We start from the raw sequence: 288,358 nt of genomic DNA on the forward strand, positions 1-288,358 counted from the left end.
GTGCATGCCCGCCGGCCACAAGAAAATGGCCGCTTACATTTACTGTGTAAGCAGCCATTATCCTGTGGCCAGCAGGCATGCGCAGTTGGCTTTGTCCGAAGCCTAGAAGTTTGAACCCAATGAAAACCGGGATTTATAACGAACGGCGGCGAGAAGATATCTAAAGGTAGGAGAAGAATAGCCTTTCTTAAGGCTATTCCTACGAGGTAGGCAGAAAAAAATAAAATTTTAATGATAGAATCCCTTTAACATGTCATGGTTACGTAATGGTACCTAGTTTCAATTCTCAGAAACCCCTTTCAGGATAAGGCCTCACATAGTGATTTGCAGCAGAAAAAAAAAACCACATATCGTTTTTTTCCACAGCAGTTTACACAGAACGTTGAGCAGAATTTTACCTAAACAGAAAACGCCATTGTTTCCATAGATATACTTGACATGCTGAGATTTTCAAAAATGAGTGTTTTTGAAAATGCAGCATTTTTGCTGCAGATTTATTTTTCTGCAAGGTGTGGATGGGATTAACCAGATCCTCATCCACTTTGCATGTAATGTAAAACGCTACGTTTTGTTTGCAGTGTGTGGTCCCGGCCACAAAAAGTGGTAAGAATTCTCGGTCATGCCTACAAGGATTAGATCCTTACATAAAGCAAATCCATTTTAAAAAAATTCTTAAAAGTCACTATTAATATATTAAAACATTGGTCCATATTAAAAACAGGTCAAATTAAGTGAACAAGAGATGAGAAAGCTGAGCCTATGGCTAAGCCCAATCCTAAGAAGAATGACATTACTATTGCAGTGCCCTCGCTCAATTCCTTGGGAACCACCTTAGGCCCGTACACCATCGCCAGTGTACCCAAGTAACCATTACTGAGTCCCAGCAGAGTGATAAAGATGACCGGATAGATATCACTCTGGAAGAAGACTTGGTATATATGTTTTCTGGGCTGGTAATTGCAGAACATAAACAGGGGAATAAAAAAAGTTCGGAGGAAAATCAGTGTTGGAAGGATCTTGCTGTCAGGCCCCGGGCTCTGGATCCACGTTGTGATCTGCCGTCCGCTCCAGTCAGCAAAGTTATAGACAAGGAAACAGGTCATAGGAGTGAAATACTTATTGTTCCATACACTACCTGAATGTTTCTCAACAGACTCAATGCCAGCAGAGATGGTCGGGAAGATGATGATACTGATAAAAAATGTGTAAAATAAGCAGGCGGCCAATATTTTAACTTTCTTCAAGATAGGAAGGATGGGTGGAGAGTTGGTCTTCAAAGAAGTGCTCACTATCTCCTCAGATCCTTCAGCTTGGTTTGGTCTTTCTTCATTGACAGTCAAGTAATAGCTTAAAAAAATACAAGACAGAAATGTTATTATAGCATAGCCTAAAAACATGTAAAGCCCCGTTCACACGGGGTGCGGAATGGCGGATTTTGGTCCTGATTGTGACGCGGGAAGCTGCATCAGAATAGGACCAAAATGCGCCTGCCACGACTTCCGACAGTCGTGGCTTCCCGCTCCGGAGTAGGCCCAAAAGAATAGTCCCAGTCTGGAAGGTGCTGCCGCGAGGCTGAATCAGTCGAGGAATCCGCCGGAAGAAAGGGCAGCTCACTTCTTTTTTTCGTGAGCGGGAACATACCACTCATGGAAAAAAGTAAGCTAGCGGTCTACATAGAACACTATGGTGAGGGGGCGGATTATGACGTGGATTCAGCGCCAAAATCTGCCCTCTCTTGCCCCGTGTGAACGGGGCCTAAATGCAGACAGCGTAGCAAAAAGCTTCACCTAATTCTTATTTTTATTTCATTTTTGCACCAGGCTGAACAAGTATATTGTAAAGTGAACTATTTTTGTGAACCAGTCAAGATTCACATTTTGGGCGCTGTTCCTCGTGTAGCTTGAGATTTCGGTAGGAAGGAGCGATGAGTCGGAGACGGGTTAGGTTAGTTTAACTATTTTCTTAGGTTTGGATGTAATCTTCTGATTTCAAAAATTGAAATGATAAGATTTCACTATAGCATTTTCTTCTGTCTCCCATTCAATTCAATGCAAGGCGCAATCCGCCTAAAGATAGGTCATGTTTTTTTTTTTTAACTAGCCAAAAAAAATATCTGACGCCCATTGAAATGAATGGAAGACTTGGGAGCAACACTCCAGGGTATTGCTGTCATACTGTCCTCTGTGGACACACCTGAAGTATAAACCGAAAACTGGCCTAAGACTTGAGAATGAGCCAAATATATAGAATCTTCAGAAGATAAGAGGTGCACTGCCACCTACTGGCAGGAAAACAGAACTACATTGGGTCACTTAGTACAGCTTGCCGATAAAACATTTATAAACCATCTTTACCAAATGGCCTGAAGAAAAATCCAGCCGAGTGGGAATTTCTTCTTGGGAATATTTTCTTGAAACTGACATAAGATTAATGAAGGAATACAAAATACTATTTCCTATCTAATGACTGTGATTCTCTGAAACATATACTAGGGTGACTAGACATGACACATAAAAACTAGTTCCTTGTCCTAGAAGATCTATTGCAAAAGAGATAGTAAGGTCTGTGACGTACATCTTGAATCCTGTAAAAACAGAATCCACAATGTGTATGTGAACAGATGTTAAAGGGATCATTAAAACACAATTTTTTCTCCCTAACATGTAGGAATAGCCTTAAGAAAGGCTATTCTTCTCCTACCTTTTCGGTGTCTTCTCCACGTCGCCGTTCTGTAGAAATCCCGGTTTTCTTCGATATGCAAATGAGTTATCTCACAGCACTGGGGGTGTCCCCAATGCTGCGAGAAAACTCTCCAGGGCCGCCTCCATCTTCTTCAGGAACGTCCTCTTCACGCGTCTTCTTCCAGCGCAGGTGGTCAAACTTGTAGGCCTCGGCAGAGCCGACTGCTCATACCCACAGGCCACAAGAAAATGGCCGCTTACTTACTGTACAGTAAGTAAGCATCCATTTTCTTGTGGCCGGCGGGCATGCGCAGTCTGCTTCGCCCAAGGCCTAGAAGTTTGAAGCCACTGCCGAAAGAAGACCCATTCCTGAAGAAGATGGAGGCGGCGCGGGAGAGTTCTCTTGCAGCATTGAGGATGCCCCCAGTGCTGTTTGAGCACTGAGGACCGCCCCCAGTGCTGCGAGAGAACTTATTTTCATACCGACGAAAATAGGGATTTCTACCGAACGGCAGCGCGGAGAAGACATCTAAAGGTAGGAGAAGAATAGCCTTTCTTAAGGCTATTCCTACGTGTTAGGGAGAAAAAAAAATGAGTTTTAATTATAGGATCCCTTTAAGAGGCCCTTCATGCAGCTGGTACGCAAGGCTATCTTCACATCTGCGTCAGAGTCTCTGATGGAGACTCTACTGAAGATCAACAGAGGAAAAAGTCTTGCACGGAAGATTTTCCTTCCACAGTTTTCAGAATAGTCAATGGGGTCCTCCGGGTTCTGTGTGTGATCAGCATCTTAGAAGTCAGCCTCTCCGTAGTCCTAGTCCTCCAACAGAGGCGGCGCTAGTGTGCAATTAGCATACGGGTGATGGGAGTTTGACTTCCACTGATCTGATCCTAACATGACAGTATTAAGACTTAGGAGAACTGTTCATCACTATGAATGAATAAAAGATGTTCAAACCTGTAAAATAGCAGACGGTGGCTACATTTGTGCAATGGTGTCACAATCACAGAAGTATTTTTTGCTGAGATTTTACTTAAAGTTTCTTAGTAGTGGCATTAGCCCATGTGACAAGAAAGCTGGCTCAGAGGATACTTATTGAGTAACACTCCTTAGTCATCTGTCTGGTAGGAGATTCATAGGTCCTTACTTCTCTTTTGGTTTCTTAAGGAACAAGTGTGAGCTAAATTTTGTCCTAAGTAACCTGAGGTCGAAACTCTTAAGTTTCACCCTGTGGTTTTTAGGTTTTGTTTTTTTTTCAAAATTACTCTAAGCGTTAAATCTTGACCAGCGTTATCGGCATTTACAGCAGAATTCTGTTACTGCGATTCAACTATAAGGGCCACAAATATTTTTGGACCTCCTAGTACTGACTTGAGTCTATACACTTTTAGCACCAGTGATCAATGTGACATCGGCAATCAATCACAGCCTTCATTCCAATATAGAAACACCAGACACCCATCAAAACCTATATCCCCCACCTGATAGAAGAATGATAGAATACACTGAAGTCTTACCTGGAATACTCTATCCTTGGAAGGATCAAATACACAGCAATGCATAAAAGAAGGAAGACATCGGCAGTAAGGAAATAAGCGAGAGCACTATCTGTAACATTGGATGCAATAGACAGGTCCAAAATGGCTGCCAAAGCGCTGATGGTACCTCCCATCGCCTGACCTGTAGGTAAAGGAATAAAGAAGAATGGATTGTACGGTCTTTCCATGGATTATTTTGTTGAGTAATACACAATCACAGGCCCCAGCAGTGACCTCAGTCATCAAGCAGAAAAGGACCAAGTGAGGATTCCGAGAGAGGTGAGTATCAGTGTTTATTTTTAGTCATTTCCTCTGGACCTCCACTTATTATATTCTCGGGTCTGAGGAGACCCCAGAGTATAATAATATCACTGGCTAGGGGGCCAGTGTGGAGCATATACTACTTGTGGGGGCCAATGTGGATCATATAATACTGGGCCACTGTGGAGCATATAATACTGTGTGGGGGCCAGTGTGGAGCATATAATACTGTGTAGTGGCTACTGTGAAGCATATAATACTGTGTGTGGGGCAATGTGGAATATATAATAATGTGTGGGGCCACTGCAGAAAATATAATGCAGTGTGGGGGCCACTATGGTGCATATAATACAGTGTGGGGGTTACTATGGTGCATATAATACTGTGTGGGGGCCACTATGGTTCATATAATACAGTGTAGTGGCTACTGTGAAGCATATAATACTGTGTGGGGGGGGCAATGTGGAGTATATAATAACGTGTGGGGCCACTGCAGAAAATATAATGCAGTGTGGGGGCCACTATGGTGCATATAATACTGTGTGAGGACCACTATGGTGCATATAATACAGTGTGGGGGCTACTATGGAGCATATAATACTGTGTGGGGGCACAGTTCTGTTTCTCTGTAGAGACTCTGCCAGGCTCAGCTACCTTTAAGGTGAACAGGAGCAGAGTTGCAGTAATTCCTTACACATAGAATCTGCATCTGACTCAGTTTTCTGTGTTTGTTCAGGTGCCAGGGACCACAGGGAGCAGCTGATGGTGGAAGTTCCAGGTATCCTGGTATCATGACCCCACAATCTAGCTATCCTAAGGATTAGTTATCACTATCCATAAACCATAGCACCCGTTTAAACCTGGATAATGTTTTTGACACATGGTGTAACACATTAATGACTACAAGTTCCCTTTTTTGATAAATCTGTCACAGCACGCTTCACTGCTATTAGCTTTCACACTTACTAAAATGTCACCAAGTTTACTATGCCTGGGTAAGTGCAGAATAAAGGTGATATTTCTGCATTGCACATTGCATCTCTAACATCGGGAGCAAATGGTTAAAAATTTGTCAGGCTGCAAATTATCAAGGATTTGGAGTAAAATGTGCCACAAAGGGATAAATACGTTGCTCAGTGAGGACCTTTGTGTTTCAGTTTCTCACCACTTTTGAGATATTTGTTTCTTCTATTAAACAGGAACATTTTGTTCATATCCAGAGGCTGAAGCCTGTACGTGATGAATATTTCTGAGAATTTGCTACATTATTTGCTAGATTTGTAGAGAAGTTGATACAATATTTGCAATAAGTCTTTTTTTTTAAAAACAAAAAAAACATTTGCATCAAAATTACATGTGAGGCTAGGTTCACATTTGGATTTTGCTGTGCATTCTATGTAGAAACACACCAAAATCCATATGCAGACCTAACCAAAAAAATCAAATCTGTGATTTATTTGACATGCTGTGGATCTTCTTTTTTGGACTACATATATATACGATTTTCAAAAACCCATTCACATGCATTGTACTATTTTGGCTGCAAATCTGCACCATATACCCATTGCCTGAGAATTCAGTCTGAATCTGCAGCACAAGTCTTACTCCAGATCTTTGGCATGCTACAGGGTGACATGACTTTCCATTATATAATGATTATTCTTTATTTACATACAACCAGAAAAACTGTGTACCATCTTTCACTATTGCCGCTAAATGGCAGACGTCAAGTTACATTTTCGACATAATTGACATTCCAGATGCCAAGCTGCACCCAAATAGCTGGTAGATGCCAAGTTATATTTGCAACGTAATTGACATTCTGCAAATCCAAAACTCTTCTAATATTTTTGCTCTAGAAATTTGAAAGTCTTCAAAACCCCTTCTGCATGTATTGTAGCGTGATTTGCAACGTTAAATCTACCCGTAACACCCATGACTTGAGAATCCAGGTAGAACCAGTGGGACAAATCTATGTATATATATATATATATATATATATATATATATATATATATACACATACATACACACAGATGCACAACATTCCGTTATACAGTGATATTGCTTTATTTAAAGTGATTCTACCATTAAAATCAATTTTTTTCTCGTTGACACGTAGGAATAGCCTTAAGAAAGGCTATTCTTCTTCTACCTTTAGATGTCTTCTCCGCGCCGCCATTCGGTAGAAATCACGGTTTTCTTTGGTATGCAAATGAGTTCTCTCGCAGCACTGGGGGCAGGCCCCAGCGCTCAAACAGCACTGGAGGTGTCCCCAATGCTGCGAGAGAACTCTCCAGCGCCGCCTCCACCTTCTTCAGGAACGTCCTTTTCACGCGTCTTCTTCTGGCGCTGAGTGTCAAGCTTCTAGGCCTCAGGCAGAGCCAACATTTTCTTGTGGCCTGTGGGCATGCGCAGTCAGCTCTGCCCTAGGCCTGAAGCCTAGAAGTTTGACCGCCCGTGCTGGAAGAAGAGGCGTGAAGAGGCCGTTCCTGAAGAAGGTGGAGGCGGCGCTGTAGAGTTCTCTCGCAGCACTGGGGACACCTCCAGTGCTGTTTGAGTGCTGGGGCCCGCCCCAGAACGGCAAGAGAACTCATTTGCATACCACCGAAAACCCGGATTTCTACCAAACGGCGGCGCGGAGAAGACATCTAAAGGTGGGAGAAGAATAGCCTTTCTTAAGGCTATTCCTACGTGTCAACGATAAAAAATTCGATTTTAATGGTAGAATCCCTTTAAATAAACCTGGAAAAACCATGTAACGTCTTTCATGATGGGAAACCCACCCGAATAAATGGTATATGCCAAGTTACATCTATAAAACAGTCCTGACGGCTCTCCTCACTCCGGGATATCATTACTATGGGATGTGACCCGCAGTTCAGTCATTTTAAGTGTTGGGGGAAAGACCCAGCACAGCAATAATATACTTCACACCCCAGGGATTTTTAACAAATGCAATTCCTATTTACCTTGTGGTATTATCCTAAGGTCCGTACCGAGTACATCTTATTATATGCATGAACAGACCGACCACCAGACACATATGGATCATGGATATTTATATGACTGTCAACATAGAAATGGCTCTGTTTTCCAGGGGATTTCTTTTTTGCAGTCATTAAAAAAAATATATATAAATATTCACGACATGGGGCAACTCTGAAGTGTGCCAAAAATCTCAAGCAAATGCATTAAAATGTCCCGTTTCTATCCTGCGGGAGACATTTACAAATAATAAGTAACGTAAGTGTCTGTTCACTTGACAAATGCTGAGTGAGAAAGGAAAGCGCAGAACAAAACAGCGGCATAGAAAATCCTGCAGGGGACTCATCATTCATAGAAATGTATGACGAACTTATCAAATATGCAAATGAGACCGATCCCAGAAATGTCTATGTCATTAGTAAAGCACATAGAGGACGGCAAGGACATACATGTCAATGGCTCAGTACCATTCCCAGATAGGCTTCGCATGTCAAAGATTTCATGTGAGGGGCTTTACCTACGGGCTTTATGCTGCGATATATATGTGTGTATATAATATATATATATATAGATAGATGTCTTCTCCGGGCCGCCGCTCGGTAGAAATCCTGGTTTTCGTCAGTATGCAAATGAGTTTTCTCACAGCACTGGAGGCGGTCCTCAGTGCTCAAACAGCACTGGGGGGGGGGTTCCCAATGCTGCAAGAGAACTCTCCAGCGCAGCCTCCATCTTTGTCTGGAATGGCCTCTCTTTGCTTCTTCTTCCGTCACTGGGTTCAAAGTTCCAGGCCTCAGGCCAAGTCGACAGCACATGCCTGCCGGCCACAAGAGAATGGCCGCTTACACACTAAGTGTAAGCGGCCATTTTCTTGTGGCCGACGGGCATGCGCAGTTTGAACCCAACGCCAAAAGAAGATGCGAAGAGAGGCCGTTCCAGATGAAGATGGAGACGGCGCTAGAGAGTTCTCTCGCAGCATTGGGGACACCCCCTGTGCTGTTTCAATGCCAAGGACCGCCCCCAGTGCTGCGAGATAACTCATTTGCATGCCAACGAAAACCGGGATTTCTACTGAACAGCGGCCCGGAGAAGACATCTAAAGGTAGGAGAAGAATAGCCAGCCAAAGCAATATTTAGATTCATATGGCTGCTGTCAATCCCTACAAAAATTGAGTATCATGTGTTCTAGCTGTAGCTAAAATCCACTCCTTTTCTCATTCCATGCATTAAAGTGATCACTGATAACTGCCTCAGGTCACTATAAAGAGACGCTACTACTAGATATCAACAAATAACAGGGGGTCAAAAAGTGGAGCCGGGTGTAGAATGTAAATTATATCCAGCTCCTACATGCACCCTCGGCTTTGTAGGGCCCTATTTTCGGCATTGGTTTAAGATGTTTAAACCGTATGCCATATCTGCCTCTGCAATCCTATTAAAGATTAAAAAAAAGTCTCTACGCGTTTCCCACTGTAGTAGGCTTTACATCACAAGTATCGGCGTCCACCACCAGGGCAGCGAGAACTGCAGTTTTCACCGCATTCATCATTTTTTTGGGGGTCTTTATCTACTTACCTGATTATGTTACACTCTCTTGAGTCCTGTGTCTCTGTGTTAGGTTTAGTGCAGGGCTAAAAAGCTGATTCCCCTGCAAAGTAATTGCTTGCAGATCAATAGTGTATCTATAGACTGGTCTGTTAGCTTTGGCTACTGGGGGTAATTATCTCCTTTCACTCTGTTAGATACGCTATTTGAATATACTTAAAGCTTTTTATCTGAGTGTCTCTATCTTAATCCCCTACTGATCTATCAAGGCAGTTCAAGGGTGTGTATCCGTATTTAACTCCTTGATCCTCAGTACAATGGGCCGTATGCAGTAACCCCTAAATCTGAGGACAATTATTCTAATACCTCACAGTTATGACATCACTATATATGCGTGGCTTTTAATAAATCTTAATAAAGTTAGAATTTTTAATTTCACTATTTTTGCCATTTTTGGATATAGTCTAATTAGGCCTACTCGTGAGTTTAGTCTCCAATCATGGCATTACACTGCATAAACCCTATAATGTGACACATTTCTTCTGAAGACCACAAGTAAACCTTTCCTACCATACACATACTCGGGGATGTTCGCCGTGCTTTAAGGCCTACTGAACATTACAATAAAATAGCACGGGCGGCAAAAGGTCACGAGAAACGCGACCGCAGCTGCTCTAAACTGCAAAATACCAATAAACGTGGTAACAAACGTCCTGCTAAAGTTATCGCTTCAATAATATTTCAACCACTCAAGCTACAGGTCTGTGCCCAAAAGACTAAATCTCAGCAATGTCTCGTGTCCTAGTAATACTCAGCGGACAGACGGGGTTAGTATAACGCTATCTCCAAGATGAAAGGCTATGGGTACTCAAGAAAACATTTCTCTAGGTTTCTTTACCAGTTTTACTTCCTCATAATAATTCTCTGCTGAAGGACCAAAACTGCACAAAGGGCAAAACTAAAAATCGCTAACGTCATTGTGACAAAGCTCTGAGTAACGGGTATTATGTATGTAGACAAGTTGTGGTCAGTATCATTCAGGAACTCTGTACCCTCTAATAAAAGAGAATGACTCTTTTTATATATACATACTTCTCTTAAAGGGATCCTATCATTGGATACCCTTTTTTACTAACACGTAGGAATAACCTTAAGAAAGGCTATTTCTCTCCTAGTTTTAGATGTCTTCTGCGTGCCTTCGTTTGATAGAAATCCCAGTTTTCGTCGGTATGCAAATGAGTTCTCTCACAGCAATGAGTGACGGGCCCCAGCGCTCAAACAGCACTGGGGCAACCACAATGCTGCGAGAGAACTCTCCAGCGCCACCTCCATCTTCTTCTGGAACGCCCTCTCCCTGTGTCGTCTTCGTCCTGGGTTTCAATCTTCTATGCATGCACAGTCGACTCTGCCATCGGGCCTTGGGCAGAGCCAACTGTGCATGCACACGGCCACAAGAAAATGGCCGCTTACACCAGCTTATTGTGTACGTGGCCACAAGAAGATGGCCGCTTACACAGCTTACTGTGTAAGCAGCCATTTTATTGTGGCCGCTGGCATGCGGAGTTCCTTACACAGCTTACTGTGTAAGCGGCTATTTTATTGTGGCCGCTGTAATGCGCAGCTGGCTCTGCCTGAGGCCCGATGGCAGAGTTGACTGCGCATGCCTAGAAGATTGAAACCCAGGACAGAAATAGACACGGAGACGGGCCGTTCCAGACGAAGATGGAGGCGTCGCTGGAGATTTCTTTTGCAGCATTGGAGGCGCGCCCAGTGCTGCGAGAGAACTCATTTGCATACCGAAGAAAACCGGGATTTCTACCGAACGGTGGAGAAGACATCTCAAGGTTGGAGAAGAATAGCCTTTCTTAAGCCTATTCCTACGTGTTAGTCAGAAAAAAAGGGTATCCAATGATAGGATAACTTTAAAAGTTTCTTATATTCCCACTTTACAAAGTGATGACATCGTAATAGAATATACTATCACTTCATAATCAGTAGGAATTCACACCCCCAATGATTCTGGATATTAAGGAAGTGAAGTGCCGGCGTATCACTGCAACCCCTTCTGTATTTTCACCTGTTGTGCAGGGAACTGGAGTGCATGACTGCCAGTCACTTGAATAGTCGATGCGCTTAACCCCTTGGTGTTCGGCCGCTTACACGCATACCTATGGCGGAGAGGTATTCGATTGAATACTACTCGCTCATCTCTAGCTATTATTATACACGGGCTCTCTCCTGGGCTCTTGCGCAACGTCCTGCTGTCTTTGGGTCTTCTGACTAATGTCAGGGACCACTGATATCAATTGTCAATGCATGTGAAGGATTAGAGTAACTCGTTAATCCTGCATATCGATATGGATTTACCTGATATTAATGACTGAGAGTGTTTCATTGGGAAACGTCCGGTTACACCAAAAACGCTGGCTGTGAGGACGTTTGATGCTCCGCTAAGAATGGCCACACATATCAAAGTGAGAGCAAAGAATTCCTGAGTCCAGAATGAAGTGTCTACTTTCACCAGCACCGTGATGAAGATAAAGATGAGCAGCATGACGACTAGTGAGGACAGGACTCTGGTTTGGGATGAAATCCTAAAAGCAAAAAACAGAGGAACATGTATTTACTTGTATGGAAATAAACCTCAACAAATAGGCATACAAAGCGGGTCAGAGCGACACATGGCCTTCCCCAAAGACAATCAGTCAAAATCAGACACGGGGACCCTCAACCCTTATTTCTATGAAACTAGGGAGCGATAGAAATGACCACCTGTAGATATGGATATACAGATCTATCTTGCACATAGCAAATCTGACGTGTATTTAGTTCAGGATCCGCGCCAAAAATCTGAGACTGACACTTGTGTTTCTGCAATGGATGTGCAGGTTTGTGTGTCAGAGGGCCCAGGTTGATGAGAGTGATCTTAGCCGGACTAATCTGCCTGGTTTTCTGTGTAGAAATCGATGGGAATAAGTAGTGTTAAATCTTGTCACTACAACACAGACAAAAATTAGTGCGAAAATTTTCTGTAGCATGTGACTAAGGAGGCTAAAAATCCATTTGTATGCATAGAATGTAGAACGTCATCGGCTCAGGTGCGGATTTCAGCAAGGAATTTGCACCAAAATCTGTTAAAGGGGCTATACCACTCGATTTTCACTATTTTAGATAAACATATGAATGAATAACCTGTAAAAAGGCTATTTAGGTCCTGTTAATCATTTATTAAAAGACCCCCCCCCTGTTTTAATGATATATCTTATAAAAGTATATGTAAATGAGATCTTCCGTGCACCGTGGGCATTCCCGTCCCCTCACGTCATACTCTGTTCACGCCCTCCTCTCTTGGTTCTTCTATGTAAGTCCCACCTCCTGCTTTAGATTTACCGCCTCAAACTGTCTCTTCCCTGCTAGTGGAACAGGACCTGTGATGTCGTCACTACTGCTCTGTGATTGGCTTGTCCCTGCTAGTGGAACAGGACCTGTGATGACGTCACTACTGCTCTGTGATTGGCTTGTCCCTGCTAGTGGAAAAAGACCTGTGATGACGTCACTACAAGGTCCTTCATCATCATCTACGTAGTGATCTATGATAGACACAGGGAGCTGCAGCCCCTGCTCTGCATAGATCACTAGGTAGAAGACGACGAAGGACTTTGTAGTGACGTCATCACAGGTCCTGTTCCACTAGCAGGGACAAGCCAATCACAGAGCAGTAGTGACGTCATCACAGGTCCTGTTCCACTAGCAGGGAAGAGGCACTTGCAGCTGGTGAATCGAAAGCAGGAGGAGGACTTACATAAAAGAACCAAGAGAGGAGGGCATGAACAGAGTATGACGTGGAGGGGTGTACTCATTTACATATATGTTTAAAAGGTAATTCATTAAAATGGAGTGGGGGGTCTTTTAACAAATGATTAGCAGGACTTGAATAGCCTTTTTAAAGGCTATTCAGGCATATGTTTATCTAAAACAGCGAAAATCCAGTGATAGAGCCCCTTTAAATCTGACACTCCGGGATCAAGTGCACCGGCTGTTCCAACATCAAATTTGGACACCGACTTGTATCATTATTTCGGGTTTCTCTTTTTGACTGTCTGGACTGTTGGGAAGAAGCACTCTCCTACCTGCGAGCTGCCATTAAGTGAAGAGTTAAATGGTAATGTAATTTCCATAGCTCTCCTGTGAGTCAGCGCTTGCCTCGGCACAAAATGACACTTCCATCATTTTAATGACAGCCAATTATAGCAAGTAAATAAGGACTACTCTTTCTTATAATGTTGTTTATATTTCCGGGTGCAGAATACAACTTTAGGCCAAATCTTGATTTGCTGCTTTGCTACGATGACACTGAGACTAAGTGTTATTTTAAGCCCCCTCCTTCCACTTCTGGGTTCGATACCCATTTTAAGAGGTTTATTCCAGTGACAGGCGCTTGATGTTAATAACCTCAGCTCAGGGGATGCAGATCCAGGTCTAAGTGCATTGCCGTGTCTACCATCAGTGGAGATAATGAGCTGTCTGTGAGCTCCGATACAAGGAAAGATGGGGGACTTACCAAAATGGCAAAATAGGGAAATAAACCACATAAATAAAACAAGATGAAACTTTTCTTCTACTTTATAATTTGGTGATAAACATCTCACTTATTTTCAATCCGCTGTCGGGATCCACCTACGTCCGAGATTCCCAAACTAATGTCCTTCTAAAGATCTTTTCTACTTTTTAGTACAAATAAAAATTCCACCTCCTGTTTCTCTCATTTTATCTCTGATGCGTATACTAGGGTACTAAACCAAACACAGACCAGTCGAATAAAGAGAAGACCCTTTATATACAGGTTGAGCTTTAAAGGGATCCTATTATTAAAATGCAAAGGCTATTCTTCTCCTACCTTTAGATGTCTTCTCCGCGCCGCCGTTCAGTTGAAATCCCGGTTTTCTTTGGCATGCAAATGAGTTTTCTCGCAGCACTGAGTACGTCCCCAATGCTGCAAGAGAAATCTCCAACGACGCCTCTATCTTCTGGAACAGCCTCTTCACGCATCTTCTTCCGACGCTGAGGGTCAAACTTCTACACATGCGCAAGTCGGTTCTGCCATCAGGCTTCGGGCAGAGCCGGCTGCACATGCGGGTGGCCTTTTTTTTGTGGCCGCTTAAGGGAGCATGTGTAGAACACTCCTATAGTTCAATGGACTTCAGAGTGTACTGCGCATGCTCGCGGGCAGAGTCAACTTGTGCATGCGTAGAAGTTTAACCCCCAGCGTCGGAAGAAGACGCGTGAAGAGGCCGTTGCAGAAGAAGATACAGGCGTCGCTGAGTTCTCTCACAGCAGCACTGAGGATGACCCAGTGCTGTTTGAGCGCTGGGGCCCGCCCGCAGTGCTGCGAGAGAACTCATTTGCATACCAAAGAAAACCGGGATTTCTACCGAACAGCGGCGCGGAGAAGACATCTAAAGGTAGAAGAAGAATACCCTTTCTTAAGGCTATTCCTACGTGTTAGTCAGAAAAAATTGCATTTTAATGATAGGATCCCTTTAACATTCAGGCTTTTTGCGTAACAACTAATTACTTTTTTTTTCATAAACACACAATGTAGAAAATAGTAGAACAAAGACAACCTATGTAATATACTTTTGTAAAGAAATTCACCTGTTTATTCATTTATTTGCCTCCTTCTACTTCTGATTAAATCTGTAAATAGAAGGCTATGGAGAGGGGAGAGGAATAACTCCTCAAAGCAAAGAGACTTGTGGACTGTAGAGAGACTGTTCTCTCTCACAAGACAGCTGGGTTATCAGTAATTATTATCCAGCCTTAAAGAAATGACTCTGTATAATTCTGTAGACTGCCTCATTTCTATGGCTCTCTTCTCTTCCTCTCTCTATAGATTTCACTGTAACCTGACAATGATTGTGTATGGAGTATGAACAGAAACCACTAAAGGTAAGAAGAGAGGACAAAAGTAATCCTTAAAGGGATTCTACCATTAAAATCACATTTTTTGTTGTTCACACGTAGTTATAGCCTTACGAAAGGCTATTCTTCTCCTAGATGTCTTCTCCGCGCCGCCGTTCAGTAGAAATACGGGTTTTCTTCGGTATGCAAATGAGTTCTCTTGCAGCAGTGGGGGTGTCCCCAATGCTGCGAGAGAACTGTCCAGCGCCACCTCCATCTTCTTCTGGAACGCCCTCTCCCTGTGTCTTCTTCGTCCTGGGTTTCTATCTTCTAGACATGCACAGTCAACTCTGCCATCGGGCCTTGGGCAGAGCCAACTGTGCATACACACGGCCACAAGAAAATGGCCGCTTACACAAGCTTATTGTGTAAGTGGCCACAAGAAGATGGCCGCTTACACAGCTTACTCTGTAAGCAGCCATTTTCTTGTGGCTGCTGGCATTCGCAGTTCCTTACACAGCTTACTGTGTAAGCGGCCATTTTATTGTGGCCGCTGTAATGCGCAGTTGGCTCTGCCTGAGGTCCGATGGCAGAGTTGACTACGCATGCCTAGAAGATTGAAACCCGGGACGGAAGAAGACGCGGAGATGGGCCGTTCCAGACAAAGATGGAGGTGTCGCTGGAGAGAACTCATTTGCATACCGAAGAAAAAAAACGCGCTGAAACAGAACTGGGGAGGTCCGAAATGCAGAGAGAGAACTCTCCAGCGCCGCATCCATCTTCTTCAGGATCGGCCTCTTCAGGCGTGTTCTTCCGGAGCTGGGTTCAAACTTCTAGGCCTCGGGCAGAGCAGACTAGAAGTTTTCGCATGCCCACAGGCCACAACAAAATGGCTGCTTACACAGCTGTGTAAGCGGCCATTTTTCTTGTGGCCACAGGCATGCGCAGTCTGCTCTGCCCGAGGCCTAGAAGTTTGAACCCAGCTCTGGAAGAACACGCGTGAAGAGGCCGATCCTGAAGAAGATGGAGGCAGTGATGGAGAGTTCTCTCGCGGCATTGGAGACGCCCCCAGTGCTACAAGAGAACTCATTTGCATACAGACGAAAAACGGGATTTATACCGAACAACAGCACGGAGAAGACATCTAAAGGTAGGAGACGAATAGCCTTTCTTAAGACTATTCCTATTGAGTTTTAATGATAGGATCCCTTTAAGACACCGACGCTTTTCTTTAATGAAGTATATGACGTAAAAAACATTTTAAAAAATTAAATCAAGTAATACAATGCCGGATCCTTCTCATTTAGACTTTACCTGTTTACAAGGTAGAAATTCAGTATGAGACATGGCACTGATGGTACTGCTGAGGCAATGGAAAAGTAGCTTTCAAAGTAGTCCTGGAAGATAAAGGTTAAGAAATGTGATGTTAGACATTGACATTTTACTATTACGAAAGCACAGTCAGCAATTTGTGTCAGTAGGAGTTTATATATAAGTAGGCATATCTGTCCTCCATAATACAGACTGAAAGAGCCCGAGCTGAGAAATGTAGTCTTTCCCAGAAATCTCCAATTCTCATCAATTCATATCTAACCTTGACAGAATAGTTGTTTGCTGATAAAGTCCAGTCTGTTATTTCTCTATGTAAACACACCGATAACACTGAGTCCGTTCTCCAGAAGCATGTGAATGTTATTTGATCTGCATTTATATTAGATTTCTAGTAATTATAATAAGTATTGTGATACTTTAAAGTGTCCTGTTCAGCAAGCTGGGGGGAGGCGGCTTTGAATGTTTGATAAGGAATACAGGAAGAAAAAGAGACAGCAGGCAAAGCTGCTAAAAGAGGGAGATGGGGAAAACCCCTTTAAAGACCTGTACACGATACAACTACTGTCAACTATTTCGGCAGTCCCCTCTAGTCTGTTTGCTGGCCAACGATGACACAACACACATGGGCATATGTCCTCAGTAGCCAATCACTGGCCTCAGCAGTCTTATGATGTTGCATTACCAGTGAGGGCAGTGATGGGCTATAAACATCTATGTAGGCTAGTAAATAGAGACCGGTAGGGAACGTACAAGTGGTGGTCCGAGTATAGGGTTTTTCTAATCATATAGCATTCACTTCTCGAGTAATATAAAATAGAAAAAATTCCTTTAAGGCTGGCCACTTGTGAACCAGTAATAATTAAAGGGGTTTCCGTCTCTCTTTTTAAACTGAGGTGTAAAAATACAAGCTATCTGGTAATGTTTGTGCCGTATGTAAATGCTATAGACAATCACTGGATGAGAAATGATTCCCTGAACAGCGCATCACCACTTGTATAGGCGGAATATCAAAAAAGACCCAAATGGAAACTGCAAATATACAGTGTTTCTTGTTTTTTTTTTATTTAAAGGGATCCTATCATTAAAACTCAATTTTTTGTCCTTAAAACGTAGGAATAGCCTTAAGAAAGGCTATTCTTCTCCTAACTTTAGATGTCTTCTCCACACTGCCATTTGGTAGAAATCCCGGTTTTCTATGGTATGCAAATGAGTTCTCTCGAAGCACTGGGGCGGTCCCCAGCACTCAAACAGCACTGGGGCATCCCCAATGCTGCGAGACAACTCTCCAGCACCGCCTCCATCCTCTTCAGGAATGGGGTCCTCACGTGTCTTCTTCCGGGGGTTGGCTTCAAACTTCTAGGCCTTGGGCAGCCAACTGCGCATGCCCGCCAGCCACAAGAAAATGGCCGCTTACAATACTGTGTAGGCGGCCATTTTCTTGTGGCTGGCGGGCATGCGCATTCGGCTTTGCCCTAGGCCTAAAAGTTTGAATGCAGCTCTGAAAGAAGACGCAAAGAGAGCCCGTTCCTAAGAAGATGGAGGCGGCGCTAGAGAGTTCCCTCGCAGCATTGTGGACGCCCCCAGTGCTGTTTGAGTGCTGGGTCCCACCCCCAGTGCTGTGAGAGAACTCATTTGCATACCAGCGGAAACCGGGATTTATACCAATTGGCGGCGTGGAGAAGACATCTAAAGGTAGGAAACGAATAGCCTTTCATGAGGCTATTACTACGTGTTAGGGACAAAAAAAAATTTGTTTTAATGATAGGAATCCTTTAATCCTCTGCGGGGGTTAAATATAGGAACTGAAACACCCCTTTAACTTGGTTATTAAAGGTATTCATTAACAATTATCATCATCAATATGAGAATAACAAATCTGTCCTAACCAAAAGGAATGTGTTCCAATGGTCATGAATTGTAGTTCTTATGATCCACAAGATGAAACACTTTAGAAGTCCCAATTTAGGAACCGGTTTTAACACCCACACACCCTGTAAGTGATAACAATAGAGCGCTACGGAACATGACCTAAGATGTTGTGTACAACCGTAATTTACATGACACAATGGCAACCTGGTTTTGGAGACTTGCTAGACCTGTTTTAATAAACTACTGGAGGAACAAAATAAAAAAGCAAGCTTGGCAATGCAAGACCTTCAATTCTGAAAGATTTAGTAGCCACATATTTATGAACGTGGAAGCCACCTTTCTCCTTGGTCAGGTCAAGATCAGTTGCTGTTGTAAAGTGACCTGTTGTAACAACTTCCACATCTAGAGGAAATACAATTATAACCGGCATTCTCTGTATTCGATGTTTATGTAGCTCCTTTATTTTACTGCAGCACGTTCTGTCCCAGCCGTGGAGTTCTGGACTGCTCTTGTGGAAAATACAAATGGTCCTAGCTTTGCTCTACCGGAGCGTTCGCATCCCTTCACGATGTACGGCTGAAATAGTTAGTCATGGGAAATAAGATATACTTCTCAAGGTTACCTTTAATATGGTTTAATACACTGTAGCTGTACTGAGCAAACAGAACATCTGTATAAAGGAACGTCATCGAGCAAAGTGACTAAAGAAAACGTTATCCAAACAAAAGTGTGATAATTGTAACAAACCAAACTTTAGAATTTAAAGGGATTCTATCATTAAAATCACATTTTTTCTCGATGACACGCAGAAATAGCCTTGAGAAAGACTATTCTTCTCCTACCTTTAGATGTCTTCTCCACGCCGCCATTCAGTAGAAATCACGGTTTTGGTCTGTATGCAAATGAGTTCTCTCGCAGCACTGGGGGCGTCCCCAATGTTGCGAGAGAACTCTCCAGCGCCACCTCTATCTTCTTCAGAGTCGGCCTCTTCACGCGTCGTCTTCTTTCGGAGCTGGGTTCAAACTTCTAGGCCTAGGGCAGAGCAGACTGCACATGCCTGTGGCCACAAGAAAAATGGACGTTTACACAGCTGTGTAAGCAGCCATTTTCTTGTGGCCTGTGGACATGTGAAAACTTCTAGTCTGTTCTGCCCGAGGCCTAGAAGTTTGAACCCAGTTCCAGAAGACGACGCGTGAAGAAGCTGATCCGGAAGAAAATGGAGGCGGTGCTGGAGAGTTCTCTCGTAGCATTGGGGACACCCCAGTTCTGTTTGTGTGCTAGGGACCGCCCCCAGTGCTGCGAGAAATCTCATCTGCATACCGACAAAAACTGGTATTTCTACAGTACGACAGCGCAGATAACACATATAAAGGTAAGAGAAGAATAGTCTTTCTTAAGCATATTGGTACATGTGATCGAGAAAAAAATTTGATTTTAATGATAGAATCCCTTTAAGGTACTACAAAACTTACATAACATTGGTCTACAGATTCCCAGCAAAGCTCTCCATCCATAACAGTGTTGTGGAGACTCTGAATAAAGTATCAATCGAACATGCGCCTTACCACTTGATTCCTTGTGTTGAGGACTAATGGAGATAACTTCAAGACAGTACTCAGCTATCTTTGTCAATCCAAAAAATTATGAATGCTGCGGCACTGAACATGAATGACTAGGGGGTCTCCCAATTGTCCAAAAATCCAGGACTGATCACTTCTCCTATGGACAATTGATGACTATTCATTGTGGAAATACACTTTTAGGCTGGGTTTACATGGTGCGTTTTAATAGGGTGCATGCGCACATGTGGGTACCAACGATCACACAATTATACTGTGATCATTGGTGGCCATGGCCCGAGGGGCTTCAAGTGTCTCCAGCTACCACTATGTGAGCCTGTACTCTTATGGCCCCTTCATACGGTGTAAGTGCGCCGCTCATTTAGACACGTATACACGTGTCCGAGCGCGGCGCTTCAAAACAGAGCCCATTGATTTCAATGGGAAGCGTGCGTATTTGCCGATATACGCGCGCTTCCCATTGAAATTAATGGGCTCTGTTTTGAAGTGCCGCGCTCGGACACGGGTATACATGTCTAAATGAGTGGCACGCTTACGCCGTGTGAAGGGGCCCTTAGGGTAAGTTCACATGGAGTTTTTTCCACCTAAGGTCCCGGACCAAAAAACGGGTAGCCGCAACTGAATGCCGATGCACTGCACCGGCATCCGGTCGCGCACTCTGCTCCGGATTAGGCCCAATGAATGGGCCTAATCTGGAGGAGGGAGTGTCTTCAGGCCGAATCGCGACGCGAATCAGCCTGAAGAATGAGCATCTCGCTTTTTTTTCTGGGAACCGGGACAATGATCATGTATTTTCATAGTCCTGTGCATAGGGTCATGAGCTCAGAGCAAAACTCAGGAAAGGTCCTACTCCTGCATGTTTTGTGACCTGTCCTCAATGCTATCAATAAATAGGCCTGTCGAAGCACGGGCAGCACACAGATGTCATCCATGCCATTTATTCCTACCCTGGATACAAGAACACATTCTTGTGCAGGTTACCTTAGGGCTAGTTCACAATGAGCACAGGACCGCGTATTTTGCTCCTGCATGTCGGGTTTTTCTGTCCGCTTGAGAAGTCGGACATCTTCACTTGCGGACAGGGAAGGACGGGCACATAGTGCAAAAGAACGCACCCGATGCCCATTTAAGTGAATGACAGGTGTCACGGACACAGCTAGTGTCCGCTCCTAATGTCCGTGACAAATTTTGAGCGGACACTACCTGTCGGACACCGACGGTAGTGTGAACGCTCCCTTAGAGTACAGGTTACTGAACCTTTGTCTGATGTCGATTTCCTATCCCATTGTTCTCACCATGATCTCAGTCTCTCTTTCATGATCTGTATAAGTACTGTTAGATATTGTAATTTGTGGTAAACATACATCTTTGTACATGGGGGAATGAGACCACCACTACATGCAGGCCCATAGTCTTTCACTGTATGGGAGGAGAAATTGGAGTCTCTTCAGCTTCAAGAAAATCAAATCTTATCTGAAATGTCATTATTTTTCCCTGAAACTGACAATTCTTTACAATAGGATGACCTTCGAAAGCAGCGGCATTGTGACAAGTGATGAGCAAAGCATTTGGCCTGACTCAGCAATCTATAGACAATCTGAAATTTGAGGAAATTGCATAGGACTGCAGATTATGTGAAAGGCACATGAGTCTTGTGCCTGTACTGCTGTATAGACCAACTACTACAGCATGTATTCTCAGCAGGGGGTCTTTTCAGACCCCCAAGTATATTGATCAGAGGCCCGGGAGAGGTAAGGGAACCAAAAAAACAAACAACTGTGTTGCTCACCTCTCCGGGCTCCAGACAGGCTTCGGGCCTAGTTGTGTGACTTCTCTGACTTCACATGACTGGGGCATGCGTCCCAGGTCATGTGACGTTCTGGACGTCCTCCCCTGGGCCTCCAATTATTATACTCTGGGGTCATGGTTGTCCACTATGGGGCCTCAACACTGTGTGCAGGGGCCACTATGGTGCATAATACTGTGTGCAGGAGCCACTATGGGGCATAATACTGTGTGCAGGGGTCACTATTGGGGTTAATACTGTGTGCAGGGGCCACTATGGTGCATAATACTGTGTGCAGGGGCCACTATGGGGCATAATACTGTGTGCAGGAGCCACTATGGGGGATAATACTGTGTGCAGGGGCCACTGTGGGGCATAATACTGTGTGCAGTGGCCTCTATGGGGCACAATACTGTGTGCAGGGGCCACTGTGGGGCATAATACTGTGTGCAGGGGCCACTATGGGGCATAATACTGTGTGCAGGAGCCACTATGGGGGATAATACTGTGTGCAGGGGCCACTATTGGGGTTAATACTGTGTGCAGGGGCCACTATGGTGCATAATACTGTGTGCAGGGGCCACTGTGGGGCATAATACTGTGTGCAGGGGCCTCTATGGGGCACAATACTGTGTGCAGGGGCCACAATACTGTGTGCAGGGGCCACTATGGGGGCACAATACTGTGTGCAGGGGCCACTATGGGGGATAATACTGTGTGCAGGGGCCACTATTGGGGTTAATACTGTGTGCAGGGGCCACTATGGTGCATAATACTGTGTGCAGGGGCCACTGTGGGGCATAATACTGTGTGCAGGGGCCATTATGGGGGACAATACTGTGTGCAGGGGCCACTATGGGGCACAATACTGTGTGCGGGGGCCACTATGGGGCACAATACTGTGTGCAGGGGCCACTATGGGGCACAATACTGTGTGCAGGGGCCACTATGAGGCATACTACTGTGTGCAGCGGCCACTATGGGGCATAATTCTGTGTGCAGCGGCCACTATGGGGCATAATTCTGTGTACAGGGGCCACTATGGGGCATAATTCTGTGTGCAGGGGCCACTATGGGGCGTAATACTGTGCTCAGGGGCCAATATGGGGTATAATATTGTGTGCAGGAATGTGATGTGGGGGTGAGAGGGGGTCGGTGAGTTGGTTGGTTGGGGGGGATATATACAAAAGTTAGCCACGGGGCCCCGCCATTCCTAGTTACACCACTGCTTGAAAGAGTGACTGATGCAGATAAAGCACCCTGCATTTGCATCCACCTACACTCACTGCAATGTAAAAAACAAGATGGAAGCTTTCTTCAATCTGATTTGTTTACATTTCAGAAATAAGAACACTTTAGTCTTGTTTTTTTACACTACTGTGAATGGATACAGATGCAGTCGGAGGTCTGAATAAAGTGAGAGAGTGGCCGCGTCATTCACTGCACATTAGCATGTCTACGCTATAAGTAGGGATGTGTCAGCGATGGCGCAATTATCTCAATGCAAAGACAAAATACCTTTTATTCAATTTCAACACAGGTGACGCTCAGATGTGTTTTTCATCCTGGCCCCATGCACACGGCTGTAATTTGTAATTATCAGTGTCCAAGTCATAGAAATGAGCACAAAATATGAAGCAGCTCCTATACCTGTTCATTTCTGAGGCTCAGTCCATTCATTCAAGTGTATGGCTCTGTGAAAAACACAGATGGCACACGGATGCCAACCCATATGCCATCCTTTCCACTTTTACAGACCTGTACATTGCCTAAATACGTGCGCATAGAGCCTAGAGACACGTTCAGGTTCTGAGTAATGCAGGTTTTGAAGACGAAACTGGGTGTGGATCAAAAAGGGTGAGAACATATAAGGAGCTGATGGCAATGTAAGTCTTCTCCTTCATCAATCCACGCTTAGCTGTTCCAAAAACTGCACCAACATGCATGTGCCCTTGCTCTAACAGATTACCCCGTCTCCTGTAATTCAAGATTATATTATCTCTGGTGTCACACAACAAAAACTCAACCATACTCACTCCCAAGTCTGAAGCATCAGGACCCTCTACCACCGGGAGATCCGAACAGTTCCTGAGCTTGTAGATCCAATAGTGTTTTGCTGTACAAATAAAATTCCAGGGGAGCGTGGAGCCCACTCCCAGTATAAAAAATATAATATAGGTCCCATTATAGTGGTCCACTGGTTTACGAGCATAATAATTGTTTATCGGATGCTCCCCTAAGAGAGATTCCTCTTCATCCGAACTGGTGTCCGGCGGCCCATAGAGAGAGTTTGTGCTGCGTGTAGGGTCCTCGGACACTGCAAGATAAATATACAAGAGAAATTACATCACAGGGAGTATTCTTACAAATGTCAGTACAAAGAAATACTGAAGAAGCTTCAAGAAAAAAGAAAAAATTCAAATTGTATTAAAGGGATCCTATCATTAAAATTCTATTTTGCTGCCTACCACAAAGGGATAGCTTTAAGAAAGACTATTCTTCTCCTACCTTTAGATATCTTTCTGTGCCGCCGTTCGGTAGAAATCCCGGTTTTTGTCGGTATACAAATGAGTTCTCCCGCAGCACTGGGGACGTCCCTAATGCTGCGGGAGAACTCTCCAGTGTCGCCTCCATCTTCTTCAGGAACGGCCTCTTCAAGCGTCTTCTTCCAGCGCGGGCGGTCAAACTTCTAGGCCTCGGACAGAGCCGACTGCAAATGCCCGCGGCCACAAGAAAAATGGCTGCTTACACAGTAAGTGGCCATTTTCTTGTGGCCTGTGGGCATGCACAGTCAGCTCTGCCCTAATCCTGAAGCCTAGAAGTCTGACACAGGGAGAGGCCGTTCCTGAAGAAGATGGAGGTGGCGCTGGACAGAACTCATTTACATACTGACAAAAATGGGATTTCTACAAAACGGCAGCGCAGAGAAGACATCTAAAGGTAGAAGAAGAATAGTCTTTCTTAAGGCTATTCCTACGTGTCAATGAGAAAAAATACGATTTTAATGTACAATCCCTTCAAAAGCAGCAAGTTTCTGGTGTATGTGTGTAAATTTGAGCCCCAATTTTCACTATGTTTGTTGATGAGGCCTCCTGTATACTGAGCCTTGGTCGCTGCTGTGGCTTGCCTGGTCCTCTGCCAGTCTCACACCATCAGAGATGCCCATGTAGAGACCAGTGGTGGACCAGGCAAGCGCTACCAGGGAGGAGACATTATGTTGCCCGTCACATCGCTTTAGAAAATGTAACAAGTGATGGAGAAGCCACAAATGTTTCCACCAATCTGACACATCACTTACAAGATATTCTGCCAAATCTACAACAGGACGCACTGGTATCTAATGCAACATGGCGACACTGACCATGACCAAAGACCGCAGAGTCGCTCTGCCATTCCGTCACTGATATAATTTAGTCGCATTGTGATCAGAAGGGCTCTGCTCAATTGTTTGGTAACTAGAAGTCACAGTCACATGTATATGCCAACAGTCGCAACTGATGAAGGAGTTGCGGAGGGACGCGGCGATCTTTGGTAGCTAGTGGTGTATGGCTGCCTGACCAGACCTGCTGGACATAGAGATCTGCCCCTATAGCCACACACGACTATAGATACTATACAGCTCCTCTATTGTATAATGAGAAACTCTCCACTCTCACAATAGTGATGCTGGGCAGAGCTGTCAGATGGAATACACACGCAGCGTTACCGCACCGACCCCATAATACATAGGCCCCAGTACACACTGTCTGCACTGATAACGCACGGCTACTTACTGGTTTATAGGACTCATATATCCGGGGCCGGTGCTCGCTGTGACGGTTCTGCTGCTGCTCACCGGGCTCACATCACCTCCTCCTTCCTGTTGTGCTCTGTCTCTGGGCGGGGAGGAGGCGGCCCGGGGCGGCCCAAACTACAGCACGTGACCCGCAGGAAGCCGCCATGTCAGCCGGCTCTAGCTCACGTGACCAGCAGCTGACCGGCCGCGGGGCTGAGCACACACAGGCAGCCCCGAGCTTGTCCTGTATGTTACCATGGAAAGTACCTGGCTGCATGTGACAGGATGCAAACGTGAGGGGGACTGGTCAGCATGTGTGCCCCATGTCAGCTGTGCATGCTCTGTGCTGTCCTTGCTACTTTCCTGATATATATACATATACACACACACTACCTACTAGACACACTACTACACACTAGATTTTCGTGTTTTTAGCTAAAGATATGCCTGTATAGGCATAGAAAGCCCCTCCTCCACGTTTTTTTAATTACAGTGGAAATCAATATGCAAATAGGCTCCAGTGTGCACCCCCTTGCGTCATATGCCCACTGCTTCCTCCAATCCCTCCTCCTCCTGCTTATTCACCACCTCCACCGTCGGCGGTTTCTATTGAAGTCACGCACGTGCGCAGTAGGGCTCCCCTCCGGTGCACGCTCCAGCGCCATTTTCCCGTAGAGAACATTGTGAACTGGTGCTGGAGCATGTGCCGGAGGGAGCGCTACTGCGCACGCGCGTGACTACAATAGAAACCGCCGCCGATGGAGGCGGTGAAGAAGCAGGAGGAGGGGGGCTTGGAGGCTGCGGTGGGCGTCCAGAGGGTATGAACGCCCACCATGCACCCTGGAGCCGATTTGCATATTGTTTTCCATGATAATTAACAAAAATGGGAGGGTCTTTCTACAAATGATTAGCAGCACCTGAATAGCCTTTTTAGAGCCTATTCAGGAATATCTTTAACTAAAAACACGAAAATCTAGTGATGGAGCCCCTTTAAGGATGTAGAGATAGTCCTGTCAATGCCACATTCAGCGCCCTCTATGGTGGCTTTGTATGGCGTCCTAAATGGCTAACATCGACCTGCAGTGAGAGATGACAAAGGGAGGGGCGCTGGTAGGGCTAATCCTTATAAATTCGGGAGGATCACAGAGACGCTCTGGTGCTGGATAGACAGAGGTTGTATAGAGATCTCTTCCCATCCCAATGTGACTGCTCTGACGTGAGACCAGTCCTGTCCTGAGGTTGTTTGTAGGACTGAGAAAGTGCTTTCTGGCTTGTAGGGTGGACACACTATTGAGGGAGAGATGTTCCCTGTGACCCTGCTACTGAGGAATACTCTGGAAGACTTGGGGCAACACGGTGGCTCAGTGGTTAGCACTGCAGCCTTGCAGTGCTGGAGTCCTGGGTTCAAATCCCACCAGAAACAACATCTGCAAGGAGTTTGTATGTTTCTCCCCATTTCCCGCCCATTCTACAAAGACATACTGATATGGAAAAAAAAAAAATACTTTGAAAGACTTTCTACTATGGGCTTTAGTGGCCATTGGGCACTGCTTCAAATCTCCATCCTGTGGATTCCCTTCCTGCACACTGTAAAGTGTATGGACACCCAGCTATTAGATTACAAGTGTTGCTACAGGCAGCAGCCTATTGTATAGACCTACACAGGGATTGTGCTCTGTTAAGAGACTGTTCTGTTGCCGTAAGCTGTTCCCTTTTAGAGAGAGACTGTAACAAGCTATAGTAGTTGTCTCATGATAGACTCTGCCCACACTAGGCCAGTTGCCTACTTGCTGCATCTTCTCGATCCACATTCAGTTACTGTGTGTCTGTCTGATCATTTACACCATCTTGAAAAGTCCCACTCACTGGAATATTAAAGTAGTCCCTTGTAAATGGGTTACATTGGTAGAAGATGTGGCCGACTTAAGTGCTGTGTGTAAAATGCTTTCAGCCATTAGATGCATGGGCTGCTTTTTTAAGACCATGTGAAACTGTAACCATCAGGCCGTGTTCCCACACATACAGACAGACTGGAGCCGTGTACTGCCTCCTTATAGAAAGTGACGGCTACATTTGTAACATCCAGGTCTGCAAGAATTATTACTATGATAGTTCCCTATGGGGGCTTAGAACAACTTCAGTGGTATAACTATAATGTGGCTACTTCAAGGTTAAAAAGCTACAAGATCCATCCTAAAGCTAGGTCACTAATCTCAGATTTGTGGGGTCTGACACCCAGAATCCCCAGTGATTAGCTGTTCTTGCAGTTGTTATAGAGAATGGAGCAGGAAAGGAAGGCTGGAGCGAGGGGGGGGGGGGGCATCGACCAGGAGGAGGTGGCCATGACAAGGCCCTGTAGATGAGGCCCAATTGGTTGTTAGAGGTGGGTGGGGGCCGCGGGAGTTGGCAAGGGACTTAAACCTTCCCTCCCTGGCTTGTCTTCCCACGGTTAGTCACCAGTGGGAAGGAGCCACGATTCTGCCCACCCTTTATTTTTATTTTTCTTTCTTTCTTTGGCTGAGGCCTCATGTTGCGAAAACGCAGCTTTTTATGTTGCAGATTTTCAGCAGAATATGCTAGCAGAAAAAAAAAAACATTGAAGTCAATGGGAGGCTTATTTTTCAGCGCTGAAATTCCACACCAAATTCCTCACCATTTTCCTTTTTGTGAATTAACCCTAACACTATTGGCTTGCCCCCTCGTGGCAGTATTGCATACCTCCCAACCGCCCCGGATTCCACAGGACATTCACAAATTCGGTGTCCTGTCCCAGCTGGCGGGAGGTATGTCCCGGTTTCAACTCATCGGTGTCCTCCCGATGCCGATGAGTTGAATACATAGGCGATTAATGCAGGAGCTGTCACAGCTCAGCTCCTGCTTTAACGCTGAGCTCCGGCTCCTGCATGTGTAGGTGCGATGTGATGACGTCACAACTATGTGAGTGAGTGAGACTGCCGAGAGAGCTGTGGGGAGCATAGGAAGGGTGAGTATAAGTGTTTCTTTGTGTTAAACATTGAGGGGAACATAATGTAGGGGGCACATGAAACTGGGGGCATATGAAGGGGGGGAACAGCATGAAACTGGGGGAAAAGATGGGGGGACATGAAACTGGGGGCGGATGAAGGGGGGGATGGCATGACACTGGGGCAGATGGAAGGGTGACATGAAACTGGGGGCAGAGATGGAGGGGGAACATATAATTTACGCGTGACTGTAGGAGGATTATACTGTGCGGGGGCACATGAAGAATGAATGAGTGGGCGGAGTCAACATAAAAGTGGACGGGATTAAGTTTGCCATGACACACATTTTGTCCCTCTTTCTGCTCTTCAAAAGTTGGGAGGTATAGTATTGTGATTCAACAAGCATATGAAGGGGGCAGAGAAGTCAGTCCTAGTGAATGTTTGGCAATCAGGTAGTGTGAAGTATAGGAATGGTGATGCTGGCCGAGAGGAGCAAGATCCCATAGAAGTCCAGCTGAGATCTGTAGCCCACAAAGATCACTTGGGTCAGGGCAATAGTTAAATTTATCCCTCCAAACAGGTAACCTTCTTTAGATAGAGATGACCTGGCTGATCCAAACCCCTGTGCTGGAGCCATTCAGCTGTTTGAGATCGCTGCCCCCCCACACATGTCCATTATGCTAAGGCACCATGATGGCAGGAACAAGAAAATCCAAAAGGAAAGAAAAAAAAAAGTTAGTGCAAAACAAAAAGTGAATTACCATTCCATTTTACCTTCCACACAAAATTTTCAAGAATGATCTTAAAGGGATCCTATCATTAGAATCCCTATTTTTCTAACTAACACATAGGAATAGCCTTAAGAAAGGCTATTCTTCTCCTAACTTTAGATGTCTTCTTCGCGCCGCCGTTCGGTAGATATTCCGTTTTCCGTCTTTATGCAAATGAGTTCTCTTGCAGCACTGGGGGCGGGCCCCAGCACTCAAATAACACTGAGGGCGTCCCCAATGCTGTGAACTCTCCAGCGCCGCCTCCATCTTCTTCAGGAACCGGCCTCTATGTGTTGTCTTCTGGTCTGGCTTTCAATCTTCTACTCATGCGCAATCGTCTCTGCCAGCGGGCAGAGCCGACTGCACCTGCGTGGCCATTTTTTGTGTCTGCTTTCTACAAGAGCTCGCGTAAGCTGGCAGAGCAGATTGAGCATGTGTAGAAGATTGAAAGCCAGGCCAGAAGACGGCGCGTAGAGGCCGGTTCCTGAAGAAGATGGAGGCGGCGCTGGAGAGTTCTCTCGCAGCATTGGGGACGCCCCCAGTGCTGCAAGATAATCATTTGCATAAAGACGGAAACGGAATATCAACCGAATGGCGGTGCGGAGAAGACATCTAAAGGTAGGAGAAGAATATCCTTTCTTAAGGCTATTCCTATGTGTTAGAAAAAAAAAGGGCTTCTAATGATAGGATCACTTTAATATTACACATTCTCCAAGATTGTATCAATAAAAACTACATCTAGCATGCAAAATTACAAAAAAAATATCTAACTGAAGAACACTACAAGTAAACGTCTGTCACAATATGGCATTGTAAACTATTTTTTGTTTCAATTTTTTAGAAAAAAACAAAAACATGAAAAAATCCAAATAAATTTGGTATTACATGACCATAGTGACCCAAAGAATATAGGGATCACGTCATTTTTACAATGAACAAAATATTAAATTATACCATTAGGTACAATTGGTCCTACAAAAAATAAGCCCTCCTAAGGGTCTGTGAATAGAAAAATAAAGGATTAAAAATAATAAGTAAAAATGTCTGTAATGGGAAGGGGTTAATTTAATAAAGTGCATCTTCTACTGGCTGTGCAAATATAGAGATGTTCAACCACTGTAGGTGCTGTCACACTTGCAAGTCATAAAGGAGAGTAAGCATACAGGACAGGTGATACTTCTCTTTTTTTATTCCATTTCTGGTTTTGGTTTTAAAAATTGCATGAACAAAACCAGCAAGTGCGACCGTCTCCCTCCATTTGTTAAACTACTAATATATACACTCACCGGCCACTTTATTAGGTACACCATGCTAGTAACGGGTTGGACCCCCTTTTGCCATCAGAACTGCCTCAATTCTTCGTGGCATAGATTCAACAAGGTGCTGGAAGCATTCCTCAGAGATTTTGGTCCATATTGACATGATGGCATCACACAGTTGCCGCAGATTTGTCGGCTGCACATCCATGATGCGAATCTCCCGTTCCACCACATCCCAAAGATGCTCTATTGGATTGAGATCTGGTGACTGTGGAGGCCATTGGAGTACAGTGAACTCATTGTCATGTTCAAGAAACCAGTCTGAGATGATTCCAGCTTTATGACATGGCATTGCATTATCCTGCTGAAAGTAGCCATCAGATGTTGTGTACATTGTGGTCATAAAGGGATGGACATGGTCAGCAACAATACTCAGGTAGGCTTTGGCGTTGCAACGATGCTCAATTGGTACCAAGGGGCCCAAAGAGTGCCAAGAAAATATTCCCCACACCATGACACCACCACCACCAGCCTGAACCGTTGATACAAGGCAGGATGGATCCATGCTTTCATGTTGTTGACGCCAAATTCTGACCCTACCATCCGAATGTCGCAGCAGAAATCGAGACTCATCAGACCAGGCAACGTTTTTCCAATCTTCAATTGTCCAATTTCGATGAGCTTGTGCAAATTGTAGCCTCAGTTTCCTGTTCTTAGCTGAAAGGAGTGGCACCCGGTGTGGTCTTCTGCTGCTGTAGCCCATCTGCCTCAAAGTTCGACGTACTGTGCGTTCAGAGATGCTCTTCTGGCTACCTTGGTTGTAACGGGTGGCTATTTGAGTCACTGTTGCCTTTCTATCAGCTCGAACCAGTCTGGCCATTCTCCTCTGACCTCTGGCATCAACAACGCATTTCCGCCCACAGAACTGCCGCTCACTGGATGTTTTTTCTTTTTCGGACCATTCTCTGTAAACCCTAGAGATGGTTGTGCGTGAAAATCCCAGTAGATCAGCAGTTTCTGAAATACTCAGACCAGCCCTTCTGGCACCAACAACCATGCCACGTTCAAAGGCACTCAAATCACCTTTCTTCCCCATACTGATGCTCGGTTTGAACTGCAGGAGATTGTCTTGACCATGTCTACATGCCTAAATGCACTGAGTTGCTGCCATGTGATTGGCTGATTAGAAATTAAGTGTTAACGAGCAGTTGGACAGGTGTAACTAATAAAGTGGCCGGTGAGTGTATATATTGTGGGGAAGGTAGCTTGGTAGAAGCAGTGGTGTGGACCCAACCAGTCAGGGACATAAATTGTGTAGCAAAACCCGGTTTATTTTTAAAAAATAAATAAAAAATTGCAAAATAAATAAACCTTTATGTCAGGCTCAGGATAAGCAAAATAAAATACAGCCTTACCTTCAGGCAAAACAAAACCTGCTCATCTGAGCGCTAACTAAATAGAAAATACTAACTGTACATGTGTCGCTTACTACCTGCCACACAAATCAACCAAAACAGCACTGTACTGTAACACAAGGCTCTCAGTGTCAGGACAGACCCAGACACTTCCTCTCCTCCCAGGATCTGCTCTGAAGTGCAGGCTCTGCAGCCTTTTATGGCCCAGTAACAAGCCTGTGACCCACACCTGGGCTGCAGCTTATTCAAGATCCGACCTGGACCACACATATGTCAGGAATCTGGGGGGGATATACCGTGACTCCAGCACTCTGCTTGTCATCTCACACTACTATATATATATATATATATATATATATATATATATATATATATATATATTAATAATAATAAAAAATATGATATAATAATAATGATAATAATTATATATATATAATATAATAATAATATATAATATAATATATATAATAATTATTAAAATTATTAAATTAATGGCTGAACAGATTTGAATGAAATTTGGCACATAGATAGTTTGTAACCTTGATTAAAACATAGGCTACTTTTTATCACAGTAAATGACATGGCTTCACAACTGTTATGAATTTATGTTCACATACTATATACTATATTACACTGCTCTTGCAGCAGCTTCTCAGGTTCTGATAAAGCCAGATCTGTTATCCATCTATGTAAACACTCAGTTAACCTTCAGTGGATTGTGTACATACATTTGCATATTACCTGATCTGCTCCAGGCAACATACTGACACACTGGATGGGAAAACACCTTTAATGCAAATTGGCAGTTTGCTACTTTTAAACATGTGGGGGAGGGGGGGGGGAGGAAAATCTAATTTGTTGCAAAATCATAAACAAGGATAACTATGCAGGTAGCCAGAAGTCAACAGAGTTCTCCTCAAGTGGAGCTGAGGGCGATCATCGGCGCCAACAACATGCTCATTATAAGGCATCCCAGCGAGTTGCTGAGATGCCAGAACAATCACGGGCACGGCATGTGGAACAATTTCAGCAGCAGGACAGCTTAAGAGCTGTTGAAACGCCGGAGCAGGCAAACCATTGACGGAAGCAATTTGATGACTATAGGCACCGATGGCAACAACACACAGGCAAAGTCGCGGGCAGAGACATATATATATATATATATATATATATATATATATATATATATATATATATATATATATAATATTATATATAAATAAAAAAACAATCTGATCTGCCAGCAACTTGTGTAGATGTAAAATGCCTTTTTATTGGAAAAGCAGTATACCATGTATTGGTTCTCAAAGGAACCTTTCTCAAGTGCAAGGTCTCACGGTATTAATTGCTGTAGGAGCTGCCATCAGGAGCCAATGGGTGATGGAGAGAATGATGTACAATGCGTCAACAAACTCCATACTACAAAACATGGTATCAAATATTTGGTTCTATGCGAGTTCATGCAAGAAAAGGGCTAGTGGCCAGTCATATAAAGGGACTGACCCTTAAGGTAGTGATGAACATTACACTGGCCACTAGCCCAGGAATATCGCCAGAGGTTGAAGTATTGGTGGCTAGGCCGGAGGTGTAATGTTCTATCAGCTAGAAAACAGTCTCCTGTTACGTGGATCTACTCTGTGTTGCAACCACTGGGCCATCGGTGTAGGGTATTACCGCTGAGCTTTAAGTTTCATCCTTAATGTTGGCAAATCCAAATGAGTTCCCACACTTCTGCATTCCCTTAGTACAATGCAGCACTCTGACCTTTACTTGTACAGAAAACATGAAATGTAAAATCTGTGAACTTATAAACTTGCTGACCTTTTTTCCTCTAATATTTCTCATCACAGGAAATATTTTAAAGTAAATGTTATTATGGTTGGGCTCACCTGTTCTGGTCTACAGCCTGAAATGAACCTTAATGTTTTGGATCAGGGACCCTTGGAATGAAAGTCTTCCTCCACTAAGCATGATAAATGTTTGGATCATTGAGTCTGATGAGAAGTAAGCCGGTTGCATAACAGCCTTGGGACGACCCTGGATTTTAAAGGAGAAATGTCAGGATGTTTGCATTATTTGCAGATGATATTCCATGGTAGATTTATAAAAGGTTGTACAGGATTAGTAAAATACAGTTGCTTTTTTTTTCCATATACATACCTGTCCACAGCGTACAGCGTCTAATCCCTAATAATTTTAAAGGAGCTGGACTTCAATGCCAGACACTGTCTCTAGACAAATATAGCACAGTCTTTAGCAAAAAAAAAAAAAAAAAAAGAATGTATTGTGTGAGAAGGTGACCGGCAGAGTGCTGGAGTCCCACTATATCAGCCCCAGGTTTCTGACCTATGCATGGTCCAGGGCGGATCTGGAGTAGGCCTCAGCACAGGTGTGGGTCATAGGATCATTACTGGCCCATCAAAGGCTGAAGAGCCTGCACTTCAGGGCAGATCCAGGGAGTGAGAGGAGAAATCTGGGTCTTTCCCGTTACCCTGAGTCTAGTGAGACTGTATCGTGCTTATTGGTTTGCATGTATAGTTAATTTGTTATTACTGTTTAGTTGCTCAGACGAGCAGGATTTTGTTTCTTATTGTTTTGCCTGAAGTTAAGGCTGTATTTTATTTTGCTCATTTTGTGCCTTGAAATCGAGGTTTATTTTCCTGTTTTTTCTAAATAAAACCGTTTCCTGCACATTTTGTGTCCCTGTCTTTGACTGGTTGGGTCTACACCACTGCTCCTACCGAGCTACCTTCCCCACAATTGATTGATAAAATATTACAATACTGTGTAAGCAGCCATTTTCTTGTTGCCGGCGGGCATGCGCAGTCGGCTTTGCCCTACGCCCGAGGGCTAGAAGTCTAAAGCCTGCCCCGTAAGATGATGCGTTAAGATCCCGTTCCTGAAGAAGATGGAGGTGGTGCTGGAGAGTTCTCTCGCAGCATTGGGGACGCCCCGAGTGCTGCAAGAAAACTTTTGCATACCAACAAAAACCGGGATTTCAAGTGAACAGCGGCGCAGAGAAGTTATCTAAAGGTAGGAGAAGAATAGCCTTTCTTAAGGCTATTCCGACGAGTTAGTGAGAAAAAAAAATTGGTTTTGAATGATAAGATCCCTTTAATGAACTCCTCTCACTGTACTTCATCTAAAACAGTGACCACGTTTGTGACATGTGTAAGCCGATGGCTGGTCAGATAATGGAGGGGGTGTACATCCCATCCCAGACTACTCAGGTGGGTGAGATGAGAAAACTCCAGGAATGTTTGTTCTCTGCAGACAACTTTCGTCTGCTGAGTATTTTGGTAAATGCTCAGTATTGGGCTGGATTTTTAGGAATGAGAGGTAGGATTGGTAGTGGGACCTGTCATTCCACCCCCCTCCAGTCCACACTTTGAGGATACTCCAGCAGCGACTTAGCTGCAGAGAGTTTCCTCGTTAAGGAGGCTTAAGAAGCCAGCTCCAGCAGCAACACTTTGGCAGAGTTTGGCTGGAGAGCAAACAGAGAGGTCATATTTTTGGAGCTGTGTCCTGAATGATTCTACTGGCTTTTGGATTTCTGTTATTCAAGGTGAGGTAACCTGTTCTATGTTTAGTTAGAGCCTAGCCAGGCAGGTATTTATTTTTGTATTGTTTCCTTTTGTTGCCGCACTAACTTTTTGAGTGAAAATAAACTCTACCTTTGTTTTGGACTAAAAGAAACTGGACTTGTGTGTCTATGCCACCCCACCTAGCAACCCCAGACCCTGACACATGCCAAAAGGTCTATGAAATGGACTAACACAGCATCAGCTTTTAAAAGGAGGACAGCATTTATATTTACTAAATTTTCCAGGACCTTAGAATGTGAGGATGGTGACAACAAAGGCCCTTGAAGCTGCACCATCTGCTTCTGATCGCACTGGGGAAGATAATAGGAGCGAGGTGACTGTGAGAGAGGGGGGCTATAGTGAGCAGTTTATGTGAGAGGTAGGGTGGTATTTTGACAGAAAAGGTATGACAGGACATTGATGAATCTGAGAGCACATGGTAGTCCTCAATATGGGCGAACCTCCTAAGATTTGTTTCTAGTTTTGCTGGATCGGGTCATTTTGAGTTACCCAAATTCGATATGAACCAAAAGTGAAATTAATTATTATACTTTGGAATTTCTTCAGACCCAGAGCATAATAATTGTAGGCCCAGAGTCTCTTGGGTGATGTCATGTACCACTGAGGCCCCATCATGATGCTCAGCTTGACCATATGACCTCAGTGGTCCAATCATAGGTCTCAGCACGAGCTCATGATGTCACCAGAAGAGTGACAGTTGCCGCGAGAAGGCTCAAAAGAGGCGAGAGAAGGAGAAGCCCAAGAGTACAATAATTTACCAAAATGCACATTGCATCACCCCTTTTGGTTTGTCCAAAACATCTCCCCAGTTGTTCCATCTAGTTAAAATCCAAGCAGTTTGAGATATCTCAGGACAATCCAGGCTCATGCCAAAGCAGTTCGCCTATCTCTAATCCTGAGTAGACAACTATTACTATTGAGAAGATGGCCTTTCACACAACATAATGAGCAAAAAAATTTTTTTAAAAAATCACCTGAGTGTCCATTTTAGGAAAAGTTTGTCCAGATGCCGCTTCTCCCATAATATGTTAACAGCCAGGGCTTGGAGTCCTTTGCAAGAAAAATAGATTATAGAGAAGGTAAATTACCACACTTTAATAATTTAATAATAAACACAAACACTGTGCTGTTAGAGTTCAAAGCTCAGCTCTCCAAAGAACTACACCAAAATGGCCACTCAGACATGTGTTACTGCTCAATATACTCATTAGTCTTCAATGCCTTGCGACGTCACTTCAGTTCAATGAATTCTAATGTGGAAGTGGTTGAGAGAACCCTATAACATTGTAAAGATTTATTTTACGTATTTTTTTTCCTTATTATTCATGATCATGGATTATGAACCCATGATCACACCAAATGAAGATGTAAGTGAATGTGTAATATATATATATATATATATATATATATATATATATATATATATATATATATATATATATATATATATCCTATTAATATTATAAATGTGAAAGTTTGTGGGTTTGTGTGTTTGGATGTTTGCATGTTCGGATGTTTGTTCCTCAATCACGGAAAAACCGCTCCACCGATTTGGCTGAAATTTTCCACAAACATACTTAATACACCCGATTAAACAATAGGCTACTTTTCGTCACAATAGCGCACATACGTTTGTGCCAGGACCCCCACAAAACCCAAACTCACACCAACATCTCTGCAATCTCACACACTTTGGACCATAGCAAGCCACAAAATTCATATTGCCCTCTACAGCCTAGCCCCTAACCCCACACAATCTCATATACATATACTTTACCACTTTGCCCCTCACCTTACCGATACTCCAAGAGGCTCTCTTTAACGCTCCGGAGCAGCTATGTTTGCCGACCCCCACCACTCTGACAATCCGCGACACCGCCCACCCATGTCAATACCCCTAGGTGGTCTAAAAAATGCAAAAAAAAAGTTTAAAAAAAAGTAAAAAAAATATTAAAAAAAATAAATAAAAAGGATTAAAAATTCAAATCACCCCCCTTTCCCTAGAACACATATAAAAGTAGTTAAAAACTGTGAAACACATACATGTTAGGTATCCCCGCGTCCGAAATCGCCCGCTCTACAAAGCTATACAAATATTTTTCCTGTTAGGTAAACGCCGTAGCGGGAAAAATGGTCAAAAGTGCCAAACCACCATTTTTTCACTGTTTTGATTCTGATAAAAATTTGAATAAAAAGTGATCAAAGCAATAACATTTCCCGAAAATGATAGAAATACAAAGTACACCCGGTCCCGCAAAAAAAGACGCCCTATACATCCCCGTACACGGACGTATAAAAAAGTTACGGCTGTCGGAATATGGTGACTTTTCAAAAAATAATTTAACAGTTTTGGATTTTTTTTAAGGGGTCAAAATTAGAGATGAGCGAACACTAAAATGTTCGAGGTTCGAAATTCGATTCGAACAGCCGCTCACTGTTCGAGTGTTCGAATGGGTTTCGAACCCCATTATAGTCTATGGGGAACATAAACTCGTTAAGGGGGAAACCCAAATTCGTGTCTGGAGGGTCACCAAGTCCACTATGACACCCCAGGAAATGATACCAACACCCTGGAATGACACTGGGACAGCAGGGGAAGCATGTCTGGGGGCATAAAAGTCACTTTATTTCATGGAAATCCCTGTCAGTTTGCGATTTTCGCAAGCTAACTTTTCCCCATAGAAATGCATTGGCCAGTGCTGATTGGCCAGAGTACGGAACTCGACCAATCAGCGCTGGCTCTGCTGGAGGAGGCGGAGTCTAAGATAGCTCCACACCAGTCTCCATTCAGGTCCGACCTTAGACTCCGCCTCCTCCGGCAGAGCCAGCGCTGATTGGCCGAAGGCTGGCCAATGCATTCCTATGCGAATGCAGACTTAGCAGTGCTGAGTCAGTTTTGCTCAACTACACATCTGATGCACACTCGGCACTGCTACATCAGATGTAGCAATCTGATGTAGCAGAGCCGAGGGTGCACTAGAACCCCTGTGCAAACTCAGTTCACGCTAATAGAATGCATTGGCCAGCGCTGATTGGCCAATGCATTCTATTAGCCCGATGAAGTAGAGCTGAATGTGTGTGCTAAGCACACACATTCAGCACTGCTTCATCAAGCCAATACAATGCATTAGCCAGTGCTGATTGGCCAGAGTACGGAATTCGGCCAATCAGCGCTGGCCAATGCATTCTATTAGCCCGATGAAGTAGAGCTGAATGTGTGTGCTAAGCACACACATTCAGCACTGCTTCATCAAGCCAATACAATGCATTAGCCAGTGCTGATTGGCCAGAGTACGGAATTCGGCCAATCAGCGCTGACCAATGCATTCTATTAGCCCGATGAAGTAGAGCTGAATGTGTGTGCTAAGCACACACATTCAGCACTGCTTCATCAAGCCAATACAATGCATTAGCCAGTGCTGATTGGCCAGAGTACGGAATTCGGCCAATCAGCGCTGGCTCTGCTGGAGGAGGCGGAGTCTAAGATCGCTCCACACCAGTCTCCATTCAGGTCCGACCTTAGACTCCGCCTCCTCCGGCAGAGCCAGCGCTGATTGGCCGAAGGCTGGCCAATGCATTCCTATGCGAATGCAGACTTAGCAGTGCTGAGTCAGTTTTGCTCAACTACACATCTGATGCACACTCGGCACTGCTACATCAGATGTAGCAATCTGATGTAGCAGAGCCGAGGGTGCACTAGAACCCCTGTGCAAACTCAGTTCACGCTAATAGAATGCATTGGCCAGCGCTGATTGGCCAATGCATTCTATTAGCCCGATGAAGTAGAGCTGAATGTGTGTGCTAAGCACACACATTCAGCACTGCTTCATCAAGCCAATACAATGCATTAGCCAGTGCTGATTGGCCAGAGTACGGAATTCGGCCAATCAGCGCTGGCCAATGCATTCTATTAGCCCGATGAAGTAGAGCTGAATGTGTGTGCTAAGCACACACATTCAGCACTGCTTCATCAAGCCAATACAATGCATTAGCCAGTGCTGATTGGCCAGAGTACGGAATTCGGCCAATCAGCGCTGGCTCTGCTGGAGGAGGCGGAGTCTAAGGTCGGACCTGAATGGAGACTGGTGTGGAGCGATCTTAGACTCCGCCTCCTCCAGCAGAGCCAGCGCTGATTGGCCGAATTCCGTACTCTGGCCAATCAGCACTGGCTAATGCATTGTATTGGCGTGATGAAGCAGTGCTGAATGTGTGTGCTTAGCACACACATTCAGCTCTACTTCATCGGGCTAATAGAATGCATTGGCCAGCGCTGATTGGCCGAATTCCGTACTCTGGCCAATCAGTGCTGGCCAATGCATTCTATTAGCTTGATGAAGCAGAGTGTGCACAAGGGTTCAAGCGCACCCTCGGCTCTGATGTAGCAGAGCCGAGGCTGCACAAGGGTTCAAGCGCACCCTCGGCTCTGATGTAGGAGAGCCGAGGGTGCACTTGAACCCTTGTGCAGCCTCGGCTCTGCTACATCAGAGCCGAGGGTGCGCTTGAACCCTTGTGCACACTCTGCTTCATCAAGCTAATAGAATGCATTGGCCAGCGCTGATTGGCCAATGTATTCTATTAGCCTGATGAAGTAGAGCTGAATGTGTGTGCTAAGCACACACATTCAGCTCTACTTCATCGGGCTAATAGAATGCATTGGCCAGCGCTGATTGGCCAGAGTACGGAACTCGACCAATCAGCGCTGGCTCTGCTGGAGGAGGCGGAGTCTAAGATCGCTCCACACCAGTCTCCATTCAGGTCCGACCTTAGACTCCGCCTCCTCCAGCAGAGCCAGCGCTGATTGGCCGAATTCCGTACTCTGGCCAATCAGCACTGGCTAATGCATTGTATTGGCGTGATGAAGCAGTGCTGAATGTGTGTGCTTAGCACACACATTCAGCTCTACTTCATCGGGCTAATAGAATGCATTGGCCAATCAGCGCTGGCCAATGCATTCTATTAGCGTGAACTGAGTTTGCACAGGGGTTCTAGTGCACCCTCGGCTCTGCTACATCAGATTGCTACATCTGATGTAGCAGTGCCGAGTGTGCATCAGATGTGTAGTTGAGCAAAACTGACTCAGCACTGCTAAGTCTCTGCATTCGCATAGGAATGCATTGGCCAGCCTTCGGCCAATCAGCGCTGGCTCTGCCGGAGGAGGCGGAGTCTAAGGTCGGACCTGAATGGAGACTGGTGTGGAGCGATCTTAGACTCCGCCTCCTCCAGCAGAGCCAGCGCTGATTGGTCGAGTTCCGTACTCTGGCCAATCAGCGCTGGCCAATGCATTCTATTAGCCCGATGAAGTAGAGCTGAATGTGTGTGCTTAGCACACACATTCAGCTCTACTTCATCAGGCTAATAGAATACATTGGCCAATCAGCGCTGGCCAATGCATTCTATTAGCTTGATGAAGCAGAGTGTGCACAAGGGTTCAAGCGCACCCTCGGCTCTGATGTAGCAGAGCTGAGGGTGCACAAGGGTTCAAGTGCACCCTCGGCTCTCCTACATCAGAGCCGAGGGTGCGCTTGAACCCTTGTGCAGCCTCGGCTCTGCTACATCAGAGCCGAGGGTGCGCTTGAACCCTTGTGCACACTCTGCTTCATCAAGCTAATAGAATGCATTGGCCAGCACTGATTGGCCAGAGTACGGAATTCGGCCAATCAGCGCTGGCCAATGCATCCCTATGGGAAAAAGTTTATCTCACAAAAATCACAATTACACACCCGATAGAGCCCCAAAAAGTTATTTTTAATAACATTCCCCCCTAAATAAAGGTTATCCCTAGCTATCCCTGCCTGTACAGCTATCCCTGTCTCATAGTCACAAAGTTCACATTCTCATATGACCCGGATTTGAAATCCACTATTCGTCTAAAATGGAGGTCACCTGATTTCGGCAGCCAATGACTTTTTCCAATTTTTTTCAATGCCCCCAGTGTCGTAGTTCCTGTCCCACCTCCCCTGCGCTGTTATTGGTGCAAAAAAGGCGCCAGGGAAGGTGGGAGGGGAATCGAATTTTGGCGCACTTTACCACGTGGTGTTCGATTCGATTCGAACATGGCGAACACCCTGATATCCGATCGAACATGTGTTCGATAGAACACTGTTCGCTCATCTCTAGTCAAAATGTAAATAAAACCATATAAATTTGGTATCCCCGGAATCGTAATGAAACACAGAATGCAGAGGACATGTCATTTTGGTTGCACAGTGAACGCCGTAAAACCAAAGCCCGTAAGAAAGTCGCAGAAATGCATTTTTTCTTCAAATCCACCCCATTCTGAATTTTTTCCCTGCTTCCCAGTACATTATATAGAATAAATAATGGTGGCATCATGAAGAAAAATTTGTCCCAGGAAAAATTAAGACCTCATATGGCTCTGGGAGCGGAGAAATAAAAAAGTTATGGGGTTTAGAAGGAGGGGAGTCAAAAACGAAAATCAAAAAATGCCATCGGCGGGAAAGGGTTAACTTCAAATACTTCTGTCCCAAAGTCACTATGTAAAGTTTCTCACAACACCGTATACACTCACCGGCCACTTTATTAGGTACACCATGCTAGTAACGGGTTGGACCCCCTTTTGCCTTCAGAACTGCCTCAATTCTTCGTGGCATAGATTCAACAAGGTGCTGGAAGCATTCCTCAGAGATTTTGGTCCATATTGACATGATGGCATCACACAGTTGCTGCAGATTTGTCGGCTGCACATCCATGATGCGAATCTCCCGTTCCACCACATCCCAAAGATGCTCTATTGGATTGAGATCTGGTGATTGTGGAGGCCATTGGAGTACAGTGAACTCATTGTCATGTTCAAGAAACCAGTCTGAGATGATTCCAGCTTTATGACATGGCGCATTATCCTGCTGAAAGTAGCCATCAGATGTTGGGTACATTGTGGTCATAAAGGGATGGACATGGTCAGCAACAATACTCAGGTAGGCTTTGGCGTTGCAACGATGCTCAATTGGTACCAAGGGGCCCAAAGAGTGCCAAGAAAATATTCCCCACACCATGACACCACCACCACCAGCCTGAACCGTTGATACAAGGCAGGATGGATCCATGCTTTCATGTTGTTGACGCCAAATTCTGACCCTACCATCCGAATGTCGCAGCAGAAATCGAGACTCATCAGACCAGGCAACGTTTTTCCAATCTTCAATTGTCCAATTTCGATGAGCTTGTGCAAATTGTAGCCTCAGTTTCCTGTTCTTAGCTGAAAGGAGTGGCACCCGGTGTGGTCTTCTGCTGCTGTAGCCCATCTGCCTCAAAGTTCGACGTACTGTGCGTTCAGAGATGCTCTTCTGGCTACCTTGGTTGTAACGGGTGGCTATTTGAGTCACTATTGCCTTTCTATCAGCTCGAACCAGTCTGGCCATTCTCCTCTGACCTCTGGCATCAACAACATATTTCCGCCCACAGAACTGCCGCTCACTGGATGTTTTTTCTTTTTCGGACCATTCTCTGTAAACCCTAGAGATGGTTGTGCATGAAAATCCCAGTAGATCAGCAGTTTCTGAAATACTCAGACCAGCTCTTCTGGCACCAACAACCATGCCACGTTCAAAGGCACTCAAATCACCTTTCTTCCCCATACTGATGCTCGGTTTGAACTGCAGGAGATTGTCTTGACCATGTCTACATGCCTAAATGCACTGAGTTGCTGCCATGTGATTGGCTGATTAGAAATTAAGTGTTAACGAGCAGTTGGACAGGTGTACCTAATAAAGTGGCCGGTGAGTGTATATAGCAGCTCAAATACAAAGTAACTGCAACACAAAAGTCTCACGTATTCTCTGAATTACAGAAAAAACAAGATACAAAGTTACATTTCATAACCCATACCTTATACACACTACGAAAACCTTACCCACGCCTGTATATACCCACTGCTACAATCATCGCAGACGAAGTCGCGGGTACCAGCTAGTATATATATATATATATACGAACAAAAAAAAAAACCTGTTTCCACAATGTGGGGCATTAACCTTAAAGAGATTCTATAATTTGAATGTTATTTTTTCTGACTAACACAGAGGAATAGCCTTAAGAAAGACTATTCATCTCCTACCTTTAGATGTCCCCCCCCCCCATTTGGTAGAAATCACGATTTTCTTTGGCATGCAAATGAGTTCTCTCGTAGCACTGGGGGTGGTCCCCAGTGCTCAAGCAGCACTAGGGGTGTCCCCAATGTTGCAAGAGAAATCTCCAGCGCCGCCTCCATCTTTGTCTGGAACAGCCTCTCCCTGCGCATGCGCAGTCGGTTCTGCCATCGGGCCTCAGGCAGAGCCGACGGCCAGGACCGCCATCAGGAATTTTGGGGCCCCATACAGCCTAAGTGTCTGCTCCCCCCCCTTGCCATTTTAAAACTACTTTATTTTGCTTGTGCCTAACAATTATGTATTAAATTTACCTTTCACAAAAAAAATTTAAACCCTGCCACTACAACAAGGTACACTTGTTTGACAAATTAATAATATGATAAAGATTTGATAATAATATGCACTGGCTTTGCAATGTGATTAGCAGCATTACAAGGCTTAATCAGATTCTATGTGCAGGTAAAATCTGCAATGTGTGACAGCCCCTATAGAGTGCCAACACCATCTATAAGAGCCTCTTAATAAATCCTCAGGGCTTATTCACATTGCGTTTTTGGCCTCCCTTGCCGGGATACGTTGGTAACCAGTCAAAATCAGCTGTCAACTTATCCCTGCACGAAGAACTGGCCATTAAAAAAAAGGGGGGGCCTGCAGTTCTCCGTGCAGGGATAAGTGGGTAGCTGATTGTGACTGGTTACCAACGTATCCCAGCAAGGGAGGCCAAAAACACAATGTGAACACTCCTTTAAAGTGAAAGTCCCACGCCCAAACAGGCTGCTATGCTAGTAGCATAGCAGCCTACATCATTATTAATACAAAGCACACATATACCTTTGTAGGTATTGTGTGTTTTGTAGTTCTCCAGCTAAAAACTTATATATGATATATTATTGCCCCAGTTCCCTCTCCGCAGTGCCGCACTTCTGATGCCCCAACAATCCCCCCTGTCCACCTTCTAACATCTTTCCATTGCCCCCTGTACCTATAAATGATGTCCATGGGCCCTGGTCCCCTGGCGCCCGCAGCAGTCATTGTGCCCAGTGAGCAGCGCCGAGCTCCAGCTCCTCGCACAGGTGCAGTACTCCCACTCACCGGCTTCAATACGGGTAGTACTGCGCCTGTGCGAGGAACTGGAGCTCGGCGCTGCTCACTGGGCACTGACTGCTGTGGGCACCAGGGGACCGGCACACGGTGGCGGACCAAAACCAGGCCCCCCCCCCATTTTTCAATTTGGCCGAGCCCCTGACGCCAGTAGCAGTAATACTGGCCTATCAGTGGCCATGCCGACGGCACATGCCCACGGCCATTTTTTTTGTGGCCAGTTATGCTCTGTACTCCATTGAACTACATGCGCATTATGCTCGTGGAAGCGGCCAAAAAAAATGGCTGCGGGCATGTGCAGTCAACTCTGCCTGAGGCCCGATAGCAGAGCCGAGTGCGCATGCGTAGAATGCGGCCATTTGCTTGTGGCCAGTGGGCATGCGCAGTTTGAACCCAGCGCCGGAAGAAGGCATGAAGAGAGGCCGTTCCAGATGAAGATGGAGGTGGCGCTAGAGAGTTCTCTCGCAGCATTGGGGACACCCCCAGTGCGGTTTGAGTGCTAGGGACTGCCTAGCACTCAAACCGCACTGGGAGTGTCCTCAATGCTGGGACACTCCCAGTGCTGGGAGAGAACTCATTTACATACTGACGAAAACCGGGATTTCTACCAAACGGCAGGACAAAAGACATCTAAAGGTAGGAGAAGAATAGCCTTTCTTAAAGCTATTCAGATGTGGTAGGCAGAAAAAAAATATAATTTTAATGATAGAATCCCTTTAATGTGACAAATTTGTTGCAGAAACAATTACTTTTTATTTGTATCTAATATTTTGGTGAAAAGTGCGTGGAATCCAATGAATTGGAACAGTCAGCAAATCTGGTATGGGAATATTTCCTTATAGTCCAGTATAATTGCATTTAGGAATATAATGATTCTTTAAGTCTGCTCAAACATACATAGAAATGGATAAAAAGAATGTATTGGCAGGGGCGTCACTTGAGTTACTCCTGGGCCCACCTGAGGAGACCAGTACAATACAAGATACATCATAGCTGGGAGGCCTGGTACAGATTTTACGTTTTACGAGCCCAGTATAAAATATATTACTATTATATGTTATTGTGCACTGTGTGTTGCTAAAATAATTGTATCCAAATATATAAAGATAAGTGAATCTTTATTTAATGAGGTTTTTTCACAACAAAGGAATACCAGCGCTTATAACAACTTGCAACATGTTGAAGCTCGGTGCGGTTGAAGAATCTACTAACAGAATAGAATACTAATGTCTATACCACAAAAAATACTTTATTATATTAACATTTACTGTATTGGTAACCTTGGAATATCTAGATAAGAGTGAACAAATTCTACCTAAAAAGACAGAAAATGATAAGATAGTATACAAAATCATGGAGCAATACTGCCTCCTAGTGACATAATGATAGCACAGCATTTATATAGAAGAAACAGAATTTCATATATTTCATATTGTATCTATCATATTAACAACATCCAATGTCATTATGAGAATCGTCAAGGAATCTGTTCTGTGGATTTAAGGACAGATATGTTGCTTAGACTGCATAGGATATCTGCATTTTTCGCATTTTCTAATCTACCTGTTACGGTTTACACAAGGATAGTTTGCTTTATTTGCAAGAATGCAAAATTTCACGTGCATTCAAACACACAGGGACAGTGGATCCGAGCGACCCCAACTCATCAGCGTTGTCTGTTCGTCAATGAATTGCAGACAGTGATGAAGTCGGGAGCTGTCCGCTCCCTGCTTCACCATCTTAGGAGAAGGAGGCGCGATGTAGTGACGTCACTTACATCGAGTCTGTTACTACTTAAAGATTCCGGGACTAGAGAGAAGAACAAGTGGGGAAAGGTGAGTATTAAGGATTTTTTTTTTCTTTTCTTTGATATATACAGTGGGAGACATGAAATTGGGAAGCAACCTCGGGATGTGGGAGGGGGCAAAGACATGGAACTGCGAAGATAACCTGGCGGAGAAGGGGAACGTAAAACTGTGGGGGCAAGGGAGGGGCATGCGACTATGGGGGCAACCTAGGGGGTGGGGGGACAAGATACTGTGAGGGCAACCTGGGGTGTGGACAAGATACAGGGAGGAGTCCGGAAATGACACTGTGGGAGCAACCTGAGCAGTGAGGGTATATGATATTGTGGGAGCAACCTGGGGTGAGGACAATACTGGGGGGGAAACCTGGGGTGAAGGCATGATATAAGATGGAGGGGGTTCTGGGCATGACACTATGAGGCCAACCTAGGGGGTGGGGGCACACGATACTGTGGGGGCAACCTGGGGTGAGGACATGTCAGCATACCTTCCAACTGTCCCGAATTCTTTGGGACAGTCACAGATTGTGGCTCCTGTCCCACCATTCTAGTTGATGGGAGGTATGTCCCGGATTCAACTCATCTGCGTTTGGAGAGGATGCAGAGGAGTTGAATACAATGGTGAAGCAGGAACGGTTCTCCTCTCTATGCTCCAGCCCTGGGAGAAGTAGGCGCGATGTGATGATGTCACTCACATCATGCCTGCAGCTCTCTGAACAGTCCAGGAGAAGAGAGAGAGAAGGGAACGAGGAGAGGTGACGATCAATGATTTTATTATGTTAAAATTTGGGGGGGGGGGGACATTAAAATGGTGGCAGATGGAAGGGGACATTAAACCTTGGGGTAGCTAGAGGGGGACATGTCTGCCCCAGCTTAAATTTCCCCCCTCTGTTTTAACAGTTTCAACTGGGGCACAAGGAGAGGGACTTCATACTGTGTGGGCAACTGGAGGGGAACATTATAATTTGGGGTGATGTTAGGATGACTGTAGGAGCATTACACTGTGTGGGGGTACAAAGAAAAATGGGAAGTTTCAGCAGGAGTGGGCGGAGCTAAATTTGCAGTGGCATGCATAGCGCTCCACACATTTTGTCCCTCTTTCCGCCCTTTGAAAGTAGTGAGGGATGTGTCAGTGTGGGGGACATGATACAATGGGGGCAGCCGGGGGGGGGGGGGGTGCAAGGATATGAATTTGTGGGGGCAACCAGGAGGACAACATTACAACATTATAAGGGGAATATTTCTAAGAGGTCCCTAACGAGCCATTATATTATGTGAGAGCCACTACTTGGGGGCCATTATAATTTGTGAGATCAGGTATTTGTAGGTGGTGGTGATGGGGGGGGGGGGGGCACCAATGTGTTAAAATGGCCCTGCAATTACACATGGATTTATTTACAATGTGGGTAAAATGCAGTCAATATTATACTGCAACATCTGAACATAAACTTAAGGATACATTATTTCCATGAACATTGGAAGGAATTTATTAAGACTGTCGTGTCTTATGCCATTCTCAATAACGTCCCCAACTGGGGCAAGGAGTGAATTAATAAGAGCCTCCAGCTGTTGATAAATCAGCTACAATCCCATGTGCCAGGATAGCAAACTCTGCCTGTCAATAGCGGACAAAGATTTCCTACGTACCTCATGCCAGTCTTCTGGTAATTTTTTTTTTTAACAAGAAGTAACAAACAAGGTGCAGAAGTGGAGTGTATGCAATGTGCCAAAGATGCTCCACAATTACACCCATCTACACCAGAAAACTGATAAATAAGTTACTATATTACTTCCAATGTCTTTGCAACATAAACTTGTGACTAAATACATTAACTTTGGTGTCCCAGCTTTCTCTGACAGGCAGAAGCTCCATAGAGAGCAGATTTATTAATTGTGTGTGGTTATCTGGAAACTACTGAATTGAGCGCTTCAGTACTTAAATGAATATTCCAATCTCAAGGATCCTATCTATACTGCTAGCTTATGTAAATTGCAGAGCTTTCCTACATTCATTGCTTTAGCAATGCTGCTTTGATTTCCTGTTATGTGAAAAAATCCTCCAATTATTTAAACATTGTTTCCATGGTTCCAGACCTGAGTGTTAAGACAGGACAGATGACATCACTCGCTGCTTTCACTTTTATCTACAGCTCTGCTATTCAGCTAATTGCAATTTGCTGATAAAGCTATGTGTGTTGTCTCTATGTAAACATACAGATAATACTGAGGTCCTTCTCTACAAGCATGTGTGTATTCTGTGACCTGCATTCATATTAGATTTATAGTAATTATAATAAGTATTGTGATACTTCATAGTGTCCTGTTCAGTAAGCTGGAGGGGAGGTGGCTTTGACTGTTTAAAGGGATCCTATCATTAAAATGACATTTTTTGCCTAACACGTAGGAATAAACATAAGAAAGGCTATTCTTCTCCTACCTTTAGATGTCTTCTCCGCGCCGGCGTTAGGTACAAATCCCAGTTTTCTTCATTATGCAAATGAGTTCTCTTGCAGCACTGGGGGTGGGCCCAATGCTGTGAGAGAAATCTCCAGTGACGCCTCTATCTTCTTCTGGAACGCCCTCTCCCGGTGTCTTCTTCCGTCCTGGGTTTCAATCTTCTAGGCCTCGGGCAGAGTAGACTGCGCATTCCTGCGGCCACAAGAAAAATGGCCGCTTACACAGTAGGTGGCCATTTTCTTGTGGCCTGTGGGCATGCACAGTCAGCTCTGCCCGAGGCCTAGAAGTTTGACCGCCAGTGCCGGAAGAAGACACGTGTAGAGGCCATACCTGTAAGCTGTGTAAGCGGCCATTTTCTTTTGGCTCGGGCATGTGCAGTCGTCTCTGCCCGAGGCCTAGAAAATTGAAAACCCAGGATGGAAAAAGACACGTAGAGAAGCGGGTTCCTGATGAAGATGGAGGAGTCGCTTAAGAGTTCACTCGCAGCATTGGGAATGCCCCAGTGCTGCAAGAGAACTCATTTGCATACAGACAAAAACCGGGATTACAGGCGAACGGCGGTGCGAAGAAGACAACAAAAGGTAGGAGAAGAATAGCCTTTCTTAAGGCTATTCTGATGTGGTACCTAGAAAAAAAAAATTGCGTTTGAATGATAGGATCCCTTTAAAGACTCTTAGAACGACAGCATTTGTTGTAGCATACATAGGAATCAACTGATATCAAAAGGTAACCCCCCCCCCCCCAAAAAAAAAACCCCACAACACAGTCCAGTCCAACAAACAGGGTTTTAGATGTGGTGATCACATACGTCAGCGCACTTCTATGTGAAACATTGTTTCTAATGCATCTGATCCAGCATTCTGGCAGAGTCTCATTCAGGCGTCACCAAATGGGGGGGGAGCATAGACTTTGTGCCTAATCATTAGAGTTCATGTTTATTTTGGGAGAATTCCTCCTATGCTCAACAAAGGCACATGGCTTTGCTGATCCACAAATTTTAATCCTGGGGTACTTGACCTTCCCACTGAGCTGACCATTAGCCTGCCAGTGAATTCATCCTCTTCCAAACAGCCCTGTAAGTGAGTGCAGAAGTAAAAGGTTTTTGCATTTTGAAATTTCAACTCTGCTACTCCAGCCCAGAAGACCATGCCTAGTTGAAGATACTCAGATCACTTGGTTTTCCAATTCTAATATGGATTCACACTGAATCTGATCTGTTGTGTGCTATAGGTGACATAAAATACTGTATAATAAAGTAATAAATCATTGTTCAGAATTTGCACATCATACATTTTTATATGATGGTGTGAAGTTGCAGATTTTCAGTGCAAAAGATCTTTTACAATGCAGTACATTTGACCAAGGATTGTGAATTGTTCTGGGTTGCAGATCTGCATCATTTCTGTATAAAACCACCTCTTTATAGGCATATATAATAGAAGCAACATGAATGTCCTTACTGATATCCTTATAAATGTGTGAATTTCAAGTCTTATCCTTCCAAAACCTTTCATCTTCTCGAAGAAATTGTTCCAGGCAATAGGGGGGGAATTAGCAAAACCTGCAGGATCCTGGCCAGTCAGCTGACTGAAGTGACTACAGTATTACGATAATACTCAAGACTCTTCAGTGAAAATCAAATAGCGTAGAGCCACAATGACATCACATGACCAGTGAAACAGAAGTGGACCTCAATGAGCACCTCTGTCATATAAAAAAACTAATCTGCAAAAAACAGATGATCTTCTATTGATTACATCGTCAAAAGAAAGGTCAGATATCAGTTATAAGCCCAGAAAACCCCTTCACCATTGAACACGTCATATGAGCATATACTTTTCCTGCTACACTTAAAAACTCAAATATCTGATGAAAGCCAAGATCACAGCGGTGTCATGTTATAGTTAACAATAGAAGACTATGGAAGGAGCGGGTAGAGTGAGCAGAAGCAGAGACAGATGAGACAAAAGGTCCAGAAGAGATTGCTACAAGTATAGAACTAGAAAAATCACTTGTTTCAAAATAAATACCAATCCTACTAATATTATAAATGTGAAAGTTTGAATGTTTGTAACCAGTGGCGTAACTAGGAATGGCGGGGCCCCGTGGCGAACTTTTGACATGGGGCCCCCCCGACACCGAAGATCTCGACCGAGTCCCTCCTACGCATTCCTGTGCGCTCTATTATGTCCCATAGTGTCCCCTGCACACAGTATTATGTCCCTTAGTGGCCCCTGCACACAGTATTATACCCAATAGTGGCCCCTGCACACAGTATTATACCCAATAGTGGCCCCTGCACACAGTATTATGTCCCATAGTGGCCCCTGCACACAGTATTATGTCCCTTAGTGGCCCCTACAGGACTAAATACTGTCACCGCTGACCGCTATACCAGGACAAATTGTGGATAAAAAAAAATCTGGTCCTGTGCATTACAATTTAGTAACTCCATGTGCCTCATAGTAATAGCAGTTAACCATATCATGTCCCTCACATTAAGCCTTGTGTACCTCACATAAGAGTTACTGATATGTGAGAGACATGGAGGTAATAATAAAGTATCTTCATTATTATTACCCCCATATGTCTCACATATCAGTAACTCTTATGGTGAGGCACACAGGGGTTAATGTGAGGGAGATGATAGGGTTAACTGCTATTACTATGAGGCACATGGAGTTACTAAAACACAAGTAATCCCCCCAAATGCCTGATAGTAATAAGTACAGTAACCCCAGTACGTACCTGTGTAGCTTCAGTTTCATTTTCCTGGAGCAGCATCTTCCTCTTCTCTTCTGTGCAGGACGGCAGGGATAAGCCCCGCCTCCTCCTCTCATTGGTGGGCAGAGGACAGCAGAGAAAGGGAGGGGGAGAGAGGGGGAGCGTCCTGCAGCGCTGACAGGAGCCAGACCTGCAGCTCCTGTGTCTCCGTTGCTGCAGCTTCGGGGCCCCCTGTTGGTGGAAAGTATTCCACCAACAGGGGGCCCCGATCATTATACTCGGGGGTCCGAAAAGACCTCCGAGCATAATGATAGCAGCTGTCACCGGGCCCCTAATGTCCCGGGCCCTGTGGCAGCTGCTACCGCTGCTATGGTGGTAGTTACGCCACTGTTTGTAACTCTTTCACACAAAAATGGCTGAACGGATTCGAATGAAGTTTGGCACAGTTTGTAACCTTGATTAACACATAGGCTACTTTTTATCCTGATAAATGACATGGCTTCATAACTGTTATGAATTTATGTTCACGTACTATATTAAACTGCTCTTGCAGCAGCTTCTCAGCATCTGATAAAGCCTGGTCTGTTATCTCTCTATGTAAACACTCAGCTAACCCTCAGTCCATCGTGTACAAGCATTTGCATATTATCTGATTTGCGCTAGGCAGTGCTGACACACTGGATGGGAAAACAGCTTTAATCCAACTTGGCAGTTTGTCAATTTTAAACATTCCCATAAAAAGAAAATCTAATTTGTTGCAAAATTCTCAACCTGCTCATTATATGGCTTCCCGGCGAGCTACTGAGATGCCGGAACAAATCATGGGCACAGTGCGAGAAATGAGTTCAGCGTCTGGCCAGCTTGACAGCTGCCAAAACACCGCAGCAGGCGGATCATCAACAACAACAACACGCTCATTATATGGCGTCCCAGCAAACTGCTGAGATGCCGGAACAATCACAGGCACGGCGCGAGGAATAAGTTCAGCAACAGGACGGCTTAAGAGCTGCCGAAACTCTAGAGCAGACAAACCATCGACGGCAGCAATTTGCTGAATATAGGCAGATCATTGACGCCAACAACACGTAGACGAAGTCGCGGGCAGAGGCTAGTAGGTTAAAAAGGTCTATAAAACTTCTGCTTAGTCTCATACGCTCTCTTTTTGTTCAAGTCTTTGGTTCCTAAATTTGATCTGATGTATCAGACAGCACATCCTGTAAAGTGACTGATCAGACAGGCCTACTTATAGGAGCATTTGTGTGAAAGTTAGTCTTACTACAATATGGGCAAGGTAACTACACGGGTAAAGTTTTCTAATATTCTCATTTATTTTCACTTGCCTCTTATCACATTCCAAACCTCTTGTCAGATAAGGAAGAAAATATATTTTAGACGTCTGGAACAGCAGAAAGGATTAGGGTTGTGCCTGGGAAGTAAAGAACACAAAATCATATCCTCCGGCAATGCTTTTATTACATAAATAGAAAAAGTAATGTACTTGGAAACGTCCTTAGATCTCATATATTCACTTTTATGCTTATTTTACAAACATTCGGTAAACTAGCCAGACATAACAGAAGAATTGTTTGTAAACCTTTTCTGTAGTTGTAAATACGAAGGTTTCATTCTAACGTTAGACCAATGTAATCTTCTTTAATCCGGCGCTAATCTTCATCCAATAAAAAAACAGCCAAGCACCATTTTAATGAAGAATTGCATGATGGCTAACATGGTAGTATTGGTGACCTGGGGGAGAGCTGAAAGGAGTATATGACGAAAAAACCTTGTACATAGTACACGACAATGTCAAATCCAAAAATATGCCGCTATAGAAATGAAGGGCTCATACTGTACCTCTAAGTCCCTGAAATTTTATACGAAACCACTTTCACTTAAATACAATTATTACTAGAGATGAGCGAACACTAAAGTGTCCGAGGTTCGAAATCCGATTCGAACAGCCGCACACTGTTCGACTGTTCGAACCCCATTATAGTCTATGGGGGGAAATGCTCGTTTCAGGGGTAGGCAACATTCGATAAAATCATACTTACCAAGTCCACGAGTGACAGTCGGGCTAGATTCTCCTTGAAGTCTTCTCCCGGCGCAGGGTCCCCGCGTCCTCTTCGGGGTGGAATTCACTCTGCCTAGGCATCCGGCCTATGCAGAGCCAACTGCGCACGTGCGTGCATGCGCGTGCATGCCTGCGCAGTCGGCTCTGCCTAGGCTGGATGCCTAGGCAGAGTGAATTCCACCCGGAAGAAGACGCAGGGACGCAGCGCGGAGAAGACTTTGGAAAGGTAGGAGAAGAACCAGCGTTGATTGGCAGAATGTATAGCATTCTGCCAATCAACGCTGGTTCTGCATCGAACCTTAAACTTCGAACAGCTAGTAGTGTTCGATCGAGTACGAGTATTTCGAATACCGTAGTACTCGATCGAACACTACTCGCTCAACTCTAATTATTACGAAAATTGTTTGCCATGACAAGAATTTCAAAAATGAACCATACAATGCATACAGAGGAACCATATGGCACCACATGCCTGTGATTTTGTAATAGCAGAATTTTGGTTAGACATCAAACACTCACCCTGTGCCCAAGTATTATAAGGTGCTACCTTGTACAGAGTAGCAGAAGATGAACATAGGCCTGGGCACCATTGCAATGGCAGATGGTTCAAACAGGGAAGGGTACACAAAGAAATTTGTAGGAAAAAAAAAATAAAAAAATCAGAGTTCCAAAAATACCTGCCAAACCCCTGAAATACTGGCGACTGTCTTACAATTTCCCCTGATACAAGCCACTCTCTTTAATATATGCAGAAGCCAAAGTGATTGAGCAGGGAAGTTATTCTATAGAATATGCTGGTAAATTTATCTTCTTTCCATAGGGAATGTGGATAGTTTTGCCAACGATCCCAAGACCAGCAGTGTTTTAGCCCTATATGAATATAGCAGTGGATGCTGAATATATGGCCCTTATCCTTTCACTTTTATGGCAGCATCAGAAAGTACAACATGAAGATGGCTCTAAGTCATTGCGCCATGTAAAAGTCATTCCTACAGGATCTTGTGTGTAAAATTTCAAGGTGCTGGTATAACTAAAGTCTTGTGGGCCCCGATGCAATCTTTTGTCTGGAGCTTCCTACCTCATCCTTACATCGAATTCTTCATAGTGATGGCTAGGTAGAACAGGTAAAACTACACTTTATAGCTTACAGAATTCAGATATTAAAAAGTTTTGGGTGTCAAAACAAAGCAATTGGGCAAGAACCCAGCATCACTTTTTATGTACAGTATATAAAAGACAGATCTCCTTATATACAGCAATAAAGCTATACCAGGAATATAGGAGATTTGATGAAGAAAAAAAAAATTGGGTTAAAGCAAATATGTATGAACGCTTAGTACAAGAAAGCGTTAAAATTCTCTAAATCCCCCATTTTATTTGCCCGTTTTTGTGTGGTTTGATATAGTCACGTACAGTAGCGGATACAACTCCTTCTGTGAGTTATTAAAGGTTCATGGTGACTCTGCAGAGTTCTCAAATCCACCATGAACACTGATAAAAGTAATGTAAATGAGTGAGAGCTACTAACACAATATACATGGTCCTAGCTGGCCAGGTTAACATGTTGCAACATAGAAACTTACTGTACATGTATACAGGTATAGCTGGCTCTGCTTAGCACAGACGCAAGTAAAAATATTTTTCAATTTTCATAGTGCCAAATCGCTATAGGGCAGATGCATTGAAAGCCCAGGTTATCCTCAAAAAGTAACACAGAGTAAAAAAAGTATTCAGAATTTCATGATCAAAATCCCACAGATTTATCTCCCCATATGCAGAGAATAGTTGATAAATTGTGTTACCGAATATCCCTTTAATGGCTCATGCACATGTCTCTCTATTACAGCTACATACATTACATCCTAAAAGTTATAGAAAGCAGTAATATGACACACAAACATCTTTGGGCCATTAATATACTGAGGAGGTCCAAAAGACCGAAACAGCACTGTCCACAGCTGGGAATCTGTTCCTTTTGGAATAGAAATACTAATTTGGCAATAAACTCCTCATCATGTCCGTAGGCTTATTAACTGAGTCATGCATGATGTTAAGGGGGATGCCCTCTAGAGGGCAGCATACAAAGGCACTGTTCTCCTAATCACATCCTGGAGAATAGATTTGCATATTTTTTACCCTGTTTTACTCAGGACATTGAAATCGGAATTTGGTACCCTATAAGAAAGTTACCACAATTCCAAAATTTTTTGACCATCATTAAGGAGGGCGTATCAGCAAGTACAAAATGCTGAATGACATGGATTCCCGCTGGGACCCTGAACCATTTTTGTTTCAGATATGATGCTCAAAGTATTTATGCTAAATATTTTTTTTTCTCCAAGTAAACTTTTATTTGAAGCTAATTTACAAATTACCTTTGAACGGGTGGACAGATCAAAAAATATTTAAAAAACGCCAAATTGATCAAGGGAACAGCGACAATCAAACTATAGATGTACTTTACTCATATCTAAATGGGGGACATTAAAAAGGTGTTGTCCAGTATTTTTCTTATTTCATGGGCAAGCCTTAGAATAGGCCATAAATATCCGATTAATGAAGGACTGCATCAGCTGTTAATAGATGTAACTGATTTCTGTAGTATACAAGATATGGAGCTGTAAGCAGACCGCTCTCATCCATGTATATGAGAATTGAGCTGCGGTAACGGCACCTGTGCACTACAAGGGACAAAGCCATCTGCGTTTAACGCTGTCCACCCCTGAACAGCTGATCCATGTAGGGTCTAAGTGTGTTTTCCAAATTAAAAATAACTTGGACAACTGCTTTAAAAAGGACCTTTCACCATCTGGGGCACATGCGGTTTAATACACCACTAGAGAGCCGACAGTGCGCTGAATTCGGCACACTATCGGCTTTCCCATTCTGTGCCCCCGGTGAAGAGCTATCAGTGCCAGTACCGCAGCTCTTTAGTGTCTGAAGAAGGAAGTTTCTGTCAGTCATTCAGGAGCGCCCTTCCTCACAGCAGTGTCTATAGCGCTATACTGTGAGAGGGGGCGTTGCTTACTGCCCAGTCATGACGCTGAGTGATGAGGAATGACTCGCCTATGGACAAGTACTATCAGGAAGGTAGGGGGCGTTCCTCACCGCTCTCACAATACAGCGCAATAGACGCTGCTGTGAGGAAGGGCGTTCCTGACTGACTGTCAGAAATGCCCTTCTGACAGTGAAGAGCTACAGTACTGGCACCGATAGCTCTTTACTGGGGGCACATAATGGGAAAGCCAGCTTTATAGTGGTGTATTAAACCGTATGTGCCCGAGATGGTGAAAGGTCCTCTTTAAGTTTATATGTCAATTCCAAAAATCTGTAAATACTACATGGTTACAAAAAGTATCAAAAAGTTGTAGCATATACTGTATATATATTGGGGAACCGCTCAGGTAGATGCTTGTAGCAGTGCAGGAAACAGGGACACAGACACTGAATTGCACACAGGTTCAGGCTTTATTCACATGTAACGCATACACTGCTTTTGCAAAGCCACAGGATAAACAAAAACAAACTCCTTCTTGGCTGAGAAACTAACTTAAACGTAAGGAAACTTTTCCCTGACTATACAGGAGACTGGCTACCAGTCTCCCACTTTGGCAACAACCATGGGTAGCACAATACCTGCTTTGGAGGTCCGGTCTGGACAGTTCAACTATGTCAGTGTGGTGCCACCCTGCTAGTCTTCACATTCAGACTGTTATTAGGGCCTGATTAGTCAGCTGACCTCCCTGGTGTGAGTCTTTACCATACACCCTTTTGGTGCCTGCCTGGAATGTACCTGTCCTCCCAGACCACACCCCTCACTAATATATATATATATATACATATATATATATATACACACACACACACACACACACACACACAATGGCATAACTAGGTATGGCGGGGCCCCGTGGCAACCTTTTGACATGGGCCCGCAACCCCAGACTCCGACATCGAAGACCTGGACTGACCCCTCCTCCGCACTCTATTATGTCCCTTAGTAAGCCCTACACACAGTATTATCCCCCATAGTGGCTCCTGCACACAGTATTATCCCCCATAGTGGCCCCTCCACACAGTATTATGTCCCATAGTGGCTCCTGCACACAGTATTATCCCCCATAGTGGCCCCTGCACACAGTAATAATGTCCCTTAGTAAGCCCTGCACACAGTATTATGTCCCATAGTGGCCCCTGCACACAGTATTATGTCCCATAGTGGCCCCTGCACACAGTATTATGTCCCATAGTGACCCCTGCATACAGTATTATACCCCATAGTGACCCTTGCACACAGTATTATCCCCCATAGTGGCTAATGCACACAGTATTATGTCCCTTACTGGCCTCTGCACACAGTATCATCACAGTCTGCAAAGACCCCGTGAGTATAATGACAGCATTTGTGGGGCCCGCGGTGTCACTTGCTGATCCAGGCCCAGTTGGTACCTGGAGTCAGAACCCCACCAATCTGACATATCCCAATGGTAGGCCATTAATATAAATGTTCCGAAAAACCCCTGTAATAAAGACTAAAATATTTTATCTGAGTTGCCATCTACGATGGGAAATCTACAATTGATTATTTTATTTTAGATTATTAATATTCTTGTAGCGTACCCAAAAATTTTTTTATCATGTAAACTCAGAGTAGGGGAGTATAACCTACCCAAAATGGGACGTATTAAAATATAGCCTTTATTGGTTCAGTTAAAATACCCAAAGGAACAAACAAACAAAAAATTCCCCATTAAAAAAGAAAGAAAGGAAAGGAGAATGGACAGAGTAGTGTGTCTCTGAAATTGCTATGTCAATTGGACAGCATTGGGGGGGCTGGGGGCTATACTGAATATACAAAGCATACTCCAGTGTCAGAAAGAAACAATAGAAATGACACCTCTGATGATGTGTCCGATAGTAAAGGGACATTGAAACCGGTCAGGTGACAGATTGAGGTGGTAGAATGGGCGAGATAAGTGTCTAGCTTGCCCTATTGTTAGTTGAATGATTCCCTGATATATGTGAGTCAGTAAACTTCTCCCTACTCAGCTATACAAACAAGTTACCTAGTGCACTATTAGCATGAGAAAAGGGTTAATACAATAGTGGTTAAGAAGGAGGAATTAGCTATCAGAAAGCAAAGACTAGCCTAGCAGTACACAGATACCAGTGAACAGCAAAGTGTTAATGATATGGACACAAGTGCAGAAATCTACAATTGACAATCCACATTCTAGACATGCACGGGCATGGAAAAGACTAACCCTACCATCTGCTTCTGATGGCAGCAGCTTAAGGCTAAAGCCCCCAATTGAAAAAACGCATTTTTTTTTTTTTTTTTTTTTTTAAATTTTGCTGCGGTTTTTTGAGCAAAAGCCAGGAGTGGATTGAGCAGGAGGGAGAAGTATAAGAATTTCCTATATATTTCCCATTCCTTCTGTAGCCATTCTTGGCCTTGGCTCAAGAAACGCAACAAAATCTGCAATAAAGCTGCATTTCCACAATGTGGAGCCTAAGGGTAAGTTCACACGGGAGTTTTTGGGTCAGGATTTTGTCGTCGCATCCGTCTCAAAATCCTGACCAAAAAGACGGCTCCCATTGAAATCAAAGGAAGCCGGTCAGTTCTATTTTCTGGGAGCTGTTTATTCTGGCTCCCGGAAAAAAGAAGCGAGATACTATTTCTTCAGGCTGAATCACAAGGCAAATCGGCCTGAAGACACTCCCTCCTCCTGACTAGGCCCATTCATTAGGCCTAATCCGGAGCAGAGTGCATGACTGCCAGTGCATTTTCTCCGGATTAGGCCCAAATGAATGGGCCTAGACGGGAGGGAGTATCTTCAGGCGGATGTCACGAGGCGAATCGGCCTGAAAGAATGAGCATGTCGCTTCTTTTTAGGGATTTTCAAAAACTAAATTACTAGGTTGTTGGTTATATCAAATATATAAAGCAAGCCTTGTGTGTATTCAGAACAATGTCTTGTATACTCTGTCCATTAGTGATGATAGGCCTTGTGGCTGCAATAGAAAAAAAAAATTAAGAAAAAAAACAAAAAACGACTGGCTTGGGGTCAGCAATTGGTGGCCATTTGACATAACATGATGATGGATCACACAGCTTTCCAAATACTGGTCAAAATAGGGTGAAAAACGGCAAAATTGGAGACTCCTTTCCCCAATAATATAGATTTCAGCCTATTGGTGATCAAGTTATGTTCAGCAACACTTAACGTGAAAAAGTGAACTTGCAAGAGTTTTCTGCTGGGACGGAAAGAAAAAAAAAATACTAATACAAGTAAGCAGGACCTCAAGGATCAAGATACAAAGGAATTCATTTTAACATTACTGCATATATACATCATTTTTCTAGATTTAATAATGCAACATTTCACGTATTAAACAAGACAGAAAATCTGCCTTGGCTTTAGACTGGACTGCTCAGACTTACCTAAACATTGAGACTCCTAAAGATCTTAATGTATTGCCAATGAGAAATTAAAATTAGTTTGGATATTTAATAGCTTATAATATGTAAAGTCAAGGCACTTGGATACCAAGCCCTCTAAAATAAAGTTTTGAAAATGTAGTGAAGACAATACTATAGCGAAAGTAAAGAATATACTTACACAGTAAGTAAGCGGCCATTTTCTTGTGGCCTGTGGGCATGTGCAGTCTGCTCTACCAGAGGCCTAGAAGTTTGACCCCCAGTGCCGGAAGAAGACGCTTGAAGAGGCCGTTCCAGAAGAAGATGGAGGCAGCGCTGGAGAGTTCTCTTGCAGCATTGGGGACGCCCCAAGTGCTGTTTGAGCGCTGGGACCCGCCCCCTGTGCTGCGAGAGAACTCATTTGCATACTAACGAAAACCGGGATTTCTACCTAACAGCCCCATGGTGAAGACATCTAAAGGTAGGAGAAGAATAGCCTTTCTTAAGGCTATTCCTCCATGTTAATCACAAAAAAAATTGAGTTTTAATGATAGGACCGGGCACTTTCAGACACAGGGATTCCTAATGTGTATGTGTTTCACAGTCATTTTCTACTTTTGTATGTATTCTAGGGAAAGGAGGGATTTAGAACTTTTATTTTTTTAAAGCTTCTTTTTTTCCCACTATTTTATGGGAGATTCTATACATTGACATTGCGGCTGGTCATAGACACCTCCCTCCCCTCCTAAAAAAAAAAATAAAAATAATAATTTGAGTATAAGCCGAGGGGGGCTTTTTCAACAAGAAAACTGTGCTGAAAAATTCAGCTTATACTCGAGTATATACGTATTTGTACAATTAAAGGGGCTCTATCAGCAAAATCATGCTGCTAGAGCCCCACATATGCGTGCATAGCCTTTAAAAAGGCTATTCAGGCACTGTAAAAGTTAAATTAAACTACCCCCCCGTTTTAAAATAATAACTTAAAAAAGAATGTTCTCTACTTACGGAACGTGCACCCTGTGCGGGTATTCAGGGTGTGTCTTCATCTTCTTCCCCGCCTCTTCTTCCTCCGATGTCTTCGGGTCCCGTCCTCCTCCGGCGCTTGCTCGCGGACACTCATAAGTAAAAATAGCCCGGGCGCATGCGCAGTAGCCGTAGTAGAAGCCGCATGCTACTGCGCATGCGCCCGGGCTATTTTTTTTTTTATCAGTGTCCGCGAGCAAGCGCCGGAGGAGGACGGCACCCGAAGACGTCAGAGGAAGAAGAGGCGGGGAAGAAGAAGACGGCGCACCCTGAATGCCCGCCCAGGGTGCACGTTCCGTAAGTAGAGCACATTCTTTTTTAAGTTATTTTAAAACGGGGGGGTAGTTTAATTTAACTTTTACAGTGCCTGAATAGCCTTTTTAAAGGCTATGCACGCATATGTGGGGCTCTAGCAGCATGATTTTGCTGATAGAGCCCCTTTAAGTCTTAGTATATAAAGCATACCCTCTTTTGTAAACAATAACCCACATATATAGCATCCTGGATATCTGAAGTGCCACTAGTTCAGGTCATTAGACCGATGGTTAGGACATGTTTTTTAGTTGTACTATGACTGGGTGAAAGGCCAGATAGAGATCAACAGACACCCAATGCTGCTGTTACTAGTAAGTTATCTGTCTCACTCTGCTGCTTCCTCCTTCCCTCAGTCTCCATAGGCAACTGAAAAGCAGTTTTATCCTCTATCTCTCTGAATAGCCGTTATACCAGTGACTTGAGCATTAGTGATCAGTGCAGAAGTTATAGGGAAGTAGCAAAGCAGCCTGATGTGGGAAAAGAAGCATTTTTCTGCAATATTAAAGCTATACTAAGTTCTTAACTTGTATTTGAAGTACACATTTTATATACTCTATTTGTGTTTTGTATATAAGTGTGTACATGGAGGCATAAAACGCCCAGTCCTTTTACACTCCAATTGCCTGTACTCCTGTTTACGACATTACATTATTACAGTAATTACTCCAATAACTCAACGATCAGAGGTAACTGAATTTAGGAATGTTGGCTAATAGAAATTACTGCCGTTTGGTAGAAATTCCGGTTTTCGTCGGTATGCAAATGATTTCTCTCGCAGCACTGGGGGTGGACCCCGATGCTCAAACAGCACTGTGGGGGCGTCCCCCAATGCTGCGAGAGAACTCTCCAGTGCTGCCTCCATCTTCGTCTGTTACAGCCTCTCTACCAGTCTTCTTCTGGCACTGGGTTCAAACTGTGCATGCCCACCGGCCACAAGATAATATACTTACGGTGTAAGCGGCCATTTTCTTGTGTCTGGCAGGCAGGCACAGTCGGCTTTGCCCGAGGCCCAGACGTTTGAACCCAGTTCCAGAAGAAGATGTGCAGAGAGGCCGTACCACACGAACATGAAGGCGGAACTGGAGATTTCTTTCGCAGCATTGGGAACGTTCCCAGTGCTGTTTGAGCTCTGGGGCCCTCCCCCAGTGCTGTGAGAGAACTCATTTGCTTACCAACGAAAACCAGGATTTCTACTGAACGGCAGCGCAAAGACATCTAAAGATAGGACAAGTATAGCCTTTCTTAAGGCTATTCCGATGTGGTAGGCAGAAAAAATACAATTTTAACGATAGACTCCCTTTAAATTTACATATTTACAACAATTATCCATATGACATATTGTATACTTCTTTGTTGGCCAAGAAAGCATATGGCTTCATGGAGACAAATTCAGTTGCTTAGCAAGGTTCTTCAGATTTCATCCATTGGTTATCAGTGGGTTTTAACTCCTGTACTGATCTAGAGAGAAAACAGATTTTCTTAAAGAAGGGTTCCCAAGAAATTTGTGTTACGGGTTACAACAATAACCTTTTTAGTTTCAGAACTCAAGTAGTAAACGATATGAACAAAAAGTACGAGGTGGAGGAGAAATCCAACTTCAAGTATAAAAATAACACTTTTAATCCAATTCTCTTTACATTTTGTAGTGGTACATAAATGAGCATTTGCTACTTGAAAAATAGATTTCCAATGCAATATTGACATAGGTATATGTTTTCCATTTAAATAAAAAAAAAAAATGAAAACCAGTGAGAAATACATAGAAGAAAATTTAAAAAAAGCATTAAAATCCATAATTAAATTAAATAAAAAAAAAATAAAAATCACCATTGCCCCTAGGAGTTAGTTTAATTTAAAGTGTTGTCAAGGATAAGAAGAATCGGTGCCACTCTTGATCATAGTCTGCATTTTCTATTGCGTCGCAGCCCCATTTATTTGAACGGTCATTGGCTACAATAGTCAATACAGCGCCTGTTCAAGAGCAGCGCCGTTTCTGGAAACCGAGCTGAACCATGTGTCAAATTCCCAAAACCCCTAAAATATTAGGTTTTCTAAGTAGAGTAGAATGTTCTCTTATACAGGAAACAGATTAACAACTTTTCAAACAACATTTTTGAGCTACTTGGAATTTTGACAGGACTAATGTTTTGCTGTTAAACATGCAGCACAGAAAGAAAAAGAAAAGGAGAAAAAAAACCCAAAGGCTTACATTCACTTCCTGAGCTTGAGGAATGGGAATGGTAACTATTGCTGTCCGTAAATGTTTCTATTGTTATTGAACCTAAATTTTAGAAATGCTTGTACTGTAGGGAGACAGATATAATAGCACATTGCCAGGCCATAATAGGACTAGTTGTATTACTAATTCTATCAGTAAAGTACAATAAAATGCATTATCAATCAAAATACGAGAAAACTAAAATGGGAACATAGGAATACTTAAAACTGAGGATCGGGTGTCTGGCCAACAAGTGCTGCAACGTGTAATAAAATTTTCACTGTTCTAAGAAATTTTAATACAACAAAAAAAAAAATAAATAAATTTCGATTAAGCAGCCTTGGGCCATAGCATGTTATAGGCTACCACTGCTCTGTGTCTATTGAAACCAGATTTTTTTCGATTGAATCTGGCAGGTAAAAACTTCTGAAAGCATACTCCAAATGTGTTTTAAAAATAAGAAAAAAAAAATATAATGAAGCAATACTTATCTCACCAATCCCCTCACTACCGCCCCCTATTGGTCGCAACTTCCTGTCTCTCTTCATACATAGAATCAGTCTATAAAAGGTGTATCACCGTTGTGACTAGAGATGAGAGAGTAGTATTCGATCAAATACCTCGCCGCCACAGGAATGAGTGTAAGCGGCCGAACACCAAGGGGTTAAGCGCATTGAATATTCGATACGTTTAACCCCTTGGTGTTCGGCCGCTTACACGCATTCCTATGGCGGCGAGGTATTCGATCAAATACTAGTCGCTCATCACATATTGTGACCGTTTACTGTGAGGGACATAATAGAATGGGAGGGGATCGGTGAGGTGCAGTATGGCTTTTTTGCAAAAAAAAAAATAAAAAAAATTCAAGCATTGTTTGTCTCCTCTCCAATGGCCACCCTATATTCCCTGAGCTTTGTAGGGTTTCTTTTCAGGTATCTAAGAAAATGCATTATGGGTCAACAACAAAAAACCAAAACAGCAGGAAGTCGATGCAGATTATTTCCCAATGAAGTGTCCCATATTAAAACGATAGCATACTGATAGTGGACCCCATGTTTCAATAAGCTATTGAAGTCCATATTGTCTACGGTTAGAAATTTCTACCAGAGCAAGATGTTGAGCCAGCGTCAGTCCTACCCGCGGGTGCATACACTCAGAAATCTCACGCATGAACATATAAAACAAAGACTCATCCAAAGATCTGGATAATAAATAAACTTGCGTTTCCTAAGAAACCTTTTGCCTCAGTAGTAAGGCTGTTCCAAGCTTGGACAGGATAGAAGCAGTTTGATCAGATTGTACATGATCTTTCAAGGAATACATATCATGTTTAAAGATGGAGGAAATGAAAGAGCTTAAAACTACCAAAGTCTTAAATGCTTAGAAAGGGAACATGAAAGATGTCTGCCAGCAGTTATGGTAACGAAGATGCTTTTCTTTGTGTCTGGCATTTCGTGGAGTGGCGCGTGAAGGAACTTCATTAGACACTTGGATGGCTTGTAAACAGTATGTAAGGATTTCTAAGGCTGGTTGTGATTAGACCATAAGAGTATTCAATCTCTCCACTACACCGCCGCTCAGTCTTCCAGAATAAACAAGGAAAGAAAAAAAGTCTCTTGTTCCTGGACCAAAGGCCTTTCTTCAATTCGTAATAACCTCTCCGACAAATCCACCAATGCAAGTCAATCCGGTCAAGAGGTCATCAGCAGTCACCGTCTGTGGCCATGACGAGCATCATCTCACTCTTGCCCATTTCTTCCAAGGCACTGGCAAGAGTATTGAGATCACCGTCATCTTGGTGTAAGGCTTCCCATAAGTCCAATATAACTCCTGTTGGACTGGCTTTGGTGGCAAAATAGTTCAGATATCTGAGAAGAAAGAAAAACAAAACAAAAAAAAACAAGGTAATTTTCCAATTACAAATAGGGTTGTGCGATCGGGATCATTGGTTGACAATCGAGTAAATTTCACGATCACAATCGGAATTCCGATCCCGATCGTTTTAGGCAGGATCGAGGTCAGAGGTTATTTCCCACAATGCTTTGCTACTGACCAAGAATTGTGTGAAAAGTTAACAATAGCTACTACTACTACTACTACTACTACTACTACTACTACTACTACTACTACTACTACTACTACAATGTACAGTTATGGAGATGTAGCAGAGTCCAGTATACGGCACAGCAGGGAGAAAACAGAAGAGTAGGTAGTATCTATCTACTCACGAACGTCAGTCATGGCTTATTATATGGCGAGTGCCTCGTCGTCCTCACAAAGTGATTAAAAAACAATGTTTCATGGCCATTTAAGTGTTCCCTTGCTCTTCCTATGCATTCTAAGAACTTGTATGTATTTTTTGGTAAGTTTTTATAGCTTTTGAAAACGATCTCAAAGAAAAAAAAAAAAAATCCCATTGACTTGCATTAGGATTGGAATTGGGATCGAGATCGGGTTGGAATGGAAAATGATCGGAAATCAGATTTCAAAATCGATTCTGAAATCTCAAGATCGTCTCAACCCTAATTACAACAGAAAGAGTATAAAGTTGGGAAACCTGATACACTGACATTTTCATGATATTCTGACATTCACAGATAATGTTAAAGGGGTTTTCCCATCTTTCACCATCTGCTTCTCACTTCCTGTATTTCTCTCCCTCCCGCTGAATGGGACAAATAACACTTCTGTGGGTCAGATAAACTGCAGATTCTTGTAAAGAATGGACTCAGTGTTATCTGTGTGTTTACATAAAGCAGAGTCTGTTATCTGTATCAGCAAACTGCAATTATCTGAAGATGGCAAGAGCAGCGAGTGAATGACGTCACTTGTCCTATCGGTCTGTGGTTATAGCAATGATATGTGTAAACAATGGGAGGTATATGGTCATATAGCAGGAGAACAAAGCAGAATTTCTAAAGCAATATATTTAGGAAAAGGCTTCAATTTACATAAGCTACCAGTGTAGATAGGATCCTTGAGATGGGACAACCCCTTTAATGTTTCTCTCTTGAACACAAACTTTTAGGTTCTTAGGCTTGTTACACACTGCTGAATTCAGGGTTTTACTAGTCTATGGCTATTGCTGTACTACGACTTAGTGCTGTACACACCGATACCCTTGTCATAGTATAGTCTCCTTCACCCTACAGGGAGGGGGTATCATTATTTTAGCTTGGCATTGGTTTTTTAGTTTGCCTTATTTGCCCAGCCTAGAGATGCCCACAAGTCTCGAGATTTTGTGCTGAAACACGTGTCGGTATAGGGCTGGTGAGGATCGTAAACTGTAGGTCTAGTTTTTAGGGGTAGGGTGACAGACATATAGGGCAAATATAGGGTCAGTCCTGGGATCGGTGACTCCCACAGCTCTGCTGCATTATTCCTCCCAGCTGCTTTCACTCAGGAGAGTTTTCATTACGGTGTTAAAACTGTTTTAAAATCTCAGTTAATAGATTTTAATATTCTTATTAAAGTTATATTTTAGCCTACTGTAGAGTTCATGCCGGCAAAAACTGTTTGGTTAAGCTACTTTCTGGCTGGTTCATCCAGCTCATACACGTTACAAGTTTCCCAGCCCAAAATTTGTAGCGTGAGCCATGCTTCAGGGGTATGACAAAACAAAAAGGCCAACTTACCGATCCATGCTGAGTTTTTGTGCCAAAAGCCTCCAGTCATTTCCTCTAGAGTTTGGAGCATCCAAACTGTTGCAGATTTTTTGTCTAATTGACATTGGGATTTTAAAGGCATATGGTCCTAGTTGGGTTGTAACATTACTTCCAGGATGTGAACAAAAGGGATCAAATGATTTGGCATTCTGTTAAAACAAAAACGTAGAAATTAGCATTCAACTTTGAAAACAAAAATTTAAAAAGTAATTCAATTTTTGAAAAAATAAAATCATTGCTACCAATAGTTCAATCCAAGGCTGCTTAAAGGGAACCTATCATTTTTTCGGGTTGACATGTAGGAATAGCCTTAAGAAAGGCTATTCTTCTCCTACCTTTAGATGTCTTCTCTGCGCCACCGTTCCGTAGAAATCCTTGTTTTCGTCAGTATGCAAATGAGTTCTCTTGCAGCACTGGGGGTGTCCCCAATGCTTGCAGAGAACTCTCCAGTGCCGCATCCATCTTCTTTAAGAACGTCCTCTTCACGCAGGCGGTCAAACTTGTCGGCCTCAAGCAGAGCCAACTGCGCATGCCCGCAGGCACAAGAAGAATGGCTGCTAACACAGTAAGCGGCCATTTTCTTGTGGTCTGTGGGCATGCACAGTCGGCTCTGCCCAAGGCCTACAAGTTTGACTGCCTGCACCGGAAGAAGACGCGTGAAGAGGACATTCCTGAAGAAGATGCAGGCTGTGCTGGAGAGTTCTTTCACAGCATTGGGGACGCCCCCAGTGCTGTTTGAGCGCTAGGGCCCTTCCCCAGTGCTTTGAGAGAACTCCTTTGTATACCAACGAAAACCGGGATTTCTATGGAACGGTGTCGCGAAGACGACATCTAAAAGGTAAGAGAGAAATAGCCTTAAGGCTATTCTGACGTGTCAACCAGAATAAATTGTATTTTAATGATAGGATCCCTTTAAAGGGGTTGCCTGTACCCTTAGCTAAATCAAGCAGGTATATGCTAAAAGCGTGTGGAGGAAGCGGGGAACTGGCCCATTGCTATTGAAGTTAATGTTACTAACGTAGCAGTTGTATCATTCAGATTTTAGTCACAAAAAATTATTGAAAATCCCCCTCGAGTGAAAAGTAGTAGTATGTGGTCTACTGAGACACAAGGAACAGGTACATTCAGGATAAAAATAAGGTTTTCCATTCCATCGGTTGATTTTTACTTCTAGATTCTGAATGATTTTGTTCTACAAGCTTTGTCTTGCCAAAATAATGAGAGGTATAAAGTTCCGATATTCAATAATAAGTTGTGCATTTTATGTAAAGTTTTATTACAGTATTTATTCCAAGAATGCCGATCCCTTTGTCTGCAGTGTGCTCGGCTTAATGATAGACATTCCACATTCACAGACTACATAATTGCTAGTCATTCAGAAACTTTACAACACTAATCTAAACCTGAATTATTAATGCTTTCTACAAATCACTAGATTCAAAAGACATTAAAAACTTATGGCTGAAATTACCCTAAAGGAACAGTTCAAGGCTGAGCGCGCGGTCCAAGTAAATAAGCACACGCATAAATGAATAAAACACAATACAAATTCCAAAACACACACTTCTATACGCAACTTATTTATGGTTATTGCTATGGGTCTAGAAGATTGCCACTTCTGCCTGTGGCTAAATGGTAAACTTTTAAAGGGGCTCTATCATTGGGAAAAATCATTTTTAACAGAGCACATCCTTGCATAGCCTTTAGAAAGGCTATTCCACATGTACCATTTGTATGTAAATCGCCTCAGTAGTAGGGTTGAGCGATTGGGATCGGAAAAGATCGGATTCCGATCGAGAAAATTTCACGATCGGAATTCCGATCCCAATCTTTTCGGGCGGGATCGAGATCAGGGCTTATTTCCCACAATGCTTGGCTACTGGCCAATCATTGTGGGAAAAGCTTAGCACCCATAAGAATGAATGGAAGCGGCTGGCCGCTTAACCCCCTGCGTGCCGGCTGCGTCCATTCATTCCTATGGATTTACCACAGCCTGCCACTCTTCTGCTTTGTCCCTGTTTTACTGTATACTCAGCTGAATATACGGTAAAACAGGGACGAAGCAGAAGAGTGGCAGGCTGCGGTAAATCACTGTGTGCTGCGCTGCTGTGAGGACGACGAGGCAAGTTTACTAGTAGATAGATACTACTGTACATTGACTGGTCTATCTACTAGATAAGTCAATGTACAGTAATATCTATCTACTCGTGAACTTTGCTCAACTTACCTGCTCAGAAGTGCTGCGGCTGCCCTCTGCTGGTCCGGTCCTCTGTCCTTCATATGGCTTCAGAGCGCCCTGCGCCCCGCCTCCCTAGTATTATAGAGAAGGCGGGTACCGGGAGGGGAGACGTGAGTGATGCCAGGGGGGGGGGGGTGTTAATCACTACACAGCGTGCGGTCCAAAAATTGAATCAATTTTTGGACTACATGCTGTGTAGTGAATAGGATCGTTTTTTAAATCCGATCTCCTATTATTTAAAAAATCCCATTGACTTGCATTGGAATCGGAATTGGGATATTGAGATCAGGTTCAAATGGAAAATGATCGGAAATCGGATTTTAAAAACGATGCTGAAATATCAAGATCAGCTCAACACTACTCAGTAGTTTTTGAATAAGTCAGTTTTTATTCATATGCTAATTAGCCTCTCGGTGCACCCTGGAAGTTTCATCGTGCACCCTCTCTCTATTCTTTCCTATGTATGTGTACAGCACAGGCTGCTGCTGCTGACTTCCTGTTTGCACACACAGATAGGAGAGAATAGCAGAGAGGAGGCTGCTGGGAACTTCCTGTGCTGGCTGGAAGCTAATTAGCATATGAATAAAAACAGGCTCATTCAAAATCCACTGAGGCAATTAGCATACAAAAGGTATATGTGGAATAGCCTTTCTAAAGGCTATGCAAGGATGTGCTTAGCTAAAAATGACTTTTCCCAATGATAGAGCCCCTTTCAAGTTTGGTTGGTACTTTGCAACATCTGAAGCAGATTCTTACCTCTTCCAGGTTAGTATGCAACTGGAATATCTGTCCTTCTCCTTCCACTTGCCTTACACAGATTTTGCATGTTAACTCTGTGGAAGCCAAGCTGTACCTTTCCAAAGTGAATGTACAATGTAATGACCGCTGACTTCCACTCCAGATGTGATAGAATGGTATCTCCTGCAATACAAATGTTAGGTTATAGAACACCATCTGCAGCATATACTTACAGTGACTGTACTCTATACACATGGTATATGCCACCACTCACCTGGAATTTTGCTAGTAACTTGCTTTTCCATAGTGAGTGAGGAATATCATGAATAGATAAGCGCAGATTGTGGTAACTGTCTTTGAACATCAGTGGCTTTGGTTCCTCAACTAGATATCCTCCTAAGGTCTTCTCCAGCTCTAGGACTTCCTATATTGGGAAAGTTTAGATTAAAAGTCACTAAAATTCAACCTATTATACAGATACTGTATGTACCCATATTGTAAGGACTGAGGTACCCCAGTAGGAAAATACCAATAAGTCCCTGTCTTATGTATTTTTCTGTGTATAGAAACCCAATCGTTACTTTATGCTATTGAATGGACATGACCAGACATAGTGACTCTTCTCAGCCAAGAAACAAAGGCAAAAGTAGTAAAGAAAACCAATAATGCCGGTAACTTTTTGCCCCAGCTCTTTTTACATTGAATGGTATAACCTATATAAGAACTATATATGATAAAAACATCTGGTTATTACATTAACTACAAAAGGGATTGTTCAGCTCAGTCTTCGCTTTTCATCTGAAACAAAAGAGATTGTCTAACTTTAAAGGGATCCCATCATTCAGATGGAATTTTTTTTGTCCCTAACACGTCAAAATAGCCTTAAAGGGGTATTCCCATAACTCTTGTTCTCCAGCCTTCAGGCTCTGTGCTCTCTTCACTTCCTGGATTTCTCGGCACATTTGAGGATGGGGTTTCACTTGCTCTGCTATCTTTGCAGTCAGTAATGAGGGATTGGTTGTAAATGCATTACCATAGTATAAAGCTGATGTAGAAGCTGATCTAGCAGAGATGGATTTGAGTCAGCTTGCATTACATACAGAGGTAACGGACTCCTTTTCTCAGCCCTTATCAGCCAAATTCAATTAAATCGGCTGATAAGTGGAAAAGTTGAAGATAGACAGCACAGTAATCCCGGAGCTCTCACCTCCCCTCTCCCCTATCTAAGGAGCTCTATTGCTTGTCAGCCCCTCCCTCCCCCCCCCTGAGAGCAGACAGCTGTTACTTAGGAAATGAGCAGATAAGTCCAATGGCCATAGAAATTCAGTGTCAACAATGAAGTGAATAAATTAAGATAGCGGCCAAACAAAGCAGTTTTGATAAAGCAATGTATTTAGGAAAAGTCTTAAATCCACATAAACTAGCAGTGTAGATAGGATGCTTTTCATGGGACAACCGTTTTAAGAAAGGCTATTTTTCTCCCACCTTTAGATGTCTTCTCAGCGCCGCTGTTCCGTAGAAATCCCGTTTTTTTGTCGGTATGCAAATGAGTGTTCTCGCAGCACTGGGGGCGTCCCCTCCATCTGCTTCAGGAATGCCTTCCCCTTGTGTCTTCTTCCGGCGGTGCCTTCAAACTTGGGCCTTGGGCAAAGCCGACTGCGCATGCCCGCCAGCCACAAGAAAATGGCCACTTGCACAGCATTGTAAGCGGCCATTTTCTTGTGGCCGGCAGGCATGCGCAGTTGGCTTTTCCCTAGGCCTAGAAGTTTGAAGCCAACCCCTAGAAGAAGACACGTGAAGACCCCATTCCTGAAGAGGATGGAGGCAGCACTGGAGAGTTCTCTTGCAGCATTGGGGACACCCCCAGTGCTACAAAAGAACTCATTTGTGTACTGGCGAAAACCAGGATTTCTACGGAATGGCGGCGCGAAGAAGACATCTAAAGGTAGGAGATGAATAGCCTTTCTTAATGCTATTCCTAAGTGTTAGTCACAAAAAATCCCATCTGAAAAATAGGATCTCTTTAAGACGAAACCTCTTCATCCGCTGCCCTCCGAATTCGCGACTCGAGAGCCGAGAGTAAAATATGTTATTTCTAATTAAGTCATCAAGGTAAATGAAAACTCCACTTCACACACAAATAAATAACATAATCAGAATAATTAAATATCATTTTCTTAACAAATATTAATGTAAAAAAGATAATTTGAAAAACATTTTATTCCCCGAAAAACAGGAATGACGGAACCTCATTAATCATGATCTTAATTAGAGAACCCTCAGAAGTCGTGGGCTCTACAGAGACGTCCTAGAATATTTCAAGAACGAGAGGCTGCAAAACGCACGAGCCGACTTTTACTTATTTATTCAAGTAATCTCTTCCTTCGTTTGTTTGCTTAAATTATCTGTAGAGATAATTAGGTCATTAGGAGGAAAAATTCGCTCGCTTGTATGCAAAACTTGAAAAGTAGTAAAAATAATTACTTTTTTGCCCTTTAAACACTAAGGAAGGTAGCGGAGAACATTAATTACCGAGAAGCTACAAGGTTAGACATCTATATGTTGCCTTAATATCAGTCATTTGAATATTTAAAATGGTAAAATAAGGAAGCGCTTGGTCGTTTTAATTACCCTGCTCTTTTTACTACTGACTATAGCGTTGGCGCTCAGTGTTTAGGAAAGCTCTGCTAATTAATGTCCCGGTATCAGCCCATTTCGGTGACGGATTTATGCCGTTAATAACCCATTTGTTGAGGTTACCAGAGTTTAATCCACCGGCTATAAAAAAATAAATGGTTTACATTATTCACCAGCGTTTCCACAGAGCTGGCTCCACGTAACGTCATCTATTCATTTTCCAAGTCACTCCGCATTAGCGCATTAAAATATTTGGACGGAAATTGGGAAGTTGTATTTTTTTTATTTTATTTACTCTGTTAAAAATTTATTTTGGTCAGTTACACGATAAAGGGATTATGCAAGACCAGAAGTGTTGTGGATTAGAGATCAGCGAGTAGTATTCAATCGAAAACCTCCCCTGCATAGTTATTGGTGTACTCTGTCGAATACCACACGGTAAACACAGTAAAAATTCAATTCCCCTCCCACCTTCCCTGGCGCTTTTTTTTTTACACCAATAACTAGGCAGGGGAGGTATTCTATCAAATACTACTCGCTCATCTCTATTGTGGATACTAAATAGGTCATCAGTATCTGATCAGGGGAGGTCCAACACTTGGCACCTGCACCGATCAGCAGATGACGCCGCCTCTGGGCGCTGGTGAAAAACTGCTCTGGTCCTATTCCAATGAAAGGACAGTGTACAGAGCCTACACATACACTGTATCATTGGCGCTGGGGATCTGCAGCTCTGCTCATATTCACTCCAATAGAAGCAGGGCTGCTTCTGGCCCCCCAAAGCAGTAGAATCAGCCTGGGTGTTACACCCTAAGGGCTTATTCACACGGGGCAAGAGGGTGGCAGATATTGATGCCCGAATCCGCTCCCTCACAATAGAGGTCTATGTAGACCGCTAGTGTCCTTTTTTCCGTGAGTGGTATGTTCCCGCTCACGGAAAAAAGAAGCGAGCTGCCCTTTCTTCAGGCAGACTCCGCGGCTGATTCAGCCCCAGTGTCCACCTCGTGACAGCACCCTCCGGACTAAGCCCATTTATTTGGGCCTACTCGGGAGCGGGAAGCCTCGACTGTTGGAAGCCGTGACAGTCGCGGCAGGTGTATTTTGGTCCTGATTTTGACGGGGGAAGCAGCGCCGACACTAGCGCCTTGTTTTTGTAATCCTGACATTTAGCTATTCATTTATCCTACAGCTCCCTCAGCAGGTGAGATATAGCATTACATGCTGGCCACTCCAATGGCTTGGGGACCATGTCAAGCACAGAGATGTTCATTATGCCAGTGCTGGAGCAGCTCAGACAGACATGTTGGCTCTGGCTTACAGGACCCATGAACTGAAATTGCTTTTATGAAGTGCTGCAGATATGCCTCAAACAAGGGTCCCACCTCTCGCACCTACATCTTTCCCAGGAACATGAGCCCTTCAATTCACTTAGCAATGCCGAGAAGAATTACTAAGTGCTGGCATTCATTTCCATTAGAGTTACAGAAAGTTGTAGATTACTCCTATAGAAGTGAACAGTGAGCTGCACACATGTATGGCCACTATCTCATTCATTCCCTATCTGGATGCAACGGCCATGAATGACAATTATGACAAAGTGTAATTTACCTTTAATGCATCTGGTGTGTCTTCCAAGCAGTAGACCTTGAGATTGTATTCCAGGGATGTGGAGAGAATTGGTGCAAATATAGCGAGCTGGAGCCTCTTTATTGCAGATCTGGAATAAGATTCTCCTACAAAAGCATAGGTCCCCAACTGGTCGAGTAAAATGTGACAAGACTGGCTCTCGAGCTGGCAATAGCACGGCGTGTTGAGCGTCTCTTCGTTTAACGTCACGACCTCCTAGAAACAGCAATAATAGGTTGCTTAGGTGTACAGGATACAAATAGTTAATGTTAAGACAATCTTTGGTTAGTTAGTGTATATACAAGGATGATTAAAAAATAATATAAATGATCTCTCTATCGCTGTTTTTTTCATAAGTTACCACTAGAGGGCACTGCATGATACAATAATGCAGGTATACGTATTCTGGTCCTATATTTTAGGTTCCATTATTATTATTGATGTATAAGAAACAAGCTCCCCGTGCCCGCTCCAGTAGAGCCAAACAGCTTATTTGTCTTGTCCTTCAGACACACGCAACAATTTTCATGAAAGGCAAACTGACCTACTAGCACTCTGGTACAGGACGACATCAGATTACTATGAGGAATATTACATAAACATGTAAAGAACAAGAATCATTCATAGGATGAAGATAATGCCACTCCAGACTTGCATATTCAGTCTTCACATACAGTTAATAACGGGTTAACCATAAGACTGCACAGACTGAATTCACATCATACAAGACTGGGAAATTAGAACTTCTAAATTTAGATTGTATCAGGATTCATTTAAGAAGTCTTCCCATCTCTCTATAGGATTTTTATAGCTGTTGCAAATCCATGATTTCCAGCAGTCTCAGATTTCGGACCAAGGATCTGTAATCTTCAGCTTGCTCCAAGTTCTAGGACAGGACTTACAAGGACAACTGAGTATTGCTGTTCTATGTTGTTCCCAAAGTGAACTATGAAACAATGTAGCACCGCTGAACTGCATTGCTTCCATAGCTTCAGTGTTAGAGAAACAGCAGAGCTCAATGTGCTATGCTGTTTCCATAGCCCCATTCATATCTATGGCAAACAAGAGCAGCATTACTTCATTTCATTACTTCATTGCCTGGAGTCGGGACTTGGCCAAGCTAGGAATAACCCTTTAACAATCTGAAATCTGTTATAAATTGGTTTCTCCAAGCCAACAGGTCTCCTTAAGGAGCACTAAAACTTCACCAAAAGTTGTGGCAAGTTCAGCACAAGGCAATGTTTCTGGTGAGATTATCTAAGGATATATTCTTACCTCCCAGTTCCCTTGGTGAGACTGTGTCTTCAATTGTAAAATCCAGTCTGACGTGGCTGTTTCTGCACAATGGGGGATGGTCAATATGACAGGTCTACACAACAAAAGTCCGGTGGGCCCACAAGTCACTATAGGACTTAAAATCGTTTGTGTGCCTTCCGAAGGTAAACTGTAAGTAAAGAAGAGTAACCGGTCAGTATCTCAAGTGGAAACGAAACACGTCTCATATTGGACTGCTGAGATTAATGCTGTAACATATGCAAAACAATGGAATATTTCTACTTTCAGGTATCTAAGTCACAGACTATCCATTATAGAATGAAATGTCTATAGCCAACGCACAATCTGACCTGTCCTATACATTCATCCAATGACTAGATATATTCATTTGTAGGGCAAGAGTCTGAGCCGGGTTACAGAAAACGGATTCCACAGTCGTGGATATAACAGAAGTGACCTCCCCAGAGGACATGGGAGGACTGGGGACAGAGGAGCAGGATTGATTTTTATAATATTACACCTTCTCCAGGCTCTTATGTGATTTATGCAATTCCTGGACAGAGAGAGCGAGACAGAGAGAAAGAGCGAGACAGAGAGAAAGAGCGAGACAGAGAGAAAGAGCGAGACAGAGAGAAAGAGCGAGACAGAGAGAAAGAGCTAGACAGAGAGAAAGAGCTAGACAGAGAGAAAGAGCTAGACAGAGAGAAAGAGCGAGACAGAGAGAAAGAGCGAGACAGAGAGAAAGAGAGAGACAGAGAGAAAGAGCGAGACAGAGAGAAAGAGTGAGACAGACAGAGAGCGAGACAGAGAGAAAGAGCGAGACAGAGAGAAAGAGCGAGACAGAGAGAGACAGAGAGAAAGAGTGAGACAGAGAGCGAGAGAGAGCGAGGCAGAGAGAAAGAGAGATAGCGAGACAGAGAGAGCGAGAGATAGCGAGACAGAGAGCGAGAGAGAGCGAAAGAGCAAAAGAGCAAGAGAGCGAGAGAGAGCAAAAGAGCAAGAGAGCGAGAGAGAGCAAAAGAGCGAGAGAGAGAAAAAGAGAAAGATAGAGAAAGAAAGAAAAGAAAGAAAGAAAGAACGAACGAGAAAGAGATAGATGGAGACAGATAAGTGGCTGTAGAAGGTAATAACCATACTTACACAGTATTCTCCCTCTTATTAATCATTAAGTACATTTCATAGTATTTTCCCTGTGGAATGGCTCCGTGTGGTATCAGCAGACTCACTCCTGTCAAACAAGACAGATATTTATATAAACCATCCATAAGGAACACATCAATAAGATCATACAATGTCCATCACATTAATATCCATCTGGACACACATTGTCATACTAAAGCCATCCTATAACCTAAAGCTCCCCAGAACATTAGGGACATCTTGCATGCAAAGCCAATATCCAGAGCTGACCGTATATTAGGAATAATACCATATCCATTGTGCTTGGAAAGCCCGAGCCTAAAATACCCCTCATCACTCTGTAACATTACAAGTTATGGACGTGCCGCGATGCCGAGCGGTAATTGCACATTTTACTCCAGTTCTTTTCAGTGACAATTATGCTGAAGTACAATTTCTACTAATGCAGGGGTGCTGACATTTCCACGGCTTTTAATGACATTAATGGCACAGGCATAAACAAAAAAATAGAACGACACGACACCCGGATAAGACTGAACTCAACTTGACAGGTGCCTGTTAGAAAACAATTTGTCTTAAACAGGTGCTCCGCATGATCTGCATAGAAAATAACGCCATAGGCTACACGCACATTATTCACAATTCCTGCGACCTCAGCCAAGTAAACAGCTTAACGGACATTAAACACAATTCCTAGTGGCACCAGGAAAACCTAGTCATACACATTACTTATATCAGCTAAACCGGCCAATATGGGAGTTATAAGTTAACCATGTAATATTGACTGAAGCCTCCAACTCTTTCCAGAAATAGAGTACAACTGATACAATCTTGGAGCGATAAAGCCGCCACCATCTGGGCCATAACAACAACCTTCTTATGTGTATTGTCAGCCTTACATATGGATTTAACTATGGCTATCATTTCCAACGTACCTGTGTTTGGAAAAGTCAATCTACCGCCAAGGCTCCCAAATGTCCCGGTTACACTGTTACTAGAATCGCGCGGTAAGGTCAGGAGATGCTGGCTACTTATAGTTTTATTCCGTGCATTGATAATGTTGGTATCTGATGGGTATGTCCCTAGCGCTTTAGGAGCAAGCAAGTCATCGTGTATCCCAGGAGATGACCCCACTGGAGAAGAATTGAAGACTTTGATCTTTAGGTTTGGTAGTGGGTCTAGCAATGGAGAGTTGGTCATGGGGATTTTGTCCGCAGAGTCTTGTAAGGCGTACATATGGCCACGATAGATACCAGCATTGGCGGTTAAATCTGGCTGCATTGACGGGTGTAATAAATGGGAGTTGTCTGCAATGGAACATTAAGAGGTTAGAATTTTGCCAAATTTCAGTGTATACATTACTTCTGAATTTTCTGTTTGAACTCTACTGAATAATTTAGGGATCCTTATCTATCTATCTATCTATCTATCTATCTATCTATCTATCTATCTATCTATCTATCGGTTTACTGTGTTAAGATTATTAATAGAGATGAGCGAGTAGTATTCGATCGAGTAGGTATTCAGTCGAATACTACGGTATTCTAAATACTCGTACTCGTTCGAATACTATTGCTATTCGCAGTAAAGATTTGATTCAGAACCAGTGTTGATACACCAAATGCTATATAGTGTACAGCATTTGGCTAATCAACGCTGGTTCTGCCGGAGACTCGTCTGTGAGGAGGTGGAGTCTAAGATCGGACCATAATGGAAACTGCTGTGGTCCGATCTTAGACTCCGCCTCCTCACAGACGAGCCTCCAGCAGAACCAGCGCTGATTGGCCGAATGCTGTACACTGGCCAATCAACGCTGGTCAATGCATTCCTATGAGAAAAAGTAAGCTCCCGCATAAATGCAAGCTGCCAGCTCTCCTGAATAGCAAGGACGAGCCTGCTGCAGAACCAGTGTTGACTTGCTGAATGCCATACAGTATATAGCATTCGGCCAATCAATGCTGGTTCTGCAGGACGAGTAAGAGCCGGTTCACATCAGCGCTTGCCTCCCGTCCGGAAAGAGTCTGCAGGAGGACACCCCCCCCCCCCTCCCCGAACGGAATATCAGCGCAACTGCAAGCGCTATGCAGTTAAAGCGCACAGACCCCCATAGACTATAATGGGGTTTGTACGATTTAACTGCACAGCGCTCCTCATAAACACTCTCCTCCTGCTACTCGTGGACTTGGTGACTCCTTTAGTCGAATAGTGGTTTCCCCTGAAAAGAGCATTTTTTCCCATAGGCTATAATGGAATTCAATATTCGATCAAGTAGTCTAATATTGAGGCTCTACTCGAAACGAATATCGAATCTCGAATATTTCACTACTAGCTCATCTCTAATTATTAATATTCATTTTAATACAACGAAAAGGTACCTGTAATATAAATTTACAAAAACATAGTAAAGGCCTTCAAATTAACACCAATGAAACATCAATTCCTGCCTAAAATAAACATACTATAAGGCCTCATGAGCATAACAGATTGTGCAGGTGGAGTCCCTCCTGATGAAGAGGGTGGTCCTATGCGCTGTCGTTATTTATAGGGCTTCTCCTGCTCCATGGCATTGGAACGGATCCCTACTAGGTTTGAGCGATCGGGATCGGAAAAGATCGGCGATGGAGTAAATTTCACGATCGGAATTTCGATCCCGATCTTTACCAGTGGGATCAAGGTCAGAGGTTATCTCAAGATCGGCTCAACCCTATTCATGTATATATCATTAATAGGGTTGAGCGATCGGAAAAGATCTGATTCCGATCAAGCAAATTTCATGATCGGCTGGAAAATGGTCGGAAATCGGATTTTAAAATCGATCCTGAAATCTCAAGTTCAGCTCAACCCTCATCCCCACCTCAGAATGCTTTCTGACATTAAAAAAAAAAAAAAAAATTGGTCCCCCCTTGGTCGTGTACATGTAGCTCAAGGGTATGCTGACTTTTTCCACGTGGTTTATGGCTTATAGAGATCAAAGTGTTAGCCTACACGAGGAGCCAATATACACTAGTTTCTCCACATACGCATCTACACGCATAGCACCGCTATGTATTATTTATGTATTCAGACTGTAATTACAAGAACACAGAGTCAGTAATTACAATTCCCTGTATGGACTGCTGCCATTCTAGGCGTCATCTGTTTTGTTATTACGACCATCTGCCAGCACTTCAGTATATGACAGTTAATGAGTATTCGCAGTAGTGGATAGGTAATGGGGTCAAGCCTATTAGCCATACCGTGCCTAGAAGTCTTGAAGTTCACAGGATGAAAGCCTCCTGTAAGGGCAGCGGAGGAATCTGTGATGTCGGTGTCAAAATCCCGGCAGTTGCGCCTGTACAAAACTATCCCGACAGCCATGAGGATAACAATGACGATGAAGATGGCAACAACCAGACCCGCATAGAGAGCAACTTCTCCTGTGGAGTCCAATGCTATAGAAGGAAAAAGAAAAACATATATAAAAGCTTTAGACATTTTAGTTTTCCATTGAGCCATAACCTCTCTCCACAACTCGCTGGTCTATTCCCGTGATTGAGTTTGCTTTCGAATGTTTTCCTATCGACAAATGCAAGTTGCTTAGATACTGGATATGGATTTTAGATTTACTGCGGGGGATTAGCATTCCCAAACTAGCCATTTTAATATTGTGCAGGACCACAAATACTGTGCACACTGTGACCGGCGGTATCCGGGGAAAGCCCATTGCATAGAATGAGCCAATGCTACCATTCTATTGTGTGTTATTGCACATTGCACTGGATACAGCTGGACTCCAGGACTCTTAGGCGATTTACATATAACTTAGCCAGTGTTAAGGTAATTTCACGCAGGGTTTTTTTTGGATCGGAACCTGAGGAAGAAGCCACCTCAGGTTCCAATCGAAAAACCGGGTAGCCGCGCACTCTGCTCCGGATTAAGCCCAATGAATGGGCCTAGTCCGGAGGAGGGAGTGTCTTCAGGCCAAATTGAGAGGCGACTTGGCCTGAAGAACGAGCACCGTGCTTCTTTTATCCGGAAGCTCATTTGCATATTGACAAAATTAGCAATAGCTTGGCAACAGTGGCACCAATACAACAGGGGAACGATTCCATTCAGGTGCCCCTAACCCCGTCTATAGGTAGGATTCTGATGATAGACTCCCTTTAGGCTGAGGCCCCACACTGCAGAAACGCAGTGGTTTTTGTTGCAGATTTTGATGCTTTTTTCTTTTTTGCAACCTTCCTTCAAGAATGGGTTTCAAGGACAATTGTTCCTTTGGTAGATTTTATCAGTATATTATCTGACTCGTGTCTTGTTTTCTTCACCAAGAAAATTTTAGCTGCTTAATAGATCAAAGGGCAGCTGAGAGTTGTAATTTTTTGGTTTCTGCAGGTGAAATTTTTTATTTTATTATTTTTTTCCTAAAATGTTTATTGCACTTTACTTCCAAGCCTTCCTTTCCTACAGCCATGTATAATTGTTTTTAATAATTTATCCGAGTTAAATATTTTATGAAGTACTTTAATTAATTGTCCCTCCTAGACCCTGTTTATACAGCAGCTTCATATAATGTTTGTAATAAATGGTCTACGGCGAGAAGGATGAAGGGGAACTTAGATCTTCCCGACAATGCACTAACTAGTTTTATCCCCCCAAAAAAGTTATTTGCTGATGTTGCCATACTCGACACGCACACCATGCACTTATATTCATTAAACATAATGAACGAGCCAAAGGGTAATGGGATATAAATTATACTCCGTCCTTTACAGTAGTGGAGCTGGCTATTTTTGTTAGCTGATTCAATATATTTAGGGGGAGGTTTGCCATTATAATGACTCTATGGGGAGTCATCAAAAGTGAACCTGTCACGCTGAACATGCTGATCTATCTGCAGGCAACATGTTGCAGAGCGGGAGGAAGGAAGCCGACTAATATGGTTTCAGTAGACGTTGTAATTTAAGGATTTCAATGCCGGCTAACCAAGGGCATCCGGTAGGTAGAGAAGACACGCAGAGAACAGTCTATCAATTGGTAGGACCGCCCGCTGGACTCATTAACCCATAATAAGCTTTAATATAAGACGAGTAAAACACAAGCCATACTAAAAATAAATATAATACATATAAATTATAAATGTGGCCTTTGTCAAATATCATGCTGTGTGCTCTATGCACTAGCTATCCTACTATCCGACAACAGAGTATATTTGCCACTGGCTTATAGAGGACTAGCTGTTGGTTTGGAAGACAAAAGGTTGGAATCCTAAGGGTAAGTTCACACGAGGTTTTTTTGGTCAGGATTTTGAGGCCGTATCCACCTCAAAACCCTGACCAAAAAGACGGCTCCCATTGAAATCAATGGGAGCCAGTCAGATGTTTTTTTTCCAGGAGCCGTTTCTTCCGGCTCCCGGAAAAAAGAAGCGACATGTTCATTCTTCAGGCCGAATCGCAAGGTGAGACACTCCTTCCTCCCGACTAGGCCCATTCATTGGGTCTAATCCGGAGCGGAGTGCGTGACTGAATGCCGATGCAGTGCAGCCTCCGCCTTAGGTTCTGGACCAAAAAACCCTTTGTGAACTTAACCTAATACAGGAAAACTGTAGAGCGCAGCAGCTCTGCAGACTTGGATGAAACCTGTCTCATTAAACATGCAGTGTGATCTGCAAGCAGCATGCTACAAAGCAGGACGAGCTGAAGAATGGGGCTTCCTATGCCAGTCTTAATCCTTCCACTTGTGTACAAGAAGCCCCGTCCTCTTAATTCTGGAGCACCGAGAGGACCCATGTACCAAAACTGAAATTTATATCAGTCAGGCAATGGTGTAAATTTCACAGTTTATAGTAATCTTTTTTTATTGTTGATTGTGAGCCCCATATAGGTATCACAATGTACATCTTTACCTATCAGTATGTCTTTGAGGTTTTGGAGGAAATCCACACAAACACGGGCGGAGAACGTACAAACTCCTTGCAGATGTTGTCCTCGGAAGGATTTGAATCCAGGACTCCAGTGATGCAAGTCTGCAGTGCTAACCAATGAGCCACTGTTTTGCCCCTATCCCCCCCTTTTTTTTTTCTCGTTTGCCTTTTCTAGAAAGTGGATATTTTTGCATAAAGAAATTGGTTTGCCCATTTTAGTAAATCCCTTATCTTTAATATGAAGGAGTCTAATGGGTGGTTTGAATCAGTTATTGACCGCCATCTCTATGCATGCGGCCAGTCATGAGTGAGACCACCCATTGGACATCTACGTAAAGAACAGGGATTGCAGTCAGTTAATACATTTCCAGTTCTACTCCCTCTTTATTTCCACAAAACTATACCAAGCTGCTCCTGCTTTATAACAACATGCCAGATGGTTGGATAGCATTGTCATGGCGGCGGCAGGTTTTCTCCGAAGACCTCAAATGCTTATTCAACTGAACAACCCCTTTATATCGGGTGTCTCTAACACTTCAGATTGTGCTGTGTCTCCTTCTGTAGATTGCATTGTGAGATATACTGCTGTTTAGAACAATGTGGCTGTTTCCACAGCGCATGTGTTGTTGTGACAGATGCCCCTAATTGAGTAAACCCTAAAATCACATGACCTCAATGTTGTGGAGTCAATGAAGCAAAGTGATCAATCATGCAAAAAAAGCAAACCGAAACAAAAACAAGGATGAATTAAATTAAAGCGATGAAATGAAACTTACAATGGCTTTTTGGCTCACCTAACACCCTCTTGTCTGTTAGAAACAAAAAAACCAAAATGAAATTAGTGTCCATGGTGAACGATGGAGCCATCACAATGGAGGACAATGAGAAATGAGACAATTGGAATAAAATCAATGATGAAATGGAAAACTCTCAACACTGTTACATGAATTGCTGCTTCGGTTTTTGCATCGTATTTCAGAAGCTATAAGCATATGATATGGGGAGAAAGTATTGGATAGATGATGCATTTGCAAGTTTACAAGATTGACTTATTAGACAAAGTACTGGGGCATACATTGAGGCTAAGGCCCCACGGTGCGGAAACGCAGATTTTGTTGCGGTTTTATGAGCCAAAGCCAGGAGTGGATTAAGCAGAAGGTAGAAGTATAAGAACTTCCTATATTTTTCCCATTCCTTTTGAAGCCATTCTTGGGTTTGGCTCAAAAAAATGAAACAAAATCTGCAACAAAAGAAAAAAAGCTGCGTTTCCGCAATGTGGGGCTTCAGCCACCTAATTGCATACAACACATGTAATGTAATATATATTATATTTTCGGGGACCACTTACTTTGCATACACAAGCCGTCTGTACAGTTTTTGGAGTCTAGCAACATTCCACTGCAATCTTTGCCCCCATTCTTTGGAGTAGGTGCATTACATTCTCGGCTCCTCCAATGTGTGCATTCGGTGCTGCAGGCTGACCATTTACTCCACTCAGTCCATCCTCCGTCAACTGCAAACAAAGATATAACAATGCAAGAATTACAGTAAATCCACCGGAATTTATTGTATCCACACACAGTCACTATTATTGCATTGCTGGCTCGGTCATGCATAAATACCTGGGCACATAGTGGTACAAGTCAGTTTCTGGAATGGCTGACCGTCACAAAAAGCACCCCCATTGAGTGGCGTTGGATTTGTACACATTCTCGTCCTCTTCTGTATTCCGCGCCCACACGGGTTGTTGCATGGAGACCATTCGGACCACGATGACCATCCTCCATTCACTAGCACAAGAGAAGAGCAGAAGCGGCCATTTGTAAATCCATTTTGACAAGACCTAGAGGGCTACAGAATAGACTGATGGCTTATGAAACCTATCAAGGCTGATAACACACAGAGGAAAAATCAGCAGAGAAAAATAATAGTTGTCTTAACTAATGACTTGAAAATATTTATAACCATCTGGTAAGTCAAGGTCCGGTCTGGAAAAATCAATGCCACCCACCGTCGGCTGGGTAAAGTTGGCACACAAACCCCAATAACAGGTGCTATGGTTATTTAATTATAAGCAGATGTAATTAATTTACTACTCTGAGAGATGCAAAGCGGTCTTTAGTTCTGTTTCCGCAGACATCTGCTACTTGAATTGCAAGCTTTTCTGTGTAGAAAAATTAACCATCAGTCAAATTATTATGATTTCCTTGGATTACAAGTATGCATATTGTCCCTAATGAACGCCATTCATTTCGGCATTGTCTCATGCATTCTTCTGATTAATTTAACCATTACTGTTGTGGTTTGCACATTTAATCACTGGGAAATATCTGCCTTCACGTCTACGGCTATAGTGCCTTGACTACCGCTATGGACTACTGTACATATCAGTATTGATAAAAAAATGTTTTTTTCCATATTTCTCCCTTTCAACGAGGTTTATATGGCTGATTTTTTTTTTTTTTATCTAACCTGACCTGACCAATCCCTGCACCTCTCTCGTAACACTTACTAGGTCCTGCTCCCATTTGGACGCATATGAAGTCCTCAAAAATGCCAGCGTAGGCGCTAACTGGCCCCAAAAGGTGACCCCTCTCGCCAATGATTGGACGAGGAGGACTTTCCCGTTTCTCAAAATGGGACCAAGTAGTAACGACTGGATGAGACGTGGTGAGCAGCAGAACAGAAACTGAGTGTGCATAGGCGAGGCAAGTGCGCTTTTTTCTCCCCTATTTTGCCACGCTATTCCAAGGAAAAAGTAGGTTTTTGTACCGTGTTAGCCAGTGGATATGTAATCTAAACAAAAAAAACTTGAGTCTTCAGTAGTACCTTTTATAATGGCCAACTAATAAAGATGACAGATTACAAGCTTTCGGGATAACTCTGATCCCTTCCTCAGGTTTAGTACTATACCTGAGGAAGGGATCAGTTATCCCGAAAACTTGTAATCTGTACCTAAGAAAGGGATCAGAGTTATCCCGAAAGCTTGTAATCTGTCATCTTTATTAGTTGGCCATTAAAAAAGGTATCAACTACTGAAGACTCAAGTTTTTTTGTTTTTTTTATATTTCATGCTATTCCAAGATATTAAAATTAAATTTAAAACTGGTCAATTCCTTTAAAGAACCTGTTCATAAGCTTGTGTAGGGCATATGAATGTAGTAGGGGGAACATGAGCCCCATCTGAACAAGCTATCCCGTCCATGCATAACATGAACGGCCTGTGATTCATGCGTGTTCTATGCCAGATGACATATTGTAGCAAATTAGTTATTTGTGGCTTTTGAGTGATAAAAGCTGATCGCCAGGGGTGAGAAAAGCCAAACCCACAAGACAAAATATGTCAATTTTCAGTCTCTTTGGGGGCAATTGTCTTGAATGAGTGTTAAGGCAGACATAAGTAGCAGTGAATTTTTGGTAAGCAATGAAGTGCTGAGCACGCAATGAAACATGTTGATTGATAGCATTCCTATGGGTTGTAACATCAGGCTCGTAGGACGTGATCTGTACGAGGGGACGTATAATTGACAACTACCACTTTAATGAACTCTGTTACCAATTAATGATCATTGGGGTAGTGACATGCATTTGCAACATATATAAAAATCATCAAATAAAGTCATAAGCTGATATAGTGCCCAGCGATAAATGCGGTCAATGTTTTTCCTTCTAGTTCACCTGAAGCACTGCAGACAGTTATTGGCGGCAGAAAGAGTCGAAGTATGGCAGGTTGTTCTGGATAATTGTTATACAGAGTGAAACTGACTGCAGTTGGAGATTACAGGCAAGGTATATTTCTGCATCCGACATTTACTGATATTTACTAGGACAAGAGCTCTGGTTATACTGAAAACATTGGCTAGAACAGTCTTCTCGCCCCCATACTTTACATATGTGAGGTCAGCATATCTAGTTTACCACTCCACCACTGTTGCAATAAAAAGAAAGATAGATAGATTTTTTTATGTAGAATGTGAGCCCCATATAGGGATCACAATGTACTTTTTTTTTTCTATCAGTATGTCTTTTGTAGAATGGGAGGAAATCCACGCAAACATGGGGAGAACATACAAACTCCTTGCAGATGTTCTTAGCAGGATTCGAACCCAGGACTCCAGCGCTGCAAGGCTGCCGTGCTAACCACTGAGCCACCGTGTTGCCCCCTGTAGCGAGATATTTTCATAAGCCTCATCATTACAATCCTCTCTCTAGTTCTTTGGCATAACCTGTGACGACTTGGCTGAGCATGCAAGTGTTATGAATGGGGAGAACAGAATAGGCCACTACCATACACATCTGGCAGCGGTTATCTGCCCTGAAGAAAAAACAAAAACATCAGGGGATGAATTCATATGCCCAACCCCGGGTTCACATTCTTCAGGTCCGCAAAAAAACGAAAAAGTGTTGACTGTGGCTCGATTATGGACGCTTGTGTTGGAAGATTTTACATGGAATAACTGAATAAAAATTAAGTTTTACTGGCCTCATCCGGCTGGATTCCGAATCTCTTTTTGGATTTCTTTCTACTTGTTCCTGGCCATGGCAACAAGGCATCCGTGCTGGATTTTCTGATTAAACTGGGAGTGGAAATCTGAACATGGCCTTATTTTCCATCGCGGGCCGAGTATTTTTTTTTCCTTTTTTCTCTTCCCTATTCTAAGACTGTGTATTTGCAGCACTGGAGTCCTGAGTTTAAATCCCGCCAGGAACAACATCTGTAAGCAGTTTGTATGTTCTCCTCGTGTTTGCGTGGATTTCCTCCCATACTACAAAGACATACTGATAGGAAAATAAATGTACATTGTGATCCCTATATGGGGCTCACAATCTACAATATAAAAAAAAAAAAAAAAAGTCCAGCGGAATAGGGGACGGAGTCTCCAAACGCTAGTGTGAACCAACCCTCACCCTGCCAATATCATCAGATTCTATGGCCTTTGCTCTATAGGCCCAATACACCGTTACTACAGCTAATGGAAAAGTTGATAGAAACTTCATTGTTCCAAATGCTACCTTTGAAAATCTATTTCATGTTAAAATTAAATTTTTGATAAAGGCTTGATAGATCTTCTGTACCTGTATACAGCATTATATGATGAATCGCGCAACCTTCACCTGCCAAATTTACTATGGCGTATCCCAGGTGCATATTTTACTATTATCAGATAACCACACTCTTAGGCTGGTCTTACACGGCCGCAATGTAAGTCCGCAATTGAGGGTTTTCACATTATATTCAATGTGGCCTCTTACAGCACCGGATATTTTATCTGTGGTGTGGCCGGGCCGCAAATGTGGTCTGCAGTTTGTGGAAACTGTCCGTAATGGTCATGAATTGCGGCACTGCATGGACTCGCCCATAGAACTCTATGGGTGAGTGCGGCATGACACGGACATCTGCGGAGTCTATGTTGCCAAAAAGCAACTAGTGTTGCTGATCAGCAACTTGCGGACTGTACCTTCAATACGGTCGTGTAAGACCAGCCTTACACTAACATTTTTAGAAGCTTTGAGATTTTTCCCAATACGCACCATACACGATGACCGTTGCCGTGGTACTCCTGCGCTTGGCAACGATATTCTTAGCAACGCAGGTATAGTTGGCAGTATCGGAAAGCCGGGCCTGCTTAATTATGAGGTTGTGGTCAATTGTGATGAGGAAATTAGTGTCTTGCGTAGGGTCAATAATGTCTTCATTTCTTAACCACTCCACCTAGTAAGCGAGAAGAGGAGGGGGGATGGGAGATAAGAGGGAGACAACCAAAGAACATATAATTATAAAATGAATAGCTTATGGACCTCAGGATCAACAACAATTAGTCTTCCTTGAACCAGAATGGCTGGAAGATTATTGCAAATGTCTGAAAAGGTTACATGTCACAAAGCAATCCAAATTGAATCGACTATGAGAGCAGCTTCTATTAGAGAGGCGAACATAATGATGTCCTAGGCTTAAAGGGATTCTACCATTAAAATCAAATCTTTTCTTGGTGACACGTACGAATAGTCTTAAGAAAGCCTATTCTTCTCCTACCTTTAGATGTCTTCTCCGCGCCGCCGTTCGGTGGAAATCCCGTTTTTTGTCGGTATGCAAAGGAGTTCTCTTGCAGCACTGGGGGCGGGCCCCAGAGCTCAAACAGCACTGGGGACGTCCCCAATACTGCGAGAGAACTCTCCACCAGCGCCGCCTCCATCTTCTTCAGGATCAGCGTCTTCTTCCAGCGCGGACGGTCAAACTTCTAGGCTTCGGGCAGAGCCGACTGCGCATGCCCGTGGCCACAAGAAAAATGGCGGCTTACACAGTAAGTAAGCGGCCATGTTCTTGTGGCCTGTGGGCATGCACAGTCGGCTCTGACCTAGGCCTGAAGCCTAGAAGTTTGACCGTCTGCCCCGGAAGAAGACGCCAATCCTGAAGATGATGGAGGCAGCGATGGAGAGTTTTCTTGCAGTATTGTGGACGCCCCCAGTTCTGTGAGAGAACTCATTTGCATACCGATGAAAACTGGGATTTCTACCGAATGGCGGCTTGGAGAAGACATCTAAAGGTAGGAGACGAATAGCCTTTCTTAAGACTATTCCTATGTGTTAGGGACAAAAAAATTGCTTTTTAATGATTGAATCCCTTTAATCTCTTCTCTCTTTTGTTTCAATCTATCTTAGACAAAGTCTAATGCTAAGTATTATAAGGACATTCATAACGGTCTTCACTACCAAACTAAGAAGGTCTGGCGTCACAGCCAAAGAATGTCAAATATTAGGAAATGAACAGGTGTGGAGGTTAAGTGCCTTATTAGATGTCACATTAACAAATCCGAAGCTTCATAAAAACAAATCTGCTAAAAAATAAAACCTGGCTCCCTTAATGTGGACGCATCCATCACAACGCTAATGCCTCCGCGAGGACGGGGCTAATTTATCTCCCTCCTCTTCACTGAGATCTACCTGCCAAAGCTTTGCGGGAGCTAGCCCCTGCTGGATACTAAAAGCTGCCGCAACTGTTTCTGGGACGGCCGCGTTCGCTTCGACAGCTGAACATATTTTTCCTTTAGGAGATCATCCATTTTAACTGTAAGCAAATTATCCGCCTGTAGATTTAGGAAATGATAGCAGTCTTGGATTTTCAACAGATTTAGTCAAGGCCTAGCCCAGATATAGGAGCAGATGCCATGCTGTACCTAGGCCAGGGGTGCACAGTCTGAGGGCCAAGTTGCTAAATGGTGACACTCCCGAGGGCCAAAATAAAATTTAATGGGGCATTCCCATTAAACATCCTGATCGTGAATACCATCTGATACAATTTCTAGAACCTATGCAGAGCATGGGGACCCCTGCTACGCAGTTTGTCACTATTCAGAGCATGCAAAAGTCTTTCTCCATTGTAGTTTATGACAGTTACAGAAATAGCCAAGCGTTTCTGCAATGGACACAAAGCAGTATATGGGCAGTATACACAAACTTCCTTCCCACCCTGGATCCCTGAACAGAGAGGAGTCCAGCATAAAAAGGGTTAAGGACCACACAGGCCATGACCTACGCCATAACTGGATGATTTTTCAACAAATTCAACACAATTGATCTACTCATAGGAGTCAAAAGGACTTGCCTCGGCTGGTGGGATACCCTCTGGTGGACGGCACTGTAGTAACACCTCCTGTTCTAAAGGTACTTCTTTGCCTAGAGGTTCTTGGTCAAAATTTTTCCGCAAATCTACAAGCAGAAAAACAACATTTTTTTAATAAAAATATAAAACGAAATACATCTAGGCAGAAATAAAAGCTCAGGACAACAAAGCAAGTACTGGTTATTTTGGTTCCATAAAAACAGGTGCTGCAAATGTGGAACCACTTGGCTTTAGCCACCTTCAAGGATGTTGTCCAAGCAGTCTCCCCACTGTTCACCCTTTCACCTCTGTATGTGGATCAGGACTTCAACATGGAGATGTTACCAAGTTTCTAGCTGTCAATGTAGTCCATGTAGAGGAGGACCACAAATAAGCAATTGTAAAGCTCCGAAATGTCTTGCAAAAGCCTAGTCCAGATCAGTCCAAGGTGAAGGCGCACAGAATAGATGCAGGGAGGGGTCGATAAGGCTGGGGATAAATAGGGACTTTGGTTGCAACTCCTATCACTGGATCAAAGATAAACATATCAATCTGTAACTTCACTAACATAAGTGAATGGAGTTACACGGAGACCCTGACGGTGCAGCGCCTGCCACTTCTAATCGTAAAAATGCAGTAGTGCTTAATTGTTTTGTCACTAGAAGTTGCAGTCTCCGCACTTTCGGCGTTGCAGTTTAACACTATTCAATTACATTAGCGAAGGCATCGCAGGGGCAATTCAGCAATCTTTGGTCTGTTGCGAATCGTTGCCAATGACAATATGCAGTCCTAGCCTAATAGTAATCAGCATAACTGGGTGAACAAGCAGAAATGGAATCGGGTAACAAGCCCAGAGGACAATACATGGACAGAAGGGTCAAAGCACGCTCTTGCGGGAACTGGATAGGCTAAGGATCTGTGTTGCTCAGGCACATAGTACCTGGATTATAATCAATAATAATGGATAGTCAGAGAAATCTAATTACTGAGCTGACCCTTTAAGTGTTATCATTTATTTGGCAATATGTTATTATACGAGATCACAAAGTACATTAAGATATATTATATATTTCCTTTTAAGAGGAAACATGAATTTTTGTATGGAATCAGTACAGGTATACAGTATAGCTTCATACTAAGATGCACTTTTCTGAAAGCACCACAAGATGGCGTTGTTGTCAATATAGCTGAAAGCCACCTACTGTACATCACAACAGTATATACAGTATATTGGATACATATGAAAGTCAGTAATGGGTTGTTTATTCACAATGCTTTCTTCTATAGCGCCAATGTATTCTGCAGAGCTTTACAGATATTGTCCCATGGAAGACTCAATCTAAAATTGCCTATCACTGCCTTTGAGGTGTGGGAGGAAACCCACACAAACATGGACAGAAGGTAGAAACTCCATGCGGATATTGTTCTTGGCAGGATTTGAACCCAGGGCTCAGGTGCTGCAAACAATAGGGCTAACCACTGAGTGGATGAAACTTACAGGCTATTCTGACGTAGGCTCTACGGCTCTTGGTGGTGCCTGCAGAGCTCCACGCTACACACTGGCACCAGTAATCCTCCAAACCAAACAATTCTTCCACCTGCTGTCTGGAAACCTCGATCTGGACCTCTCGTACGACAAATCCTGGCAGAGATAAATGATAAATGGCTGAGTAAACAAGACTGGAAAACACGTAGCACAATCTTATATTCTTAGAGGGATTCTATGTTAAAATCAAATTTTTTCTTGCTGACATGTAAGAATAGCCTTAAGAAAGGCTATTCTTCTCCTATTTTTAGATGTCTTCTCCGTGACGCCATTTGGTATAAATCCCGGTTTTCGTTGGTATGCAAATGAGTTCTCTCACAGCATTGGGGGCGGTCCCCAGCCCTCAACCAGCACTGGGGGCATCCCCAATGCTGCGAGAGAACTCTCCAGCACCATCTCCATCTTCTTCAGGAACGTCCTCTTCATGAGTCTTCTTCTGTCACAGGCTTCAAACTTCTTGGCCACAGGCCGAGCATGCCCACAGCCACAAGAAAAATGGCCGCTTACACAGTAAGTAAGCGGCTATTTTCTTGTGGCCTGTGGGCAAGTGCAGTCGGCTCTGCCCTAGGCCCGAAGCCTAGAAGTTTGACCGCTAGTGCTGGAAGAAGGCGTGTGAAGAGGCCGTTCCTGAAGAAGATGGAGGCAGTGCTGGAGATTTCTCTCGCAGCATTGGGGATGCCCCCAGTGCTGTGAGAGAACTCATTTGCATACCGGCAAAAACCCGGGATTTATACGCATCTAAAGGTAGGAGGCTATTCCTATGTGTCAACGAGAAAAAAATTTGATTTTAATGGTAGAATCCCTTTAAGAAAAAAATAAAAAATAAAATGATGCGTCCAATAGTATAGTCATGTAAACAGTGAAGGGTAGGGGCAAAGTTTTATTGCAGTTACACTGCTTTTCGGTACACATCATACTTCGCATTTCAATATATGCAGCTGTGTTACCTGTTAACTCATCTACTCTTTCTTTAGTGATATGGTCATTCTGGTTCACCCACTCTCCATTGCACTTGAAGTAGATCTGTATGGCTGGATTGGCTTTGCAGAGCAGCTCTACTGGCTTGTTCTTTACAATGTAGGCATCTTCTGGTTCTAATAGAAAATGTGGCAAAGACTCTGCCGGTGCTGAAGGGAAAGAGTCCGGAAGGACATCACTATACTCCACTCCTGAAGAAACAAAAAAAATAATACATTTTTGGTATACATTTACCATAAACACGTTTTAAAAATTTTAAAGCGAGACATGGGTTTTACAAGGAGAAAAATGTGAAAAAAAAAATTAACTTGTAGGAATCTGACACGGATTTGGGGGGTGGACTCTGCCACAGATTCCACTTCAAGTCTGGGAGGCAGCGACTGCAGCAGGATGTGCAACACTTGTAGTGGATTCCGTGGCTTGAAATATCAGTACAATCTGCAAGCAACATGTTATAGAGCAGGAAGAGCAGTGCAGATTGGTTCACTGTCACCTGTCGCTTATCCACTGAAATAAAATTTGCACTTACTAGGCGGTCCTATTAGTGAGCAATAGGAAAATCAGAATTTTTTTTTTAATGTAGATTGTGAGCCCCACATAGAGCTCACAATGTACATTTTTCCCTATCAGTATGTCTTTTGGAATATGGGATGGAAATCCATGCAAACACAGGGAAAACATACAAACTCCTTGCAGATGGTTTTATTCCCTTGGCGGGATTTGAACACGAGGACTCCAGCGCTGCAAGGCTGCAGTGCTAACCACTGAGCCACCGTGTGGCCCCTACATTGTGTTAAAGAGGACCTTTCATGTCCTTGGGCACAAGCAGTTTTATATACCGCTAGAAAACGGACAGTGCGCTGAATTCTGAATTCCCGTTGTGTGCCCCAGGGGAAGAGCTATCGGTGCAATTACCAACAGCTAGAGATGAGCGAACACTAAAATGTTCGAGGTTCGAAATTCGATTCGAACAGCCGCTCACTGTTCGAGTGTTCGAATGGGTTTCGAACCCCATTATAGTCTATGGGGAACATAAACTCGTTAAGGGGGAAACCCAAATTCGTGTCTGGAGGGTCACCAAGTCCACTATGACACCCCAGGAAATGATACCAACACCCTGGAATGACACTGGGACAGCAGGGGAAGCATGTCTGGGGGCATAAAAGTCACTTTATTTCATGGAAATCCCTGTCAGTTTGCGATTTTCGCAAGCTAACTTTTCCCCATAGAAATGCATTGGCCAGTGCTGATTGGCCAGAGTACGGAACTCGACCAATCAGCGCTGGCTCTGCTGGAGGAGGCGGAGTCTAAGATAGCTCCACACCAGTCTCCATTCAGGTCCGACCTTAGACTCCGCCTCCTCCGGCAGAGCCAGCGCTGATTGGCCGAAGGCTGGCCAATGCATTCCTATGCGAATGCAGACTTAGCAGTGCTGAGTCAGTTTTGCTCAACTACACATCTGATGCACACTCGGCACTGCTACATCAGATGTAGCAATCTGATGTAGCAGAGCCGAGGGTGCACTAGAACCCCTGTGCAAACTCAGTTCACGCTAATAGAATGCATTGGCCAGCGCTGATTGGCCAATGCATTCTATTAGCCCGATGAAGTAGAGCTGAATGTGTGTGCTAAGCACACACATTCAGCACTGCTTCATCACGCCAATACAATGCATTAGCCAGTGCTGATTGGCCAGAGTACGGAATTCGGCCAATCAGCGCTGGCCAATCCATTCTATTAGCCCGATGAAGTAGAGCTGAATGTGTGTGCTAAGCACACACATTCAGCACTGCTTCATCACGCCAATACAATGCATTAGCCAGTGCTGATTGGCCAGAGTACGGAATTCGGCCAATCAGCGCTGGCTCTGCTGGAGGAGGCGGAGTCTAAGGTCGGACCTGAATGGAGACTGGTGTGGAGCGATCTTAGACTCCGCCTCCTCCAGCAGAGCCAGCGCTGATTGGCCGAATTCCGTACTCTGGCCAATCAGCGCTGGCCAATGCATTCTATTAGCTTGATGAAGCAGAGTGTGCACAAGGGTTCAAGCGCACCCTCGGCTCTGATGTAGCAGAGCTGAGGCTGCACAAGGGTTCAAGCGCACCCTCGGCTCTGATGTAGGAGAGCCGAGGGTGCACTTGAACCCTTGTGCACCCTCAGCTCTGCTACATCAGAGCCGAGGGTGCGCTTGAACCCTTGTGCACACTCTGCTTCATCAAGCTAATAGAATGCATTGGCCAGCGCTGATTGGCCAGAGTACGGAACTCGACCAATCAGCGCTGGCTCTGCTGGAGGAGGCGGAGTCTAAGATCGCTCCACACCAGTCTCCATTCAGGTCCGACCTTAGACTCCGCCTCCTCCAGCAGAGCCAGCGCTGATTGGCCGAATTCCGTACTCTGGCCAATCAGCACTGGCTAATGCATTGTATTGGCGTGATGAAGCAGTGCTGAATGTGTGTGCTTAGCACACACATTCAGCTCTACTTCATCGGGCTAATAGAATGCATTGGCCAATCAGCGCTGGCCAATGCATTCTATTAGCGTGAACTGAGTTTGCACAGGGGTTCTAGTGCACCCTCGGCTCTGCTACATCAGATTGCTACATCTGATGTAGCAGTGCCGAGTGTGCATCAGATGTGTAGTTGAGCAAAACTGACTCAGCACTGCTAAGTCTGCATTCGCATAGGAATGCATTGGCCAGCCTTCGGCCAATCAGCGCTGGCTCTGCCGGAGGAGGCGGAGTCTAAGGTCGGACCTGAATGGAGACTGGTGTGGAGCGATCTTAGACTCCGCCTCCTCCAGCAGAGCCAGCGCTGATTGGTCGAGTTCCGTACTCTGGCCAATCAGCGCTGGCCAATGCATTCTATTAGCCCGATGAAGTAGAGCTGAATGTGTGTGCTTAGCACACACATTCAGCTCTACTTCATCAGGCTAATAGAATACATTGGCCAATCAGCGCTGGCCAATGCATTCTATTAGCTTGATGAAGCAGAGTGTGCACAAGGGTTCAAGCGCACCCTCGGCTCTGATGTAGCAGAGCCGAGGGTGCACAAGGGTTCAAGTGCACCCTCGGCTCTCCTACATCAGAGCCGAGGGTGCGCTTGAACCCTTGTGCAGCCTCGGCTCTGCTACATCAGAGCCGAGGGTGCGCTTGAACCCTTGTGCACACTCTGCTTCATCAAGCTAATAGAATGCATTGGCCAGCACTGATTGGCCAGAGTACGGAATTCGGCCAATCAGCGCTGGCCAATGCATCCCTATGGGAAAATGTTTCTCTCACAAAAATCACAATTACACACCCGATAGAGCCCCAAAAAGTTATTTTTAATAACATTCCCCCCTAAATAAAGGTTATCCCTAGCTATCCCTGCCTGTACAGCTATCCCTGTCTCATAGTCACAAAGTTCACATTCTCATATGACCCGGATTTGAAATCCACTATTCGTCTAAAATGGAGGTCACCTGATTTCGGCAGCCAATGACTTTTTCCAATTTTTTTCAATGCCCCCGGTGTCGTAGTTCCTGTCCCACCTCCCCTGCGCTGTTATTGGTGCAAAAAAGGCGCCAGGGAAGGTGGGAGGGGAATCGAATTTTGGCGCACTTTACCACGTGGTGTTCGATTCGATTCGAACATGGCGAACACCCTGATATCCGATCGAACATGTGTTCGATAGAACACTGTTCGCTCATCTCTACCAACAGCTCTTCACTGTTAGAAGGGTGTTCCTAACAGTCTAACTGGGAACACCCCTCCTTACAGTACTGTGTGTGGTGCTATACTGTGGGGAGATGTTTCTTACCGCCCAGCCATGACGCTGAGAGGTGAGGAACGCTCCCCTCCCCCGGAACCAGTGTCATGCGCTGCGGTGGGGAAGGGGGGGGGGGATGCCACGAGTAGGAGGGGTGGCTGCAGTTGCGCCATAGGGGAGGAGGGGCCAGGTGTGTGGGGGAGGGGTGGGGGGCAGGCAGCAAGAAAGGAGGTAAGTAGGGAGGCCGGGGGCGTAAGGAGTGAACTCAGCACCACACCCAACCAGCAGACGAAGTCGCGGGCACATGCTAGTGTATCATAAATCAGTTTTAGCATGAGAAGCCCATCAAAAGATAAAGGAAAGCCGCCATGTTGAAACTGCCATCAAATTTGCAGGCAGCGAGTTATAGAGCAAGAGGAGTGGAGCAGATTCATATGTAGTTTTGTTAGACAAGTTCCAGTATAATTTGTCATTTGCTCATTCTGGGCTAAGGACTCTAGTGGGCGTCCTCGTATATTATCGGGTCCCAGATTTACATAAGCTAATCCCATGAGGTGTCCCGACTAGGACGTACCAATGTTAGAAGTTTTGTTTTAATCTTTGTGACTTTGGAATAAATTGAGAAGACATTCAAAGCTAAATAAAAGAAATCCAAATAAGATAAAATGGCAGTGAACAGTAGTACGAAAAAAATCGTAATAAAAACAGAATAGCAAAAAGGATGAGTGCGGAGAGGCTCGCTGGCTCGTTTAAAATCCATTTAGGGAAAATTGACTTTTCATTTCCAGTTTTAACACGGCACTAAGAGAAAGCGGCAGGACATTTGTCATAATCCATTAACTGCTCTTTTGGAAACGATGAATTAAACTCCAGGCTAATTTCTTCATCTATCTGCGTCTTTCCTTCACTCGATGTCATCCTAGCTCGTCCCATTGACTGGCACCGAAATTTTCATCCTGACTTCATTACGAGCACTGTAATTTTCTCAGCAACCTTCCAATTGTAGCAGGTCCTAAAGGTAATTAGAACACAAAACACGATCCCCCCTGCCCTGGCTTAAGGGTAGTAGCTTCAGACTCGGAAGAATGGAAGACGTCCCGATTCAAACAAGGTGGGTTTACACGGAGGGGGAAGAAACTGCCTATTAGTGGAAAATCGGCTGACAAATGTGCCAAGTTGCTCTCGGAAGCTGGCAAGGAAATGCAGCAAATTAATTACCACATCTCGGTAAATGTATGTGGAAAACGAAGCTTACATCTGTTTTTTTTTTTTTTTTATTCCCCCCCCCCCATTTAAGCCCTGCGAAATTAGACTGTACGTTGCGCTGCTGGCGGAGAATAAATCAGAGGCCATTATGTATAACATGAATGTTACATTATTTAGGAAGTCCATTTCTAATGTACTGAAACATAGGAGACACTCGCACATTTGCATTGCCGAGACTGGGATGCATGGAACGATAAAAAGTTCCCATAATGAGCGAGTGATGATGGGAAAAATGACCAGCAATTAAAATAAATTTTAAAAAAATGCTTTTTTAATTGACTATTATGACCATCATATTTAGACCATCTATACGGGTTATTACATAGGATTGGACACACCACTTTTGCTCCCGCTTCCTGCACGACTTGTGCTTTAGCCCGGGGGTCCGCAGCGAATAAGCGCTTGTTATCCAATGGACATTTAAGCACATTTTCCTCTCATACAGAGATAATTTGTTTCCCTGATTTGAACACACAGGGACTGCTAAACAGATGGCAGCGATGCATTCGGAAATCTATTTAAGGCCCTAAGTAGGGGCCGCGTGCCTCCGAGACATGGTCGGGTTTATTTAAACATTGGTTTTCTAGTCACAGCGCTAAACACACACAGTCAAAACTATTATGTAGTCATCTTTATGTCCTCTTACCACTAATGAAAATGGCTTCTACTTCAGCGACTGGACTTTTCTATGACAATTGTGCTCAGCGATTTGGTGGTTAATGTTGTAGGACTGGGCTCCTGAGTCAAAAATCAACAAAGGCCAACATCTGCATTCTACTAATATTATAAATGGGAAAGTTTGTACGGATTTGGATGAAATTTGGCACATAGATCGAGTGTAACCTCGATTAATACACAGGTTACTTTTTATCCCGGTAAACGACATGGCTTCATGACTGTTACGAATTTATGTTCATATACTATATTACACTGCACTTGCCAGCAGCACTATCAGCTAATTAGAGGTTGCTAATAAAGTCTGTTCTCTCTCTATGTAAACACACAGATAACACTGAGTCCATTGTGTACAAGCATTTGCATATTATCTGATCTGCTCCAGTGCTGAGACACTGACATTTGAAACCCCCTTTGATCCAAATTGGCAGTTTGCCAATTTTGAACATGCTGGGAAAAAGAAAATCTGTTGCAAAATTCTAAAACAACAAGAGCTTTGAAGGTATCCAGAAGTCACAGATTTCAATCCCCCTCATGCGGAGCTCAGGGGGATTGAGCAAGCTAGGCGTCAAGCAGCTCTTAGAGCAGTTGAAGCTCCGGAGCAGGCAGATCATCAACGCCAGCAACACGCTCCTTATATGACATCTCAGCCAGCTCCTGAGATGAATAATCACAGGCATGGTGTGAGGATCAAGTTCAGCGGCAGGCCAGCTTGAGAGCTGACGAAATGCAGGCGGATCATCAACGCCAACAACACGCAGATGAAGTTGCAGCAGAGGCTAGTAGAGTTTATATGTTCCCCTGGTGTTTGCACAGCTTTGCTCTAACCCTCTGTATAGTTCTTTGATACCAATACATCCTAGCTATCTAAGCTAAAAAGGCTGGTTTTTCTGACATTTTTTTTTTTTTTCTACAAAGTTAGACCACCACCTCCTACTGCTCCAATTCCAACACTTCTGCCTGATCCATCTCTACCCAATATGGTCACTGGGAGAGTCATCCACATTAGCTGGTCAGCCAGATTTCCATTTTTTTAAATGAATACATATGGCCAATCTATAGAGGACCTTTCCTCATGGCCACCTTCTGGCGTTCCACCAAAACTTGTATATTTGGATGGTTTCCATAGCTCCTGCTGTTCCTAATCATTCATGGCAGTTTTTGCACCCAATATGCTAGGTTCTGTGTCAGGAGGGAAGGGTCAAGCACCAAAAATACCACAATGGAAGAGCAGAATTTCATTTTCCTCTAGACCCCCAATCAAAATATGTCGTCAATGTATAGTACTGTAGCTGTTCATACGAATACATATAGTAGCTTGGTAAAACACTTGTAGGGTCACGAGGCAGCGAGTACGAGCGTTTTATCTGTACTTCCTTGCTATTTCCCTTAATTAATTCCATCTGTTAGCAGGAGGAGGGAGACGCAAGACGGCAAAATGTATGAAATCATCTTTATAATAAACAAAAAAATCTGCTTATCTGCACTTGAAAAGATCTCAAGCTATAAATCTACTTACAGACCCTACAACATACAACAGTGGCTTAACTGGCCTCTGAATTCTGTCCAAACTGGCAATATTTATGTCCTTCAACACTCGGCTTTTCCAGTAATTTTTGCTTTTCTAAGCTTACCATGGTATGCCGACTATGTACAGCTCGATTGTCTCACTGGATCCAAGCGTTGTGGAAAAAAAATGTCAATACTTGATTTTGGCCATTATCCCTTTTGCACATCCGAAAAAGCTTTGCAATGGCTTTGGAGACATTTCAGAAGAAAAAAACCCATCATAGGCCAGGGACTCCTAGCAGCAAAAATAACTAGAATGTTAGGAGTCCCTCTCCCAGCATACTGTTCAGGCTGGTCAACCTGGCACACACACGTTGCAGGGTATCATTTGTTGGCAAACGATGGTTAAGTCACCAGAGTTGTATGAAAGAATGGCAGTACAGGGACAACACGGTGGCCTAGTGGTTAGCACTGTAGCCTTGCAATGCTGGAGTCCTGGATTCAAATCCCGCCAGGAACAACATCTGCAAGGAGTTTGTATGTTCTCCTTGTGTTTGCATGGATTTCTTCCCATTCTACAAAGACATACTGATAGGGAAAAAATGTACATTGTCAGCTCTATATGGGGCTCACGATCTACATTTAAAAAAATAAAAATAAAATAAAATGGCAGTACTAGGAGAGTTATTCTCAATCTATGGTTGCCTATACAACTTAACATATACAGTCCTATGAAAAAGTTTGGGCACCCCTATTAATCTTAATCATTTTTAGTTCTAAATATTTTGGTGTTTGCAGCAGCCATTTCAGTTTGATATATCTAATAACTGATGGACAAAGTAATATTTCAGGACTGAAATGAGGTTTATTGTACTAACAGAAAATGTGCAATATGCATTAAACCAAAATTTGACCGATGAAAAAGTATGGGCACCTCAACAAAAAAGTGACATTAATAATTAGTAGATTCTCCTTTTGCAAAGATAACAGCTTCTAGTCACTTCCTGTAGCTTTTAATCAGTTCCTGGATCCTATATGAAGGTATTTTGGACCATTCCTCTTTACAAAACAATTCAAGTTCAGTTAAGTTTGATGGTCGCTGAGCATGGACAGCCCGCTTCACATCATCCCACAGATGTTCAATGATATTCAGGTCTGGGGACTGGGATGGCCATTCCAGAACATTGTAATTGTTCCTCTGCATGAATGCCTGAGTCGATTTGGAGCGGTGTTTTGGGTCATTGTCTTTCTGAAATATCCATCCCCGGCGTAACTTCAACTTCGTCACTGATTCTTGAACATAATTCTCAAGAATCTGCTGATACTAAGTGGAATCCATGCGACCCTCAACTTTAACAAGATTCCCGGTGCCGGCATTGGCCACACAGCCCCAAAGCATGATGGAACCTCCACCAAATTTTACAGTGGGTAGCAAGTGTTTTTCTTGGAATGCTGTTTTTTTTGGACGCCATGCATAACGCCTTTTTATATGACCAAACAACTCAATCTTTGTTTAATCAGTCCACAGGACTTTCTTCCAAAATGAAGCTGGCTTGTCCAAATGTGCTTTTGCATACCTCAGGCGACTCTGTTTGTGGCATGTGTGCAGAAACGGCTTCTTTCTCATCACTCTCCCATACAGCTTCTCCTTGTGCAAAGTGCGCTGTATTGCTGACTGATGCACAGTGACACCATCTGCAGCAAGATGATGCTGCAGCTCTTTGGAGGTGGTCTGTGGATTGTCCTTGATAGTTCTCACCATTCTTCTTCTTTGCCTTTCTGATATTTTTCTTGGCTTGCCATTTCTGGGCTTAACAAGAACTGTCCCTGTGGTCTTCCATTTCCTTACTATGTTCCTCACAGTGGAAACTGACAGGTTAAATCTCTGAGACAACTTTTTGTATCCTTCCCCTGAACAACTATGTTGAACAATCTTTGTTTTCAGATCATTTGAGAGTGGGCTGTCCATGCTTGGCGACCATCAAACGTAACTGAACGTGAATTGTTTTGTAAAGAGGAATGGTCCAAAATACCTTCATCCAGGATCCAGGAACTGATTAAAAGCTACAGGAAGTGACTAGAGGCTGTTATCTTTGCAAAAGGAGGATCTACTAAATATTAATGTCACTTTTCTGTTGAGGTGCCCATACTTTTGCACCGGTCAAATTTTGGTTTAATGCATATTGCACATTTTCTGTTAGTACAATAAACCTCATTTCAATCATGAAATATTGCTGTGTCCATCAGTTATTAGATATATCAAACTGAAATGGCTGTTGCAAACACCAAAATATTTAGAACTAAAAATGATTAAGATTAATAGGGGTGCCCAAACTTTTTCATAGGACTGTATGGATAATATTTTGACCTATGGACAAATTGGGTTCACTAAATAGACCACTTTTTCACATTGGTTACAGTACTGCAACTTTTGGATCCTGCCTTAAGGGATTGTCCAGGCAAAAATGGGCAACCCTTTTAAAGTTTAAGGTGCCCTCCCTCACCTCCAGTGTCATCTGCTCTGGCAGCATCTCCCAGTTTTACGCTGAAGCCGATGAGGACCGTTGCAGCCAATAAGCGAAGGGCCTGAATGTCACTACCTGTGACATCACTGGTCCTCTTCCTGAGGCCACTGATTGGCCTCAGCAGTCACATGACCGCTGAGGTCAATCAACAGATTCAGCACAACACCAGAAGAGACCTGAGGAAGCAAACGAATCGGGAGGCGTGGGACAACAGAGAAGAAAAGTACAGACGAGTACGTATTTTTTTTCTCCCCAATGCCCTCAACGTATTTAAAATTTTAAAGATTTAGCTTGGACAACCTCTTTAAGAAGTGACCTCATAAGGAAGACTGTTTTTGAGACTTATTTGGAATTTTTTGCATTCCCAACATATAGGAAAAAGGAAACATTCCTTAACTATGGAGTCTACTCAATATACACTCACCGGCCACTTTATTAGGTACACCATGCTAGTAACGGGTTGGACCCCCTTTTGCCTTCAGAACTGCCTCAATTCTTCGTGGCATAGATTCAACAAGGTGCTGGAAGCATTCCTCAGAGATTTTGGTCCATATTGACATGATGGCATCACACAGTTGCCGCAGATTTGTCGGCTGCACATCCATGATGCGAATCTCCCGTTCCACCACATCCCAAAGATGCTCTATTGGATTGAGATCTGGTGACTGTGGAGGCCATTGGAGTACAGTGAACTCATTGTCATGTTCAAGAAACCAGTCTGAGATGATTCCAGCTTTATGACATGGCATTGCATTATCCTGCTGAAAGTAGCCATCAGATGTTGGGTACATTGTGGTCATAAAGGGATGGACATGGTCAGCAACAATACTCAGGTAGGCTTTGGCGTTGCAACGATGCTCAATTGGTACCAAGGGGCCCAAAGAGTGCCAAGAAAATATTCCCCACACCATGACACCACCACCACCAGCCTGAACCGTCGATACAAGGCAGGATGGATCCATGCTTTCATGTTGTTGACGCCAAATTCTGACCCTACCATCCGAATGTCGCAGCAGAAATCGAGACTCATCAGACCAGGCAACGTTTTTCCAATCTTCAATTGTCCAATTTCGATGAGCTTGTGCAAATTGTAGCCTCAGTTTCCTGTTCTTAGCTGAAAGGAGTGGCACCCGGTGTGGTCTTCTGCTGCTGTAGCCCATCTGCCTCAAAGTTCGACGTACTGTGCGTTCAGAGATGCTCTTCTGGCTACCTTGGTTGTAACGGGTGGCTATTTGAGTCACTGTTGCCTTTCTATCAGCTCGAACCAGTCTGGCCATTCTCCTCTGACCTCTGGCATCAACAACGCATTTCCGCCCACAGAACTGCCGCTCACTGGATGTTTTTTCTTTTTCGGACCATTCTCTGTAAACCCTAGAGATGGTTGTGCGTGAAAATCCCAGTAGATCAGCAGTTTCTGAAATACTCAGACCAGCCCTTCTGGCACCAACAACCATGCCACGTTCAAAGGCACTCAAATCACCTTTCTTCCCCATACTGATGCTCGGTTTGAACTGCAGGAGATTGTCTTGACCATGTCTACATGCCTAAATGCACTGAGTTGCCGCCATGTGATTGGCTGATTAGAAATTAAGTGTTAACGAGCAGTTGGACAGGTGTACCTAATAAAGTGGCCGGTGAGTGTAATTCTGGTTGTCCCAAAGCACAATGCAAGATCTAGAGATGAGTGAATAGTATTCGTCGAATACCTCGCTCCCATTGGAATGTGTGTAAGCGGCCGAACACCAAGGGGTTAAGCACAGTGAATATTTGCTGCGCTTAACCCCTTGGTGTTCGGCCGCTTACATGCATTCCTATGGGAGCGATATATTTGACGAATACTATTCGCTCAAGACTAGCGAGAACCAACTTTTACTAAAATACCTCCGCTGACTTTATGAATAGAAATTTTGGAATGTTTACATGAACGTTAAACACAGAAAATCAAAAACATCCCAACACTTCCTTCCATTCATTTTGTTTAATTTTAAAATAAAAAATAAAATAAAAAAAAACTTGGAAATTTATGAAGAAATCTTGTCTATGGTTATCAGAAGCTCCGTCGTGTCCAAGTCTTGTAATACTATAATGTTCAGACTATTGTCCTCCTATAAGGACAGTTTAGGAGTCCTTTGTCACTAAACACTACATAAAATACACTGTAGCACTTGGTTCCCTCGCCACCAGAATGTATTTATCAGCATTCAACACTTCTTTAGCTACATGAGGATATGTGAGCGTTAAGCCCCATCGAGTTGAAAGCAATCCAGCCGGGCGCGCACCTGCTGAGCCCACAAGTGCTGATCTAATGACAGATGCTTATGTGATTTCTATGTACAGCAATTCCCTGTTCTGATAACTAGGAGATGCCTACAGTGGACTTCCTTTCACAAGTGAACAGTACTTTCTCCTGCCAGGACTGATATGACACTTAGAAGTTAAGTGTTGTGACTTATCACCATTTACTTGGCAGCAAAGTATTGCATGATGTTTTCTTTATCCAAAGATATATTTTATATTCTGGATTCCAATTACAAGTCATCAAAGAGAAAAGAGAAAGCACTGATGCAAATAAAACATAACATTTAATAGATATACCGGTACATTAAAACCATGCTATAGACATGTAATATAAAACAGTCATACCAAGAAATATCCTCACCTGGCGGGATATCACAATCACCTATATTGGAGTATTGGAAACGGCACCATATCACAGTGAGGGCAGGAGAGGTGTATACCAAGACAAAGCACCCCACCAAAACTTTTATCTGTCTAATACCGTAAAAATATTACTTATAGTCTGCCTGGTGAATAAGTAGATGGTAAAAAGAAACAGTCTTACCATAAACAGCGGGTGGGAGATATTCAGCTGGTGCAGGGTGTACCACAGGAGGATCAATAATCCCTGATTTTTACTTGCCAATAGACCCTAGCACCCACAAGACTCCCGCCCTAACAAGGGTAGTCCCAAGCGGTCCCTCAGAAAACCCTAGATGCCCCTACGCGTTTCCTGGCACAGTATAGCACCATTCATCAGGGGACCTTATGCTGAGTTGACTACAAAGATAGACAGATCATCCCTCTCCATCTGATGTGAATATGCCCACAGTGGTAGGACACAGTCCGGACGAAAGAGACCATCTCCTAGTGCCGACTACAGGTAGTGACACCGGCAGCCAAGTCATGCATTGGGAGGAAAGCATTATCTACAAGAAAGTCACATACTGGAAAACCCAACTCCACAGTCTCATAGGCCCTAGGGGCTATTACCAGGAACCATAGTTTCTATTACCCAGTCTACTACCACTGCCGATCATACGCTCATCGAATTTTTGATGCAGGATAAAAGAGGCAGATTATCATTAAGCAATTCTAGCAAATAGACCTGCAGCTGTTGGCGCAACACAGTGGCTCAGTGGTTAGCACTGCAGCCTTGCAACACTGGAGACCTGGGTTCAAATTCTGCCAGGAACAACATCTGCAAGGAGTTTGTATGTTATCCCTGTGTTTGCACGGATTTCCTCCCATTCTACAAAGACATACTGATAGGGAAAAAAAAAAAAGTACATTGTGATCCCTATATGGGGCCGACAATGTCATTAAAAAAAAAAAAAAAAAATAAGACCTGCTGCTGGTTGTAGTAAGTGTTTTATGCCAGAGCTGGGGCCACAAGACTGCTCGCTACTTTTGCACAATGTTCTCCATGCTGCTTTGGTTTCTAAAAGGTAGGTTATAGAAATATTGGATTATCATCTCTTGCATTTGGAAGATATCACAGTAACTAAGCTCTGTGTCTCCTGGAGCTCAGGGAAAACTGACAATTTGAGTCTGCAGAGTCAAAAGCTGCTGAGAAATGCAGATACAAGTTAGAATGGTGGGAACGGTTTTCCCTTGAGTACGTTCTAAGATTATTCATTTGACATGTTGGGTACACTTTAAGGTTCTGCACAATATAAAACTGAGCCATAGTGTTACACTGTATCTCAGTGAAACATGATGTCTCTAGTGCAGAGATGGCGAACCTTTTAGAGACCAAGTGCCCAAACTGAAACCCAAAACGCACTAATTTATTACATTGCCAATACGGCAATGTAACCTTAATAATGTGCGGATCCACAATTGCACACAATTACAGACCTGCAAAAATATGGTCATACAAAAGGGGTTTTATAGAGCTTTCTGCTCCACTGTGATCCTCACATAGTCCAATCTGCTTTACAGTGGCCCCCACACAGTATAATCTGCTTTACAGTGGCCCCCACACAGTATAATCTGCTTTACAGTGGCCCCCACACAGTACAATCTGCTGCACAGTGGCCCCCACACAGTACAATCTGCTGCACAGTGGCCCCCACACAGTACAATCTGCTGCACAGTGGCCCCCACACAGTACAATCTGCTTTACAGTGGCCCCCACACAGTCCAATCTGCTGCACAGTGGTCCCCCACACAGTATGATCTGCTGCACAGTGGCCCACGCACAGTAGGATCTGCTGCACAGTGGCCCCCGCACAGTATGATCTGCTCCATGGTCGCCCCACACACAGTATAATCTGCTGCACAGTGGTCCCCACACAGTATAATCTGTTCCAAGGATGGGTGCCTAAAGAGAGGGCTCTGAGTGCCACCTTTGGCACCTGTGCCATAGGTTCGCCATCACTGCTCTAGTAGAACATCTGTCAAGAGCAGACAGAGTTTTATTTATTTTACTTTTAAAGCAAAACATATAGGAAAAAAAAATAAAAAATCTGACTTTTTTCCCTACAGTAACATGGATGACTGCATAGAAATGCATGTGATCTGAATCCCAAAATTTTACATTGTGCACGAGGCCTTGCTTTACTAAAAGAACTTAATTTTTGGCCTACATACAGCAGCGGGTACAGGGTGTTCTAATATTTTGATATAGTACTGTAATTAGTCGGGAGTGTAATAGAAAGCCCATCGCTTGATAAAGCGTTATAGCGCAGAAAACTGTTCGATCACCACAATTGATAAATAAGACCTGCTGTCTACACCAACAAGCCATTTTTCATCTTCTTCATTCCTTCCATAAATAAAAATAAGGAAAAAAAATAAGAAAAAAGATCGACCTCCCTTTATTCCGCTTAAAACTTTGCTTGACAAGACAGAACTGTTTAGATAAAATCGTGTGAGCTTTACTCCCCTCCCCCCCACTATGGATTTTTATTCTTCTACATAAAGTGACAGCATAGCCTAGTTAGAAAAAGGCCCATAATTATTTTCCCTTGGCACCGGGCCGAAGACGAATGTTCCACCAAATTAGTGTCAAGGTGAAGTATCTGCAGCAGCTACATTTAGCTAAAGACAACACAAGTCCGTCTCAAGACTGTAATGTCGTATGGCATATTGGGGCTACACCATATTACACTATGACAAGGATCATCACACCCCTTGTGCACCCTGAAATGGACATTCTGGGAGTTTATTTTCATCTAGTAATGATACTGGACCTCAATGTACGATCTACTGAGACTATCACAAGGACAAACCATTACATTTTACTCATCGCTTTAGGGATTTCTCACTGTTCATATAGATAATTTATACATAGGACGGATGGACAAAGTGTTTTCATAGTAGAAGATATTGAATATAACAGAACAATAGGGGGCATCGAGTCCTGGAGGAAAACTTGGTAAGTTTGAGAGGTTAACAGGTGAGTCAAGTGCTGCATGTTAAATCAGGTTTACTTATAGAGAGTTTCTCGCCAACTCCGACAAGTCCAGCCCTTTCTATCAATTGATAGGGGCTGCTCTGCTCATTCTGGAACAGTTCGATTTTTTTTCTCTAGCCCTCACCATTCAACCATTAATATTATTATGCAGCCCTGGGACCACCCACCTGACAGAGGGAATATCTACTATTCAAGAACAGTCGGGGCTAGAGAGAAGGGGGGAAAAAAAAAAAAAAAAAAAAAAAAAAAAGGTAAAATCTGCCGAAATCAGCAAAACAGAATCAGAACACAGAGTTACAGTTGGTGGAAGGTCCACTCTGTTTACATGGTGTTAGGATGGCCACATACATCAGATCTATGGCAGCTTAACCCACTGATCTTAGCCGGAGCCTAGACTACCATCTAGTGCGTACAGCATGTCCAAAAGGTGGGACACCCCTTATACATTAGGTGGCTGACCGTTAGGTGGGACACCCCTTACGCATTAGGTGGCTGACCATCAGGTGGGACACCCCTTACGCATTAGGTGGCTGACCATCAGGTGGGACACCCCTTACGCATTAGGTGGCTGACCATCAGGTGGGACACCCCTTACGCATTAGGTGGCTGACCATCAGGTGTGACACCCGTTACGCGTTAGGTGGATGACCATCAGGTGCGACACCCGTTACGCGTTAGGTGGCTGACCATCAGGTGGGACACCCCTTACGCGTTAGATGGCTGACCATCAGGTGGGACACCCCTTACGCGTTAGATGGCTGACCATCAGGTGGGACACCCCTTACACGTTAGATGGCTGACCATTAGGTGGGACACCCCTTACACGTTAGGGGGCTGACCATCAGGTGGGACACCCGTTACACGTTAGGTGGCTGACCATTAGGTGGGACACCCCTTACACGTTAGGTGGCTGACCATTAGGTGGGACACCCCTTACACGTTAGGTGGCTGACCATTAGGTGGGACACCCCTTACATGTTAGATAGCTGACCATCAGGTGGGACACCCCTTACACGTTAGGTGACTGACCATTCCAGTGTTTAGCCAACATTAATATAATGCATCATATAAGCTTTAGTTGTGTTATTTCTCCATCGTAATTACATTACTTTTGTCAGTATTAAAATTGGAAATTATTTTAAGCCCAATAAAGAAATGTTCATAACACCGGCGATAATAGAGCATTGTCTGTTTTACACAAACTTAATGGAAAAACCTAATGCATTATGCAAGTTTATCTACAGCTATGCCTCTACGATACCTATAAGCCTAATAAAACTAGCGCTCGATATAAAAGGATATAAAATATCTAGGTCAATTATCTAATATCTCTCATTTATTATACCGAGCTTTGTCTTTTACTGAGAAGTTCTATTTTAATTCAAAGCTACGATCTAGAGATCCTTCCCAGGATCCTTTGAGGCAGGCGGTCCCATTAAGGAGATTGTGTGCCCCCTGACACCCCGCGGCCCGATGAGAGGGACGCTGTTCATTGTTCGGTCACACCTGGCTCTGTCTCTTGCTTCGTGCAGACTAATCTTGGTGCTGTTTAGGCTAGAGCCGACAGGAATCTCAACCCATTACGGTCGCTTATATAGACAGACACAGATTTATTGCTATGTTGAAGCTTGTTGTGACATCTGCCCCAGGTAAATTATTAAACTTCTTTTTCCTGCGCAATCATATTTTTTTAAACAATTATTTTTGTAATCTCTTTTCGGCTGGAGGGCGCTGCAATTTGTCGTCAGGCGGTGTACTCATGACCCTTTGTGCAACGTTACTCATGTTCTTCATCGAGAAAACAAATTACTCATAGATTCATAAAGCCGCCTATATGCAACCTGCAAAACCAGAACATAGGCCAGGACCAGTGTCTGTAACCTGCCTCGAGTCACCAGCAAGATGGCAATAGAATTCTGCAGTCTTAAAGGCAATTTTCTTTCAATTCACCCACCAAATCTCATATAGTCCTATAGCATTGTAGGGGCCGCTACTGGGGTTGAGCCGACCTTGAGATTTCAGGATCGTTTTTAAAATCATTTTCCAGCCGATCCCGATCGTGAAATTTGCTCGATCGCCGATCAGGAACGATCTTTCCCGATTGCTCAACCCTAATCACGATATATACATGAATAGGGTTGAGCCGATCGAGATAACCTCCGACCTCGTTCCCGCTGGAAAAGATCGGGATCGGAATTCTGATCACGATCGTGAAATTTACTCGATCGCCAATCGGAATCCGGTCTTTTCCGATCACTCAACCCTAGCTGCTACAGATGCAGCAAACATGCAATAGGAAAGTAACTGCCAAATCATCACTATGCCAAAATGGTTTATATGGTCCCCTGCCCGAATGTGCAAGGTACACATAAGGCAGCTCTTGGGAGGGTACTGCATAGGCTTGGTTCACATCTGCTTTTGGTATTCCGTTCGGGAAGTCTGCAAAGGAACCCCAGGAACGGAATACTAAACGCCTTAAATAGCAGTGAGCAATGAAACTACATGGACCTCATAAACTATAATGGGGTCCGTGTGTTTTCTGCGCAGAGTCTGCACAAATCATGCAGGGACCAAAGTACTTTTTGCAGCACTTTTCTCTCCACACAATTCATGTGGACACAGTGTGGGAAAACACACGGACCCGATTATAATCTATGGGGTCCGTGTGTTTTCATTGCTCACGCTTTTTAATGTGTTTGGTATTCCGTTCAAGGAGTCCCCAAGCGGACTTCCCGAACGGAATAGCGAACCAGGCCGAATCCTCGTGTGGTTGGCAGTTTGAGTACAGGATCTTAAAAGGTCCCTGCGAAAAATCTGTCAATTAGCCCTCTTCCAGAAGGCAAGAACTATCTCCTTAATGCCACCTATAGGTAGTTAACCAATAAGTCAATGTCTGAATGGCAGGGAATTCACCATTTCTTAAAGGGATTCTCCAACACTTCAGATCAATCACCTATACTTACTATTAATGGTTTATAGACACGACACATGGACACCTTGAATACAGTATACACCTGGCTCCTTCGGGCCCATCCACAATGCAGTAAAAAGCTTATAAAGTGGGGATTCTGGTTGTTCGGCCCACATGGATCCCACACTGATGGCTATCTTAAGGACAAGTCATTATTATGAAGTCTTGGAGAACTCCTATGAGTAACTACTGTACACCAACTTTTACGTTCGGGCATATGACATTCTTATTTAGAAGCGCGCTAAGGTTGAGCTCAGGGTCATAACATGTTGTTTTAAGTTTCACTGTCATATTTTCTGGTATCTACAGTTGAGTAGTTCTGGTCAAATATTATTCCCAGATCAAGAAAACAAGAATGTCTTTGTTATTTCCCATTTATGTTTCGAGAAGAGGGGGAGAAGATGTAAGAAATAACTGCTAGCAATCTTTGTTAGTGTCACCGCCAGCAAGCTCAGGAGCATTGTACGTCCCTCTGGCTGGTGAAGGAATAAATGAGTCCCATTAACCTATGCTCTCCAACTTTTACTGTCGTAAATCTAATCAGCCTCTATCCTGGCCCATGGCAGACACAAGGCTTCTCCATCCCTAATGTCTCATTACAGTAGATATAAATGACAAACCTCTAAGACAAGATAAGTTACATTACTTTCTGTTAGTTTAAGGTTCCTGACCAATGCAACAGAGTTAAACCATGACTGGGAAAAGTGACATGATCTGCCCTTTACGTATTTATGGACACAGACTTGGAGACGTGGACATTTGGATATGGAGATTCCATTGTTGATATTATCTCAAATCTATCTGTGCTGAAGAGCTCCAACCAGATCGAAAAGTGCTGTCCACAGCTGGGATACTGACTTGGAAAAGTCCCGCATCATTGCAGTAAAGGCTTGTTGGAAAGTCGGGCATGATGTTTAAGGGAGCTACCCCTAGAGGGCAGCAAAGGCACTGTTTACCTATTTACATCTTGGGAAACAGATTTGCATATTTTTCCCATAATCCCCCCAGTGGAGCTAAAATGGCTTTTTGTAAGACTCCACACGTCTAAGAAGGTGGTCTCTCCTTAGTCAGTGACATCCCCATAACCTGATATCTCAGAAATAGCCAACTAATCCTGTATATGGACTACTGCTCTGATCTTACCTTTTCTAACTTCTGCTACACATGTAGGGTGGACATGGACTAAGTTAAACGCATCAAAAGTCCACTGAGTTTTTCTGCTTATACAGAGAACACCAGTGTTTTCGTAGGTGTAATTGACATGCTACGATTTCCAAAAACGCAAGCATTTTTGAAAATTGTGGATTTTTTTAATGCAACGTGTGGACGGAATTAGCCATATAATGGGATCCACTGAGTGTTCTTTTAAGTTGAAACTGCTAGACGGAAAAGTTGGACTTGCAGCGATTTTTCATCTGGCGATTTTCGGTGGTGATTGTGATGGAGCCTCCGAACAGATTCCAACATAAATGTGAATACAGCCATAAAAGAATACAACTGTGTGTTACCAGTTAGGGAAGTGCCCCTACAGTCAGACTGTGCAGAGACCACCCTTGAAAGTAGAAATATTAAACACCCAGTTCATCATTAAAGGGATCCTATCATTAAAACTCAATTTTTTCTGACTAACACACAGGAATAGCCTTAAGAAAGCCTATTCTCCTACCTTTAGAGGTCCTCTACACGCCGCCATTTGATAGAAATCCCGGTTTTCGAAGGTATGTAAATGAGTTCTCTCACAGCACTGGGGGCAGGCCGCAGCGCTCAAACAGCACTGGGGGCGTCCCCAATGCCGAGAGAGAACTCTCCAGTGCCGCCGCCATCTTCTTCAGGAACGTCATTTTCACGCGTCTTCTTCCGGCGCAGGCTCCAAACTTCTAGGCCTTGGGCAAAAGCCGACCACGCATGTCCGCCGGCCACAAGAAAATGGCCGCTTACAATACCATGTAAGCAGCCATTTTCTTGTGCTCGGCGGGCATGCGCATTTGGCTTTTGCCCTAGAAGTTTTAAGCCAACCCCCAGAAGACGACACGCGAAGAGGACGTTCCTGAAGATGATGGAGGCAGCGCTGGTCAGTTCTCTAGCAGCATTGGCGACGCCCCCAGCGATGCGAGCGAACTCATTTGCATACCAACGAAAACCGGGATAAAGGTAGGAGAAGAATAGCCTTTCTTAAGCCTATTCCTATGTGTTAGTGAGAAAAAAAAAATTGAGTTTTTATGATAATATTTTAATATTGTTTTAATATTCAGGAGGAATCACAGAAATCGTACAAGAGATTTACAAAGATGCTCAAAAAATTGCTAAAATTTGCAAAAGAGAATCTAGGTGAAAAATAAGATATTGAATGACGTCTTTATTAAGTTGTATATTCCATGAATGGACAAAGCAAACATGAAGGGCTTTTTACTAGTAAACATACACACGGAGGATGAGTGAGGAGGGATGGTGGGGGGAACAAATAAAATACAAACACGAACAAGTAAACAGAATAAAAGATTCCCGCAGCTTTTAGTTTTTTTTTTTAATACAGTTCCAAGTGACTGGTACAATGTATGTTGTGCCAAGGGATAAGAAGTGGAGGCTGCTGGGTAAGCAGAGGCAATGGCTCACGACTAGCAGGGGAAGGCAACCACGCTGGGCACATTTATCATAAGCAATCAAAACATCCTTTCATACTGGTCCCAACACTTTCCAAATCCATGCCAGACAGGCCCACCCACTGCATGGGAACGAGCTTGTATTGTCTCCTCTCAGCTGATAGTCTCAGTGGGGAGAGAGGAAAAAAAAGCCATTTATAGGAAGAACTCTTCTTTTATGCAGAAATGCATTGTGCATAGCAGGATGGATGGCGCTGGATTTTAAATAATGCCGGGTTATAGGCTTCAGGCAAGAAATGAGAAAACTTACGCACACGATTTGTTAAGTGACATGTTTTATGGAGAGACAGGACATAAAACTGGATCACAATATGAGGGATGCCGCCTTCTATAGCATAGTGATAATATAGTCAACTGGAAATGCAAACACGCTTTTCCTGATTTTAATGCAATGTATACATTTTCTATAATTTTCTAATACTAAAATACATAAAATTTAGGGCATGTTTAAGTTATGCAAATAAGACACGGTTCACATGTGGGCTCAGGAAGTCCGCGAACAGAAACCTATACACACAAAAAGCAGTTACCTAAGGAATCCCGCAGACCCCATAGACTATAATGGAGTCTGTGTGGTTTCCAGTCTGTTTCCGCATGAAACAAGGAAGAGAGAAAAGGGGTGCGTGCAAGACTTCTCTCTGCAGGTTTCACGTGGAAACAAAGCAGAAACCACACAGACTCCATTATAGTCTATGGTGTCCGAAGGCTTTTTTACGCATATAGGTTTCCACTCGGGGGGTCCCTAAGTGGATTTCCCTAACGGAAACCTGAACGCTGATGTGAAATGGGCGTAACATGCTGCAAGTGTAGCAATTTTAAAAAAGGATTTGAAAAGTACATTGTAATCCCTATACAGGAATCATCGACGCCAACAACATGCGCATTATATGGTGTCCCAGCCAGCTGCTGAGATACTGGAACAATCACGGGCACAGCTCGAGGAATGAGTTCAGCGGCAGGTCAGCTTGACGACTGTCGAAATGCCGCAACAGGCGGATCATCAACACCAGCAGCACGCTCATTATATGGCTTCCCAGTAAGCTGCTGAGATGACGAAACAATCACAGGACAGTCATGATGAGATGTACCGGTATCAAACCTACCAGGTGACCATCTCATCCACAACAAAGAAACAAGGTGCATTCTTCTGAAATCTTGCATTTCCCTCAGCTTCCTGGCTTAAAAACCAGGTTGAAAGTCTGTTCAATTATAAGACCATTACTTATATTACCGAAGCCATACTTAGAAGCGAGCAGTTCATTATTATGCTGGTTTTCTATAAAGCAGCAACTTGTATTCCCTGCACAGCATATACTTAAATGAGAACATTAATATGAAAACAATCCTCTCTGAGTTGCAGTTTCTTATTGCAGATTTAAACATAATCCATCATTATAAGGAACAATCCCAATAAATGCAGCGTTGTGTGTGTGTGTGTTTTATAAGAATCAGATTAGTGCCGCTGGGAAATAAAGGTAGTAGAAAGGTAGAGGTAGGGCAGGTCCTGATCATTAGCTAGGAATCGTATGCACAAGCCAAACTACGAGCAACTCCTTTAAAGCCATTTCTGCTGTAGGGGCTACAAAACAATTCTTCTATCTGAGATCAGACAATGGAGCTGAAGTGAGCCCTTCAAACAAATTGGAGCGCAGAATGGCGCGTGACTCGGGGCTGTGCAAAACCCATCCGCATTTACAGATTTAATTTCGCTGATAGTAAAAATGCAGAGCTTAAGCACTTCACAAGTTTTTTCTTTTCCTTTGTGAAACTTTCTAAGCTTTTTATTCTTATACTCTGAGCAGTGGCATAACTAGGAATGGCGGGTCCCCGTGGCGAACTTTTGACATGGCACCCCCCTTCACCCCGTACCCATATTGGCCCCAGCACACAGTATTATGCCCCATAGTGGCCCCTGCACACAGTATTATGCCCCATAGTGGCCCCTGCACACAGTATTATGCCCCATAGTGGCCCGTGCACACAGTATTATGCCACATATTGGCCCCTGCACACAGTATTATGCCACATATTGGCCCCTGCACACAGTATTATGCCCCATAGTGTCTCCAGTACACACTTATGCCCCATAGTGGCCCTTGCACACAGTATTATGCCCCATAGTCACCCCAGCACACAGTATTTTGCCCCATAATGACCCCTACACACAGTATTATACCCCATAGTGGCCCCTGCACACAGTATTATACCTCATAGTGGCGCCTGCACACAGTATTGTACCCCATAGTGACCCCTGCACACAGTATTATGTCCCACTGTAGCCACCCATGAACAATTATTATACTCTGGGGTCTTTTCAGACCCCAGAGAATAGTAATCAGAGACTCAGGGGGGGGATATCAACCTAAAAAACACTGTTACCTCTATCTGGCTCCACTGCACTCCTCGGTGGTGTCGGCCATCTTTAATGACATCTGGGAACTCACATGACCCGGGACGCAGGACCCGGTCATGTGACATCAGGGACGTCACACCACTAGGCCCAAAGCCTGTCTGGAGCCAGCCTGCACCCTTATGAAGGCTAGCCCAGACAGAGTCATTATATAATTGTGCACTTCCATACATGCTGAGAAGACACAAGAAAAGTGCTATTTATTAGTCATCTCTGTGCCCAGTTAAAGCTCTGTTCACACGAGCATCATGGATTTTACCACTAATGGATCTGCGACCAGTATTGAAGTATATAGGTTTTCAAACACATCTCTTTGCTTTCAAGAAAATGTAGCCATTAAAAGTAAACTTTTGACCAGCTTTTATTTCCAGCGGTTGTTAGCAGTTTTGGCCTCAAGAGAACAGAACTTTTTGTTAAGGCGTTTTGGCTCAACTAAACGGGTGAATGGAACATTTTCAATTAGATTTGCTGGAGGTCTGTTCTTAGAAATACTTGAATGTCATCGCTTTAAGGAGCTGGTAGATACGCCGCCATATGCCAAGTCTGTGATGAGAAAGTCCCTTCATGCAGAGACTTTGCAATGGACATAAGACATTTTATAAGATGCAAGAACAGTTCTTTATATTATTGCTGTCAATGTGGAAATTGCACAAAATTGAACCAAAAAAAGGAGTCACATACAGCTATATCTATATACTTCACTGATCTCTGGCTACGAACTCCAATATCTCCATGAACCCAATTCACCCCCACTGGGTGGTCACTCAAACACATGAGATGCGGTTCCATGATAAAGTGATATGCATTGCTAACCATTTTTAGAAAATCTACCCAGCTTGTGATATAAATATACTGATATTAGAGATGAGCGAATAGTATTCGATCGAATAGTTGAATATTGAGGTCTACTCAAATCGAATTTTAAAACATTTCACTACTCGCTCATCTCTACTGTATATGATTTTTTCAATGCCTACGTTGTCCTAGTTCCTGTCCCACCTCCCCTGCATAGTTATTGGTGTAAAAAAAAAAAAAGCACCAGGGAAGGTGGGATGGGAATCGAATTTTTACTGCGTTTACCACGTGGTATTTGACAGAGTACGAGTATTTCGAATACCGTAGTATTCGACCGAATACCTACTCAAATACGACTCCCTCATCTATAATTGAGATGCCCAAGCAACAGCAAAGCTAGAGAAAGATGTCTGTAACCAATTAATTTCTTTAAACATCTTAATTCTGGGCTAAAAGTAGCGCAACCATGAAAGCTTATTCTGTGGCCCATTAGAAAACTGCATCTAAGTATCCTCCTGGTCCTCAAATGTGTCATGTGACCAACACAGACTCTCAAACTGACACCGGGGATTAATTATCCCAACTGCGCCATTCAGCTGGCATAGAAGGGCGATAATGTGGCGCACAGTTGGTACAAGGCCCTTTATACGGCACATTCTCCATCCTACTTGCCACTTTCCATGAACTTGGGTGGGCCGACGTGGTGATCTCTTCTTGGCACTTATGATAGAACTTATGCCAATTTCTGGCATGAATTGCAGAGGCATGCCTTGCTCATGTCAGTAAGGCTGTTGTGTGAAATCCCACTCTTGATAAATCTGTTCTGTGGGTTATTTGATACAGCTGAGAGAACCAGAACTAACACTGTGGGAGATATTTATTAAAGAATTAATGCCAAATAAAAAGAAGTTGTAATCTACAAAAAAAATTGCTATATAATATATATATATATATATATATATATATATATATATATTTTTTTATTTATTTTTTTTGGACGACATGGAGTTACCTTTACTACATCTTACATCATGGATCTAACAAGACAAGAAATAAAACTTTTGTGGGATTGCAATTTTAAGAGTCTAATAAGCGGTCCTACTCCATGAATGGCTTCCATCTTTATATGTATACTTCTATAGGGAAGGCTGTTATAAGTAGGACCACCAACCAGACTCCTAAACCCAGAATAAGCACCAATTTAAATGTGTTATGCCACAAAAGATGTATCCACTAACCACAAGATCATAAGTTATTTGGGAACTTTATTTCTCAACCTGCTTCTCCAACTCCAAGGGCTCGTTCACACGGGGCAAGAGTGGGTGGATTTTGACGCCAAATCCACCTCAAAATCCGCCCCCTCACAATACAGGTCTATATAGACCACTAGTGGACTATATAAACTGCTCATGGAAAAAAGAAGCGAGCTGCCCTTTCTTCCGTCAGATTGCACACCTGTACCCGCCTCGCGACAGCACCCTCCGGACTAGGCCCATTCATTTGGGCCTGCTCTGGAGCGGGAAGCCGCGACAGTTGTGGTAGATGCATTTTGGTCCTATTCTAACGTAGCTTCCCGCGTCAAAATCAAGACCAAAACAGTCACTAGCCCTATGTGAACTAGCACTAACATGCTGTCTTTCAATGTTGTATACATCTACCAATCACATAGAAACACATACATGCATGCATTATATATACACACACAATCCAGGCATGTTGTGTCCATATGTCTGTTCTGAACATACACAGCCTTTAAAACATAATTATAGATGTCGCTCCACAATGCATTAGGGTCACAGGAAGTATTAATCCGCCTCGATGTTAAAAGGTGCTGGTACTAATACTTGGGTTGTCACTAAAAATGCAGAAACCCTGGCAGCGTATAAAAATTGCACACTATAATCTACTTTGTCTGATTCCAGGATTACGGGAAACATCTGCTCTCCAGTGGCCTTTCTGCAGATGTTTACTGCCAGCTAAACACATCAAGGTAGACAAGCTCAGAAAAATGACTGCTTAATGACTCTTCCAGTGATAATTACGTGTAAAGTGGTTGAAAGTGATGGAGAAAAATAGCCCATGAGCGAGATCCCCTTTCAGCATTAACCGTATGTCAGAAACATCTAAAGCTGCAGCGTAAAGTAAAACCATTCGAATAAATGGAACGATATAGATGCTATAAACTATCAACTAAAATTATACTAGTCCAGTCCCCTCTGTGGATAAACATTATCTAGAACGTATATCATAATCGCAGATCCAGAACTAATACAATTTAGGTGGAGTTGTACCGCCCTACCTCTATGATAGGCCACCGCTACATGTTTAGGACTAGTTGATCTGTGGATGGTATTAATCCCTACTCCTATAATGTTCACATTTTGCAGATATCCACTAAAAGCACAGATGTACAGAAAATACATTTCACTTAACTGGGTTACACAAGGTCTCCGAAGCTTACGGGGCCAAAGCAAAGTCCAGAGAATGTATTATGAAGCCATAAAAATCATGATCACTTATAATTCATTCCCTGGAATCTCATCTTTCTAGGTTTAGAATGATATATTATATTTGTAACCATTGTTGGAATCCTGAGGACATGAACTGCACGATCTATCCATTGCTTTAACCCAAGTTCTTAAAGGGATCCTATCATTAAAACACAATTTTTTTGTGACTAACACGTAGGAATAGTCTTAAGAAAGGCTATTCTTCTCCTACCTTTAGAGGTCTTCTCCGCAGTGCCGTTCGGTACAAATCCCGGTTTTCGTCGGTATGTAAATGAGTTATCTCACAGCACTGGGGGCGTCCCCAATGCTGCGAGCGAAATCTCCAGCACCGTCTTCATCTTCTTCAGGAACAGCCTCTTCACATATCTTCTTCCGGCGCTGAGGGTCAAACTTCTAGGCCTCGGCAGAGCAGACTGCACATGCCCGCGGCCACAAGAAAAATGACCACTTACACAGTAAGCATAAGTGGCCAATTTCTTGTGGCCTGTGTGCATGCGCAGTCAGCTCTGCCCGAGGCCTAGAAGTTTGTCCCCCAGCGACAGAAGAAACTGCGTGAAGAGGCCATTCCTGAAAAAGATGGAGGCGGCGCTGAAGATTTCTCTTGCAGCATTGGGGACGCCCCTAGAACTGTTTGAGCTCTGGGGCCCCCCCCCCCCCAGTGCTGCGAGAGAACTCATTTGCATACTGACGAAAACCGGGATTTCTACGGAACGGCACTGTGGAGAAGACATCTAAAGGTAGGAGGAAAAAAAAAAAAAAAAAACATCTAATCACACACCCCTACCTACTTTTAAGTTGTGGTCCCACTTTGCAGAAACAGTTTTTTTCGTTGCAGATTTTGCTGCACCATAGATTATGCATCCATACAATATGGATCAGTAAAGTGGTTATTTTAATAGAAGGGTTCGCCAAGACCAATAGTTTTCCCCTATTGACCGTGAATTCAACCACAGGGATTGACGTGGCCAAAGCGGACGCTGGAAGATCGATCACATCTTTGACATCCAACTGTACAATATTTGGAAATTTCTGGTGAAAACTGCATAATAGCATGAAATTCCAGTTACATCTACATATTATAGATAGTAGTCGTCGTATGATGGGAGTGTCTAAAGCAAACAGATTGGAGATGAAATCATATTTAATGCGCATTATTGCTCACACGCCTTAAAAAAGTGAAGACTCTGTACTCGGTATTGACAAACTAAACACCCATTCACACACCAACACCTACTAGGAAAACATTTTAGACATGCAAACCTATATCACCCTCAGCGTACAGTTCCACCATCATTTTCCTGACATTATTATACTAACACAACCTCTTGCTCCATCAAAATCTAACAAAGATTGGATAGGAATCAAAAGTCCTACGGCTGTGTCTGCAGGTTCTTGAATGTACATATTGCATAATATTGGTAAACTTAAGAGGTGTTGTCTTGGAAGAACAGGTGTCTCAGGATCTGCGTATGTACACATATGGTACATGGCGGAAATATTACTGTGGTAAAACAAGTATCCGGGCTTCACAGGTACTATAAGAGTTTGAGGGCATCATCCTAAATACAGAATACAAAAATCAATGTTAAAGGGATCAATTTTTTGTGACTAACATGCAGGAATAGCCTTAAGAAAGGCTATTCTTCTCTTACCTATAGAGGTTACCTATAGAGGTCTTCTCCGCGTCGACGTTCTGTAGAAATACCGGTTTTCGTCGGTATGCAAATTAGTTGTCTCGCAGCACTTGGGGTCCCCAATACTGCAAGAGAACTCTCCAGGGCCGTCTCCATCTCCTTCAGGAACGGCCTCTTCACGTATGTTCTTCCGGCGGTGGCTTCAAACTTCTAGGCCTCGGGCAGCCAACTTCGCATGCCTGCGGGCCACAAGAAACCGCCGCTTACAATAGGCGGCCATTCTCTTGTGGCTGACGGGCATGCGCAGTCGGCTTTGCCCTAGACCTGAGGCCTAGAAGTTTGAAGCCACCGCCGGAAGAAGTCTCGCAGAGAGCCAGTTACTGAAGAAGATGTAGGCGGCGCTGGAGAGTTCTCTTGCAGTACTGGGGACATCCCCAGTGCTGCGAGAGAACTCATTTGCATACTGAGGAAAACCGGGATTTCTACGGAACGGCGACGCGGAGAAGACATCTAAAGGTAGGAGAAGAATAGCCTGTCTTAAAGTTATTCCTACATGTTAGGGACAAAAAAATTGGGATTTAATGATAGGATCCCTTTAAGGGTGTTGTCTCGTAGGGTCCATTTTACTCTCCGTTCTTGCAATGTAGCCTCCTATAAGTGGTTCTAAGGAAACAGTGTAGACATTTTGCATACTGTACTTCTTGCCAGGTAGTAGTGCCATAAGATTTCCTATTAGCTGAACCTCTATAGATACAGGAGCTTTGAAAACGTGGTTTTAGGCGGTTTTGGTCTGCCATTGTACAATATCAAAATATAAAATAAACAAGTGACTAAACAGGAAGAGAGCTCTACTGAAAGTCATCCCAAAATGTAGAAATCCACAGCAAAATGTTGTATCTATTCATAGGGATATGGTGATTCTAATTGACCGTTACTAGATCTAGCAAATGCTAAAAGCCAATAAATTGCCAAATGGGAGACCACCGGGGTTGCTTTGTAAACATCACTTTATGGGCTCCCTTTAACATATATTCTGGGATGTACACGTGAAAGAGTTGAATTCGTGTCACATAGGGTCCTATAGTGAGTTGATCCTCCCAGTTGAGTGAGTGAGTGAGCTGAATGCAGGATGGGGGTGTTTAAGGATGATGCAGCAGTGCTCAGTAATAGAAGAAAACGCCCCCTGATGATGGATGATGATGGTGATGATGATGATTGAGGATTTATTATTATGCCAAACAAGTGGTTAACCTTAAACCAACCTGTGTTACCAGTCTCCACAGCTGTAGCAGCTTACATTCATAATATACAATAACTAAGCAGCTCAGGATGAACAGTGCTGTTGCTTGAATCCAATTTAAGGCGCCCTGCAATTCTTGAATTGTTATTTTATTATGTGCTAGATCTGTTTGTGTAGTATAACCTCCTACATACATGAGAAAAGCAGCTTTGTGCCTGTACGAGAATACATTATGTAACCATTCCAGACAGGTAAACATTCTATTGTTTCCTCAGTCAAGTCGGCCAAGTTCGTGGTATTGTGTGCCTTTGCTTTAAGGGCATTACTTGTTTACTTAATACTCGGGGGAACTCCTGTAGGATTTAACTCTGGAGTAATACAAGCCTCCTCCTCGAGTCTCTGGATTAAATGATCTCCACCCTTCTGGGAGCATCTCCAGGGACCGCAGGAGCAGAGCTCTGAAGATGCTGTGGAAGACACAGGCAGCAGGATCTGAAAGTGGACATAGAAACAGGGCAACATTGTTGCTGAGCAATTACAAATCCAGGGGAAAAAAACGTCAATTTGCACTGCACATCCTTGCATACGAAAGCGGATAAAAGAAATGCATATAGACATAGATGATGAACATCCTTTGACTCATCCCTTTGGTTTTCAAGAACAGATATTTAGTGCGCAGCTGAAACCTCATTGCACATTATAAACAAAACCGTTCTGTCATTAGCAACTTCCTGTTTGTGTCAGAACTGAAATGAAACATTAGGGAAGCAGCATCATGTGACAACCATTAGTTGCTGCAGTCTTGTTTGCCTGTGGCGTTTGTTGGATCACTGCCCTGTATCAGCTCCATGTAGGTGTCTACAACCCACTTGTGATCTGAAGGCTGCAGACTTATCAGAAAAATCGGGGAGAAAAAAAAACTACTTTAAAATGACAGCCCATTGCAGCTCACTTGCTAAGCGATGAACAACAAGTACCAGAATAGATCGGCTGCATGACACCTGGAGCAGGAATGACATTTACTAGATAAGACAGCGCAGATGTAGCCACATAGGCGTGCTTTGTCACATCATAATAAAGCTGCATATACCTGTAGCAATCCCACTGTAGTAGATAGTACATAGCCAACGCTGCTACAGCTCTATTGAGGCAGAGCTATATGTGGCGTGCATAAGGGCTACACATCAGGAGGCATTTACACTCACATTAAAGAATTTCATCTTTATCGACATGTTTATGTCCATCTTGTTACTTTAACCCGTTAAGGACGCAGGTTAGTTTGGGCCTTAAGGTTCAGACCCTATTTTTCAAATATGACATCTTTTACTTTACGTGAGGATAGCTTCACAATGCAAGATTGTTTTTTCGTGACACATTGTACTTTGTTGGTGGAAAATTTCGGTCATACTTTGTGTTTAAAAGAAAACAAAAAAAACAAAAAAAAAAAAACACGACAATATACTGAAATTTCATAAAACCATCAATTTTCATACGCTTCAGAGGGGGTTCAATATCGGAACCTATCCCTAGGAATGAAAGGGCATCTCCTTTGCTTTACCCAGAAAAGCAGTACCCCCGACAGGCCCACCTGTACATGGAACTGCAGTCACCCCCAGCAGTGCCCCTGACTGCCCACCTGTGCACGGAACTGCAGTCACCCCCAGCAGTGCCCCTGACTGCCCACCTGTGCACAGAACTGCAGTCACCCCCAGCAGTGTCCCTGACTGCCCACCTGTGCATGGAACTGCAGTGAATCCCAGCAGTGCCCCTGACTGCCCACCTGTGCACAGAACTGCAGTCACCCCCAGCAGTGCCCGACTGCCCACCTGTGCATGGAACTGCTTTGAATCCCAGCAGTGTCCATGACTGCCCATCTGTACATGGAAATGTAGTCAACCACAGCAGTGCCCCTGACTGCCCACCTATACATGGAACTGCAGTCACCCCCAGCAGTGCCCCTGACTGCCCACCTGTGCATGGAACTGCAATCAACCCCAGCAGTGCCCCTGACTGCCCACCTGTACATGGAACTGCAGTCACCCCCAGCAGTGCTCCTGACTGACCATCTGTGCATGGAACTGCAGTCATCCCCAGCAGTGCCCCTGACCGCCCACCTGTGCATGGAACTGCAGTCACCCCCAGCAGTGCCCCTGACCGCTCACCTGTGCATGGAACTGCAGTCACCCCCATTCTCCTGTGCCCAGACCCTTTTTACTCTCAGGTTAGCAATAACTAATTCATAAAGGGATTTTTTTCCTTTAACCAAATAACTAGAGATTATTACATTTAACCTTATTCTTTTTAATTCTACATCATAATATACACACGACACATACACATCCATCTCTATAGTCTCAACCACAGACATTGTTGCTTTGCAGCAGTGGTTTAGTTTGGGCCGGCTATTGGGAATAACTTATCTATGAAAAACAAGAGCGCACATTATTGGAGAGCGAGGTTACAGATCATCACATTTATGGCTTTGTTCCATTGCCAGGATAGTTTCATTAAAACTTTGCAACTCATTTCTGAGCTGGTCCTTAGAGGCAGAGAACAGCTCTGGCAAGTTCCAGTAGTTATCAGCAGCGCCGCTAAGTTTTCCTTTTTTTAATCTTTGTAAACATTTCCTGGTAATTAAATACGGTTTCAGCTCTGGAGTTTATTGACTCTCATGCAGGTTTTTGCTTACTTGGGGATCAAAAATCGCTTGGTGAATTTCGCCAGAGGTAGATTACGATCAATGGCGTAACTATACTTAACTATATAGGTGATTTTCATATTCTAAGCTTAAAGGGATCCTATCATTCAGAAATAATTTTTTTCTGCCTAACACGTCGGAATAGCCTTAAGAAAGGCTATTGGTCTCAGGCCTGCCGTTTGGTAGAAATATTGGTTTTTGCATACTGGTAAAAACCAATATTTCTACCAGAGCCCTCTTGCAGCACTGGGGGCAGGCCCCAGTGCTCAAACAGCACTGGGGGCATCCCCAATGCAGCGAGAGAACTCTCTCCAGTGACGCCTCCATCTTCAACAGCAATCGCCTCTTCTGTGGTCTTCTTCCGGCTGGGGTCACACTCCGGCGCCTGCGCAGTCGGCTCTGCCATGGGGACGCAGGCAAGTGCCGAATGCACATGCCGGCCGCTTATGCAGTACGCTCCTGTAGTCCTATGGAGAACAGGAGCGTACTGCGCATGAGCACATAAGCGGCCTCCAAAAAATTGCCGCCGGCTGGCCTGTGCACTCGACTCTTCCCTCGCCCCGATGGCAGAGCAGACTGCACAGGCGCTGTAGTGCGACCTCAGTCTTAAGAAGACCACAGAAGAGGCGGTTGCCGTTGAAGATAGAGGCGTCGCTGGAGAGAGTTCTCTCGCAGCATTGGGGACACCCCCAATGCTGCGAGAGAATCCATTTGCATACCGGTAAAAACAGGTATTTCTACCGAATGACAGGCCGGAGACCACTTCTAAAGGTAAGAGACGAATAGCCTTTCTTAAGGCTATTTAGACATGTTAGGCAGAAGAAAAAAAAATACATCTGAATGATAGGATCCAATTAAATATTTTTATTACAACTTATTCTTTTATTACTTGGCTTATATTAGTAAATCTATTACGGACAAGAATACGCGATTGCCATTACTACTTCCCAACCTCCGATGGTCACTTTAGCCATTAACCGCTGAATTGCGAGTCTGCACAACTGGCAAAAAATGTTGGCTCAAAACATATGAACTGTTCATATCCTATAGCTGGCTGTAGTGAGATCGTTCGGAGTACAATACTTGCACTTCCATTATTTCTATCCTGTTCTCATTGTTCATTGTGTGCTTAAATTCTATAAAAAGAAAACCTGACAATGAGTCAAAGAATAGGGATGACGAAGCGTGAGAATAAAACCTATGAGCACAAAGAACTAGGTGGATATAAAGTAAAAGAAACTAGTTTTACTGCACATAGCAACCAATTCCAGGGCAGCTTGTAATGTTCACGGGCTGTAGAAGAAACATAAGCTATGTGGTGATTGTTTATGAGCAGTAAAGTCCATTATTTGGGAGAATTATAAAACGGTCTAAATTTTTTTTAAAAAAAGCCCTAAAAGATATTCAGAATGTTTGAAGGTGTATTCCCATCTCGCCTGTTCACCAACTTGCAGGCTGTCTGCTCTGTTCACTTCCTGGTTTTCTCGGTAAATTGGTGGGCGGGGTTTCACTTGCTGTATCCCAGACAAATCCAGCTCTGTTATCTCTCTTCATAGCAGTACATGTTTGCAGTCAGTAATGAGGGATTGTTGTAAATAAATTAGCACAGTATCACTGGAAGATGCTCAATATGAAGCTGATGTAGCAGAGCTGGATTTGATAGGTGATGAGAATCCCAAACTTACATGTCACAGGACCAAGAGTCAGTTTGCAATAAACTCACTTTTAGATCTGTGTTTACATACAGAGGTAACAGACTCTGTCTCAGCCCTTATCATCAAAGTTCAATTAGCAGACTGATAACGAAGAGCGGGAGATAAACAGCTAAAAATACAAGCTGCTGCCAAGCACTCGGCCCCCTCCCTTCCTGAGAGCAGGGAGCTATGTTCACTTGTCCTGGGCGGAGAGATAAGATCATCCCCAGGTCCGTGGTTATGGAAACACAGTGTAAGGAATGAAGTGAATAATCTCAGATGGCGGCCAAACAAAGCAGTTTTGCTGAAAGCTTTTGCTGACTTTAGACATGAAGCATATGATAAAAATGGTGTAAATCAAAGATAAATCTGATGGCGCCGCTTAGCTTGCAAACCGCAACCCACTTGTGCCCTCTATTAGAAAGTGGCAAGAATGATGTGCAAATGCCACCTGCAACAACTGCTTCACAAGTGGCATTTAAAAAGTTGCAAACCTGACAATTCTGGTGTAAAATATTAATTTGCCCCAATGCAGGGGTGGTTGCACAACATTGCCCCTTGGTGCTTCGCTCTGTGCACGGCCTCATCAGGTCCTGTTATAGGTCTAACAGTTTCTTCTAGAGCCTTCATTCACATTTGTTGATAAAACTCTTTTCAGGTCATTTCAGCAGTATTCACATAGGAAGCCATAAAACGCGTTAGTCGATTGACATCTGGACACACTGCAGGACAGCCACAAGAAATCTCGATCTTCATTTTAAATATTCTAGATGAAGCCAGTAGTGAATATTACATAACGGTCATAAAACACATGGCCGTATTCAGAAGTCAATAACGTAGGCTACCAGTCTTGGTTGTGTTTTCAGCTACTCCAAGGATCTCCCAACACACACTTGCGCCAATGTCAGCTCCTTTCCAGGGAGGTTGGGAATGCTGTCTCAGCTTTTCATACAGATTAAAAGCACTTTTTTGAGCCTTCAGGGCTAAATGGCACATATTAGAAATGAAATATGTATAAAAGACATTAATATGGACAAGGTATCCGCTCAGTGAAGACTGTTACTGATTTATAAGGTTGTGCTCTGTTCTTAGCCATGTAGTATTGCTCCCGGCCTGAGCCCATGGTCATTCTGATACGCTTTTAGCAACCAAGCGCTGTCCTCTTTACTCTTCCTGAATTAAATATTGGGTGTAAGGTTACTCTGCCACCGATGCCGATCCCCCTCCGTCACTGGATAGTGCTGGAGACATTGAAGTGACAACAGATGCCGCCTGTCACACGTCGACAAAGGGAGAGATGTAAAGGAAAATGTTAAGATACAAAAACAGATCCTTAGGGTATTCAGAGAGAGCAGACCTTTCAGGAGCAGAATGCCTTCAGGAAGATCTGTCACAAGCACAAGGCAGCATGGCGGAAGTCTGAGATTCCTGGCATAAAATGTATAGCAATAGATAGACCGTGCAGTTAAATGGCAGGTTCACACCAGTTAAACTGCGCACATGACAATTGCATGATATCAGGATATATCACTTTAAATACCTATGATCAGAGGACGACTGGTTATCTAAACCAATATTTGAGCTGAAAAAATTATATACATTTGTTGTGCCTAAGGTTAAGTTCATGGCTGAAGTAGTTAAAGGGATTCTATCATTAAAACAGTAATTTTCTGCCTACCACATAGGAATAGCCTTAAAGGGATTCTACCACTAACACTTTTTTTTCTAGTTACCACGTCGGAATAGCCTTTAAAAAGGCTATTCGTCTCTTACCTGTGGAAGTGCTCTCCGCCGCGCCGTTCGTTCAAAATACCGGTTTGTACCGGTATGCTAATGAGTTCTCTCGCAGCGATGGGGGCGTCCCCATTGCAGCTCGAAAACTCACCGCAGCGCCGCCTCTCCGGTCTTCGGTGTCCTCCCCTTGCCTCTTCAGCGTCTGTCGGACGCCTGCGCAGTATGCTCTCTGTTCGGCGAAGATTGCCGAACGTACTGCGCATGCGCGAAAGTGCGGTGCCCGCAGTACGTTCGGCAATCTTCGTCGAACAGAGCGTACTGCGCAGGCGTCCGACAGTACGCTGAAGAAGCAAGGGGAGGACACCGAAGACCGGAGAGGCGGCGCTGCGGTGAGTTTTCGAGCTGCAATGGGGACGCCCCCATCGCTGCTCCTGCGATGGGGACGCCCCCATCGCTGCGAGAGAACTCATTAGCATACCGGTACAAACCGGTATTTTGAACGAACGGCGTGGCGGAGAGCACTTCCACAGGTAAGAGACGAATAGCCTTTTTAAAGGCTATTCCGACGTGGTAACTAGAAAAAAAAGTGTTTTAGTGGTAGAATCCCTTTAAGAAAGGCTATTCTTCTCCTACCTTTAGATGTCTTCTCCACGCCGCCATGTGGTAGAAATCCCGCTTTTTGTCTGTATGCAAATGAGTTCTCTCACAGCAGTGGGGGCGGTCCCATACCGACGAAAACCGGGATATCTACCGAACAGCGGCACGGAGAAGACATCTGAAGGTAGAAGAATAGCCTTTCTTAAGGCTATTCCGATGTGGTAGGCAGAAAAAATACAATTTCAAAAGATAAGATCCCTTTAAGGGGCCAAAACCATTATGGTACATTGCTATGGGATGGGAGGAAAAAAAAAAAAAAAGCTGTGGATTTTGTCCCAAACCTATGTAGAGGAATACTACTGCTGGAAATCAATCTGCAGGGAATATCGGCCGCATTTTCAGTATGTACCAACTAGAGATGAGCGAGTAGTATTCGATCGAATACTACGGTATTCGAAATATTCATACTCGATCGAATACTACAAGCTATTCACAGTAAATATTCGATTCAGAACCAGCGTTGATTGACCGAATGCTATACAGTGTACTGCATTTGGCCAATCAACGCTGGTTCTGCCAGAGGCTCGTCTGTGAGGAGGCATAGTCTAAGATCGGACCACAGCAGTCTCCATTGTGGTCCGATCTTAGACTCCGCCTCCTCACAGATGCGCCTTCGGCAGAATCAGCGTTAATTGGCCAAATGCTGTACACTTGCCAATCAACGCTGGTCAATGCATTCCTATGACAAAAAAAAGTCAGCTCCTTCGTAACCGCAAACTGCCAGATCTCCCGACTAGTAAGGACGAGCCTGCTGCAGAACCAGCGTTGATTTGCCGCAGGCTCGTCCTTGCTAGTCGGGAGATCTGGCAGTTTGCTATTACAAGAGAGCTTACTTTTTATCAGCACAACTGCAAGCGCTGTGCAGTTAAAGCGCACGGACCTCACAGACTATAAAGGAGTTCTTGCGCTTTAACTGCACTTCACTCCTCCTAAACACTCTCCTCCTGCTACTCGTGGACTTGGTGACTCTCCTTTACTCGAATAGTGGTTTCCCCTGAAACGAGCATTTTTTTTCCCATAGACTATAATCGGATTCAATATTTGATCGAGTAGTCGAATATTGAGGCTCTACTCTAAACGAATATCGAATCCCGAATATTTCATGGTTCGCTCATCTCTAGTACCAACGTCCCCCTTAATACTCGGGGAGCAGATCCGCTCCTATATGACTATACACCTATATGAAATAACATTCTGTCCTCTACAGCTCTCGCACCCTGATGAAATTATAAGAGCAGGATTTCTAGACTCGAAAAAAGTTAATATTAGGAAAAGGAAATCTTCTGTCCGCTGATGACATGAAGGTGTAAAGAATAAAGAAAAAAGCTGATGCAAGCTGGAAAGAGCCAGTGAAATACAGCAAGAGAGATTATGGGAGCGAGCTCTTCTAGTCATTGGCTTCCCTTGAGAGTGATCGGTTCCTTCAGCGAACTGTGTGCAGGCTGCTGATGTAACGTAGAATCCTCATTAAATCAGTAGATGTATTAACTTCTGTAACATAAACCATGCAAAGATGCTGCACTTATGAGAACAGATTTATCTTCTGCCTTGCTATGTGATACCTAGCCTATGACTATTGGCATCGGAGGAAGTGTCAAAAAGTCCACCTACAAAGCAGTCAGCGGCTATTGCTTCAGCTACATGCACACACACTCTGCTTTATTCCCCTGTACTATATAGGACAAACGTTGTACATGAATATGGGGGCATGTCAGGATTAGTTAGCCAACCGCTATCTATGGTGCACGTCCAGGTTAAGCCAACAGGCTTTATAAAAGTCTTCCCATGTCAGGGTTTCTATTGTCTCTCCATTTCATGGTTTTCAGCAATACCCAAGATGAACAGCGTTAGTTCTAAATTTCAGTTACATGTACAGAATTAACTGACACATTGGTCAAGACGTTGTTCGAGTGTTATTAGGGCTCAGCAACTAAGAGCACTTTGCAGTCCACAGTAGAGGAGAGGTGGTCTATAACCTAGGCCTGTGATGGCGAACCTATGGCACGGGTGCCAGACATGGCACTCAGAGCCCTCTTTTTGGGCATCCATCTGTGGAAAAGATACTGTGAGGAGGCCACTGTGCAGCAGATTGTACTGTGTGAGGGTCACTATGGAGCAGATTGTACTGTGTGTGTGGGTCACTGTGGAGCAGATTGTACTGTGTGGAGGCCGCTGTAAAGCAGATTGTACTGTGTGAGGGTCATTGTGGAGCAGATTGTACTGTGTGGGGGCCACTGTGTAGTAGATTGTACTGTGTGTGGGCAGCTGTGGAGCAGATTGTACTGTGTGGGGGTCACTGTGGAGCAGATTGTGCTGTGTGGGGGCCACTGTAAAGCAGATTGGACTGTGTGAGGGTCACCGTGCAGCAGATTGTACTGTGTGGGGGCCACTGTAAAGCAGATTGGACTGTGTGAGCGTCACAGTGGAGCAGAAAGCTCTATAAAGCCCCATTCGTATGACCATATTTTGCAGGTCTGTAATTGTGTGCAATTGTGGATCCGCACATTATTAAGGTTAAATTGGCGTGTTGGTGGGTTTTGGGTTGCAGTTTAGGCACTGTCTCTAAAAGGTTAGCCATCACTGACCTAGGCGCAGAGCTGTAAACACCGAGGACACATTCAGCTCAATCTGACTAATGGAGCTGACAAATCTATTCGTAAAACATTTCGGTTAGCCTAACAGTACAAGTTTCCATATGATAATATGCACAGCTAGAACCTACATGGCATGTGATCCAGCATAGGCAATTAGAGCAGAAAGATGTCCAGTTTCAGAACACAACAATGTCTAACACTGTGCCACACAATGTATAATACAGGGGTATTGTGATTCTTTGAAATAAAAAAAGACGTTTAAGTATATCCATCACAGATGCGGGATTTGTTCTTGGAAGTGCACATTCCACTTGGACAGACAACCTGTCAGACTCTTCGCAGAAGGCCATATGTTTGCCCCTTGGGTATCAGGCTGGGAGTCTGAATGACACAAAGCAAGTGCAGAGAAGAACAACCAAAAAAAATGATACGTAGACCTTTACAAAAACTTCCTCCTGTAGTCACATTCATGACATCACAGCCTCTAGCAGATGTGACAAGTTCCAGCACTATTCATCCAGCCAGCTGGCAAGCTCAGTAGGACTACAAAATGTATTAGCAAGTAAAATGAGCTCCTTCTCACTTCCACGGTCTTACCACAATATGACTGGAGCGGTGCCGTGAGGATACAGGAAGGATTGAGTTTCCCATATGCATTTCACAACCAAATTTTACAACAAAGCACACAATGGAATAATAAAGTAGAATGGTGTGCGTTTGTGAATACAAACTCCCTGGAAAGGTTGGAAGGTGAACGCATTGTCATGTGACGTGTGCAATAGATCACAGGCTCGATTCAATGTCAATCTGTCTGGTAGCCGACTTGCAATGTATAGAGTCACTGTCTACATGTTTTGTCTGGCATTATTTACATCGGGAGCTGAATATAAGGAAATCTGAAGAATGTCCGATTCAAAACGTCTATATTCCTTCAACCAAAGATCAAAATGTAAATCTGGCCATGGAATAATTTTGGCCAATCCCTCCCGATTTTGAAATGATTGACCAACTACCATATTGATTATTTAGCTGGTGGTAGACATCAATCTCTGCAAAGGGACTACACCATGGCCACCTACCTGGAGAAAATACCCTACCCCAAACACAGACAAGCCCTGAGCCGGTACAGACTGAGCGCCCACAATCTAGAGATTGAAACGGGGTGGCACAAGCAGTCCTACAAGCCACTGGAAAACAGACTCTGCCAGCATTGCGACCAAGGGGTCCTAGAAGATGAGGCCCATTTTCTACTACACTGCACCACATACTCAGCTATGAGGGCCATCTACTACCAAGGACTCTCTGCCCACATCCCAGACGAGAAGAGGAAACTCTACAACCTACTGGGAGTCCACTGTGGAGATCGTTGCCCAATACTTGTCCAGCTGTCACCAAATAAGAGGAAGATGAGACCCCAGGGACTATTAAACCCCCCACCCACCACCCAAAGACCTTTAAGCCTCTCCATCACCAGCCTACCCCACGCCCACTCGTCCCAAAGAAGAACGATGAGACACCCAAGGACACACGAACCCCCAACCCACCTCTTTCCCCCACCCCCAACCATTCTTTGAAGAAAACAATTGGTGTTGCCAAAGCAGTCATGCTAATAAAGCACCTTTTTATTTGTATCAGACTGTTGGGTGTCAAAGATTCTGGGAATGGCCTTCTCTCCAGATAGAAAACTCTTCCATGCTCAGCCAAGCACACGTATGAGAATAGGAAGGGTCTTGGAAGGATTACTTTCTTCATTTGCCTTTTTGATCCCCACATTATACTCCACAAACTCCACAAACTCCACAAACTCCACAAACTCCACAAACTCCACAAACTCCACAAACTCCACAAACTCCACAAACTCCACAAACTCCACAAACTCCACAAACTCCACAAACTCCACAAACTCCACAAACTCCACAAACTCCACAAACTCCACAAACTCCACAAACTCCACAAACTCCACAAACTCCACAAACTCCACAAACTCCACAAACTCCACAAACTCCACAAACTCCACAAACTCCACAAACTCCACAAACTCCACAAACTCCACAAACTCCACAAACTCCACAAACTCCACAAACTCCACAAACTCCACAAACTCCACAAACTCCACAAACTCCACAGTCCAAAGTTCCTGAACTTTTACCCGGCACATTATAGCAGGGCTAGCTATGAACATATAATATTTATAGTACACTTTAGCAACCAGACATACTGTTCGCCTGAGGGAGAATTACGCTGGCGGTTTAGCAAAGAGCCATGTCACAACACAAATTCGACATGCTCCATCACTGTAAATGGTTCTCTCTATCGTCACCTGTAATGGGATTCATTAGGCTCTGCAGTATGTAAAGCCAAAGGCCCGGCTGCTACTCCAACCCCGTCAGTCAATCCGTGTCGGAGAACTGGTTCTCAAGCTTAAAAGTGAGACTTAAAGTATGGACAGGCATGCATGCAAAAATGACAAATACCTCTACAATGAGCTTTTCAGCCCACAATGACTCTACATAAATGAGCACAGTGCGGAATATGCTGCATTTAACCATTTCCCTGCCTGCAAAATGATCACGGCTCCTTTGCCGACACCATCAAGCTGTCTATAGCACGGATTCTCATACAATAATCTCCCTCAGTTATTTGATTTTATGGCTGTGGGTTACTCGTGAACCCTCCCCCCCCCCCACAATAGCGGAGGTTATAGGATTGCATGGGAACACGTAGCCCACAAACCACATTTCTGACTGTCTGAAACACATGCAAGCCTTCAGAATGTACAGCCATCCTTCCCATCTCACCTCACCGCAAATACCCACCCTGTGTAATTACACTTTTGGAAGACGCAGCATTCTTTCCAGTCACTGGTAATGAGAGGGTGCTGCAAGCCAGAAAGTAATTACAAACTTTAAAACAAGAAGGCGCCTTCCCAAAGCAAAATTAAAGGGCTGCTGTATGTCGGCCTCTTCTACGGTACACCTTATTAAAGAGAGATCCAGACAGAGGAAAAGGCCTTAACTACACGTTACCATTAAAGACGGTGGCAGGAGGGGGCAAGGACGATAAGGGGCCTATTATTTTCTCAGGGTTACAGTAATTCTCAAAATAGACCTCCCACATGTAAACCAGAAGAGAGTATACAAACAAAGCCCAGGAAGGAGGCACCTCATCCACAATCCGTACGGGCATAGACAAGTAAATAGCATTTACACTTTAACCCTTTTACATAGAGCGACCCCGGCCCTTATAGTGGTCTTTATCTGGCTCCTGAATGGATTTGAAAAGTGTAGAACGCGGCTGCCAGGTGGCTCTGACACCTCTACCTGGGAACAAAGGATCAAGTAGAGGAAATCCAATGGCCTGAGAGATCAGGACATCTCCATACACCTATTGGGATCTATAAGGAAATGGGAGATGCATCAACGTAGAACTAGAAGTGTCTGATTTTCCAAAAATTACAGGTTATAATGCAGTGTTGCGTACAGGGAGCCATAAGCAAAGACTTTCAGTGTGATGGCTACAAAAACGCAGCTAGCACATTAAAGGGATCCTATCATTAAAACTCATTTTTTTCTGCCCACCACGTAGGAATAGCCTTAAGAAAGGTTATTCGTCTCCTACATTTAGATGTCTTCTACGCGCCGCTGTTCGGTATATAACCCGGTTTTTGTCAGTATGCAAATGAGTTCTCTCGCAGCACTGGGGACGGTCCCCAATGCTGCGAGAGAACTCTCAAGCGATGCCTCCAACTTCAGGAGCGTCCTCTTCACCCGGCACAGGCTTCCAACTTCTAGGCCTCGGGCAAAGCCGACTGCGCCTGCCCGCCGGCCACAAGAAAATGGCCGCTTACACAGTATCGTAAGCGGCCATTTTCTTGTGGCCGGCAGGCATGAGCAGTCGGCTGCCTGAGACCTAGAAGTTTGAAGCCACCTGTTCCAGAAGATGGAGGGGGTGCTGGAGAGTTCTCTGGCAGCATTGGGGACGCCCTGAGTGCTGCGAGAGAACTCATTTGCATACAGACGAAAACCGGATTATATACCGAACGGTGCGCGGAGAAGACATCTAAAGGTAGGAGACAAATAGCCTTTCTTAAGGCTATTCCAACATGGTAGGCAGAAAAAAAATTAGTTTTAATGATAGGATCCCTTTAAACGCAATAGTTGGCATTATAAAACAAAGTCAAATTGTTAGGTCACATATGCACAAGTGGCTGTCACCTTTAAAAAAACAGAATCTAAGGATATAGTCACATTTTTGTATAGTGGATTTAACCCCTCCATCCACCCAGATGAGAAGTAGTAGTTTTTGTTGGGGTGGTGGAATTGGGGATTGGGATGAGGGTAAGATTATAGTAAATCTCTGGATAGCTTGAAAGGAGACTCATTAATGGTTAAACGAAAGGGAAACCACCGAAAAAAAAAAATATGTAAAAATGCCGTCAGTATGAGGGAAGCAGTGACAGGCCATCATTGGATTTGCCATATTGCACGCTGCTCTCCTCTCGTCTGCAGCCTTGTAACTTCCAGCTGTGTTTAATATGAAGCCCTGAGAAACTAATATTTGTGCGTGTTTGGTCTTCTAACAAACACAAGCAATGCTCGGGCCAAGAGAAAACACCAGCGGAAGGTCTTTTTAGTTTTCCATTAGTAGTAATGCTGTATTTTTATATCTAGGAACTGAGCAGTGTAAATATTATTTTCTGAACTTCCGAGTGACTCCAGCTAATGAATACAAATCCACAATAAGCTCTTCACTCGGAATTTGGTTAAAAGAAGTTGTCCAGGATCTGAACATCTTTGATACTGACAAAGGTGGGTCATCAATTTTAGATCGATCAGGGTCTGATGTCGGAACCAATCAGCTGACGTTGCCAAGTATATGGCTCCTATTCAAGTGAAAAGTGGACCTGCAATTCCAGGCGCCACCACTAGTGTATGGAGGACTGTAGACTAAGGAGCGTCCCATCCATAAATTATTGTGAAGGTGACGAACTGCAGTGTTGCCTCTGGCTGTATACTTAGTATATGGCTTGTGGCAAGCACATCAACTATCTGCTCGGTGTTCGTGTGCTGGACTACAACGATCTGATACTGGATCCTATCCATACGATACGTGAACTATATGAAAAATGTTCAGAACCTGGACAATTCATGAAACCAACTGAACTCAATATTGCATCATTCTTGACATGCTGCAATTCACACCACCACCACTGGATGTGCCCACAGGCATCTTGTGCAACAGCATTTCAAGATCATGTTGCTTTGAAAAGCTACTCATCTTGTCAAGGATAAAACACACCTCTGCAAAGCTTCTAATAACTAAACTACTACCGCTAGACAATTGTATATCATAACGCAAGTAACCAAAAGCAGTCAGACATAGAATTGCCAGTCCTTACTCCATTATTGACATTTATGTAAATTCCTTCAAATGGGAGATATACTGGCAGCACCTAGTTTAAGGCTTGCATTGCAACATATCACAGACCCCGTGAAAATTTAAAGAGATCTGCTGACAACATTGAAGGTCTATGACGGGCTGAAGAGAAAACCATCTGCAATATAGTTCCTTATTGAAAAGATATACAGATGTAGCAGAGTTTGGTTTATCAATTACAGAAAGTGGTTTGTTCTTAGTGTTAGTAATGCAGTATGGCTCCCTCCTGTTCCATATCAAACCAGACACTATCCAGACGGCAAACTCCGCTATGCCCCTTATAATATACAGTTATAGCCGTACATAATGCAGGTTAAATGCTGGAGTTTCGTCACCTGTTGCCTGTAAAATAGCGCTGCCGCTGAGTTAGAAGCAAAGAGAGGCCATTACATATTGGTATATTCTATATACTGTGACAAGTAAAGAAGTCATTATGAACCAGCCTAAGTGCAGAACTGCCTGCTCGCACTCCCCATTACACAGTACAACTCCAGAACGGTGATAATCCATGTATGTGTCAGTAAGAGGGGCCCGAGCTGAAGCGGCGTCCCTGTACCAAGTGAGCGTGTGCCAATCTATCAAGATGAGGCTTTAACTTTACATTAATTACTTTTTCTAATTAAATACATTGTTAAAGTTAAATGTCAGATACGCTCTCCCCGCAGAGGCTTAGTGACAGAAACATCATTGGATCGCAGTAACATGCAAATTAGAGCAAAAGGACAGATTTAATAGCAAAGTAACATCTTAACCTTTCGGTGGCTGTTCTGTTACTACCTGAAAACAGTCACCCACCACTTTTATTCCCAGGTAATAATTATATTAACATTAAAACTTTGCTTTGGATGGGTTTGAAATGAAAATAAAGAATTATATACCAACATGGAATAAAATCTGTGCAGTGAACGTATCAACTTATCACCATTTATACGGGGCTATCAGGTTCTTTACCCTAATGCACAGAGGGTGAGGTGTGTGTGTGTGTGTGTGTGTGTGTGGTGTGTGTAACACTGCATGTCCATTGTGTACAAGCATTTGCATATTATCTGATCTGCTCCAGTGCAGAGACACTGACATAGAAAAACCCCTTTAATGCAAATTGGCAGTTTGCCAATTTTAAAACATGCCAGGAAAAAGAAAATCTATTTTGTCAAAATTGTAAAGCAACGAGAGTTATGAAGGTAGGCAAAAGTCACAGAGTTCTCCTCAAGCAGAGCTTAGGAGGATTGCACAAGCTAGGCATCAAGCAGAGCAGCTAAAACGTCGAAGCAGGCGGATTATTGATGCCAACAACACGCTCATTATATGGCATCCCAGCCAGCTCCTGAGATGCCGGAACAGTCACAGGCATGGAGCAAGCAACAAGTTCAGCAGCAGGACAGCTTGAGAACTGCTGAAACGCCGGACCAGGCAAACCATTGATGGCAGCAATTTGCTGAGGATAGGCGGATCATCGACGCCAACAACACGCAGACGAAGTCACAGACAGAGGCTAGTTTGTATATATACCCCTCCACCACCACCCACAATGGAAACCTATACGCATTAAGAAGAAGTGGTTAGCTAAAACCACACGGACCCCATAGACTATAATGGGGTCCGTATGGTTTCTGAACGAAACATTCTGAGAGAAAGGTGATGCTTAGAGTACTTTTTTGTCTGCATGATTTGTGCAGACACCGAGCGGAAAACATAGGTTTCCGTTGAGGAGGAGAAGGGGGGGGGGGTCCCCAAGTGGACTCCAGTAACGGAATACAGAAGGCAGATGTGAACCATCCCAAGATATATAGAATCAGAGAAGATAAGAAAGTAGAAGGAGGAATCATTGGGACATTTTCCTGTATTCTACTCTTGAGTATTTATTCAGACAGTGTTTCAAATAGTCAGTGAAACTGATAAAACACTATAAATCGTACCAAAAAAAAAAAAAAACACTCCAAAACATACTACACACGTAGAAATTTGGATAGTCACACAATAAATGAATTTCCCCTAGACCCCTATTTTGAAAACTTTCATGTGAGGACCACTCTCCAAGTCATGAAGCTAGAGCCTGATGTATAAAAAAAAAAATATACACATCTCTGTATTAAGCTTGATATTTTCCAAACGCTATTGCAGCAAAATTCACCTTGGTTTAACTTGACATATTCCCTTGAGACTGCAGTTGAGCAGAGGTAAGACATATTAGAAGTCGATCCCACCTCTTAAACACCGCTACAAAGGAATCCTGGTGTCACTTATTGTGCCATTAACCTGGGTACAAAAGGAAATGTAACAAGGGAGCCTTGGTCCCGTATATTCGTCGCTTTTCATTGCGGCCTATAGGAAGTTGTCTAAATAGCCAAGCACAGTTAATCCTTTTATATCCAAACCATCAGCAGCAGCAAATTTGTAATATATTATGCCATAAAATTTATATACCTCTGGACATGTTGACAACCTGCAGCCTCCCTGCTAAAACGACAGACTCCTCGCATGCGATTCTTCAGGAATTACTACTTAAATTGATGACGGACGCTCAATAGCTGCCCTTTGATTTCCCCTCTTCGCGCTGAAATCCCAAGTCATTAGCCATTATTGTATTGGGCACAATACAATATTTACCAGGAGCGGCTAGTCTGTCTCCAGCGCGGCCTACACTAAGTCTCCATTCATTCTGCAGCGTCTTGCCGATGAAGTCTGGAGAAGGTTTAGCGTTCATTTGGACATGATTTACCCCGGGCTAATCAATCAGTAAAGAAGGAACGCTCAATACCCGCAATGACTGCAGAGTTTAAACAACCCACACGGTTCTTTGTCCTTTTCACATTTGTCCAATACGGCTGAGCGATTGGTGTCTATAGGTTAAGAGTCTGGGATGGTATAATCAATGATCTGAAGAGGGTTTTTCAGAAAATTATCACAGACTACGCACACTTACATTCATTAAGAAAATAAACAAGATCATTCCATAACTTTGCAGAAAAACAAACAAATGAAAAAGTTAAAGGGATCCCATCATTAAAACACAATTTTTTTCTGCCTATCACGTAGGAATAGCCTTAAAGGGATCCAATCTTTTAAACACATTTTTTTCCCCTAACATGTCAGAATAGCCTTAAGAAAGGCTATTCGTCTCCTACCTTTGTCTTCTCCGCACCGCCTTTCGCCTGCAATCCCGTTTTTTCTCGGTATGTAAATGAGTTCTCTCGCAGCACTGAGGGCGTCCCCAATGCTGCCAGAAAACTCTCCAGCGCCGCTTCCATCTTCTTCTGCAACGAGGTCTTCACCATACAGTAAGTAACCATTTTCTTGTGGCCAGTGGGCATGCACTGTCGGCTCTGCCCAAGGCCTACAAGTTTGACCGCCTGCGCCGGAAGAAGATGCGTGCAGAGGCCATTCCAGAAGAAGATGGAGGTGTCGCTGGAGAGTTCTCTCACAACATTGGGGACGCCCCCAGTGCTGCAAGAGAACTAATTTGCATACCGACAAAAAACTGGATTTCTACCGAACGGTGGCGCGGAGAAGACATCTATAGGTAGGAGAAGAATAGCCCTTCTTAAGGATATTCCTACGTGGTAAAAATTGTATTTTAATGAAAAAGTCAAGCCTAAAAAGATATTGTTGTCAGATCTATATAATACATACACCATCACCCCAAATAGAAGAAAACACCATCAGGAACATTATATATATGGCCACAAATAATGTGTATAGGATTGACAGCAGATGTGGGGGAAAGAATTGGATATGCCCAACCCCTTGTTACCATTGGTTATAATTAGAGATGAGCGAGTACTGTTCGGATCAGCCGATCCGAACAGCACGCTCGCATAGAAATGAATGGACGTAGCCGGCACACGGGGGGTTAAGCGGCCGGCCGCCGTCAAAGCGGAAGTACCAGGTGCATCCATTCATTTCTATGGAGCGTGCTGTTCGGATCGGCTGATCCGAACAGTACTCGCTCATCTCTAGTTATAATATAGCTTATTCTATTCTCCGCATTAAAAATATGCCAATTGGCGATGTGTATGGTGGAGTCAAGAGGAAAAAGGGTCATTCTAATAACTATATAAGATTTAAGGCCACCATAATATTTATAATGTTAGCCACTGGTAGAAACTGGAATAGTCCCAAGTCAGCCATATTGTGCAGTTTCACCCAACATGAGACTGTTAGATGTGTCCACTCACAAAACTAACCAACCTGATTGGACCAACATAGGAATGAAGGAAATATGCAAAGTTCTCTTAGTTATCTTCATTGGGGTGCTACATGGCAATGGATAGAGCCACACAGACTGTCTCCATGTGACTGACACACAGTACAAGTATTAATCAAGGGGTGGCACAGGTAGGAGAGGTTAGGCCGGATTCATACGGGGTATTTTGGACTGGAATTTGATGCAGGGGCCTCATCAGTGCACCGGCATCCAGTCGCAGCACTCTGCCCCGGATTAGGCCCAAATGAATGGGACTAGTCGGGAGGGAGGTGTCTTCAGGCGGATTTTGCGAGGTGAATCCGCCTGAAGGAGGAGCATGTCGCTTCTTTTCCGGGAGCTGGAACAAAAACGGATCCAGGAGAAAAGAACTGACCAGCTCCCATTGATTTCAATTTTTTTGGTCAGGATTTTGAGGCAGATTCCACGTGTGAACTCAGCCTTAGGGGTCTGTGTGGCAAGAGCAGTGCTTCAGGAAGCTGGAGGACATCTCCCGATGCACCGACGGCCTCACTTGCAGTAATATTTAATACGGTGCTGACAGGTTATGCTTGGGGGAAGGGGACATACTCCCTTTAATAACTGCCTGGTTATGCATTGCCATATTACAATGAAATACATTTTACACATACACACTGCCATACACGGGCCATCTAAAGCCTCTATACGGTGTTCACCACCACCCTGGCGTTTACGGAGGGCTTACTGGACCAGCTTTACTTTGATGAAATAACCCACAATGTCAATGAAGTTACATCTGAATGATCTTGATTCACGAAACATAGGACTTTTGTCCAGTCTCCTCCAGCTGCCCTGGAAGTGGATCCTGTTATGAAACATTCGGCTTTCAAGAGGCCTTTGTGCCCCATCCCCAGGGTTTTCTTCTATTAGAACTGACAGTGAACTTAGGAGATATGATCTGAAAGTCAAACTGCCATGTTTACAAGAGCGCTCTCTGTTCCGGCCTGGAATGCTTTAATGCAGACAGTAAACTAACTTATCACATGTTACTTAAAATGACAGCAGGGCTTTCAGAGTTTATCATCTCATCCTAAAGAAAACATTCAGCAGCCAACACTGAAATTGCTTCTATGCAGCCACCATATTGAAGCAGCAAGCGCTGCAGACTACAGGTTGGACATAAGTAAATTATTGTTATTGGGCTCCTAATGTTTGCCCAACTGTAAGTGTCTGGGGTAAGAAAGGATCAGGCATGTTGGATTCCAGCAGCCAATGCTTTTGTTTTCAACTAAGAGAAAAATGTATCTTTATACCGTATTAGCCAGTGGATATGAAATTTAAGTATTGAGAGTCCTCAGTAGTTGATACCTTTTTTAATGGCTAACAGAAAATGATGACTTGTTGCGAGCTTTCGGAACTACTTGGTTCCTTCATCAGGCTGGTATTATAACACAATATTACCAGCCTGACAAAGGAACCAAGTAGTTCCGAAAGCTCGCAACAAGTCATCATTTTCTGTTAGCCATTAAAAAAGGTATCAACTACTGAGGACTCTCAATCTTTACATTTGTTTTCAAGGTAAATCAACCGTTCCCCAAAAGCTAGCCGAACCAAGTATGCATGTGTATAAGGAGTTGAGAGGCATAGCGGTCAGCTGACGACTGGTAAAGGTATAGCTAGACCCCTTTAGGTTAGGGCTCAATTGAAACTTTTTTTTATCGCAACATACAAATTTTTGGGCTGTATTCATATTCCATTTGTAAGCCAAGTCTGCCTTATGTATGGCGAAAGCTCCCCAACGCATTCACAGTCCCCCATTCAAACACTATGCCAAAAAAGCATCCTGTATACATGGGTATATACCCACTTCTCTGTATACTGTGCTATTCTGTGAAGATTGGTACAGTATAAAAACTGTTCATATCTGCCACAGACTCCTGCCCGTTTCAGTTTAAAACCGGCAGAAAACCGATAGACCCCATTATAGTCTCTAGAACCTGCATTTATTGACGGGCAATTGCTTTTTTTTTAGCAGACAGGTTCACACCGGAAGCCGCCTCAGGTTCTGGTGCAAAATATGAGTAACTGCAACTGGATGCCAATGCAGTCACGCACTCCACTCCGGATTAGGCCCAAATGCCTAGTCGGGAGTATCTTCAGGCGGATTCGTGAGCGACTCTGCCTGAAGAATGACCATGCCCGTTCTTTTTTCCGGGAGCCGGAACAAATGGCTCCCGGAAAAACACCTGAGCGGCTCCCCTTTGATTTCAATGGGAGTCATCTTTTTGGTCAGGATTTTGAGTCGAATACAGCCTCAAAATCCTGACCAAAACACCCCGTGTGAACTCAGCCTTACGGGTCCCCATGCGAACCTGAATGACAGACAGCCGAATACTAGAGAGAATCTAGTCTAACAGCTTTGTATACGTTTTAACAAAAAGGAACCCATCTTCATATATACTAGAGATGAGGAGTAGTATGTGATCGAATACCTCGCTGCCATAGGAATGCGTGTAAGCGGCTGAACACCAAGGGGTTAAGCGCATCGAATATTCACTGCACTTAACCCTTTGGTGATTGGCCGCTTACACACATTCCTATGGCGGAGAGTTATTCGATCGAGTACTACTCGCACATCTCTAATGTATACCATTGTAGTTCTTCACAGGGCCATAATACTTTGGCCTTTTGCTGAGTAATCTTACCAATATTAACATGAAGGGAATAAAGCGTATCATCGACTGACTCCACATGAGCCCAGCTGTATGCAACTAAATGTATCCCACGTCCTAACACGATAATTGTCTGTTTACCTCAGTGAAGTTTATCAGGAAACACAATTAAAAAAAATACAATTATATTATTTTCTTAGGAAATTAGGTCACTTCCTGCCCACAGCCCAAATCCATGCAAATCCTTCGTAAGTACACCTGCTGACAGCTCTCCGTCTACACGTATTGTTAATCTATGGGAAATCAGAGGACAGATAGGTGACTGCTAGAACGCAGGAAGCAGAACAATCAGACACTGAGAAGAGTATACAAAAAACCCTTTTACTACTTTTCCATTAATTGTATCCAGGCTCCGGGCTCTGTATCCTCCCCATTATTTTTATTAGTTATTAACTCGCCCCTCTATTTTCTCCTCAGACGGTGCTAAGCGAATGTCTGCTTCCTCTGGGAATTTCCATGAATTGTTTATCGAGGCAGGATGGCAGCAGTGGAAATGGGCAGCTTGTCGTCTTTCGGGCACTTCGATTATATTATTTCTGCAAAAGGTATATACACCATAAAATCAGCGTAAGGCATCCATGTCCTGTAAGCTTTATGGAAGTTATAAGCTTTCCATAGACTACATTAAGGGCTGCCCTTTCTAGCAAAGTGGAAGTGATCTGGACAATTCTGACCATCATCCAAGGCAATGGGAAGTTATTTTCGGCACATGGGAAAGGAAGTAGAAAAATAACATAAACCACAATAATTCTTTACGCTGATATTCACAGTCACCCGTCGGCTCCCACAGTCTGTAAGCACGATACAGACAGTGATAATGAAAGACTATGTATGAGCCCTTACAGTTGCATAGAATGGAATATTACTTCAAACCTCCATTGAAAAGGTTTTAACTTTGGATAGAAATTGCAAGACACACACACACATATATATATATATATATATATATATATATATATATATATATATATATATATATATATATATATATATATATATATATATATTGGAGAAGGTAGCTCGGCGCGGACCCAGCTGGTCCGAGACAGGGACACAAATCTTACAGCAAAGTAGTTTATTTAAGAAAAACAGCAAAATAAATAAACCTTTACGTCAGGCACAAAAATGAGCAAAAGAAAATACAGCCTTAACTTCAGGCAAAATAACGTCAAACAAAATCCTGCTCGTCTGAGCACTAAACAGAAAATACTAACTGTACATGTGGCATACTAACTGTACATGTGGCTTACTACCAGCTACACAAAATCAACCAGAAAAAACCCCACCGTACGGTATACAAAGTTCAGTGTTAGGTCAGACCCAGCCACTTCCTCTCCTCCCAGGATCTGCCCTGAAGTGCAGGCTCTGCAGCCTTTTATGGCCCAGTAACAAGTCTATGACCCACACCTGGGGCTGAGGCCTACTCAAGACTTGTCCTGGACCACACAAGTCAAGAATCAAGGGTTGATATAGCAAGATTCCAGCACTTTGCCTTTCATCTTCTCACAATAGTGATTGCATCTTTATTACAGTGTGCCCATAGTATCAGCAGGAGATGGTATCACATGGTTTGGTGTAAATCATATCCAGCTATAACTAATAGATCATTTTCATTAATGGGAGGGGGGGGGGAGGATCCTGCTGCAGCCAGTTGTCAAGAGGAGAGATGGAGAAATGATCTTAGAGAAAGAAAGAAAGAAAGAAAGAAAGAAAGAAAGAAAGAAAGAAAGAAAGAAAGAAAGAAAAGAAAGAAAAGAAAGAAAGAAAGGACACAAAACATTCACAGAACGTCTCATGGTTCTGAAATATGGATGGGAAACAGATCACAGAGGGATAGCAGAAACTAACACACAGGACCCACCTAGTCTGTCCATATATTGTTCCCTTTTTAGGTTTATTCCAGGTATTCTACAAGAAGAATAACTAGACGTAAAATAGCTCTTGATCAAAATCAGCTCCGGGCACCAAAAGCCTCTGTTCACACTGTTCCGTGTAGAATACTGCTGCTTCCTGCTATTGATAGTGACAGACAATAACAACAAAGCTCACATCTATACCGACGACGATTCCATTAGTAACGGAAAAGCTTTTACTTTAACCGTTTCATTATCAGACAAGAGGGGAAGCAGCAATTTCAGGCTTTCATTAGTTTCGTAACTTCGGAGGAATCGGCGCTCTCCGCCTTCACATACAACAGCTGGTTTTGCCTCGCACACAAAAGTGACAATCCCTCATAAGCGAGCGATAATAGTCTGAAATGCATTTACCTGCTTGGAATTGTTAAGTTGATGAAAAGTGAAAAATATTGTACCTGAAGGGAATTGAGTTTCTTAAGAAAACAAGCTTGAGATTTTTAAACTTAATACATAGGGGAAATTATTTCTCGAGGGCAATAGCAGGTGTTCAGCGGTGATGTGAAGAGATATACAAGAAAATGGCCATTTTATTTCATCTCCACCTATACTACTGTGGAGGTAATCTAGGAATATCATAAAAAAAACCTCTATATATACACACTAGAGTTAGGTTTTTGTATCCCATCATCTCCCACCTTACTTCAGAGACCAGTACACCTAGCAAAGGCAGCAAGTACCCTGGGTGACTGTGTAACATATAGTGACTTCTTTCCTTAAGGACTCGTACACACGGGGCAAGAGGGGGCGAATCCTCCTCAAAATCCGCCCCCTCAAAATAGAGGTCTGTGCAGACCGCCAGCGTTCTTTTTTCCCCTAGTGGTTTGTTCCCACTAGCAGGAAAAAAAAGTGAGCTGCCCCTTCAGGCAGATTCCGCGGCTGATTCAGTTCTTTGACTATAGGCAACCTCCTCAGTACAACCGCCACGTATACTGTACACTGTATGGGATTGTAGGGTTATAGGTTGGACTTGATGGACTGTTGTCTTCATCCAACCTCATCTGCTATGTAACCATGTATGACTTCCAAAACCAAGAGGAGGATTTCTCAGCGGTTCATTTCACTTGCAGAGATTAGTACATGGGGAAATGTGGTGATACAAATCCAGGTAAGTCCTGGTGATGTTCAGTTTCGCAGTTTCTGGAGATGGAAGGTCACCAGTACTCCAATCCACCCCCCTTCCTTCCACCATCCTCATCATACTCACCAATGCACACGTCTTCTGCTGGGCGTTCACAAAGGAGCCTATGCAAACGGAAGTGAAGAGAAGCAGCATTGTACTGCACATGCGTGGTAGTGGTAGGCTCACTGCTTCTATTTGCTTCTGCCGGAATTCTATTGCGCAGGCGCCAGCTCCGACTCCCATGTGCAGGCAGAAGAGGGGACAGAGGCACCTCAAAGTCATCTCCAGGACGAGAAGGCAAGTATGATGGGGTGAAGAGGGGGTTGGGTGACTGAGTTCACTATCTAGCTAGGCAGGGCTAGTAGTCAGCGGGCTAGCTAGGGAAACGAGGGAATTGTGAGGAAGTAAGAGGGGGATCTGAGTGAAATGCAATGCATCATAGTAGTCGTAGGCAGCAGAAAATTACCATTGTAAACAAATGCAGAGGATACCAGGAGCTCTCGGAGAAAGCCAGAGATCACTCAAAACACTGCTAAAGGTATTTGGGTGCACTTAACCCATCGATAGCACTAACAGACCTTTTTTTCCCTGGAAAACCCCTTTAATCTGCCATTCTAGTGTTGGTTTTTCCAGAATACATGAAGTTTTTTTTTTTTTTTTTAGTGACTAATTTTGGCACCATGTTGCATTTTAACAGCTAAAAAAATGTAACAGGTAACTTGCTATGGGTAACTGCAATTAGCAGATTGTCAATAAGCAATTTATTCCGTAATTGTAAGATAAAACCTACGACGTGTTTGTTTTATAAAACGCACGGTATGTGAGGAAGTGGAACAGCAGTTAGAGACAGTCAGCATGACGCCTTTCCCTACTCGCACACCTGTCACTTGGCATTCAATATATACACTTTACCTGTGTCTTATAGAGACTAAAATGGTTAACAAATCACTGCCAGCAACTGGAATGGCTCTTAGGAGGGGCTATGCCATTAGTCTGTCGTAAAGCATGGCAGGGAGTGTTAAAAAGCACAGTCTAGCAGGCCACATTATGGATCAAGCTGCACTCGTGTGGAGTTCCTTACTGGAATGGAACGACAAAGCACCGGGGACCATTCTCCTTCCAGGCTGCCTCTTCATCAGCAAGGAAAAACACTTTTGCGCACCATATGTGCCTCCAGGGCATAGGCAGATCTACGTGTATATTTGTACAAGATCGCACTCCTGAGAGCGAGACAGAATGAGAAATGCACACAGCAGCTCCCGCCTCGACGACTTATAATCAGCATCAGTAATGATAATAATATGGCTGGCCCATAAATCTCATGTAGCTACAGCTTACAGTATTTGATGCAGAGCGCAAAGCAAAGAGCATGAATTACCGGTAGCAGTCTCTATGGTGCTAGGTCTAGAGAAGCAAATGCCATTAAAGTGCAACTACCAGCCAATACAAAACAACATGATGTAGTAAACACAAGCATTTAGGGAAATCGCATCATTTGAATGTTCTAGAGATCTAGCAGAGCAGAGTTTATCATTTGCATTTGTGACATCAGGAGTTTTGCATAGTGAGCCATTGTAAAAAGAGCCGTGTAGTTTTTTTTTTTTTTTTTTTTAGATAGGACTTCCTGTAAACTATAGCAAATGTATTGTGTTGCTTTTCTTCTAGTCAAATTACATTGTGGATGAGGCTGACCATGCATTTTGGATGGCTATCGGCCAAATAGCCCCTCTCCCAATATTCACATATATATATATATATATATATATATATGCACTAGGGTTGAGCAATTGGGGAAGATTGGATTCCGATCGGCAACAGTAAATTTCGGGATCGGAATTCCAATCTTTTCCAACAGGATCGAGGTCAGAGGTCAGCTCAACCCTATTCATGTATATATCATTAATAGGGTTGAGAGATCGGTAAAAATAGGATCCCGATTGAGCAAATTTCACGATCGGCTGGAAGATGATCGGAAATCGGATTTTAAAATCGATCTTAAAATCTCAAGATTGGCTCAACCCTAATAAGCACTCTTAGCCAAGTGAGAGAAGGCGAACAACAAAATGGTCAAGAATCCTGAAATGCAACTGCACTATTCTTATCTCCATCATAGTTTGCCAAAAGTTGGAGAGCCCTAAAAAAAGAACTGAAGACTGAGAACATACCAACGTCATACAGAGGTTGCCATCTGCTTCAACAAAATATTTATGCATTATCCCACTGGGTACACTACAAAAAGGTAGTCTATGCTAGTCAAAGGGGACACTTCGTCTTCTCTTCTCCTTGAGTCAGGGGCAGGATAGACTGGAAGCCACCACCTAGTATGGTTTTGTGTCATTCAACAGTTAGTAGATGGGGATAATTACTACCGAACTTTCAGACAAGAGAAAAAGTGTGCCAGCACAGGATACAAGGATGTGTTACATAGGCCTCATAGCTACGACTCTGTCAACCTTGATAATTTACACTCTGCCATAGGGAACTTGAGAGTATACAGCACACTGGTTCACGTGGAAGACTGCACAGACCATTGACGGGAGTACCATCAGCCAGCTCAGCCCTCAGTGGATTCTCTATAGGAATTGTTCCTTCAGAATCTGGATACAGTGTTACCTGCTTAAACTCAAAAACATTTACATGACATTGTTCGAGGAAAATCTTGTCTTAATCCTACATATCCTCATGGGAAAATCAACCCTCATGAGACTCAGGGAGGCCTACAACCATTTGGATCCCCCTCAGCACTGCACCAGCCTAGAAGGAGAGCTCAAGGATTTGGCTAAGACTGAGACTATTGTAACAACTACTATCCTATGCCTTTTGGCCTCCCCAAAGGGATGGAGCACACCTATATGTCAAGAACAATGCAAAGTAAACGAATAAAATCATTCAGACACAAGATGCATTATAAATAAGTTACTCACAGAGAAAAAAAAAAAAGAAAGTGCTTACCCAAACAAAACAGCGAGAGAATACAAAAGAGAACCGGACTGCTGATCCATGACAAAATCATGATTTCTACCTTTGCGTGCCTTTACGACGATACGTTTCACACATGAAGCGCTTCAATTCTTACTGTCCGATTCTCAATAAATCAGCCATAAGGAATAAATGAGAAAGGTCACTTACCTGCAAGACAAACACAAAAAAGGTCAACATGATATTAAATGATAGTAAATCTATATCAGGCAACACGTGTTACAACTCAATATCATACAGTCTCTGTATACATAGAATAGCGTTCCTATAGATAACATTGAGCGGAGACGACTAGAGGTCATTCTGTCATCTGCTGACATAAACATGTTCCTGGAGTCATCAGGCGCCATTAAATATTTTGCATCTGATGATTAGAGACTTCTTTGAGGCTCGCTGCTGATTACTTCATCAGTCTCATTTCAATATTATTTGTGCACGCTTCAGGACGCTTTGCATGATGGGAACCATCCACTGGAGATTTGCTTTATGGCTGTCCTTTACAGCTTCATACATAGTTCCTGAAAATAAAGTGTTCTACTTTCCTGTACCATCAAATGTTAGTATCGTGACTAGATTAGGGAAGTTAATTCCCCTTATAATACTGGATACATGAACACCTTTACTCCAAGAATCTGGTAACACAATAGCCATACAATTCTAATGTTATACAGCACCAATTTAAATATAGACAAAAATTGTGAAAATCCAGTTAAATCTAGTGTTTGTGTAGTGAGGCTGCTTAGGGTTCGTTCACACAGGGCAAGAGGGGGTGGATTTTAATGCCGAATCCACCACCCTCACAATAGAGGTCTAGGTAGACCGCTAGCTTTTTTTTTTTTTTCCCCTTTCTCCAGGCAGATTCCACAGCTGATTCAGCCCCGGTGCCCGCCTCGCAACAGCACCCTCCGGACTAGGTACATTCATTTGGGCTACTCCGGGGCGGGAAGCCTTGACTGTCGGAAGACGCAACAGGCGCATTTTGGTCCTATTCTGACGCAGCTTTCCGCATCAAAATCAGGACCAAAATATGTGGTCCCGTGCCCCGTGTGAACTAGCCCTTAGAGATATAATTCATATTAGGGCTTTCAAAGAGCAAATCGATTTGCACAACATTGTTGTATAGTAGAGGAACTGTGGCTGCCATACAGACGCTCCTACCCAAAATCCACTAGGGTCAGGTTTTTCATGGAAAAATAGTTTTCCATCTTGCTTTATTTTTGTTGTGTGGGAGGAATCCAGAGTTCAGCAAGGAAACCCATGCAAACGAAGGGGAAGGGGAAGGGGAAGGGGCGGGGGACAAAAAAAAACAAAACACCTAAATGCATATAGTCAATGTTTTCCTATACAGTGTGGTATATAAAGGCAGTCTATTAAGGGCTAGCTCACATGGGGATTCCGCGGTGCATATTCGGTAGCGGCTTTCTGCTCCGGATTAGGCCCAAATGAATGGGCCTAGTCCGGAGGGTGGAGTCACGAGGCGGACGCCACGGCTGAATTAGCCGCAGAATCCACCTGAAGAAAAGGCAGCTCGCTTCTTTTTCCCATGACCGGCATGTTTCCACTACTGCTATTGTGAGGGGGGGATAATGACGTGGATTCAGCGCCAAAATCCATCACCTCTTGCCCCGTGTGAACGGGGCCTAAGGGAGAGGGGCTAGTCAAACTTAGGATAATACCGCCCATCAAAATCACTGATCTTTCCATTTAGCTTGAATGAACATACATGGAATGGCTAAATTTAGCGTAAAATGTAAATTTAATTTGAATTTTATATACATTATATATACACACACACAAAATATATTTATAAAAGACACAATATTGTAGATATACTATATCTTTAATCTATTCAACCCTGCTCAAAATTCACAAGAGAATGACTTTATGGACTGGATTGCCCTCTGCCACGTGTCCTAACTTTCCATTTAGCCCCTTTATCAATGTGGCGCTACACATGAAGTATATAAATTACATAAAAAATTATATAAATGAATACGAAAACAAAAAATTATAGTAACGTGAATCCAGATATGGTCAGGATTCCATTACTGTACCGGGAAATCAAGCCCTCATTTACTAGTGTACTTAGAAATTTATTAGTACCAGGCCACATCCAGCGACCGTACAAATCCTCCCTACAAATCCAGGTTATCTAGCCCATGTTTGCTTGCCTTCGCTGTTAGAAATCTGAATATTGAGATTACGTCTCTAATCTGTGCATAACATCAGCGTAGACACCAGCAAATACTGAAAACTCCAGCAGCTGAGACTCCGAAAACCCCAAGCAAATCACAAAAGAATCTGGAGATCTAGATCAGCAACAGAGTCTAAGAATCCAATTATAAGAGAAATATATTAGAGAAGTCCATTCACATGTGGGACCTGCCAGATGATGCAATTCTCATCAAGAACGCTGCTCCACTTCCTTCTTATTAATTTATTACTCATTAGGAAGCATCTAAAACATTTTGCTGAACTTTTCACTGAATAATTTGCTCACATCTGCTTCGTTATAAACACTTTAAAGGTGTTGGCTTCTAAAAAGGCAAGCCCTGTCCATCGGCCATGTTGGGACTTATAGAGGAGACCCTTCCTCTGTGATATCCATATGCCAGAGTGGCTTCTGTTCTGGTTGGTCTGGTTTTTTCCCCCCTGAAATGGGGCAATTGGCATAAGCCTTATGGGGGTTTATTTTTGCCTTCCTCTGGATCACCACTGTAGGGTTATAGGTTGGACTTGATGGACTGAAGTCTTCATCCAACCTCAACTCATTTACTATGTAACCATGTGACTGTATCACTCACGTATTATATTCACCCGTATACTATACAGGATGACTAGTACTTTACACACCCATGGCACCCATACCTGAAGCTGAAGACACCTCCTTTAAATATACAATACTGTTCCAAGTTTCAGAAAAAATGGAGTTCATGTGCAGAAAAAGTTTTAAAAAACCGGCCATGGATAAGAAAGACACCAAAATCAACATCACGAAACAGACCTCAGTGACTTGGAATCCTATCATTAAAACACAATTTTTTTCCGGTTGACACGTAGGAATAGCCTTAAGAAAGGCTATAGTTCTCCTACCTTTAGATGTCTTCTCTGTGCCGCTGTTCCGTAGAAATCCTGGTTTTCGTCGATATGCAAATGAGTTCTTCAGAGAATTCTTCAGCGATGCCTCCATCTTCTTCAGGAACTTCCTCTTCACTAGAGATGAGCAAACACTATTCGAAACAGCCATTTCGAACAGCACGCTCCCATAGAAATGAATGGAAGCGGCCAGCAAGCAGACTTTGCCTGCGGCCAGCCGCTTAACTCCCGGTGTGCTGGCTACATCTATTTATTTCTATGGGAGGTGTGCTATTCGAAACGACTGTTTCGAATAGAGTTTGCTCATCTCTACTCTTCATGCGTCTTCTTCCAGCACCAGCAGTCAAACTTCTAGGCCTCGGGCAGAGCCGACTGCACAAGCCCACAGGGCACAAGAAAACGGCCGCTTCTTACTGTGTAAGCGGCCACTTTTCTTGTGGCAGCGTGCATGCACAGTCAGCTCTTACCCGAGGCCTAGAAGACGTCTAAAGGTAGGAGAAGAATAGCCTATGTGTCAACAAGAAAAAAAAAAAAGATTTTAATGGTAGAATCCCTTTAAGGGTCTGTCTAGCACAAGGCAAGCCAGAAATCTATACTGGCAAAGAGCTGGGCACAAGGACCATGGAAGAAGTGCCCAATTTATGACTAGCCATGCAACTAGTCATAAAATGAGGCACAAACTTCGGCAGTGTAGGGATTATCAGGACTGGAAAGGAAAATGGCGGTCCTTATCAATTAGCCCAATGGAGTCACCTAATGAAGTATGGATGACAACACAGATTCCGAGCAGTAATATAGTACGGTCCTGTACAATCCTGACATGGAGAATAACAATTAGAATAACCAATAATTTAGGTAGAAGCCCTTATTTATCAAAAATCTATAACACTAGATTTAGTTCATACTATAAAATCCAATCCAAAAGTCGGAATCTGCTACAAAGAGTCACTGGACTGAGTGGTCACCTCCTTGGGTGCTGTTAGTGCCCGCTCAGATTTGGTGAAGGTCCTGTAGAGAATTCACTTTGGACTAAATGCAAAATATCTATTGAAACAGCGGCGCAGCTTTAAATGTGAAAATCCATCTAGTCACTTACCTCACCCTTCTTTGTGGAGTTTGCAAATACGGAAAACACTTTTAAATGCACTTATTTATGAGGAAAAAAAATGATCCAGCGCTTAATGGGAAAGCTATTAAAGCACTATTAAATCATGAGGAGACATCGTGAAGTGACAGCCCTGACTTTGCAGAGAGGGTAACCTGGCTGATATCCCAGTGTTAGCTCCACATGACAGCAAGTCACTTCACACCAAAACCACAACCAACACAAAGTCAGCCTGGCTTCCTGGAAACAGCTTTAAAAAAAAAAAAACACTGAATTTTTCTGTAAATTTTATCTGGATTATCGATAGTCATATTCTGAAGTTTACCAACCAGTGACTCACAGCAATGGTTCCTGTAACCACGACGTGTCTTATCCATGCTGAGAAACTAAGACGTACGTGTCTTTTTGGGAATTTTTTAGATTTCTTTTTATTAATAGTGTGTAATATTTGCTTCTCTGTCATATCCTCAAGAGAAGACCATGAGATGAGATTTTCTCACAGAGTCGAGTGGCTATCATTCAGGTGTTCACCCCTAACAACCACGAGGGACTGTTTTTAATGGGAAGACAATTTACCCATCAGTAGGATTTTGGCATGTGGGAGGAAATACAAACCCCTTGTAGAATACCTTTTTAGGCTGAGTTCACACGGGGTATTTTGGTCAGGATTTTGAGGCCATATCCACCTCAAAATCCTGACCAAAAAGACGGCTCCCAATGAAATCAATAGGAGCCGGTCAGTTCTTTTTTCCGAGAGCCGTTTCTTCTGGCTTCCGGAAAAAAGAATGGACATGCTCATTCTTCAGGCGGAGTCGCCTCGCGAATCGGCTTGAAGACACTCCAGACTAGGCCCACTCATTTGGGCCTAATCCGGAGTGGAGTGCGCGACTGGATGCCAGTGCACTGCATCGGCATCCAGTCACGGCTACCCATATTTTGGACCGGAACCTGAGGCAGCCTCCGCATCAAATTCCGGTCCAAAATACCCCATTTGAACCCGGCCTTAGTGTCAAACGGCAACCATGCTCCACCTCCTAACATTCCTCCTAGAAATTTATATTGAGATTTAAGTGTTACCAGTTGGACGAGTGTCCCTATACATACAGACTGATCATTCCACATTGTACGGTGATACGCCCAACTCGCAACAACTAGTCATTTTATACAAACAATTCCAGCAGGAATGACAGAAAGTACTATATAAAGAACTAAGGAAAGATCTGATAGAATAGTTTTATCTAATTGGGAATTCAGGTTTTCTCTATCAACAAGTATGGTCAGAGGTAACCGGTCATATGAAAAGTCATGTCTAATAGAGAAGAGAGAGTAGTATTCTATCAAATACCTCACTTCCATAGGAATGCGTGTAAGCAACCAAAAGGGTTAAGCGCATCAAATATTCATTGCGCTTAACCCCTTGATGTTCAGCCGCTTACACGCATTCCTATGGGAGCAAGGTATTCGATCGAATACTACTTGCTCATCTCTAATGTCTAATGCTTACCATATAGCCTAGGCTATATTCAGACAAAATTGATTATCTGTGAAAATGATTTATAAAAATAAATAAAGGCCTTAGAGGTTACTCTTCAGTGTTTTCATTTCTATGGGCTCAGACTCACAACCAGTTTTCGTGAGCATATCTGGGCTATACTCAAGGACATCACACTTTTGACCGCAGTTGCAGCACAGACCAGTGTGGGGAACCCTACAAGATTAGTGACTGCGGATAATAGACACAACGTGAAAAGGTTTTTGTACATTTGGGGATTAGTACTTGTGGGCTGTAAATCCACTATGGTTGTGTGCAGAAAGCCTTAGTGTGAAGGAAATACTACACCAAGCGCAATATATCTAGAGGCAACTTTAAAAGGGTTGCCCAGGATAAATTGATAATTAAGCCCTAAACTAAATCCCTCCCCCCACCTAACTTCTAATTTACTTAAAAGAAATAAATCTAGAAATCTATAAATATCTAGAAAATTACCCATATCGCTGGAGCAGTCACATGACCACCCCAGGGACGCTTTCTGATAATCTGGTGACGTTATATTTAAGGAGGGAACTACCAGAATAACAGGGGCTGCACCATCTGCTGTTACTATGGCAGTAGATTTATTGCCATATGGGATAAAGGTAAATATGTTACTATGTGGCTCTAACCTGTGCAGCGCATTATAGGCTCAGTTGTACATTTATGTCTCTGCAAACGAAAAATCATTTTTGGCTCAAAATAAATGGTAGAGATAATCCATAGTCATTGCATACACAAAATACAGAAAATCTACAGCGGTATCATCAATTAAGCATTAACCATTTCTAAGGTGCATAGCCAAAGTAAATTATATTATAGTAAATAAATTTATATATATATAATTTTTTATTTTATTTTTATTGCGCCCCATCCACCATTATGATGTATGCATTTAGCAGAGTATACACAAGTCATTGCTATATATACACACATACTTCTCTCTTCATAAAGCAACTAGGTTGCATGAAGCCAGAATCTGCCGTCTCTCCACAGACTTCTACCACTATAAATAGATATTTTGACAGATTAAGACGGATCTGTGAATAGAATTCATACAGTTCATTGATACTGTTGATAAATGAATAGATACTGCGCTGAGAATTATAAAAGAGCTTCTGTACTGGAAGACAGAAAACGCAGTAAAGAGACTCGAAAAAATCAATTCTGCTGCCTCTATTATCAGCTCTCAACTCCCCACAGGTGAGCCGGGGCACGTATTAATGGGCGCAATTGTGCGTGTTCACAGTATGGATACTCCCTAAAGTGCGGGACTGAAAGTGTGGACCATTTAATGTCATAATGATAAGATAATTTGTGTGATAATTTCGAAAAGTTGGAAGTCAACACAGACCAAAAACAAGTACTCGGAAGCTGGATGCGACATACAGAGTTGTCCAGAGCCTTAAAGGCTGACATTTATCCACTAACATACATGGCTGAGGTAGTCCCAAAAAAAAAAAAAGAGGTGACCAAGTATTGATCTGCAAGGGTAATTTTTCCGCCTACACAGTCCAGTCATATTAATTTGACCACCGCCTACTTTTGACGTCAAATAACCAATCGCAGAAGACACGTGTCATCAGCCATCTGGGTGCATTCATCATTGTGGAAGGCACGATGGATGAACACAAGTATGCATCTAGCCTTGTGGACCATGTTCACCCCTACACACAAATTGTTTTTCTTCAGGATGATGGCATCTCCCAGCAGGACAATGCGACGTGTTTTAAAGCTCGCAGTGTGCGTGCGTGGTTCAAGGAGCACCAGGATGAGTTTACCGTACTCCCTTGGCCATCAAATTCCCCTGAGTTGAACCCAATCGAGAATCTGTGGGACCACCTCCATCGGGTTTTTCGCGCCATGGATGCTCAACCGCGTAACCTAGCACTGCTGGCCACGGCACTGGAGTCGGCATGGCTCAACATCCCAGTGAACATCATCACAACATCCCCTCTCTTCCTATACACGTCTCGCAGCGGTCCGCTCTGCCAAAGGTGGCTATTCTGGATTTTGACAGGTGGTCACATGAATGTGTAGGAGACCAATTGAGAGCTATACATGGTCATCTTTGTCTCAAAAGGGAATAGATTGGGAGGGTCATCCATATACACCACTGCTCCATTCATGCATGGTCTTGAGAGCCTCTGTTCTCTAGATCTTTATGGAACCTAACACTTATGTGACGGATGATCACTGGAGATCCAATTTGACAGGATCCCTAATGGAATTTCCATTTCCATTCCATCATGACATTGGTAACACGCAGTCCAGACTGGAACATTTAGATTGTAAAATATCTAAAGAAAGTGAGAATATTCCAGGAACATGTCATGCTTCCATGGATGTCTCAATCCTTAAGGGAGCTGTTATAACAACTGCATGTCCATTTAGCCATCTGTATAAATTCCTAATGTAAATTAATGGATACACAAACTCCTTTTGTCCTAGATGTTTCAATTATTAAACAAGCAATTATAACGATACAGTCACAAGGCAAAAAAAAAAAAAAAAAAAAGTAAGTGACCAAAGTAGAACTAAATATAGGATATTATAGACGGGGCGCTAGGACATCTATACAGAAAGGTCGCCTTGTCTTTCCATGCTACATAGAATCTTCATCGAGCTGGAACACATATGGGAAAACCAGGAGAAGGGCTTGGTGTGCTCAGTACTGTTGCACGACTTATCTTGCAACAAACCAAACATTGTAACTACTAACCATGACAGCACACGGTCGTAGGAAAACATTATTTATACAGGCCAATGCAAAGCGAGAGAGCAAGGAATTATCGGTAGCACAACACTGTTTACACATGTACTGCTAAGCATTTTGCATTTTCGAGACGGATTTTACTCAAACGTGAGATGGATTTACTGGCCTGTACACTATGCTGGGAGACATAAGAGTCTATGACGCTAGGAGTTCCTATACTCACTACAGGATGGTAATTTACAAGGAGACAGGGTCTCGTAACATCATAGATAGCTATATGCTGGAAGATGTACTCCTAGCGCACACAGTCCAAGTCTCACGCCTAAGGGGGCATCCACATGATGTAACGCGGCGCTGATTCTGGCACGATAACCTGCGTAAGAATCAGCTCTGCAAAACAGAATCCCACTGACTTCATTGGGTTCTGTTTAACGCGAGTAACACATTGAAATCAATGGGTTAAAAAGTTACACGCGCTAAACGGAACCCATTGAAGTCAATGGGATTCTGTTTTGCAGCGCTGATTCTTACGTGCGTTATTGTGCCAGAATCAGCGCCGCGTTACATCATGTGAATGCCCCCTAAGTTTGTTAAACCAACCTGAGGCCAGGGCCCCAAGTGGCGGAAAAATCCCATCCATACATTGAGGAAACATTAGGTGTTTGTACTGCAACCAAGGTGTGACAATGTGGAGCTCAGCGTGGTTTTTACATGTACTCTAACATACCCTTTGGTGTGAGGCCCGTGCGGTCTATCGCTGGTCTCAGTCAGCCGCCCAAGACTGCTGGTAGACTCAGAACTTGCTCCCTATATCCCTATACTGTAGAAATAAACACATTTATATAAATATAAAACTAAATATGATCGTCTGTAGGCAGAGACGACTTTAGTCATCTTTATACCCTACATATTTTACACTGAATGTGCAGGGAGGATGTTTTCTATGATATTTATGACTTCGGTATTGCACGTCCCTTTGGAATAATATAATCTTCTTTTGTTTAGCAGAAAGTCATAAATCTAAATATTATATTGTATGCACTAATATTAAGGAGCTGAGTAATCTCACTCCAGTTGCTTAGGAAATTTACTAGTTTAATCACCAAAGCAAGTCGTCGCTCTTCTTCCGGATATCAACATAATGCAGAGCTAAAAAGCAGTATGATTACTATTAGAGATGAGCGAATAGTATTCGAATACCTCGCTCCCATAGAAATGTGTGTAAGCGGCCAAACACCAAGGGGTTAAGCGCATCAAATATTCACTGCGCTTAACTCCTTGGTGTTCGGCCGCTTACACGCATTCCTATGGGAGCGAGGTATTCGATCTCTACTACGTGTATGGATTCTGTGTATGTCAAGCTACAGGCTCACCTATTAAAAGGAAGGAATATGTACGCCTTATAAGCAACAAACTAAGTTTTTTTGTTTTTTAAAGTGTTTTTTGAAGAGTTCTTTGAGTAACGCTGAAATACTCAAAACGCTGTGGCCAGATGTTTGCTGTAAGGCTATTGGGAATTATCAAATGTATTAAAGTACAGCTTTTTTTCTTTTTTTTTTTTTCTTTTTTTTTGGGGGGGGGAGTTATTTTTCAAAGAACTCAAGATATGGTGGCATTTTTGTATTTTCCCACAGCTTCATGGTTTTAATAATAAATCCACTACTGCATCCACTATTGTCAGTAGTGGATGCAATGATGGGTGTTGTATGTTGACACCAACTTGTACACTGCAAACAACTATGATAAAATCTGTGTGTGAATGCGTCCTACCGTGAATGTATCTGTTGTAATCAACACATTTCTATTAGGGATTGCGCAGCTAGTCCAGATGCTGCCTGACACATCCTATCCTATCCTACTAATATTATACAAGTGAAAGTTTGTGTGTTTGGATGTTTGTTCCTCAATCACGCAAAAACAGCTGAATGGATTTGAATGAAATTCGGCACACAGCCTATGTTTTAATCGAGGTAACAATCTATCTACTTTTTATCCTGGTAAATGACATGGCTTCATGACTGTTATGAATTTATGTTCACATACTGTATTACACTGCTCCTGCAGCAGCTTATCTCAGGTCCCAGGTCTGTTATCTCTCTGTGTAAACACATGCTAACCCTCAGTGTTCACTCATTTGCATATCATCTGATCTGCTCCAGGCAGTGCTGACAAACTGACACGGGCAAACACCTTTAATCCAAATTGGCAGTTTGCCAATTTTCAACATGCCTGGAAAAAGAAAATCAAATTTGTTGCAAACAACGAGAGCTATGAAGGAAGTCAGAAGTCAACAAAGTTCTCCTCAAGCGGAGCTGAGGGGGATCATCAACGCCAAGAACATGCTCATTATATGGCGTCCCAGAGACTTGCTGAGATGCCGGAACAATCACAGGCACGGTGTGAGGAACAAGGTCAGCAGCAGGACAGCTTGACAGCTGTCGAAATGCTGGAGCAGGCAAACCATCGACGGCAGCAATTTGCTGAATATAGGCGGATCATCGATGCAAACAACACGCCGACGAAGTTGCAGGCAAAAGCTAGTGTGTAATATATAAATAATTTTATGCATTGGAAAAACAAAAAAAAAAAAAAAAACCCATCATCGTGGTATATCACCTTACCAGGCTATTGTACCCCAGCCAAGCACAAAAATGAAAGTCATGCTTTTGATAGCATTAAACAGTAACTCTGCATATTAGAATAAACTTCCATAATAGTTCACCCGTTAACCATATTGTCCCAAACAGAATTGCCCTAAAATTGCTATTGAAATTTTCAAACCTCCCATTTCTACTTTACCTGGCGATCCAAGGCCAATAAGGCATTTTCTATGAATTATCAGCAAGCCCTTTCTCCATCATCTTTACATTATATAACGGTGATTACTTTGAGATTGTTTTGGTGTTTGCGGTATTGTAGGGAATATATTCTGGCCTCACCGAAGCGGCAGATGCAACGTTGAATTAGAGATGATAAAGCAATTTATTCTGTTATTTGTCCTATCGGAGGAGCTCCCCGGTACACCGGATTACCCGGCCTACAAGGAAGCGTTTTCTAACTAATTACAACTTTAAACACCTTTCCAGCGGCTGGAGATTATATATGTGCTGACACAAGGATTCACTTATCTCAAGAGGAAAACACTTAACATTCATGGGTTCCTTCCACCTAAACAGCACAGGGCTTATTATGTCATAATCTATCCCAGGGCTCAGGCCACATTACAATGCATTGATGTTTGCAGTTGTGAACAAACCAGAGACCAAGTACCAGTCACTGCCTTCTTACTATGGACAGGCAGCAAGAGATTGCAAATCATATTGACTACAGTAAAAGAACAACATTACGTGTTTATTTTGGCAAGGGAACATTAATATTTCTCAGATTCTGCATCTAGTAGAAAGCAAAGGTGACGGACTTGCGTCAACATTTCTAGAGTTAAAAGGAACACAAACAGAAAAGGCATATAAAAATATAAATTTATATAGAGAGGGAACGCTTCATTTTATATTGATGTTTCCATTTCAATATATAGAAATCGTGCACATGTGTCTGCAGAGCTCAGCCATCCCTCAGGGTTCAGTGTCTGGTTGTAAGACAAACGGTTGCACCCTGTCGGTAACAGTACCTTAGATAAGCCCTACCCTGGTCTCCTGAAACTGAAACAGATTAGCAGATTAAGGCTGCGTTCACTGTCCAAATGTATAGCTGGAATTACCGGCCTGTACACTATACAGTGAGACCGACTCCTAGCATTATAGTTATGCTATATACTGTCCCCTAGTGATTACAGTATGGGATAGTATGTAGCGAGAGGCAGGGACTACTAGTATCATATATAACTAGGGGCAACACGGTGTCTCAGTGGTTAGCACTGCAGTCTTGCAGCGCTGGAGTCCTGGGTTCGAATTGCGCCAGGAACAACATCTGCAAGGAGTTTGTATGTTCTCCCCGTGTTTGCGTGGATTTCCTCCCATTCTACAAAGACTATATTTCAGCTTTAGTTTAAGTATCGATTTATAACTATAGACAAATGGTAACATCATAATGTCATTGGTGCAGATCTGAGCACACACACGGCCCAAACCGTTTTCTCCAAATTGACCATCAAACTGATCCCACTGACATCACTTAAAGCTTCGACGCTCCCTTCATACAGTTGTAGGTTTAGTCTGGATTCCATTAGTGGAAAAAGAATCTTAATATCTTGTCTCGCTCTCCACTCATTGACGTGGGCACTTGCAAGGAAGGGATTAACCTACTGAGCAGGTGCTGTATGAGCAGCAACCATGTAATCCCTCAAGAGCTGTACAATTAATAAACACATAATCCAGAAAAGACACCTTATTATACATCGCTAGGGCACAAAGAAACTCCAAGCGTACAGAAACTCTGCGTGACACACACATGAAAAAGGAATGGATCCCAACATCAAAGTATCAAGGAGTAGACGACTTACTCTAGTATGGTTTTCTAGAACAAGTTTGTTTGCAAGTAATAATTCTTATTGGACTGAGCGGAGACTGAAGAAGTTTTACCATAATGTACACTCATTTACATGGTTACATTATATCTAGAGATGAGCGAACACTAAAATGTTCGAGGTTCGAAATTCGATTCGAACAGCCGCTCAATGTTCGTGTGTTCGAACGGGTTTCGAACCCCATTATAGTCTATGGGGAACAGATACTCGTTAAGGGGGAAACCCAAATCCGTGTCTGGAGGGTCACCAAGTCCACTATGACACCCCAGGAAATGATGCCAACACCTCTGGAATGACACTGGGACAGCAGGGGAAGCATGTCTGGGGGCATCTAACACACCAAAGACCCTCTATTACCCCAACATCACAGCCTAACAACTACACACTTTACACACTCAATACCACCTCTCTGACAGTAGGAAAACACCTTGAAACATGTGTATTTGGCACTTGCAGTGAGGAGAGCTTGTCACCAGCAGTGAATTTGGCCCTTGTAGTAAGTTGAGGTTGGCACCAACATTTGTTTTGAAAATCAGGGTGGATTGAGCCTCTAACCAGCAGAGTTTGGGCAAATTCATGGTGGAGGGAGCCTCTAAAAACCCCAGTTTGGACCAATTCATGGTGGAGGGAGACTCTAAAAACCCCAGTTTGGACCAATTCATGGTGGAGGGAGCCTCTAAAAACCCCAGTTTGGACCAATTCATGGTGGAGGGAGCCTCTAACCAGCCCAGTTTGGGCAAATTCATGGTGGAGGGAGCCTCTAACCAGCCCAGTTTGGACCAATTAATGGTGGAGGGAGCCTCTAACCAGCCCAGTTTGGACCAATTAATGGTGGAGGGAGCCTCTAACCACCCCAGTTTGGACCAATTCATGGTGGAGGGAGCCTCTAACCAGCCCAGTTTGGACCAATTCATGGTGGAGGGAGCCTCTAAAAAACCCAGTTTGGACCAATTCATGGTGGAGGGAGCCTCTAAACAGCCCAGTTTGGGCAAATTCATGGTGGAGGGAGCCTCTAACCACCCCAGTTTGGACCAATTCATGGTGGAGGGAGCCTCTAAACAGCCAAGTTTGGACCAATTCATGGTGAAGGGAGCCTCTAAAAACCCGTTTGGACCAATTCATGGTGGAGGGAGCCTCTAACCAGCCCAGTTTGGGCAAATTCATGGTGGAGGGAGCCTCTAAACAGCCCAGTTTGGGCAAATTCATGGTGGAGGGAGCCTCTAACCAGCCCAGTTTGGACCAATTCATGGTGGAGGGAGCCTCTAACCAGCCCAGTTTGGGCAAATTCATGGTGGAGGGAGCCTCTAAACAGCCCAGTTTGGGCAAATTCATGGTGGAGGGAGCCTCTAACCAGCCCAGTTTGGACCAATTCATGGTGGAGGGAGCCTCTAACCAGCCCAGTTTGGGCAAATTCATGGTGGAGGGAGCCTCTAAACAGCCCAGTTTGGGCAAATTCATGGTGGAGGGAGCCTCTAACCAGCCCAGTTTGGACCAATTAATGGTGGAGGGAGCCTCTAAACAGCCAAGTTTTGGGAAATTCATGGTGGAGGGAGCCTCTAACCAGCCCAGTTTGGACCAATTCATGGTGGAGGGAGCCTCTAACCAGCCCAGTTTGGACCAATTCATGGTGGAGGGAGCCTCTAAACAGCCCAGTTTGGGCAAATTCATGGTGGAGGGAGCCTCTAAAAAACCCAGTTTGGACCAATTCATGGTGGAGGGAGCCTCTAATTAGCCCAGTTTGGACCAATTAATTGTGGAGGGAGCCTCTAACCAGCCCAGTTTGGACCAATTAATGGTGGAGGGAGCCTCTAACCACCCCAGTTTGGGCAAATTCATGGTGGAGGGAGCCTCTAACCAGCCCAGTTTGGACCAATTAATGGTGGAGGGAGCCTCTAAACAGCCAAGTTTTGGGAAATTCATGGTGGAGGGAGCCTCTAACCAGCCCAGTTTGGACCAATTCATGGTGGAGGGAGCCTCTAAACAGCCCAGTTTGGGCAAATTCATGGTGGAGGGAGCCTCTAACCAGCCAAGTTTGGACCAATTCATGGTGAAGGGAGCCTCTAAAAACCCGTTTGGACCAATTCATGGTGGAGGGAGCCTCTAACCAGCCCAGTTTGGGCAAATTCATGGTGGAGGGAGCCTCTAAACAGCCCAGTTTGGGCAAATTCATGGTGGAGGGAGCCTCTAACCAGCCCAGTTTGGACCAATTCATGGTGGAGGGAGCCTCTAACCAGCCCAGTTTGGGCAAATTCATGGTGGAGGGAGCCTCTAAACAGCCCAGTTTGGGCAAATTCATGGTGGAGGGAGCCTCTAACCAGCCCAGTTTGGACCAATTAATGGTGGAGGGAGCCTCTAAACAGCCAAGTTTTGGGAAATTCATGGTGGAGGGAGCCTCTAACCAGCCCAGTTTGGACCAATTCATGGTGGAGGGAGCCTCTAACCAGCCCAGTTTGGACCAATTCATGGTGGAGGGAGCCTCTAAACAGCCCAGTTTGGGCAAATTCATGGTGGAGGGAGCCTCTAAAAAACCCAGTTTGGACCAATTCATGGTGGAGGGAGCCTCTAATTAGCCCAGTTTGGACCAATTAATTGTGGAGGGAGCCTCTAACCAGCCCAGTTTGGACCAATTAATGGTGGAGGGAGCCTCTAACCACCCCAGTTTGGGCAAATTCATGGTGGAGGGAGCCTCTAACCAGCCCAGTTTGGACCAATTAATGGTGGAGGGAGCCTCTAAACAGCCAAGTTTTGGGAAATTCATGGTGGAGGGAGCCTCTAACCAGCCCAGTTTGGACCAATTCATGGTGGAGGGAGCCTCTAAACAGCCCAGTTTGGGCAAATTCATGGTGGAGGGAGCCTCTAAAAAACCCAGTTTGGACCAATTCATGGTGGAGGGAGCCTCTAATTAGCCCAGTTTGGACCAATTAATTGTGGAGGGAGCCTCTAACCAGCCCAGTTTGGACCAATTCATGGTGGAGGGAGCCTCTAACCAGCCCAGTTTGGGCAAATTCATGGTGGAGGGAGCCTCTAAACAGCCCAGTTTGGGCAAATTCATGGTGGAGGGAGCCTCTAACCAGCCCAGTTTGGACCAATTAATGGTGGAGGGAGCCTCTAAACAGCCAAGTTTTGGGAAATTCATGGTGGAGGGAGCCTCTAACCAGCCCAGTTTGGACCAATTCATGGTGGAGGGAGCCTCTAAACAGCCCAGTTTGGGCAAATTCATGGTGGAGGGAGCCTCTAAACAGCCAAGTTTGGACCAATTCATGGTGAAGGGAGCCTCTAAAAACCCGTTTGGACCAATTCATGGTGGAGGGAGCCTCTAACCAGCCCAGTTTGGGCAAATTCATGGTGGAGGGAGCCTCTAAACAGCCCAGTTTGGGCAAATTCATGGTGGAGGGAGCCTCTAACCAGCCCAGTTTGGACCAATTCATGGTGGAGGGAGCCTCTAACCAGCCCAGTTTGGGCAAATTCATGGTGGAGGGAGCCTCTAAACAGCCCAGTTTGGGCAAATTCATGGTGGAGGGAGCCTCTAACCAGCCCAGTTTGGACCAATTAATGGTGGAGGGAGCCTCTAAACAGCCAAGTTTTGGGAAATTCATGGTGGAGGGAGCCTCTAACCAGCCCAGTTTGGACCAATTCATGGTGGAGGGAGCCTCTAACCAGCCCAGTTTGGACCAATTCATGGTGGAGGGAGCCTCTAAACAGCCCAGTTTGGGCAAATTCATGGTGGAGGGAGCCTCTAAAAAACCCAGTTTGGACCAATTCATGGTGGAGGGAGCCTCTAATTAGCCCAGTTTGGACCAATTAATTGTGGAGGGAGCCTCTAACCAGCCCAGTTTGGACCAATTAATGGTGGAGGGAGCCTCTAACCACCCCAGTTTGGGCAAATTCATGGTGGAGGGAGCCTCTAACCAGCCCAGTTTGGACCAATTAATGGTGGAGGGAGCCTCTAAACAGCCAAGTTTTGGGAAATTCATGGTGGAGGGAGCCTCTAACCAGCCCAGTTTGGACCAATTCATGGTGGAGGGAGCCTCTAAACAGCCCAGTTTGGGCAAATTCATGGTGGAGGGAGCCTCTAAAAAACCCAGTTTGGACCAATTCATGGTGGAGGGAGCCTCTAATTAGCCCAGTTTGGACCAATTAATTGTGGAGGGAGCCTCTAACCAGCCCAGTTTGGGCAAATTCATGGTGGAGGGAGCCTCTAACCAGCCCAGTTTGGACCAATTCATGGTGGAGGGAGCCTCTAACCAGCCCAGTTTGGACCAATTCATGGTGGAGGGAGCCTCTAAACAGCCCAGTTTGGGCAAATTCATGGTGGAGGGAGCCTCTAAAAAACCCAGTTTGGACCAATTCATGGTGGAGGGAGCCTCTAATTAGCCCAGTTTGGACCAATTAATTGTGGAGGGAGCCTCTAACCAGCCCAGTTTGGACCAATTAATGGTGGAGGGAGCCTCTAACCACCCCAGTTTGGGCAAATTCATGGTGGAGGGAGCCTCTAACCAGCCCAGTTTGGACCAATTAATGGTGGAGGGAGCCTCTAAACAGCCAAGTTTTGGGAAATTCATGGTGGAGGGAGCCTCTAACCAGCCCAGTTTGGACCAATTCATGGTGGAGGGAGCCTCTAAACAGCCCAGTTTGGGCAAATTCATGGTGGAGGGAGCCTCTAAAAAACCCAGTTTGGACCAATTCATGGTGGAGGGAGCCTCTAATTAGCCCAGTTTGGACCAATTAATTGTGGAGGGAGCCTCTAACCAGCCCAGTTTGGGCAAATTCATGGTGGAGGGAGCCTCTAACCAGCCCAGTTTGGACCAATTCATGGTGGAGGGAGCCTCTAACCAGCCCAGTTTGGACCAATTCATGGTGGAGGGAGCCTCTAAAAAACCCAGTTTGGACCAATTCATGGTGGAGGGAGCCTCTAAACAGCCCAGTTTGGGCAAATTCATGGTGGAAGGAGCCTCTAACCAGCAGAGTTGTGGGAAAGCAGGGTGGAGGGAGCCTCTAACCAGCAGAGTTGGTGGAAATCAGGGTGGAGGGAGCCTCTAACCAGCAGAGTTGGGGGAAATCATGTTGGAGGGAGCCTAGTATTAGCAGAATTGTGCAACGCTTATGGTGGATGAGTATGAGGATGCGGAGGAATTGGAGAGGTTGAGTACAGACATGGAGTTTCATGTTGGGGTGCTTTACACAGGTGGGCACAAAAATGAAGGCTCTATCCAGTGGTGGTTCATTTTTATCAAAGTGAGCCGGTCGGCACTCTCAGCTGACAGACGGGTGCGCTTGTCAGTGATGATGCCACCGGCTGCACTGAACACCCTCTCAGATAGGACGCTGGCGGCAGGACAGGACAGCACCTCCAAGGCATATAGGGCAAGTTCAAGCCACAGGTCCAACTTCGACACCCAATACGTGTAGGGCGCAGAGGGGTCGGAGAGGACAGGGCTGTGGTCGGAAAGGTATTCCCGCAACATGCGCCTATACTTCTCACGCCTGGTGACACTAGGACCCTCCGTGGCGGCACTTTGGCGAGGGGGTGCCATCAAGGTGTCCCAGACCTTAGACAGTGTGCCCCTCGTTTGTGTGGACCGGTGAGAACTTGGTTGCCTACTGGAGGAACTGCCCTCCCTGCCGCCAACGTCACATGCTGGAAACATCTCCATCATATTCTGCACCAATTGCCTGTGGCAAGCATTGATGCGATTGGCCCTCCCCTCTACCGGAATAAAAGACGAGATGTTGTTTTTATACCGGGGGTCAAGGATAGCAAAGATCCAGTACTGGTTGTCCTCCATGATTTTGACAATACGCTTGTCGGTTGTAAAGCACCCCAACATGAACTCAGCCATGTCTGCCACAGTGTTAGTTGGCATGACTCCTCTGGCCCCACCGGAAAGTTCAATCTCCATTTCCTCCTCATCCTCCATGTCTACCCATCCGCGCTGCAACAATGGGACGATTCGAAGTTGCCCGGAAGCCTCCTGTATCACCATCACATCATCGGACAACTCTTCTTCCTCCTCCTCCTCCTCCTCCTCCTCCATTAAACGCAGTGAAGCGGACAGATGTGTGGACCTACTCTCCAGCTGTGACGGATCGGATGCTATCCCTAACTCCTCTGTGTGATCTGAGTTATCCCTGATGTCAATCAGGGATTCTCTCAGAACACACAAGAGCGGGATTGTAAGGCTCACCATCGCATCCTCAGAGCTCACCCTCCTTGTGGACTCCTCAAAGACCCGTAGGATGTCACAAAGGTCTCTCATCCATGGCCACTCATGGATGTGAAACTGAGGCAGCTGACTTTGTGGCACCCTAGGGTTTTGTAGCTGGTATTCCATCAAAGGTCTCTGCTGCTCAACCACTCTATTCAACATCTGAAACGTTGAGTTCCAGCGTGTGGGGACGTCGCACAAAAGCCGGTGTTGTGGCACATGCAGGCGTTGCTGGAGAGATTTTAAGCTAGCAGCGGCTACTGTCGACTTGCGAAAGTGGGCGCACATGCGCCGCACTTTCACCAGTAGCTCTGGAACATTGGGGTAGCTCTTTAGGAAACGTTGCACCACTAGGTTGAAGACGTGGGCCAGGCATGGAACATGTTGGAGTCCGGCAAGCTCCAGAGCTGCTACCAGGTTCCGGCCGTTATCACAAACGACCATGCCTGGGCCCAGGTGCAGCGGCTCAAACCATATTGCCGTCTCATCGAGGAGGGCATCCCTCACCTCGGAGGCAGTGTGCTGTCTGTCCCCCAAGCTGATCAGCTTCAGCACAGCCTGCTGACGTCTACCAACGCCAGTGCTGCAACGTTTCCAACTCGTAGCTGGGGTCAATCTAACAGCGGAGGAGGAGGCGGTGGCGGAGGAGGAGGCGGTGGCGGAGGAGGAGGCGGTAGAGGAGGAGGAGGAGGGGGGTGTTCTTCTCGTGTCCCTGCCAGGAATGTTAGGCGGGGAGACGAGGTACACCGGGCCAGTTTGGGAAGCAGTCCCAGCCTCAACTACATTCACCCAGTGTGCCGTCAGTGAAATGTAGCGTCCCTGTCCGCATGCACTTGTCCACGCGTCGGTGGTCAAGTGGACCTTTGTGCAAAGCGCGGAACTAAGGGCCCGCCTGATGTTGAGTGACACGTGCTGGTGCAAGGCGGGGACGGCACACCGGGAGAAGTAGTGACGGCTAGGGACGGCATAGCGAGGTGCCGCAGTTGCCATCAGGTCCAGGAAGGCGGGAGTTTCAACAAGCCGGAACGCCAACATCTCCTGGGCCAGCAGTTTAGCGATGTTGGCGTTCAAGGCTTGCGCGTGTGGGTGGTTAGCAGTGTATTTCTGCCGCCGCTCCAATGTCTGAGAGATGGTGGGTTGTTGTAAAGAAACGCCTGATGGTGCCTTTGATGGTGCAGGAGAAGGAGATAAGACAGGACCAGGGGAGGATGAGGTAGAAGTCAACAAAGTGGCGGAGGCAGATGAAGTGGTGTCCTGGCTCGTCCTCTGGAGTGCATCGCCAGCACAGTCAGCAGTGGCAGTGGCAGAGGCAGAGGCAGTGGCAGTGGCGTGAACGGCAGGCGGCCTTTGTCCTGCCGTTGCTGCCTGCCACTGATTCCAGTGCTTGGATTCCAAATGACGGCGCATTGAAGTGGTGGACAGGTTGCTCTTCTCAGAGCCCCTAATCAATTTCGAGAGGCAAATTGTGCAGACAACACTATATCTGTCCTCGGCGCATTCCTTGAAAAAACTCCACACCTTCGAGAAACGTGCCCTCGAGGTGGGAGTTTTTCGGGGCTGGGTACGAACTGGAACATCTTGGGAGATTCCGGGTGTGGCCTGGCTTCGCCTAAGCTGCTGACCTCTGCCTCTGCCTCTAGCTACCCTTTTTGGTGCTGCACCTGCCTCAACATCCACACTACTTTCCCCGCTTGACATCCCCCCTGTCCAGGTCGGGTCAGTGTCCTCATCATCCACCACTTCCTCTTCCAACTCCTGTCTCATCTCCTCCTCCCGCACAATGCGCCGGTCAACTGGATGCCCTGACGGCAACTGCGTCACATCATCGTCGATGAGGGTGGGTTGCTGGTCATCCACCACCAAATCGAACGGAGATGGAGGAGACTCTAGTGTTTGAGCATCTGGACACAGATGCTCCTCTGTTAGGTTCGTGGAATCGTGACGTGGAGAGGCAGGTTGAGGGACAATGAAAGGAGCGGAGAACAGCTCTGGGGAGCAGGGACAGTTTGGGTTATTGTTCTGTAAAGCTTCGGAATTTTGGGAGGAAGGAAGACAAGACTGTTGGGTAATAGGAGGAGAGGAGGCAGAGTCTGACTGGCTGCTGGACAATGTGCTGTAAGCGTTCTCTGACAGCCATTGCAAGACCTGTTCCTGGTTCTCGGGCCTACTAAGGTTTGTACCCTGCAGTTTAGTTAATGTGGCAAGCAACCCTGGCACTGTGGAGTGGCGCAATGCTTGCTGCCCCACAGGAGTAGGCACGGGACGCCCTGTGGCTTCACTGCTACCTTGCTCCCCAGAACCATTCCCCCGACCTCGCCCACGGCCTCGTCCACGTCCCTTTCCGGGAGCCTTGCGCATTTTGAATTCCTAGTTAGAAATTGGCACTGTATACCAGTAGTAAAAATTGTGGGTGCACGTAACCCCAATATATTCTTTGAATTCCCAGTCAGAAACTGGCACTATATGGCAGTAGCAAGAAATGAGGGTATTTGTATTCCCAATATACTCTTTGAATTCCCAGTCAGACAATGGCACTGTATACCAGTAGTAAAAATTGTGGGTGCACGTAACCCCAATATATTCTTTGAATTCCCAGTCAGAAACTGGCACTATATGGCAGTAGCAAGAAATGAGGGTATTTGTATTCCCAATATACTCTTTGAATTCCCAGTCAGACAATGGCACTGTATACCAGTAGTAAAAATTGTGGGTGCACGTAACCCCAATATATTCTTTGAATTCCCAGTCAGAAACTGGCACTATATGGCAGTAGCAAGAAATGAGGGTATTTGTATTCCCAATATACTCTTTGAATTCCCAGTCAGACAATGGCACTGTATACCAGTAGTAAAAATTGTGGGTGCACGTAACCCCAATATATTCTTTGAATTCCCAGTCAGAAACTGGCACTATATGGCAGTAGCAAGAAATGAGGGTATTTGTATTCCCAATATACTCTTTGAATTCCCAGTCAGACAATGGCACTGTATACCAGTAGTAAAAATTGTGGGTGCACGTAACCCCAATATATTCTTTGAATTCCCAGTCAGAAACTGGCACTATATGGCAGTAGCAAGAAATGAGGGTATTTGTATTCCCAATATACTCTTTGAATTCCCAGTCAGACAATGGCACTGTATACCAGTAGTAAAAATTGTGGGTGCACGTAACCCCAATATATTCTTTGAATTCCCAGTCAGAAACTGGCACTATATGGCAGTAGCAAGAAATGAGGGTATTTGTATTCCCAATATACTCTTTGAATTCCCAGTCAGACAATGGCACTGTATACCAGTAGTAAAAATTGTGGGTGCACGTAACCCCAATATATTCTTTGAATTCCCAGTCAGAAACTGGCACTATATGGCAGTAGCAAGAAATGAGGGTATTTGTATTCCCAATATACTCTTTGAATTCCCAGTCAGACAATGGCACTGTATACCAGTAGTAAAAATTGTGGGTGCACGTAACCCCAATATATTCTTTGAATTCCCAGTCAGAAACTGGCACTATATGGCAGTAGCAAGAAATGAGGGTATTTGTATTCCCAATATACTCTTTGAATTCCCAGTCAGACAATGGCACTGTATACCAGTAGTAAAAATTGTGGGTGCACGTAACCCCAATATATTCTTTGAATTCCCAGTCAGAAACTGGCACTATATGGCAGTAGCAAGAAATGAGGGTATTTGTATTCCCAATATACTCTTTGAATTCCCAGTCAGACAATGGCACTGTATACCAGTAGTAAAAATTGTGGGTGCACGTAACCCCAATATATTCTTTGAATTCCCAGTCAGAAACTGGCACTATATGGCAGTAGCAAGAAATGAGGGTATTTGTATTCCCAATATACTCTTTGAATTCCCAGTCAGACAATGGCACTGTATACCAGTAGTAAAAATTGTGGGTGCACGTAACCCCAATATATTCTTTGAATTCCCAGTCAGAAACTGGCACTATATGGCAGTAGCAAGAAATGAGGGTATTTGTATTCCCAATATACTCTTTGAATTCCCAGTCAGACAATGGCACTGTATACCAGTAGTAAAAATTGTGGGTGCACGTAACCCCAATATATTCTTTGAATTCCCAGTCAGAAACTGGCACTATATGGCAGTAGCAAGAAATGAGGGTATTTGTATTCCCAATATACTCTTTGAATTCCCAGTCAGACAATGGCACTGTATACCAGTAGTAAAAATTGTGGGTGCACGTAACCCCAATATATTCTTTGAATTCCCAGTCAGAAACTGGCACTATATGGCAGTAGCAAGAAATGAGGGTATTTGTATTCCCAATATACTCTTTGAATTCCCAGTCAGACAATGGCACTGTATACCAGTAGTAAAAATTGTGGGTGCACGTAACCCCAATATATTCTTTGAATTCCCAGTCAGAAACTGGCACTATATGGCAGTAGCAAGAAATGAGGGTATTTGTATTCCCAATATACTCTTTGAATTCCCAGTCAGACAATGGCACTGTATACCAGTAGTAAAAATTGTGGGTGCACGTAACCCCAATATATTCTTTGAATTCCCAGTCAGAAACTGGCACTATATGGCAGTAGCAAGAAATGAGGGTATTTGTATTCCCAATATACTCTTTGAATTCCCAGTCAGACAATGGCACTGTATACCAGTAGTAAAAATTGTGGGTGCACGTAACCCCAATATATTCTTTGAATTACCAGTCAGAAACTGGCACTATATGGCAGTAGCAAGAAATGAGGGTATTTATAACCCCAATATATTCTTTGAATTCCCAGTCAGACAATGGCACTGTATACCAGTAGTAAAAATTGTGGGTGCACGTAACCCCAATATATTCTTTGAATTCCCAGTCAGAAACTGGCACTATATGGCAGTAGCAAGAAATGAGGGTATTTGTATTCCCAATATACTCTTTGAATTCCCAGTCAGACAATGGCACTGTATACCAGTAGTAAAAATTGTGGGTGCACGTAACCCCAATATATTCTTTGAATTCCCAGTCAGAAACTGGCACTATATGGCAGTAGCAAGAAATGAGGGTATTTGTATTCCCAATATACTCTTTGAATTCCCAGTCAGACAATGGCACTGTATACCAGTAGTAAAAATTGTGGGTGCACGTAACCCCAATATATTCTTTGAATTACCAGTCAGAAACTGGCACTATATGGCAGTAGCAAGAAATGAGGGTATTTGTATTCCCAATATACTCTTTGAATTCCCAGTCAGACAATGGCACTGTATACCAGTAGTAAAAATTGTGGGTGCACGTAACCCCAATATATTCTTTGAATTCCCAGTCAGAAACTGGCACTATATGGCAGTAGCAAGAAATGAGGGTATTTGTATTCCCAATATACTCTTTGAATTCCCAGTCAGACAATGGCACTGTATACCAGTAGTAAAAATTGTGGGTGCACGTAACCCCAATATATTCTTTGAATTCCCAGTCAGAAACTGGCACTATATGGCAGTAGCAAGAAATGAGGGTATTTGTATTCCCAATATACTCTTTGAATTCCCAGTCAGACAATGGCACTGTATACCAGTAGTAAAAATTGTGGGTGCACGTAACCCCAATATATTCTTTGAATTCCCAGTCAGACACTGGCACTATATGGCAGTAGCAAGAAATGAGGGTATTTGTATTCCCAATATATTCTTTGAATTCCCAGTCAGACAATGGCACTGTATACCAGTAGTAAAAATTGTGGGTGCACGTAACCCCAATATATTCTTTGAATTACCAGTCAGAAACTGGCACTATATGGCAGTAGCAAGAAATGAGGGTATTTGTATTCCCAATATATTCTTTGAATTCCCAGTCAGACAATGGCACTGTATACCAGTAGTAAAAATTGTGGGTGTATATAGCCCCAATTCTATTGCTAGGGGACTTGCAGGGTATTTCTGGGGTGAAGGTGGGGGGGCACACCGTTGGAACGGGTATCGGGGTATATATCGGGTATACGGGAATACACTGACAGTGTATTCCATTCAGGATCCTGGGAAAGCTGGGTTGCGGCGATTGAGCCCGTCAGTGCCACGTTACACTGACAAGCTTCTCCCTGGAATTTAGCTCTTACAAGAGCTGTTGGTTGTCTTCTCCTTCCTATCCTAGCCTGTCCCTGCCTACCCAGAATCTAAGCCCTAGCTAGCTGGACGGAAACCTCCGTCCTCGGTGAATTGCAAGCTCAGAATGACGCGAAGCTGGGCGTCGCTGTTCTTTTAAATTAGAGGTCACATGTTTTCGGCAGCCAATGGGTTTTGCCTACTTTTTTCAACGTCACCGGTGTCGTAGTTCCTGTCCCACCTACCCTGCGCTGTTATTGGAGCAAAAAAGGCGCCAGGGAAGGTGGGAGGGGAATCGAGTAATGGCGCACTTTACCACGCGGTGTTCGATTCGATTCGAACATGCCGAACAGCCTAATATCCGATCGAACATGAGTTCGATAGAACACTGTTCGCTCATCTCTAATTATATCTACAGAAACAAAACTGTTGTACAGAATTGAGGACAGAAGGGAACAAGAACGAGTGATTTTTTTTTTAGTTTATCGTTGAATTCCTTTCATCACAAAGTAATCTGTGGCATGGAGGAAAATAATGTACGAAGAGGAAAAAAAAAAAGTTACAAATAAAAATCGTTTTCATACTTCACATTTTCTATAAGTTTTTCAATTTTTTTTTGCCGCATCCATTAAAATTCCTCGTTGCAGATCCCGACACATTTTGAACCTGCGCTGCTTAGCACTTCATTTATCTTCATATTTACCTCCTGTTTATTTTATTTTTCTGAAGACACCGGGGGCTTAACCATAAAACATCTGATGGCCATTATTAACCATCACCTAGATCTAAACGCTCCTCGAGACGTATTAATAAAGCAATTCTCAGGCCGTCAGACATCTGGATCTGGGCGGTTCAGTTGCTAATTCCGCACATATGGAGGTAAATGTTAGCGGAGGAGATCGGCTCCTGTGCGAGAAGGGAGCACTTAATAGACAAAACATCTTGCTGCTCAAAGTCGGGTGTATATTACAAGGAAGCCTCTCGAGGAGGAAAAGTGATCCTCTTGAAAGGAGTCTAAGTCAAGACAAGAGATTCACAGATGAAGACAGAAGAACTTCAAAAGGCAACGGTAATAGCCGGGTTTAGTTTTATGTCTTGTTCTCCTTTGACCTGTAGTCTTAATGAGTGGCTATGAATAACAGAGCTTCGTGATGGTTTTAATAACCAATAAAAACCCACAAAAATTTACAGCGCTGTCAGAAGAAAAATAAAAGCGACAACGAGAGCGGCTTTTATAGGACGACCTTTCATAATCTAGAAAGGTTTGATAGGGTGTCCTCCCTGAAGGCAATACAGCACAAGTCACCAGCCCTCTCCAGATAGGAATCAACATTTATTGCGCTAAGATTTTCAAGATATTTGTAAATACGGCGACTTTCAACCACACAATGTTCTACTATCCCAATTTCCTTTTATATTTGTTACATCAGAGGAACAGCCTTTCTTAAAACCTGTACTGTTCCTGCGTTATGTTGAGAAGTTGGATCGTGAAAACGTAAATTTTTCCTTTACCATAACATCCCCGTTTAATGTATATTCTAGTTCTACTAATTAGAGCAGAGCGAATAGTAGATTTGAATACTTCGCTCCCATAGGAATGCATGTTAGAGGCCGGCACCACTGGCCGACACTTAACCCCTTGGTGTTCGGCCGCTTGCATGCATTCCTATGGGAGCGGAGCTATTCGAAACTATTTGTCGAATACCATTCGCTCATCTCTACTACTAATTGTGCCTTTCTAGCAGAGTGGGGAGAAGACGACAGAGGGGCTCTAGCCACTGGCTGCCATGACCCACACAAGTATTACAAGGTTTGTCCATTATAATAATCAGCATCTACTAATACATTTATCATGTTGTGCCTAATGGTTAAAGGGATCCTATCATTTACCGCTCATGGAAAAAAAAGAAGTGAGCTGCCCTTTCTTGACGCAGATTCCACGGCGTCCACATCAAGACAATCCCTCCGGACTAGGCCCATTCATTTGGGACTAGTCTGGAGCAGAAAGCTGCGACTGTCGGAGGCCGCGACAGGCGCATTTTGGTCCGGATTCTGATGTGGCTTCCCACATCAAAATTCGTGGGAACTAGCCCTAGAAAAATTGGATTAAAAAAAATAAATTAAAAAAAACCTGAAAAAATAAAATAAAAAAACCACAAACTTTTCTTCTCTTTAGAGTTTTCCTCATCCCTTCACTGTTTTGTTTCTCACATGATATTAGCTCATACTTCAGAGAGGGAATGTTACCCATAGGTGTGCTTAGCGTAATACAGTTTTTGAAGCAGAGAGAATATAAACTAATTATAAATGACTCTATAGGGGGACACTTTGGCGCAAATTCCCAGTCCTAATGCAGTACAGTCAAATTGCACCGGTTGTCACTGTTGAGTCCCTGACAGCAGGGTTTTGCAAGACGATTCATTAGCTTCCCCACGTCCGAGCAGACTTCCTTACCCTACTTCTGAAACCTTAATTCACAGGAGCAGATTTCTGGGTTGACAGGTGATTTGAATTGTCTGTTAATTCTAAAGGAAGTAGATTAATCTCCAAGTGCCCCCCATGGGGATATTCAGGCTTCAGAGAATACCGACTTCAACTTCTTGCTAACTGCACAGACAAAACTAAATTGAACATTCTTTCCTAGAACAAAAGAAAGCTGTGGAAGAAGGCCGACTCCTGCATTCATACACTATGCCATTCCCTCACTGCCCAGGGGGGGCTGCCGGAATAGAAGAGAGGTGACATTATCTCAGTGGCCTACAAATCCACTAGCTCATTGCAGAAAGATTGTTCAATCAAACCAATTATAAACGGGGCAATGTCTCCCGGACACCCAGGATTATTAAACTAATATACAGAAAACAGCAAACCAGAGCATTTCCAGGAAAGAAAACATTTCCACAGGGGACTGGTGGCTGAATAGGATACAGATGACTAAAACCGGTGACCCATGCTTCATCAAGATATATTTATAGGCCATAGCTGCCAGGTTGTCAAAAATCAAAGAAACTGAAGTTTGTCCCAAGGACATTCCAGTACAGACTACGTAAGCCGGGAAGAGATGTAAACTTTTCATGGCACATTTGTTTGTCATTTGTAACATAGCATATGGGCATGGACACCTAAGCCTTAACCTAGCTGCATGGTATGATGATGGAAGGAATTTAGGTCTACTGAGGGATGTTGCACTCAACGGTGGACCAACTAGCTGATGATGGCCGTAGAGTATCGGTAGGTGAAGACGAGTATGTACAAAGACGAACAGTGAAGTAAAAATAGGGTGGCGCTCTCCTCAGATTAAACAAATGGTGAATACCGATTCATTTCTAAAAGGACAACGCGTTTCGGGGTTTTTTGAACAACCATGTACTCCTTTGTCAGATCTCAAATGTATAGACGCAAGAAGGTATGTGCATCCCACAGACCTGCTGCATGCACTTGTTCTATACATTTGAGATCTGACGAAGGGGTACGTGGTTGTTCACAAAACCCCGAAACGCGTTAATCTAAGAAACTAATCGATATTCATCATTTGTGTCATTGCATCTCAGGAGACAGCCACCCAATTTTTACTTCACTGTTCAGTGTACACACTCCTTTTCTCACTGTGGAAACCTCACAACCCTCATTTTGCTCCGATTTTCTCGTCTTTACTACTGCAATTCTCTTAATTGGGCTTTCTCTTACTAAATAAATCTATCCATAGAGCTGTGCCTCCCTACATCTCCTCCCACATCACTGTGCCATCTTAACTGTCCTCTCTATTCTGCCAATGGCCTTAGACATCCCACTCCTATCCAAGACTTTTCTTGAGCTGCATCAGTGCTCTGGAATGCTCTACTCCAAGCTATTATATTAATACCAAACTATGGCAGCTTCAAACAAGCCTCCATAAACATAAGTGACATTAGGGCATATCACATTGTACACACTAAGCCAACATTTCCTTTAAGCTATCTTTTCTACTCTGTCCCTCAGAACCTGACTCTTAGATGTAGAAGTTACTGTGCTGCACTTTGTATAGTCACAGATCCCGGCTGGTGATGGGCTTATAGAGCTTCAGTTATACGACTATTTATTAAAAGATGGCTGGACCATTGTACTAAACAAGCCCCATTACCCGTTACGTAGCCCTTTCTTTGTAGATTACATGCCTGTTTTTCTGAATTACCATTAAAATGTATATGCAAATCAGTCCTACTGTGCACGGTGGGAGTTCCATGCACCCCCACATTATAGCCTCCTCTCTTTGATGTCGTCCTCCTTGCAATACACCGCCTCCAGCCTGGCGGTTTCAATCGAAATCTCGCACATGCTCCCGTGCCATTTTTGTGTAGAGAACTGCTTAGTCCCCCTGAGAACTACGCGAGTGTGCTGTGCAGTACGGTCGCCGATGTTCTCTACAGGAAAATGCCGCTGGAGCGTGCGCAATAGCACTTGAGAGAGCGCTACTGCGCATGCGTGAGATTTAGATTGAAACCGCCGGGCTGGAGGCATCGCAAGGAGGAGGATGTCAAAGAAGAGAGGAGGGCGTGAAAAAGGGGGTGCACAGAACGCCCACTGTTCACGGTAGAACCGATTTTCATATACATTTTAAATGGTAATTCAAAAAAAACAGGGGGGGGGGGGTTAAAAAATGATTAGCAGCACCTGAATAGCCTTTTTAAAGGCTATTCAGGCATATATTTATCTAAAAACGGGAAAAATCTAATGATAGAGCCCCTTTAAGATCAATACAAAACACTTCCCCACTGCTTTTTCGGTCCCCGATTGGTCTCTATAGCTTGACCTCCAGCAATGACATTTCAACATGGCTAAGCTTCATCCACACGTTTCTCCCTATTTAAGGATAGACCAGTCAAGCAGAGCTTGGAAGGGAGAAGCCAGAGAATAGGAACCAGCTGATAATCTCTCCCCCCCCCATGCAGGAGTCTTCTTAATTTTGGAACCAGTTAGTATTTCATACCGGCCATGGTCATGGAACCATTAGAGATGAGCGAGTAGTATTCGATCGAATGCCTCCCCTGCATAATTATTAGTGTAAAAAAAAAATTTAAAAAAAAAGCACCGGGGAAGGTGGGAGGGGCATCAAATTTTTACTGTGTTTACCGTATAGTATTCGACCGATTACACCAACTATGCAGGGGAGGTATTCGTTCCAATACTACTCGCTCATCTCTAGGAGCTTGAAATACACATTACAGAAGTATAAAAGTTTAGACAGAATAAACGGCAGCAATTATGAACAAGACATGTTCCCATAACTTTAGATCAAGAGTATAGAAGTGCAAGACAAAGCACCCTGAAAAAAAGAACAGCGGAGGCATTGCACAGCTGTAAGGGAGTTTTGTTGAGACAGCAGCTCCAGCAGGGCACAGCTTAAGCTTCTGAGAAGAAAGCTCTGACTCTTTCGTCTCCTGCAGTTAATTCTCTTTCATTTCAATGAAGCCAGAGGACGGAGCTACTCACATATAACACTGTGCAATAAAGCGGCCTCCATAGGACATGCTGCACCTGTGACCGCGCACTGATGAAACCAGCAAATCACCGCAAGTATTTATTAAACTAACTCCTGATGTTACACTAAAAATTTCACACAACGTGATGCTAATAAAAGCTCGTCTGTATAATCCGATGTCATATGTAGGAAGATCTCCATCTGTAAACTATTATGGAGCGGAGGAATTCTCCGGGGCCGTATAAATGAAGAAATAACTTGATAAACAGTAGAATAAAAGGTGTTTTCAGAATATTACATAGTTACATAATAGATGAGGTTGGATGAAGACATCAGCCCATCAAGTCCAACCTATAACCCTACAATCCCCTATAGTGTTGATCCAGTATTGATGGATTCTTGTAAGGATAGGCCATCAACATCAGACTAGTTGGGTCCAAGTCTTGGGAGCCCAACTGGTCAGCTAAAAAGGGAACAAAATAAAGGGGGGGGGGGGGAATAACACCTTAATATGTATTCATTAAACAGATTTATGTAGACCTTGGATCTACGACCGGTTACCCACTTTTTTCAGGACTGAACCACACCTGTCCCTACTTTAGATTTGCCTTTCCTGCTCTTCTGCCTGAGAGGTTTCAAGGCACAAGGCTATTTGCAGTTAACTTAACGAGGTGACAAGGAGCTGGCTGCCTTGTCCTTGATGTTTCCCTTGCCATATCGAATAGAAAATGACCACTGTGTCCAATTATCTAGACGGACTATAAACATCACCCTCATCGAAGACCAAAAACCAGGATCCCATTACCGGCGAGAGCCTCCCTGCTCCTCATAACTCCTTCAGAAGAGCTCATATAATTTTCCAACATCAATTAGAACATGGCTAATCTAATTTAGGAATTTCCTGCCCATGTCCTACATCACAAAGGTTATTCCATCAAGTGATTATGGGGCGTACTACTCAAATGTTAGAAACTTCCGTAGAACCTGGATGAATTCAGTTTGCAAATTGATCCCTGTGTCGTATAGACTGAGGTCATGTTAATTTATTTATTTTATGTTTTTAGAAATTATCCTCAGTTTGCAACTAAGTAGGTTTCAGAAGCAACCGTGAGCCAGTTTTGTTATAGATACAGGAAAACCATGGTCCAATGGACTCATTTACTTTGGCCGTTCTCGACATCTAATACAAAACTTGGAGACTGACTTTTATATTTCTTCCTAACTGTAAGGGCTCCCTTGTGCCTTACCAAAGCCGTTAGAATTCATTCACCTTCACTGAATGTCGGAACAATTACTTTACATTAAAGGAATAGTCTCTCCTTCTTCCCAGAGTCAACTCCCGCCAGATTCAGCAAATGATCATGTTCGCTATAAAGTCATTTGCTCCATACTTTACGTTTACATGCACCTCATTGTTATTGCTCATTACTGCTGAAATCCGAATATACATCAAAGGGTGATAATGCTAAAAGTCATCTACGTGTTCAATATCTGATATATAGTCTTTATAGCATGCCCCATGCCAACATTGACCGGTTCTCATTAAAATAGTCTTATAGGTGATCATAATTTGGGCAAGAGGACACTACAGTATGATAACAGTATAACCTATTTTGACTTGCTTCTTTGGGTTAGTTCACAAATCATAAAATCCTTTACTCCTATAGAAAGTACACCATGGTGAATCAAGTCTGCCATCACAACAGCTTTCATAAAGTGGCCAAACAATAACACATTTTATTTATATAGCGCCAACATATTCTGCAGCACTGTACAATTTCTAGGGTTCAAGTACAGACAAAAAGATGTATTGCAAAGAAATAGTCACTTCACACAATGGGACGGAGGGTCCTGCTCGTAGGAGCTTATAATCTACGGCAGAGTTCACAAGTTTTTTGGACTGGATTTTGACATCAAAATCCGATCCAAAAAGCAGCTGCCACGACTGACACGGATTCCGACAGAGTTACAACAGTAATACATACAATAGATATATCACAAAAAAAAAGGCGCCAAGTTGAGTTAAAATTGATATAGAATATATATATATATATATATATATATATATATATATATATATATATATATAATATCTGCAGACTGCTGAGGTCTATTTTTTTCAACCTAATCTACATAGACATCTTTTATACTTTCTTGTAACCGCCATAAGCTATTGCTGATAGATACTATTGCATTGCTCAGTTAATGTGCCTTTTGGTTCAATTACTAGAATCTGCGTATCCGAATCCCAGCACCCGGCGGTTAGCAGAGAGTTGAAATGTCCGCTAATAGACATTGTTTTTTACGACCTATCCTGGAAGCATTCCGACGGATTTATGCCCTTTGCATTTTGAAGCTAATGGCTTTATATTTACGATCTGAAAGGGAAGAGATGGAGGCAGACGGCCATGGAGCTAGGCCCATGTTTTCTTGCACCTTCCACTTCAGCTTGGATACAAGAGCACCAGGAAGACATAAAAGCAATCCTATTCAGTTTTTATTTTAATGCATACCCAAGGAATACATGAAATATTTATCAGATTTTTATCCCCAATGAAAAACCTAAAGAGGATAGCATAAAGGAAAACGTATTGCTTCATGGCTACTTGGTCTTATGGAGACATCCAAAGAGCTGTGTCACTTACTCATCACAATGAAAAGCTGCTTTAGTATCAAGATTTTTCTTCTAAAAACTGACTTTAGTCTGTTCCAATATCATTGTGTCATATTCGTATATTTCCGGGGACAGATGAACACAGCGCCAATGGAACTGGAAACGCCTGGGCCAACCATGTACTATGTATTGGCATGTGTCCCAAATACAGTCTGCGCAATACAGACTATAGGCAATAAACTATAATTCTACAAATAAAGAACAGATTATCACTAGGGTTGAGCGATCGGGAAAGATCAGATCCCGATTGGTGATCAAGCAAATTTCACAATCGGGATCGGCTAGAAAATGATCGAAAATCGGATTATAAAAACGATCCTGAAATCTCAAGATCGGCTCAGCCCTACTCCGTAAACATAAAGTAACTAGGGTTGAGCAATGGGGAAAGATCAGATCCCAATCGAGCAAATTTCACGATCGGCTGGAAAATGATCGAAAATCGGATGTTAAAAACAATCCTGAAATCTCAAGATCGGCTCAACCCCAATTATCACGTCAAATGAACATTACCGCCCCAAAGATCTTCTAGCTGGATTTATCCACAGGTTGTCTGCGGCGTAAATCAAAATTTACATGAACATTTTACATTGAAGATTAATGAACAATTCCATTCTATACCAAGCCAAAATTTGGTTATTCACATTTCAGCAATCCCAAATAGATAGCGTACCCTTTGTGACATACAAAAAATTTTGACTCCGTGCCCTACGGTCTCACACTGCCATAGGCTAAAGGATAACAGCTAAAGGATAACAGTCAATGAGAACAAGTACATACAGATTAATGGAGCAGACTTGTGCTCAGTTATTTTATGATTCTATGTCCAGCCTTATCTGCTCTGGATTCAGATTGTGTAACAGAATCTCCTATGCAGTGAGTAGAGAATACTTTAAATACTTTAAGCCCCTACACATTACACGGAATCTGGCTAAACCAGTTGAATTACAGAATATGTTTGGGGGAAAATAAAAGGGCGTGAAATACTGCATATACTCAAGTATAAGCCGACTTTTTCAGCACAGTTTTTATGCTGAAAAAGCCCCCTTCGGCTTATACTCAAGTCAGGGTCCAACACAGGGTCGGACCAGCAAGGACCTGCATAAATTAAATGAAGGGGGAGGTCCTTTAGTGCTACAGTAATGATATAGGACACTCCCCCTACTCTAGCAAGAGATGAAAGCCCGGGAGGCCCCTGTTGCTGTCCTACATCGAACAGAGGAAGCTAGAATAAAGAGACAGTAAAACACACAGGTACCTACTGGGGTTACTATACTTATTAATGTCAGGCATATGGGTTATTAATTTAGTTTTAGTAACTCCATGTGCCTCACATTAATAGCAGTTAACCCCATCATGTCCCTCATATTAACCCCTGTGTGCCCCCATATAAGGGTTACTAATATGTGAGACATATGAGGTTACTAAGAAAGGACCTTAATTATGAAGATACCTAATTACGGTACTACCTCCTTATGTCCCACATATCAGTAACTCTTATGTGAGGCACACAGGGGGTTAACGTGAGGGACATGATGGGGTTAACTGCTATTACTTTATACATGCTCAGCCAAGCAGAGTGTGCATGTGTATGGGAGAAGCAGGGAGGAATAGCTGCCAATCACACTGAACATGTACTGTATGTGTATAGGAGAACTAGGCGGAACAGCTGTTGGCCGAATAAGAGCTCAACAGCTTTGGGAAGAGCTCTAGTATAAGAGCACGGTATGTTCCACCCCAAAGCAATACAGTCTCAAAGAAAAAAGAAAAAGACACCGAGCAAACCGTAGTGTAGATCTGTGATTTTAAAGTTTTGGTGAAATGACAGTGAGGCTCACCTTTTAGAGTTGTGTATGTACACAACACTTCACAAAACAACAAGATCCAGGCTGGGATCCTGTAGATAGATACAGCTGCAGGGTACCTCACACCACGGGGGTGTAAGTAAATGCAAAGAAAGGACAGAGTTGTCTCAAGACAAGGAGGACCCGCGCTGATAGGTTAAGGTGAAAGAAAACGACTTTATTGGAACACACAACGCGTTTCAGGCATGCACTCTGCCCTTCTTCAGGTGTAATGGTTCTTTGGCCGTCCAGCCGAGAAGCTCCTTAACCTATCAGCGCAGGTCCTCCTTGTCTTGAGACAACTCGGTCCTTTCAAAGCAATACAGTGAACTCACACAAAAACCACCAACTTAATAGCTAGCGCTCAGCCCACCAAGGTAGAAAGGTTGATAAGCTAGTGTGACATCTAAAGTATTTTAAGATTTATTGCAAACCCAAAATTAATGCTGTCAGGTTTGTGCAAATCTTTCATTTCAGTCCTAGAGAACAATACCAGCCGAGGCCTTGAAAGCTCACAATCTAATCGCATCACTTTGGAACCTGAGGAGATGATTTTGCTGTTCTCTAGTTCCTGACTGTTTTATACAATGCACTTAGCTGCGCACACTGGGAGACGGTACATAGAGAAAAAAAAAATACTGAAATATTATAGCGAGGGCCTTTCAGCCATAATAAATGATTAATAATTATGAACAGCGGTATATAATACTGTAAATGCGGAATCCTGCTGTAACATTTCTTAGGGCTGGACTTTACCTTCATTGATTGCGATTAGATCCCTCTTATTTTAGGAGAACATGCAAAAGTTTAGGTTACATTTTACAGTAGAAAGTAACCAATAATATACTAATGTATACCAGCTAAACATAGGCCGTAACGTTTTTGTACCCAAGCATACGATTTTATCAAGCGAGACACATGCGGCATTACCGCTGTGTGAACTTAGCTTAAAAGGTCTATAAAATGAAATAAATCGTTTACAACTTCTTTAAAAATTGGAATTTATCCACAAACTTAACCATATTTAAAATTTATGCAAAAATAAAATTTCAAAAGTTTTAAAGATTTCCTCTAATCATCTTAAATTTAATAATCTTAGCTGCCAGTGGCTACATCCAATGGAACTTTCTATGGTTTGGGACTTGTTAGTAACTAGCCCTATTTATTTATCTTATTTATTTTTCAACACACGCTCAATATGAGCCTGAGGCTGGCTGTGGTACCAGGTCCAAAGACACCTCATCCAACAGACCTTAACGGCTACAGACCTGTAGCCCTGACATCCAACTTGATGAAGGTCTTAGAGAGATTGGTTCTCACACATCTCCGTCCTCTAGTTTGTTTAGCAACCGGACATTGGGGTAGATAGTCCCATCATCCACCTTCTTCACAGAGCTCTCTCTCACCTGGAGAAACCAGGGAACACTGAGAATAATGTTCTTTGATTTCTCCAGTGCTTTTAACACCATTCAGCCAGGACTACTTCTTAGGGACAAGCTGGCCATTGTTGGAGAGGACCATCACTTATTCAACTGGATCCTAGACTACCTCACAATCCGACCTTAGTATGTGAGAGCCCAGGGCTGTGTGTCAGACACTGATCTATAGTACAGGGCACCACAAGGTACATTTCTTGCCCCTTTGCTCTTCACACTGTACACTGCTGACTTTAGGTGCAACTCTTCTAGTTGCTACTTACAAAATTACTCTGATGACTCTGCAATAGTAGGCCTCATTACAGACTGAGACAACAGGAAGAACACAGAATTAAACCGAGATTTTTTGCAATGATGTCAGCGGAACCACCTCAGGATTAATGCTGGAAAGATCAAGGAGATGGTGGTGGACTTTCATAAGCAGAGATGCGCTCCAAAACCAGCGAACATCTAGAGGATGGCATTGAGATAATCAACAGCTATAGGTACCTGGGTGTGCTCCTCAATAATAAGCTGGACTGGGCTGATCACCTGGGTGCACTGCACAGAAAGGGTCACAACAACCTCTACCTACTCAGGAGGCTGATGGCCATTGGAATCCAGGGGCCACTTTTTCAACTCTGTGTTTGCTTCAGACATCTTTTTCGGTGTGGCCTGCTGGGGAAGTAGCATACCAGCCAGGGACAGAAATAGACTTGACAGGCTGGTTAGAAGGGCCAACTCCGTCCTGGGCAGCCCCCTGGACCCAGAACAGGTTGTGGGTGACCAAAGGATTATTATTATTTATTTATATAGAACCATTAATTCCATGGTTCTTTACATTTGGGGTTTACATACAGTACACAAAATATACAGGCAGATAGAAAACTAACAGTGACCGACTGGCACAGTGGGATAGAGGGCCCTGAAGGATACTGTCCATGGTCATCTCCATGCTGGAGAACAACTCCCATACCATGTATGAGACCATGATAGCACTGGGCAGTACTGTCAGTGACCGACTGCTTCACCCCAAATGTGAGAAGGAGCGCTATCGGAGATCCTTCCTCCCAACCACGGTCAGGCTGTATAATCAACACCGAGCTAAGCAGAGATCACTCCGCACAGAGAACTGAATGATCCTGAAGTTGTGATAGGCCTCCTATCTTCTTTTCTTTATCTTTTATGGGTACCTACTATCACTGTAATGCCTCTATTGTGGAGCTTTTTGTATTATCTATGCTGCAGCAGTAACACAATGAATTTCCCCATGGTGAGACTATTAAAGGATTATCTTATACATACAGTGTATATATTTGTGTAACACTTTTGTCTAGGAATATAAATCTAGTTCTGTTCATGGGAAAACCCTTTTAAGGACTTCATACAACAGACGAAATTTCTTCAACCACCCCAAGAGCAGACAAGTAGTAAATAATATAATTCACAAAAAAAGTGTGACATCCACACATTAAAGATATAAGAATTCTTCAAGGTTTTTAACAAAGCTCAACTTCTCCTTGTCTACTTCTTGAGAAACAGACTTGAAATCCAAGCTTCGGTGGGAGTCCTAGCAATTTCCGGAATATATGGCAAGATATAAGTTTTTGATGCGGAGCAGAGCCAAGCTGGTCAGATCATGGAGGTTAGCCATCAGTTTGCACAGTACCTTCCTCCTCCTCGAGGAGCCTGAGGCTCTCATACCAGGGTGTCTGCTGATAATCAGGTAGCAGTTCTGAGGCCCAGGCGCCAGACATGGATTCTTATCTGTCCGTCACAAGGAATGTTGCATCAAAGCAAGAAGCGCAACATTTTGAGAGAAAGAACTCACAATAAACAAAGAGAAATGAAAAGGCACAACGGGGGAGGAGAAGCTGGAGACACAAGTACATGCTTTCTCCTAGAACACAAGGTTAAAATCACTCTGAACTGAGAAAATAAAGGTTGCCTCTAAAATTGAAAATTTGGATGATAGGGTGGTGTTCGCTTTAAACACATACATTCACGCTGCTCGCTCTGCAGGACAGTTCTTTAGCCATGTCATTATATATTGTAGCTCCAAACTGTGACAATGGGGTTACCAGCTCCTAATATTCACAAGGACATTAGGCAGACATATAATGATGAAAGGAGGAAATATATTCCAGTTTAACCAGTGTTAAATATATACATAAAGGCCATGTATCTACTTTCTAGACCAGACACAAACCCCTGCAGGGGTGGCATACAGCTGGTAGATCCACTTCTACCATATGGGTTACATCCATTTGATTCAGGAACAATAGCGCTGATGCAAGATACCGAACTATCAGCTGTGAGCATGAGATTCCACTACCTACCAAATAACTACCACGTTATCATGATAGCTGCATATGTCCCCACTCTGCAAAAAAACAAAACAAAAACGTTTCTGCCCGTTTTATCTACATGCTGTGCGCCCCCTCCTCGTGTCCTCCAACCACGGTCGGGCCGTATTATCAACATCACTTCACACATAGAACTAAATGACCCTGCAGTGTGTCTGATTCTTTCTTTAGTTGCTATGATTCCTAGGATTTCTCTATCTGCCATGAGCTTGTATGTGTTTTTTCTCTTGTTATATACTACTGTACCATCCATGAAACTGTATCACTGAAATTTTCCCATTGTGGGACTATTAAAGGATCATTTTATCTTATCTTATTAAAAAGATCCAGCTGATGAATATTCACTTACAGGCAATTCCCCATAAGAAAACCATGTAAGTTTGCTTCCATTCGCAAGTAAGATTAATGGTCTCTATGGTGCACCTTCAGATACCAAGACCAGCCCATTAAGGAGACATTTTCTTCCTTCTGGGACATGGCATTTCTGCATAAAGAATTGCCTGTGAGTCATACACCAGTTGACTCGTCCATAAGAATCAGTGTCATGTTTTAAATGGGCTCTATCACTAGATTTTCGTGTTTTTAGCTTAAGATATGCCTGAATAACCTTTCAAAAGGCTATTCAGGTGCTGCTAATCGTTTGTAGAAAGACTCCCCCCCCCCATTTTTGTTAATCACTGTGGAAATCGATATGCAAATCAGCTCCACAGTGCACGTTCTGTGCACCCCCTTGCATCATAGCTTCTGGACACCCACCACTGCCTCCAAGCCCTCCTCCTCCTGCCTTTTCACCGCCTCCATCGTCGGTGGTTTCTATTGAAATCACTTGCATGCACAGTAGCGCTCCCTCCGGCGACATTTTCCCATAGAGAACATTGCAAGCTAGAGCACGCGCAGTAGCGCGCAGGAGGGAGCGCTACTGCGTACGCACGTGACTTCAATGGAAATTGCCGACAATGGATGCGGTGAATAAGCAGGAGGAGGTGGTCTTGGAGGCACCGGGGAGCACATAACGCCCACCATGCACCCTCGAGTTGATTTGCATATCAATTTCCACGGTAATTAACAAAAACGGAGGGGGTCTTCCTACAAATGATTAGCAGCACCTGAATAGTCTTTTTAAAAGCTATTCAGGCATATCTTTAGCTAAAAAAACCCAAAAATCTAGCGATAGAGCCCCTTTAAGTACTCACTGAAGTGGTCACCCAGCTTTTCCCAAATGCTGAACAGCACTTAGCCTGATTATATGGCATCATAGTGAAGGCTACTGAATAGCTCTAGGTAGATTTGCCATTAAGTCTTACAAGCCTAAGAAACTGCTGAACGTTCATTTTTATCCTCCACGTCAAAGCTGGAGACGTTCGATATCTGCTCCTGATCCACTTTACACTCCAGACTAATATTAGCTGTCCCCTTTGGGTCCATTTCCCCGCATGTTGTCTGTCACCCTGCCTAATGTTCATGCCCCCAGAAGACTTTAGAATACGCAGAGTTGTAGGACATTGAGCAGACCCCCATCCACCACCAATCCCATTACATCGCCCTCCTTTAAACAAAAGGCTTCTCTCTTTCTGTACCACTCAACATATTTTGGGTGTTTATTTTTCGTCCTTCCTTAAAGGGCTTCATGGTTATCTCACGGGCAGCAACTGTTTGACGGCGGCTCCATTAGAGAAGTATAATATGACATCCACAAGTAAGCAGAAAAATAAACAGAAAAACCACTCGAACCTTCGCTAATGCGCTTTTTTGCTGCCAGTCTTTTGACCTGTAATGTTGAAATACATAAACGAAGGCGAAGATCAGGATGGGTATTAAAATACCACAGGCACAGCTAAATTGCTGAGTGCTTTCTCCATCCTCCACGGCCAAGACTTAGCAGCCGTCCTCTGAAACAGCTGTATTCGGAGATTCTGCAGGCAGGGAAAACACAGTAAAACTTTTCAAGTGGAAGAAGCTGATTAAATGCGGTTTGCATGGCTGAGCTCATTGACTAAGAGTACATAAATAAAAGTTACCGAAAAAAATGTGTGTAGGATGTGTCTATCATTCTGCTTGTAATGCACAGTCATGTGGTTATTCAATTTCTCCACAATATCCCCGAGGAAGCGTTATCAGTCTCTGCCGTCCGTACGCCATTGGCTTAATCACATTCAAGACGGCTGTGCCCTCGCCAAGGCCTCGAAGAGAAAGAAAAAGAACATCCTTCCACCCTTACAATTTCTGCGAGCCCCCGAATGCCTTAGTCATAGCTTTATCCGATATAAAAGAACATTCAAGAAGTTGCGGTAAAAACGTGCGTACAAATATTTCAGACACCTAAATGGGTAGTAGAGTTAGGTCTCAGATGTAACAGATTTAGTGTTATGTTCCTTGTCATGAAGCCACAGATTAAAGAGTATGCGCGGCAAGAATATATGTTAAGCAAATTTTTACGACATTTTTGGTAACTTTGTTCTTAAAGGGATTCTATCATTAAAATGACATTTTTTTGTCCCCAAGATGTAGGAATAGCCTTAAGGCTATTCTTCTACTACCTTTAGATGCATTCTCTGTGCCGCCGTTCAAAAGAAATTCCAGTTTTCTTCGGTATGCAAATTAGTTTTCTTGCAGCACTGGGGGCGGTCCCCAGCGCTCAAACAGCACTGGGGCATCCCTAATGCTGCGCAAGAAATCTTCAGTGCCACCCCCATCTTCAACTGGAATGGCCTCTTCTTCCAGTTCTTCCTCTGCGTCTTCTTTTGGCGCTGGATTCAAACTTCTAAGCATGCGCAGTCGGCTCTGCTATCAGGCCTTAGGCAGAGCCGCCTTACGTGGGCATGTGCGGTCGGAGAATAGTCTTTCTTAAGGCTATTCCCACATAGATGCTATTCACTTGTATGGGAACAAATAAAAAAAAAAAAAATATATATATATATATATATATATATATATATATATATATATATATATATATATATATATATATGGGAATATTATATATGGAAAAGGCTGTACTGTTAAACCCTGTACAACTTGGCAAAAAAAAAAAAATATATATATAATTGACAAATCTATTCTAGATCAGTGGAAGGGTACTAATCAAAGGTAGGTTTGAGCGATCGGGAAAGATCAGATCCTGATCGGTGATCGAGCAAAATTTCACGAGCGGCAGGAAAATTATCGAAAATCGGATTTTAAAAAGATCCTGAAATCTCAAGGTCGGCTCAACTTTATTCATGTATATATCATTAATAGGGTTGAGTGATCAGTAAGACCGGATCCCGACCGAGCAAATTTCACGATCGGCTGGAAAATAAACAAAAATCGGATTTTAAAAACTATCCTGAAATCTGAAGATCGGCTCAACCCTAATCGAAGGACAAAAATCTTCAAATGATCTTTAAACTGAACTAAATCAATCTTGTGGTTTGGAAGTTTACCACTGTACACTAGACACGAGTAAAGCTCTAGATGGAAAAATCTTTTTCATTTTAATTTAAGAGAAAGCTTAAACTGACATGTAGCCTTAGGCTCCACAAGTTCTGTTCTCAGGAGCGAGCAGCAGGCAAAGCTTTCATTGTGTCAGTAATTAACACTTAGCTCAAGTTACCAAGGAGAAATCTTGCTTAAGAGTTGAACTTGGTGAAGCAGAAGTCTTCCTTTTAGCTAAAGCTTTAGCACAGGTCTAAGAAGAAAACCATCAGAAACTGTTCTGAACTCTAGAGACATTTGCCATAGGGAGAACGACACTGGACAAGTTATTTATTTAGTCTCTTGGCACATCAATCCAGACTGAATGATACACATCTTCTAAAAAAAAAAACAAAAAAAAAACACAATACTATTAATACTAATGGGGTTGTCCATAGATTTTTCTTAAAATTTGCCCAAGAGCATAGAATGTCAGAAAATTGAAACCATTAAAAGCCCCACCACTCCGGTTTTCCAAGGCAGTTTGATCCATGATGAGGTCCTTGTGACCACTCTAGTCCCCGGCCTTCGTCTTGCTAGCACGTACACCATATGACCACAGAGGTTAGTCATTGGCTGCAGTGGTCACACCGCAGGACAATGGTGCTGGAGCGGCAGACAACTAAGCAAGAGTGTAATTTCAACTTTATAACATTCCCTGCTCTTGGCCAACTCCTTTAAAATCCCAAACAAGTCCTTTCAAGGTGCCCATATAAGCCCATCACTCACTATTTTGTGCTTTCTCCACCACACTGAGAAACCTGTCAAACTAAGTGATAAGAAACAAATACAACCACATCAGACAAAAACACAAACCACCGGAGGTGGTTATCCAGACTGGAGACTGAATCTACAAACGGCGTATTCTCCAGGCACCGGGTCTGGAAAACTTACAAAGACCATGCACAAGCTCTCAGATGTCTCTCCGCTCATAATGACGGTACAAAAGGGGTGGAAGACAAAGATTCCTTTTGTATGTAATTCGGTTGTAGGGGGCACACTCGTTGCAGTTGGTAAACTTAAAAATCTAACACATAGAACATTACTATTCCGAAAACCCAAAATGTGGGAAATTACTAGAAGATTTAGATACCATTTTTAACAAGAATAAGCAGCAGGAATCACAGCAGATCTATTCACTGACCAGCTCAGGGAGAACTCCAGGTCGGAAGTCTGGACTAATATGGGGCTACTGCATGATGGTGAAGATCAAGGAAATGGTAGCTCAATTTCACTGAATATTTAATCAAAATGTGCAAGGCTAGCTTAAAGTATGACTGGTATGAAAAAGGGGCATAGGTTAGTGTAAAAATTTCTATTGTCCAGTTTGCAACACCATGCACGTTCCAGTGTAAACTAACCAACTAAAAGGAGGTATAAAGCTAAACATTCTAACACTGCAACAGATCACGTCAGACACACTGTAGTTTAGACAATTATGTCCACCAATCTCCACCATCTAGAGTGGTCCTTAAAAGGGTTGTTTCAGTTATTACAAGAAACCCCCGATACCACTGGAGAAGACAGAGAACCCCTGATTTTGTGATTGGGTGGTCAGATCCCCAACCAATCCAGTAGTGGAGAAGAGCCTAGCATTCTCCAATCAGAGAAACATACACTACACTACATTTCATAGGAAACCAATAATATAATTGTTGGCCTGTAAAACAAAAAAAATCACTTAAATGTTAAAGAGGTTGTAGAGACAAACCCATGCTGACAACTGGGTGTTACCATTCCTCCTCAACTACAGCATCGGGATCTATAAGCACTAACTAGACAACGTTATGGGGACAATGTCACTCCTTGAGAAGAGACCACCTGGTCAGGTGTGTGGAGTCTTACAAAAAGCCATTCTAGCTCCACTGTGGGGGATTATGGGAAGAATATGCAAATATGTTTCCCAAGATGTAAATAGGGAAACCGTGACTCTGTTTGCTGCCCTCTAGGGGAAGCTCCCTTGAACATCATGCCTGACTTTCCCACAAGCCTTTGCTGCAATGATGCGGGATTTTGCCAAGTCAGTATCCCAGCTGTGGACAATGCTGTTGCGATCTGATTGGATGTCTTCAGCACAGTCTAGGGCAGAGGTGAGAGACTTCTAGATCAGATTATGGAGATAATGTCACTCCTTGAGGAGACACCACCTTGTCAGGTGTGTGGAGTCTTACAAAAGCCATTTTTGCTCCACTGTGGGGGATTATGGACAATGTCAAACTGTAAGGTGACCAACTGATAACACCCAATTGCCAATCTAGTCATATTTTTCTAGAAGGAATAAGAGCAACAGCATACTTAGAGTTCTAAGAAGATCTGTCATTTCTTGGGGAACACAAGTGTTTACTAAAACAGATGTGACAGATCCTTGTGAAATATCAGAGGACCCTGTCAATAGACTAATATGTATTATCATCAGGGAAATTAACTATCGTTCAAGTTGGATTTCATTATGTCACATCCTTTGTTCCTTCTATTGCCTAGGCTCCTTAGAGCCCCAAACATGCCAGGGCACTAAAAAACCAGCAATATGAAAATTAGAGGATGCGGCTGCTCTCCAGTGTCTTGTGCACAAGCTACTTATCATTTTGTGACTTGCTCTTTTGAGCAGTCTGCTCCTGCTGACCCTCAGCTAAGCCGGAATTATAGTAAGCACCTTACGTAGCAGCCAAACAGTATCCGCGCTCTATTAAATGGCTCGCTGTCAGGAACGGAAAAAAACAAAAAATAGAAAGTCGCGGCTCCTGCATTGGTGATGTGGAGACTGTCTGACACTCTTCTCATTTCTTCCCTGCAAGGCTGGCCGGGATATTACACAGCAGAGTTTAGCTACATCAATTATTCATCTCCAGATGTGTAGTGATGAAGTCTTCTCCTGTACCACGGCGCTGCTCACGTGGGTTTACTCCTGAGCCATAACATTATTAGTACATTGTTTTTGTTTCTGCTCTGAATGGGATTATATAACTTCTGGTGAGAACAACAGATGGCTGCTTTGTTCTAAAGCCATTAGCCTCATAGCCGCCTTGTAAAGGGTTCTGGCAGAAGAGAGCGGGAGTCACAGTAGTCTGCGAGCTACACTATCAGGCAAAATGTGCAGTCCAAGCCATCCAACGCCAACACGCAATACATTCTCATTTATACTACCGAGCTGAGACGTACTGTACCCTATAGCAAGCACAAACCTCATCCAGGTACGTACTGCAAGGTCAGGTGACATTGCATCTTATATTCTTGCAAACTGAGTTATGGCGTTCACTGTTTTTAATGACCCTATGCAATTACATAATCTATCTTATTGATCAGTGAATGGTGGGGAGGTCATGAAGTATCATTCACCTACTTCAGATATGCAAGAACCCAAGCTTCATCATAAAGATAAAGGACCCCCAGGCTTTACAATGAGATTAAGCCATTTGTTGTTTTATGGGTGGTAGCTGCCATCATAAACACTAAGCAGACGTACACAGGGCATTGTCCTTCTGCAACTCCTCTGAGAAATGGAACAGATAAGCTGCAAGAGTGAGGCGACCATAAACTTTAAGCTGGCAATACATTAGATAAAGGCTGGGAAAGCCAGCCGGACCATCAAACACTATCACCTCCTCCACCCAAAGCTCTCCAGATGGAACATAACAGAGAAGATAAGGATCAGGCAGATCTTCCCATTGACAACACTTGCTTGGTATAGCTGACCAATTTGTGTAGAGGGTGGTCACCCGAATGAGCATTCAGCCTTAGGCTTCTAGTGTCTGTCAAATGGGTTTGACAGATCTAATGTGAATGGAGGCTGCCGAACACTAACCCAATGGTGAAGCCATGGACTTTCAACAGCCCAATCCTATTGCTCTTGGAGATAAGAAGGAGAATAGTATGGCGGCTGCTTAGTCTCTTCTCCCTGTTCAGCAGACATGTACTGAGTGCATATGTGTGGGATGTCGAGTGAGATAGTTGTTTAGCAACAACTATCAAAAAGTAATGTCTGTTCTTTAGGCCTAGTTCAAACGGGGCACGGATTGGCGGATTTTGGTCCTGATTCTGATGCGGGAAGCCACATCAGAATTGGACCAAAATTCACCGATCACGACTGTTGCGGCTTCCCCCTCCAGAGTAGGCTCAAATGAATGGGCCTAGTCCGGAGGATGCTGCCGCGAGGTGGACGCCGGGGCATAATCAGCCGCGGGATCCACCTGAAGAAAGGGCAGCTCACTTCTTTTTTCCGTGAGTGGGAACTTGCCGCTCACAGAAAAAAGTAAGCTAGCGGTCTACATAAGCCTCTATTGTGAGGGGGTGGATTATGACATGGATTCAGCGCCAAAATCTGCCCCCTCTTGCCCCGTGTGAACGAGCCCTTACATAGATTTCTTTTAGCCAAAAGACATTTCCCCATAGCCCCCCAACCCACAAAAACATGCTTTAGTTTTGCATGTATTAAAGATGTTGCCAGTACATAGATGGGTATACCTCTTCGAGCAGATTATCTCCCTGTAGAACACAGAATATGGCATGTTGAAAGTCAATATACACTACTCATGATGGTTGACCAGTCCCATCAAAGTCCGTGGGGTCAACTGGTGTTTATCCAATATGTAGAACCATCTTAAATTTGCTCACATACTGGACCCACCAATTTGTTGGCTGTTTGAATGAGCCTATGGCAAACAGCTTCCCAACTTCTATGGCCACTTTAGACATCTTCCACTACTGTTCTTCTCTACAAACTACAAGTTATTGCAGTATGCCAAAAGCAGCCCAACTACCATAAGGTTTTCCCTGGACAGTCACAACAACCATAAAAACTAATGAACTAAATTGGCAATCTAGCTCATCTAAGCAAGCATTACATGGGTCCATTAAATGCAAGTTTTGGATGGATGGCCAGTCTGTTTTATATTGTACACAATTCAGTCTTTGTTCTTTGCCTTTGAAACTTATATTTTTTACATGGGTCTACTACAAAAAAAAAAAAAAAAAACTTCTCCATTGGTGGTCTTTACAGGGAGCACAACCATTATTCCTGGAGGCAGATGGGTCTAAAACCCATTAAACTTCCAAAAATGTGATTCTTCATGGTTTTCTCGGTTTCACAATTCATCAGTCCTCTTCTCAACTTACCAGCTCTGCATGTGTATCTGAGGAAACAAAAGAGTCTGGGTGGGGGCTCGAAGAACTTCTTTAAAAACTACCCTGGTCACCATTTCACAGTATGTGATGGCACTAAAACCCGCCGATCATCTCCTGCACGCTACTGGGGTGTTCATCAGATGCTTAGCAGGGAAGAGACCAGAGAAATGCCTTTGATGTTAATAGCTTTATGTCACAGAGTAGAAACACAGCTGGAGGCAAAATATTTCCCGAAGTTTATTAACATGACAGGACTGATTGATGGGTTCAAGCGCATCAAAATATAGCTATTAGTTTTGATCTACTAAAATTACAGATCTTTTCTAGGGGGAAAAAAAAAAGAAAAAGTACAAGTAAACCACTTTTTCTATCAATTTTGGAGGGAGTACAGTATAAAAATTTGGATCAAAGGATATACCGAATTGACGTTTAAGGCATAAGGTTGTAAAGGGAATGTGCAAGCAAGTTGTGTCCTATATGTAAATGTACAGTATTACTCATTGTTACTCCCAAAATTTTTTTAAAAAATATATATATAAATCAATCTGTTCGATTATTGTGAATGATTGAGACTGAGGCCTGGTTCACATCTGCGTTCAGTATTCTGTTCAGGGAGACCGCACGGGAACCCCCCCCGAACGGAAAAACAAATGTATGGACAAGCGGTGAGCAATGAAAGCCCACAGACCCCATAGACTATAATAGGGTCAATAAGTTTTCCGCACGGAACATGCGGAGAGAAAAATACTTTAACTACTTTCCTCTACGCATGACTTATGCGGAAAGCACATGGACCCCATTATAGTATAATAGTCTCCAAGTGGACTCCCCAAACAGAATACCAAATGCAGATGTGAACCAGGCCTGAGCCAGTGAAAAGTTGTAAGGAGCACCAATATCCTTATGATATACATGGAGTATGGTCAGCGCCGCACCTCCCATGAGGCGACCTGAAGCGACCGCTTCAGGCGGCGCTATACCAGGGCCCCAGGAGGGGCGGCATTTTTGCTTACCTAAGCCAGTCCAGGACAAGCTGTCCTGGACTGGCTTAGCACCGAGCGGTGGATTGGGGAGGCCACTGGAGCAGCGCTGCTCCAGCAGCCTCCCCTCACGCTCAGGCAGAGAGCAGGTCTTCTCCCTGGCTGCGAATGACGCTAAGCCACGCCCCCTCCTGGGGGGGGGGCTTTCTGTCGTCCGCCTCGGCTACACATTTTATCTTTAGTGAAGCCAAATATATTCATCTGACCAGAAGGAACACAAACATTCATTCACACGACACCCAGACCAGGCCATTCATATGAGACTTATCTGCAGATCATTGGCAAAATCAGCAGCTTAATAGCATCTGCTATTAATCTTAAAGGTGCTCTATCAGCAAAATCATGCTGATAGAGCCCCACATATGCGTGAATAGCACAGGCGCATACGCAGTAGCAGTAGTGGAAGCAGCATGCTACTGCGCATGCACCCGTGCCATTTTTTTTTTATCAATGATAGTTCGCTAGTTAGACGGTACCCGAGGACATCGCTGGAAGAGGAGGCCTGGCTGAAGAGGACGTCGACCCTGAATGCCCGTCCCCATGCACATTCGGTAAATTGAACATAATCTGTTTTAGGGTTTTATTTTAAAAAAAGGGGGGGGAGATAGTTTAATATAACTTTACCGATGCCTGAATAGCCTTTTTAAAGGCTATTCACACATATGTGGAGCTCTATCAGCATGATTTTGCTGATAGAGCCCCTTTAAGAATATGACCACCAGAGACATCAGATTCTCTGCAGATTTTCCCAAATTTAACTAAATCTGCCAAAGCTTCCAGGCCGATATGTACGGCCAACTACAGGCATGAACTTATACAATACTGTGTAAGCGGCCATTTTCTTGTGGCCGGCGGGCATGCGCAGTCAGCTTTGCCCTAGGCTTAGAAGCTTGAAGCCTGCTCCGGAAGAAGACACGTGAAGAGAACGTTCCTGAAGAAGATCGAGGCTGTGCTGGAGAGTTCTCTCGCAGCATTGGGGACGCCCCCAGTGCTGCGAGAGAACTCATCTGCATACCGCTGAAAGCCAGGATTTATACCAAACAGCGGCGCGGAGAAGACATCTAAAGATAGGAGAAGAATAGCCTTTCTTAAGGCTATTTTGACGTGTTAGTGAGAAAAGAATTGAGTTTTAATGATAGGATTCCTTTAAACCAACCTAAACATTAAAAACGATTAGGACGTCTCTATGAAGCATTATGTCCATCTGCTAGCCAGGTAGGACTAGACCAAAAACTATATGGATTTATTTTATAGCTCTGCTGGGTTCATCACACAACACATACAGATATTGTGGCTCTTAATGGAGCCTGCTAAGTTATAATGGAGTTTGCTAGAATCCAATGAGGCAAAGACACCAGAAATAATGCAGTAATTTTTTTTCCTTTCCTTCAGTCAAACATGACAAAAATCTGTCAAACTTGCCGAATTTTTCACACTGACCACAGCCACGTGCATACAAGGGTCACATTACCGAACGTCACCATACAAAACAGATGTTTGTAGGACTCTCTCATCTGGCAATTTGTGGCCCATCCGTGCCAGATGGACACCCAACATAGATGTGAATGTGACCTAACACTTCTCACCATGCACAATATAATAATCCAATGGTACAATAAAGGCAAGTATGTCTAAACATTTACCATATTTTCTATAAGAGAATAAATTATCTTTTGAAGGAGTAAATTTTACGACTTAATCATAAAAAGTACTTTTGCTGCCTACACATAAAATGAATCATTCTGCGCACGTACGCCTTTCCATTTTATGAAAAAGATATTACGTAGAAAATTAAGAATGCAAGATAATTTTGCTACACTGGGGACAACATGTTCCTCTGATTTATTATCCGTGTATTACAAATTCCACCAAGTATTATCTAAACTTGTTCTTTGCTAGTCAGTGGCACATAGAAAAAGAGACCCTGATGCCAATTTTGGTCGATGTCAGCGCCATAATGAAATCCATAAGAGAGTAGATGGTGCTGGAATCTCCCATAGTCATCGTCGGAGGATGTGGCCTTCACTTAGCAGAGGTTTGCAACGATACTCCCAAAAAATAATCACAAACAGAAGTGGGTGTTCCTTCATTGAATGGTTTAATCTTTTCCTCACTGGTGCCAGGGTGCAGGAGGTCTCTGCTCCGACCAGTCTCCAGTAACAGGCTTTTGTTTGATTTACCACCACAGGGGGCAATTCACAATGACTTCTGCACACTGTGCACCTTCAACATGTCCTCAGATACTGAGGGTATGAAAAAGATGTGTACAAAGACAAGAGATGAATAGTTATAACAGAGAGAGTTTAGCTTACGAAGTATGTCAAGTACGTATGGGGCACCACGTGTACTCCAAAATATTGTAGATGGCATAGAAAGCAAAGGTTTGTTAGCCCATGTCCTCAAGAAGAAAAGAATGAAACATTGTAACAAAGAAAAACAAAGTGACAAAGAATAAAGTCACCCTGCTGTGCCCAAGACAAAGAGCATGGACAGCACCAACACGCCGGTGAATAGGCCAAGTACATTACAACCACAAAGCTAAAGAGATGGTAATGGGGTCCCTCTTGTCTACAGGCTTCTACAGGCCTCCAAACTGTTAAATGAAGTGGAGGGAGTAGAAGACAAAGAACAAGTCCAGGAATGGGAGGGAAGGGGCAGGAGATGACATAACAGAGCAGAGGGAGTCCTCTGTGATTTACACCAAATGTTTTCACTCACTTTACTGCTGCAGTAAGAGAGGATGTGCGGGATGAAGAGCAGCAGGGTCCCAGGACTTTATAGCTTTAACATATGCAGTAATGAACTCATCATGGTTGTATTCGGCATTGTAGCAAAGCCCCTAGGAGCTTCTGCCTCACGCAAATAACAGATCTTACCTATAAACTGGCTACCATAAAGTGATACTTTTCTTCAAAGTGGTCTTCAAGGCATTTGTATCTACTCTCGTGAGGGCTGTACAAGTTTTATGCCCGGTAGTTCATGTGTAGTAAAGAACAGTCCAAGCCTTTTGTGAATTAAGGATGAATAAAACTCTCAAAGAGGAGACAGGAGGTGGTGGAGGGGGATGGGGGGACGGGGTAGCCTCTGTGCTAACAATTATTACTTAAAGGCCATGTTATATATCACTGGAAAACCAAGCACAGTCGGCTTGGCTAGTACGTGCACCAGTTGCAGAGATATTCGCAATTGGTACTTTTATGGAACCATCAGAAGGGTTGACCTTACAGCTCAACATAAGGTAAAAGAAGATCCCACTGGAAAAGTTTTTCTTATGCAAGATAGATTTATTCCAATAGTGTAAGACAATCACACGAAACATTCTCTCTTTTCCAGTGGGATCTTCTTTTACCTTATGGACATGGACTGGGACCCTATCCCACTATGGTAGCTCCTGACGATTGGTCATACCTGTATCAAAATTACGGCTCAACATAAGCCTACAGAAGTATACCCCCAGAGGGGCGTTCCTCACCACCCAGCAATAGCATTGAGAGACTGCAGGGTTATCCGAGCCAAATCCATGGCACCAATGCCTGTTAGTGAATACTAAATTCAGTGAAATGTCGCCTTTGCAACTGTACACCACCAATGTTAGAGGACATAAATCCTCTTTGAAAAACAGGCAGGTCCTACATGGCAACATACAATGGCCACTTGTGTGTCCGTATATACTGCTAGATCAGATATTTAGTTTAAAAGAAAAGCTGAAAACACAAAAAGCAGATCAGAGGGCTTACACGAAGTGACAAATTGAATATGGACTTGCCATACATAGGTAAGTTTCAGACAAGTCAACCACTCACTCCAAAAGGTGTTGACCATAACAGATAAAGTTGCCAGTAAGTCTGCTTAAAATTTGGACTTTACGCCGATATAAGCTGTTGGCGGTCACCCTCTGACCAGTTATACCAACCGGCTGCTTCAGGAACTTGTTTGAACATCTATAACACTATTGTTTCTGATGTGGTATTTATGTATGTATGTATGTATGTATGTATGTATGTGGCAAGTATGGATGTCTTATGAAGTCAATCTTGAGTGAAGTGTCTATAAAGAAGGGCTTTAGCTGTCCAGAATATGAGATGTTTGGCTTGATTATCGGGTTGAGCAAATCTTGAGATTTCAGAATCTGATTTCTGATCATTTTCCAGCCGATCCCGATATTTGCTCGATCGGGATCCGATCGATCCCGATCATTTAACCCTATTGATGATATATACATGAATAGGGTTGAGCCAATCTCGAGATCACCTCTAACCTCGATCCCGCCAGAAAAGATCAGGATTGGAATTCTGATTGCAAAATTTACTCGATCGCCGATCGGAATCCGATCCCGATTGCTCAACCCTACTTGATTAGGAAGTTAATACGGAGTCAGAAAGAGTCATTATCAACCAACCTAATGAACATGTTAATATATAGTGTATTTTCTAGAACTCCAGCCTCAAACATAGTTCTAAAACGAAGACACTACTTCTACACACGGAATATCAATGGTGCTACTAAGACTCAGTATGCATTAGGTTTAGATGTACCAGACTGATGTACGACCTGAAGCATCTGTCTGCAATTCAACTAGAAGTCTGGTTACATTTTTGTGGCATGTCTCTGATTTTTCTCCAAGGTGCTTCAATTGAGTCAGCAGTAAAAATAGTCCCTCCGATAAATCCATACACTCAAGGTGACTAGTCTGAAAGTCATGTCAGCACGCACAAAGTCAGGGAAAAAAATATAGGAAATTTACGCCATAAGGGACATTTACCAGCACAGATCCTGCTATAAAGCATCTATCATCACATCAACGCGGTCGTGCGATGTCAAAATAAAGGACAACCTGGTATCCCTGCAGAACTGTGATCTGATTTAGTCGCCTCCGAGTAACATCTATACCACGGCAAGCACTCCATCTACGGCATTTAATGTCATGTATGAAACCTGTTGTGTTTTTAAAGAATGCTGTCGCGGGCCCCTCTGGCAGGGAAAGGAATAAAATGGGATTACATCAGGTTAGGTCATTGGGACTTACGATAGATCTAATCACGGTGCAGGGTTCTGCCACCTCGTAAAACACTTCATCACTCTACACCCTGCCACCCGTCGCTTAGCAATACCGCGCACAACCTGAAAGCGCCAAAACACAAGGTGGTTTTCCAATCCAGTTTGCAGCAGTTTACAGCGAGGCAATGTTTACTTCAGAGAGTAACACTGCAGATGTTTGGAGAGAACACAGCTATATGGAAAATACTGATATGCTAAAAATTATTTTGCAATAAGCAAAAAAAAACACATAAGTTCATTGTAACTAGAACATATGGTTAGAAGAACGGACCTAGACTTTGATTTCATGATATACTGTTGGATAAAATTGGATGTCCTAATTATTACTATTAGAGGCCATTGCTACGCAGGGAGAATCTTTAGGAACTGATAAATAGGTTTATATAAAAACAAAATTGATTACTGGAAAGGCGAAATCCTATTGTTCCAGATCTCACCTCTAAACCAGATAATTGACATGAAAAGTTATGACAATAAAATTGTACTTGTGAACACTTCTCTCCTCTCCCCCCCCCCCCCCCACACACCATCACTTCCACCAATACCTTAACATCACCACCACAGATGGGGAGAAGGCTCTCCACGGCCCCGTTCACACGGGACGCGGTATGGATCATTTTGGTCCTGATTCTGACGTCAGAATAGGGCCAAAATGTGCCTGCCGCAGCTTCCGACAGTCGCGACTTTCCGCTCCCAAATAAATGAGCCTAGACCGGAGGGTGCTGCCGCGAGGCGGACGCCGGGGCTGAATCAGTCGCAGAATCCGCCTGAAGAAAGGGCAGCTCGCTTTTTTCCATGAGCGGCAACATGACACTCACAAAAAAAGTAAGCAAGCGGTCTACATAGACCACTACTGTGAGGGGGCGGATTATAATGTGGATTCAGCGCCAAAATCCGCCCCCTCTTGCCCCGTGTGAACAGGGCCTACTACTATCAGAACATAAACCTAAATGTAGGTTCTAGGCTGGGTTCTCATCCCCCAAGGGCAATTCACACCTCCGCCTTGTCCTTGTGTAATGACCTCTACTCAAGTCACAAGGAACGCCCTCAACTAGAGATGAGCGAACACTAAAATGTCCGAGGTTTGAAATCCGATTCGAACAGCCGCTCACTGTTCGAACCCCATTATAGTCTATGGGGGGAAATGCTCGTTTCAGGGGTACGCAAAATTCGATAAAATTATACTTACCAAGTCCAAGAGTGACGGTCGGGCTGGATTCTCCTTGAAGTCTTCTCCCGGCGCAGCGTCCCCGCGTCTTCTTCCAGCTGGAATTAACTCTGCCTAGGCATCGGGGCTGATGCCTGAGCAGAGCCGACTGCACATGCGCGGGCATGCCCACGCATGCGCAGTCGGCTCTGCCTAGGCCGGATGGCTAGGCAGAGTGAATTCCAGCCGGAAGACGCCGCGGGGACGCTGCACGGAGAAGACTTCTAAAGGTAAGAGAAGAACCAGTGTTGATTGGCAGAATGTATAGAGCATTCTGCCAATCAACGCTGGTTCTGCATCGAACCTTAAACTTCGAACAGCTAGCAGTGTTCGATCGAGTACGAGTATTTCGAATACCGTAGTATTCCATCGAACACCTACTCGATCGAACACTACTCGCTCATCTCTACCCTCAACATAGAAGTCAAAAAGTCATCTCCGAACTGCAGGTTCATGTGACTCCTGTAAAGCATATCACTAAACGTGGTTCATTTCAGGCAAATTGTCTGCCCAGAAAAGATTTTTTTAAAATGCAAACAAACAATCCCTTTAAGTACAGTATTCTTTTTCAGTCACCTAAAATGGTGAAAGAAATGGAAAAAGCATTTGACGTATGAAATATTAAATTTAAGTTTCCGACATCATTAAAAGAGAATGTATTCCTACGTGATGAGGGCAGAGAACATAAAGTTTTGTAAACTCTGGATCATGCCAGGTATTGCTCGGCCCCCAGGTAAGCCCTCAGAACTGCTGGCAGCGCTATCCTATACTTACCGCATTACCATATCATTATGTTATAAAGAGAGAACCTTGTGTCTCGGAGGAGCCTATTTAAATGACAGTGTAGTAACCATCTTCTGGATATGAGCAAAATTCCTGTTCTACTGTGTCAGGGATTGTGAGGAACAATGACGCACACAGTATAGAGAAGGTTCGCTTGGCTAGGCACAAACATGGGGACAAGAACATATATATATATATATATATATATATATATATATATATATATATATATATATATATATATATATATATATATATCTCCAGCAACGAGAATGCACAATACTGAACTAGTAAAGAAGCAGGTGGCTAAAACGAAGGTCTAACTATTGAGGAGATGTGTGCTTGGTTTGGACTGGGCGATGCCTGCAGTCTGGCAATAGATGCACATTTTATAGTTATTGCTGAGCCGTACAGAATGTGGCATGCCAACTTCAGTTGTGGAAATGTGATGATGTAGTAAAGGAGGCGCACTGGCTCCCTGACACACCACTAAATTCATGTCTTTGATGGATTATAAATCTGTACTTCGTAGTACAAGAACGAGCAGTCTGGAAAAGATTAGACCCTGCTTGCAGAACATAAAGGAGAACACCTTGTGCATGACATGGACCAGACAGAACTACTTAAAGGACTTGTCCAGGCAAAAATGGGCAACCCTTTTAAAGTTTAAATAAACCGGGGGCAGTGAAAAAATAAAAATATGCATATACTCACCTGTCCGCTGTTGCTCCGGTGTCCTCCTGGTTCATCTGCTCCAGTGGAGTCTTCCAGGTTGTGCTGAAGCTGTTGATTGGCCTTTGGCGGTCACATGACCCTCTGAAGCCAATTAGCAAAGTGCCTGAAGGTTACTACCTGTGACACCATGGATCCTCTTCCTGATGGCTTCAGCACAACACCGGACAAAAACAGGGAAGGCAGACGAATCGGGAGACACAGGATAACACCAGAGTAACAGGGACAGGCGAATATGCATTTTTTTTAATTTTTCTTCACTGCTCCCAGTTTATTAAAAACTTTAAGAGTTTTGTCCAACAATCCCTTTAAGCAGATAAACCCTACAAAAAAAAGGCTAGTCGCGAGGGCCACACGGTGGCTCAGTGGTTAGCACTGCAGCCTTGCAGCACTGGAGTCCTGGTGTTCAAAAAGGACAAATAACCATCTGCAAGGAGTTTGTATGTTCTCCCCGTGTTTACATGGATTTCCATCCCATATTCCAAAAAAAGACATACTGATAGGGAAAAATGTACATTGTGAGCTCTATGTGGGGCTCACAATCTACATTTAAAAAAAAAAAAAAAAAAAAAAAAGGCTAGTCACTGCAAGCCCTGGTGTTAAAATAAGATCCAACCAAGTCCAAAGTGTACAAAGACAATAGTTAGCTCCCACACAGAACACCCACAGCCCTATGGAACTTCCCGACCAGAGAACGTCGGATGTTGGTTTGCCCATTGTCACAGGTTGCACTCCTTGCCATTAGAATAGAATGGGCGCCTGGCTACAATTTACTCCCCTCCCCCATTGACAACACACAAACATTTAGCTAAAAAGTACGTGTCCGATGAAGTCGGGAGGAACGGTCAGCAAAGATATTTCACAACAGTGTAATTCTCACCAAAGTGTTTATGACATAAACACAGGAGTAGGGGGTTCCTCAAAAGTGGAAACATTTTTTAGGGTTTAACCCATGATAAGAAGGCTTGGAATCACTAATATAGACTATTTAAGGAATATTCTAATATGAGGCAGCTATATAAAATCTTATTAATCAGGTTCATTTCTGACCTTAATTAAAATATGATCATAAGAGGATACATCATACCCACAATGAGGTTACACAGAAGTTACTAGAAAGCCAGATTGTCATCCGTGGCTTACAAAGCACAAGACCACCAAGATGAGCTACATGTTAGGGCTCGTTCACATCTGCGCCCGGTCTCCGTTCATACAGGTTTCCGTTTCCTGCACAAAACAGCAGAAGATGGAAACCTGCAGGACTCTTTCATACCCATTCATTTTAATGGGTTTGAAGGATGTCCGGCCGTGAGCGCCGGTGAGCGTTTTATGCTCTGCGCCGCAAAACGGTTTTTTTTTTTTTTTTTTTTTAAACGGACACAGAGTCGGACATGCAGTACTCTGTGTCCGGTTTTTAAAAAAAACGGTTTCGCGGCGGAGAGCATAAAACGCTCACCAGCGTCTAGACCCACTCTGACAGGTTTCCGTCTTCTGCATGCAGAAGATGGAAAGCTCAGAACGGAGTCCGGGCGCTAGCGTGAACCCAGTGTTACCCGGATTCATTCTCCCTAATGTAACATTATCGAACCATCAGTTTAATCTGCATCTGATGCTCCGGGAACACTGAATAGCCAATATTCCTACATGGCGGATGTAAATAATTTGCTTTATTTCAGGCATGAGAACAATAAAGTAACTAGAAACTTTAAAAGAGCCCATGTGCTTGTATATAGCAGACTACGTAGAGAAAATGTGCTTATGATCTCAATATAGGAATATATGGAAAATTACCCGATTACTCAATCCGGCCACACACTCAGCAAATAAGTCTGATGGGAAAACCTAATGCCGAATCAAATACAAATGGCTGTGGAGTTGGTAACCAAACCACAGACCCAAGACTCTTATTTGTACATACGCCAACTCAAGACTCATTCACAAATGGTGAAGAACAAATCAGAAGCCATAATGTTCCACCCATTCACTAAAACTATAAGTGACTGAATTCCTAGGAATGTAAAAATATATATAAAACTTTGTATCTAATTACACAATAATAATTGTATAATATAATTACAAATAGTTTTAATTTGAGGCCACAATTTCACGACTCCAGCCAAAATTGGTCGGACTCCCCAATATAAAAAGTAACTGCATTTTGGTGACATAACCTGTAAATAAATAGTCCTACATACTTTAGGAGGACCCCATCAGGGCCGAGTGTCAGGAACACCCTCACTATCCTACTAATATTAGAAATGTGAAAGTTTGTGTGTTTGGATGTTTGTTCCTCAATCACTCAAAAACGGCTGAACTGATTTGGATGAAATTTGGCACATAGATAGTTTAAGCAATACACAAATATAGGGCAAAATAGGGTAGATCCAATACAACAACTACACTAGATGCCAAAAGGAGGCAAACTACCATATATGTCACCATATACATATAAACCCTGTATACATATATTGGGGAGTTCGACCAATTTTGGCTGGAGTTGTGAAATTGTGGCCTCAAATTAAAACTATTTGTAATTATTATAATATACATATATTCTTACAAATTGTTTTTTTGGGTGCATGATTATGCCTTTATCTTCCTTATATGTAACATTTTGACTGCCAGAACTACATGCTAATATTCAAAATTTTTATTCAACAAAAACTCGCTTCATGCATTAGATTTATGCTGTCAGTAAATAACATGCGCATAGCTAAATCATGCCCTGTATTATTTATACCTATGTATATAGGACCAATTTGAGAAATAACTAACTTACCATATACCTTGTATGACTTATTTGGCTGTACTATTTTTCTCCCTTCTGAATTTTCTTTTGTATGTTCTAATGCTTTTTAATGTGATTTATTCACATTCATGTGGTAGTTTGCCTCCTTTTGGCATCTAGTGTAGTTTACATAGATCGTTTGTAACCTCGATTAAAACATAGGCTACTTTTTATCCCAGTAAATGACATGGTTTCACGACTGTTATGAATTTATGTTCACATACTATATTACACTGCTCTTGTAGCAGCTCATCTCAGCCAGGTCTGTTATCTCTCTGTGTAAACACTCAACTAACCCTCAGTTCATTCTCTACATGCATTTGCATATTATCTGATCTGCTCCAGGCAACATGATGACACACTGGATGGGAAAACACCTTTAATCCAAATTGGCAGTTTGCCAATTTTAAACATGCCGGGAAAAAGAAAATCTTATTTGTTTCCAAATTGTAAAACCACGAGAGCTATGAAGGTAGCCAAAAGTCAACAGAGTTCTCCTCAAGCGCAGCTGAGGGGGATCATCAACACCAACAACATGCTCATTATATGGCATCCCAGCAAGGTGCTGAGATGCCGGAACAATCACGGGCACAGCGCGAGAAACAAGTTCAGCGGCAGGCCAGCCGGAGCATGCAGATCATCTATGCCAACAACACACATTATATGGCTTCCCAGCGAGCTGCCGGAACAATTACGGGCACAGCGCGAGGAATGAGTTCAGCGGCAGGCCAGCTGGACAGTTGCTGAAACACCGTAGCAGGCAAATCATTGACGCCAGCAATTTGCTGAATAAAGGTGGACCAACAACACGCAGACGAAGTCACGGGCAGAGGCTAGTAGTATAATAAATGGAATAAAAATAAAAGGTAATGTAAAGTTCTAAGAAAAAGGATCTAAGGTTACAGACGGAGATGGCAAGTAGTTACCAGGACAGGTCAAGCTCCTTCTATAAACTGACTGTTTACATAGACATCAATTTAAAAAAATAAAATCTGGGTTTTTTTTTTGGACGAACACAAAAATATGATATATGATGTTTTTGTGTCCTTCAAAAAGAGAAGCTGCTTTGTTTTCTGTAACATTGATGTAAATGGATGGCCATGGACGTACTATACAGATGTAAAACGTGATTAAATGGAGCCAAGAAAAAAAAAATAAAAGTAAAAAATAAAAGATATAAAAAAAATAATCATGAATACATTTTTCCTAAGGTTAATAGCCAAATTAGAATTTACATTGTGCGCCCTGCCAGGGACAGTGACTTATGACAAGGTTTGTAACGTAATATAGAATATATGCTGGCGCTATATAAGGAGATATAAATACCTGTCAGTCTATATTATGTCGCTTAGTTTCTGCTATAGGTTGCAGAGAGAACAGTTATTTTTAGTATTTGGGCGGTAACTGTTATAAAATGTCACTTTGACTCATCAAAAAGTGTATGAGCATATATTAGCACTTCATTAGCAGCCTTGGCTTCTATGCCCTAAAAGAAAAAAAAAAAAATTAAAAAAATGCCAGTGTTTAGTCATTGGTATCAGACAATGCCTGTCTGCTCACCGGTGCAGGTTTTCAAGGCACTAATGTCAATTATTAAGCGCATTTTTTAAAAAAATAAAAAATTAACATATCTATATCTATCTATTCTCACACAAATTAGACTACCACAGACTCCCAAATGTTGCTGTCACCAAAGTCCCTCAAAAACAATTCTCTAACAGCTTGAGTCACCAGAGCTGTGAAATCAATGTACTAGTACTAAGGAGGAAGAGTCTGAGAAAGTTACATTTAAGTAATGCAAAAAAATAAAATAAAAAATAAAAAAACATTCTCAGCCGCACATATTGGTCATGAGTCCTTCAATGACATGCTGGACAGTGCAGGTGGAGGCTGGCCATTTGCATTGTCCAGCATATCATCAGAGGAGATATTCTGGAGTGACCCAGTGCTACCAATGGACCCCGAGCTACCAATGGACCCCGAGCTACCAATGGACCCCGAGCTACCAATGGACCCCGAGCTACCAATGGACTCCAAAGATTCCAGGGCAGTTGGATTTCTTTTTTCCTCTAGTCTCCACCATCCTGAGCAACAAGCTTGTTAATTTTGGTGCCTGAAATGTTATTCATCTCCAACATCAGAAGGGCGTTGTCAGGCAGGGAGTGCAATTTAGATCTCCAATCTTAGGCAGCCAGTGTCAGGGATCAGAATTACACCCTTTGTCTGCTCCTGCCTGACACCACCCTCTTGACCATACAGAGCCTAAATAGCATATCAGACACCAAAAGAGCAGCGATTGTTCAGGAACAGTGGGAGCTAGAAAAAAATAAATAAATCTAGATATGCCAGAATCAGTAACGCAGTGGCTAATTCACTATGTACTTGTTAAAAGGAGTTTTATTAAATAAATGTCTGTTAGTGCTACTAATGGGTTAATAAATGCACCCATATAGCTCTGTGTTTTGAGTGATTTCTGGGAGTCTCTGGGGGCTGCTGGTATCTCTGCTTTGTTTGCATGCTCAGCTTCCCGCCATCCAACTTCCTCACTAACACTCTCACCTTTCTCACTCCCCTCCCTGTCTCTCCAACTATCCCACCCATTCCTACCTACTCAGCCCAACTCCCTCCATGCTTCTTCCGGTGAGACGGCCCCTCCTCCTATCACACAGGGCTGTAGAGTCAGTAGGCCAAACGAACAAGCGACTCCTTTTTTCTACAGCCCAACTCCTTCATTCAATGGCTGACACTCATGGGTAGTCCGAAGCAGGAAGGCTCCGACAATTCATTAAAAATATAGTAAGTCCTACAGACTTTCATTGGAATTCGGACTATTTACCTAAATTACACAATATTAAAAAATTGTATGAAATTAAAAATCATATTTAAAGCCAAAATATTTCAATTTTTTTTCTGACTCCACTAAAAATTGTCCAAGATCGATGGGCCCCAGTATGACAAGACACCAGAAACATCAAACCAAGTATCACAACTGGCCGGTGTCCCAATGAAGCCTCTCTGTGGAGACACAAAGTTGTACACAAAATCGGACACGCAGGACTTTGTGTCCGTCACACTTGCAGACACGGGCGCCCCCTAAACTGTATGGAGCGAAAACATTCCTATTTAGTGTTCTAGTTCCAAATCTCAACCAAGAGAAACAAAAATATTCAGAATTGTATCGGAAAGGAGAGATTTAATAATACAATGAAAAAAGATAAATATTCTCCCAGGCAAAAAGCAAACAAACATTCTCTTCTAAAAGAAAACACCACTTCCAGAGTACAATGCGGGAACGCTTCGCCCCATGGCCAGCCGAGGCTGCTGCTATATATTTTTTATTGGGCTCCAACCTTATTATTTTCTCATGAATGTATCTTTGTTCTCAGTATGAGTAATCTTCAGCTCTTGCAGCCAGATTTCTCCATTAAACTTGATTTGATGCTTAGTGTAACCAAAGCATCTCACAGGGGTGCAGCCTCATAAGGGAGATTTAGGCGCTCGGTTACAGAAGACAGGAATTGTCTGTTTGCATCGCAAGATGAAGAACAAACAGTTGGGGGTCATTTAAAAACGACTAGCTTGATATAGGGCGGTGACTGAATGGGAATGATAATGAGTAGGTGCGAGAAAAGCCGCCCGCCCCCCCGAAAATGGTGCAATAGAATTACTCAAAAATAGAGTAATAGTGAAATTTACCAAGAGTCATCGGCTTTTATACACCATGCCATGTAAACTTATTCTAGCAATACAGTGCTAGACACTAGAGGGCACTGTTCTAGGTCTCTGTCATGTGACAAAACTGGATTTTTATCGGCCATTTACCCATATTTCTACGAGTAGAACCTCCAAAGTGACCCCAGCCCTCAGAACCATCACTGTAGAGTTGTACAATTGGTCAGGTTAATGGCATCTCCTTACACAACCCAAGTGTGGCAACCCATGTCAGCGCAGCATCACAAAGAAGCCGGATAATTGTGTTGCCAGTGTTGCTCAGAGTGACGAGGCGATGGAAACCAACTTATTATCTTGCCTGTCATGTTCAGGGCGTGACAAGCATCTCTGCCTGAACAGATTACCAACTAAAGTAAACAGTCCCCTGCATTTGGGAGATTTCAATCACAGCAACATCCATTTGTCACTGCTAATCTCTGGGACACAAAGCATAGCAGAACCCGTCCCTCGGCAATTCTGATCAAACTTACGTGACATCGACTCAGTATGTTCCCTGGTAGTTACGGAAACTCGGGTCATTAATATGTTAATAACTGGCAATTGTGAGAAGAAGCTTCTGACACTGACATTTGTCATCAGAGTTTATCCCCAAATCCTTCCAGTCTTTCCATAAGATTCAGTTCAATTATATGCGAGTAAAAACCGCCATTACCAACCCCGCTAACCACTGCTGACCCAGTATTACCAACCCCGCTAACCACTGATGTGCCATTATTACTAACCCCGCTGACCACTGTTGTAGCATCATTACTAACCCCGCTGAACACTGCTGTACCATTATTACCAACCCCGCTATCCACTGCTGTAGCACCATTACTAACCCAGCTAACCACTGCAGACCCATTATTAGTAACCCCACTGACTACTGCTGAGCCATTATTGCTAACCCCACCGACCACTGCTGTACCATTATTACCTACCGCACAGACCACTGCTGTACCATTATTACCTACCGCACAGACCACTGCTGTACCATTATTACCTACTGCACCGACCACTACTGAGCCATTATTACTAACCCCACTGACCACTGCTGAGTAATTATTACCTACCGCACCGAACACTGCTGTACTATTACTAACCCCACTAACCACTGCTGTACCATTATTACTAACCCCACCGACCACTGCTGTACCATTATTACTAACCCCACCGACCACTGCTGTACCATTATTACTAACCCCACCGACCACTGCTGTACCATTATTACTAACCCCACCGACCACTGCTGTACCATTATTACTAACCCCACCGACCACTGCTGAGCCATTATTACTAACCCCACCGACCACTGCTGTACCATTATTACTAACCCCACCGACCACTGCTGTACCATTATTACTAACCCCACCGACCACTGCTGAGCCATTATTACTAACCACTGCTGTACCATTATTACCTACCGCACCAACCACTGCTGTACCATTATTACTAACCCCACCGACCATTGCTGACCCATTATTACCAACCTCACCCTGGAGTATTCCCTTTAAAGTTTAAGAAATCCATTTCATTGCCTTTCCCTTTTCTGTGAAACTGTTAGAAATTCAGTTTATCCTTTCCTGTGAAAGCTGGGTAAAAACCATTATGGCTGCTCATAGGTTGCCACCTAACTTCACAAGACCTCTGAATGACTAAATAGGCTGAATAATAAACCATATTTGCCATTCTGGAAGCCTGGAAAGCAGGATAACAAGCAGGGCTGGTATAGAGTTTGCATGTCTAGTGCTCACCGTTTAATCCTGAATGGGGGTTCCACTGGTCTGAGCACCCCGAGTTTGTAGCCTTTTTGCCACACTTTGGGCCCCAAGATAGGAAGGTACACAGAATTTGGCTTCATTCCCTAGCCTAGGCAGCAGTATTTTTTTTTTTTTTTGGACGCTCCATAGTACACCATAAAGAGCAGGTACTGCACAGGGGACAAAGGGAATCTGTCATGTTGTACATGCAAAGCTATCAGCAGGTTATAAAGCAGCAGAAGTTGAGCAGATTAATATACAACTGTACTTTCAAAGCTCAGGAGTCCAGTAGGCGGTCCTAAAAGTGAATGACAGCCAAATCTGTAACCATAGCCCTTAAGGTGGGCCATATGTATGAGGGTTGCTTCTGAGGGTGCAGAGCTAGAAGCAGATAGCCCTGTACTCTGTATAATGGCCACCACTGTTACTATAGGTTAGTTCTGTTGTCGTCCCTGGGAGCTGTACCGTACCAGTGATGCTTGCCATATTACTCCTAATGTCACATTATTCATCATACAGTTTTCCCAGCTAGCCCTAAAAACAAATCAGGAATTCTATTTTGTGAGCAGAAGGCAACAAACCCAGGGAAATACTTCCAAAAAAAAAGTCTTTAAATAATAATAAAATTGTGACTCCAAACTAATAGCAAGCTAAAGAGTTTATAATAGAGTCTAGTGAGATGTGAAGAGCCGATGCAATCTGAACAAACCGCTTGTATTAATGAAGCCTAATACGCCGCGCCATAACTGAGGGCGACGCAGCACTACATGACCTTTACATTACATTTTTCTTTACCATTAAAATCTCAATCTAATCACTTTTCTATTAGAGATCTCTGCACCATTTTGCTGTTCAAAGGGCAAAGTAAGAAAACAGCACAGAAGCACTTATTACTAAGAACCATTATCTATTATTATTAAGGGACTCACGCGGGGCCACAACTCCCTAGACTGCTATAAAACTTATAGACGAGGAGGGTTTTTTTTGGAGCTTTTCAGACATTTGCATTGTTTGAACTTGCAGATATTGTCATCAGCTTATGAAAATACTAGAGGATTACCGGAGCCGAAGCCCTGACGCGTTCCAGGGCCTGATAGGAGGCAGTAACTGTATGCACACAATAACTTCATGTGGGACCCTTGGCTTATTTGCATTTTATGCAAACAGCTAATTTTGCATGCACAAAGTAGGTTTTTGTTCTATTTACTTCAGCAGCAGAGATTGCAGGAACTGGGTTTAAAGTACATTGGCATGCAAAAGAGATATTCTTGTGCTTAGTACGTTACATGGGGACAGGGTCTAGAAAGATGCAAACTTAACCTAAATGTGTCCCTGTTCCTTAGAAAGTGAGAGGATTGTTGCAGGGTTTAAGGCCCAGTGTAACAACACCGAGCATTGGTGGCAACATTGACCAGTTTTATATGCATAGTACAAACTAAAGATCACGGTGTCAATTGTGTCACTTTACAGTAGTATGGCAACCAGATATAGTCAAGCTAAATCTGACAAGTATAGCAGAGCTGAAGTTGTTTGCAATACGATATCACAATGTGCTGGACATCTGTGGACGTCCTACTGCATTAAGTGTCATCAAGCACAAAACAAACCCAAATGTGGTCAGAGACTACACAGAAAACCAAAACTGGATATTTATCCCAAAATAAGAAACATAATGAAGCTTTTTGTTAATGCTCCTAGAGCCAACACTAATCTCTATATGACTCCAAAGGTGGCGGAGGTGACGTAGACCAAGCCTACCAAGTGTCCAGCATCAAAGGAACACTAAGCCACAATGTACAAAACCAGACCGCACAAATAATTTCGGCTCCGCTACATCTAGATCATCTTATATGTTTGATCTTAAGAACACAGCTTGACTAAGAGTAAAGCAAGCACTTCTTTATGTATAGTGTAGCTATGTCATGACAATACCCCACGGGCAAAGGGACACATGTGGAGCCTGAGGGATAGCCAGGCCTGACATCCCCCCACTACATAACCACAGTGGGATCTCGCTCATCTCTTCTTTCCACATGACCAGGCAGTACACAGCACTGCAGGAACCAGCAATGTGAAGGGCAAACGGCATAATTAGTTCAATTACTGTTTTCCCACCACATAACAACTTTATTCATGCAGACATAGAAAATGATGTCTAATTAGACAAGAAGAGTTGGTAAATCAAGGAGAACAGGATGGCACATGGACTGCAAGTCGCCACCATTTACTGATAGACAGCCATGGTATATGTTAGCGACACTTAACCCTTTCCAAACCCACGCACTTGTGTTCTGAGGACCCTAATGAAGCCCATCAGGCGGCCGAATCCCCCCATGGTATTATCTGCCACTCAGCTTTGCTACTGACTTCTGTCTGCTAATCCTTGACTAAATAAACAATATAAATCAGGCGACTCCAAAACTTTTGTTTCCTCCCCTTGGTCCATTAAGGCCATGGAATAGAATGGAGCATTCTTATAAGTTAAGTACACAACTATTATGGTCTATTCCCTTCATGGTAGTTAGAGCCATGGAGAGGGAACACAATAGAAAACAAACAATCTTGCAAGACCTTGGATGGCAAGCGATGTCTTATTATGTGGCAATTGTCTTCTATGTAGAGGTGTACAATAAAAGCCATTATTCGGAGGTCAGGTGAGCTCTATTGAGGATGACAGCACCACAAGGAGAATAAAAATGTATATAGATAGGCGGAAGGGGATATATATATAAATATATAGCCTGTATAATAAATAAATATATATATATTTTTATTATACACACACAAGCTGTGTTACATGAGTAGCAAGATGTAAAAAGATCATTCCTGCGTAGACAGATCCATGATAGCCGGACAAAGTTCTCTCTTCTGCATTTGACGCACTCAGCTCTGCTACACCTGCGTACATGAGATAAAGCTTAGAAAGGAGTCAGGGACAGGCAAAGTTCCCAAACTTATCCGACTCCATGGATGTCAAATTAGACAAAGACGGTTAACCCTTCAACTCCTGGCACACATTTTAGATTAGCTGATGCCATGCTAATACATGTAGAGGATTCACTATATCGTACAGTCCTAGCAATGATGGGTGAAGTTATTATGATAACACCCAGATACAATCCCAATATTTGTCACCAGAGCTAATCACTCTGCATTAACCCTCTCAGGGCACGCAGCACCCCATAACAAGCCCGATCTTTACCTGCCATGGATGAGCCAAAGTTGCAGCTGAGCAGCAGTGCCAGCGCCAGGACTGGAGCCGCGCAGACCCGGACTGAAGTCATAGCTCCTCGGCCACACTCCAGGGTTTCTCCGCGCTGGATCTTCGTGCATACAGAACAAGTGCTCCCAGCCCTGCCCCCCTCACCCGGCTGCTAGGGGTTCAGGCAGCGGTGCCAGTGGGTACAATACACAGTCCGCTACTTTCTGTACAAATCCACTTCCAAGTAGTTTCCAAGCGGCCGGGGCAGCGCTGAGAGGAGCAGTTACATGTGACAGAATAAAGTCCCGGGCGGCTGCCAGTCAGCGTCCTGTAGAGGGGCAGCTAGCCGTGCATGTGTGCATCTTCCCCCTGCCTACTGCCACAATGCCAAGGTGTCCCGCGAGCAGCAGCAGCTCTAGCAACAGGGACCCTGCAGGGGGGAGCGCGACAGCCGCAGCGTCTAGTGCGAGTGAGTGTGAGGCGGCAGCCGGCGGAGAAGGAGGAGCCTGCACAGGACACGCCTCTCCTCTTATAACCTGGCCGTACACTGCGGGCACGGAGACAAGGTACACGCTATAGCAGCCGCTAAAGGACCCGTCATGACCACGTGATCAGACTCTGGTGTGGGCGGAGCTATGCTGGATCGTACAGGACAGTGTGGTGTTACACATGAATAGGTATCTGCTGGGAACAGAGAAGGTAAGGAGAGAAGAGACAGCATGTGTGAGCAAGAGAGGGGAAATGGGGGTGCAGGCTGTGTGTGAGAGAGAGGGGGAAATGGGGGTGCAGGCTGTGTGTGTGCGCAAGACGGGGGGAATGGGGGGTGCAGAATGTGTGTGAGCGATAGGGGGGAATGGGGGTGCAGGCTGTATTTGAACAAGAAGGAAGAATGGGAGTGCACACTGTGTGAGCAAGAGGGTGACATGGGGGTTCAGGTTGTATGAGAGGGGGACGGGTGCAGGATGTGTGACAAATGGTGCAGTCTCATGAAGGGAAAACTTAAAATATGGGGGGCAGTGTTCACTGTTGCAACAAGTTTTTGTTGCATGGGTTATATCAAATTCTGGACTCTCCTCTGGTTTGTTTTTGTTTGTTTGTTTGTTTTGGTTTTTTTTACACTGACTAAAAAAAAAAAAAACCTTAAAACAATGTTTAACTAGGTTTTTGTTTGTTTCTAGGTCAATGTGGGATCTCAATGGTGTGAAGACCCCACTACAAGATCACAAGGTGCCAGTGCTCAAGTCAAGCGAAGTGCCCCCTAATGATAAAATGTCTCAACTGGACACCTGCAAATAGCGATACTTATAAAGGTGTATAAAATAAGACTTTGTTTGGAGGCTTCATTAAGAGTTGGGTAATGGAGCCCTCAGTGCCCCCACACTCAGTAGAATGTCCCCTTCAGTGCTCACATGTAATATAATGGCCCTTTCTCTTCCTCTACATGTAACGCAATAAAATATATATATATATATATATATATATATATATATATATATATACACATATATATATATATTAAAAAGTCAAATCAACTTCATTTCCCTAGAACACATATAAAAGGACTTAAAGATGACCTTCCATGTCCTGACAGTCCAGCTGGGCTCTGAGGAACGTGCCCTCTGACAGTACTCGTCCATAGCTCTCTACTGTCAGAGGGGACATTCCTTACCGCACGGCGATGACCCTAAACTGTGAGGAACACCCCCGAATACGGGCACTGACAGCTTTCTAAGCTTTTTAAGGAGCTAAATGTAAATAAAACTATATAAATTTAGTTTCCACCGGAAATTGAACCAAAACTTACAATACCAGTGAAGGGGTTAAGGATCAATTATTACTTCCTTGGAGCACTTTTGGTACATACTAACCAATATAAACAATGAAAACCCCACAAAACCAGTCATTGGAGATGTCCCAGTCATCTGGTCACCACAATTCAGCTCACATCAAAGTGTGTATGACACTGGGATCCCCTCACATATCGGCGGTATGCCATCGGGTCCCCCCACATATCGGTGGTATGCCATCGGGTCCCCTCACATATCGGCTATATGACACCGGGCTCCGTCACATATCAGCGGTCTGACACTGGGTCCCTTCACATACGAGGGGCGTTCATTAAAGATTTACCCTTGACCCACTTCCTTGGACAGAGGGCAGTGCAACGTGGCACAGCAGTTAGTCCTTCTCTACACAGGTGCCATCTTGGGACACACACTTCTCCCATCTCTAAGCAACTGTAAACATCCCCCTTGTAGAAGTTGACAGGTTGCTCCAAAGGCCACATTGTGACTTCAGAAAACAGTCTCATCATCTAGATAATGCTTGCCCTTCAAAAATAACTTAATTGTTGGAAAAAAGTGGAAGTCCGATGATGCGAGGTTGGGTGAATAAGGGGGATGCGGTAGAATTTCAAAGCCCCAGGAGCATGCTTCCATTTAGGCAACATGTAAGTTGTGAACTGGGGCATTGTCTTGCTGAAGGCGGACACCTTTGGTGAGCATGCCACATCTCTTGGTTTTGATGGCCTCCCGCAATTTCTACAGTAGTGAAGCAAGGTATGCCCCAGTGATCATGGTACCATTTGCTAGGAAATCCATCAATACTACTCCGTACTGGTCCCATGCTACTTTTGTTCATAACTAGCTATTCCTATTGTGCAGAGGTCTTTTAGCCCATTAGGATTTTGGATCCTTATATAGAGAGGGTGCTAAATGCAAGTGGGCAGGGGGACCTGGTCCTTCTGCTCAAAACTAGCTATCTCCATTGGGCAGAGGGACTGGGTCCTTTAGCCCACTAGGATTTAGCATTCCTATATAGAGCAGGATAAATTCTCGTGAGCAAGGGGACCTGGTCCTTTTGCACAAAACTAGCTATCTCCATTGGGCAGAGGGAACCTGGTCATGAAAATCTGTCCTAGTCATGTGATGATCCCACCTGTTAGGCTGCATGTTGCCCAAACTGCGGTGACTTGTAAATTGGCGCCATCTTCAAATTATATGTTATAGTACTGGTCCCAGCATACAGCTTATAGTACTGGTCTCATATTGAAAAGAGACCCTTTGTGAGTGCCCTTGGCCTCCTTGGGTACCCTCTGCACATCCTTAACTTACACCCCGACTATTCTGTTTGCCATGTAAGCCATGAACACAATAACGTGGTCACAATTCCAGATGAAGTGGACGTTAACTAACCGGCTATACAGTTTAGATAGTTGTATGCTAAAAGCTATTCCTCCTGACCACTTCATATACATGCACACCCAACTCACTTACTAGTGTATGCTTTCTAAATGGAGGGGAGTGAACACAGACAAAAACCTAGTTTACCTTTGCTTGTATTACAGCTCAACCTCATTTGCATTATAAATGTGCCCATGGGCAATTATGTGGGTAATTTGTAAGACTGGGTTTAGGGGCATAGTTATAGGGGATGCAGAGGTAGCAATTGCTACTGGGCCCTAGACTCTGAGGGCCCCCAAAAGGTACCTCTGCCGCTTAAAGGGATCCTATCATTAAAATGCAATTTTTTCTGCCTTCTCCTACCTTTAGAGGTCTCCTCCGCGCTACCGTTCGGTAGAAATCCTGGTTTTGGTCGGTATGCAAATGAGTTATCTCGCAGCACTGGGGGCGGTCCCCAGCGCTCAAACAGCACTAGGGGCGTCCCCAATGCTGCGAGAGAACTCTCCAGCGCCACCTCTATCTTCTCCTGGAACGGCCTCTTCACGCGTCGTCTTCCGGTGCAGGCGGTCAAACTTCTAGACCTCCCACAGGGTCGACTGCGCGTGCCCGCCAGCCGCAAGAAAAATGGACGCTTACACAGTAAGTATTCAGACCTGTGCTGAATTTTGCCTCTAGCTCACGCACCCCTACATGGGTCCATGGTAATACAAGGACATGTATATGGAGCCATAAGAACGAATGGGTCGGTGCACTAGGCATTAGAAACACAGCTAGCACACTTACCAAATACAGAGGTTTTCTGTTTAATCTCTGTAAAAAAATAAAAAACACTGTATAAATATAGCCTTAGTAGGAGAACATTGTCATAGATTTCAGTGTGGAGAAAACTAAATATAAATCGTCTCCATTTACTGTAAACATGCATCTATTTTGTCAACTTTTCACACCTGTGGAAAGCTGTATTCTTCTATATTATACATTGTATCTAAAAAACATGCAGTGAAAGTGTGATGATAATGCAGCATGTGACCGTGCCTCTAATGTTTCCATGCAGATCTGGTGTATACAGGGTAATTGCTGATCATACACCGATACCTGCGCTCTGTGAAGCTCTCAGAGGACATAGCAGTCTATGGGGAGAGTTCGCTGCAACTACCATGCAAGCACCGCTAGCACACTGTGTATTCTCTGTCTTCACGTATTACAGACAACTGCCAAGGGATTTCCACAGCTTATCTATTCAGGCGAATATACCTTATCCACATGCTAAGCTTAGGAGGCTGTCATCTTGTCTGCCCCTGTCCTGTAGTAAAGCATTCCTTAGCTGCACATGCACATGACGTCTATATGATAAAAATGACTGCTGATATGTCGGATTGTTCACATTCATCATTTTCAGACAAGGACCCTGATCCTACAAAGGTTTAATAAAAACATCCAAAAGAATCTAAAAGATGTCATGTTGGACGCACACTAATATTAGCAGCAACCTCTGTGACTGCCCCATCCAACCCAACAGGCAAACCCATTCAGAAGGGTGCAATGGATTTTTATATGCAGAAATTTCATCACATTAGGCTTAGCTGACATTGATCCCCATTGAAAAAGAGCATCGTATGGTTCTGACATGAATTATAAATTCTTATCCTGAAGATGTCCCCAAGTGACCCTGATACTAAATAAAATATAATGTAATGAATGCAATTCTAAGACATGTCAGAACATCTTCTTATCGCTAAGAACGTGCTTGCACATGACTGACTTCAGATGGTTGATAATATGTTTCATTGTAGAAAAATTGCTACTTCTATGGTGAGATTTTCGTTACCTATACATTTTATATAGTTGTCACTCAAGCAGTCGTTCATTCATTCTTACACACTCCCCTTGCACACACTTCTTTGGATCTGCCAAGTGTGCATGTCATTTTAATCTAGATAGATAAACTCCCATAAGACCCTACTGTCAGAGTCTTCCCTCCTATGAGAGTCTTGAGGCAGCCAAACATGTAAAATAATCTGATAGTATGGCTGACTGTGGTAAAGCTGGCCAAACACATAGGATAGCTGTTGGTAAGTCACCCCCATACACATGCACACTTGGTTTGTCTCCCTGGACTGAAAGGATCAGACAGATGAAATCCATCTGGTTGTTTCTTACTTCCACCCAAAATCTGGCGATTCAGGACCTCCCCCCCACAACGTTCAGTGTTTGTGGTCCACTTAATATGTACAAGCCCCTTAAATGGTTTTGTTTTCTTTAGATATATCCATTCCTTATGTCATGGTAGACACAATCTTTACTGCATGAATATCTCTTTTAATGCCTAGGTTCATTCTATGGAAAGCTAAACGTGCTTCCATAAGCCTCCTACACTTTAGATAGGTGTCTGCCAACAGCCATTCCTCCTGACTCCCCAAAACACATGCACACTTAGGTTAGCCATATGGTTGAGCAGATTTTGAGATTCAGGATCGTTTTTAAAATCCGATTTTCGATCATTTTCCAGCCGATCCCGATCGTGAAATTTGCTCGATCGCCGATCGGGATCCGATCTTTCCTGATACCGATCACTCAACCCTATTAATGATATATACATGAGTAGGGTTGAGCTGATCTTGAGATTTCAGGATCGTTTTTAAAATCCAATTTTCAATCATTTTCCAGCCAATCACGATCGTGAAATTTGCTCCATCGCCAATCGGAATCTGATCTTTCCTGATCCTGATCGCTCAACCCTAGTTAGCCAAGCATGCAAGTACCTAACCAAACTGCTAGCCATTGTCTTTCTTAACTCCCCAAAATCTTCCTCTAATAAGAGCACAGGAGTTACTGTCCCTTTAATGACACGTGTGACACTGTCACTAAGAAGCGGACACGGCTAAGTGCATGACAGGTATTGATCTGTAAATTATACTCATAACCGCCCCGCCATACCGCCTTTCTACCAGTGATCAATACGTGCTTTATGTTGGCGTTCCTGCTGATGCCTCTCCAGCCTTTGTACTTGCTAGTTTTGATGTCACCGTGTCCCTAACAGCTTCTAATTGACTGTGCCGTATCTATATACATTACAGCTGCTGGGACTCTGCTACAAGTGACTGATCCATCCGGGTCTAAACAATACTGGTGGCGTTTAGCCTGAAAGGGACAAATTTTCCTTAAGGCAGCGGAGTGCTTTCTTCTCTGCAATCTCCTTTTACAAGCTGTGTATTTTAAGGAAAGTAAATGGATGTCTAGAGGAGTAGCAGGGGGCGGCGTGCTTGTGGCCGGGGAAGTGACTGCTGGCTCTGTTTGCCTGGGTGTGCGTGTCTGCCACAAATTTACTGGAGATCTCCAGATCGCTGTCTCGATAACGCAACGTCTGAAGTAGATTAACCTAGTGCCATCCGGATTCTATTACTCTGCCTAGAAATAATGGCTACTGTATTGTATGAGAAGTTCAAACAACTCTGGATGGAACCGCACTTACCGAAGTATATATATATATACACGCAGAGATGTATAGATAAATATAGGAATACATATATACTGTATATATAGAGAGAGAGATGTAACTCATTGAAAAATGGTTTTCCGATGACCTTTCATTGTTTTATGTTGTCTTCTGTGCAAACCAAGAGATGGTTTTAGTTGGTGGCACAGTAGGCAGTTGGCTAGGGCCACTATTCACTAGGATCTTCTTTGTTCCAGCCTTAGAGTCCTATACACCTATTATAATGATCTTTATGTACTTACTAAGAGATTTCAGGATCGTTTATAAAATCCGATTTTCGATCATTTTCCAGCCAATCCCGATTGTGAAATTTGCTCGTTTGCCGATCGGGATCTGATCTTTCCCCATCGCTCAACCCTATTCATGATATATACATGAATAGGGTTGAGCCGATCCTGAGATAACCTCCGATCTCATTCCCGCCGGAAAAGATCGGAATCACGATCGTGAAATTTACTCGATCACCGATCGGAATCCGATCTCGGTCACTCAACCCTAGTACTGACTTGTCATCTATAATGAAATCGCACCATGTGACCACTGGAACCAGTTACTGCAGCCATTGTGATGTTTTGTCCATAAGTGAGGAGTATTTGTTTCTCAGGGTGCATTCACACTACGGAACGCCAGCGTGTATCACAGTCGTACACGCCGGCGTTACAGCAGGGCTGCCGGACACTTCCCATTCATTTCTATGGGAGCCGGCATGCGAGCGCTCCCTATAGAAATGAATGGAAAAAAGCAGTCCATTCATTTCTATGGGGAGCGCTCGCATGCCGGCTCCCATAGAAATGAATGGGAAGTGTCCGGCAGCCCTGCTGTAACGCCGGCGTGTACGGCTGTGATACACGCTGGCGTTCCGTAGTGTGAATGCACCCTTAGGGTATGTTTTTGCAGGCAAATTTTGAGGCGGAATCTGGTCAGCACTGTAGCCTTGCAGTGCTGGAGTCCTGGGTTTGAATCCCGCCAGGAGCAACATCTGCAAGGAGTTTGTATGTTCTCCCCATGTTTGCGTGGATTTCTTCCCATTCTACAAAGACATACTGATAGAAGAAACAATGTATAAGAAAAAAAGAAGAATTTAAGTGCAAAGAATTGCAAAGGGTTATTTTTGCTTCCATTTTTTACGCTCCTTAGCTGGACCTTTAGGGGAACCTGAGAAGCCCTTTATAATACGCCGCCCTGCAATTCTGCGCTGACTATAAAGTTGGGAAATGACAGCGATTTGTGTAACAGATCCCCGCAGTCAGATGAGTGAGATGATTCTCAGGCTAAACTCTTCTTTTCCCTTTTTTGTCTGCCAGTGGGAACATGAAAGGTAAAGAGAGAAGGATGGGAAGAAAGGGACAGTGCCAGACATCAGGGTCTTCATTGTCACCTCCAGTCTGGCCAGTCAGCAGCATTTCCCTGGCTGCTAGCTTGTAAACATTAGGTGCAGCTTATCAGACATCACAGTCCTGTCCCCTGCATTGTTTTACTACAAGACACAGTGATAGGACTGGCGCCTGGGAGGGAGGAGAGGGCTGACTGGCACAACTAACCACCCAGACTGAACCCTGCCAGTCCCAGCAGGGGAAAGGGACCTGAATAGCAGCACTTTCCACCAACTACTGAGCACACAGAACTTTCCTGTGATCATTCAGTGATGGGATCTACAGAGGGCTAACATTACAGCCTAGGAATACATCTCAGCACAATTCACTTATCAGCTTCACCATTTCACACTGCGGTTAGCAGTTCACCTCCAGTAAGTGCACAGTACTGGCCTTGTGTAGGGGCAGCCGCCAGTACCCGCACGGCGCACTAGAGGGCGCTCCGCAGCAGCTCTCAGATCACTGATGTGACTACACGTGTTATGTGCTGCTTAACCCCTTCCTGCCCGAGTGATAAGCCACTGTGTCCCTGGAAACTATATGTATTTATTGCAAAGAAAGCATTAAACGTGTGTCCTTTTACATAAAATATGTCTTATTGCTGGCATAGGGCAGACTCAGTACTAGGGTTATGTAATTTATTTATGTTACCTATTTATGCCTATGCTGCAGCACTGTATGGGGATTCACATTGGCCCGCCTCGAATGTAAAAGCCAAATTATTCAATATTTATTTATTTTTTAATGTAGATTGTGAGCCCCATATAGGGATCACTATGTACTTCTTTTTTCCTATCAGTATGTCTTTTAAGGAAAAATTGTCAAAAGACAGGATTACCATAAAAATATTGTATTTATTAGTATTCAAATACTGTATAAAAAAAACACCAAAATTGTAGTTCATATAAATATCAAAAATACTGGCTAAATATAGGAGAACAAACACACCGCAAAATACGGTGAGTGGCAGGCAACAATGAACAGTGAAATATAAACATGCAAAAGTGTAACAAAGTGTATGAAACAATAATATTATTATAATGTGTCAGCTAGCTGAAAAATATATGCACAAAAAATATAGTAGCAATACCCCATAATAGAGATAGAACTCAGTGTAGGTGCATAAGGGAATACACACATGTAGCAATATACATAAGTGGAATCATGGTAGCTAAATAATGGAGTGAGTGCAAGGCTGAAAAGACATTACAAGTAAGGCATGACACAAAGATAAATGAAAGACTTTGAACACAATATATTGCAAAAATAATAATGAATATGCCTATCAAAGACTGGAACGCCCGACGAGCGTTTCACCACGGATGGCTTCAGGCAGCCCTACAAGTTTGAAGCCACCGCTGGAAGAAGATGCAAAGAGACCCCGTTCGAAAAGAAGATGGAGGCAGCGCTGGAGAGTTCTCTCGCAGCATTGGAGACACCCCCAGTGTTGCAAGAAAACACATTTGCATACCGACGAAAACCGGGATTTCTACGGAACGGCGGCGCGGAGAAGACATCTATAGGTAGGAGAAGAATAACCTTTCTTAAGGCTATTCCTACGTGTTAAGGACAAAAAAATTGAGTTTTAATGATGGAATCCCTTTCAATAAAGTTAAAAATGTCCAGTAAGCATTACAATTAGTGCCATGCAATGCCACATTTCCCCTGCAGGGTTCCTGCAATAAAAATATACATCAGCCCGTAGCCTCACTTGATGACGACGGCGGCGAATCCTTGAGGATTTCCTCTGCTGCACTGCATGGATCACGTGATCACTGGTTCCTACTGTACAGACTCCTATTCGGTGCAGCCGCATGGCGTCAATTGCTTTCACTTTTTATGAATATAATTTAGAATTTATGAAAAAAAATAAGAAATCAAACACCACATTCCCAATGATGTCTGTACCAGGTAGTTTCAGGACGCTTAAGAAATCTCTGATGATGTCTGATTTAGGAATTGTAAGAAAAAAGATGAAGGAATCGCCTTCAGTGCACAGCACTTCTTTCCCATTGATGGCTTGTTACGGCTTCACACTATTGTGTTGACTTCAAAATAGCTTCTGCTTTTATGTTTATATAATAACAGAGCAAATTCTTCAAGACGTCTTCTAAAAGCGCAGTTACATTGGATTTCTTCTATTGTATCATGTCTGCAATGTCCAGTGCACTTATGTTGGGATATCCCGTCCTCGCTTTAAGTTGCCTATGATTTTTTTTTTTTTATTATTATTATTTATTTGTCCTTAGACTAGATCATACATTTCCGATTGTGGAGATTGATAGCGGACACCCGCACAGATCAGCTGTTTGGAGGTACGCCTTGTCTATATACAATAAAGAGCATGGAGTAGGAAGCCTTCGTGTCTGTGCTCTGTATGGCAGTATTACAGGGGCAGCCATAGTACCAGCTCTTGTCTACTATACAGGGCACCAAACCAACTGCTTCCAGCCCCATCCACAGTATAATACACGGACCGCTCACTAATAACTGATCATTGTGGGTGCTGGCTGCTTGTCCACCATGATCAGATAGTTACAGTCCTATGAAAAAGTTTGGGCACCCCTATTAATCTTAATCATTTTTAGTTCTAAATATTTTGGTGTTTATAACAGCCATTTCAGTTTGATATATCTAATAACTGATGGACACAGTAATATTTCAGGATTGAAATGAGGTTTATTGTACTAACAGAAAATGCGCAATATGCATTAAACCAAAATTTGACCGGTGCAAAAGTATGGGCACCTCAACAGAAAAGTGACATTAATATTTAGTAGATCCTCCTTTTGCAAAGATAACAGCCTCTAGTCGCTTCCTGTAGCTTTTAATCAGTTCCTGGATCCTGGATAAAGGTATTTTGGACAAACAATTCAAGTTCAGTTAAGTTAGATGGTCGCCGAGCATGGACAGCCCGCTTCAAATCATCCCACAGATGTTCAATGATATTCAGGTCTGGGGACTGGGATGGCCATTCCAGAACATTGTAATTGTTCCTCTGCATGAATGCCTGAGGATTTGGAGCGGTGTTTTGGATCATTGTCTTGCTGAAATATCCATCCCCGGCGTAACTTCAACTTCGTCACTGATTCTTGAACATTATTCTCAAGAATCTGCTGATACTAAGTGGAATCCATGCGACCCTCAACTTTAACAAGATTCCCGATGCCGGCATTGGCCACACAGCCCCAAAGCATGATGGAACCTCCACCAAATTTTACAGTGGGTAGCATGTGTTTTTCTTGGAATGCTGTTTCTTTTTGGACGCCATGCATAACGCCTTTTTTATAACCAAACAACTCAATTTTTGTTTCCAAAATGAAGCTGCCTTGTCCAAATGTGCTTTTTCATACCTCAGGCAACTCTATTTGTGGCGTACGTGCAGAAACGGCTTCTTTCTCATCACTCTCCCATACAGCTTCTATTTGTGCAAAGTGCGCTGTATAGTTGACCGATGCACAGTGGCACCATCTGCAGCAAGATGATGCTGCAGCTCTTTGGAGGTGGTCTGTGGATTGTCCTTGACTGTTCTCACCATTCTTCTTCTCTGCCTTTCTGATATTTTTCTTGACCTGCCACTTCTGGGCTTAACAAGAACTGTCCCTGTGGTCTTCCATTTCCTTACTATGTTCCTCACAGTGGAAACTGACAGGTTAAATCTCTGAGACAACGTTTTGTATCCTTCCGCTGAACAACTATGTTGAACAATCTTTGTTTTCAGATAATTTGAGAGCGGGCTGTCCATGTTCGGCGACCATCAAACTTAACTGAACTTGAATTGTTTTGTAGAAAGAAATGGTCCAAAATACCTTCATCCAGGATCCAGGAACTGATTAAAAGCTACAGGAAGCGACTAGAGGCTGTTATCTTTGCAAAAGGAGGATGTACTAAATATTAATGTCACTTTTCTGTTGAGGTGCCCATATTTTTGCACCGGTCAAATTTTGGTTTAATGCATATTGCGCATTTTCTGTTAGTACAATAAACCTCATTTCAATCCTGAAATATTACTTTGTCCATCAGTTATTAGATATATCAAACTGAAATGGCTGTTGCAAACACCAAAATATTTAGAACTAAAAATGATTAAGATTAATAGGGGTGCCCAAACTTTTTCATAGGACTGTATTATGACCTATCCTAGGCCATTAATAAAGAAAAAGAATAATGGAACCCCCTTTAAGCCCCCTATTATCTGCAATTGTCAGTTCATTTTTTGGATCTACTCCTAGGAATGGTCTCGATAACTGGGCTGTGTAAATGTAGAAACCATAACCCAGCAAACAGGGAAACTGTCATGTCATGGGACCACATTGCTCATGTAACAAAATACAGTGGTGCAACTAAGAATGGCGGGACCCCAAGGTGAACATTTGACATGCCCGCCCCCCCGCCTGACCCACCGAAGTCCCCAGCTGACAAACCCCCACACTGCATTCCTGTACACAGTATTATGCTCCATAGTGGCCCCTGCACACAGTATTATGCTCCATAGTGGCCCCTGCACACAGTATTATACTCCATAGTGGCCCGTGCACACAGTATTATACTCCATAGTGGCCCCTGCACACAGTATTATCCCCCATAGTGGCCCATGCACACACTACTATGCCCTATAGCGCCCTCTGCACACAGTATTATGCCCCATTGTGGACACCCATGAACAATTATACTCTGGGGTCTTTTCAGACCCCAATGTATAATGATTGGAAACCCAGGGGAGGATACAAACATAAAAAAAAAACACTGTTACTTACCTCTCCTGGGCTCCAGTGCACCTCGCTGATGTTGGCCATCTTCATTGATGGATGGAACGTCACGTGAGCCGGGCTTCAGTTGCAATGCATGAGGACACAAGCCTGGCCCAAGTGACCTCTGGGACGTCACAAAGTAGGCTCGAAGCCTTCCGCAGTCAGGAGAGGTAAGTAACAGTATTTTCTATGTTCCCTCACCTCTCCTAGCCCTCCGATCATTATACTTGGGGGTCTGAAAAGATTAATGTGGTTATTTGTTTATTTCTAGACAACAACATTGTTTCTGTTTGTTTGCAGTGTCCTAGGGTGGCCATACACACTATGCTATGTTCTGTTGTTCTGATCCTTCAAACGACCAGAACAATGGACAGGCCAACTTACTAGTGTCTTGTAGCGTTTCCCAACTTATTTTGTCAAAATGAATGAATTTTTGATTATCTTTACTGGAGATGAGCGAGTACTATTTGAAACGGCCGTTTCGAATCGCACGCACCCATAGGAATGGATGGAGGCGGCCGGCGACTTAACCCCCTGCGTGCTGGCTGCGTCCATTCATTCCTATGGGTGCGTGCTATTCGAAACGGCCATTTCGAATAGTACTCGCTCATCTCTAATCTTTACATCTGTGGATACCTAATAATATGTAGCCAACAGCAAACACGAAAGCAGCCGCTCGCATTACTGTTGTAGTAGAGCTGAGTTTGCATTTTAGCTTATGTCCATTGTTTTAACTCGGGCTCTGTGCACATTATTTTCTATCTCCCTGTTGGAGTTACAAATCAGGAAGATTTCCCAATATATACTTCTAACAGAAGGCTCCGGCATATGCTACTATTTAGGCATACAGTGGCATATGTTGCCCATAGGGTCCCATTGTAATAAAAAAAAAAATTATAACACATGGTATACATTTTATTTTTGCATTATATAAGAAAGCACAGACTGCCAAACTCCCTACACTACTGAAAAAACCGTATCAACGCCATAGAGGACAAATGAACGCTCCTCTAGCCTGTCTAAGGGGGAATGTAGCTCAATGAATGTGTTTCACGTGTATGTCCAGCGCTTTGTATAGTGTATACGTTCCATGGAAGGCTCGGTCGCAATGCACGCTGAGCATTAGTTATCACAAAGTGACAAATTCAGCTCTGCTTAATATGCCCATAGCATTGCACTTAATCTTTGTCGCTGACCTTTCTCGTTAATATAATATCTGTATAATACGTATCCCAGATAAAGCACCTGCAAAAGATAACCTACCCCGTACATAAAGGTCATGAGCTTGGTAGAATACATCCTAGCATGTTACATGAATGCTTGTTTAGTTACATGATACAATGTGACAATGTCTCCAGACCAATTATATCGGGTAATAACCTCCGGGTGTTTAATGAAAGCATTGCATTTATATGGCAGTACGGGCGCAAGCGCAACCGAGAAGGACAGACAGGGAAAGAACCCAAGGTTCAGACAAGGCAAATCTCAGATATTCTCTTTTTAAGCATTTTTTCTCATTGCAGCGCTCGGTTAGCCAGCTTTTATGTGTTTGTGTTGTTGGAGAAATGGCTATAATTTTGTCATGTCTGGTGACTGTAGAAACAACGCTTGACAGGGAAAACATTCATTTTGTGCAATGACAAGAAGAGTTGCTAAAAAAAATGAAATGTTCTTTCACCAAGCAAAGTTCACAAAAACTTTTCCGTTTTTTAAATTTTGGATTTTTTATTTTTTTTGCTCTAAAAGTCGAGTTCAAACATGTCCATCAATATTTAGTTCCTGGGGCAACACGGTGGCTCAGTGGTTAGCACTGCAGCCTTGCAGCGCTGGAGTCTTGGGTTCAAATCCTGCCAGGAACATCATCTGCAAGGAGTTTGTATGGATTTTGCGTGGATTTCCTCCAATTCTACAAAGACATACTGATAGGAAAAAAAATGTACATTGTGGTCCCTATATGGGGCTGACAAGCTACATAATATATATATATATATATATATATATATATATATATATATATATATATCAATATTTAGGTCCTAACTTAACTCTATCAAGCAGTGAAATCCTTCAGTAGATGTGATTATACCTGTACTTATACTGTACATGGGGCACTTGTCGGTTAAAGGTATTCTATCGTTAGAATCCCTTTTTCAGATAATATCACATCGGAATAGCCTTAAGAAAGGATATTCGTCCCCTACCTTTATATTTCTGCTCCGCCACGCCGTTCCGTTGAAATACCATTTTTTCCTGGTATGCAAATGAGTCTCCAGACAGCATAGGGGATGTTCCCCTGTGCTACTTGAAGACTCTCCAGTGACGCCTCCATCTTCTACAGCCGAGCCTTTCCGCAGCGTCCTTTGTGTAGTCTTCTTCCGGTGAGCCTGCATTCGGAATCTGAATTCCACGCATGCGCCGTCGGCTCTGCCATGAGGCTTTGGGCAGAGCTGACAGCGCATGTCTGTTCGCCCATTTTACTTTGGCTGCTTACACGAGCATACTGTGTCTGTAAGCAGGCTCAGTAAAATGGCCAAACAGACATGTACAGTCAGCTCTGCCTGAAGCCCGATGGCAGAGCTGACTGCGCATGCGCAGAATTTAGATTCCGAACACGGGCTCACCGGAAGAAGACTACACGAAGGATGCAGCAGAGAGGTGAGGCTGTAGAAGATGGAGGCATCGCTTGAGAGTCTTCAGGCAGCACAGGAGAACACCCCCTGTGTTGTCTGGATACCCATTTGCATACCGGTAAAAAACGGTATTTCAGAATTGACCTGTCTCAACAAATGATTGATAACACCCGGGACCCCCCCCCCCCCCCCCCCGATTTGTTGTCCCAGGACACTATGGCTCACTGTAATGTTTACATGCTGGGAGGTATGCTGCTCACTAGCCGTACAATGTGTAGTGGTAGGTTTTGGTACTGCAGCACTTCACCATTGAAGTCTATGGGTCAGCACTGCTCCCTTGACAGGCTGCAATTCGGAGTGGCCACACACAGACACAGGCAGGGGATTTATCTAGTGACCGAATATTGTGAAATGACATTGTTTTGAAAAGATAACCATCACACATGGTGCACATACCTGGACGTGTTTAGCCCAATAAAAGGCTTGTTGAAGCCTTTAACTTCTTGCTCTGTCACTCTGTAACTCGTAGGCTGCACGCCACTTTAGGCCTGCGCTTTACAAGGCGCCATGACCACAGAGATGTCTTCTCCCCAGCACAGGTGGGTGCAAGTATGTCACAGCACTTCTCCTCCTGAGGAGGGATACACACTTCATAGAAACAAGCCACAGCTGGAAGGAGTAGTCATCGAGGTCTGGATGGAAAAGATAGGAAGTGTGAATGACCGTAGTCAGAATCGTCACCTGTAACTCAATAGATGTTTCTGGCACTGTATTCACCTAAATGGTTGTCAGAGCCCTATATGATTAACTTATGTGATATATACAGTATCATTCTACCCATTCTATCTGAGTTGCGTGGCCCACTTGAATATGCCCCCCTCCCCCAAGTGCTGAGCCTCTACTTACACTTCTGAGAAGGAAAAACAAATCTAAATAATTCCAAAAATTGGGCATATTAATAGTATTTTAATAGTTCCCCCAATAAATTGGTGCCATCGTAGTACCCCTATAACAGAGTCAAATGAGCATTTTGAGCAAAGGAATCAAGAAAATCTAAAACAAATATATATATTCTGTTCCGTACTCCAAAATTAACTTCCACCCTTCAAAACCCATGTAGGAAACTAGTAATATGAGATAACAGGAGTGGGAGGAACGTGAACACATTGCACACAATACAATCACATGCCAATATTCATTTATAAAGGTTAAAAAATCTTTTCATTTTTTTATTTTTATTTTTCAAATGATTTGGTGTCTTGCTAGTCAAGCAGAAAGGAAGTGATCAATGTCCTATTAATAGTTGTTCATTGATTGATAATGTGCATGATTTAACTCCTTGTGAGCACCATAGAGTTCCAGCGGTGAGGATAGTACTGGTCCATAGATGAGTACTGGGGGGCGTTCCTCACTGCTCAGCATCATCGCTAGACAGCGATAAGCAATGCCGCCTCTCACAGTACAGCACTATAGACGCTGCTGTGAAGAAGGACACTCCTGACTGACTGTCAGAAACACCCTTCTGACAGTGAAGAGCTACAGTATAGGCACCGATAGCTCTTCAGCGGGGGCACAGAACGGGAAATCCGATAGTGCGCTGAATTCAGTGCACTGTCGGCTTTGTAGCGGTACATAAAACCGCAGGTGCCCCAGGAGGTAAAAGGTCTTCTCTAAAAATCAATAGATAAAAGTTGGCCAATGCTAAAGACACTTTGTGGGTGTACTAGTAGTAATAAAACCTGCAACATGGGGCTGTAGGCTAAGGACCCGTACACACGATGTAATGCAGTGCTGATTCTGACACCTAAACTTGTGTCAGAGTCAGTGCTGCAAAACAGAATCGCATTGAGTTCAACGGGTTCCGCCATATGCGCGTTACACATTGAAATCAATGGGAGGCTTTTTAACCCATTGATTTCAATGTGTTACAGATGTTAAACGGAACCCATTCAAGTCAATGGGATTCTGTTTTGAAGCGCTGATTCTTACGCCAGAATCAGCGCTGTGTAACATCTTGTGCACAGACCCTTAAGGTGTATTCCTGGTGGAGTTGGGAATGCACAATTGCACCAGAAGGCTGAAAGTTATGGAAAATAGCTGAACAACTGAGATAATAAATAAAAGTAATGGGAATAATTTTTCTCAGCAAGTTACACTGTTTGCATAACTCTTGCGAATGCTACGATCTTTGCGCACATTCTTTGTTATTTACAGAAACAGCATAGGTCAGCCATGTTCAGCTGTTTTTGCAAGTCTGAGATGAGGATACCCCTTTAATATAATTAATGTAATGTAATACATTTATACCAAAGTGGCCAACCCCTTTAAGGAAAGCAGCTTAAACATTGCAATGCAGTCTGTAATAGGGGAAAAAAACACCAACCTCCACGTATAGGAAGGGGACACGAAATCACACCGCTCTCCAGTGCTGCACTTGATATGTTGCCTCAATAATTTATGATCCGCAGAGTAAAATAAGAATGAATAATTTATGGCCAATAATATGTTATATATACAGTTTGTTTTAATGCAGGACATATTCTCATAGACAATATCAGATTTTTGGGCCTGAAACCTAAACTGTATTTATGTTGTACAAACACGCTGTATGATAAAGGGCTTTAGACCTATACATTGGGTACACAGTCAATCCCATACTACTGCCCCAGTAAATACAAATCCAGCCAGCGTCTTGCTAAATTATTATTGGTTTTCAGTTGACCTTCTGCCCATCCATTAAACTAAATAAGAACTTAGATGGAACCTAAGACACGAGCAAATATACAGACAGGGTAATAGTTTTGTGTTAGAACAATACTCTGTTTATATCTCAGTCTGTTTCATCTATGACTCTGCCGGGAGCTGATGATAGAGAAGAACATAGGTAGTTTCATTCATTTAGTTTCATAATGCTGGGAATTGCAAGGTGGAGCCACTTCAAAGGCTCGAAACGCTCACTACGAAATGGGACTTGACAAATGCTGTTGCAGCTTGTGCATGCTTCTTTGAACCTCAGGCTTTATTACAGGGGTATTGTTTAAGATTTCTGCTACAAAGATGTATGTATGAGTCAAACTATGCCAAATTATGGGAACAGAAGAGGAACTGAGCTTAGGACATGATTGAGTATGGAAAAACGTCTAGTATTATGTATTACTGGTAGAGATGAGTGAACACTATTTGAAACAGCCGTTTCAAATAGCACGCTCCCATAGAAATGAATGGATGTGGCCAGCACGTGGGGGGTTAAGCCGGCAAAGTCGGCGTGCCGGCCGCTTCCATTCATTTCTATGTGAGCGTGGTATTCGAAACAGCTGTTTTGAATAGTGTTCGCTCATCTCTAATTACTAGTCCTGGAGGCTTCGATTGTTCACGTGTAAGGAATAACTGCTTGTGCAATCACTATTCCCATGAATAATAATCTTCACATATCTGGTAATCTGGACAAAACCGTTTTTGCGTTGCAGTGTCCTTCATGAAACCGTCATACTGTCTACTCTTCCAACTTTCTCAAGTTCTTATGCACTGTAAAAGCAGGTAAGGTATGTGGCAGAGTAACGAAATTCTTTTGTAGAAATCGCTCCACAGTAGGGTTGAGCTGATCTTGAGATTTCAGGATCCATTTAAAAATCCGATTTCCGATAATTTTCCAGCCAATCCTGATCACGATTGTGAAATTTGCTCGATGGCCGATTGGGATCCGATCTTTCCTGATCGCTCAACCCTATTCCTGATATATACATGAATAGGGCTGAGCAATCTTGAGATAATTTTAGACTTCGATCCTGCCGGAAAAGATCCGGATCGTAATTCCGATTGCTATCGTGAAAGTTACTCGATCGCTGATCGGAATCCGATCTTTTCCAATCCCGATCGCTCAACCCTACTCCTCAGCAGACCCGTACAACAGAGAGCACAATGCTACTAGTGTAACTTCTCTTTATGATGTCATCACTGACAGAAAAGAAATGACTGTATAAGGCTTATGGTATATTACAATGGTACATAACATGGGCTCACTCACCATAATGCATACTAGGGACTGATCATACACTTTGGTAGGACAGAACCCTAAGCTGTACAACTGACTCTCTCATGCATATCTTGGCATAGAGATCTCAGACCCTAGGCAAGGCGTTCCCTCTAGTCTCTGCTCCCAGAGGCTTCACCATGCACGATGTAAGTGATGTCACTATACCACACCTACTGCTTCCAAAATCCCGGGAGTGAGAGACAGGGGTTGAATAGTGAAGCAGGGAGTGGATGGCTCTCTGCTTCACCATTGTATTCAACTCATCTCTGCCCCAAGAATACAAATGAGCTGGAGTCCAGACTTATTGGGATGGCCCCGAATTACTGCATGGAACATTTCGAGAGCATTCCAAATGTTGGACTGTCTCCCTGTCCCAAGGGGGTCCCACTACCGACCACTGGGGTCTCAAACCTGATCAGAGGATGGTTCAGGTGTTCTCAGCAGACACCAGTGCCAGACCTACACAGTGTACAGAGCTGTCTGCTTCCATCTCTATCAAATGTATAATGCTGATACTGGGGTTGTGCCAGCCCCCCACCTGATCTGATATTGATGACCCATCGTAAGGATAGGTCATCAATATCAGCAATTGGGAAACCTACTTTAATACTTTCTAACACAGATTGACATGAAATTGAGTCATATTTAATGTATTTTATGTGATTTATACACTGCAACAAAATGGTGATAGGGTAAAAGGTTTTTGAATGGTGTTCATTATAGATAAGCGAGTAGTATTCGATCGAATACCTCCCCGCCATAGGGATGCGTGTAAGCGGCCGAACACCAAGCGGTTAAGCGCATTGAATATTCGATGCGTTTAACCCCTTGGTGTTTGGCCGCTTACACACATCCCTATGGCGGGGAGGTATTCGATCGAATACTACTCGCTCATCTCTAGTGTTCATTCCTTATTGCCTTCTAGTCAAGAGAAGGAAGGTGAACTTCATCTAATCCAGTAAGATTCCCCGATGGAGCCTGATCAGGACATTAGGAGATGCCTAGTGGTATAAACATGATGTTCTTATTATTCTCATAAGTGACTTATTTGCATTTTAGGTTCCGGCTGCTTTTACTGCATTTATCTCGTGTCTAGCAATAACTTTTCAACCTTTGTTTTATACGGCAATAAAAGCTATTGAAAATATGCAGTGATTCAATTTTATCTCTATTTCATCTGAATTTATTATGAATGCTGACTTATGTTCACAATTAGGATGTTTTGATGTAAATATCCTCCAAACTGCCACATGTTCTGATTTATCTCTAGTCCATAGAAAGGATACAGATCAAAATAAAGCTGTAATTGCACGCCAGCATCCTTTGTCTCTGATGTCAACAAAAAAGCAAGATGCAATTTAACAAAATGCTGGGCTGACTAGAGCCGTTGTGGCACGTATTACTAGGAACTGGGCATAACAAGAATGTTCTTTGTGTGTAGGGTTCTGGTGTTCCAAAGTACAAGCCTTCAATATATCCTGTGTGAGAAAGTGAAGGGTGTGGTGTGGGAGGACAGGTATGTTCCAGCCAGGCAGTTAAAGGGTGTTTGGTAAAGACCCACCCCAGGGAGGTATACTAACTAATTAAGGCCTGATATTAGGTTGTGTGTAAGTGCTAGGAGTGTGGCACCACACTGACAGCTGACCTGTCCAAACAGAACCTCCAAACCAGGTAATGTGCCACCCATTGTTGTTAGCAGAGCAAGAGTCTGGCAGCCAGGCTCCTGTATAGTCAGGGAGCAGTTTCTTATGTTTAGTTAGTTATCAGCCGAGAAGGCTTTTGTTTTGTTTGCTTATGCCTTTGCAAATCAGTTAATGCTCTAGAAGTGAAATAAACACTGAACTTGAGTGTAACCCCGTCTCTGTGTCCCTGTGCCTCCTTCAATTCTCTAATCAATTCTTTACAATAGATGTCTATGGAGAGGGGAGTGGGGAGAGAAGAGATCCTCTATGCAGAAAGACACCTTCAATATAGAGAGACATTTCTCTTTCTCAAGACAACTGGGTTATCAGGAATTACAGACAGAAATAACTCATTTGTGGTTTATGGTCTCAAAGACATCCTTCTCCTCTTCTCCTTCTCCCTCTCCCTTCTACATAGATGTCCTTTTAGACTGACATTTACTGACAAATTTACTTATATTTTAAAATGCAGACTGAATGTCCTCATTTAGTGGTGTATTCAGTGTCAGACAGTGACACCCTTGGCCCAGTAGGGTTGCTAATTCTGAGGGCCTATACATGTAAGTGGTGTCATCAATAAGATCTAATAATCCTACTAATATTATAAATGTGAAAGTGTGTGTGTTTGGATGTTTGTCAATCATGCAAAAACAGCTGAACAAATTTGAATGAAATTTGGCACATAGATTGTAACCTTGATTAAAACATAGGCTACTTTTTATCCAGGTAAATGACATAGCTTCATGACTGTTATGAATTTATGTTCAAATACTATATTACACTGCTCCTACAGCAGCTTATCTCAGGTCCCAGGTCTGTTATCTCTATGTGTAAACTCACGCTAACCCTCAGTGGATTGTGTACACATATTTGCATATTATCTGATCTGCTTCTGGCAGTGCAGACAAACTGACATGGGCAAACACCTTTCATCCAAATTGGCAGTTTGTCAATTTTAAACATGCCTGAAAAAAGAAAATCTAATTTGTCGCAAACAACAAGAGCTATGAAGGTAGTCAGAAGTCAACAGAGTACTTCTCAAGCAGAGCTGAGGGGGATCATCAACACCAACAACACATGCATTATATGCCGTCGCAGCGAGATGCTGAGATGCTGGAACAATTACAGGCACAGTGTGAAGATCATCTTCAGTGCCAGGCCAAGTTGAGAGCTGCCAAAACGCCAAAGCAGGCGGATCATCAACGCCAACAACACGCTCATTATATGGTTTCCCAGCAAGCTTCTGAGATGCCGGAACAATCACAGGCACGGTGCGAGCAACAAATTCAGCAGCAGGACAGCTTAAAAGCTGCCAAAATGCCGGAGCAGGCGAACCATCAACAACAGCAATTTGCTGCATAAAGGAGGATCATCGATGCCAACAACCCGCAGACAAAATCACGGGCGGAGGCTAGTCTTTAATATTTGTGAATCACCCCATTAGACATAGCCTCTGATGGCAAATGGGTTGTCTTCTGCTTGTGCCCATTATTGTGTGTCAGAGCTTGAGTCTGCCAAAGGATCCTTTGGTAACCTAGTGGTCTAGAATGTCTAGCCTGTCCCTAGATGGATTAGATTTGCATCAACATCTTCATAGATACAGTGTACATTTCTTTTACCTAAAAAAGACATCTGTCACCACACTAAATTTTAGACCTGTGTCCAAGTATCAAGTAAGTAGTAAAACATTTTATATGAAATCTATATACAGCTCAAGAAGGTACATTAATATGGGGGTCTGGAACAATCTGATATGACAACCAATTAAGTGGCACTTGCAGCACCATTAATGAGATGATGGATAGAGGTTCCGGAAGTTAGACTTCCATCAATCTGATATTGATACTGGTGTTAGGATTTGGGTTGAGCGATCGGGATTGGAAAAGATCGGATTCCGATCAGCGATCGAGTAAATTTCACGAACGCAATCGGAATTCCGATCCCGATCTTTTCCAGCGGGATCGAGGACGGAGGTTATCTCAAAATCGGCTCAACCTTAAAAGTGACTTTTCCTATAGAGAAGCATTGACTAGGGTTGAGCTATCGGGATCGGAAAAGATCGGATTCCGATCGGCGATCGAGCAAATTTCACGATCGGGATAGGCTGGAAAATGATCAAAAATCGGATTTTAAAATCGATCCTGAAATCTGAAGATCGGCTCAACCCCAGTTAGGATAGGTCATCAAAATCCCAGGAAATCCTTATGATGTAGATGAGCTGCAATACTAGAATCAAATCATTAAGAGGGATGGCGCTGTTTCTGGAAAAAGAAAACAGGCAAGATTTTCTAAACTTAAAGATGGTGTCAATTTGGAAGTAATACAAACAGGGGGGGGGGGGGTACATACTTTTGCACGGTGTACCATCAAGCACATAGCTCTATTTTTTTACACTTCTAATGCTAGCTGTAAATCTTGACTGGCATGTCAAGGGTCTCACCATCAGCCACAGAACGTAATGTATGGTTTTCTAAGTCTTGATGTTTTCCCTTGGAGAGCAAGGCTCACTTGTAATTGCAAATCGCAAGAAACTTATTTTTAGAGGGAAATGGGAGCTCAGCTACATGATAATCCTGGGGGTCATATATTGGTCACAGTGGCAGTATTGGCTAATATTTCTAAAGGTTTTGTATCCATCCAAAAAAGAGACTCAGCGCTGGTTCCAGGATAAATGAGGATAGAGGAATTTCCATGTGACCTCTCCTGAAATATTCATAATGCACATAAATGTTTCATCCATTTCCGATCACATATCACCCAGAAAATGGCTGCAGTTTTTTTTTTTGGCCGTGATCATGAAAAATAGATATGTTCTTGTAATGTCTTACCGTGCTTGTAATGTAATACAAATCACCCGCTTCATCTGCTCGGTTCACCATTGTAAGAACAAGTGACACATCTGTTGCTGGTCTATTCCTGCGCGTTCTATTATGCCCCATAGTGGCCCCTGCACACAGTATCATCCCCCATAGTGGCCCCTGCACACAGTATTATCCCCCATAGTGGCCCCTGCACTCGGTGTTATCCCCCATAGTGGCCCCTGCACACAGTATTATGCCCCATAGTGGCCCCTGCACACAGTATTATGCCCCATAGTGGCCCCTGCACACAGTATTATGCCCCATAGTGGCCCCTGCACACAGTATTATCCCCCATAGTGGCCCCTGCACACAGTATTATCCCCCCCATAGTGAACCTTGCACACAGTATTATCCCCCATAGTGGCCCCTGCACACAGTATTATCCCCCATAGTGGCCCATGTACACAGTATTATGCCCCATAGTGGCCCCTGCACACAGTATTATCCCCCATAGTGTCCCCTTCACACAGTATTACCCCCCATAGTGGCCCCTGCACAAAGTATTATCCCCCATAGTTGCCCCTGCACACAGTATTATGCCCCATAATGGCCCCTGCACACAGTATTATGCCCCATAGTGGCCCCTTCACACAGTATTATCCCCAATAGTGGCCCTCTCCACACAGTATTATGCCCCATAGTGGCCTCAGTACACAGTATTGTCCCCCATAGTGGCCCCTTCACACAGTATTATCCCCCATAGTGGCCCCTTCACACAGTATTATCCCCCATAGTGGCCCCTGCACACAGTATTATCCCCCATAGTGGCCCCTGCACACAGGATTATCCCCCATAGTGGACACCCATAAACAATTATTATACTCTGGGGTCTTTTCAGACTCCAGAGTATAATAATCGGAGACCCGGGGGAATAAAAATATTAAAAACTACTGTTTCTTACCTGTCCCCTGGCTTCTATGCTGTCAGCCTCCGCTGTCGTCCTTCTTCAATGACGTCGCATGTCACATGACCCAGGAAGCAGGCCGGGTTCATGTGACGTCAGAGACGTCAGACAACTAGGAAGGAGGCCTGGCAGGATCGTGGAGAGGTAAGTAACAGTGTTTTTTATGTTTCTTACCTCTCCTGGTCCACCAATCATTATACTCAGGGGTCCGAAAAGACCCCAGAGTATAATGATAGCAGTGGTAGCGGCTGTCACCGGGCCCCTAATGTCCCGGGCCCTGTGGCAACTGCCTCTGCTGCTATGGCGGTAGTTACGCCACTGCCCTGAGAGGTAAAGTGAATAATATTTTCCATTTAGAAAGATAGGGATACATTAAGCAGCAGGTCAATTAATGTAAACTGCCAGGTCTTGATGAGTTGAAAGCAGGAAAAATGGGGAAGCAGCGGAAAATAAAGAGGAAATTCCTCTTCATTTTCCGCCGCTGGCTTTTTTGCGCAGCTAGCTGCGACGAGATGCTGATGCAATGCTTCAGGATTCCGTCGCGGCATCCCGCTCCTGATTAGGTCAAATGAATGAGCCTGCTGCGATGTCTGCTTCCCATTGAAATCAATTGGAGGAGGATTCGGGAGGAATCTGCTCGGAATTCAGGGCGAATCCACAACAAATTCCTCCAGGTGAACTGATCCTAAGGATTGACAAGGACAAAACTGAAATGGCTAGATGATCTGCAAAATCTCAGGAGGACATGTGGGGTATTTCCTGTATAAGGCTAAGGCCCCATTTTGCGGAAACACAGCTTTTTTTGTTGCAGATTTTGTTGCAGTTTTTTGAGCCAAAGCCAATAATGGCTACAAAAGGAATGAGAAATACATAGAAAGCTCTTATACGTCTCCCTTCTGCTCTATCCACTCCTGATTTTGGCTCCAAAAACAGCAACAAAAAATGCTGCATTTCTGCAATGTGGGCCCTTACACTGAAGCCCCACATTGCGGAAACACAGCTTTTTTTGTTGCAGATTTTGTTGTGTTTTTTTGAGCCAAAGCCAGGAGTGGATTGAGCGGAAGGGAGATCTATAAGAACTTCCTATTTATTTCCAATTGCTTTTGTAGCCATTCTTGTCTTTGGCTCAAAAAACTGCAACAAAAAAATTGTGTTTCTGCAATGTGGGGCTTCAGCCTTAGCCTCAAGTTGTTAATGCCTGCCAAAACTGGTCCGAAGAAGGTCAGCTGGACCGGAGACAGAGTCATGGGCACCAAAGTCAAAGGTTAGCAATGGTTAGCTTGCCTGGTCTGATCACACAAAGGAGATAACATCTTGCAGCCTGAATATCACATAACGCCTTCTGAGTCCTTGTAAGTACATCCTTCAATGGTTCAAAGTTGTTTAGATGGTGCAAGAGTAGTATAGTATCGGCACAGCTATAAGGGGTACAGAGGAGGCAATCTTATCCTGATACATATTTGCATTAGCACCCAGGAGTTTCAAGATTCTGTCAATGCATGGATACTGTGTGTTCCATTAGGAGGACAATTTAGTCAGGGTTAATTATATATTAGTTGAAAATCTCAGAGTATCGCAGCCAACTTTACAGCTATTAAACCAGATTCCAATGACTTAACTGCTAATATTGATTTTGATTCAATTCATATTCACGTTAATTTAGTCTGGAAAATAATTATTGAGAAAAGCTGGAAAATTTGTTTTGCAAAGATACTGGAATTAGTACTCAGCATTCATACTGGAAAAGCTGCTTACTGACAGATATCTGCCAACCATCCGAAATTTTTCAGGAACTATCCAAATTTTCAGGGTCAGGCATTTATATGAGATCTGCTATTTGCTGGACAGTCACAGTGTGCGTCTCGTTCATTGTTGTATGACAATTAGTGTGGGATGAAGGTGTCCTTCACACATGGTAGGATAAGTGTGGTTTAACCCTCAAAGGAATTTTTTATGTTTGCATTCATCCATTATTTTTTTATTTTTTAGGTCCATAGAAATGTTCAATACGCTGTCTGTCAGTAAAAGTTGCACTTTGTTTAGGTGTCTTTCTGGGTGTCAACGGTGGGCCACCATAAGCCACCACTATGCTCGCTCTGCTTGCTTTGTAGCCATTCCAGAGCCTTGATGTCAACTTATTTACAGAATGCATTCACTCACTGCTACATGAGATGTACGACTTCCGATAAAATACCTAGACATGGCCGAGGGAAGTGCCATAAAGTTTCCAGGACCAGGTTTTTCGCACAAATTCCATACATCTCTCCATATCTAATGTCAGATTGAGGGACAATAGGGGGGCAACACGGTGGCTCAGTGGTTAGCACTGCAGCCTTGCAGCGCTGGAGTCCTGGGTTTGAGTCCCGCCAGGAACAACATCTGCAAGGAGCTTGTATGTTCTCCCCATGTTTGCGTGGATTTCCTCCCATTCTACAAAGATAGGGAAAAAAAAGTACATTGTGATCCCTATATGGGGCTCACAATCTACCAAAAAAAAAAAAAAAAAGATTGAGGGACAATATAAAGCAATGGTTCTTAACCTGCAATATGCATACCCCTGGGTGTACACCCTGCAGGGATATGCACCGCGGCTGAGAACCACTGTCCTTTTCACCCAGAATGAATGTCCAGAAACATCTGCGGAAGCCATCCTTACTTTAAAAGCCTAGTAAGTGCTCCCAACACTACTAATGGAGGAGCTCATTGCAGTTACAGGAATCCCCGGGAGTGAGTGGTGAGCAAAGTTCATTACTCACTACTCCACTCCTTACATCACGGCAGGTGTCAGAGCAGAGAGGAAGTATGGAGCAGAGTGGCTCACCATTGGCTCCTTAGGGCCCATTCACATGGGCACAGAGGGGGCGGATTATTGCGCGTAATCCACATCATAATCAATGATATTCAGGTCTGGGGACTGGGATGGCCATTCCAGAACATTGTAATTGTTCCTCTGCATGAATGCCTGAGTCGATTTGGAGCGGTGTTTTGGATCATTGTCTTGCTGAAATATCCATCCCCGGTGTAACTTCAACTTCGTCACTGATTCTTGAACATTATTCTCAAGAATCTGCTGATACTGAGTGGAATCCATGCGACCCTCAACTTTAACAAGATTCCCGATGCCGGCATTGGCCACACAGCCCCAAAGCATGATGGAACCTCCACCAAATTTTACAGTGGGTAGCAAGTGTTTTTCTTGGAATGCTGACAATGATCCAAAACACTGCTCCAAATCAACTCAGACATTCATGCAGAGGAACAATTACAATGTTCTGGAATGGCCATCCCAGTCCCCAGACCTGAATATCATTGAACATCTGTGGGATGATTTGAAGCGGGCTGTCCATGCTCGGCGACCATCAAACTTAACTGAACTTGAATTGTTTTGTAAAGAGGAATGGTCCAAAATCCCTTCATCCAGGATCCAGGAGCTGATTAAAAGCTACAGGAAGCGACTAGAGACTGTTATCTTTGCAAAAGGAGGATCTACTAAATATTAATGTCACTTTTCTGTTGAGGTGCCCATACTTTTGCACCGGTCAAATTTTGGTTTAATGCATATTGCGCATTTTCTGTTAGTACAATAAACCTCATTTCAATCCTGAAATATTACTGTGTCTATCAGTTATTAGATATATCAAACTGAAATGGCTGCTGCAAACACCAAAATATTTAGAATTAAAAATGATTAAGATTAATAGGGGTGCCCAAACTTTTTCATAGGACTGTATCTGTAACTGAGCATCTTTCCAATCTTTTGCTCTTCTTTAGCTTAGTATACACTGACATATAGGATCCCCGCTCACCTTACATGGCTTCAAACATGAAGTTTTAATATTATTTACAAACAAGGTTACCAAACTCGAACATTCATCATCTGCCTATATTTTGGAGGCTATAGACAAGTGTGCTTTTATTATCTATTAGTACAATGTAATACAGGAAATAATCATTCAGAATAGTTAAAAGTAATTCAAGGTAAAACCTATTTAGCGCTTTGTGAATGAATGAAAGTGCCTTAGAAAGCAATCATACAATAATAAATCAGCCTTGTAGTAATAATCCAAAATCATGAAGGTATTGTGTAGAGATTTTGGCCTGAATATGGCTTGATAGGGTGGCTAATAGTTCCAGAGACATAGTCAATAATGGGCAAGGCTGCGTTGTGAAGCAGCATGGCGGGGGAAGAGGGGTGTGTGTGAACTCTCAGGATTATCAGATACACACTCTTACATAGATACATAATAAGTAAACTTGAGAAGGGACATGTCTATCAAGTTCATTGTATTTAAGCAGCTCATAATGATGTTGGTGCTGCAGAGTTCTGGACCGAAAAACCCCGTGTGAACTGAGGCTCCGTTTCCACGGAGTATTGCGCCACTCATTCTGACACGTAAACCTAATTTGGCCTAATGTGGACCGTAAATCACATGACCATGGTTAGAGTTTTATCCTCTAGAAATAACAGAATGAATGACAGCAAGCCGAGATCTAGAAAACCATGAGGAATTGATACAGAAAGTATATTGGAAAATTATATATATTTTTATTGTACATTTGTTTGTCAATATTGGTCTGAAATTGGCCAACCACTTTAAGTCTACAAAGCTGAATCTAAACAAACCTTTGGCTTGCTTTGGACAGACAGGTTCGAAGTGAAGATGTTTGGCTTTAATGCACAGTGCTAGGCTTAAAGGGGTTGTTCAGGATAAGTATTTTCTTGTTAGGGGGCCGGGGAAGGTGGAAAAAAAAGCCCAAACAAACACTCATCTGTCTTTGGTGCTCCGGTCCTGCTGCTCGTAGGGTCTTCTTCCAGCAGAAGTCCCCTCCACTTGTAATCACTGAGGCCAATTAGCGGTCTAATGAAAGAACTACCTGTCCTGTCCTGTGTCCTTTTCTTAGACCGCTGTGGTCATGTGGTGGGGACTTCAGCCAAAACAAGATCCCAGAGCAGCTGGACTAGACTGTGAGCGGCACTGGAGCTCCGGAGACAGTTGACTATGTTTTCTTTTTAATTCATTTTCCCTGGCTCTCTTGCAAAAAGACACTTATCTGGGGCAACAGGGTGGCTCAGTAGTTAGCACTGCAGCGCTGGAGTCCTGGGTTCGAATCCTGCAGGAACAACACCTGCAAGGAGTTTGTATGTTCTCCACGTGTTTGCGTGGATTTCCTCCCATTCTACAAAGACATACTCATAGGGGGAAAAAAAGTACATTGTGATCCCTATATGGAATATTATCTACATAAAAAAGAAAGTTATCTGGACAACCCCTTTAACAAAAAACAACCAGAACATATCAGTGTACACACCTCATACCACCTGTCAAGCACACTGATGGTGATGGGCTTATTTTACAATCACAGGACCAGCACACCAACAGTATTTGAGTCAACCATGAACTCCATTGTAAACCAAAGTATTTTAGAGTCTCATGTGAGGCCATCTATCCACCAGCAACCACATGGCCAAAACTTGATCATACAGCAGAACAAGCACACCTGCAAATCTACAACAATGGCTAAAAAAGAAAAGAATCAAGGTTCTGCAATGGCAGTCTTTGTTTCAGTAACTTCTAAGGGCATTGTCCAAGTAGACTCCCTTGTGTTAACCCCTTCCCAACATCCGCCGTAATAGTATGGCGGATGTCGGGTATTTAAATATGGCAGTTGCTCAGGAGCTGAGCAGCCGCCATGGCCACTGGGGTCTCTGCTGTATTATACAGCAGAGTCCCGGCTCACATTGATTGCGGTCATTAAGACCCTGGTGCCTCAGTCAAAGCTTAGTGAAAAAAATAAAAAGTGCCAAGCTGCCATTTTTTCTACTGTTTTGCCTCTGATACAAATTTGAATAAAACGTGATCAAAGCAATAGACATTCAGAAAAATGGTATAACTAAAAAGTATTCCTTACCTCACAAAAAAAGACGCCCTATATGCCCCCCTTCCCAACCGGACATGGAAATATAAAAAAAAAATTATAGATATATAAATACCTCCATTGGGAAGGGGTTAAACCCTGTTCATGGATCTAGACTTTGCCTCATCAGGTCCTACTTCTTGGGCTGGGTTCACAAGGGGTATTTTGGACCGTAACTTGACGCAGAGGCTGCCTCAGGTTCTGGTCCAAAGTACGGGTAGCTGTGACTTGATACCGCGGTGCAGTGTACCGGCATCCAGTCGCGCACTGCGCTGCAGATTAGGCCCAAATGAATGGGCCTAGTCCAGAGGAGTGAGTGTCTTCAGAAGAATGAGCATGTCGCTTCTTTTTTCTGGGAGCCAGAACAAACGGCCCCCAGAAAAAGAACTGACCGGCTCCCATTGGTTTCAATAGGAACCGTCTTTTTGGTCAGGATTTTGAGGCAGATTCGACCTCAAAATCTTGAGCAAAATACATTATGTGAACTCAGCCTTAGAGTGGTGATGACGGGCAAAAGGAAAAGAAACATAGGTGCAAAGCACCAGGGGTTAGGCGGAGAATGGTTGAGAGAGGTGGTCGCGCCTGCTGGGTGAGGTAGTATGCAAGCCGGTGCAAACCGCTGACGTTACACATACAGTATGAGGTTATTAGCAGAAAAGTCACTGTTACTATGACTTCTGGAATTGGGGAAATCATTTTTTCTTCTCTCTTTGGGTCTGGATGTTAAATTGGCTTTCGTATTGAGCAGGTTGATTTCTCCTCTCAGGCTATTTCCTTTCCAAGAGATAGAGAATTGGATTTAGTGGTTAATACTTTCATCATCTTTTGCACATAAGACAAGTACAAAGTCTAGATCAGGTCATATGTCACACTGAGTCTATGCCACAAATCTAGTTGTATATAAAAGTACTGTACGATATTATGGAGTAAATACCGATCAATATTTTTCCAATCGCAGGTCAAGTTTTAGCTTCAGATCCCAAAATCTCCAAACTTCACCTAAACTTATATATTTATATCAAGTTATTATGATTAATTATTATTATTATTATTATTATTATCAGCATCATTGTCTTGTTATTGGTAAATGGGCGTTCTGATTTTATTATTTTTTAAATGCCCATGGTGCATTTGTGATAATCCTGAAATTGTTAGCAGTGTTTCCTCGTGGTATGACATTATATTCTGGGTCGTCAATCTTGGGCTAAGGTAATGCAATAATCTCCTTAATATCGTTGGGAAGAGGGAATTAGCATCAGCCATCTTCTTCGGAGTGGCCTGCTGGGGGAGTAGCATACCAACCAGGGATAGAAATAGACTTGACAGGCTGGTTAGAAGGGCCAGCTCTGTCCTGGACCCAGTACTGGTGGTGGGTGATAGAAGGATACAGTCCGTGGTGAGCTCTATGCCGGAGAATAACTCCCATCCCATGTATAAGTCCATGATAGGACTGGGCAGTATTGTCAGTGACCGACTGCTTCACCCCAGTGTGGTAAAATATATGCAGTGGACACAAAACCGTTGTGGTTAGATTTACAATCTGACCACAATGAACTGGCAGGACCATCCAGCTTATATGTCAGTCTTTATATATAACCCTGGAGCAGAACATGTGCGGATTTGCCCCATTTGTAGCCTATGAGCACTTGGTCAGAAAAATCTTTACAGCTAATACCACCCCTAGGTTTAGGCTCCACGTTGTGGAAATGTAGGATTTTTTTTATTGTTGTTGCAGATTTTGCTGCATTTTATTGAGCCAAAGTCAGGAGTGGATTTAACAGAGAGGAAACATCTAAGTGCTTCCTTTATATTCTCCATTCCTTTGTAAGTTATCTAGAAATTTGACTTAAAAAAATCTGCAAGAAAAGAAAATGCTGCGTTTCCACAAAGTGGGGCCCTAGCCTTAATGTAAAGCTCCACTTTGCGGAAATGCAGCTTTTTTTGAGCCAAAGCCAGGAGTGTATTAAGCAGAAGGGAGAAGTATAAGAGCTTCCTATAGATCAGGGATAGGGAACCTTCGGCTCTCCAGCTGCTGTGAAACTACAACTCCCAACATGCTCCATTCACTTTCATGGGAGTTCCAAGAACAGCAGAGCCAGTATGCATGCTGGGAGTTGTAGTTTTGCAACAGCTGGAGAGCCGTACATTCCCTACCCCTTCTATAGATGTACCCCTTCCTATTGTAGCCATTCTTGGCATTAGGTGAAAATAAGGCAGCAAAATCTGCAACAAAAAAAGCTGCGTTTCAGCAAAGTGGGGCCTCACCCTAAGGCTAAGGCCCCTTGGGCCAGAACCGCCGCGCTAAAGCACTGCAGGAACAGCCGTGGCGTGAATGCATTGCGATTCTTCTCACAGTACTTTGAACAGAAAGTTAGAGAGTTTTCCTCCGCAGACTTTCTGTTACAATTATATCTACGGGAAAGCTGCCGGCGTTTCCGTAGATATAATTGACATGCTGCGATTTTCAAAACTGCCACAGTTTTGGACATCACAGCGTTTTTTTCCGCAAAGTGAGCATGGGATTCGCATGAATCCCATCCACTTTGCAAGTACTGTTTTTCCAGCCAAATCGCTATGTTTCTGGCCCGTGGGGCCCCGACCTTAAAGAAATTGTCATATCACCAACAACCCGTGTAATCTGACAGCTGTAAATGCAAGCAGTTGATTTTGCTCAAGTTGTCAATGGCTATGCCTTGTAAATAATGTTATAAATATAGTATACAAGACTTCTCCCGAGCTGCACCACTTCTCTGGAATGCTCTATCCCGGACAATCAGATTAACTCCCAATTTCTACAGCTTTAAGCGCAAACTAAAGACACATGTTGAGTCTAAGTCTATCCAAACCAGCATCTTTGCTTGTTAACAGCTTTTGACTCTGCACCTCTTCCTTGATATTCATACTTCTTTGTAAGAAGGTGGATCTTTGGGAGGAGCATAATAGTAAATGTAACATTCCGATTGGTTAGTCCAAGTATTCAGTGGTTTCCATTCAGGTCCGACGAAGGGTGGAGCAAAAAGGAAGTAATCTGATTGGATGGCTTCCGTTACTCAGGCCGTAATATGGGGGAATGTCAAACTAAAGGGACAGGCTATGTATTGCTGCAATTTTGATTGGCCATCTTTTCAAGCTGACACATGTTGCTTCTGATCAAGTGTAATTATAGTTCTTTATTTAAGACCTGGTGTTTGGAGTCCGTGGTATTGCACTTTAGGCTTGAAGAAGCGTTACTGTGAACGCGAAACGGCTGTTGCCTCTTTTTTGCCAATTGTGCTATCACTCCCTCCCTTTGGATTTCTTTTACTTATGCACCGAATAAAAGGATATGTTTTAGAGAAAAGAGAAGACGACTGTCGTCCTTTGGAGAATGTTTGGTGAGTGCCCACCCATTACTGCTCTTTTTTAATCTATTTGCTTGTTAACAGCTTTTGACTCTGCACCTCTTCCTTGATATTCATACTTCATTCTTAGCACAGTGTATGAGCAATAGATTGAATTTCCTTCAGTAACAGAAGTTTCGTAGACAAGTGCACAGAACGCTATTCAATACTCAGCACTTCCTATTGTTTGCTGTATTATCTCCTTTTCAAGTATTACACGCAGAATCAAAAGATTAAAATTTCTATGCAAACATCATTTGTCATTCTTATACCAGCTTTTGGAGCGCAATTATTGTCGAGTTTACTAGCAAGCGAAGAGTTAAGAGAAGTCTATTACTGCGTTTTGTCACTTTGTCAACGATCTAATGACCATCAATAATAGTTGAATAAGAATTGATGGTGAGAGAGATTTAATTAACCCTTGTGTCAGCAGCTCCGCATTGCTGCCTATTTGTGTGTTAATGGAGCGACTCCGCACAACGTCTCCAGAGCATAAGCTGTCTCAGCCAGCGGCAAGACAAAAAAAACGGTTTTATTCATCAGAAAGCCCTTCTGGTGCCATTCAAATAACTTCATGTGAAAACAACCAAATCTGCGGTCCAAAGCTATCACACACCAAATCAAGCAGCAACAAGATTTATATGTTGTGTCACTCTGTAATTTAACGTCGTGCGCCAGGGCCCATTTGTGAATTATCCACAGTTTATCCATAAAGCATCCTCTCCAACAAAGTCAGCGCAACGGCTCATTTTAACGTTTATTTGGAAACAGAAAAGTCGCAAACTAAAAAAATTGCCCCTTAATGTGTGTTCTCAGCGGCGGTGAAAGAAATTGGAGAATAAAAGGGATAAATTAATCACCCGGTATGACAACAGCGAGCCCTCTAGATATAACATGAGACGTTTCACAGCTAATGTGCCCTGCTAGGCATATGGCTTACAACTAGTTCATAAAAGTCTACTTTCACATATCCCTGGAAGCCTATAAACTACTCAATACATGACTATGGAGTGTTTCACTGGTACTCCGACTTCACCAAACGTGAGGGAGTGGATATGCCTGACGGCAGGCAGAAAATTGTTCACAAGGCAGTCTCGTATAACAGGCTATAAGGAAGCCTGCAATGCATTTATTGCTAGCCAGAATCTAGCAGGACGTTTAGAATCTGTAATGTATATTCTCATTAGATGGTTTCATGACATTTCAATATCATCCACCATTGTTGTCCATTACGACTTTGAAAACTTTTTAAGACTAAGGCCCCATGCAGTGAAACGCAGCAAAAATAGCGCAGTGGAAAAAAATGCATCACTTTTTTCCGAGTTTTCCTCTGCAGACTTTCTGCCCTTAGGGTAAGTTCACACGGGGATTTTTGTTCAGGATTTTGAGGCCGTATCCGCCTCAAAATCTTGACCAAAAAGACAGCTACCATTGAAATCAATGGGAGCCACTAAGGTCTTTTTTTCGGGAGCCGGAAAAAGACGCAACATGCTCATTCTTCAGGCCGTTTCGTCTCGTGATTTGGCCTGAAGACACTCCCGACTAGGCCCACCACCCAAATGACCCAGTGCTATTCAATCACATATACTGAAGATTGATAGATGCTCGTACTGTATGTGGTGACCATAGCCAAAAATAGGTGCAATGGCATGTGCAACTGTGGCCTGGATGTGCCGAACAGGTCATTTGCATATGGACTGAAAGTTGATTTTCCAGGCGACAAGGTTGCACTTTGACTCAGAAAAGATGTCCAACTGCTCGTTAACAGTTAATTTCTAATCAGCCAATCACATGGCGGCAACTCAGTGCATTTAGGCATGTAGACATGGTCAAGACAATCTCCTGCAGTTCAAACCGAGCATCAGTATGGGGAAGAAAGGTGATTTGAGTGCCTTTGAACGTGGCATGGTTGTTGGTGCCAGAAGGGCTGGTCTGAGTATTTCAGAAACTGCTGATCTACTGGGATTTTCACGCACAACCATCTCTAGGGTTTACAGAGAATGGTCCGAAAAAGAAAAAACATCCAGTGAGTGCCAGTTCTGTGGGCGGAAATGCGTTGTTGATGCCAGAGGTCAGAGGAGAATGGCCAGACTGGTTCGAGCTGATAGAAAGGCAACAGTGACTCAAATAGCCACCCGTTACAACCAAGGTAGCCAGAAGAGCATCTCTGAACGCACAGTACGTCGAACTTTGAGGCAGATGGGCTACAGCAGCAGAAGACCACACCGGGTGCCACTCCTTTCAGCTAAGAACAGGAAACTGAGGCTACAATTTGCACAAGCTCATCGAAATTGGACAATTGAAGATTGGAAAAACGTTGTCTGGTCTGATGAGTCTCGATTTCTGCTGCGACATTCGGATGGTAGGGTCAGAATTTGGCGCCAACAACATGAAAGCATGGATCCATCCTGCCTTATATCAACGGTTCAGGCTGGTGGTGGTGGTGGTGTCATGGTGTGGGGAATATTTTCTTGGCACTCTTTGGGCCCCTTGGTACCAATTGAGCATCGTTGCAACGCCAAAGCCTACCTGAGTATTGTTGCTGACCATGTCCATCCCTTTATGACCACAATGTACCCAACATCTGATGGCTACTTTCAGCAGGATAATGCGCCATGTCATAAAGCTGGAATCATCTCAGACTGGTTTCTTGAACATGACAATGAGTTCACTGTACTCCAATGGCCTCCACAGTCATCAGATCTCAATCCAATAGAGCATCTTTGGGATGTGGTGGAACGGGAGATTCGCATCATGGATGTGCAGCCGACAAATCTGCGGCAACTGTGTGATGCCATCATGTCAATATGGACCAAAATCTCTGAGGAATGCTTCCAGCACCTTGTTGAATCTATGCCACGAAGAATTGAGGCAGTTCTGAAGGCAAAAGGGGGTCCAACCCGTTACTAGCATGGTGTACCTAATAAAGTGGCCGGTGAGTGTATATATATATATCCAGATATATCGACGCCAGGTTTCTGACATATGTGTGGTCCAGGGCAGATCTGGAGTAGGCCTCAGCCCAGACGTAGATCCTTGGCTCATTACTGGGCCAGAAAAGGCTGCTCATGTCAGCGTGGGCGCGGGCATGCACAGTCGGCTCTGCCTAGGCCTGATGCCTAGCAGAGTGAATTCAAGGCCGGAAGAGGACGCGGGGACGCTGCGCAGGGAGAAGAATCCAACCCGACCCTCACTCATGGACTTGGTAAGTAGAATTTGATCGAATGTTGCGTACCCCTGAAACGAGCATTTTCCCCCATAGACTATAATGGGGTTCGAACCGTCGAACAGTGAGCGGCTGTTCGAATCGGATTTTGAACCTCAAACATTTTAGTGTTCGCTCATCTCTAGTAGTAGGCTTCCTTTAGTAGCATTGTATCTATACATCACATGTACACACATATGTATGTATGTATATATATATATATATATATATATATATATATATATATATATATATATATGTAATATACACAGAAACGTATATATAATTGTTGAGACATTTTATATTAGGGCTGAGCTGTTCCATCAGTCGATGTGCCTATAAGAGAATTTGAAAATTAATGTGGGTCTTAAGAAGCAGATGACTTTTCATTTCCTTTCCCTTTCCAGCATGATCAATTTTCCTCACCTCACTTGGCATTTGTAAAGGTTTAGAAGTGTCAGTGGAACTAAGATGAGCTTGTGATGTAGTCTGATTAAACATAGACTTTGTCAGCTCTTCAAGGACACTGAATAGGACAATATTGGTGCATCACCTATATATGAATATAGACAGAATTATTCAACTAATGCTAGATTTTAAGTAGCCATATCATATAAATAAATAATAGAAAAAGCGATTCATGTGTCATTGAGACATAGTAGTACCAATCCCATATAATCTTTGATGCAGATGCTTTCCTTAAGGCCTCATGCTCAAGAGTGTGTAGGCCGAGGGGGAGTCCAATTTTTTAAAGCAATGCACTCGGAAGACATCCGAGTGTCATCTGAGTGCCTTCAGTCCCCCACCGATCTCAATGGGGTGTCCTATTCTGTTCCAATCTGCTCTATAAATATCAGAACAGAATGGGTCGAGATCCTCAATGTAAGAGCCTTGGGTGGCACACTTGTTTTTCAAGTCACTTGTAGTCTTGGTGCAAAAAAACTCTAAATAAAATTAAAAAAATATAACGGAAGCCTTCAATGCAAAATTGTTTTATGTTTAGAATTTAAAGGTATGAGATATCCACAAGATATATACTGTACAATAAATTTCTGTGTACCCCAGCTGAAAAGGCAAACCCTGGGTCTACCACTTTTAGCAAATCAGTAAATTTACTAGGGTTACTTAGGCTAGGTTCACATCCATAGGAGACTCCACAGAAAATCGGCAGAGAGAATATCCTGTACGGAGGACTTTTCTCTTTTTTTGCCAGCTCCCCAAGCTGATATCCAGGGTGCTGATCAGTTGCCTAGGTAGCGAGTAGGGTTGAGTGATCGGGATCGGAAAAGATCAGATCCTGTTAGGCAATTGAGTAAATTTCACAATCGCGATCAGGTTCCTATCCCACCTAAAAAAAATATCAGGAACGGAATTCCAATCCCAATCGCTCAACCTTACCTGCACAGAACCACTGCCGCTCCCCGGAGCTCCCGGCCATTGTTCTCTGTCTTCTCCTCTGTCATTCACACGCCGGCAGAGCACCGTATGTGCCCTTGTCTCCCTAGGCTAGTGTTACAGATGCTGGGAGAAGGCGGGGCTTGTTGTGGCTTAGGAGAGGGTGGGCGGGTACTGGGAGGGGAGATGTGAGTGATGCACTCACGGCAGCGGTTCTGTGCAGTTAACCGGACTGCAGGGGGGACTAAGTAGCCGGCGGATTTTTTAATCACTATGTAAGGGGCTTATGGAATAACTGTGTCATTTGTCTGATCTTCTGCTGCCATCTACTGCTGAAAGACTAAATTGCAGGGCAAATCTATTCACAAAGAACCCCCCCTACAGCTCAGAGAAAGATGGTATGTTCCAGAGAGGAAAAGCGTGTGCATACAGGAAGCTGCAGGCAGAAGGGGGACACATGTCGTGCTAAGAGGACATGCTGCAGGCTGCTGTGCCCATTAAGGACTTTTCTTTGCTGAACAAGGACCCTGAGAGACTTCACTATCCCTGCCTTGTGTCAGCTTGTAAACAGAGGTATGTTGGAGTGTGAGTAGAGTGAGGGGCCATACAGCTCGGTCAAGCATTAAAGCAGCTTTGTGTGCTGAAAGACAAAGCAGGCCCTGCCTGGAAGATTAATAAGGTGCACCTTGTTACTGACTTACTTTAAGAGAGGCCTCTCCTAGCCAATGCATACAGGTTCTAACTAAAGACACTAGAGGGGTAACTACCACTATTTGTTGTGCGCACTGTCGTATTGAAGTTATATGTTTTGCTTAGCTACTGTATACTTATTTCTTACCTTCTCTCCCGTTCCCATTCCCTTCCCCTCCTTTCTTTATTAAACTGTTATATATTGTTATTCCGTGGCTCTGTGCAGTTACTGCGTATATCATCACCTGCTCCCCATTACAACTACACAGCGTGGAGTCCAATAATTGAAGCCTTCAATTTTTGGACTCCACGCTGTGTAGTGAATAGGATCATTTTTAAAATCCGATTTTCGATCATTAAAAAATCCTATTGACTTGCATTAGGATCGGAATTGGGATCGGGTTCGGATGGAAAATGATTGGAAATTGGATTTTAAAAACAATCCTGAAATCTCAAGATAGGCTCAACCCTAGCAGCCAGGAGTCTATTGAAGAATAGTCTTAAGTAGAATTCTATTACAGGTGAAGGCTTTTCACAATACATTGCAGTACATTAGCATTGCAGTGTATTGTATTAGTGATCAGACCCCCTGGGGTTCATGACCCTCCTAGGGAATCTATAAATAATAGTTAAAAAAATAAACAATATATTTTTCCAGCTTTCTAGTACATATATTACATGGAATATGAAATAGTACTATTACAAAGTACAGTTTGTTCTGCAAAAATAAGTCTTCATATAACTCTGAACGGAAAAACAATTGTAGCCTTTGGAAGAAGGGGAGTAAAAAAAACTAAAATCAAAAAGGTAACAAATGACTGTGTGTGTGGGAAGGGGTTAGTGTATGGGGGCATTCACACGGAATAAAGTGGCGCTGATTCTGCCACGATAACTCAAGGCTTTTTAACCCATTGATTTCAATTTGTTCTGTGCGGAAAACGGAACCCATTGAAGTCAATGGGAGTCTTTTTATCAGCCCTGATTCTGCCGTGAGTTATCGTGGCAGAATAAGCGCCACTTTACTCCGTGTGAATGCCCTCTATAACTGTAGTTTCACTTTTTTGCTGTTTTGTAGGGAGGGGTTTGCTAAACATTTTTGTGTAATATTTTTAATAATAAAGCATTGTGCTACACTGTATTATATCTTTTAGCATCGGTTCTAAAGTTCTCTCTTGCAATGCTGTAGCTAAGATATTTTTCCATCCCGTATTCACCCTGTGTTGCTAGTATATACAGATACAGCAATTGACACTGAGGCTGAAGGTCACTTCAAATAGTTGTATCTCTGGTTTTATGCCACTTGAAAAAATCTATGCACTATAAAACCAGGTCATTTTAAAGTGGTGGGTCTCCATTTCATATGCTTTCAAGCTTGAGGCTTTAGTTATAACAGACATTGAGAAATCACTAGTCCGGAATGTCATTTCTATATAAAGTACTATGGTCAGCGTTCGAATGACACCAGAGACACTTGTGAATACTGGACGGATCTCCATAACAATGCCTGTTCGCTCTGCTAAATGAAAGTACAACAGGTTAATAAAGTACATTATAAAAATAAAAAAAAAATAAAAACTTGCGTTTCTTCAGTAGTTGATACCTTTTTAATGGCTAACTAATAATGATGACAGATTACAAGCTTTCGAAGCTCTCGGCTTCTTCCTCAGGTACCTAAACCCCACACTACCCAATATCAAAAAAAGTGAAACAGCAACTTTAAAACCACATTTAACCTACAAAATCAGAGATATAGCTGTGTTAGTGTATGGTCTTGGAAACAAGCAGTGTCATTGAAGGGTAGGTGTATCACTCCAGTGCATGCATTAATTGTCTATCTAGTATTGCTCCGGTAAAAAGTCATTGACCAGGTTTCAATAATTCATTTATGACTTTTAGGCCATTTTCACTCTAGAGTTTTTTTTTGTCAGTATTTATAATCAAAAACAATGAGCTGAACTTACAAAGACCCAGGATAATAAAAAGATTTGGATCTCTTTCTGGAGCCACAAATACTCAGGCCCAGTTCATATTTGCGTCCGTTATTCCGTTCGGGACCCCAAGTGGAAACCTATATGCATTAAAAAGCAGTTTGCTAAGAAACCATACAAACCCTATAGATTATAATGGGGTCCAAGTGATTTCCGCTTGATTTCTGCATGAAACATGCATAGAAAAAAGCGCTGTTTGCAATACTTTTCTCTCCGCATGATTCATGTGGACAACATAATAAACATTTATACTCATCTTGCCTCACCTTTCCTGGACTCCCTTGTGGTGACACAGCATCCTCTTCCAGCAGTGGCGTAACTAGGAATGGCAGGGCCCAGTGGCAAACTTTTGACATGGAACCAACCAAACGCCCTCCCTTTCCCTGTGCATGCCTGCACACACTATTATGCACCATAGTGGCCCCTGCACACACTATTATTGCCCCATAGTGGCCCCTGCACACACTATTATTGCCCCATAGTGGCCCCTACACACTATTATTGCTCCATAGTGGCCCCTACACACTATTATTGCTCCATAGTGGCCCCTGCACACACTATTATTTCCCCATAGTGGCCCCTGCACACACTATTATTGCCCCATAGTGGATGCACATATACAATTATAATACTCTGAAGTCTTTTCAGCCCCCAGAGTATAATAATCAGGGACCCAGGGGAGGTTACAAACATAAAAAAACACTGTTACTTACCTATCCATGGCTCTGATGCAATCCCTGTTGAAATCAGCCATCTTCAATGACGTATGGCACATAATGTGACCCGGGGACATCTCTCAAATAGGCCCGAAGCCTGCCTGGAGGGTAGGGAGTAAGTAACAATGTTTTTTATGTACTATTACCTCCCCTGGGCCTCCGATCATTATACTCTGGGGTCTAAAAAGACCCCTGAGTATAATAATAGTGTTTGTGGGGCCCGTGGCCTTACTTACTCATCCCCCAACTCCTGTTCACAGCAGCCTCCGCAGGCAGCTGTGGGCAGGAACCAGGATCAGTATGTAAATAGTAATCACTGTAACAATACCGATAACTCGGTCCCCAATCACAAAACTTATTCACAGACAGGATACACGATCCTACAGGGGTGTATCTAGATGATTTATTAAAACTGTGCTTTTATTCAATTGTTCTAAAAGAGTCACAATGGACTCATAATACAGCGAAAAGACACGGTGGTCAGACGGTATCTAAGGGAGCATTCACACTACAGTCGGTGTCCGACGGCTAGTGTCCGCTGCTAATGTCCGTTCAAAATCTTGTGTGGACATTAGCATCGGACACTAGCTGTGTCCGTGACATTTTGCATTGATTTAAATGGACATTGGGTGCGTTCTTTTACAGTCCGTGGCTGTCCTTAACTGTCCGTTCCCAAAGATGTCCGACTTTTCAAGCGGACAGCAAAAACCGACAGCAGCATAGGAACATAGGACCCCAATTCTAGCAGCAGGTCCCCTTTAAAGCTTTTTTCCTTGAATCTAATTGGTACTTTAAGTCTGGTCTAGACTAGGCAGTTTTCTGGTCTTACAGCTGAACCAGCTGTACAGCAAACTCCTTAATATAAAACACAGCAGCAGTAATGCATATATTTTCATTCTATATAATAATCTCCAAGCCCATTCAGCACAATAGCTTCTGTTCCATAAAATTGTGTTAGTTTGGTTCACGCTGAGTGTCTGGAATGTGTGCTGCCCTCTGAGAGATGAATGACAGGTAAGTGTTAGAACATGAAAACCAATCACATCCGAAAATGAAAGAAAGCCGAAGTGTGAAGAGGAAGAGGACGGTGTCAGACCAGGCAAATTATTTCAGATCATAACAAGTTGCTGAGGAGATATTTACTCCCTTTCCATCTTCAGTGTGTGTGCTCCCTGTCAATTAAGCCAGACGGTCTGAGCAATCTTTCCCTGTAGTCCGGCCACAATGGAGAGGTTGATATGATGAGGTTTCAAAGTTTGCTATATCACGCTGCTCTATGATCTTTTTTATTTAAAGCGACCTTTTTGTCACAGCTGAGTATTGCTGTTCTGCAGGAAAGCTTTCTAGGAGCTGTGCTCTATATCCTTGGAGGCTCCATATGTGCCTAAATGACCAATGAATAACTATATTGAAGAAAATATGTTACATATATGTCCTCATGAGCTTCCATATGATAACATCAATACTGTGCATAAGGGATTAACTATAAATTGATACATTTCCACAGGTTGGGCTGAGTCTATCACTGGTAAATAGGGTTGATCGATCGGGATCGGAAAAGAGATCGGATCCCAATCGGCAATCGAGAAAATTTCACAATCAGGTTCCGATCCCACCGTAAAAAGATCAGGAACAGAATTCTGATCCCGATCGCTCAACCCTTACCTGCAACTTAACTGTAACTTACCTGCATAGATGAACAAGAAAATACAAAATAAAAATCGGGGACTTACCTGCATAGAACCACTGCCACTCCCCGGAGCTCCGGCCGTTGTTCTCTGTCCTCACATCTCTCATTCACATGCTGGCAGAGTGCCGTACGTGCCCCCGCCTCCCTACGCTAGTGATATTGATGCTGGAATAGGCGGGACTTGTTGTGGCTTAGGAGAGTGTGGGTGGGTACAGGGCGGGGAGACGTGAGTGATTCACTAGGGAGGCAGGGGCGTGTACAGCGCTCTGCCAGAGTCTGAATAAGAGAGGAGAGAAACGGACAGAGAACAACAGGCCGGAGCTCCAGGGAGCAGCATACACTTCGGGAGGGGAGGCGGCAGAGGTTCTGTTCAGGTAAGTGGACAGCAGGGGGGGAATAAGTAACCGGCAGATTTTATAATCACTACACAGCGTGGAGTTCAAACATTGACACCTTCAATTTTTGGACTCCACGCTGTGTAGTGAATAGAATCGTTTTTATAATCCGATTTTTGATCATTAAAAAAATCCCATTGACTTGCATTAGGATTGGAATTGGGATGAGGATCAGGTTCGGATGGAAAATGATCAGAAATAGGATTTTAAAACGATCGTGAAATCTCAAGATCGGCTCAACCCTACCGGTAAAGGGTTAATATAACTTTAATTTTAATAAATAGATAAAATACATTAATAAATTTCACCAGGATAGAAAAGATCAAGCTCAAAGAGCCAAGTGTACCCCTAACTTGAAAGGGGACAAGCCCAGATGTCCCATGTAATCATTAGTAGAGATCACCGAACAGTAAAATATTCGATATTCGTTTCGAATAGCCGCTCAATATTCGACTATTCGATCGAATATCGAACCCCATTATAGTCTATGGGGAAAAATGCTTTGTTTCAGGGGAACCCACTATTTGACTCAGGAGGGTCACCAAGTCCACTATGACACCTCAGCAAATGATGACAACACCTCTGCAATGCAACTTGGACAGCAGGGGAAGCATGCCTGGGGGCATCTAACAAGCCCAAGTCACAGTTTTACCCCACTATCACAGCCTATCAACTACACACTTTCCACACTCAAAAAACCTCTATCAAAGTGGGAAAATACCTGGAAACCTTCTTTACTCCCCAATTGGATGGACAGAAACTCAAATTTTACTCTAATGAAACCTTAACAAGCACCCCTTAAATCACATTGCCCATGACAACCACAGATGGAATAGGCAATGGGAAATCCAACAGTACCCACCCTGAACAGTGTGTGTGTGTGTGTGTGTGTGTGTGTGTGTGTGTGTGTGTGTTTGTGTGTGTGTGTGTGTGTGTTGTGGTAAGACCTTCCAAAATTCACTTTTATGGCCCTTAATGTGAGCCCTTCAAAATTAAGTTACAGGCCCTTAAGCTGAGCTACCAGCAGAGATTGAAGCCTTTTAGGTGACTTCAGCCTCTTACCAGCAGAGTTTTAGGCCCTTAGATTGAATAGAGCCTTGCACCAGCAGTGTTTTTGGTCCTTGGAGTGAGTTGAGCCTCTAACCAGCAGAGTTTGGGGGAATCAGGGTGGATTGAGACTCTAACCAGCAGAGTTGGGGGGAATGAGGGTGGATTGAGCCTAGTAGGAGCATAATTGTGCAACGCTGATGGCGCAGGAAGAGGAGGAATTGTAGAGGGTGAGCACACACATGAAACTTCATGTCGGGGTGCTTGACACCGGTGGACATGAAAATGATGGGTCTATCCAGTGGCTGTTCATTTCGATCAGCGTCAGCTGGTCAGCACTGTTAGATGACAGCCGGCTGTGCTTATCCATAATAATGCCACTGGCTGCGCTAAAGACCCTTTCCGAAAGCACGCTGGCGGCAGTGGAGGAAAGGACCTCCAATGCGTACAGCGCAAGTTCCAGCCACAAATCCAACTTGGAGACCCAATAAGTATAGGGCACAGAGGGATCGGAGAGGACAGGGCTGGGGTCGGCCAAGTACTCCCGCAATATGCGCCTATACTTGTCTCTCCTGGTGACACTAGGCCCCTCAGTGGCGGTAGTTTGGCGAGTGGGTGCCATTAACGTGTCCCAGACCTTGGAGAGTGTGCCCCTGCCGGGTGTGGACTGGATGGCAGTTGTTCATCTGTTGGAGGAACTCTCCTGTGTGCCGCCAACGAGAGTTGATGGAAACCTCTCCATCATATTCTGCACCAGTTCCTTGTGGCAATGACTCATGCGACTGGCTCTCCCCTCTACCAGAATAAAATTAGAAACATTATTTTTATACCGGGGGTCAAGGATTGCAAAAATCCATTAGTCGTTGCTCTCCAGGATTTTGACAATGCGTTTGTCAGTTGAAAAGCACTCCAACATGTATTCAGCCATGTGTGCCAGAGTGTTACTTGGCATGACTTGGCTGCCCCCAGCGGAATGGTCACTCTCCATTTCCTCCTCCTCCACCATTTCGCCCCATCCGTGCTGCAGCAATGGGATGCACTGAACTTCCCCGATAGCCTCCTGTGTGACAATGAGATCTGTCACTTCGTTATCCTCCTCCCTCAATATACGCTGTGAAGGGGACAAGAGTGTGCCCCGACTATCCTGCTGGGATGGTTGTGCTCCTATGCCCGACTCCTCAGCGTCCAATGCGTTATCCCTGATGGCGATGAGGTATTCTCGCATCACACACAGGAGCGGGATTGTGACACTCACGAGTGCGTCATCACAGCTGACCCTCATGGTTGACTCCTCAAAGACACGCAAGATCTTGCATAAGACTGCCATCCGTGGCCACTCATGGTGCAGAAACTGCGGGAGCTGACTCTGAGGAACCCTTGGGTTTTGTAGCTGGTATTCCATCAAGGGTCTCTGCTGCTCACACACTCTACTCAACAAGTAGTATGTCGAGTTCCAGCATGTGGGGACATCGCACATCAGCCGGTGTTCTGGCAGATGGAGGCATTGCTGGAGGCTTCGGAGGCTGGCAGCGGCTACTGTAGACTTGGAAAGTGGGCGCACAAGCGCTGCACTTTCACCAGTAGCTCGGGTAAATTGGGGTACGTTTTTAAAAACCGTTGCACCAATAAATTGAACACGTGGGCCAGGCATGGAACATGTTGGAGGTTGGCAAGCTCCAGAGCCGCTACCAGGTTCCGGCCGTTATCACACACAACCATGCCTGGGCCCAGGTGCAGCGGCGAAAACCATGTTGCCATCTCATCGAGGAGGGCATCCCTCACCTTGGAGACAGTGTGCTGTCTGTCCCCCAAGTTGATGAGCTTCAGCACGGCCTGCTGATGTCTCCCCACGCTAGTGCTGCAGCGTTTCCAGCTGGTAGCTGGAGTTGATGTGATGGCGGAGGAGGAGGAGGGTGGTGGTGGTTCAGAGCTCCTGCCAGGGATGTTGGGTGGGGAAATGAGGTAGACTGCCCCAGATTGTGACCCGGTCCCAGCCTCAACTACATTCACCCAGTGAGCCGTCAGTGAAATGTAGCGTCCCTGTCTGCATGCACTTGTCTACGCGTTGGTGGTCAAGTGGACCTTTGTGCAAATCGTGGAACTTAGGGCCCGCCTGATGTTGCGCGACATGTGCTGGTGCAAGGCTGGGACGGCACAGTGGGAGAAGTAGTGATGGCTAGAGACGGCATAGCGAGGTGCCGCACTTGCCATCAGATCACAGAAGGCCTGAGTTTCTACAAGCCGGAACGGCAACATCTCCTGGACCAGGAGTTTGGAGATGTGCGCGTTTAAGGCTTGTGCATGGGGGGTGGATAGTGCTGTATTTTTGCCTGCGCTCAAAAGTCTGGGAGATGGTGGGTTGCTGTGAAGAGGCGCATGATGGTACAGGAGAAGGAACTAAGGCAGGAGAAGGAGCTGAGGCAGGAAAAGGGGAGGATGAGGGAAAAGTCCACAAAGTGGTGGAGGCAGATGTGGAGGTTTCCTGGCTGGTGGTATGGACTACAGCGCCAGCACTGGCAACAGTGGGAGAGGCAGTGGCGGCAGTGCCGGATGACGATTGTCCTGCATTTGCTCTCTGCCACTGAGCCCAGTGCTTGCCTTCCAAATGACGGCGCATGCCAGTGGTCGTAAGGTTGCTCTTTTCAGAGTTCCTACTCAGTTTGGAGTTGCAGAGTGTGCAAACCGCACTATATTTGTCCGCCACACATACATTAAAAAAAATCCACATCACCGAAGACCGTGGCCTCGATGTGGGAGTTTTTCTAGGCTGGCTACAAGAGGGAACATTTTCGTCCTTGCTGGCTGTGGCCTGGCTTCACTGAAGCAGCTGTCCTCTGCCTTTGGACATGCCTCTGCCTCTAGCCAACCTCTTTGGTGCTGCACTTCCCTCCACATCTACACTTCTCTCCCTGCTTGACATCCCCCTGTCCAGGTTGGGTCAGTGTCCTCGTCGTCCACCACCACCTCTTCCAATTCCTCCTCGTCGTGCACACTGATGGCAATTGTGTCTCATCATCGTCGTCACTGTGGGCCGATTGCTGGTCAACAACAACAACGGAAGATAACGAATGCTCCAGTGTTTGTGCATCAGGACACAGCAACTCATCTGTTACCTCTGGTGATTCAGGACGTAGTGGGACAGAGAGAGGGACAGTGAATAAACCCAAAAACAGCTTCTGGGAGGTGAGAAAGGTGGGATTAGTTAGCTGGGAAGATTGGGCATGTTGTGAGGAAGGAGGACCAGACTATTGGGTAGGAGGAGGAGTTGAGGTAGAGGCTGACTGGCTGGTGGAGAATGTGCTGGAAACATTGTCTGCCATCCATTGTAACACCTGTTCCTGGTGCTCGGGCCTGGTTAGGGTTGTACACTGCACCCTACTTAATGTGGCCATTAAGCCAGAGACTGTGGGGAAGCTCAATGCTTAAAATCCAACAAGTATCAAGGTAGTGGTTCAATTCTTGACTATTCACACTAATTCAAATATATCACCAATTGGAATAGATATCATAAAACATAACTTTTAATCATTTATATTAAAATATTAATTATAAATATGTGCGGGGAGGAAAACATGAAGGCCAATGTGTTCAGTAACAAAAACACAGGCACAGCGGCCTCCAAGAAAAATAAACCATTCAACTCACCACTCTGATGTTGTTGTAGGTGTTGAAATTCAGGAAAGATGGAGGTCGACTGTGAATAAACTTGACCATTCAACAAGGTTAACCCATAGATCTGAGGCCATAAATATATACATTCAAACAAGGGGAAGTCAGAACAAGTCAGGAAAAAAACTAGACAGTTGGTATTGCTGTCAAGTCCCTAAATACCTAACTCAGAACCAATACCCTAATATATATTGGTCTGACCGGAACCTCACCCTGAATATATGGCCACCCTATGGGAGAAACCAGCTAGTGCACTCAATTAAAGTGAAATAAAATAAAATGAGCATACCACCCGACATGCATGTTTCGCCAGGGTTAACGTTGAACTAACAGCCCTGGCTCATCAAGGGTTAAAGGTGCTCCAAACAACCAGCCCTATTCTGGCGGATATTTGAAAGAATTACCAAGAGCCATATACCCCACATACTCACTCACTCATACATTATACATTCACAATTCCCACAGGGTCATGGTAGAAAAGAGTGAGATGAAAGTAGGTCCAACTAATAAATATGAAGGATAGATAGTCCTCTGGAGTGCCAAACAGAGACCATAATGGCTCAGACCTTAGATAGAGTGTGACCCCCACCACTACTACCGCATCTAAATAGCCGGAAGGGTGCTTGTCCTGAATCAAAACTAGGTGCATGCGCACTAGATACCGGCAAATAACACACCAATGCGCATGCGCGAAAGTCCGAGACTTGCGCATGCGCTGATAGTGAAACCGGAGCGAGGATACGCAAGTATAGCAAACAGACCAACGCTATAGAGAATAAATTAAATGGATGCCAGAAAAAACCTATTAGCCATTACACCACCATGCTCAGCCAGAATAAGATAGCTCATGGCTGTATACACCACTCAAAGGAGATATTACTAAGTGACCAATAGAACATGGAAAGAATATGCAAATCTGACTTCCATGATGTAATTAGGAAGCCAGTGCCTCAAGAATGCACAACAATAGAGGGCGCTCACTGAGAATGTGCAAGTCTATCTTCCATGATGTAATTAGGAAGACAGAGTCTTAGTCAAGCAAACCAATAGAGGACGCTCCCTTTAACATCATGCCGACCTTCTCAGAGGCCTTTGTTTACAATGATGTTGGGATTTTACCAGGTACAGTCTCTCAGCCAAGGACAGCTGTTTCGATGTGTTGCATCTCATCAGCTTGGCGCAGAGAGGACTGACCTGGCAGAGGTGCGAGACTTAGACTGGGTTGAGGGGATATCGTCGCTCCATAAAGAGAGAACCACCATTTAGGTGTGTGGAGTCTTATTAAGCCATGAGCGCTCCACTATGCAAAGGAACATGGGAAGTAAATGCATTAAGTAATTCATAATCCTTAAGGGTGCATGCACACTGAGTAACGCCGGGCGTGTATGAGAGCCGTACACGCCAGCATTACAGCAGACTGCCGAACACTTCCCATTCACTTCAATGGGAGCGCTTGTAACAGCGGCGTTTACGAGCGCTCCCATTGAAGTGAATGGGAAGTGTTCGGCAGCCCTGCTGTAACGCTGGCGTGTACGGCTCTCATACACGCCCGGCGTTACGTAGTGTGCATGCACCCTAAAGGGGCTCTATCAGCAAAATTATGCTGTATGAGCCCCACATATGCCTGAATAGCCTTTAAAAAGACTATTCAGGCACCGCTAATCTTATTTTAACCCCCCCCCCGTTTTATAATAATACCCTAAAAACAAATATGCAAATAATACATACCGTGCACAGTGGGCGGTTGTGCACTGTCCAACGTTATCTTGCTGTCACGCCTTCCTCTTCTTCTTCCAGCGACGCCCTCCTGTCCTGTCTCTTCTACGTCTTGATCTTCTGTAATGAAGAGATTCGAGAGCGTACTGCGCATGCGCAGTACACTCGCGTAGTTCTAAGGGGAACTTAGAACTACTACTAAAATGGCCCCAGAGCGTGCGTAGTAGCGCTCTGGAGGGAGCGCTACTGTGCATGCGTGGGATTTGAACCAAACCCACCGGAAGAACAGAAGATCAAGGCGGGGAAGAGCCAGGACAGGAGGACGTCGCTGGAAAATGACGTCCACCAGTGCACGACCGCCCACCGTGCATGGGTAAGTATGATTTTATAATCGTTTTTAGGGTATTATTTTAAAACGGGAGGGGGGAGGGGGAATCGGGTGAAAATAAGATTAGCAGTGCCTGATAGACCTGTGGGGCTCATACAGCATCATTTTGCTGATAGAGCCCCTTTAAGTACCTTGCTTTTTGTATTCCTACTGCAAATGCATGAATAAATTCACACCTGTTCACTCAGTGTCAAACTGTACAGATACACAGCTCTGACAAGTGGCATAGAAACAACCTATTGGTAATTTATAATGTCCTAGACGGGATGGCGCAATGCACCCTTATAAGAAAATAGCTGACAGTTCTACTTATCTTATCATACATGCAGTGTTCCTGTCTGATAACGTATCCACAATAAGGAAATTAGGTCTGACAAGTCCCAGGCCTTAGAATGTTTCTGCATTCATAGTCGTATCCAATGGCAACTGATCAAGACAGAAGATTGTCACCACTAAGATAGTCAGAGAAAATCTAGCAGAAAAAGGAACCCAATGAAGTCAATGGGAGGCTTTTTTTCAGTGCTGAAATTCATGTGAATGCACCCAAAGGAAAGAATCATAGTCGGACACGTCTCTTGTGCCTTGTCCCTTATTTTTGTTTTCTTATTTCTTTTTTTTCTCTGCCTCTAAAAGTTCTGTTTAGTTTCATCAACTTTATCTCATCATCCATTGCCCCAATGGGGGCTTAATAATCTCGGAATGAAAATGTAACCGTTCCTTTATTTTCTACTAGCAATATCTGCGACTTTGTCTGCGGACCCTTTCCCCCCCGTGCGCAACACACCTGCTGCACGGCCCCTGCTTCCCCCTTCCCATTACCCTGCGGCCGCCGCGACGCAAAGCTCCCCCCGTGCCCGCGCTACCTCCGCCTCCACCGAACCCCAACACCCCCCGCAACTCTGGCCTCCACCGCCACCCCAAAAATCCCCCCCGGCGGGCCACCTGTGCATAGGGTCTGTAGAATGCAGTTTGCTGAACTACGCGCCAGTTTCGCCTCCTCTTCCCAACCCCTGGGGCCCTGGCAGACTTACCATTCCATGCCGCGTCATCGCGGTCCTTCAGCCTCCACCAACCATGATTTTGGTGCTTGTGGTGGTGAAAACCGTCAAGCTACGAGGATAGTAAAGCGCTTATGTTTCCTTCCGGACACCATTCTAGGTATGTGTCAAAGCTCTCAGTAATCCGTTCAGCCGTTTCGAAGTGATTGAGGAGCAAACATCCAAACACACATTAGTACGGATGTGACTGATGAAATTGCAGATTGCTGCGGAATACGATGGCGCTATTTAAATAAAATATATTATCATTATTATTATCATCAAACATTCTAATAAATAACATTTTCTCAGCTTTTTTTTAAAATGAATTGCACATAATATTACTTGATAATAAAACCTGGGTTAGAAGTGAAGCTGGGCTGTTCCCTTATTGTCCAGGTCTCCGGCTGTTTATATTACCGTCTGCCTGTGCCGCAGCTGGTTACACCATTTCACCTGACAAGACAAGCATTGAGGTTTCCCTATTCCAGTGTACACATATCAAGCTTTGGACAGCAAGTCGTCTCATAAATCAGATCATCCATACTATAGAGTGGCATCCTATTGTTCAGCGGCCTCTGATGTTTACTGTGCATAGTTCAGTATTGTCTGTGTCGGTGCACTCGGCTGATTTTTTTGTGCAAACCATTGAAATGTGACTTATAGATGGAGGCTGCATCATTTCGTACCCAGCATGTGCTCTGTGGGTTCTCAGTTCTATAATAATTGCATGGCTTTTGAGGATTTATGGCATTTTAACAAGAACTTGCAAACGGAATACGAGTTGCTAAAACACGTCTGGCTCATTTCTAATTGCAAAGATAGAAAAGCAAACATCAGCTGAAAGAGCGTACTTAACACAGACACAAAACTCTTAGGAAGTGCTTGAAGTGTTTGCTACGTGAAGAATGAGAAAAACAAAGACTTTGTTGGTAAGTGTGTCCATCCAGTAGCACTTATGTGTATACATACAAGGAGTGGTCAGACAAGGTATGCGTACACTATGTACATGGATGACATGTGCAAGTATTACACTGACAGACCGTGGTGACGTCAAAGCTCAGTATTTGGAGTATTTGGAACCCTTTAAAGGGGCTCTATCACTGGATTTTTGCTATTTTAGATAAATATATGCCCGAATAGCCTTTAAAAAGGCTATTCAAGTCCTGCTGATCGTTTGTTAAAAGAACCCCCGTTTTAATTAATTACCTTTTAAACGTATATGTAAATGAGCCCTCCGTGCACCGTGGGCATTCTCGTGCACCCCTCACAACATACCCTGTTCATGCCCTCCTCTCTTGGGTCTTGTATGTAAGTCCCTCCTCCTGCTTTCACCGCCTCCAACTGTCTCTTCCCTGCTAGTGGCACAGGACCTGTGATGACGTCACTACTGCTCTGTGTTTGGCTTGTCCCTGTGATGATGTCACTACAAGGTCCTTCGTGATCTTCTAAGTAGTGATCTATACAGAGCAGGGGCTGCAGGGGGGGTCTTTTAAACTATTAGCAGGACCTGAATAGCCTTTCTAAAGGCTATTCAGGCATATGTTTATCTAAAATAGCGAAAATCCAGTGATAGAGCCCCTTTAACCCCTAAGGACAACAGTTTTTGTTTTTTCTTTTTGTTTCATCTTCACCTTCCAAGAGTTTTCCATAAACATTATATTTGTGGGCCTAGTTGTATTTGTTTTCATGCACCATTTATAGTTCTATATAACGTATTGGAAAATGATAAATTATCTGTGGAATGGAGCGGAGCAAAATATTTTTGTATATATTTTTGAAAAATTTATAAAACCGTTTCAAACTAGTATTTCTTATTCCCTACAGCACTTAAAGATCTGATTTAATCTTCATTGCTGGTATATTACATTGGGGGAGCAATTATCAGTCCCTATTGACCATAATTGCTGACCTATTTACCCTTTTGGTGTCCAACTACAAATGGCCAAAAGAAAGGAGTGTTCATAGTCTCTTACCACCAATTGGCTGACTTACAAACCCCTCACCAATTTGATTGGTGGGTGCAAACTACAGGTACGTCATAGGAATTAGTGCAGTCCATTATTGAAGTACTGCTTTGGGTCCCTGTACAGCTGACAAGACTCTTATGTACCTTCACAGGATGCATCTATGATATGTCCACACATATCATGTTAAAATTTGGGTTGAGCGATCGGGATCTGAAAAGATCGGATCCCGATCGGCGATCGAGTAAATTTCACGATTGGGTTCCGATCCCACCTAAAAAAGATCGGGAACAGAATTCTGATCCCGATCACTCAACTTACCTGCACAAAAGTGCTGCCGCTGCCCGTTGTTCTCGCTCCTCTTCTCTCTACTTCACATGTCTGCAGAGCGCCGTGGGTGCCCCCACCTCCCAGGCTAGTGTTACAGATGCTGGGAGAAGGTGGGGCTTGTGGCTTAGGAGAATGTGGGCCGGTACTGGGAGGGGAGACGTGTGATGCACTCACGTCTCCCTGCCCTGTACCCGCCCACACTCTCCTAAGCCACAACAATCCCCACATTCAATTTTTGAACTCCAAACTGTGTAGTGTATAGGATTGAAAAAATAGAACAAAGACTGTAGACTGTTGCTTACCACATACAATAGTCTTCAAAGTTCGAGGTGCTAGACCATGCCTTTGGACCTGCAGGCTAACCAACTTGGAAAGATTTCAAAAGAAGAATGGTCTGCAGCACTCTTAATTCATATAAAACTTTTAGTTTTTAATCCATCTTCTTAAAAGTACAAAATTCACATGACAAAAGTGATAGAAAAAGAAAACATGCACAAAAATGGGTTAAAACCAGCGCTAACGCGTTTCGGGGTGGAGGTCCCCCTTAATCATAGCTATGATGAGGAGCACCAGGATGAGTTTACCGTGTTCCCTTGGCCAGCAAATTAGCCGGACTTGAACCCAATCGAGAATCTGTGGGACCACCTCAATAGGGTTGTTCGCGCCATGGATGCTCAACCGCGTAATCTAGCGCAGCTGGCCACGGCACTGGAGTCGGCATGGCTCAACATCATCCCAACATCCCCTCTCTTCCTGCACATATCGCAGTGGTCCGCTTTGCTAAAGGTTGTTATTCTGCATTTTGACAGGTGGTAACATTAATGTGACTGGACTGTATGTTGCTGTGTAAACCTAGGTAAAATGTCTTTTATATGTTTTGTTTATCACGAGAAAAAACCATCAATTCAGAATACACTGTCTACCAATAAGTACTTGGACACCCAGTAACGTTCGGCGGAGGTGCAGTTATGGTCTGGGGGTGTTTCTCCTGGAATAGACTGGGACCCTTGGTCCCAGTGCATGGTAAACTCAATGCCGACGCCTATTGCACTATTTTAGATAACAGTGTGCTTCTTACCTTATGGCGGTTCTATGGGTTGGACCAATGTTACTTTCAGGATGACAATGCCAGCTGTCATGTAGCGAGGTCTACCATGGCTTGGTACAGTGACAATCAGATTAACCAACTGGGCTGGCCCAGACTTGAACCCTATCGAGCACCTCTGGGACGAGTTGGATTGCTGAATAGGGTTGAGCCGATCTTGAGATTTCAGAATCATTTTAAAAATCCGATTTCCAATCATTTTCCATTCAAACCCGATCCCGATGCAAGTCAATGGGATTTTTTTAGTAATCGAAGATCGGATTTTAACAACTATCCTATTCACTACACAACATGGAGTCTAAAAATTGAACACTTTAATTGTTAGACTCCACGCTGTGTAGTGATAAAAAAAAAAAAAAAATCCTCTGGCTACTTAGTCCCCCTTGGTGTCCACTTACCTGCACAGAAGCGCTGTCGCTGGTCCGGTCACCACTGTTCTTGCTCCTCTTCTTGCCTCGCTGCCCCCCGCCTCCCAGGTTAGGGTTACAGACCTAGCGAGGCGAGAAAAGGCAAGAAGAGGATCGAGAACAGTGGGGACCGGACCAATGGCAGGGATCTGTGCAGGTAAGTGTTAGCTACTAGAGATGTTAGCTAGTCTCCCATTAGAATGAATGGATGCAGCCAGCGCGCATGGGGTTAAGCGGTCGGACGCTGTTACAGGCTGTGTGCCAGCTGCATCCATTCATTCCTATGGGACCTAGCTAACATTGTTGGCTTTTCCCACAATGCTTGGCCAGTAGCAAAGCATTGTGGGAAATAACCTTCGACTTCGATCCCACCTAAAAAGATCGGGATCAGAATTCCGATCGCAATCGTGAAATTTACTCGATCGCCGATCGGAATCTCATCTTTTCCGATCCCAATCACTGAACCCTAGTTATGGTATTAACCGGTTCTCTCTGGAACCCTATTGCTGAACTAAGGGGTGCAGCAGCCGACCAAAATCGGTGAAAGAACTTACCTGTCTTCTCCAATCCGAATGGAATAAAATACCGCTAGCCCTCACACAAGGACTTGTGGAAAGTCCCGGAGGGTTGAGGCTGTAATTGCCGCTCGGACCACAGGGGTCCAAATACATATCGGTAGACAGAGTATAAAATACCCATATTGCTGCTCTTTTTACCAAAAGCAAACGAACCTCAACTTCTTATAGCTATAGCATACAATAATGTGCACACAATGAATGATGCGGGCGTTCAGCTTCTTATTATTAGTGAAGCTTTAGAGCCAGACTCGGAACAGACTCAGGGGCTCGGCGAATTATGCACAGATGAACCCTTTGGACCAAGAGAGCTCTTAAGTTAGCAGGAGTTAGTAGGTTTTGTATAATATGTGCATATTAGCAGGAAAGAGGTTGCTCATTGTTGCCAAAAGATTTCATAAAGATACAGTCAAAGCTAAAAGAAAATTGAAACATAACACAGTAAATTGAAAAGCACCAGACTAATTCCTTCCTTTAGGAATTTCAGTTCTATTCTGGATTATTATAGCAGAAATATGTAAACCTAACATTTCTCTGCCTCCATTAGGGACATGGCAGCATTTGCATTTAGCTTTACTTGCGTTTCTGCTCACTTTATAGATGACGAGGATAATGAAGAACAATAAATGGTTGGCTAGAACCTTGTTTCACATTCAAGGCATCATCTTTATTCAGATATTGCTGCTGATTATTTTCTTAGGAAATGCTCTCCTTTCCCGCTTAATGCCCATAATAACACACCGCAGTCCGGGCTGTAATAACAGGAATCAGTCATTTTCATGGTACCCAGAATGATGTACGATGCAAATAAATGTGAGCTATACAAGCTTAATAAGATGTTATATTTGTGTTTGAGTACCATTTTCTGTGAATAACATATGCAGACGACGGTATTAGAAGTTATCGCCTTTGAATCAATAGTCTCTGGGAATAAAGAGAGTATTTAATGCCACAGCGATGTCTGTTGTAAGTGCGAGACATCCGTACGCACAAAGAAAGGCTTCGAAGATCATTTAAAGAGCCAAATACAATTGACTATCAATGGTACGAGTACAATGGGGAGATTGTTCAATACTAGCACGCCGTATGAATGGGGCTCTCCTGTGTTGTACTGTATGTTGCGAAAATATAATGCTAGCTCATGACTCCAGAAAAATGGTAAATGAGTTACAACAGTCGCGTGTGTAAGCAACCGCGGTGTTTTGATATTATGGGGGGGGGGGGGGGGATAGGAGGTGCATACAAAAGCCAGTTCCACCAATGCTTATTTTGTGTTTTATTTTTACAGTTTTACCAATTATTTAAGAATGATATGTTATGTTTAGGATGCATGCACATGGAGTTACGCCGGGCTTGTAAAAATACTCATTCACAGTTGTACACGCGAGCGCAGCAGACGACTCCCGAACACTTCCCATTCACTTCAATGGGAGCGCTCGTAACGCCGGCGTTATGAGCGCTCCCATTGAAGTGAATGGGAAGTGTTCGGGAGCCATCCGCAGCGCTCGCGTGTACAACTGTGAATGAGTATTTTTACAAGCCCGGCGTAACTCAGTGTGCATGCAGCTTAATCTGCGATTATGCTTCTGAATTTTTAACACTGGGACGAATAATGCAATATTTTACTAGTTTATGAGTTTTACAGATTGAGCATACAATTCAATTTTTTTATTGTGTAAATTGGAAAGGAGGAGTTTTCAACTTTTAATATTTGTTTTTAGGGATAAAGATGGCAGAAGTGGCACCTCGAATACTGCTCTGGGTGTCTCTGCAACCCCCTTAGTATGAATTGTGACAATTGTGGGGAAGTTAGCTCAGTAGAAGCAGTGGTGCGGACCCAAACAGTGAAGACAGGGACACAAAATATGCAGCAAACTGGTCTATTTAGAAAAAACAGCAAAATAAATAAACTTTGACTTCAGGCACAAAACACAGCCTTAACTTCAGGTAAAAACAAAATAAGAAAACCCTGCTCGTCTGAGCAACTAACTAAACACAACTCATAATCTAACTACATGTGTGTCTTACATCTAGCCACATGAACAAAACAGATGCAATATTGTCTCACCGGACTCAGGGTTAGGGTCTATTCACACGGAGGAAAATGGTGAGTAATTTGGTGTGGAATTTTCCACATGGAAAAAAAGCCTCCCATTGATCTCAATGGGTTCTACCAGCTTTTTTTTTTTTTTTTTTTTCACTAGTGGAAATTTTCGTGATTTTCTGTTAGTGTTCACCTTATAGAACATATAAGTTTGTACATTTATAGCCCAGTAGAGATGAGTGAGTAGTATTCGATCGAATACCTCCAATGCGTAGTTATTGGTGTAAGCAATCACATACCACATGGTTAACGCAGTAAAAATTCGATGCCCCTCCCACTTTCCCTGGCGCTTTTTTACACCAATAATTAAGCAGGGGAGGTATTCGATCAAATAATACTCGCTCATCTCTATAGTCCAGACATTTTATGATGTGGGAATTCACAGGTTTTTTTTCCGTTATTTACATGAATTTATTTATTTGTGTTCTAGGAAAGGAGTGATTTGAATTTTTAGATATTTTTTTTAAAAAAAAAACTTTAAGACTCTTTAGTCTAGTACCAAAGATGGCAATACTTCTGCATTACAGTTTATGATACAATCCCCGTATAACCAAAGTTACTGTATATTACCTTCTAGCTGCCATTACAACCAAACAACTCCCATATCTTCCAACCAGACTAGTAAAGACACAATCTGCAGAAAGAAAAGGGGTGATGACAATCCATTTTTGGGGTTACCATGGGCCCCGTTAATGATGCCCCATGTTACAAAGCTATTAAATATTGAGAAGTAATAATGTTCAGGATTCATTCTAACCAGACGAGTCTGCAGAAAGAAAAGGGAAAAAAATGCAAAAACACAAAACAAATTGTTCTGTGACAAATATATTTTGACAATGCTGTTGAAGCAGATGACAGAATAAGACTGAGTGGGAGGAATAAATGACTGGGCAGGGGCCATCTGCTTGTTTTCTTTCAATAGGACAGGCCCTTCTTAACAATATGTGTCATTGTCTGATTTACTGTATCTTTCTAATGTCACATATCACACACTAAGGTAATGTCATTGTCCTCTACCATTACACTTGACACTTCCATCTAGCGTGAGATGGGAAAGGACAAGACAAGACATTACTACATGCCACCTACACTAATCAAATGAATAGGTAAATACAAATTACATATTGGATTATTTGATACCTTGCCATATAAGAAGAAGACAAAAACCATGGCCATGCATGCATTCTTGATTTCCCTTGTCAGCTCCTTTTAATCCCTTCCCGTTGATTTTCGTTTTTGACTCCCTCCCCTACGAATTCCATAACTTTTTTTTATTTTTCCGCTCTCAGAGCCATATGAGGTCTTATGGTTTGCGGGATAAATTATTCTTCAAGATGCCGCCATTAATTATTCTGTAAAATATACATAGAGTAGCCTGCAATAGAATGTATAGAATGATAGGCCTGGGAGCTGCAAAACTCGGAATGCCGTTATGTCTTATGTAGGGTTCGAAAAAGATTGGATTCTGATCGGCGATTGTGTAAATTTCACGATCGTGATCGGAATTCTGATCCTGATCCTGATCTTTTCCAGCGGGATCGAGGTTGGAGGTATTCTCAAGATCACGATCAGGATCGAGATCAGTTGGAAAGCGGATTTTTAAATCAATTTGAAATCTCAAGATCGGCTCAACCCTAGTCTTATGTGCTTCCCCTGCTGCTCTATATAAAGAATCTCAGAGGTGACTTTTAAGTAGTGCTCTTCTTGGGGAGCGATTGCTGACTGCTAGATATTCTACGATACACTCAAAGACTGTCTGTTTGTTCTGATGAAATGGCTGCCATGTAGACCACTTGGACATAGCTGTGAGAAGTAGAGATGAGCGAGTACTGTTTGGATCAGCCGATCCGAACAGCACGCTCGCATAGAAATGAATGGACGTAGCTGGCACGCGGGGGGTTAAGCGGCCGGCCGCCGTCAAAGCGGAAGTACTAGGTGCATCCATTCATTTCTATGGAGCGTGCTGTTCGGATCGGCTGATCCGAACAGTACTCACTCATCTCTAGTGAGGAGGTGTTGGGCAGTGGTTGCATAAGACGATGCACATATGGCAAACAGGCCCTATTAGTGATACAAGGGACACTATAGGCTCAGTGATATGTGCAGGACATCCCATGGCCCCTCATGGCATTTGTCAGCACAATAAGAGTAAGTTCACACTGAGTTTTTTTGGTCAGGATTTTGAGGCCGTATCCGACTCAAAACCCTGACCAAAAAGACGGCTCCCATTGAAATCTATGGGAGCTGCTATGTTTTGTTTTTTTTCTGGGATTTGTTTCTTCCGGCTCCCGTAAAAAAGAAGCAAAATGTTCAGTCTTCAGACCGAGTCGCCTCGCAATTCGGCCTGAAGAAATTCCCTCCTCCGGACTAGGCCCATTCATTAGGACTTCAGGTTCAGCAATGTACATATGTGCTGGATCTGCAGGTTTAGCTGCAACATCAATGGATAATTACCGTATGTTGCAGGATACCATATAGGACCTGTATTCTTCTATGCTTAACTGTATTTCATAAAGGCAAGAGATCGCCAATAGGGAAGGCTCTCAACTAGGACTGCCCACTAGAGTGCTGTGGAAAACGTAGGGATTCCAGACAATAAGATACAAGTTATGTTCAATCTCTTCCCTCGAAATTGCGCAGTCCCCCTACTTTATAACATACAGCAGGTAGATTAAGTGCAGGTTCACACCTGCGCCCGTTCTCTGCTTTCAGGTTTCCGTCTTCTGCCCGAGAAACTGGACAGGAGACGGAAACCGGCAGTCAGTTTTCAAAGTGTCCACTCGTGAACGTCTTCTTCATCTCTGCGGCAAAACCGTTTTTTGAACCGGACACAAAGTTGGACATGCAGGACTTAGTGTCCGCCTGTGAGCATCTTCTATTCTCCATAGCGAAATCAATTTTTTTAACCGGACACAAACTGCCGTTTTCCGTCTTCTGCCGATAGGAGACGGAAACCCACAAAGCGGAGACCGGGCGCAGATGTGAACCTGCCCTAAACAGTATTTTTTCTGGATGGCGCTGATATTTAACCCATGGCAGTCCTGAAGTAAATGGTATTTCTTTGATGAATACCTTCAACTAGCAAAACATAATATTTTTCCTAAATTGACTGGTTTGTAGATTGACTCACCCTGATAAAAAAAATCAAGCGACATTCCTTGCCAATTCTGAAAGCTTTTCCAGAAGTATTTCAACACATACATTTAGTTCAGAGGTTTGGGAACAGAAACTATGTTTTTCATCACCATAACTTTCTCCCAGTCTTCATTAGCTCCTATTGTATTGAGTTGACCAAAGCTGGAGCCTGACCTCGCAGGTATGAGCGATGACATGTTTATGGTCAGACAGATGCTTTGTTGTCACTTTTTTGGACATTTTGTATCGGGGTAGGATATGATGGCTATAATTCTGTCAGGATACATGGGGTCAGTCCTTGTGGAGTAATAATAGGGAAGAGGATGAGACACCTGTGTAGAGAAGGAAGGAAGCTGAACCCATGAAAGAGGAAGCTTAGGTGGAAAGGTTAGTGTTCGGTATCTCACCAGAACAGGATGACATCAAATAATAGTTAGGTGTGAGAAAGTGACCCAGCAATGCTTGTACTTGTTAAAGTTCATGTTCCTTTCAATTACAACTTGTACCTTTTGAACTATTGTACCAGCGTTTCAACCAAAAGAGTCAAACCTCAGCAGATGTAACTTTTCTAACATTGCACATAATAATCCTAATTCTATTTCTTACCATATTTTACATGTCCATATTGTGACCACAACATTTGGACCCATTTAACTGAATGTAGATTAACAGCGGTAATATTACCTTTTGTTGGATTGTATCTGTACTTAGGGCCCAAGAGATTGTCTTTGGATTAGAGGTTCGAGATGTTATGAACCAATGAAAACACAGACATAACAAGAGTATCTTCAAACCAGAAATAATATGGGAGTGGATATACCAATATTCAATCAATCTAAATATAGATATCTTATCCACCCCAAAAAGGTAGTATTGATGCCACGCATACTGAGTCAGGATATTAAACTGGCGATTCACATAACTATCAATCATCTAATGAACGCTATATATAATAATACTCTTGTTCTTAAATAAATAGATATATAATATACACCAAAGGCAAGAGAAAACCGCAAACGTCAGAGAATTATCAGATATATCTAAAGAGTACTAGTACTAGAGTTCAAGCAAGGTATCCTATATGTGATTCACCCCATAAAGCAGAAGGCTACAGATCATATACCTGTGGTCATAATGTGTGGCAGATGGTCTGGAGCACCGACAGACAGAGTCCCTGGATAATGCCTCAACGCGTTTCACCTACTGTTAGGTTTCCTCCTTGTTATGCCTCCATTGGTACAATATATGTCTAAGGATACTATGGGTCTGCTTTTTTTTATTTTTAGAAAGGACAATTCCTCACAGACCACACACATACCTGTAAGCTTAGAAGCTTCATACTACTACTGCTTGAGAGACAATCTGTATACAACACAATTTACTAAAATAGAATTCCATGTCACTGTTAGGGAATTGCTAGGACAGCAATTCCCCAGTAGCTGTTGAACCCTGGATCTGAACCTGTTTCGCTAGCTCAGCTACCAGGCCTGTCAATCCCTCCAACTTGGCCGCAAGGCTCTATATAGGATCCATACTATCTGTAGGGAAGCAATGGACATAGGCAAACAAGGGAAGAAGACTGTTGTTGTACAAATACAATCACAGAACTAGAGCCGTGTTCACACAGTGCGACCAAAAACTTAAAGCCAAGAACCAAACTGCTTCCGCCTCCTGCACCACCGCATGCGAGCAGAGGGTGGCGCAGTGACCCGAACAGGCAGAGATGTTACAGTCACATTATAAATAACTGGTTAGTATGTGAAAATATCATTTCTTTCTTAAAAAGTATACAATAGAATAAAATATCATAGAATATTAATCCTCTGAAAACAACTGAGCTCCAATGAGGAGTATCAGAAAACTCACCCCCTAAATTCTGCAAGCTGAGTGAGTGTTTATCCCTTGTTGCCACTGTACATGTTCTCCTGTAGTTGCCGTTTGTGCATGCGCTGTCATACTCTGTTATCATTATTTCGCCCTGTATGTCCTCACTGCACGAGGTGAACAAGCACAGTGAAGAGCGTGGCCTATACCGTAGTCATTATGTGCACAGCAGAGAGCTTGGTACTTGAGAAATGGAGTTTTCCGAAAGACAGCGGATAGTCACATAGTCTGCAATGCTGCATTACCCTTTCTACCTTCCTCCAAGTGAAAGGCTACCTGAGCCATTGGGGTTGCTGATTAGGAAATGAAAATTGGCTAGGAAGTTTGTGGAAACACATTAAGGGTAAGGCCCCATGAAGTGAGACAAAAAAATACTGCATTTATGCAAAGTTTTCCTCTGTGGACTTTCTACCTCTATTATATCTATACGGAAAATGCCAATGTTTTCACAGGTAGAATTGACTTTCCACAGATTTTTTTCCTGCAAAGGATGCAATCAGCCAGAATCCCATCCACTTTGCCAGTATTGTAAAACGCAGTGTTTTGTACTGAGGTTTTTCCGACAAAACCAAAGTGCTGCGTTTTTGCAACATGGGGTCCCGGCTTTAAGATACTTTTTCATGTGTGTATATGGGCATTTGGAAAAAAAAATTGATAAAACTGAGACTACCCCTATAGTGGGGAGGGAACTCGGTAGCAGCAATGGTGCGGAGCCAAACAGTCATAGACAGGGACACAAAATATGTAGCAAACTAGTTTAGTTAGAAAAAAAAAACAGGAAAATAAATAAACTTTGACTTCAGGCACAAAATGAGCAAAACAAAATACAGTCTTAACTTCAGGCAAAAACAAAATCCTGCTTGTCTGAGCAACTAAGCAGAAATGATAACCTAACGATATGTGTGGCTTACTTCCAGCCACACGAACAAAAAAATATTGTCTCACTGAACTCAGGATTACAGGACAGACCTATACACCTCCTTTCACTCCCTGTATCTGCACTGGAATGCAGGAGCTGCAGCCTTTTCTGACCCAGTAATGAGCCCAGGATCTACACCTGTGCTGAGGCCTACTCCAGATACGACCTGGACCACACATAAGTTAAAAACCTAGTGGAAATATAGCGAGATTCCAGCACTTTGCCTGTCACCTTCTCACTATATATATATATATATATATATATATATATATATATATATATACACACACACACACACACACACACACACACACACACACACACACACACACGTTGTCCAGGAAGTAAGTACACAAAATGAAAGGGTGGCCTTTAGCCGGTGTATGAAGCATTTTTTATTAACGAACATGTGACCAGAAATGCACCATTGTGGCACTGCAGGTAGACAGAGCTGTCGGTTTCCTATCCCTCGCTGCGCCATGTAAAAGGAGAAACGAAGAAGAGGAAGAGCTTTAATGGGAAATCAGTTTAATCAGTGTTACTTATTTACAAGAATTGCTCGAAGCGCTGGCCGCCTGCCTTGGTGCAAGCAGTGCAATGCCAGGAGATGGATTGAAACACCCGTTCACAGACTCCAAGGGCAAAAAACCATCTGCAAGGAGTTTGTATGGTCTCCCCGTGTTTGCATGGATTTCCACCCCATATTCCAAAAAAACCATAAAATGTACATTGTGAGCTCTATGTGGGGCTCATAATCTACATTTAAAAAAAAAAAAAAGTCCACTCTTTCATTTTGTGTACTTACTTTCCGGACAGTCTGTACATATATATGTTCAAATACATTGTTTAGGTCATTGGTGAAGTCTAGGACCTCCTATGCAATGGAGGAAAGTCAGAAGGTCTATCATTACATTTGAGCTGCAACTAGGGTTGAGCGATCAGGATGGGAAAAGATCGGATTCCGATCAGCGATCGAGTAAATTTCACAATTGCGATCAGAATACTGGCCAATCATTGTGGGAAAGCTAACATTAGGGTTGAGCAATAGGGATCAAGAAAGATCGGATCCCGATCGTCGATCGAGCAAATTTCACGATCGTGATCGGCTGGAAAATTATCGAAAATTGGATATTAAAAATGATCCTGAAATCTCAAGATCGGCTCAACCCTAGCTGCAACCCATAGCCATAATGATAATTCCTGGTTATTTTTGAGGCAACACTATGACTTTAATGCATGATCAGAATACACTACTGCACTATATATCCGCGTGCTTGAAACTTGTCTCCGTCTACAAAAATTGCCATTGGCACCTGCCAATCTTAATATCACAGAGGAAAAATAAATGAGCACTTTTTAAGTTTCATTCAAGCGAACAGCTCCGGGAAAGCGCGAATCAAAGTTAGTTTTATCTGAGCCAAAACTTGATGGACATTATTGAAATGGAGACTTCCAAAGTTCTCAGGAGCGTGAGGAGCACCTGCTGATTTTAGGCAGCCTACAGTTGAGACACAATTTAAATGACCCTGGAGGATACGGAGAAGATGCACAGTCAATTATACTCAAGGTCCTTCTTGAGCTGCTTCACCGCAGGATAGAGACCCTGTTAACATGCAAAATAATGTAGAGATGCAGGTGGGGATATGGTTGAGTTAGCAGGGTGATGCTTCACTGAGAATTATCTAATTAAAGCTCTTCTTCTTCTTCTGACTTGTTCCTTGTTCCACTACATATTCACAATGCCAAATCTATATCAGACAGAATCAGAGGATTAGGAAATTGCTAAAGTAAAAAAATGACCCCCTGTCCTATCTTCTGTTAGCTCAGATGGAGCCAAGTATCTCTTGGGTATTACAGGATCTGGGATTAGGGGAAGGGAACGCAGGGAGTAGAGGAACAGAAGACAAAAAAAAGCGATTTTTTTTTCCAGTAGGATTAACGACGGTTCTTCCTAAATAATCACATCCGTGTGCTGCAAGGTTATTTGGTTAATTTTTCTTCTCCTGTAATCTTTCTGTTAATAAAGGTTTCCTGTAAATGACGCCGACTTGCAGTGAGTATTACATTTATCTATTAAAAAGAAGAAGGCTCTCACTTTCTTCGAAATATACAGAACCGACAAGAAAATAAAGATTTTCTTTTTTGAACATGGATTTTTTTTTAAAAAAACCAAACCATTGGATTCTTTTATTTAATTCAATCCCCTTATCACTACGTACTTGTATTTCAAGTATACGGGGATTGTGCACAGGATTTAGGTTTTGCTATGGTGTTGCATAAATAAATTATGTTATTTTAGTGAATTTCTACCTCTTTTTTTTTCTGGAAGGTTCAGCCTTACATCACGTAATAGCCGAGCGGGCAAATTATTTCTGAAGCAAAAGCAATGGGAAAAAGAAAAATTATTTGACTTTCACTTTTGTAAATATACTAAGGCAACAACTGTAATGGGAAAAAAAAACGCGTTGTAAAGCCATTTCTAGCTACTGAAATAGGATCCGCGATTTTTTTTTCTGGCACTTCATTTTATTTAGAAAATGGCTAAAACTTTGTTAAGAAACTGTATTCTTAACTCTCTTGGCAGCAGAACAAATAGGTTTCTATTATTATACTAAGGGGGTCTGAAAAGACCCCAGAGTATAACAATTGTTCATGGGTGTCCACAGTGGGCATAATACTGTGTGTAGGGGCCACTATGGGGCATAATACTGTGTGCAGGGGGGCCACTATGGGGCATAATACTGTGTGTAGGGGCCACTATGGGGCATAATACTGTGTACTGGGGCCACTCTGGGGCATAAAACGCGCAGGAATGTGGGAGGAGGGGCTGGTCAGTCGGGGTCTTCGGCATCGGTCAAGGGGGGGCCCATGTCAAAGTTCGCCATGGGGCCCCGCCATTCTTAGTTACGCCACTGCTCCAAAGCTACCTACTGATGAAGCCACCCCTTTCATCCCAGATCCACAGCTATGGTGCAATGTTTTCTCTTCACGCTCCTGACTAGGCAGCCTCTCTGGTGAAGTTTCAGGATCTGCCTGACCTGACTCTGCAGGATTGGTTGGATTATCCTCTGACAACTTCCACATCTGATGGGCGACCTCCCCCCTCCTTTTGCAGCGTTGATGACGTCTGGCAGTGCATACCTCACTGAGGCCCTCTTGAGCGACAATGCCCTTTTTCTGTGCGCTCCTAATCAGTACTCTCCTATGTTTATGTCCTCCTGCCTTGGATTGCCTACTGCCTAATTTTGTCTATGCTCTGGTTGTTTACTGATGTGGCTTATGTGAAGCAGCTCTGTTTTAACACTTTAAATCAGTGATTCCCAAAGTGGTCCAGGTGAACACCCAGGGGTCCACGGGAGTCTCAATGGGGGTCTATGTGATATCTAATCTTCACATTTTTTGACAAGTTTTGGTAATATGGTAGAAATGTAGCAGCAGAGGGTCCCCCGAAATCAGTAAAATTTTGAAAGTGGCATAAGAGAAAAACATCTTTGGTAATCTCTGCTTTAAATGGCCACCATTAGAGATGAGTGAGTAGTATTCGATCGAATAGGTATTCGAACGAATACTACTGTATTCGAAATACTCGTACTCGTTCGAATACTATCGCTATTCGCAGTAAAGATTACATTCAGAAACAGCGTTGATTGGCCGAATGCTATACAGTGTATAGCATTCGGCCAATCAATGCTGGTTCTGCAGCAGGCTCATCTTTGCTAGTCGGGAGAGCTGGCAGCTTGCGGTTATGCGGGAGCTGACTTTTTCTCATAGGAATGCATTGACCAACATTGATTGGCCGAATGCTATACAGTGTATAGCATTCGGCCAATCAACGCTGGTTCTGCCAGAGGCTCGTCTGTGAGGAATGCAGTGCTATACAGTGTATAGCATTCGGCCAATCAATGCTGGTTTTGCAGGCCGAGTAAGGGCCGGTTCACATTAGCGCTTGCCCAGGGGTGAACCTACCTATGTCGCCACCCGAGGCGGACGACAGAAAGTGAAGTGGGCGGGGTGGAGTGAAGGGGGCGGGGCAGAGTGGCATTAGCAGGCAGAGAGTGCCTGAGTGTGAGGGATGAGAGCGAGAGGTCCAGCGGCCTCCCCAATCCACCGCTCGGTGACGCTAAGCCAGTCCAGGACAGCTTGTCCTGGATTGGCTTAGGTAAGCAAAAATGCCGTCCTCCCCGGGGCCCTGGCATAGCGGTCGCTTCAGGTCGCCTCATGGGAGGTGCGGCGCTGCGCTTGACTCTCATCCGGAAGGACTCTACAGGAGGACCCCCCAACGGAATATCAGCGCAACTTCAAGCGCTGTGCAGTTAAAGTGCAATTAAACTGCACAGCGCTCCTCCTAAATACTCTACTCCTGCTACTCGTGGACTTGACAACTGTCCTTTAGTCGAATAGTGGTTTTCCCTGAAAAGAGCATTTTTTCCCATAGACTATAATGGGATTCGATATTCGATCGAGTAGTCGAATATTGAGGATCTACTCAAAACGAATATCGAATCGCAAATATTTCACTACTCGCTCATCTCTAGTCACCATCTATTTTTAGAAACAAGGGTCAAATAATATTTTAACTGAAATTATCTCTAAATTTTCTTCTCTCAAACGTTATTTTCAGATCAAGATCCCAAATTGCTTTACAACTTTTGTTTAATATCTTTTCCAAGTTTACAAACCCTTTAAACTGTGGACATGGTCAGCAGAAGCTTTAGGAACACTAAGCTGATCTGGGACCCAATGTGGTGGACAAAAAGCCATTGTAAAATGGAAATTAACATTCTAATTAGAAATGACTACTGGTGCAATGAAAATTGTTATTTTGCATTTCATGGATATTGTCTCTAGTAATGGCAAAGGGAAATTGAGAATATCTAGTGAGTCACACATTAACTTATGTATGAAACAACAGCGATTGCTGAATTGGGGAGAAAAAAGGAGTTGCCGCTGCTTTGATTTTTGTACATAGAACATAACAACAGATAAATTATTACCCGCACTTCAAAAGAGAAGCGACATTTTATAATATTCATTCAAAGGCTTTAGCTATTCTTATTTATCCATAGGTTGCTGGGTAACTGTGTCTGCCTCAATCTTGGTGAGAAATAGGGTTGAGCCGATCTTGAGATTTCAGGATCGTTTTTAAAATCCGATTTTCGATCATTTTCCAGCCAATCCCGATCGTGAAATTTGCTGGATCGACGATCGGGATACGATCTTTCCCAATCCCAATCGCTCAATACTAGTGAGAAATTAAAGACATGCTAAAACAAACCTGTATTCTTATAAAGTCCAGCTATTTATTAAATAGGTTTTCCCATGTAAAGGGCTTAGGCCATGAAAGTATCTATTGTGGGGGAGGTAGCTCGGTCACAGCAGTGGTGCGGATCCAACCAGTCAGAGACAGGGACACCAAATGTGGTGCACACAGGTTTATTTTGAAAAAAAATGGCAAAATAAATAAAAGTTCATTTCAGGCACAAAAATAAGCAAAATAAAACACAGCCTTAACTTCAGGCAAGAGGGAAAACAAAACACCTGCTCGTCCGAGCTCTAATACAGTATAAGGCTAACTGTACGTGTAGCTTACTTCCAGCGACACGGTTAAACAAATCACAAATCCCAGTTTGTTCTCACCACAACTCAGCTTTCCAGGACAGACCCAGGCACCTCTACTCACTCCCAGCATCTGCTCTGAAGTGTAGGCTCTGCAGTCTTTTATGGACCAGTAAGCCGCATAGGACACACACCTGGGCTGAG

The 288,358-nt window shown here is 43.5% G+C and overlaps 2 protein-coding genes across 2 annotated transcripts; both read right to left on the minus strand.

Moving 5' to 3' along the window:
• Positions 1-575: 575 nt before the first annotated feature.
• On the minus strand, positions 576-25,335 carry SLC29A3 (solute carrier family 29 member 3). The gene is made up of 6 exons (XM_075257431.1): positions 25,253-25,335; positions 23,516-23,796; positions 16,227-16,309; positions 11,379-11,605; positions 4,200-4,362; positions 576-1,347 (listed from the first exon to the last, which is right to left on the minus strand). Coding segments are annotated over exons 1-6 (1,380 nt in total). The 5' UTR covers positions 25,254-25,335; the 3' UTR covers positions 576-722.
• Positions 25,336-64,365: 39,030 nt separating this feature from the next.
• UNC5B (unc-5 netrin receptor B) lies at positions 64,366-218,465 on the minus strand. Its single transcript, XM_075257432.1, has 16 exons — positions 218,029-218,465; positions 92,824-93,045; positions 91,829-91,972; positions 90,334-90,437; positions 88,263-88,443; positions 84,353-84,520; positions 84,079-84,243; positions 80,068-80,262; positions 77,767-78,138; positions 76,832-76,919; positions 75,692-75,860; positions 74,399-74,632; positions 70,428-70,577; positions 70,172-70,336; positions 67,147-67,325; positions 64,366-65,379 (listed from the first exon to the last, which is right to left on the minus strand). Exons 1-16 carry the CDS (start codon positions 218,108-218,110, stop codon positions 65,214-65,216), a joined length of 2,784 nt encoding a protein of 927 aa, XP_075113533.1. The 5' UTR covers positions 218,111-218,465; the 3' UTR covers positions 64,366-65,213.
• Positions 218,466-288,358: the final 69,893 nt, after the last annotated feature.

The sequence above is a fragment of the Leptodactylus fuscus genome, chromosome 10 (assembly GCF_031893055.1).
Source record: "Leptodactylus fuscus isolate aLepFus1 chromosome 10, aLepFus1.hap2, whole genome shotgun sequence".
NCBI classification, from domain to species: domain Eukaryota; kingdom Metazoa; phylum Chordata; class Amphibia; order Anura; family Leptodactylidae; genus Leptodactylus; species Leptodactylus fuscus.

Excerpts from the sequence above, each read along its gene's own strand:
- SLC29A3 (XM_075257431.1), bottom strand. Across the intron at positions 16,310-23,515 it reads CTGATGCTTCAGACTTGGGA|GACTACTTTGAAAGCTACTT; the intron begins GTGAGTATGGTT and ends TTTATCTTCCAG. Across the intron at positions 4,363-11,378 it reads CTCTCAGTCATTAATATCAG|GTCAGGCGATGGGAGGTACC; the intron begins GTAAATCCATAT and ends CTTTACCTACAG.
- UNC5B (XM_075257432.1), bottom strand. The coding sequence starts at position 218,110 with ATGACTTCAGTCCGGGTCTGCGCGGCTCCAGTCCTGGCGCTGGCACTG. Across the intron at positions 76,920-77,766 it reads ATTGACTTTTCCAAACACAG|GAGTGAGTCTGCTGATACCA; the intron begins GTACGTTGGAAA and ends CTTGTTTGACAG. Across the intron at positions 74,633-75,691 it reads CTCACCAAGGGAACTGGGAG|GAGGTCGTGACGTTAAACGA; the intron begins GTAAGAATATAT and ends TGCTGTTTCTAG.